This window comes from Ascaphus truei, chromosome 1, assembly GCF_040206685.1.
Source record: "Ascaphus truei isolate aAscTru1 chromosome 1, aAscTru1.hap1, whole genome shotgun sequence".
In the NCBI taxonomy this organism is placed as follows: domain Eukaryota; kingdom Metazoa; phylum Chordata; class Amphibia; order Anura; family Ascaphidae; genus Ascaphus; species Ascaphus truei.
In genome coordinates, this window is record NC_134483.1 from 514540511 (window position 1) to 514828868 (window position 288358).

General features: G+C 43.7%; 1 protein-coding gene across 1 annotated transcript; it reads right to left on the bottom strand.

Moving 5' to 3' along the window:
* Positions 1-86472: 86472 nt before the first annotated feature.
* LOC142463581 (uncharacterized) lies at positions 86473-209032 on the bottom strand. Its single transcript, XM_075566556.1, has 4 exons — positions 208997-209032; positions 181113-181392; positions 87833-87910; positions 86473-87467 (listed from the first exon to the last, which is right to left on the bottom strand). The coding sequence occupies exons 1-4, from the start codon at positions 209030-209032 to the stop codon at positions 86473-86475; spliced, it is 1389 nt and encodes a 462-aa protein (XP_075422671.1).
* Positions 209033-288358: the final 79326 nt, after the last annotated feature.

The following is a 288358-nucleotide window of genomic DNA, read 5'->3' on the forward strand; positions in this document are numbered from 1 at the left end:
CAACTCTGTCTTGTTCTCGTCTCTTGATCTACATGCCCCGCTTTCTCTCTGCCGCCCTCGCCCTTCTAACCCTAGACCCTGGCTAAATTCCCACACGCGCATGCTGCATTTCTCCACTCGTTCCTCTGAACGCCTCTGGAGGAAGTCTCACACTCTCGCAGACTTCCTTCACTACAAATTTATGCTATCCTGTTTCAACTCTGCCCTCTCGCATGCTAAACAAGCCTACTTTTCTTCACAAATCAACATGCACAAGTCGAACCCACGACGACTGTTCTCTGTCTTTGATACTCTACTCAAACCACCCTGAGCTGCCTCTCCTTCCTCCATCTCCGCTCAGGACTTTGCTGACTATTTTAAGGAAAAGGTGGAATCCATACGTCAGAACATCCCCTCTGTATCTTCTTCCCATCCTACACCTCTTCCTAACTCTCCTCCTGCCTTCCTTGACTCTTTTTCCACTGTCTCAGAGGAGGATGTGTCGCTGTTGATCGCCACTTCTCCCTCTACCACTTGCCCTCTTGACCCCATTCCCTCCCATCTCCTAAAACCTCTTGCCCCTACTATAATCACACACACACACATTTTTAACTCCTCCCTCTGCTCTGGAACCTTTCCATCCTCCTTCAAACATGCAACAGTCATACAATTACTCAAAAACAGCAAGCTTGACCCTACCTGTCTTTCTAACTATCTACCTGTCTCCCTCCTGCCTTTTGCCTCTAAACTCCTTGAACGTCTTGATTCTCTCTCTTGCTTTATTTTCTCAACACCTATTCTCTCCTAGACCCTCTACAATCTGGCTTCCGCACTGCTCACTCCACGGAAACAGCCCTCACTAAAATAACTGACGACTTCCATGCTGCCAAAGACAGAGGTCATTACACTCTGCTCATATTACTCGACCTCTCTGCAGCATTTGACACTGTGGACCACCCTCTTTTCCTTCATATTCTCCATACTCTTGGTATTCGGAACAAAGCTCTATCCTGGATCTCATCCTACCTCTCCCATCGTACTTTCAGTGTCTCTTCTGCTAACACCTCCTCCTCCTCTATTGATCTCTCTGTGGGGGTACCCCAGGGCTCTGTCATGGGACCTCTTCTCTTTTCTCTGTACACACTCTCTCTAGGTGAATCGGGCAAAAAGAGGGGGAAGCGGAACACAAAATGAATGAGTCCCCTAAAGAATTCACTAACTGCACACCTACATATAATAAAATCTAACTTTTAATAAATTTACTTAAAACATGTATTACCACAATCTGGTCTGTAACTGTTACATATGCCTATAACATATATTATCTTTAACTCCTAGACCCTTTACAATCTGGCTTCCACACTGCTCACTCCACGGAAACAGCCCTCACTAAAATAACTGACGACCTCCATGCTGCCAAAGACAGAGGTCATTACACTCTGCTCATATTACTCGTCCTCTCTGCAGCATTTGACACCGTGGACCACCCTCTTCTTCTTCACATTCTCCATACTCTTGGTATTCGGAACAAAGGTTTACCTGGATCTCTTCCTACCTCTCCCATCGTACTTTCAGTGTCTCTTCTGCTAACACCTCCTCCTCCTCTATTGATCTCTCTGTGGGGGTACCCCAGGGCTCTGTCCTGGGACCTCTTCTCTTTTCTCTGTACACACTCTCTCTAGGTGACCTAATAACATCTTTTGGGTTTAAATATCACCTCTATGCTGACGACACAGAATTATACTTTTCAACACCCGACCTTACACCTGCTGTACAAACCAAAGATTCTGAATGTCTCTCTGCTATATCATCCTGGATGGCCTTCCGCCGCCTTAAACTCAACATGGCTAAAACAGAGCTCCTCATACTTCCTCCCAAACCTGGCCCTACTACCTCCTTCCACATTACTGTTGGAACTACGATCATTCACCCAGTAGCCCAAGCACGCTGCCTAGGGGTCACACTCGACTCCTCTCTCACATTTGCCCCTCACATTCAAAATATTTCTAAAACTTGTCACTTTTTCCTCCGCAATATAACAAAGATACGCTCTTTCCTCTGTTGCTCGACTGCTAAAACTCTGACTCAGGCCCTCATTCTCTCCCGTCTTGATTACGGTAACCTCCTGCTGTCCGGCCTCCCTGCCTCTCACCTGTCTCCCTTACAATCTATCCTAACTGCTGCTACCAGAGTCACTCTACTCTTTCCTAGATCTGTCTCAGCATCTCCCCTCATGAAATCCCTCTCCTGGCTTCCGATCAAATCCCGCATCTCACACTCCATTCTTCTCCTCACTTTTAAAGCTTTACACTCTTCTGCCCCTTCTTACATCTCAGCAATAATTTCTCGCTATGCACCATCCCGGCTCTTGCGTTCTGCTCAAGGATGTCTTCTTTCTACCCCCTTTGTATCTAAAGCCCTCTCCCGCCTTTAACCTTTTTCACTGACTGCCCCACACCTCTGGAATGCCCTTCTCCTTAGTACCCGACTAGCACCCTCTCTATCCACCTTTAAGACCCACCTTAAGACACACTTGCTTAAAGAAGCATATGAATAGCACTGTGGATATTCTGAACACATGATACATAAAGCTTGACCCTCTGCAGACGCACTTACCAGAACTCCCTCCTACTGTCTCTGTACGTTCTCCCTACCTACCAATGAGACTGTAAGCTCCTCGGAGCAGGGACTCCTCTTCCTTAATGTTACTTTTATGTCTGAAGCACTTATTCCCATGATCTGTTATTTATATTATCTGTTATTTATTTGATTACAACATGTATTACTACTGTGAAGCACTATGTACATTAATGGCGCTATATAAATAAAGACATTCAATACAATACAATATATACAATATATACAATACAATATATATATATATATACAGATATATATATATATATATACAGATATATATTTTCGTCGATCCGCCGATACGGCGGCACCGAGAAGGGGGCTGCCACCTTGTATCCTCAGTCGCGCATGTGCAGAACAGGCAGTTGCGCTCGGCGCGCATGCGCAGACTGTAGTTTGCGCGCGCATACTGTAGTTTGCGCGCACAGACCATGGTCTCGCATGCGCAGAATGGCAAAAATGCCAATTTGCGCATGCAAAATAACTGCAAATCGCCGGATCCGCTTTCCGGCGATTTTGACTATACGGTGGGCCCCTGGAACGGAACCCGCCGTATACCCGGGGCCCTCCTGTATATATTATATATATATATATATTATATATATATATATATACACAGTATATATATATTCCTTTCCCTGTAACTAAGGGAAACTATGCGTGCTGACTTTACCTGTGGCTCAATCCCAATACAAGGATAAGTAAAATACACACACAGGTATAATATAACTATTTACTAACACACACTAATAAGAACAGTATTACCCCCAACACAACATCCCCACAATATAATGACCCAACACAATGTTCCCCACCCCGGTGGGGTTCCCCCAAAGTACTGAGTGTGCCCTTTGCACCTAACTACCCTGTTTAACACAGAACAAGGCCCACCCAAAGTGTGGAGTAGCACTACATCTGTGAAAGGTCGTTGGTGCACGGTGGTACCTTCCTGGTCTCTGGCCAGACCAGGGTATATGGAAGATCCTAGATTTTGCAGGTGTGCTCCTTTCTGTGCACAAGGCACATTGAACTGGATACCAGGAAATGCAAGTGTTCTGCTTGTAATGGTAGCCAGGGGAGTGTCTGTCAATGCTTTACTAACCTCTATGGCAAACAAGAGGATAACCCCACCTCACCCCTCCTTGAGGACGTCCACCATGTCCCACTAACACTATCTCACCACACCCCAAGACACCTAACAACCCCATCTATAAGGAAGACTTAGAGCTCTATTAGAGCTGGTTAATGGGGGGTGAGGGGCATTGTACAGACAAAAAAATATACATAACATATTGCCCATTTTATAAATATACATTTCAATATATTTAAGTGGTAATTAGCCCTTTGAGTGCCAGTGCGGCTACCTACACCCACTCAAGGAATGTTTGGGTTGCTTCATTGACACGTAAGGGGTTAATAAAAAAATTAAAAAAGACCACTTACCCCACCCGTTATTTTTCTTGATTTAACAGTGCTTTGGGATTCGAGCCCTAAAAGCCATCGCTGATTGGTATGTTAAACATGTCACTCAAAAGAAGAGCAACAAATGGTTAAAGTTAATCAATGTCAAGAAACTTAAAGCTGCAGTTCAAGCTGACATTTTCAAAATATATATATATATATTTTCCCATTCAATATGTTCATCAATACAATCTGCACACTGACAAGTGATTAGCTAAGCTGTAGGTCAATCTGTTATCCTGTAATCGATCGCTTGCTCCGGGTTATTTAATTCAGTTCTTGCACAGCATTGTGGGCAATGTAGTCCTGGATTATGATTGACTGGGCAGTTACTAGATACAATTGGTTCACTGCTAGAGAGAGGGCGGGGCTCAAGAGCCAGAGCCCATCAGAATGGGAAGGGGGCTGTCACTTTGGAAATGCTTCCTACATTAGAAAGATTAAAAATGTCTTTAAAACATTTTTAAAAAAAAAATGCTACAGGTATTTTCTCATAGTATAGAACTGATTTATTAAAAAAAACCCACACATGTAGGATATTGCTTGAACTGCTGCTTCAAGGTACAATTATTTCCCGCTGACAAGGTGCTTGCTTTTGTGAATGCGGAAAAATACACAACAGCTGTACTATCGAACCATAACACTTTTAGTTGAATTATATACAGAACACTTACTTCAGTGACGTGTGTTTGAACTGAAAGATAAATGACAAATAAAGTCACTTTCCATTGCACTAACAGGGAAGATGATGGAAGGATGTGAGCAAAGTAACAAAGTACAATGCTGTTAGTAAAAATAAATAAAAAATATTAGCAAGTACAGGATGTTTCTTGTTAGCAGGGAGAAAAAATAACTTAGTTAGAAAGGTGGTGGTGAGTAGAACCAAAGTTAGTGCACCAGATACAATATTTTCTTGCTCTATCAAGCACAATTAGCATTGAGTCAGTATTACAGCAGCAACTGCATATTCAGAAGGTTTGTGTGAGGCAACTAAAGTTTGCCCAACAATTGAACGGGTATCATAGCAGTTTTCTAGTTCACACTGTATGTATTCACTCAGGCATATTCTTATAACTTGTTTGTCTTAATGGTGCAGGGAGGAGATAAGGTGAAGACATACAGTATGATATATTTTTAAGAAATATACGACCTAATGCCCAACATTTTTATTCTAGCTACTATATTAGACAGCTTATATTGGTTGTGAATTTGTGCTACAGGTCACAGAATATTCAATGAGAACAGAAGGTGAAAAACCATATGAACTTTATTGATGTGTGCAATGTATTTTTTTTTAGTGTTGGTTAGAAATTATGAGGAATTGTATGAAGGTACAGTATTAGTGGAAGATGTAGCTCTGGCAATCCAGATTTGATATTGGATCAAAGTAAGTGACAGAAAAAACATTATATAGTCTTAATTGGTGTTTTTGAGGCAGAATAAACACAGTTACAAATAATAATCTGAGTATAAAAAGCTTGGCAAATGTTCCATTGATCTAAACAGCTATATTGACTGAAATTAACCGTTCAGGGATTTATTGACAGTTGGCATCACTATCTCATTGGGATCTATCATATTTACAATGACCCTGAGTTGTAAAGAACAGTTATTGTAAATTGACAGGGCCTTCCTGGGACAGGATTCCGATGGAATTAAATAAGAGACTTGTTATGTGTTCTGTTTGCAAATACAGTCTCAGAAAATACCTAAAACAAACTCTTAGCGACTTGTTTATAGCCTCCATCCTGTTGACATATTGTATATTGGCAATGAACTTCATGGAGAATGAACAGCTGAAAGACAGTGCTTTTATTATCAGTTAGGGAGAACATCTGTCATAAAATGTTGCATTGTTGGGGTAATTAACCCATGCTTACAGGAAAATATCCCCTGTTGAAAACAGCAGGAGAATAACTAAAGCTACCTATCCATCATAGCAAATGACACCGTACACTCGGAGAATATGTGTAACATTCTACAGTTTGTGGCCTGACCCAAATATAACGATATACAGGGTTAAATAAAGACACCTTTAACCAGACTAACACGCGCATATTATACCACTATAGTTTCCTACACAAACACAGTAAAATATTTGTGACAAATGCACATTTATTTTCTTATATTTGGGGATGAAAATGATCTGTAATGTATACCTGTAAAAAATAATGCTGTTTTCTCCAGATTCTATACAAGTGCTGAAACTCTCAGTATGTAAGAAATACAACTATGTAGTTCACGTTCTTTTTGGGGAAGTGTGACAGAGAAATGTAAAACACAAGCGAATAGATAAAAATTGTATTAATATGAACAAAACAAACTGTTGTTACAATACATTATACATAGCCAGTGTTCGACAAACCTATACATTTGCTCGTCCCGGGCGAGTGGATTTAACCCCCGGGCGAGTAAATATTGGCCCAAGCAGCACACGTTTGGTACAAGGTGGCGAGTAGATTTTTTTGTGTGGCGAGTAGATTTTTTGGTGATTTGTCAACCACTGTACATAGCAATAAGATAACTTACATTATGTTACAATTCCAGCTATAAAATGATGTTACATAGTGCAAATTATATATATATATATATATAGATATAGATATATATCAACCACATCCTCCTTCTTGTGGTGTTGTGAAATTTCTGCACATGATTCCGGTCATCCCTCTGGAGCTACTTACTGGACCATCCACTTCTGTTGGAAAAAGCTAACCTACCTTGTGTCACAGCTCTCTGGGCTTTAAATACTAATTTGTGGGTCTTGCTCTCTGAACCATTGATTAAGATCTTAATCAGTTTCTTTGAAACAGTGTCTTGCGCACAGTAACCGAGGGAGAGATCTCAATGAATTGTTTATCAAATCTTTGGAACATCATTTGTTTGTTGCATACAGTTAACAAAGGGAGAGGTCTCATTGAGGTGTTAATCAAACCTTTGTCTGAGTTTCACCTGGTATCCTAGCATCTGTTCAGACAAAGGCATGTAAGATACAGACATATAAATATATAGTCAGATACTGTAAATACATAGAAGATATATATCAGACTGGTTGCAAGATAAAATCACAGTTTATGATGAAATTACAAACTTCAATTCTTATAAGTACAGCCTTTCAATGAGGTTTTGTATAAAGGTTGGGGGAAGCCTGCGGCAAAAAAAACTGCACAAAACACCGCCTTTAGAATTGCTATTATTAACAACTGAATTTATGAATAATATATATAATAATACAGTAACATAGGTTTTGCAGTCAGCAGAGACTTATGGAGCACTTAATGAATGGGTCTCATGATTGAGGTGACGCCTACCCGGATTTAGAAAAGGATTACGTTTATATTTATAGTTTGAATAATGTTGATTATTTCTATTGGGGGTGGTGTCAAGAGGGCGGAACTTAATGGGCAGTTGGGATAACAAGGACAGTTCAGGGCAACCATTTTATGTCAAACCTTGCTTATCGGTAACATCATGCACATAGCCTGGTGGCAGATATGGAGAGTCAGATAGCTATAAAGTTTAGACAGAAAGAAGACAAAGAAATAAGGAGAGTAAGTCAATTGACATGTGAGGAGAAAGCAAGAATGCTAAAGAAGGAGAGAGAGGTGGAAAGAACTGATAACATCATAAGATATTTCATGAAAGAGATGCGGTGGAGAAAGAAAAGAGGGGAGAGAAGGGAGAGAGGGCAAGAGAGGAAGGGGGAGAGGAGGAGAAGATAGAGAGAAAGTGAGGGAGAGAGACTTGGTAGGGGAGATAGTGAAGGAGGGGGAGAGCAAGAGAAGGTGGGGGAGAGACAGAAGTGAGAAAAGAAAAAATTAAAACCCGTCATTGATTGGCATATATATCCCCTGATGAAATCACATAATGTGAAGAAACGCGTAGGGTGAATGTTGCGTTGTTTATGTGGCACTCACCTTTGCATCCTGGACTTACAAGACACTATAGGCAGCAATTTCCAGCTCACACGCGGTACACAGCTTTGCCCAGAAATAGATACACGCTAGTTTTGTTTCCGGAGGACAATCTGAACCACAGTGTCGCTTCCTGAGATCCTGCTGGACGGAGACCCAGAGGAGCACTGCGATCCCATGCGGTGAAGACACAGAGTGAGCTGAGCAGCTGAATCCTTGTCTGGTGCATGAGTATACCACATAAAACGCTGTTTTTACTTTGTTGTTTGTGAGTTAGCATTATGTTGGATTTTTTAGGGATAATAAATGTGTATTTTTTTGGACATATTGCACTAGGATCGAGCGCTTTCTTTTTGTGTTTATTGTATATATATATATGTTTAGTTGCCTATTGTGTAATGTTTATTATGATGTATTATTTTATTGTCACTGTGGGGGTGAGAATCCTTGCCAGCTGAAGGAAAATGTTAATCACAGGTTGTTTGGCCCTACTTTGGGCCTGGGAAGGGAGTAGCATTGAGCTTTACGGCGTGGGTTTCTCATGTACCGTTGGTGTTTGAAGGTGTGCATGCCCGCTTGGAATTAGTGTCAGTGGCTGACATATGGTTGTAAACATGTTAATGAATGTTAATTGACTGGGAAGGATTACGTTTGTAAATGTTAACTAAAATGCGGTGGACATTTTACATCCAAAGATGGTGTCTGCACATTATCGGGTCTTTGGGTGGAACGGCTGGTTGAGTTCGCGCAATGGAGGAATCCAAGTCAAGTCCCGGCCCTGTAGTGCTTACAATTAATTCTGGAGTCTGAGGCACATGAATTTAAAGTGACTTTCCCAATTTTATGCAAAGGGCTGACATGGGATTCAAATCTAATTGGTTCATTCACTTTAAAAAAAACCTGTGACATTGCCCCCGAGTTTCTCCTTCAGTCCAATGCTAATCAGTGCTAATTAGTTAATAAAAAGTTACCAATTTTCACAAATTTGCCCATGCATTTGCGAAAATCACACAAAATGTAAGGACCTACGCAACACCGACTCACTTGTGCCCTATTGATATCCTCTTAAATGATAATTTTGGTGCACATTTATAACAACGGGCATATTTTTGTCAAATGTCATTGTTCGAGCAGAGTGTGGGACTTGAGGGTCTATTTGTGAACGGGGCCTGTATCTCGGGAAGCAGGGGGTCCCCGGACCTGAAACCAATGCGGTTCTGCTCCAGAGACCCCCTGCTCATGTACATGTAGCGGGGTACCCCCTGGCTACTATTCTACTCAATAAGCAGGCAGTAAACCCTGGTATTCACAGGCTTGCCAGTAGTTCGTATGGGGTTTTCCACTTCATTTTTGGTACTGCACTTGAGTGACAGCAGAGGGTGGCACATCCTGTTGTAGCTGGGACAACGGGGTACCCACCTTCTGGCTGTACTTATGGGCAGGACCGTCCTAAATTTGGAGGTTGTTCCTTCCCCCTGAGGAAGGAAGGTCACACGACTGGGACCCTGAGATTGGGGACTACCCATGTGCTCTTCCCTGTGGGAAGGAGTGAGTGTGATTGTACCTCTGCCTCCGCTAGGGAGGTGGGGAAGGGCTAGGACGGCTGCGGGTGCCCTTAGCCTGTAGTGACGGTCCAGGGACCATCTCCAGTGATAGCTGAGAGTAAAGAGACTGTAACCGGCAGAAGACTGCTGAGTAGCTGTGTCTTGCTGCAAAGACTGTAGTAATAAACCGTTCCTGTTTGCAATATACCTCCGGCCTGGTGTGTGATCTAACTGGGGGAGAGGTACAAGTTCTACCGTGGAAGATCATCTCCATACATCCCTGGAGCCTACGGCAGGTGGAGGCGCTGCACTGCTAAGTATTATGTGGGGTATGGACCCCAGAAGCCTGATCCTGTGTCCCAAAGTCACTGCGAATGATTCAGCCCTCTTGTTACCGGCAGGAATGCACCACATACACCCTGTAATGGCCCCTATCTGCGATTGGGGGGGGGGAGGGAAACACCGTTACATACATTATTAATAAAATTTTAAGAAAACAAAATGACGACGAGATTTGCACAGGGAGAGGCGGCTCTAACTCTCTGCAGCAGAAACATCTCGCCGGGTGAGCACTTTTCGGAGGGCCGATCATCTAGTCTCCGGCTACTCACCATTTTTGCAAATGTTGCTATCACTGGTATTCGGGGCTTTCTGCATACCTTGATAGCAACGCTGCCAAAAATGGCGATTAAAAAAAAAATGCTGATTTTTGTTTTTTCCCCGACGCTTAGTGCATATGTAAACTGATTGGGGCGAGGATTCCATTCTATGAAATGCACCGCATACTTTGTCATCTCTGAATAAATAATTTGTATAATATTAGTCCTGAAGCCTTGGCAGGAACATTATGTAAAATGCAAAATGCAGCACAGGGTGGAACATGTTGATCTCTCTGTGAGGATAAATTGTGGTAATCTAAAACCTTTGCTTCTTATAAAGGCCTTCCATGCACTAAGGCAGCATAATCCATTTAAGGTGGTTTTGAGATATGGGTTTCCCAAACAATTTGTACCATGGATTATGCTACTTTGTAAAGGAGATCAGGAAAGCCTTTAATAAACGTTGATAGCACAACCTTTTGCTATCAAATCCAGGTTACAGCAAGGATGTCCTTCGAACCCATTAAACTTATATTGCTTCTCCACAGATCCTTCTCCAAGATGCCTACAGGAAATAAAAAGAAAGAAATGACACGAAAATAATGTATTCTTATAATCTCTCTTCTTACCATTTTCTGGCCGTTGTTTAAAATGTTTTGAAGACGTCTTCCCAGTGCTTGACAAGAGACCAACTCAATTAAAATTAATAGGATTAAACTTTTGTAAAGCAAACGGTGGTGGTGTGGGGGAAACGGCTGCATATATTTAATGCTACATTTTTATCAGTCTTCCGGTATTAGAAATCCTCAAATAAAAAATGTTATTCATCTGGCACCAGCCCTCTCACTTGAAGAACAGGGGTTTGGAAGCGCTAAACGCCCCACAGATAAGGATATAATAGAAATAAATAAATATACAGTAAACGCCCCTTTCAATGATATATAAAGTCAGTCTTAGTGAACCTATAATCACCAATGTGATAGTCCTGCAGCCAAAGTCCAAATCAGAGGGATTTCCAAATCCCCCCACAAAGTCTGACACGAAATTTGGGCATTCCAGGGTGCATGGGCTGTGCACAATGAGGAAAAGGGAAGAAAGAGAAGAGGAAATTGAAAACAGGTGTAACCCCCTTTCCTTATGCCTAACGGTAACTGCGGGCGATTACGCGTGCTGTTACCTGTGAGGCTCACAGGAGGCCAAAACCGCAGCTCCTGGGGAGCCTGGGATGATATATCTCGTGGTGCAGCACCTCCACCTATGAGGATCCCAGCGTAAGGGGGATTACTCCGCATAGGAAACAATAACTACTATACAATTGGGTAAAATATAACTGCTTTACTGTATCACAGATAACCCAGATAACAATATACATATATCCCATCAATACAACACAATAACATCAATGGTGGTCCCCCAAAGTACTGAAGGTGCCCTGGCCACCTAGAACCCCGGTGTCCGCAGAACAATCCCACCCAGATGTGAGGTAGCGCTATCCCCTGTGAGTTTAGGTACCTTCCTGGTCAACGGTCCTGACCAGCGAACACTTGGGAGGCAACATTGGATCAGGTCCCACGTAGAGGGGCCTCTAACATATATCCCCTCACATGTCCAGGCCGTGCCCGTGGTGCAGTCTCCAGCCAGAGGGTCTTACTTCTGGCTGCCATGTGCGGCTCCGCTTGACGAATGTAGGCCGCCGCGCGGACGTCCGTCTGATGGCGCAGTGTTGCGGGTTGCAGTACTACTTGGAAGAGTCCCTATCTAGGGCCTTCCCTGAAATATTACTCTCAAGGTGATCGGGGGCTTAGTCACTTGCGGAGCCATTCCAAGGTGGCCGCCGCACTTTCTCCCGATCTGACGGAGGCAACGGACCACCAGTGACCTGATGCAGAGCATCTCCCCCTCCACTGGGCAGTTAAGGGGGACCCCGTTACACCGTATGCATTGTATATTAATGTTTTTCTAAAAAATATATATAGATACAGAGACACTTAGCTCAGTAATATGATTTTCTCTGGGATACTAGGTTTGTGTTCTCCTTCTGCAGTCTTCAGAAGATGGAGCACTGCATCTCAGGGAAGGAATACAGAGAAATACATGACATAATAACGTTTTAATAAACAAATAATAGAAATTGAGATTTCAAACTCGCAAACACTTCTTTGGTTATGAACAGCTGAATATTGGCTTTCCAGCACGGTACTATAGGAGTCCTCCAACTGGGTAGTGCATCCACAGCATCCACAGCATCCACAGCATCCACAGCTCACTTCGTCTGGGCCGATAGAGATCCTTCCTAAAGGGCTGTTTATTATAACATTATTATGCCATGTATTTCTCTGGAATTCCTTCATTAAGATGCAGTGCTCCATCATCTGAAGACTGCAGAAGGAGAACACACACCTAGGGGGCGATTCACTAAGCAGTGTTAACTGCTTTTAAGTACGATAAATGGTTTTTAAGACCGATTACTGCCTGCTGGGCGATTCACTAAGCAGTGATAACAGTGCTTTATTGGCCGTAAAAGGCACTTTTTCAGCCAAAAAAAGAAATGAAAAAATATAAGCCCGATCAGACAAAAAAACGAAAAACGCGCCGTTTTTGCCAGTCAGCGCGATTCACTAAGCAGTGATAAGTGATTCTTACTTGGTCTACAACAACCAATCAGATAGGGGATACAGTTCCCACAATCTCATTGGCTGAATTACCATGTGACGGCAGCCATGTTGCTTTTGGTGACGTCATGTTAAACGGAAAGGAAACACAGCCATTCTGCTAGGCTGTCTTCACTTCCTTTACATGACGTCACCAAAAAAAAACAAAAAAACACATGGTTTTCACAGCCAATCAGTGGCGTGTGAACCATTTGCACTCAAATGTGATGTCACAGGCCTATAAAACCCTGTGCAGCCACATTTGACGACAAGATGCCAAGAAGGGAGGACCTCTTCCTCCAATAGGGTTACAAGGGCATGGAGGAAGAAGAGGAAGAAAAAGAGGAAGAAGAGGAAGAAGTTACAGAAGAAGATAGAAGACACTGAAAGAGCCACAATTGGATGACAATTTACAGATGAAGAAAAAGAAAGAAGAAAAGGACTTTGGATTTTTTTTACTTGTAGCCTGTTGCTGTTTGGGATCGTGGATTGGGTCGAGAGCTTGCGGTGACCACGGGAATCGGAGGGTGAAGACATCTAAAGGTAAGGAAAAAATGGAATGTATGTTATTTTTCTTTTACAGGTTTATTTTATTTTATTTTTTGGGTGATTGCATTTTTTTCAAATATTTATTCCAAATGTATTTATGTATGGCCCTTAAGGGCTGTACGTAATACATACAGTAAGAAGCAATGGTTGTTTTGGCAAATGCCTGATTGTATGTAATTTAAATGTATATTGGTTCTTTGTTTTTACATTTGTATGCTATTTATATTGCATATTAATATAGTGTTCAGGCATTTTTGCTGGTGTTTTAAATTGTTTATATCTGGCTTTTGATTGGTGTTTGATTTTTAATGTTGGATTAGTTTTTGACTTTTGAATTGGAATGATGCAGTTTATTTAGATATTTATTTTATTTAGTCATGGTTTTGTTTTGGTGTTTTAATTATTTATTCTGGTCTTTATTTTGGATTGAATTAATTGATTGGGGTAATTTTGTCCAGTTTACTTCTTTATTTGTTTTTAGTTTGAGATTGTTTTGAATACATTGGATCTTGTTTCTGATTGTTTGTTTTTAGGTTGATCATTGACGGGCATAGTGTTAAATCATGCCAATATTATATGGGCATAATGTACCCACTGTGCCATTCGATTGTTTGATTGGCATTAGTAATATGTTCATTTTGCAATGTAATGTTGTTTTGTTTGAGCCTCTTTTTTTATTCCTTCTCCATTTCTTGCTATAGTGATAAATCAGTCCCATATTATATGCGCATGATGTACCCACTGTACCAAAGAATGGGTGAAGGGTGGGGGTAGTTGCCTCGGGAAGGTGGTTAGGCCTCCTGGGTGGGTAGTTGTAGAGGGTGGGTTAACCCCTTAATTACTATAGCGGTTACTAACCGCTAAGGTGATTAAGGGGTTAGGGGACATTAAATTGTGTTTTTGATTGTATTGTATTGTTTTTGGCAACGGAGGACATGGACGGTGATGAGGATGAGGATGGCCTTCATTGTGGCAGCCTGGCAAGGCTGAGTTCAAGTTTTATTTATTTTATTTCTGCAGCTTAATGTTTTATTTTTAATGGGCAAATGCACTATTATCCATATCTGGATAATAGTAATTTTGCCCATTACTGTACTGTATGTGTTAGGGGGGGGGTGTATTTATTTCCTGTTTTTTTTTTGTTTGTTTTTTTTAAAGCACAGGATTGGTACCACAGGCCAGCGGGGAACTCCAGACACCCGCAGGGACCACCTGAGGACCCCCGGACACCCGTGGGGACCACCTGAGGACCCTCGCCAGCCTATAGTAAAATTCCTATGTGTTACAAAAAAAAATTAATGTATGTTAGGGGGGTGGGTAGCACATATTGCAAGGTTTATTGGGGGCAATTGCCACCAATAAGGCTGCTTTTGGGCCTTAACCCCTTCATTGCCTTAGTGCCTAACCGCTAAGGTAATGAATCTTCTTTAATGTATTTTTTTTAATAGTGTGCAGGAGCAAAGGGTCTAAAGCTGAACCGTTTTTTTTTCTGGCTCAGGGACCCCCTGCTTCCTGAGTTACAGGCCCCGGTATGGGGCATCGGATGCCAATGTCGCCGCATTTAAAGCGTCCTTGTCAGATGACGCGGGACTTTTAAATAATGGAGGAAATACCGGCACTTTATATCTGGGCCTGTAACTCAGGAACCAGGGGGTCCCGAGGCTGAAATCAAGGCGGTTCATTTCGGGATACCCCCAGCACACTATTAATAAAAATTACATTAATGCAGCTTCATTACCATTGCCGATAGCCTCTACAGTAATGAATTATTTTTAAATGATATGTGTGTTTAGATACTAGTGTACATGAGCAGGGGTTCTCCTGAGCTGAACCGCATTGGTTTCAGCCTCGAGGACCCCCTACTTCAGGAGATACTGGCCCCGTTAAGGGGTGCCGGTATCCCGCTGCAGGATTTAAATCCCCCGGTCACAGGGGAGACCGGCACCCCATAACGGGGCCTGTATCTCATGAAGTAGGAGGTCCCCGAGGCTAAAACAATGCGGTTCAGCTCAGGAGACCTCCTGCACATGTACACTAGTATTAAAATGTATATGTATACTGCACGATCGCCTGTAAGAGCCGTGCATGGAGACACAGCTTCTCCATGCAGCTCTTACAGGCTGCTTTTTTTTTTAATCAGCTATCTCGCTTTAGATTTTTAAGTACGATAGCAGAGGGAAAAAAACAGCTCACGTGATGGGACATATTTTTTGTCCACACCTAACCAAATGCACTTCACTTCTTAGTGAATCCCGCGTCTGGCTTCATTTTTTTTATCGTGAAATTACAAATTTCCCTATCTGGCGCAAAAGCTCACTGCTTAGTGAATCGCCCCCTTAGTATCCCAGAGACAATCATTTTACTGAGCTAAGTATATCTGTATCTATATATAATTTTTAGAAAAACATCAATATACAGTGCAAACCTGTTTTCAATCTTCTCTTTCCTCCCTTTTCCTCATTGTGCACAGCCCATGTGCCTGGAACGTCCACATTTCTTTTATAAGACCAGCCCTCCCATTGTTTAATGTTGCCAAGGCCTCAAATCGTTCGAACACAAAAAGGGAATGAAAGAATCACTACAGAAAGCGTGAACAAATCTTGTTAAATGGCTACAATAACAACCCCCCAAAAAAATGACATTTAAAGGTTGACTCAGGCTGACTACCCCTTTAGAAAAGTAATAAAAAGATAACAGGCACATGCCATCATGGGTTTTATTGGGTCTCATAAAGATTTCAGAAGGAACTGAACTCTTGACATAGTAAAATACATAAACAATGCAGGCCTATTATCTGTTTATTACATATTTACTTCTATTCTATACGGATAAAGTTTCAACCCTATGTCCAGTACAACCACACTATGAAACAATTCTCTTATCTTTTTCAAATTCTTTAATAAATATGGATAGCCTGGAATATGCTGGGTTTGGAATGGACCGGGCTGTTCTAAAATGGCGCCTATACGCAAAACTGTTCCATTTCTCTAGAATTAAATGGCTTTTTAATCATTATTAACTAAGCAATAGGGCCCAGATTCATTAAGTACAGTAGCATTACATTGGTGAAAATAAATAAGAGAAACGAACAGTACACGAATAACAGGGGTTAGGGTATAATGATTACACAGTACCAAACAGGGGTCTTAATTAGTGGTCAGTCAAGGACTGCACCACCTGTGCTGAAGCAGGGATATCCTGAAAACCTGACTTGTTGGTAACCCTTGAGGACTGGAGTTGCCTGGCCCTGCTTTAGTGAATATGGGCCTAAATGAGAAACTGACTTTATTGCCATATAGAAACCCCTTCCAGGTTTTGTATGAATAAATGGGTTGGTTTGTGACTCCCTGACATTCAGTAAGTCTGTCCCTTTACATGTATTTACCTCTGTGTCTGCACTGGGGCAACTGTATTCTCCAAATATATTTGTGCAAGCAAATCCCCTCCTCTACACAAGAGAGAACTGTTAAGGTCAAGCTGAAGAAAGACATTCTGCTATTTAACCTCTTATATAATAATAATAATAATAATAATAATAATAATAATGAAACCTGTTATACTGCAGGATGAAAGCTATATAACAATGTACAATTGATGTTTTTCCCTTACCTTATTCTGCGAGTAAGGCCGCGGCCAGGCTGGGAGCGAGCGCGCTCTCTGCCGTGAGAGCAGGGGCAATTTGTGTCCAGTGAAAGTTGCGTGTGGAGGGGGGGGGGAGTTGTGCCTGTGACATCACATTAGCGGTTCGCCCTCATTGGTTGAACCGCACACATAACCAGGGCAAGCGTGAGAAATTCAAAAGAATTTGTCTCGCCAAGCAGCTGAGCGTGGAGCACTCAAAGGGACGTGCGCACGCACACTGGTCAAACACATTGTCGCAATGTGTTTGATTGCGCCAAGTGTGACCACGCATGCGCACTCGCACTCAGCCTGGACGAGCCCTTAGGGGCTATTGAAAGCTGGAAAGCAGCAGTTTGTTTTATAGGCATTGATGAATTGGTCCCCAGCTAATATAATGCTGTGTCTCAATCCACAGTTACTTTGTACATTTGCTTAGTAAATAGATCCTCAGAGTCTCTTTATAAACTATAAAATGCAATAATCCCAACCAAAAATCCCCACACAAAATACTACATCTTTAAGACTTAAAATTCCAGAGCTTGTTTCGTGCATGTTCCAGAAAGGACTTCTATTGTGAAGGACACTAGTATCATTTTTGATTGATTTCTTTCGGAGAAAGGTAATTGCTGTGTCCCAGGTTGCAATGCTTATTTTAAACGAAAGAATCCAGGCACAGTGTTCTCAGATCAGGTTCATCTACATTGATTTGTAACATTGCAAAACATTACATTGTAAATTTTGGAATAGCAGATCCTGGCAGATATTTCATAATTAGGCATGAATATCCAGTCCGTCCAGAAAAACTACCGCAGACCATAAAAACACCATATATGATTGCAATAATAATAATAAACTATTTTTAATCAATGCTGGGCAATGATGTAACGAGGACAAGATTAAATTAAAGCAGCAATACTACTCCCCTATCCTTCCCCCCCCCCCTTCTTTTTATATATATGTAAAGCATGTGACGATGTATCATTCTTCATTCTTACCTAAGCTGGCAATCGTTGGGTGCTTCTATTATAAATCTGTAAAAAAAAATCCTGATGGTGTGCCTAACATAATGGCCGCCTTTCAGTTTCAATAAATCTTTCAGTCAGTGTGACTTAGCAGCTACAATGTATCCGTATATTGTTAAGGTAACATTATCTATTGTTACAGTTTACAGCTCATACTGTTGGGAACATTGGCAACAAATGATCACAAACGGGAAAATGTTGCAAACATCTTGCACTGCTGGAGGGTGGGATAAAGCCTGCTATAGAAATCAAAGGATGTATTACAGGATGACTGATTAAAAATGGCATTAAGATTTTAATATTTTTTTTTTAAACAGTCAGTATTATTTAATACTACAGAACTGATTTATTAAAAAAAAAAAAACAACAACATACTGTATAAGGTTTCATGTGTTTTGCTGCTTTAAAACAGCAGGCCTTGCACTCGCCCACTCTTTTCTTTCTTCTGGGTGTTGGTCCTCGGGTACTTTAGTCCTTTACCCTCACCGTATGGTACACAGTAATATTACTAAAATGTCCAAGTGGACTGGCAGTCCTTGAAAAAATCTGCACTGTCTGAAAGAAACTCATATACTCTGTATGTCCAGTCACGAATCCCTTTGTTTAATACAGTTCCTCATGATACAGACAGAAGTGAAGTGTTACACACACAATTACTCACAGACAGCTTACATTTCAGGGCCCTCGGACCCCTTCATCAGGCTTGTTGAAGATCCGACTACAGTATCTCTCACTTTAGTAGGCCCTAGTTGAAGCGTTCCCCTAATCCTGCAAGACCCGTTGGCTGTCGTCACTCTCAAAGTGACTTCCGTCGCTTCTGCTGCTATTTTGAACACTAGTACGGAATGCATGCGCGTGCCATAATAGGCAACAGTGAAACGCACATGGAACGTATGATGTCACTAATGCGATCATTACCCATTCACTACATTATCCCCCTTCAATACAAAACATTATTAATATATAATTAAGAGAAAAAACACCAAAACGAGTCTCCTACCCGGCTAAAACATCGTCATATCCTCTACCAATAATATAAAAAATCCTTAACCCTCAAACTCAGTAACAATATTAAGAAGATACTGTACAGTATACAGTACTGTATATACATGGTTCCAATATACCTAGCTGTATCAATACATAGTAATTAACTCCTACTTAAATTATTTAATACAATTTGAACCAAAATTAGTGTATTCTTTTGATACGGAATAAAAACCTACCCAGAAATATTATTTCCATAGTTACTTTTGATTAAAGAGATGTATACTAATCCTTAGAAATGATCTGTTTTATTAATCTTTAGGTGGTCTTATCTTAGATCTCTGGCATCACTTTTTTATATAAAAAATCTATTGGATAATATTTTTCCTGTGTATGTTCAAAGTTACTGAGAATAAAAGGGTACCTTACACAACCCTATATTTCAACTTATGGTTGGTTAAATTAACTTCAGTTCATATGGTCTGATTTTGTAATGTTAAATAACTAGGAAACTCATAAAGTATTTGAATGGAAAGGCTGATCATATGAACGATATACAGATGTGAGAGACTCCATGATCAGCTGAAGGTGGATGCGTGTATTCATTTAGTGATGAAACAAACAATTACACTTGCCTAGACAAGTAAAAGAACCCCTATGAACAAGCACTCATAAAGTAGTGAATACAGATCATTTAAAAATAACCTTTATTAGTGTATACGGGTAAAACAAGTGAAGGGCTAAACACACAACACAATTAAAAAGATATTAAACAGACCACCTTCCAGTTACAATAGTGAACTGGTAAGGGTGGAAAATGAAGGAGCTATGGGTAACTGGCACCTATAAAGAATAATCAAATCAAAAAGTAAATGGTGCCTCAGTGTGGTGTGTAGGTTTAAAAAGATCTAGTGTCTGTCAGTATCGTATTGGATGGTCACACACTATCACACCACCCTTACCAGTTCAGTATTATAACTGGAAGGTGGTCTGTTTAATATCTTTTTAATTGTGTTGTGTGCTTAGCCCTTCACTTGTTTTACCCGTATACACTATTAAAGGTTATTTTTAAATTATCTGTATTCACTACTTTATGAGTGCTTGTTCATAGGGGTTCTTTTACTTGTCTAGGCAAGTGTAATTGTTTGTTTCATTACCCTTCTACCCCTGGCACCATTGTATAGACATTAGCTTGAGCTTATCTTATCCTTCCCCCACTCCCCATTATACCATATTCATTTAGTGACCAAGAAAAGTTAAACCCACTAATATAAAGTATTAACTCTGTATAAAGAATAGCAATGTGTATGCTCCAACATACAGTACCCCCACATTCAGAGAAATATAAAAAAATCACTTGTTAGTGTAACATGGTATGTCTCATGTACCTGTTTTTCCCCACATAGAATGGTCTGTTACATAACCCCTGTAAAGTTCCAGACAGTAACAGTATAATCTATGGGCTAATGACCCCACTTGTTCTTTCCTTGAAGATGAAGGAAAGGAGATGGTGACTCATGGCCTGTGTACAGCCCCTTGGAGGTAGGTACAGTCCATGAGCCCGCCCCTTCTAGATTCTTCTGGGGAGGATCTAAATTGAGTTGAGTTGGATTCTCCTTTGGGAGAGGGTGAGGAGTGTTCTACTCTAGCCTCCCAGGAGAGAGGGTGTGAGAGAGGAGGTCCAGCACTACCCTCCGGTGGGAGAGGTTGGGCGTAGGAGAGAGTTCTGCCCTGCTTTAGGAGTAGGTGTGGAAGGAGATGAGGTCTGGTTCTGATCCTGAAAGGGAGTAAGAGGGCTATGAGTCTTCCCCATTGCGGGGCAAGCATGCCATTCTGAGACCATCCAGACCAGAATGCCCCCAAATAATGGGCAAGCACCATCCAGAAGTCCTGCACTGCAGGAGACTTTGCTGCTCTAAGGAAGGAGAAGGAGAGAAAGAAAATAAAGAAGCTTGTGCACCTTGCCTCTGCCTGGGTGTCAGTTACTGGGCAGGATGTAGATGGACTGCAATGACAGGAGCTGATATCCTAATCTTGGGATCCTGTCATGGCTGGAGGCGCTGTACCATGAGTGTCAGTAACTAAGGAATGTCCCTAAAGCTTGTCCCATTGCTCATACCATCGTGCAGCTCAGCTTCTCCTGACACCTCAGCACCACACAAGAAGCAGTAACCAGGGTAGTTTTCCAGAGGAGTGGGGAAACAGGGTTAAATTAGTATATGAAAAGAGGACAAACTCAAAGACTGAATAGCCAAAGAGGCCAAAAAGGTGAAGGTGAGTAGTAGAGCCAGTCCCATACAAGGCTTTCACCCTGTCATAGGTTCTGAGAAACATGTCTCCACCCCTCATAAGTAACAACTCAGGTAAAAATTATTGTTTATACCCTTTGTAGCCCATGTCTGTAAAGTATTTTTTTCATCTGGGTGATGGTCTCAATAATTTAAATTTGAACAAATAGTGACAAGGACCACTCCAAGTCTAAGACAGCAGGTCAAAACGCGTAGGATTGGGAGCGCTGAGCAGGACCCCCTGGCTTTCCCCCCTTAGGGAACGCGTAACTATGCCTCTAGACTGTGCTGCTATGTATTTTTAGTACTTAGGATATACTTTTATTGATGCCCACTTTACACTCTCCATTATTTGTTCATGCAGGTCTACTCTATATCATTCTTTTCGTATTGTGATTATTACCATTCCTGACTGTCAGCTTTTCTCATTATGCTTTAGGATTGCAATCCATTGTTATATCTGCATGTGGAGTATAGCAAGTCTGTTGGTAGTATATCGTGCATGTTAAGGAGGCTGGAGACACTTGTCCCTTTGTGCTCTTTCAATATCTTGCACTAGTACATCATTATGTGCATTGAGATTTAGAGTATTACACACCTTGTGATTTGAGTGTTTGGGGTAATTGACACTATGGTAGTAGACTGTTTAGTTACTTGCTAATAGTAATTGTATATCTCTATTACACTTCTATTTACCCAGTGGGTTTCAGCAGCACTTTTGTTCTCTATGGCTCACGTGCAGGGGACCCATGCCATGTTTTACATTTTCTGTACTATTTTTTATTCCTTTTGTGACATCCTAATAAATTTTGTATATGATACTTTGGTAAACCTGAGTGCTACACAGTGGGCTTCTTTTTCTTGTTTCTCACATTATCTCTCGCCCAGTAGCACCGCTGACAGGGATAATTTACCCCTATTTTTGTCAGCTTTGTAGGATACCTTTATTGCCTAGTCCGAGTGTATGCGGTTTCAAACCTCTTTTCTCTACACATACACACACATATATATATATATGTATGTATGTATGTATGTGTGTATGTATGTATGTATGTGTGTATTTTAAACACACAAACATATACAGTACCACTAACTCACAGGAAATAAGAATAAAAGCAAGCTCCTCGCAGTGCCATGTGAGAGCTGATCAGTCCAAAGATCGAATACAGGCTCCAACCACCGTATGTATATATATCAGGAGACCCTGGTGAAGCACTCCTGTGCGAAACACGTACAGTAGAGGTCGGCACTATTACGTCATACATTATCACGCATACGGTGGTTGAAGCCTCCTGGTCAGCTGTGAGCGGCTCAGCTGCTCAGCTGCTCAGCTGCTCAGAAGTGTGATCAGAGGTTCTCCCCCATCTTGTTGTTCGCATGCGTGGCTGCGTGCAGGACACCTCAGCAGTGGATCAGCTGTTGAGCTTTCAGTCAGCATCTCCTCTCTTCCCGAGTACTACGAGCTGGTGTCTGGGGACTCACTGTATTGGGTCCCATCTGTATTCGATCTTTGGACTGATCAGCTCTCACATGGCACTGCGAGGAGCTTGCTTTTATTCTCATTTCCTGTGAGTCAGAGGTACTGTATATGTTTGTGTGTTTAAAATACACCTATTTTGCCATTCATTCTGGTGCGCTGTGCCTTTTTTCATATATATACATATATATATATATATATATATATATATATATATATATATATATATATATATATATACACAGTATATAATACTTGATCCCCTAACTAGGAAGAGTCTTTCTCTCTCTTGAATGTTTAAGGCAGGCGAATCAAGATCAATATATTCGGACTTGCGAATAAATGCCTTATTCAAGGCAAATTCTAATGTTGGTGAATAATTCTCCCATCTCCAGTCATCCTCACTTGTGGTCAGGATACTCCGGAATTTTGTGTTGCTGTGCTTTGAGAAGAGTATTTGGTATAGGGCTAAGCATGTAACTAGGTGGAGAACGATCTGGCGGGATGCTTTGTTTCACTTTTAGTCTACACTTTTTTGAGAGGGGAAGCCAGGAACGCTGTGACGTTCGAAATGCGTTGGATGGGTCTTTTGTCACATTAAAGTGCCCTTTTAATCATTTTTTGTCTGGGGTCCTTCCTGCTCCGTTTGTGCTGGTGCGCTTTTTGGTCTCCCTTTTCCCTGTATTGCATTGAGTAGCTGCACAGCCTGCCTACCTGCCCTACCAGGATGTGAGTATTTGTATATTTTTCAGGGGAACCTGCCAATGAGACTGATGGTGAGTGGGTTGCACCACATACCACCTGTCTTCAGGAGGATAGTACCCATCATATTACACATTAGGTACTATATTAATTGTTAGTACCCTGGTATAGTGGTATGGCTTATTGTTATTTTTGAGTATATACCTGCATTTGAGCGCTTCAGCTATTTTCCACGAAGCCAGGAACGTTCCTGCATGGGAATCCCTGTTTTATTTTATACAGGACTCATGGACTTATATACCTCACACACGTCTTTATACAACACATGGAGAGATAACTGTGAACACATCTTAGATACCTGGGAAATAACCACATTTGAATATGCTAAGTATATGAAAAAATATTACAATTAGAAAAAGATGAATCAGACCGCTCTCCATAGATATAATCATAGTATGAAAGACATAACAGCAGATGCAAGGGAGCATATAAACAGACCGCTCTCCATAGATATAGATATAGAATCTCATGTGTGTATCAGGTGTGTTTACAGGTATATCTCCATGTGTTATATAAAGGAGTGTTTGAGACTCTCTCTCATATGCTCTCTTTCATGAGCTGTGGGGTATGTCCACCAGACATACAAATCTAGAGGATGACCCTTTTAATTCTGTTTCAGGGGGATGAAGTGCATCTTTCTGTGATAGGTGAAAAGCGCTATTGATAAAGATATTAATATATGTACATTAAAATTTGAAAAATGTATCAACTGGCCCACATAAAAATGGATGGTAGGCCTTAATAAAGTGTCTCTAAAAAGAAGCTGTGAGTGTATGAAAAATGTGTAATAATATATATTAGGCAGCCAAGGGATGTCCTCTAAATGATCAAATCAGATTAACAATAAGTGAAAAACAAGTGACTTATCCGGCGCCTCCAGAGAGATATATAGTCCAGAGATAGGTGATTAATTGATAGTCCAGCAACTAAAATGAGTTCAAACCATAAGGTACTGATGAGAGCATCAGATGTTGTAGTCTCTGCGAATGGCGATCAGGAGAACATAAGGACATAAAAATAAAGTATAACAGAAAAAACACAGTTTAATACTGTGTGATGGGATGGATGGTAGCAAGATATTGCCAAAGGCAAGGTAATGGGGTAAGGAAAGGGGGACTGACAAACACGGGGATTACAAGTCAGACAAACAAGAAAAATATGAAATAAATAATATAACAATTTTTTTTTTTTAAATCTCTCAATGGAGCAATCAAGGTAAAAACAAGATAAAAAAGGGGTGGCATTGTGCAAGTCGTCTCAGGCAAAATTAGAAACCTACTTACGAGAAGTAGGTCAAAAATGAGCATTGAGTACTAGTAGTATATTGGTGTCGCTTTCATGAGGACAGGGATACTTGGATGGATCCCTCGAACAAGATGGAAGGCTACAAAGGAAGCCACCCATCAGGTGGATGTCCGCTTATCTCTATGTCCCTTGCCAGTTTTCCTCTATTGCTTGGAGGTTGGTGGGCCTCTTGAGGTGGGGTTAATGTGGCAGGTATTGGAGAGACCTTCCAAAGTAATGTGTATTTGTTGAGTCAACAGGTTTGGAACCGCAAGTGGCAAAATGGGGTTCAAGTCAAGGGTATCCAGACTCAGGTTTCCTGTGGGATTTTGTTTCAATGGCCAGAGCAAGCTGCTGAGATTTTTGTGTTAAAAAAATGTTGCTTGTTGTATAATGTTGTCAATAAACCTGTGACCATGTTTTATTCCACAATTTGTTCTCCCTAGTTTGTTTGTTTCAGGTTTAGGCAGGAGTTGATCCAAAAAAATCGAGCCTGTGTAAGTAATGTTGAAAGGTACAGAAGTTCATAGCGATTACTTTGTAACTAAGGCAGACTCCATGACTTGAGCACAAATATATTTCTGTTCACCTGGTAGAAACATTATACTGAACTACACAATTTCAGGATTCACTCAGTTCCCAGTATAAAGTAGAGCAACGTTTATGCTAATCGTATTATTTAGCTTCTAACTCAGTGCAATCAACCTTTTCCACATCGTTCCTAGCCAATGACTGCCTTTTAGAGAAGGAGGCACTGTGTTGATGTTAGGACTTTTGACCAAGACCCTAAAGCAGAGCTAAAGAAGTGCAGAATATTCTAAGAATAGGGAGATATTTTACACACCACGATACCTGGACATTGACGGACAAGAGTATTTAACATCAGGTACATCCCTTCCTTCAAGTGCATAGAAATGTCAGGGTGTGACCAATAAAGACTATACCATTCAAAATAAATCATGCTTTGAAGAATGAATATGTTTATTTGTGTTAAAAATGTATTGCACACACCAATGTTTTAGTCGTACTGCATTTTGTTGGACAATTTACCACTCCAGGTTTAGATTATGCTTATGTGCAAAAGCCTTTTCCATCTATTCTGCCTTCTGAGGCTGCTACAAATGTCATAGGCAGATTCAAGATACACCACCTTTTCTATATTCTATAGGCCTACTACAGCATGTAATGAAACTCCGATGCAGTGGCATTAACCAGACAAGAGACAATCATATTTTGATTAAGTTCAGTGCTTAACCTAGTTCATATTCCCCAGAAAACAATACACTCCCATGCTTTCTTCACTCCGCTCAGTAGGTCTTAATACTTGAGTTTAGTTTCCCTCTTCCAGACATGCAACAAACTTCACATTGTCTAACGCGCCACAGTAAATTTATTTTTAAACTATGATTGGTATCTTCGGTGCTACGTCAATTTGTACTTGATACATAAGAGGTACTCCAGAAAAAAAGGCAGCTTATGCCTGGGTGCAGGCTCAGATTTTCTCATTTTTAGATGCAAAGCCATTTTCTATGAATGGAAGACACTCACAGGGCTTGCTCAAGAATGCATTAAATATTGATGTTTTGTACCACTCCATCCTACAATGAGCAGCCACTTTATCTTCTTGCTTCAACATCGTCCCTCATTCCTTCTAGCTTGTAAGCTCTCCCAAGCGGCGCCCTCATGGCCTCATCGTATCTGTTTGTGCATATCCGCCCTCATTTGTATGTAATTGTATATGTAAAATACAAGACTGTACCCACATTGTACACCGCTGCAGAATATGTTGGCGCTTTACAGATAAACAATTATAATAATTACTTGGTATCCTGATAAAAGTCCCATTATAGGTCCAAAATATCAATATTTAAATAAAAAACATTTTTTTTTGGAGAAATGCACTGCCATTTCTAGAATATTGCTCTTATATAAGAAATGGTAAATAAAGACTCAGGGAAAATGTCTTTATGTTAAATATTGAATTACTATGTAGAAATACTTTTTATAAACAGTAATTAAATATTAATAAGAAACGCCTCCTTTATGAGAGAGAGAGAGAGAGAGTGCGAGCACAAGAGTGCGAGAGAGTGCGAGAGAGAGAGAGAGTGCGAGAGAGTGCGAGAGAGTGCGAGAGAGAGTGAGAGAGTGAGAGTGAGAGTGAGAGAGAGAGAGAGAGAGAGAGAGAGAGAGAGAGAGAGAGAGAGAGAGAGAGAGAGAGAGAATATCTGTGATGTACTCCTATATCTGTTTATTTTATTCAACTGGAGCTATTGTAATTAACTATATAATGCAGCATTTCCCCCATTCTCATGGACAACAATCATGAAGCATTTAAATTCCAATTGAGTAAGCCCATAGTAAAACGTAGCTGCAGCTAGGACAGCAAGGATAATGGGAACTCGGGGAAGGGGACACCAGTTCAAGGCCCCCCCGGGAAGGGGCTGCAAGTTTCTTCATTACATTCCCGTCTCCCTAGTGATGCAAATCAAGAGAATGAAGGGAGGGGTTAAAAGGGTGTTTATATAAAGAAAGGGGGAAATGAATTAAGTTGTGCTGAATTCTAAGACAAGGATCAGCTATACAAGAACACTTTTAAATAGCTGTGAAATCTGGAATTGAGCCATCAAACATGTCTGAGTTGCATGTGAATCAGGTTGATTGTCTTATAGAGGCACCTGATTTTCTTCATTGACTGCGTGCTTAGACTTGGAATCTCAACTTGACTGTCAATGGGCTAAATTTCTTTCCATTTGTTTTAAAGGATCTTTTTCCCCCCCGAAATTGTGAAGACTAAGGAATATAAGCTTAAGGCTTGCCTGAACCCTGACACATGAAGCAACCAGATGCTTGCACTCTGCTCTTTGCACATGGCCCATGGGCTTTGAAAGTGCAGTTGTGGTCAGCTAAAGCATTGTGGACAGTACTGCTATTTGTATTTAAAGGCCTGGAATGTAACGGGTATAGACAGACCATCTGGCTCCTTCTGCATTTTCCCCCCAGAAGAAATAACTTCAATGAAATAGCCCAAATGCAACACAATGCATTTTTTTTTAAAGAAGGATATGTATCAGAAGACTAACTGAAGTTTACAATAAATATATTTGAATGTGAATGGGGTTTTGTTTGAAGCACGATTCTGAGGTGCATTTTACTTTTGCATCTGTCCGTATCAACCTTTTATTTTATTTTGTCTGTGTTTTACATCTTTGCTGGTGATGGCAATTTGGTGATGGTTCTGCAAAGTGTTATAAAAGTTGGGAATTGGTTCATTTTTAACATTTTATCTGCAACAAAAGCTTCTGCTAGGAATGAGTTAGTGTAAACCTCAGTGCAAGCAGATCTGTGCAAAATACAAAATCCTTGGTTAATAAGCTTAGTACACTATAATCTTTGTTATTTCCTTGTACAGAAAGAATAAAGTGTTCACACAATGCATACACCTAATATGTGCTGTGGAACCCAGAGGAAGATATTTACTAAAGTCTTCTACATACAAAACTGGGAGAAAACCAGTGCAAAAAAACCCCTTTGTGTTTACATTTCTCTAAATTACTAAAGCATTTGGGACAGAAATAAACTAGCGAAACAGGAGTACACAGTCTCATTTGTAGCGGTTCTTTATCGGATGATGGACTGTCTCAATGTGAGGATAAGAACACTGATACATGTCACTGAGTAGCTGCCAGAGCGATACTGTACTGTATGTGCAGGAAAAGAGAAAAGGGCTGTATGAGTGAAATAAACAAAATAAGTCACTATAGAACTATTCAAACCTCAAGTCGCAACAACATAGACCTGTACATGTGGATCCACCAGGAGTACGGAAAAACTAATTTCGTAGCACTACTGTATAGAATAATAGTCTACAAATATAAACAATATATAATATGCACCACTAATTTGTCACACAAATATATACACACATTCCCAGCTAGCTGGCACCTCCCCCCAGTGCTCACCCCTCCTCACCTTTTTAACTTGGGAGGTCTTTTCACTTTGCTGTAAGAACAGGATTTACTATGGTTCTTTCCCCTCATACAGAGGTAAAAGGAAGGGTTCACAGTGTAGTGTAGGACCTGCATTAATTTGGTTATAACTTGACGTTGTTATGCAGCCTTATGATGCCTTGGCCAAAGGGTTTAACTAAATAACTAGTAATTATTATTATTGAAGTATTTAAACTTTATACTTATTACCTTATCTATTTTGTCAATTGGATGTAGCATTGGGCACCCCTGTTTTTTGTTGTCACACACATATATACACTGTACAGTAGATCTCAAGGCCATGCAGTAGTAGTGGGAATATATATTATATTAAATATTATATAACATATCACAAAATATCACAATATGCAGTATACCGGACTCAACTATTAAGGAAAAGATTAAACTTTCAGACTCTATAATATCAATATTATTGGAGTAGAAAGGCAGGAGTCGATAAGAATAGCACAGACTTGTAAAAACCTTAAAAGCATGCTTGCTAATGCAAGACGCCTAACAGATAAAATGGGGAGCTATAAAGGAGCAGTATAATATCATAAGGATTATTGAAACATGGTGGGGTGAAACTCATGACTGGACAGTTAATTTAGAGGTATATTCCCTTTTTCGGAGGGATTGAGCAAATAGAAGAGGTGGTGGAGTATGTTTATTCAGTTAGTGAAGATGCTTATTAAGGGAATGATGAAAATGTAGAGACCTTGTAGATAGAAATTAGCAGTGGAGGTAAAAGTACAAAGAAAATGTGTTTAGGGATATGCTATAAACCATCAAATATCTGTGAGATTGAGGAAGCCAAAATACTTTTACAAATGGAGAATGCATCAAAACTAGATCATGTTTTCATAATGGATGATTTCAATTATCCAGACATAGACTCTTGGGTAATAAGTATAAAAAAAGAAAGTCTGAACAAAGGTGGCTAAATAAACTTACAGGGGGTGAAATTTAAGGCACGAGGCAGGCATTTCAATTCTTAAAGTGAGAAGCGACTGAGGCATCATATCAGAATTATAGGGAAGGTAACAACAGTAGCAAAAGGGCCATCAAATTAGTAAAACATGAAAATGAAAAAAGGATTGCAATAGAAAGTAAGATCAAAACAAAAAAGTTCTTTAAGTACCTTAATAACAAAATGATTAGAAAATAAAATATAGGACCCTTTAAGTGTGAGAAGGGCAGAATTATTATTGTAGATAAGGAAAAAACAAAGGTATAAAATACATTATTTGCCTTTGTATTTACCAGGGAGGGATCAATTGCAATAATATTGCAAAGGAGGAAGCCACAACCTCTATATTAACAAACAATCAGTTAACTGAGGATGAAGTGCATAGGCAGCTTGATAACATGAAGTAAATAAAGCACCTGGCACCAATGGCATACATCCAATGGTTAGTAAGGAGCTACAGTAAGTTTAGTTATAGCCAAACAATTACATTTAATATTAAAGGATTTTATTTCCACAGGCTCAGTACCACAAGATTGATGTAAAGCAGACATGGCACCTATATATAAAATGGGAGCTAGATCACTACCAGGGAATTACAGACCTGTAACATTCAGGTTATTATCATTCATATAAAGAAAAAATTGCTGAAGTTCATTTTCATCCCCTTCTCAAACTGGAAACAGATTGTAAATGTATCTTTTATAAAGGAGCAGGTTTGCATCAAACCTATGCCTTGACCAAATATGGTCACTTCCCAAATGCCCATGAAAAGGTTGGCATAGCTAGGTGCAAACCTGGTCTCCATTGCCATCCACAAACTTGAGGAAAGAATTCCTTATCAAACCAAAAATAGTTATGGCTAATAAAAAGATACATTGATGATCTGTTTCTAATTTGGGAAGGGTATGAAAATGAACTTCCGCAATTTTTCTTTATATGAGTGATAATAACCTGAATCTAAAGTTTTCTTCTAAATATAGCAGAACCAATATTGAATTTTTAGACCTTGAAATTTATATTGACAGAGGGTTCCTAAAGACAAAAACTTTTTTTAAACATGTTGATGGAAATAACTATATACATAAAAAAGCTGTTATCACCCGAAATGGGTCACAAACATCCCTTTCGGTCAATTAAGACGAATTAGAAGGAACTGTACAGATTTGGATATTTATAAGGAACAGTCACAAATTCTGATAAAAAATTTTCAAGAAAAAGCGTGCAATTACAATGTTTTTATAGATGCCGTAGAGAAAATAAACGTTCTCAATAAAAACGAATTATTGCATCCAGATACAGTCGTCAAAACAAATATGAGGAAAGAGAGAGACTATCAAACCACTTTTATTACTCAATATAATTGTGAAGCCACAAAGATAGCAAACGTGAATAACAAACATTGGCATATTCTAAAAAATGACCCCATACTTGCTAATGAAATTCCAGACCGTGCTCATGTCATTTTCAGAAGGGCAAGTAATCTAACAAGTAAACTAGCTTCAAGTACTTTTAAAGTTTTAGAAAACAATAGAGATCATTAGCGGTAATTGTAAAGTGTGTATTTCAGGTTCTAAAGATAAATTGACCTTCTCCTCCAATATCACTGGGGAAAAATTTGACATGTCTCAATTTATTAACTGCAAAACAGATCACGTTATATATATGCTTGAGTGTCCGTGTAAGATGCAGTATATTGGGAGAACTACGAGACCCCTGGAACATAAGGGTATATCAGAAGGAAATTGCAAACACATAATGTTCCTAAACACTTTGAAGTGTTTCATAATTCAGATCCAGATTTACTCACTTTCAGGGGGATCGAACATGTCATACCCCACTGGAGAGGTGGTGATAGGTCTCAAAACCTTGTCAATAGAGAGACCATCTGGATACACAGAATTAAATCTATGGTACCAGAAGGTCTAAATACAGACATTGATATTATACCGTTTTTATAGAATCAATCATTTCATTCACTTATTTTATTTTATTATAATTTTGTGACTAATGTTACTCCCTCCCTCTTTCTTTTCTCTCTTATTTGCAAGCCCCCCTCCCCTTTTTTCATGCATCGTGACACTCCGTTTTTCTTTATATATTGCCACATAGGTATCTAAGAGTATATGTATGTACTTGTTTTATTTGTATTTGGCAGACTTGGGATGGTCCCTTGTCTGATATTTCCATTGGCTAATTGTTCGACGAATCAGATTATTGGTCAGGATATGACAGTTAGGCTTCCGTAGGGTTTCCATGACTCCTGACGAAGCTACACACTTAGTGAAATGTGTAGAGTCGCCCATGTGAGGTCACCAGAGGAATCCCGATCGCTCCCCCTTTGATGCTGCGCTGTCGTGCCATTGTCACGTGAACTGCGCAAGACCCTCCTTACACCAGGACATCTATCCGGGGCTCGACACACGGTTCAATTCGGAAGTGCTGAATTGAGACTGAGAGAGCTGCGATGGAGGTAGCGGTGAGTAACCAAGCTGATGACATCACCTTGTTTTTATGTGTCTCTCTTATGACACTGTGTAAGTGTTGAATTTTGAATTGCGTATATAAAATTGTTTATTTATTGGATTACGCTATGGATGTCTTTCTCTCTTTATCCTGACTGGTGATATTTTCCTGAGTGACACCGCATTGCATTACATCTGATTACTTGGATTGAAGTTCCAGTATCTACACACCAGAGTCAAGCCTAATGCCACTGATCTCTGAAACGCCTTATTTAGATTGATACCACGTGAGTCTTCACTTGACAGAGTTTCTACAAACACATTCAAGTTATGAACTTTATTTGCACTATATTGTGTTTTTATTTGTTCTTTATTACATATTGAACCTGCGCTCCCCTACACATTGAGGCATTCATCGATTGAAGTGGAGTCTGCAGACCATTCATTAAAGGGTTTTGAGCAGCATTTTATATATATATTTTTTCACGTATTTTAGTCACTTTAGGATTGCACATTTTTGCACTTTATTGAAAGTTTTTGTTATATTCACTCTTGACAGCACTATTATATGCCCTTTATCACTGCGCCGACCCATTGCACTTTGTTTTTCACTCTCTACTCTGCTGCCTGCTCCCTGCTCTGACCTTTGGCTTTATTTACTATTCTTCTTTTTGCTGCCTGCCCCTACCTTGGATCACCTGACTACCCCACCTGCCTGGTCCACCCTGGACTCTCTGCTACCATCGCATCACGGATCCGGATTCCTTGATCCAGCTATACCTTCGATAACCCCAGGTGATTGTGCACTGCAGACTCTCCCTGGGGATTCTCCCCATTAAACCTGATATTAACGCAGTGTTTGTGAACTTGTCAGATCCCTGTTAGCACTTAACAAGGCGTTAACTGAAGTTAGCGCCTCTTCAGGTCATTAACGAAGCTCTTTGGATCTACCCCTGAGTGCATTGTGTTCCAATCTATTCTATGAGCTGCGTTGTGTTGTTGCTGTACTTCAGGTGAAGGAACAAAAGGTATACAAGCACTGCTAGGATCATTGGTATTTTATAAAGCACACATCCATAAGTACGTATATACATTTTCAACGTTTTTTTAAAAACATAATATGCTGCAATGTCAAAGGTGTTTTACTTTCTTTAACTCTTCTTGTGTGTGTGTTGTCCCTTTGTATTGAGAGACAGATCTATCCTTCCCGGGGACAAGTGTCATTGCCTTGTACCTTCTCATACAATGGCAGCAAGGAAAGGGTGAAGAAAACATTAACACATTCTGCTTTTCAGGGTCTCAGCAGAGAGAAAAACATCCTCAGTTTTCAATGAAACCTAAACCAGTAAGAAAACTCTACAAATAATCAAAGAAGGGTGTGTAGCCGCGTTGATCCTTTCGACAGATAACGAAATTGGCTCAAGGGAGCCAATTATATTGTTAAGTTGTTTACAAAATGTTTCATTTATTTTGTCTGCATACTGTAAATTGTGACGCAAACTTAGAGAAGAAAATTAAAATGAAATAAAAACCGTGTAATAAATCTTCTAACACTCTGTTTACATAAAATGTTACAATAAGTCTCTACAAACAAAGCTTTGCGCTCAACCTATTTCAGATGTGTATTCGTTTAGGTAAATCATGTATCATGTCTACTTCACTTTCCAGCTAAAGTGCTCTTACTTATGTCAAAGCCCAGAAAAAGCTGAAGCGACAGCAAAGGAATTTACTCATAGAACTAAAGCAATTATTCACTTGAAGACTTTTTTTTATTGATCCATAATGTATTTTTATATAGTTTAGTGACAAGGCGTTATGTCTATGCTTTTTGATTTTAACAGTTCACAGTTCAAGACATCTGTTCTTGAGTTCAGTTACACTGATTCTCTATCCCAAGCAGGCAACGGATTATCAAAAGTTATCATCAGATTTTGTTACGTACAATATCAAAACTGAATTCTTTTTTTTTGGACTAGTGAAGAGCTAAATTGAGAAATGTTGCATAATAAAACGTGCGTTATGTCGGTGTCTCGTCTAATTTATTCAGGGACTTTTTTCTGCTTGGAGTTTGCATTCTTTTTGCACTTGGGAGACTGAGAAATACAGATGCAGCAGCCGTTATTCGAACATTTACCTGTGTAAATGTTGTGTTATGCCACGTGGAGGTTGTTGAGATGTTCAGCTGCAGACATAATGGCCCATCGGATTAACACCGCAAGGGTCTCTGCTGTGTGAGTCCTACTGGGGTCTGCCTTTCTGTAATAGACGCGCAGTAAGAGATGGAAATGTCTCCCGTTTATGTGATCGGGACATTTCAATGCATAGGAGATACCGGCACCCATAACGGGGAGTAGGGGGTCCCCAGACCTGAAATCAATGCGGTTCAGCTCCGGAGACCCCCTGCTACATTACTGTAATGTTTAAAAATAAACAAAACCCCTGCGATCACCTGTGAGAGGCGTGCAGTTAGTGACTGATTCAGCCTATCTCTTACTGCTCGTCTATTATAGAAAGGCAGACCCCGGTAGGACTCACACAGCAGGGACCCCTGCTATATTTATCCGATGGGCCATTATGTCTGCCGCGGCAAAACTAGTGAGGATCACAGGCATATCTCGAGAATCCATGTTTACCTGTTTGTGAAGCACAAACTTACAGATGTAGCCAGTCTTAGTCCTTGATTATACCAGATGCCGCTGAGCAGCGTCGCGATCCGGTGACGTCACCCAGTGCTGCAGCCGAGCGGCATCTTGAACATACAGGGGAGAGAGGAGAGAAGAGAAGAAGAGGAGGCAGGGAGGAGTGGCGGAGGCGTGGCCGTGGGCAGTTCACCCTCATTGGCTGAACCGCTCACATGACGCGGCCATCGCCTCAAGAAAACAATTTTAAAAGTCTCTTCATGCGGCTGACGCTTTGCAGTATGCGCAGCGCGTGAGGTATGTTTACTTCAATTTGATTATAGCCATTTGTTTTTCAGCCGCCGCGATTTTTGGTATAATCACGGCCCTATTGTCCTTCTGGCCCCTCTGCGGCCACAAGAACAGCAAGGATTATTACTGCAGAATTTCCATGCTTTTGAATGGGACCCTGCTGGGTAAATCCTTCACTTGATGGGCCATCCTGTAGGGAGAGAATACAGCTACTCACCTTTCAGATAAGCTGCTCAGACGTATCTGGTCCTTGTCTGCAGCTGCCTCTGTCTGCCATCTGGATCCGTGTCCCCCTTGTCCCGGGGTCCAGCCCTCTTGATCAAATATGACCATGCAGCCTCCCCCTCATGATGTAGAGCCCCATATAACTGCATCAACATCATCCATGGGTGGGAAATACAGCCTGCATCTCTTGCCGTCAGCGAGCGGGGGACATGGATCCAGGTGGCAGCTGCAGAGAGGGACCGGACACAGCTGCACAGCTCACCTTAAAGGTGAGTACTGGTAATCTCTCACTGATGCTGGCGCAACAATATTAACGCAGTGGGGTTCCATTCAGAAGCATGGTACCCTGAGGTATTAATCCTTCTGGGCAGATTACTGTCCTCGGGCCTGCGAGATCTGTTGCCACAATGCAGCCACATCGAAACAGTGACAATTGTGGCATGTCTGGCTACGTCTGTACATATATGAAAAAGATAACTGTTGTACTTGTCAAGGGACACAGGACCATAGTTACAAAGAAGTTCTATGTCTTAAGGTGGGTTCTGAGTGATTACATTGTCCCTCTAGGTTGTAAGTGTAGCCATGTGTAAAATTGGTGTTACATATCTCTCTCATGCTGTGCAGTAACTCCTGTTAAGAGGGCAGGGTTGCCAGTAGTCATCATGGAGGTTTGCCCTCAACCCTGGTGACGTGTAACATGTAGCAAAGGAAGTGACAGCATGCTCTGTGTCCACTGTTAGTGACTCAGAGGTTGGTCTTTCTGGAACCTATATATTCTGCATCACTTCATAAAGTTAGTAGTTCATTTCTGTTCTGTCTTCAGTGTGTTCAGTGTCAGATCAGATCCAGAGTGTTGCAGAGAGTGACAAGCTGACCTCACTGTGTCCAGGGATCTGGCACAGCTGGTAGTCTCCCTTAGGGGAGAGGTGGCAGAAATATACCTGGCTGAATAAAGAGTCAGAAGGACTCCTAATGGAGTGCAGCTACAAGATGTGCGGCTAAGTATCGGCCGCTATGATGGGCAGTCTGCCATGCCTGGTACAAATAAAGATGCCCTTGTTCAAGAGACCCTTCTTGTCTGAGACTGGAGTTATTCAGCAAGAAGATGCACCCAGGAGTTCTCTTCCAGAAATTCCTCCCTGCTATTGTGGGAATCTGAAAGGAATGGAGGCGCTGTACCAACTGTGAGTAGAACTCAGCACTACCTCATACGCCTGTCATGGTGAAATCCCCACTACCAACGAGCGGGAGACTCAGGAGTCCTGTGAGCCAGCAGGTGCACCACACTACACAGACATGTAACTGGGGGCAGATTATGCACATAGGGGCCAATATGAGATTGGGGGGGGCATCGAACCGTTACATAACCTTTACCTTTTTTTATCTGTTTGTGCAAGTTTGTCCTTGTTGGTATGTAACTGTTTATGCAATTAGCAAATCGCTGTACCCCCCACTGCACAGAGCTGTGGAATATGTTGGCCCTTTATGGTAATGTAGCCCACTTTTGTGGATTACCAGTTTTGTAATGTATTATGGGGTTAATCGAGTGGGTTTACTAAGGGTTTGCCCCTCCCCTTTCTACCTAATGGCCTGTGATGTCATGATAGGAAGTACAAAGGGTATATATTGTCCCACCCTCTGTTCTAGAAGCAAAGTCTTCAGGGTTCTGACTGGGGTCCTGGCTGAGTCCTGTAAATCATTTTTTGTGTATAGTCATGTGTATTATGATGTGTCCTGTAATCATTTGCTGTTTTCAGTTAGTAACGTGCCCTTTAAAGAAACGGGACCTTAAGTTGTGGAAGGGGGGTGCCACTTGTGCTGGTTTAAAAGTGTTGCCCCTACCGCAGCCTGACCATCATTTTCCTCACCGAGTTGCAGACACTGCACTGCATCATAGCCTCCCTGCAAGCAGTCCCCACGATTTATTTATTTATTTAGTAAATACATTGAGAGTTATTTCTCGTTTTCAAGTACATCCTGGGCATAGAGTTATGATGACAAATACATGGTTACAAATACATGGTTACATTAAGTGAACAAGGTTATACATTATATACAAGACATTGCATGCACAGTAAAGATAATATATGTTATAGGTGTATGTAACAGTTACAGACCAGATTAAAATGTGAGACAGCTTTGGTTTTGAAAGAACTTAGACTGGTGGTGGCTTTGAGAGTCTCTGGTAGATTGTTCCAGTTTTGGGGTGCACGATAAGAGAAGGAGTGGCCGGATCCTTTGTTGAACCTTGGGACCACGTTTTTGAATCAGATCTCAGATGATAAATGCTGCATGTGGTAGGGGTGCAAAGCTTGTTCAGAAAGGCGGGTAGGTTGCCCAGAAAGCATTTGAAGGCAAGACAGGAAAGATGAACTTTGTGCCTAGACTCAAGTGATGACCAATTTAGTTATTTGAACATTTCGCAGTGATGTGTGTTGTAGTTACATTGGAGGACAGAACGGCATATTGAATTGTAGTGGGTATCAAGTTTACTAAGGTGGGTTTGGTGTGCCGTGCCATATAGTGTGTGCCCATAGTCTATAATTGGCATTAGCATCTGCTGTGCGATACGCTTTCTGACCAGCAGACTTAGGGAGTATTTGTTCCTATAAAATATACCGAGTTTGGCATATGTTTTGGATGTCAGGGTATCAATATTCATCCCAAATGTTAAATGGGAGTCAAACCATATGACCAAGTATTTAAAACTAGTAACAGGGGCTGGGATGGTATTAGCATTGGTTCTGATCTGGAGCCCATTCAGTGGAAACTTTAAAAATGTAGCCTTGGTGTTTAAAAACTGTTTGTTTTGGGAAATCCAATTTTCAAGTCTCAAAAAGTCAGATTGAAGTACGTGTTCAAGGTCGGAGAGGCTTGGGCTGTGCGTATATAAGATTGTGTCATCTGCATACATGTGTATTGCAGCTCCCTTACAAGCTGTAGGAAGACATGATAGCCATTGTAATAGGCTCTCAAATGAAGTAGCTCCCCATCATAGGAATGAAATCTATCAGGGGGGATGAAGTCCAGAATATTATTGTTTGCCACCAGATCTGTCCAGATTCAACGTATATCAATAAATCACCTTTTGTTTTTATAATAATTCCTGGTGCCCATATTTTTCCTATCTGCTTATTCACACCCAGCCTGCCCTTACCCAGCACCCGGCAAAGGCCTGACATACTGAGCACTGCCATTGTATATAACCTATTTGATCAGACCTCATATGAGCCGGGGAAGGAGGGTTACAATTATAATAATAATAATAAATTACATATGTTTTCCCTGCTTCAGAGACTATATTATCTTGGCAATTTTCATCAAGTATCAACATAATTAAATGAAGCCTACATACAGCAACCTATAGATAAGTAGCTGAGTAAGTTACAGCCTGAACTTACATTCTGCCGTATGAATTAATATCCCGCTACAAGACACTTCCCTATTCAATGCTGAAGGTTAACACTTGGAATACAAAGAGAAATTGCTCAGAATCGATGTGAAAACACTGAGAAGCATGGCTTGATAAACAACTCAAGTATGTTGTAGTATAGCCCCTGTGGCTCACTTCTGCGTAACCTGACTTTAATTAGAGCTGGTTGGTCTCTTGGGCGAGAGACCACTATTGACACGAGTCTGCAGCCTGGATTTACACCAGTGCTACTTATCCATCACCAACGCCTTTTCTCATCCAAGTGGTGACAGCTGATACCTGGATTCTGACGAGTTCTTTGCTGCTAGTTGTGTTTATGAGTGTGATTTTAGCTTTCTTACAGCAGCATTTGCTGCATTCAACCCTTTATTTTTTTGGAGCATGCGCCTCTTTTATCTTTTTCACAGATATATATATATATATATGACTTGTTCACGTATTTATCCTTCAGGTGTTGTATATCCATGTACCTGTATCTCTGATTTGCGCTTTTTGTGGTTTTTTTGTACTATATACAGGTAAACCCCGTTATAGTGCGGTCCTCGGGGTCCACCCCGAGACCACCGCGTTAGTAACGAGGTCGAGTTAATTAAAAAAAAAATGGCCACCGCACGCCTGATTGGGAGGGAGGGAGTGAGGAGGGAAGGAAGGAAGAGGCCTGCACAACATGCGGGCCCGTCTGGCCTCTCTGTGGGGCCCGCAATGACTCTGGCCGGGCGCCAGTTAATTAAATAAATAATAAAAAAAAAAGTTTAAAAAAACGGCGGCGATTCATCCCTCCTCCCTCCCTCCCCCTCCCAGCCCCCTCCCTCTCCCCTCCCTTTCCCTCCCAGCCTCCTCCCTCTCCCTCCCAGCCCCCGGCAGCCGTGTGTGTGTGTGTGTGTGTGTGTGTGTGTGTGTGTGTGTGTGTGTGTGTGTGTGTGTGTGTGTGTGTGTGTGTGTGTGTGTGTGTGTGTGTGTGTGTGTGTGTGTGTGTGTAAAACGGGCTGGTGGGGGTGTGTGAAAAACGGGCTGGTGGGGGGGGGCTGCTAACATGTGAGGGGGGTGGGCTGCTGACATGTGAGGGGGGTGGGCTGCTGACATGTGAGGGGGGGGTGGGCTGCTGACGTGTGAGGGGGGGGGTGGGCTGCTGACATGTGAGGGGGGGGGTGGGCTGCTGACATGTGAGGGGGGTGGGCTGCTGACGTGATTCTGCTGACATATGAGGGGGGGTGGGCTGCTGACATGTGATTCTGCTGACATGTGAGGGGGGTGGGCTGCTGACATGTGAGGGGGATGGGCTGCTGACATGTGAGGGGGTGGTGGGCTGCTGACATGTGAGGGGAGGGGTGGGCTGCTGACATGTGAGTGTATTGTGAGAGTTGAGTGCTGTGAGAGCTGTGTGCTGTGAGAGTGTGCTGTGAGCAGTGTGCAGTGAGAGTGTGTGCAGTGAGTGTGTGTGCAGTGAGTGCTGGGAGTGTCTGGTGTGTGCAGTGTGCAGTGGGAGTGTGTGCAGTGGGAGTGTGTGCAGTGAGAGTGTGTGCAGTGAGAGTGTGTGCAGTGAGAGTGTGTGCAGTGAGAGTGTGTGCAGTGAGAGTGTGTGCAGTGAGAGTAGTGTGTGCAGTGAGAGTAGTGTGTGCAGTGAGAGTAGTGTGTGCAGTGAGAGTAGTGTGTGCAGTGAGAGTAGTGTGTGCAGTGAGAGTAGTGTGTGCAGTGAGAGCAGTGTGTGCAGTGAGAGCAGTGTGTGCAGTGAGTGCAGTGTGTGCAGTGAGAGCAGTCTGTGCAGTGAGTGCAGTGTGTGCAGTGAGAGCAGTGTGTGCAGTGAGAGCAGTGTGTGCAGTGAGAGCAATGTGCGTAGTGTGTGCAGTGAGTGCAGTGTGAGCAGTGAGTGCAGTGAGTGCAGTGAGTGCAGTGTGTGCAGTGTGTGGAGTGTGTGCAGTGTGTGCAGTGAACAGTGTGTGCAGTGAGCAGTGTGTGCAGTGTGCGGTGTGTGCAGTGAGTGTGTGTGCTGTGTGCAGTGTGTGCAGTGAGAGCAGTGTGTGCAGTGAGAGCAGTGTGTGCAGTGAGAGCAGTGTGTTCAGTGAGTGCAGTGTGTGCAGTGAGTGCAGTGTGTGCAGTGAGAGCAGTGTGTGCAGTGAGTGCAGTGTGTGCAGTGTGTGCAGTGTGAGCAGTGAGTGCAGTGAGTGCAGTGAGTGCAGTGTGTGCAGGTTATTTTTGCCTCAATAACCATTTTTAACATGGTTCCCTATAGGCTTAAGCTTGCTGCATGGTCACAGCTTTGAGCACAGCCAGGGTTAAGGCGCATACCATGTTAAAAATGGTTATTGAGGCAAAAAGTGACACTGTGTGCTCATTTGCATGTCATTTCCCAGAATCCCTTGCTGCAGTGGAAGTGCTGTATGCTGGGTGATAATGGGGAAAGGCGGTGTTGCAGACCTGCCTAAGACATGCAGATGAGCATACAGTTATATTTGCATATATGTATATATATATATATATATATATATATATATATATATATATATGTATGTATATATATATATATATATATATATATATATATATGTATGTATATATATATATATATATATATATATATATATATATATATATATATATATATATATATATAATCAAAAAATAAATAGATGATACCGTTCTGTGGCTAACGAAATGCTTTTATTTGTGCGAGCTTTCGAGATACACTGATCTCTTCTTCCGGCGATGTAACAATGAATGAAGCAAGGATTACTTAAAAACAGTGTCTCTTGGAATGTTATCTGTGCTGGTTCTTCCCCCGGTGTGGATGTGTTTTATGGCTAGAGGTGTCAAAGGGTAACTGAAATCAAGTGAAGAAAGAGTGTGACACTCTATCACTATATATGTTATATATATATAAACATATGAAATCAAACATTTCATAAATTGTGATTCATCTAATATCGTATATTTAATTCAGTGCCCTTGTAAAAAACAGTATATATGGCGCACCACAAGGAAACTAAAGCTATGCTTTTCAGAACATATTAGTAATATACAGAAGGGTTTTCTACAACACACTTTGTCCAGACACTTTTGTGAGGAGCACAATGGCGATCCTGCAGGCGTTCAATGTATTGGCATTGATAAACTAGAAAAAAAATTGGAGGGGAGGCGATAACGTAAATGCCATCTCCAAACTGGAAACCAAGTGGATCCATACGATGAAAACATTGGTTCCACTTGATTTAAATACAGACATAGACTTAGGTGCCTTTCTATGTTAACATCTGTATTAAATAAAATCAGTTTATCATGATTTAAAATACATATTATATAAATAAAATCATCCAATATGCCTTATGGGGTTGCTAAGGTGCTCCTTCAATTAATTTTCTGTAACCATTTCTAATATGCATGTCTAACAAACTTTATATATCGCATAATGCGATTAATCCTCTTGAACATCATATTTATTAATATGATGCAATGTATCTAATAATTTCAATGCAAGATAATACTCCCTATATAAATACCGACTATACACATTTGTTAATAATTAACAACAATCCATTTTTATATTTGTTATATTTTTTGAGTTAATTTTTTTGAGTTATATTGTCATCTATTATATATTTACTCATAATATATATATTTTATTCTCCTACTTTCATATTTTATGATTATTTGTTATTAAAATTGTGTGTAATTTTATTTTAATATTTGATGTAAATGTGGGGTCTACCATTTATATTTGTTATTTCAGTGTTAGGTATGTGTGTCTGCTAGACGTTTAGACATTGGTCACCTAATTAACCTATAGAGGATCAGGTTATAGTATATAGATGTCAGCAAGCCACAAATACTTATTCCCCAGATGAAGTCCTAGCAACAGGACGAAACGCATAGGGTGGAGGCTTTTGAATATACTTTAGCATCCCCTATCCTTAATTCATATTCGGCATAATTCCCTCCTGAATATCCTTGTACTCCTTGGACATTACCCGCGATGCTACGGGTTTAATCTCGGCTGAGTGACGTCATGGCTGCAGTCTCGCGGCACCAGAGGAGGAACCAGGAAGCTCAGGAAGGCGGCTGCAGACGAAGGAAGCTTACCACGAAGGATCTCTGCGTTCCACGTGGGGAGGAAGCAGATTACAAATCCAGGCAGCAGGACGGAGAGGATTTTATATCCTATATGCTTAAAACTTCTGCTACTTTGTAAGTAGCGATCTACTTTTGCGCAGTAACAAATACAAAAACGTACTTCACCATATTTTGTCTCTTTTCCACTCTTTATTTCAGAGAAATCAAGGATTCTAAGATTAGCCCCAGTCTACCAAGGCTCATATTTTAATTGCTTAGTTAACAATTTGCACCTGTGTTTTCCCCTTTCCTATATATATATATATATATATATATATATATATATATATATATATATATATATATATATACTGTGTGCTCATTTGCATGTCATTTCCCAGAATCCCTTGCTGCAGTGGAAGTGCTGTATGCTGGGTGATAATGGGGAAAGGCGGGGTTGCAGACCTGCCTAAGACATGCAGATGAGCATACAGTTATATTTGCATATATATATATATATATATATATATATATATATATATATATATGACATTGTACCTCCATGTAAGGAGCAAGCAATTTAGCAGTTATATGCTGGGAGCAAAAAAAATGATGAACTGTGGGAGAGAAATTCCGAAATTAATTTTCAAGGAGACCCCCACTAATGGGCTCCATTGATGGTTCAGAGACTACAATTTACAAACCCCTGTTCCAAATTATAGTGAAGATTCTGGAGATTTTCTGCTCATGCTTTGTAATTAGTTTGAGCATGTTGCAGGTGTAGCCCTGGTAAGAAATGGGGCTATAGTTCTATCCTCCTCCTGTGTGTAAACTCAGCTAAGGGCAGATTGCCAGGAGTTGACATGGGTTTCCCCTGCTTATGACACTGGGTTGGGTGAGTGAAGGTGGGTCACGTGACCCTGTGTCCAATCAAGAGACACCGGGGCGGTGCCTTCTGGAGGTTACATAAAGCAGTGTCACTTCCTCTTTAGTGCACAAGGTTGGAGTGTGTAGAGTTAGTGAGTTAGGAAGCAGAGGAGTGATCAGCTCATGAGTAGAGCTGATCTAACTATAGTTAGTAAGGTGGACCAAGTGCCTCTCACCCTGCTTAGGGGGTGAGGGAAGAGCTAGCCCCACTCTGGATGCCCGTAGGGTCCAGAGTGGAGGCAGGACCATCACAAGGGAGAACAGTTAGTGGACTGTGCATCACTGTACCTGTCGGCTGCTGCCCTGCTGTGAATAAAGAGACTGCTGCTTTTAAAGATAACCCTGTGTGAGACTGGAATCTCTCATCCCTGGAGGGGAAACTCTGTGGTAAGGATTCCACCCCGAATTCCTGGGGCTTACTATAGAGGGAGGCGCTGCACCATTGAACCAGAACCCCAGTAACATGTTCCTGTAATCCCACTTGTCAAGTCACGGGAGACACAGGCCCTCCTGTTGCCAGCAGGTATGCACCATACAGAGACACCTAGCCAGACCCCAGAATACCTTAGGGGACCCGATCTGCGATTGGGAGGGGGAAGAGGGGCTAGACAGGATTAATCATAAATGTTAAAAGGATCTAATTCCATGTAGGGTAGACTGGCGTCTCAATCTGCATTTGAGAGACTATAGGCATGAATAATTGGTCAGTTAACACGTGTAATTAATGGTTATAAATAAGATGATGCCCCATGATAAATAACATGAGATGTCAAAGTTAATGGGATGAATGACACTATCTTTATTATTTAACCGAAATGTGAAAGAGTCACATAGAAAATAATTAAGGTTGCTATAAATTCATTTAAATACTAATTAATGACCAGCTGCCAGGGTTTAATAGAAAACATTAGCAAGTCAGCCAACAAATAATTGCCATACAGAATATAAGATAATATTACTGGGCAGTGAAACCATTCAGCTGTGTCTAGTCCACGTGCCATTCATAGGGGTTTATCCAAGAAACTGCTATAGTTCCAATTGGGGAACTGTCCTCCTATTGAAGTCAATATCCGGAATCGGCACTATTGCAGTTTAATGAATGACCCCCATGGTTTGTGTTATACAGATAAAGAATCAGGTGACATATAGAATAAAATATTGAGACGGTGGCTTGTTATGAAGTGCTTGCAACACATGAGCTGAGATGAATAGGTTAATATCATCATTTGCATTTCTCTGGTGGATTTCCTGTTTGCAACGTGTGGGCAAAAAAGTCCTTGCAAAGTGATGCACCGAAATGATTTAGCATATTCTTTGTCACTTTCAATAAGATAGAAAATACAAGAATAAAAGTGTATGAATAAATGTTTAACCACAAAGAGATGCAGACAACAGGGGAGTATAAATTATATTAAATAGACCTGTTAGAATGTAACTCCTTTCCTTTTTGTCTTTGAGCATAGGATTTCTAACGGTAGAGGTCTTAGAAAGCACATTAAGATTTAGGATTGCACCTGTTAAATGAATTATGATCCATGTAAATGTTGTAGTAAAAACAAAATTTCATAGTATTTAAGTATGTTCCCAATAAAAAATCTATATACAGTACGTATCAGAAAAATTCCTCATATCCGACCCAGTCTATCAAATATTGCACCGTGTCTAAGATGCAGATACCAATTTTCTTCCAATTAACATACAAAACAAGATTATTATTTTTTACCTTTGTACTTTGTTGTTATTTATAAGTAGCTATTTTTTCTCTCCTCACACTTACAGGCAGCAGCTCAAATATGAATCCCTGGAGACTTCCTGTGACGTCATCCTGAATGGCTGCCTAAGGAGTTAGCTCCCGAGTCCCCTAGACTTCAAGCACTTAGACAAGCAGGATACCAAACCCCTAGAGCACTAAAATTCACCAAAGTGCAGGGGAAACTATAAGGATGAACACCACGACAGGCAAAAAGAATCCACCGCGTGTCTCGTCCTATTTCTCGCCGGGCCTGAAACTCCCACCTCTCAGCGAGTTCCCACAAGATGGTGGCGCCGCGTGTGCCCTGTGAGGCCTAGAAGGAGAACCACCACGGAGCCAGGGACAGAGAGTAGGTCTCTGGATAGAGAATACATGGAAGACCTCTTCTCCAGGATGCGGAGAGGATTTCAAGAGGATCTAACCAAGGCCCTGAGGGAAGTGAGAGCTGAGATGCAGTCCCTGACAGACCGCACAGAAAGCATGTAGCAGAGAGTAGAAGAGGTCACAAGCTCGCAGGCAACTATGGAGGAAGATATGAACCAGCTGGGCTTTGAAATAAGACACCTTAAAGACCAAGTAGAGGACCAGGAAAATAGAGACAGAAGACAAAACCTTCGTATACGTTTTGTCCCTGAAGAAATCCCACCTGAATCCCTCGAGACATATTTAAAAGACCTGTTCATTGAACTAGTCCCTGAACTAAATAAAGACACCATTGAAATCGACAGGGCCCATAGAGCCCCAGGCCCAAAATCCACCGACATTCTTGTAAAGTTCCAGGACTAAGGAAAGGATCCTCACAGCAAGCAGAGGGAAAAGTGATATTACCTTCCGGGGAGCGAAAATCTAAATATACCGTACCATGTGAGGCCGGCCATGTTTTTTTTTATGACGTCATCGTAAAGGCAATTGAAGCACAGCCATTCTGATTGGCTGTGCTTTCATTGCCTTTAAATGACGTCATCATTTTTTTTTTGTTCGGCCAAATCACATGTTTTTCACGGCCCAATCAGGACCGTGGGAAACATTTGAGCAAAATGTGACGTCATAGGCCTATAAAAGCCTATGTCGCCTCATTTTGAAGCTAGTCGCCGAGGAGGGAACATCTCCCCTCCTAAGAAGAGAAGAAGGGCGTGGCGTAAGAAGACGGAAGAAGACAGAAAAAGCCGGAGAATACCCCAAAAGATCCCAAAGAAGAAAAGAAGACCCCAAGACAGACGGGAAGGATTACAAATAGAAGAAAAAGACACAGACGTGGATTTGTTATGGTTTATTATTTTATGGTTTACCTGTGGATTAGTTCTTGTGCTTCCGGGTCGCTTGGATTTCGGTGAGTGGACATCTAATGGTGAGTAAACAAAAGAAAAGTTTATTATTTTTACTTTTACAGGTTTTTTTGATTTTTCATTCATGTCTTTTATTTTTTCAGTCCCATTTAATGCCCGTTAATGTATATATGTATATATATACATTCACGGACACTGAATGGGTGTATTCTATGTGACTTTTGTATGGAAATGCATTGTTTTTTATGCTGTATTATTGCCCCTGTATTTTATGTATATCTATCTATATGGATAGACATAGAGGGATAATAATTGATTGTTTTGCTAATGTATGTTCTTTTCAGGTATGGCTAATGTATTTATCAGCTTTATTTTGTAATTGTTGTGAATAATGTAATTTGTATTTAGTTACAGATTAATTGTAATGACTTCTTTATGGTACTTAGATTAGAATGATGGTGGTTACTTTAAATTAGAATTGTTTTGGCAATGGTTTGGCTTTAGGAATTGAATAGGGAATTGTATAATTGATTTGTATTGTATTGTAATTGTTTGAGGAAATGGATTAATTGATTGATGCTAATTGTATTGATGTTGCTTAGTTTATAATTGATTTTCATGATGGCATTGCTGGCTAGGGGACATTGTTCATATTGTATTTGATTGTTACATATATAGTTTGCATAGTGTTACATGATGCACAGATTCATTGCATCATGTACACGCTCAATGCAATTGTGTGACATTTCATAGACATTTGTGTAGCTGCAGTTTGTTTTTTTTATATTTACAATGGCTGCTGGATTTATTTTAACATGCAATGTGGTGTTTAATAATGGACAAATAATCTATTAGCCATATCTGGATAATAGTTTTTTGGCACATTATTGTACTGTAGGTGTTGGGGGGGGGGGGGTGGATGTATTGAATGTATAGGTCCGGTTTATTTATTTTACATTCAGGGTTGGTTCTTTGGTTCTGCATTAGACCTCTGGAGACCACCTGCGGTATCCTCAGGTATCTCACGGGTATCAGGCTGGTGGTTCCACGGGTGACACCTGCGGGGAAGAACCGGTGGCCTCACATCCGTAGGGGCACCGCGGATCCGTAGTGAGCACTTGTGAGTCCGCAGACCACCGTGAGAACCACCCGAGGCCCCGTAGACACCTGTGGGTCTGACCCGGGGCTCCCAGACATCCGCGGGCCTACCACGGGGACCCAATTGTGGCCCGCGGTGTCCGCGGAGACCACCTGGGGGCCATGGCGCTTGGCGGGACACACCAACAGGCCTCCAGAACCCGTGTGAAACAAGTTGCTGGTACCCTGTAGGTCTGTCAGGTGACCCGCCAGGCCCGCCGGGGACTCGCATGGGCTGGGGTATGAACCCTGTACGTAAAAGGATAAATCATGTATTTATGGGGGGGCACAGGGGGTGGGTTATGTATTTAATAAATAGAATGATGTTTATTGTGGGGCAGTGTGTTGTTTTTATTGTGGGTACTGGGGGTGGGGGGAGGGTATATTGGTCCCAAGGGTATGTGGGTAGGCCTCCCTTGTGGGTAGTGGGTGAGGGTGGTTAGGCCTCACGGGGTGGGGGGTTAGTGTGGGAGGGTATGTAGGCCTCCCGAGTGGTGGTGAGGGTGGGTTAACCCCTTTATGACTGTAGCGGTTAATAACCGCTATGCTGATTAACGAGTTAGGGGACATTACATTGGCTATTGTAATTAATGTGCATGTTTTGCAGCACCGGAGGGGCATGGGCAGAATGAAGATGAGGATGAAGACGGCCTTCATCGTGGGTGCCTGTAAAAGGTAAGTGTAATATGTTTTGACTGTATTTATTGAATGTTATATGTATTTAAAATGGCCAAATGCATTATTATCCATATTTGGATAATAGTAATTTTGGCCATTACTGTATAGTATGTGTTAGGGGGGTGTATTTAGTTATAATTCTTGTTTATTATTTTTGAAGGTGCAACATTGGTACCGCAGCACCGCGGGTACCCCGGGACTCCCGCGGGGACCCCGGGACGGCCGCAGGGACCCCCGGACTCCGGCAGGGACCTTCGCACTCCCGCGGTGACCCCCATTTGGTGAGCCGGGGACACCCGCCGGCCTGCTGAATGGGTTTTGCGCATGCAAAAATAAAAAGCAAGAATTTTTTCTAAGTCCAGATTTCTTTGCGTCTACTCTGACCTGACGTGTTCTGATCAACGCAACTTTCGCGTACGCTAAGGTTGCATTGCTTAGTGCATCCCGCTTAAGGGCAGAATTTAACGCAAACAGGGTTGCGAACGCAAGCAAAGTTGGACTTAGAAAAAATTCCTGAAAAAGTCATTTTTAGATCGCAAAGTGCCTGTTTGCGTTGCTTAGTGCATCGGGTTGAGCGCAAAAGCACGTTCTAAGAGCACTTTGCGATCTAAAAGTGACTTAACGGAGCTTAGTGCATAGCCCCCTAAGGCCTCTTTCAGGGTGCCAGAGGCAGGAGTTGGAGGGAGGGCGTTCGGGAGGGAGGGCGGCAGTCTGCTGGGCGATGTGTGTTCATCCTCCCCAGCAGACTTTTTCAGGAGTTAAGGAGGCGGGGAGGGGGCGGGGCTACAGACGGCAGGTTAGGGCTCCAAGTTGAAGTCTTGAAATCATTCTCAAGAATGATTTCATTGGCTGCCTAGGTCCCAGTGACGCTGCTGCAGCTTCAAAAAACTAATTTTTTGTTTATTGAAACTGTAGCCAGCGTCAACTCCCTACTTCGGAGACAGGGCAGCTGCTACCCTGACAACCACAGTTCATTTTAAATACATTGTATCCCACGGCCGCACGCACGTCAGCACGCCCTCCCTCCGAAGCCTGCACCCTGAACGAGGCCTAAGAATTTATGTTTGTAGTAGAATAATGAGTTTGGCAGAACTGTAATAACAACATTGTCATATGTAACAAGGCAACATTTACATGGATGTCTGAACCAAATGTGTGTATGGGATAAGAATGTATCTCTGTTTTTGAAACATTTAGAGCCAAAGGTGTGGTTATTAAAAAAAAAAGTCATAACCTACAACATATTGTACAACCATTTGTGCAACAGTGCATAGTAAGGCAGAAATATTATCACGTAATACACAGTCATTTGTTGAAAGCTGAAAATCTAGGGTAAATTGCATTTTGTTTGAAGAATCACTGTAATTGTATGTACCAATTCATTGTAAAACATCATCTTGTGTCCTGAAGCATACACAAATTCTCTTTAAAATAGCCGTGCTGCACTATTTAATGATTATGCATTTCAAGCCACTACATGCTCCTTCTCATTCCTGTTCACTATGCATGATGCTCCCTCCAGCTGCATTGCTACAAACAGTAATAATTAGTAGACAATGCTTTTCCATAGAAGTAGTTTATCCAGTGTTTGGTTGGTACAATGACTTGGTAAAGGAATCAGACAACAAAATGAATAAAAAGGCACCAATAATGTTTGTTGGGTCTTTATGATCAATGTAGCTAATCTAACTCAATTATTTATTTATTTATAATTTTATTTATTTATTTATCAAATGTTTTACCAGGAAGTAATACATTGAGAGCTACCTCTCGTTTTCAAGTATGTCCTGGGCACAGAGTTAAGATGACAAATAATACATGGTTACAAAAGCATAGTTACATAAGTGAACAGGGTATACATTATATACAAGACACTTGCATGCACAGTTAGAGATAATATATATTTTAGGCGTATGTAACCTGGGCCGCCAACAGAAATCATGGGGCCTGGGACAAATGAAAAGAACAGCCCCCCCCTACCCCCCCCCCCCCCATAGCGCACCTACCACGGGAAAAAAATTTTTAGCGCGCAACTATTACTTAACTTTTTTCTTGTTAATACAAAAACATTACAATTCAATCTGTTTATTTTAATATTTTCAACAAAAGACAAAGATCCCCAATGCTACATCCTATGTGACAAAAGACCTGGGGGGGATTCAGTATGGGACTGGGGTGTTCCCTACCTGTCTCCTGTGTGAAGCTTGAGATTCAGATCTGGAAGAAAGCAGTATAGGTTATTTCGGAGTAGGTATAGGGCAGTTAAGATAAGACAGAGAGAGTGTGGGTGAAAGAGAGACAGAGAGAGGAAGTGGGTGACAGAGAGAGTGGGTGTGGGGGTGGGTGGGTGACGTGGTGGGTTACTGACTTGTGGGTGGGTGGGTGATTGACTGACGAGTGGGTGGATGACTATGACTGACTGTGGGTGGGTGTCTGTATTCATTCACAGACACACACACACACACTCCCTCTTAGACACTCTCCCTCTCTCTCTCAGACACTCTCCCTCTCTCTCTCAGACACTCTCCCTCTCTCTCTCAGACTCCCTCTGACTCTCTCCCTCTCTCTCTCAGACTCCCTCTGACTCTCTCCCTCTCTCTCTCAGACTCCCTCTGACTCTCTCCCTCTCTCTCTCAGACTCCCTCTGACTCTCTCCCTCTCTCTGACTCTCTCCCTCTCTCTGACTGACTCTCTCCCTCTCTCTGACTGACTCTCTCCCTCTCTCTGACTGACTCTCTCCCTCTGACTCTCTCCCTCTGACTCTCTCCCACCCTCTCTAACTCTCTCCCACTCTCTCTGACTCTCTCTCTGACTCTCTCTCTCTCTCTGACTTTCTCTCTTGTCTCTAACTCTCTCTCTCTCTCTCTCAGACACAGACACTCTCTCTCAGACACAAACACTCTCTCTCTCAGACACACTCTCTCAGACACTCTCTCTCTCTCAGACACACTCTCAGACACTCCCTCAGACACTCTCTCTCATACACTCTCTCTCACTCAGACACTCTCTCTCAGACACACTTTCTCTCAGATACTCAGACAAACACACTCAGACACACACACTCAGACACACACACTCAGACACACACACACACACACACACACACACACACACACACACACACACACACACACACACACACACACACACACACACACACACACACACACACACACACACACACACACACACACACACACACACTCAAACACACACACACAAACACACACTCTCCATCAGACACACACACACAGACACACACACTCACATACACACGGGGGAAATCGGAACGGGGGAATCGGAACGGGGGGGATCGGAGCAGGGGGGGGAGTCGGAATGGGGGAGATCGGAACGGAATCGGAACGGGGGGATCGAAGCAGGGGAGGGGGGGAATCGGAACGGGGGATCAGAGCATGGGGGGGAATCGGAATGGGGGGAAATTGGAACGGAGGGGAAATCGGAATGGGGGGATCGGAACGGGGGGGATCAGAGCAGGGGGAGGAGTCGGAATGGGGGAGATCGGAATGGAATCGGAACAGGGGAATCAGAACGGGGGAATCGGAACAGGGGGAATCGGAGCAGGGGGGGAAATTGGAACGGGGGGATCAGAGCAGGGGGGGGAATCAGAAGGGGGGAAATCGAAACAGGGGGGATCGGAATGGGGGGATCGGAATGGGTGCAAGAGGGCAAGGGGGAAGCAAGGCAGGCATGGAGCAGTACTCACCTGACTTGCTCCATGCAGGAAAGGGCGGGCCTCACTTTGCAAGCTCAGATAGAGCTTGCTGGGGGCCCAAAAAAATTCTGACAGCGTGCCAACAAGCGCCAGCCAATCAGGAGAGGGGAAGGTTTATTTTTCCCTTTGAAGAGACGCGTGCGCTGCCTGGCACATCGCGGGCGCGCTAAATCCTGTCACCCCATGGTGACCGGGCAAAGGGATTTATCGAGGGGCATGGCCGTGCAGGGGGCCAAGGCGGCCGGGCCCCCTGAATCACAGGGCCCGGGACGCCAGTGCCTTCTGTCCCCCGCTGTTGGCGGCCCTGTATGTAACAGTTACAGACAAGATTAAAATGTGAGAGGGCTTTAGTTTTGAAAGAACTTAGACAGGTGGCTGTGAAAGTCTCCAGTAGATTGTTCCAGTTTTGGAGTGCACGGTAAGAGAAGGAGGAGCGGCCGGATACTTTGTTGAACCTTAGGACGATGAACAGACTTGTGGAGTCAGATCTCAGATGATACAGTAAGTGCTGTGTGTGGTAGGGGTGAGGAGCTCGTTCAGATAGACGGGTAGCTTGCCAAGAAAGTATTTGAAGGCAAGACAGGAAAGATGAACCATGCGCCTGGACTCAAGTGATGACCAATCTAGTTCTTTGAGCATTTCGCAGTCATGTGTGTTGTAGTTGCATTGGAGAACAAAACGACAAATTGATTTGTAGAGGGTGTCAAGTTTGCTAAGGTGGGTTTGTGGTGCCGAGCCATATAATGGGATGTTACTACAGTGATAGTGTTACTGTGTTTGTACTTTTGAGTTTCCAAATTCATATAGGTGATCCCCTGAATGCGAGGGCCACTGCACTTTAATTCCCCACCTATAAAACACTGTTATTTACAAGAGAATTGTCATGCTGTGTTGTCTCACTCAAGCCCTGATTCTTAGCAGGTTGAATGTCCTCTCTTCCTGCAGGGATCTCACATGATGTACAGTATGTGTAGAGATATCACGAACCAGTGCACATCTGTAACAAGGAAGGTGATCTCCGGGCCCCCGCCCTGGTATACCTAGGCTACTAGATACAGGGAATTAAGGAGGGGTTACACTAGCTTTTACAAACACTGCTACCGTCTTTAAGGACCATCATTTTCCTTGTACTTTTACTGACCTGCCTGACTCAAAGGTCTGTTGCTTTCTGTCCCAAGTATTGTGGACCAATTTTACATGGCTCACAACATATTCATATTTTCATACATGGAAAACATATCATCAGGAAAAATAGTGTGACAGACTGCAAAGTAAATGAGTAGGATTAATCTTCTTGTTAATCCAAGTAAAACTTTCATAAACATTGTGCAAAGCATATGCTGAGCGGTGGCTTTTATAGGCATATTAATGTTGTTAAAGAAACTGCCGATCAAGATGTAAACAAGGCTGCATAGGCCAATTGAAAATCTGCTTGACTTAATTTCTGCAGTACACTGTAATTTGCTGTTCAAGGTTCATATTTACATTAGGATACTTTCAGCTTTCTTTATGGGTAAGGTTAGTAAATATAATTCCATTTTACTGCATGTTAATACAGATATTGTTTTTTCCCCCCTTTTTTTTATAGAGGAAGTGAGTAGAGAGGAGCTGCTAATTCTTCCCAGTTATGTGGCCTTGCTGTTAAAACTCATCACACTATACTTCTTTTTTTTTTTTCTCCCCTTCAGAGGCAACTCCAGGACTTGCAAGAGCCAATCCCAAAAGGAGTCCGTAGGTTTTCTTTCTGCTCGGGATTTGGGGAAGTTCCTTCAACTTAATATGTACTTTTTATCTCCATGTCATTATTATACATGGCCAAATGGTAGTAGAAAAAAAACCAGACATAGATATATTACATAATATGCACAATAAAAACTATGCAAAGTGAATAATAATAATAAAATATATATAGAAATGTATAAACAAATATAAAAAATGTATATGTATATTTTTTATATATACATATATTTTTTAATATATTATATATGTTTCTTTACACATTTCTATATATTTTATATTTTATTCCATTTGCATACTTTTTATTGTGCATTTTATATATTGTATATTTTTTATATACTGTACTGTACATCTATAGCTGTCCATTTTGTTCTGCTATCATTTGGCCAATCACCTTATTTGGTGGCTGATACCCCTTTTGATGATCCTCATCACTTATTACACCTCAGTGGTTTTTAAACATATTCTAAATCTCTATACTGTATGTGTGCATATATATATATATATATATATATCCAATGTATAAGACCTGTGAGTCTATATTTTCTTCTATTTTTCATATGCTATTTATGTATTTTATATACATTTATGTATATGGGTAGCTAGTTACTGCCCAACTACCTCTGTCTCAAGGGCACTGTGGATTTTAAACAAATTGGAACTTTATTGTTCCATAAGAACACACAAAGTTGCGGCCTATTGGCTTTTCTCAAGCGAATGCCACATCACTTGAGAAAGGCCAATAGGCTGAAAAGTTGTGTGTTCTTACGGCACAATAAAGTTCGAATTGTTCGAATTCACTGGTTACCAGGAAGTAATACATTGAGATTACTTCTCATTTTCAAGAATGTCCTGGCACAGTTATGATGGCAGATACATGGTTACAAATACATGGTTACATTGGAGAACAGGGTTATACATTTGTAGCCCTGGTCCCCTCTGGTGCTCCGGTCCTCCTGTTTGCCCCATTGCCTCCGCTGCCGCGGGGGATGTTGCGGGGAAGTGCCAGTGGCGACGGGCTCGTGGTGGCTCCTGGCAAAGGGTGCCGCCATGTTGGAGTGCGGGCTCATGGGCGGAGGATCGCGCATGCGCAGAGGGAGCTCCGGCGGCCATTACCAAGTCACAGATGCGCAGAAGGTTTACCGTGACGGCCAATAAATTTGCGCATGTGCAGTAAGCTAGGCGCACGCGGCGGTACTAGGAAAGAGGCTCTGCGGGACTACAGCCCCCTCAAGGCATAGGGGGAAAAGGTCATGGCATGTATTAGTCAATAGGGCTCCAGAGATCTCCTGCAAGGAGATAGATACATTTTGCGCGCTCACCCCACGCTAGTCAGTCATAGTTTGGACACAGATAAGGGGGGGGGGGTGTATTTGTGCAGGGATCTGCACTGGGCCAGATTCCCCCTAGGCCCCAGCCTGGCCCTGACTCACTTGGGAAGCTTGTGGCTGCTACAGGGACAGGCCCTTAGGTAGGGACCCTGCCCCATTAGCTGTTTGATAAGTCAGGGACATAGCTGCAACGCTGTGCAGCCCTGACCATTGTGGTCTGGGACCAGACAAACCTGCAAGAATTAGAGACTGTCTTCGTGTGGGACACTCCAGTGGGATACCACCCTATGCAATAGGATAATAAACTATACTATAACTGTGACTATTAAAGACCACTAAGTCCAATGTAAAAGTGACTAGTACCAATATTACTGACTAAATAGTCTACAATGAAGTAAGTGAAAACTAAAATACTACAATATACACAATATACAATGCAAATGTAACCAAAATAAATATCACAAAATTCTAAAAAGTTAAACAAATTGTAGAAAAATAGTGAAAAACCAGTCCCAATGAACAGTCCACCGGAGTCTTTGCAGCCTGGATACAGGAATCACCAATCCCTCATAGATATCTACAGACAAAAACAAAAGAAAACAGGCGCACTCCTGGTGTAATAAAGTTAAAACAATTTTAAAGGACTCGACACATTAAAAATGCACATTCACAAATGCAGCTTGAACAGGAGCAGTTATGAGATATAACTCAAATACCAGCACTGCAGACGGATCCTCGTGGCTTCTGCTGTAATCGATGCGTCACTCCAAGCAATCGGATGTGGAATCGGCCGTGTCGCCTCTGATTTCAACTCCCCCGGCTGCTGATCCTCCTTCACTATTAGCTCCGGCTCCCACTCTGTACTTAATGGGACCTGCAGCACGGATCCTTTTGCTGTTACTGTGCTGGGATGTATCAAAATTTGTTCAAGGGCACCTGCTTTGTGAAAGCTGCACTACACTTGACTCACACCCTATGGATTTAGTCAGGATTGACTTTGTCAGGGGAAGGTGTGTGTGCGTGTATGTGTTTATGCGTGTATGCGTGTATGCGTGTATGCGTGTATGTGTGTGTGTATATATACTGCACCGACACACTTTATTCGAGCAAATGCCCAGTATGTACCTGGCAGATACCTGGAATGCGCCGCTCCTCACCTCTGACAAGCCCCGTTGCGTTTGCCTTCCCAGCCTGGGTTCATGCCTGGCTGACGGGCGGCTGATCTGTTAAATTATAATGATTAGGATTTAATAGGCTGCAATGCTTCGCGTGTCTATCAGATGGCATAAATTCATGAATTGTAACGCAGTATATATATATATACTGTGCAGTATTGCAGCCAGCGGGAATAAAATGCTTCAATCCCTGCCTGGAAATAACCCAATGCACTCGGGCAGAAAACAGTCACAAACCTCAATACACCCGGGTATACCCGAATTCGTGGGACTAGCCGAGCTCGAATAAAGTGTGTCACCAGTGTATGTAGCGGGTGTACCCTGGGGTACTACAACTACGTGTGCTGCTGTCACCTGTGAGGCTAACAGGAGGCCTGAACCTCCACCACTGGGAGCCTGGGGTATACTTACACCCGGTGCAGCGCCTCCACTGATGAGGAATCCCAATTTGGTGGAAGTGTTCCCTTACCCGACCAGTAAATACACACAGTTGAAATAAACAGTATTTACTGAGCATGTACTATAACTTCTTCATAACTCTCATAGACATCATTGCATCATTCATCAGAATTATCATGGTACCACCCCACATTACTCCACATATTAGTCATTGCATCACCCTTTGTCCTTGGTGTACCAATGTGCCAGGGCACATAACCTCTGAGTGTCCACCAGCTATAAAGTTAATGTGAGTGTGAGGGATAGCGCTTCCCTGTGTTGGGGCCCGTTGGTGCACTTATACGACCTCTCTGGTCATAGTCCTGACCAGAATAATCCTTGATAATCAGCAGCTCCGCAACATGGTCCCCCGGCGCGACGCGCTGCTCCTTGCAGGAATGATTACACCGTCTGACTCCCCAGGTGAGGGATCCCCAGCCGGATGATCCTTTGAGAACAGTCTCTGCTATGGAGTAAGATACTCTTTCAGCTACACGCTGGATTGACAGTCAGGCACTGTCCTGCAACATCTCTCGCTCTCTCTATGAGTATAGTGAAGGAGTCCCTGTCTTTCCCTATACCATACAGTTATTTTACCGTGTCTCTGGGGACTAACTGGGGCCTGGGGGTTTACCTCTGGCCTAGTCCCTGGAGCACTGCTCCGTGGACACTACCTGCACCTTCAGTGTCCAGGTCTTGACTCCTCACTTCCTGTCCCAGCAGGCAGTAGTCTTTCCTGATCCTCCAGCATAATCTTGCAGCCCTACTGGCTCCCTGGTGTCAGGTGGTGTCTCTGCCCCTGAGCATCATGGGGCTTGTAGTCCCGTCTGCGACCTCTAGCATTAGCAGCCTCGTGCGCTCTCTCTAATGGCCGCCACTGTCCCTATCTTCTGCACAATCATGAAATGGCCACTCTGACTCGCAATGTGCATGCGCAAGCCCTGAGAGTGCGCGAGCAATCCAATATGGCGGCGCCCTGCGGAGGGACCCGCCGGCGAACCCGTCGCCCTGCCTGCAACATCCACACATGAGAGAGGGTAAGAAGGGGGAAAACGGGAGCGCGGGGAGACCAGAGGGTACCTGGCTACATCTATATATATAAATATATATAATCTGGTCCAGATATCTCTATACCTTCCCTGTCATGTAAGTTCTAGTAAGACACAGACAGTGACAGGCTATCCTATGGGGTTTCCCCCTCCTCATGCTGACTTCCTGAGTGACAGGAGTGGAGATGACACAGGGATCTGTGATAGTCAATGGTGGTACAGATACTGGGCCCTCCCTCTTTGAGCTTAAGGAAAGGAAGTGCCTAAATTATAGCCCCTTGGAGGTGAGTCCTTCAGTAGTGAGTTGGGTTCCAGACTATCCCTTCATGGGGTAGTAGCTCTCCTAGTCTCTGCCCAGCTGGGAGTGAGACATGTGCTCAGCCCCTCATGGGCTGAGTGCATAATCTAATCCAGATAGGCTTCACCATTACCCACAGGCCAGTACCATCCAGAAGCCAGGGATCTACCTTATCAACTGGAGCATATGCTGCAACGACACCAGCAGTGGCTGCTGTAATAAAGATCACCTTCCTTTGTACTTTCGTCTCCGCTACGGCCTGTGTGGAGAGAGGTATTGAGAGTAAGGACTGTCATAGCGGGAACCGCCTTCAGCCTGGCTGAAGCCCCCTGTCTGGAGGTCACCAAGAAGAAAAGGACCAGAGGAATCCCCAAAAGTCTGCCCTGTACCTCCACACCATCGCGGGCATCTCATTTCTCCTGTACCTCCCAGGTAATCAGCACTACAACTAGCAGTAGCATAGCCATGATCTCCCTAAGGGGGGGAAACGGGGGGCGGGGGGGGGGGAACGGACATGTGCTACATATATAATTTTCAGGTTCACATATGGGCATGTCTATGACTTTAGTTTAATTTTCTAAATACTGTATCTAAAACCTAAAAAATTGTGTTTCGGCAAAACCAAAACGCTGAAATGTTTTAAAGCCGAAACCATATACAAAACAAAAACACAATTTTTTCTAGAACCAAAACATGAGTGCTCACCTCTAGTGACCATATAACTTGTTATTACGGGAGCATTTAAAAAAATTAAAAAAAAGATTTTATGTAGCTTAAGTAATACATTATTGACAGTTGATTCTAGCATGTTACAAAGTAACAACATTAAGCACAGTATCCTCATTAAGTTATGCTTCTTCAAAGAAGGGCTTTACCATTAATGGTGTTCGACACAAATGCAAAGATTTTTGTAGGTGTAGTGGCAAGCTGTTCATCTTGTGCATTGTTAGCTGAACTTACCACCTCTAATGCACTGTTTGCACATGGTCGACAGAAGTTTTTCTAACATTAGCTGGGTGGAATTAGTCAGGGAAAGGTCACTAGTCACATCACAAAGAGCATAATGCAACATTGTGTTGAATCAGGACTTTGAAATGTGCACAAACGTGATTATATTGAAATGGAAAATTGCACGACCTTTTAACCCCTTCCGTTCTGGTATTAACTATGGCGCTTTTTTTGGTGCATTGAGTTGCATACATTTTATTGGACAAAACAGGGGCATGCATCCTTCTCTGGCTTAGAATATTTATCTAAGGAGGTATTATATTTCTCATAGCACAGACAAGAGACAGATTCAAGGAAAAAGTTTAAAAGGCTGGTCCAATTTTATAGGAGTCCCAAGTGCTATATATTCCCTCAAATCCACCTTCAAACAACACATAGAGGGACACCTGTGCATGAAAAGAAGCACTCCTGCGATACCTGAATCTACAGTATGCTAATAGGAGTCATTTAAATATACTTTGCATATCCTATTAGCATATTTCCTACCGTACAGTAGGTTTGCTCCTTTTTGTAAAGAGGTGTCTCTCCATGTGTTGTTTGAGGGATATATATAGCACTTGAGAGGCTCTAGTAAAACAGGATGTCTCCCATTGCCCATCTCTGTGTGACAAGAAGACTGGTGCCTAAATAATATTATTTTTAGGCCCCGATTGAAATACTGTATAGTATAAAGCTGTCATCACCGTTTTAAGATCTAGGGACCCCTGATTCCCAAGATACTAACTGTTGAAGTGACCATGTTTAATCTTTTGAGTGCCATCTAGATGTAGCTACTATATCATGGAATCTACCACCCCAGGGGCCCCGTGATGTAGTAGTTACGTCATAATGTTCCTGCCTGTTTGTCTAGGGGACATTGCGTTTGAACGTGATCTATGTGGAAGTGGAATGGAAGGAGGTGGACTCTTTTCCTTCCATTCTGTTATCAGGGATATTGTGAATCAGCTGGAGGAAAGAAGGGCGTTTGCTGGATATATAATGAAGGCCTTTGTAGGTGGGGACCTACCTATAAATTCAGTCACGACTGCTCCCGTTGTGCAGAGTATCACCCAGCAGCAAAATGCTTTCGTAAGTCAAAGGGTATCGTAACAGTAGCTGAGGTTAAGCCGCAGTGTGGTAATGCCAGTGAAGGGCGCCGCCCTAGTGAGATGGCAAGAGCAAGAAAGAGGCTGATGAGTGATTTTATAAAGGGTTTCCTTTCGTTTTTGCATCCCATTACACTAAGCTGGCGAGGGATTGCGGAAATGTTTTGATATCGGCAGAGCAACACAGGGGATGGGTATAGGCAGAGAAAATGTGCATAAAGAAATAGAGCTAGGCAGGATGGAGGGCTTCTTTGCATTACCAGCTCAGCCCAACTTGAGAGGTTCCCCTTTTGGGGTTGTCCCCAAGAAGGAACCTGGTTCCTCCCATTTAATACATAATTTGTCTTTCCATGAGGGAGAATCAGTGAATGATGGCATAGATCCTAAGTTGTGCAGGGAGGTTTATGCATCATTCAATGACACAATGGTGATTGTCAAGTGTGGCAATGGTTTCCTGGTGGCAAAAGCGGACATTGAATCAACCTTCCGTTTACTACTGATTAACCTGGCATGTTTTCCCCTCTTGAGTTGTTGTTTTTCGTGGAACTAACCAAACCAACCGGCCCAAGAATCAGGCAGCCCACACACTATACGCAGACTCATGCACCGTACACAGACACATGCACACCATATGCATGCACCATACATAGACCATACACAGGCGCATGCTCACTATATACATGCACCATACACAGACCATACACAGACACATGCATCCATATGCATGCACCATACACAGACCATACAAAGACACATGCTCACCATATACATGCACCATACACAGACACATGCACACCATATACATGCACCATACGCAGACACATGCACACCAGATACACACACCATACACAGACACATGCACACCAGATACACGCACCATACACAGACACATGCACAACATATACATGCACCATACACAGACACATGCACAATATATACATGCACCATACACAGACAACTGCACACCAGCTACACACACCATACACAGACACACGCACACCAGATACATGCACCTTGCACAGATGCATGCACACCAGATATATGCACCATACACTATACAATGAGACAACTATGTATTCACAAAGTGACTTACTTGTATTCACAAAGGGAAAAAAAAAATCAGATGTTTATTTGGTTATAGAACTATTGTAGCGGTCATGTACAATGGCTACAGTCATCTCTCCTGCTGACAGTAAGGCCTGGTAAGTTGCGGGCATGCCAGCAGTAATTATGGAGGTTTGCCCTCACACCCTGGTGGGGTGCCCTGTGTATGGATGGGAGTAGTCACATGCTCTGACTCCATGGTTAGTGATGTCAGAGGTGTGTCAGCTTCCAGAGTGTACATAAGGCACAGCACTGAGTCTAAAGTTAGATCTGCGTCCAGTTCTGCTAAGAGGAGGAGGAGTTCTGGCAGGAGTTCAAGTTCTAGTACTAGCCTGAGTTACTGAGAGTTCTAGTTATGTTATAGTAACTGAAGAGGAGACTGTGTCCAGGGACCTGGCACAGGGCAGTGATCCCTGCGGGGATACGGAATCCCTATCTAAGGAGAGATACACCTTTTAAAGGGAGGCACTGACTGAACATGAGTGGCTAGAAATCTACTGCGAGGGGCAGCTAGCCCACTCAGGCAATAAAGATGTTCTCAATCACAAACCCTCTCATGTACATGTGTGGAGTGAATGTACAGAGAGGAGCACCACGGAGGAGTTCCTCAACAGGATCATCCCCATGCGGACGCAGGGACCCTGATGAGGTGGAGGCGCTGCACTGGAATTAGGTGAGACTCAGCACACTACCTCAGCTGCCTGTCTGGACGGGTCCTCCCCACACATCATCATGCGGGAGACTCAGGAGTCCTGTTGCCAACAGGTGCACCACCAGACACTACCACACTGTAATGGGGGCCGGTTAGACCACAGGGGCCAATGTGAGATTGGGTGGGTCAGGCCGGTTCAGAAATACCGTTACATATACATACAACAGCACAATAAACGCACACCAGATACCCACACAATATATATACCGCTCAACCCTCTAATTACGCTGTGCTTGGGGTCCAAAGAATCACATCGTGCTATAAGCGGATCGCGTTAGAACTAATGTACAATTGTATGCGTTGTACAATAAAGTATTTAAGATACCAATAATCGTGTTGTAAAGTATTCATAAATACCAACATTGGGAGCCACGCGTGCATCGCGTTATAAGCGGTTTCGCATTGTAACGGATCGCGTTATAACGGGGCTGAGCTGTGTATATATATATATATATATATATATATATATATATATATATATTCACCATTACATTTTAAGTTATGGTGGGTGAAAAAGGCAACAAAAAACCTCCACCGTTAGCATATAGCCAATAAAGAATATCACTTGTGAGCACATTCATATATCTTAGACAGGTCTGCACCCATATATACATACACATATACACATTCATATACACAGTATGTACACCAGCGCTAGAAATTTCACAGGCCTGCGCACCTAAAAGTTTGTCCCTTGCAACTGTGTATTGCAAATGGCGATGGCGGCCCGAAACGTTGCAGGTTGTTTTCATTTTTGTATTTTAAGGGTTGAATGAAATGTCTTCTTTTTAATACTCCGCAGTGTGGTGGGCATCCGCAATTATGTTGGTTTGTGCATACATGCATACACACGTATACATGCATATGCCATACACACACACACACATCCATGAATTACACACACACACACACACACACACACACACACACACACACACACACACACACACACACACACACACACACACACACACACACACACACACACACACACACACACACACACACACACACAGATCCATGAAACAAACACACAGATAGATCCATGATAAACACACACACAGATCCATGAAACTCATCCATACACATAGATCCATGATACACACACACACACACACACACACACACAGATCCATGAAACACATACACACAGATCCATGAAACACACATACAAGCAGATCCATGAAACACACACACACACACCCGAAGGCCTTAGCTCTCTGTGAATGTTTGCCTGTCACTCCTCCAGTGGGCCGCCACTGTAGCTCCGCCCCCAGCTCACTCTTAGCTCCTTCTTCAGGCTTGGCCTGCTTTTGGACGAAAGTCAAGTGCCGGGCCTGCGGCAGTCACTGAAATGCATAGAGTCAAGTGGGCCACATTGCTGGAAATAGGACTTTTCCCCCCGGCCAGCCCGCCCGTGACTTGTGCCTACCTATGGATTGCTTGATTTCTTGTTTTGATTTTGAAGTTTTCAGTACGTTCTTTGAGTGGGTGGTTCATTGGGAGTCTGGTTGCCTAATGGTCTTCATTACCTCAATGACTTCTTTTTGTAGGCCGCAGCGGTACTACTGTTTTTCTTAAATTACTTCACTGTATTATTTTCCCCCTGGTATTTTACCTACATTTCCTTGGAGAAACTTTAAAGAAAGCGCAGACTTTTCCGGATTGTCTTTTCAGTTATTGGTACTGACAATTTTTAACATGGGTTTGGACGTGCTGGAGGCAGTGGTTTCTTTATTGGGTGGCTCAGGCCAGTTTAAAAGTATTTAAATAGCCCTGCCATGGAGGGCTCAGTTTTAGTGGTGCCAGACTGGGTCCTGTGGCATTTATGTTGTTTGGTTATGTTTATTGGGGGGGGGGGGCGAGGTGTTTTATGCCATGTGTTTTGGCTGCGGATCAACTATTGCCCCAATAGGAATGTCAAGTTATTTGCTCTCCGGTCATCCATAAAGCAATGGGGGTCACAAGTGATTGTTTCCGTGGGCTCTCTACAAAGCAGCAGCTAGTCTAGCAAGGGTTCAAGTTATGGTTATGTTTTGGAATATTAACATTAGGTTGTAAAGAATTAAAAAACAACACGTTATCGTGGTGTATATTGGTTGTGTGTGGCAGGGTGGGGTGGGGGGTACGACATGGAGGACAACCTTAGGGTAAGTTGTCTTACATTTTTGGTGAGTCCTATCCATTTGAATAGAGCTAAATTCTTACACGGCACAGAATGTTTCACAGAATGTTTAAAGGAGAAGTTCTTCAAACTCTTTCTATTTATTTTTATTAAAGGATGGGAACCGGGGTCCCCTCAAGCCAAATATCACAATTTTCACCTCTGGAGACCCCTGGTTCCCAAGATACTAACCGGTGAAGTTACCATGTTTAATACTTTGGGGGCTATGCACTAAGCTCCGATAAGTCACTTTTAGACCGCAAAGTGCTCTTCGATTGTGATTTTTGGCTCAACCCGATGCACTAAGCAACGCAAACAGGCACTTTGCGGTCTAAAAATGACTTTTTTCAGGAATTTTTTCTAAGTCCAACTTTGCTCGATCGCGGCCCTGTTTGCGTGAAATTCTGCCCTTAAGCGGGATGCACTAAGCAACGCAACCTTAGCAAACGCGAAAGTTGCATTGATTAGAACACATCAGGTCAGAGTAGACGCAAATAAATCTGGACTTAGAAAAAATTCTTGCTTTTTATATTTGCATGCGCAAAACCCATAAAGCAGGCCGGCGGGTGTCCCCGGCTGACCCCGTGGGGGTCCGGAGGTCCCCGGCTCACCAAGCGGGGGTCCCTTCGGGATTGATGGGGTCCCTGCGGAGGTCCGGGGGTCCCCGCGACCGTCCCAGGGCCCCGCAGGAGTCCCGGGGTACCCGCGGTGCTGCGGTGCTGCGGTGCTGCGGTGCTACGGTACCAATGTTGCACCTCTAAAAAAAAAAAAAAGCCAGATCGCGGGTGAAACGCGTTAGAGGTGCAGGGGTTCTCTTCCCTCCTCTCAATTTTTATCCATGTCTCAATAAAGGATTTTTTTGTAGCACAGTCCAGCCTCATCGATTTTTTTCTGCATCGTAGTGCCCGCTGACTCATCTTCCCTCTCGGCACAAGGTGATTTCGTTCTGCATCCATTCAGCTGGAGCACACAGACCCGGATATACACATGGACATATGTGAGTACTATCATGCTTTAAAGTGAGCTGCCCCACTACCATTGGTTTATTTTGCTCTTGGTGTACATCAGAGGTTTGGGGGGGTCCTAGGATATCCCCCACACAACTCTCTTTAGCCTTGCTTAACCGTGGTTCATCTAGGGGTTAATGCCTAAGCTCTAAGCATGCATCAAGGACATTATGTGTTCCGGTTTGCAGTGAATTATCACAATATATTTTCTGTGTATCAATGGGTATATGCTCTGTAGCACTACTGCACCGACACACTTTATTCGAGCAAATACCCAGTATGTACCTGGCAGATACCTGGAATGCGCCGCTCCTCACCTCTGACAAGCCCCGTTGCGTTTGCCTTCCCAGCCTGGGTTCATGCCTGGCTGACGGGCGGCTGATCTGTTAAATGATAATGATTAGGATTTAATAGGCTGCAATGCTTCGCGTGTCTACCAGATGGCATAAATTCATGAATTGTAATGCAGTATATATATATATATATACTGTGCAGTTTTGCAGCCAGCGGGAATAAAATGCTTCAATCCCTGCTTGGAAAATACCTCAATGCACTCGGGCAGAAAACAGTCAAAAACCTCAATACACCTGGGTATACCCGAATTCGTGGGACTAGCCGAGCTCGAATAAAGTGTGTCGCCAGTGTAGTTACTTTTGGGGTCCTAACCTCAACATTTTCTATTTATTAAATACATAACCCACCCGCTGTGCCCCCCCATAAATACATGATTTATTCTTTTACATACAGGGTTCATACCCCAGCCCCACGCGAGTCCCCTGTGGGCTGGCGGGTCACCTGACAGACCTACAGGGTACCAGCAACTTGTTTCACACAGGTTATGGAGGCCTGTTGGAGGGTTCCGCCAAGCGCCATGGCCCCCAGGTGGTCTCCTTGGGACACCGTGGGCCACAATTGGGTCCCCACGGTAGGCCCGCAGATGTCTGGGAGCCCCGGGTCAGACCCACAGGTGTCTGCGGGGCCTTGGTGGTTCTCACGGGGGTCTGGGGAACTTACGAGTGCTCACTACGTGTCAGCGGTGCCCCCACGGATGTGGGACCATTGCTTCATCCCCGCACCTACGGGTCCGTGGTACCCCCATGGATGTGGGACCACCGGTTCTTCCCCGCAGACTACGGGTCCGTGGTGCCCCCACAGATGTGGGACCACCGCTTCATCCCCGCAGGTGTTACCCGTGGAACCACCAGCCTGATACCCGTGAGATACCCGAGGAGACCGCAGGTGGTCTCCAGAGGTCTCACGCAGAACCAAGGAACCAACCCTGAATGTAAAATAAATAAACCGGACCTATACATACACCCCCCCCCCCCCAACACCTACAGTACAATAATGTGCCAAATAACTGTTATCCAGATATGGATAATATATTATTTGCCCATTATGAAACACATAAAACATCCACAAATCAAAACATGAATTTTTAATCTTAAAACCACCACATTGCATGTTAACATAAATCAAGCAGCCATTGCAAGTATAAAAAAAACAAACTGCAGCTACACAAATGTCTATGAAATGTCACACAATTGCATTGTGTGTACATGATGCAAATAATCTGTGCATCATATAACACTATGCAAAATATATGTAACAATAAAATACACTATGAACAATGTCCCCTAACCACCAATGCCATCCTGAAATCAATTAGAAACTAACCAACATCAATACAATTAGCATCAATCAATTAATCCATTTCCTCAAACAATTAAAATACAATACAAATCAATTATACAATTCCCTATTCAATTGCTAAAGCCAAACCATTGCCAAAACAATTCTAATTTAAAGTAACCACCATCATTCTAATCTTACTACCATAATGAAGCCTTTAGCTAAATACAAATTACATTATTCACAACAATGACAAAATAAAGATGCTAAATGCATTATCCATACATGAAAAGAACCTAAACATGAGCCAAACAATCAATTATTATCCATGTATGTCTATCCATACAGATAGATAAACATAACATACAGGGGCAATAATACAGCATAAAATACAATGCATTTACATACAAAATTCACATACAATACACCCATTCAGTGTCCGTGAATGTATATATATGCATAGATACATTAAAGCTGCAGTTCAGTCTTATTTTTTTTTTTTTAATTGATTTTTTTACTTCAATAGTTTTATGTGTGCAATCTCTAATTACCTAAAGAACTGTATAGCTGCAGATCAATTCGTTCTCCATGTATTGATAGGTCGAAATTTGGTGACATAATTAGTGAAGGGGTCTGTTTATATTCTGCTTGTCTGTCAGTGGAAGCTCATGAATATTCATGAGCATTCCTGCACTGACATGTGCTAGAGGGAGGGCAGGGCTGACAAAGGGATGTGCCAGGGCTTGTGACAGGACATGAAGGGGCAGTGCCTTAGCAAATGGCTGTTAAAACAGAATACAAGAAAATTGGTCTTTCAAAGTTGTTTTTTTAAAAACAGAAAATTCTAAAAGTATTTTTTCTTACTACAGAACTGATTTATTAAAAAAAAACACACATGCAGATATTGACTGAACTGCAGCTTTAACGGGCATTAAATGGGAGTGAAAAAATAAAAGACATGAATCAAAAATCATAAAAACTTGTAAAAGTAAAAATAATAAACTTTTCTTTTGTTTACTCACCATTAGATGTCCACTCACCGAAATCCAAGCGACCCGGAAGCACAGGAACCAATCCACAGGTAAGCCATAAAATAAAAAACCATAACAAATCCACGTCTGTGTCTTCTTTGGGGTCTTCTGGGGTCTTCTTCCATCTTCTTCCGTCTTCTTACGCCACGCCCTTCTTCTCTTCTTAGGAGGGGAGATGTTCCCTCCTCGGCGACTAGCTTCAAAATGAGGCGACATAGGCTTTTATAGGCCTATGACGTCACATTATGGTCAAATGTTTCCCACGGTCCTGATTGGGCCGTGAAAAACATGTGATTTGGTGATGAAAAAAAAAATGATGACGTCATTTAAAGGCAATGAAAGCACAGCCAATCAGAATGGCTTTGCTTCAATTGCCTTTAAGATGACGTCATTAAAAGAAACATGGCCGGTCTCACATGGTACGGTAGCCAATCAGAGCGTGGAAAATACATCCCAACTCTGATTGGCTCTAGTACCATGTGACTTGCTTTCAAAGACGTCACATCCGTTCTCCCCCAAGCCTCTGTCACATGGTCTACTAGAGCCAATCAGAGATGGGATGGAATTCCCACGCTCTGATTGGCTACCGTACAAGGCCTCAAGGCCTTAGTGCATCGCGTCCCCGGCTTCACATTTTTACAAAACTTCCTTTTTGGTCAAATCAAAATGCAAAGCCATTGAGCTTAGTGCATAGCCCCCTTTGAGTGCCCTTTAGATGTAGCTACTACAGTACATCATAGTCTGCCACCCCAGGGGCCCCATGATGAAGTAGCTACGTCATAATGTACCTGACTGTTTGTCTAGGGAAGATTGCGTTTGAACGTGATCTATGTGGAAGTGAAATTGATGGAGGAGGACTCTTCCCCTTCCCTTCTGTTATCAGTGATTGAGCAAACCCAAAGGGATCGCGAGTGCGGAGAGGCTGTGGCACAATGGCTGCCATATCTAATAACAATAGGAAGCTGTAACATCATCAGTTGTGGGTTACTATTGGATGGCCATTTAAATCCCTTTTGTAAACCCGGAAGTAATGCCGGTAACTTAACCAGTAAGTCTCTCGGAAACCAAGGGGTTCTGGGAGCTTTAAATAGTGCGGCTCAGCTCTGGAAAAGGAGTGCCTGCTCTGAAGAGCTTACAATCTAATTGGTAGGTATGAAGAACGTACAGAGACAGTAGGAGGGCATTCTGGTAAGTGCAGCTGCAGGGGCCATGCTTTATGTATCATGTGTATAGTATTAGCCATGGTGCTACTCATATGCTTCTTTAAGCAAGTGTGTCTTAAGGTGGGTCTTAAAGGTGATAGAGAGGTTGCTAGTCGGGTATTGAGTGGAAGGTCATTCCAGAGGTGTGGGGCAGTCAGTGAGAAAGGTTAAAAGGTGGGAGTGGGATTTAGATACAAAGGGGGTAGAGAGAAGACATCCTTGAGCAGAACGCAAGAGTCGGGATGGTGCATAGTGAGAAATTAGGGCTGAGATGTACGAAGGGGCAGAAGAGTGTAAAGCTTGAAAAGTGAGGAGGAGAATTGAGTGTGAGATGCAGGATTTGATAGGAAGCCTGGAGATGGATTTCAGCAGGGGAGGCGCTGAGACAGATTTAGGAAAGAGTAGAGTGAGTCTTGCAGCAGCGTTTAGGATAGATTGTAAGGGTGACAGGTGAGAGTCAGGCAGGCCGGACAGCAGGAGGTTACAGTAATCGAGACGGGAGAGAATGAGGGCCTGAGGGCCTGAGTTAGAGTTTTAGCAGTCGAGCAACAGAGGAAAGGACGTATCCTTGTAATATTGTGGAGGAAAAAGCAACAGGTTATGTTATGCAGAAAACCCAGTTTCAATGTACCAAGCATCATTTATTATTATGGAAAGAAGCCAAAGAAAATATGAAGACTAAATATTGGGATACAAATCATGGAAAATAGTGCCAAAGAACATTTGTTGCAAGCATTGTTTTACTTTTTTTTAAATCAATGCTTATAAAAAGTGCCTAGCAAAGCTGATTTTCTGCTAATTTGTATCTTTAAAGTCTTCCCTAAATTTTTTAATGCATGCTTTAAATTACAGTAAACCTACATGTTCTCCACAATCAATCGCTTTTATAATATTAACTGCAATGTAACTATAGATAGGAGAATCCGCCCAAATCCGTTTCCCAGATTTTCTCGCATGTTCCCCCCAAAATCCGTTTTGTGGTGTAAAATCTGCAAGCGTATTTCGTCGGTTTTAGTCCACGTGGATTCATCAAAATCTGGCATTGGATACAATCCGTTGACGGATTGCTGAATCCGCGGATTTAATTCTGCAAATCTGTCCACGGGTTGCCGAATTCGCAGAGTGTATTGGTAATAATAAAAAAAACCCACAAAGTGCAAATTGCCCTTTTTGAGATTGATTCAAATAAAATCCGCAGACCAAAAGGAAGCGACCGATCCACTGCGAATCCAATTAAAATGTACCCATCTGTTATTGTACCCCATTTGGGACATATTGCCCTTTACATAGTTCATAGTTTTTTATACTAGTTCTTGCTGTTTGCAGGAGTGAGGTCATACACAGCGTGAGCTTTGGAATCCTCTCCAGTGGAGTGGAAATGTAGTACAGCTTTGGATGAGTGTACGTGACTAGAGATGGGTGATGTTTCTGCCTAAATCCGAATCCAATGCAGATTTGCCAGTTCCTTTGAGCCACGGTCTTAAAAAGACAGATACGTCTCTTTTTCCCTATTAATGAAAATCCGTCCGATGGATTTGGTATCGGAACATGCAAACTGAATCCGAATCAGAACCAGTCAAAGGAAATTATAATAGTGGGAGGAGGAGTTCATGCAGGGCATGCAGGAACTGGGAGTATCACTACTTAGACCTCCATATTTTGGATTTTGTTTAATCCGAGCCCCATGGACGGATTGTAAAGATTTTTACATGTAAGAGTTTTTTGGACATGCTGCTACCAACTCATTAAAGATGCTTTTAGCTTTACTCCTGTAGCCCCTTCACTTTTTTGTCGTTGCTGTGCTCCGTTTATTCTCCACACCTGCATTAGAACAGCAATATCCTTCTTGTCTCCAAATCATTCACACGATAGGGCAGTCTAAGTCATAGTTCCATGGAGGGGAAATTTGGTCCCTGATTATGGTTACCGGGGTCCCCTAGACAATATAACTAGCCTCCCTCCTTCAGTTTCAGCACTTGTTCTGGAAGCATACCTTGTTATTCCAGCTTTGTTTAGCTGAAAGACAGTCTTGTTACAGATCCCAGCAGCGCTTCCAAATGTAAATGTGTTTCCCCCATCCGGTGGGATATTTGTCCATTACTACGCTGTATGGTGCATATACCTGCTGGCACAGGAGGGCCGAGTCGTCTGCCGATGGTAGTGGGGACGCAGGACCAGGTTCTGGGGTTCATACCCCACATATCTCTTTAGCAGTGCAGCGCCTCCATCTGCCACAGGCTCCAGGAACTCAAGGTGATCTCCCACGGTAGATCTATTACCTCTCCCATCAGTAAGATTACGCACCAGCAGGGGGTATATAACAACAGGAACGGTTTATTCACGCTGTACAGCACAGTTACACGGCAGGCTTCTGCCCGATGCAGTACTCTCAGTTCTCACTGAAGGTTGGTCCCTACAGGCCAAGGGCACCCGCAGCTATTCTAGCTCTTCCCCACCTCCCTAGCAGAGGCAGAGGTATCGTCCACACTCACTATCCCCTGGAGGGAAGAGCACAAGGAAAGGCCCCAATCTCAGGCTTCCAGTTGTGTGTCCTGCCTTCCTCAGTGGGTGAAGGACACTACTAAATTTAGGGCGGTGCTGCAATTAAGTACTGCCAGGAGGAGGACACCAGGTGTGACTCATGACTGGTCATGCCCAGGCCTGATGTCACCGCCACCCGCTGTCACTCAAGTGCAGCTCCAAGGAGGGGGAAAACCCCATTTCAACTACTGGCAACCTGATTGTATCAGGGTTTACTGCCAGCCCAAGGGCAGAATAGTAGCCATCAGGTGACCTAGCTACATAATATATTACACAGTGATATTGGAGAGCATAAACAGTGATTTAAATATAGCAAGGTTCCCCCTCGACCCCCTTACCTCCGGTTGCGTGTGCACACCCAGGCGAGGTGCGAGAGTGAAATAGTGGGGGCTGACCTCCGAACATCCTGGAGCCCACTACAGCTGCAGGCGCTAAGCACCATAAGAAGAACCAGAGGAAGAACCTAAGCCTGTTCTGATCTCCACACTACCGCAGATCAGCTCAGCTCTCCTGACCCTAATAGGTATTTGCACCACACACTAAGTAGCATCCTAGCTGTATATTCTCCCACTGTGGGGGGAGCGGTGGAAACAGTGCTACATTTGGAGGCGCTGCTGAGATCTCAGACCTGGGGTTCCCTACTCAGCAGTTCTAAATTAGTAAACCCATCAGAACCACCATGTATATGCCCACACAGCAGCAGGTCTATGACTGGGCCGTAGAGCTACGAGAATCTCCACGACACATGGTCGCTGTGGGAGGAGTCCCTGCTCTCACATCTATATTCGCTGTCTGCGAACAAGTGAGAAAATCTCCAAGTCTGAGCAATGCCAGACTCATCAGTAGGAAATACAATCCTTCTTATCATGGGAGTACTATCTTACTGGCCACAGAACAAGAGATATGCCCTAAAAATGCCCTTCAGGTCATATACATTCCAGAGACTTTACCACAAGGGTGCCAGCTCATGTACCCTGAGATAGCATCTCCTCACGCTACCTCCCCCTACAATCGCGAGGAGGGGAGAACCATCAATATGGCCACTAGTACTTTGGCCAGGCCTGACGTTCCGCTACCCCAGGTGACGTTCACTTCAAAAACCCTGCATGGAACCACTAGATGGGCAGTGAGTCCACCACAATCACCTCTTCCTAGAACTGAGGCGAGAAGTTTTATACCGACCGACGCTTAGCAACTAGCGGCTCCGTACTGAATGTGACCCTACCGCAATTAGTGGAGGCACTCACAATGTCTTCACAGTCCATAAATTACAGGTGGAGGCACTACCGGGCCTCATTCCAGCATACACCCCAAGCTCCCAGCAGCGGAGGCTCAGGCCTCCCGTGAGCCACAGGTATTGCACCACACACACCATAGCTACACATACCCCAGGGGGTGGGGAAAAGTGCGCTTCTTAAATATGAAGTTGTAACTCCCTGCTCTGATCCTCTGGTAGCGACTGTCTCCAGTGGTCCCAGAATGATGCAAGTTTTCTTCAGAAACCAGGAGGAGCATAGGAGGGGTTCAACCAAGACCAGTAGTCTCTCTCATAAACAGAGAGAGCAGAGGGGAGCTGACAGACAGACACAGGCTGCTCAGACATCTGCTGTCCCCAATGGAATAAATCTCCAAATGAGGTACCAACTACTCAACCCCCACTCTTGAGAACAGATTGCCAAAGCTTTGGATATGTCCTTTTAAACCTGGTACACTGTGTGTAGGCAACACAAACTGTAGGAGCCAAGTCTCCCTATTTAACTCAAAAATTAATTACATCTGCACGTAGAATTGTTTTTTTTCTTTATATTTTGTTTGTACAAAATGAGCCACTGATATTCTGGTAATTTACAGCAACAGCATTCAATGGGTGTCACTGCATTGGGTGCACCTCTAATGTAATTATAAGAGGCACAAGCTGAACATATTCTTAAGATAAAAATACACCTTGATTTTTATCAGGTCTCAATTACCATAAACCTGCCTAAAATATGACAATAAATCGGTAAAAGTTGCAAAAAAAAAGTCTGTAACATTCAATGCAGATAATAAAGCATTAAGTAGTTCACAGCATGGCAATAACATAAATAAGTCTGCTTTATACATAGGCCAGTATTGTACTAGCTGGAACAGTGCAACCATTAACACTAAAATAACTGTAGACTACTGCAGTTAGTCATATCACAAGAAGAAATATTATGCTTTTGAAAGCTCATGTGCCATCAATACTTAATTTTGAACCCTGGGGTTCAGTGAAAGGTGAGCAGGGGTTCCGGAGTAAAATTTGGGATTGGCAGATATTTTATTCTTCATGACCTAATCATTTATTTTTTTGCTATCATGTCTAATTGAATAATTCAAAAACATCTTGTGACACATTCGGACATCTCCACTTGTAATTAAAGATTATACTGGAATACATCACATATACCGTACTATAGAAACCTGTTAGGTAAAAAAAAAATATATATATATATATTGTGACAAACAGCTTACTCCGGGGCTCCGTCGTTTGTCCGGGACTGTTAGAACACAGTCTTTTAGGGTAGGTTAAATGATGAGGCGTCACGTACTGTTCCTTTAAACAGGCTATGCCTGGTTTATTCAGTCCCAGGCACTGAGACTGCCACAGTGCATACAACAGAAACAGATCAAAAACAAAAAGCTGCTCACCTGAGCGATAACTTAACTTAGATATCCCTGACTCAGGGTTGGAAGTGGCTTTTCCACTTCCAACAACAAAACAAGGTACTTTGCAGTCTTAGACAAATGAACAGAATGATTGAACCTGTTTGGGGAAGAGGCTTCTCCCTTCTGTAGTTCAGCAGCCTTCCAGCCTCCTTGCTCTTGGGGAGAGGGGAGAGCAAACAGGAAATCAGTCTTACATACCTGATTTCTAATTAGCATGACAGGTGACAGAAATCAGGCAGCAGACAAACTCTGGTCTGGATCTCTAATCCCTCAGTTCCAGCGCTTGCCAAACTGTGGGATGGAGTGCATGTATTATAAGGCTGCACTCCCAGGCCAAACAGGATAGAAACTGTTCAGTATCCTGGGAGCCCTATATATGGAATTTATTACCATCCCCTGGTTTCTGTCACATATCCTCCCCCCCAGCTCAGACCTCGAGGGATGAGCGACCATGGATATTAGGGAGTGCATCCTTGACAACCCGTCAGCATTGCCATGTTTGTGCCCTGACCTGTGTTCCACAGAAAATTTAAAGGGTTGTAGGCTTAGGAACCACCTGGTCACTCTAGCATTCTTTTCCCTCTTTTGACACATCCAGGTAAGGGGTGCATGATCTGTGACCAACCGGAATTTTCTCCCCAACAGGTAGTATTTGAGCGTCTCTACAGCCCACTTTATTGCGAGACACTCTTTCTCTACTATGGAGTAATTTTTCTCCTGGGGATTTAGTTTCCTACTTAAATAAAGGATGGGGTGCTCCTCCCCTTGAGACTCCTGGGAGAGTACCGCCCCCAGCCCTACCTCAGATGCGTCGGTTTGGACTACGAACTCTTTGGAGGTCAGGTGTGACCAACACTGGTTGGGCACAGAGAGCTTCTTTCAGGCTTCTAATGGCCTGTTCGGTTTTGGGGGACCACTTTACCATTAGCGGTCCTCTTGCTTTTGTGAGGTCGGTTAGTGGGGTTGTCTTAGTTGCAAAATTGGGAATAAACCTTCTATAGTACCCAATTAACCCCAAAAAGGTCCTTACTTGTTTTTTTGTAACTGGCCTTGGCCAATTTTGTATCGCCTCCACTTTGAGTGTTTGGGGTTTGAGTAAACCTCTGCCAATAGAATACCCCAGATACTTGGCCTCCTCCAGACCAATAGTGCATTTAGCGGGGTTAGCAGTTAGTCCAGCAGACCGAACTGCGTCGAGCACAGCTTGGACCTTTGGAAGGTGGGATTGCCAATCTTCACTATGGATTACCACATCATCCAGGTAGGCGGCAGCATACAGAGCATGTGGTTTTAAAATTTTATCCATCATTCTTTGGAATGTGGCAGGAGCTCCATGTAAGCCAAAAGGCAGCACCTTATACTGAAAGAGGCCGTCTGGGGTTGAGAAGGCTGTCTTATCTTTTGCCCTTTCTGTGAGGGTAACCTGCCAGTACCCTTTTGTTAGGTCTAGGGTTGTGAGATATCAGGCTTTGCCCAGTCTCTCTACAAGTTCATCTACCCTGGGCATAGGATAAGTATCAAATTTTGACACCGTGTTTAGTTTCCGGTAGTCATTACAAAACCTTGTTGTACCATCTGGCTTTGGGACTAAGACTATAGGGCTGTTCCACCCACTTTGGGATTCCTCAATTACGCCTAGTTTTAGCATTTTTTTAACCTCTAAACTTATAGCCTTTCTTTTGGCCTCTGGGATTCGGTACGGTTTAAGGTTAACTCGGACCCCCGGTTCAGAGACTAGGTCATGTTCAATTACGCTAGTTCTACCTGGCTGTGTAGAGACGATTTCTTTGTTTCTTCTCACTAAATTCTGAACCTCTCGTTTCTGATGAACGGACAGGGTTTCAGCTATGCTAACCTCTGGGTCAGTTTCTTGATTCTCTGACGGACCTGGGGGTACTAGGGTTAACAAGACTTCTCTATCTTTCCAGGGCTTGAGTAGGTTTATATGGTAAATTTGCTCAGGTTTCCTCCTACCTGGCTGTCTTACCTTATAATTTACTTCAACCACTCTTTCCAAGACCTCATATGGCCCATGCCATTTAGCAAGGAATTTACTCTCCACGGTGGGAACCAGAACTAGTACCCTATCACCTGGAAAAAAAATTCTGACCCTAGCACCCTTATTATACGTATTCCTCTGGGCCTCTTGAGCTTTTTCCATGTGTTCCCTCACTATGGGTAGGACTGCAGCAATGCGGTCCTGCATCTGGGCAACATGCTCTATTACACTTCTGTAAGGGGTAACCTCGTGTTCCCAAGTCTCTTTGGCTATATCCAGTAAGCCCCTTGAGTGTCGGCCATACAATAGTTCAAACGGGGAGAAACCTGTGGATGATTGGGGAACTTCCCTAATGGCAAATAACAGGTACGGTAACAAACAATCCCAGTTTTTCCCATCTTTATCGACTGCCCGCCGTAACATGCTCTTTAAGGTTTTATTGAACCTTTCCACTAAACCATCTGTTTGTGGATGATAGACTGAGGTTCTGAGTTGCTTGATTTTTAGGAGTTTACATAGCTCTTTTGTTACTTGGGACATAAATGGTGTTCCCTGGTCAGATAAAATCTCTTTAGGAATTCCGACCCGGGAAAACAGAACTACTAACTCTTTTGCTATGTTTTTAGCAGAGGTGCTACGTAGGGGAACTGCCTCCGGATATCGGGTGGCATAATCTAATATTACGAATATATGCTGATGTCCCCTAGCAGACTTTATTAGGGGACCTACTAGATCCATAGCAATCCGGTCAAATGGTACCTCTATTATGGGAAGGGGTACCAATGGGCTGCGGTACGCTTTGAACGGGGCGGTGATCTGACATTCTGTGCATGAGGAGCAATAATTTGTAATTTCTGCCAGAACCCCAGGCCAATAGAAGCTTCGAAGAACCTTTTCTTTTGTCTTTTCCACCCCTACGTGTCCCCCCAATGGATGACTATGTGCGAGGTGTAATACTACGTTACAGAATGTCCGTGGTACCAACAATTGTTTAGTTGTAACTGATTTCCTTTTGTCAACCCGATATACTATGTCGTTCTCTACCTCGCAGTAGGGGTAAGCAAGTGACGTATCTGGTTGGCCAGGAGTACTATTCTGGTCCCGTATATTTCCCCTTGCTACCGCTAATGTGGGGTCCTCCCACTGGGCCTTCTTAAAACTCCCAGGACTGACCTCTAGGTCAGCGAGGGTCTTATCCGGTTCTGGGGTGGTAAGTGTCTGATCAACATCTTGATTTGGGGTATTCCCTACCAAAGTAGTGATGGGGAAGGGAGTTTTACAGCACTCCTCCTTTTCCCCCTTCTTATTTGGGCCCTCGTTAACATCCATTTTTGAAAAAGGGAAAGGATTTGTTTCTTCTAATACTTCGTTATGGTCCGCTATTGAACTCTGGGCGCTATTCTGAGCAGGGGACTACATTTTTAGAAAATGGGGAAAGTCGGTCCCTATTAACACATCATGTGCCAGTTTGGGTACAATACCCACCTTGAAATCTAAAGAACCAAACTCTGTTTCAAAAAAACATCAACAGTGGAATATTCATGATTATCCCCATGTATACAACAAATTGCCACTCTTTGTGAACTGTTTCCCTGTTTCTTCTTAATGGGCAACAGGTATTCGGACACTAACGTGACCATGCTCCCAGAGTCAAGAAGTGCTCAAACCCTCTTACCATTAACCTTTACAAATGCCCACAGATGGTTATTCAAGGGGTCCTCTGGGCTAGGGCCCATACATTGGGACTACAGCGAATAAGGTTCCACGCTGTTGCATTGCACGGGTTCATCATTTAGTGGGCAGATTTTTGCGGTGTGGCCCCTCTCATGACAATTTACACATTTAGGTACATAGTCTGTGTCCCACTTAGAGCCTTTTCCCGGCTCCCCATGTTGGCTATTGCCTTTAGTGTGCGAGCCACTGTTGCTGGTGCTGCGTGAAGGTGGTCGCCGCTCTTCAGCGCCCCTTAACCCCGGTACCCTTTTACCGTCTCTGGAAGAGTCCTGGAACCTCGGGTAGTGGGGTTGCTCCACGACTGTGGGTTGCGGGTGCTCTTCTGCTGCATTGTACCTTTCTACAAGGGCCACAAGCTCATCCGCATTATGGGGGTCACTCCGACTGACCCAACGGCGTAAGGCAGAGGGAAGTTTCCTCAAGAACTGGTCCATGACCAACCGTTCCACGATGTGGCTTGCTGAGTTGATCTTGGGTTGTAGCCACTTCCGGGCGAGGTGGATGAGGTCATACATCTGGCTTCGGGTGGCTTTATCGTGAAGGACCATGCATGAAACCTTTGGGCACGAACAGCCGTGGTTACGCCGAGGCGGGCGAGGATCTCGAACTTCAATTTTGCATAAACGTTAGCTTCGGCTGGCTCTAGATCAAAGTAAGCCTTCTGGGGTTCGCCGCTTAGGAAGGGTGCGATTAGACCAGCCCACTCAGCTTCTGGCCATCCCTCTCTCTGTGCCGTGCGTTCAAACGTGAGAAGATAGGCTTCCACATCATCCGAGGGTCCCATCTTCTGAAGGTAGTGGCTAGCCCTGGTCATTTTCGGAACTGGGGCTGCCTCTGCCAGTGGAAGGTTACTGATAGTCCCCCTCAGGATCTCGAGTTCCTGCTGTAAGCCCTGAGCGAACCGTTGTTGCTCCTCTCTCAGCAAGCGGTTTGTCTCTTGCTGGTTTGCATTCACCTGTTGCTCGTTTGCATTAGTCTCTTGCTGGGCTATTAACAGCTGTTGCTGGGTTTCATTCGCGTCTTTCTGGACAGCGACATTGTGTACCAGCGCACTCACCACGTCTTCCATCTTGTTTGGAGAGAGAAAAAAAAACTTTTTTTTTTTAAAGTTTTTTAACCCGCAGACCTTTTAGTGTTCTGCCCGCATTCTCCACCATATGTGACAAACAGCTTACTCCGGGGCTCGTCGTTTGTCCGGGACTGTTAGAACACGGTCTTTTAGGGTAGGTTAAATGATGAGGCGTCACGTACTGTTCCTTTAAACAGGCTATGGGCCTCATGCAGTAAGCGTTGATAAGGGAATTATCGCCATTTTATAGCCAAAATTGGGTTTGAGATTCAGTAAGCGCCGATAAGTGCTTGATATCGCCATGTTTCGGAGCCGATTATTTTGTTATGGGCAGTCGGCTGCCGATAAGCCTGTTTTCGCCACTGATCGCCACTTTTTTAAATCGGCTGGATTCAACAAAAAAAAACAGCTTATCGGGCCTGATCGGCACTACGAAATTGAGATGTTATGGCCAATTTCTCCCGCCAACTAAAGTTGGCAGTTTGGAGGGGAGAACGATCGCTAAGGCTGCCGCAACGGCACTTAGAAAAAAAAATCTTCTGTACATCAATGGAGTCAATGGAGCGGGGACGTATAACAGTATAGTACTGTTTACGTTTCATTGCTCACAATACAAACGTCATTTGCATTACAGTGTGGGGGCATTCCCTGCATTGTGTCACAGCTGACGTGTATTATTTGCATAACATTATACTTTTACATGTTTGCAGCATTTGCGGGTCACATTACTCATCATGTGATGATGTGCCAAGGGAAAATACTATACTCAACTCTTAAAGGAGAACCTCACATCATATCACACATTTTACTGAACTGAGCGACAATTATTTACATGATGTTACACATGTCACACATGTCACACATACACAGTATATTCATCTTCCTTTACATTACACAATGCTTGTAATGTGACACACATCTTTAAACGTTCATGTACATCTGTCTTCTCATGTTTACATATAGTTTTGGGTCCTCCCTATTTTCATGACGTCACTTATTGGACGCTCAATCACATTGCATGTTTACATTGTAACCGTAGCATTACAAGCACTTCAACCTAACTTATACACACATGTACAGTAATTCAGCATTGGGACACCTTGTTAACTCATTCTATACCAACTATCCTCCTTACAGAAATGCATGCATATGCACACGACTATTCATTGTTGTCAACATGTCACAATAACATGCCTAATTACACATGTTACACAAAACTTTTCCCACGTCAATCTCAGCCTTTTTGCCTAATTACATGACTGACTGTTGCGTTCACAAGTGTTACATGCATTGCACATGCAACTATTTATTTGCAACCAATGTTTCTACAAAGGTTCACGTCACATCATTGCCAAATATCATCATTCCCTGCAGAATACACACAACAAATACTTATAACAAGAACTGCACACAGCTTGCCACAGAAGTACTTTATTATGTTAATGTAACACCTTGCATTTTACTATGTCACCTGACATCATCACATACCTATTTAAAGGACGCCCATTACCTGATCATTCACAGCTACTCATTTCAAAATGTTGAGATTGTTTAGGAGACGGAGGAACATTCTTTTCTATGACATGCTTGATGATGAAGACAATCATATAGGGCAAGGGAGGGACACACCGAGGGACAGTGACAGGGACAGTCACGCGGATACGACAGAGACAGGGAGAGGGACAGGAGATCAGAGGAGAAGACAGAGGAGACAAGTTGTGCCTCGTCCGCGTCTGTACAGGGAGAGAACCCTGTTAGATGGGATGAGTGAGGAGGAGATTGTAAGTCGCTATCGTTTGAGTTCAGCAGCAATCTTAGCTCTTTATCAGGAGATAAGGGGAGATTTAGATTTTTTCACAGCCAGAGGTCGTGCAGTCCCTGGGCTTGTTAAAATGCTGTGCTCATTACATTATCTTGCTTCCGCGTCATACCAGACAACTGTGGGCATAGTGGGCGGGGTCTCGCAATCTACATTCTCGCGGGCCTTGACCCAGTTTCTCTATGCACTCAATAGACGCGCTAGGAATTATATTCATTTTCCTACAGAGGCGACAGAGTGGCTGGAAGTCAGGACTGGCTTTTATAATATAGCAGGGATACCATGTGTGCTGGGTGCAATCGATTGCACACATGTTGCTTTGATTGCACCTAGTCAGAGTGAGCATGTGTACCGCAATCGTAAGCACTACCATTCACTCAATGTACAGGTGGTATGTGATGCGACGATGCACATTTAACACCAAATACACACTTTGCTGTGTTGTTTACGGTACTGAAGATGGCATGTCAATGTTTGCAATTTATATATTGTTCCTTTGCATTATAGGTATATCTCCAGTATGACTGATCATGGTATGTATATTTGCTGACATCTCTCATAAGATGTGCCTACATCAATCTTCCTATAATTATTTGAAGTCAAAACCCAACATATTGGTTTAAACACAAATGTTACATATATGTACTTTCTGTATCATGTATATGCATTTAGCTACTCTTGAGCTTTCATGTGCATTGTATTAGAAAATGATTACTCCCATTTCATCACATTTTATGTATGTTTCCTTATAAATTCCATTAATGTAATATAGAGGTGTTTGGAGACAAGGGGATAACTGTAGTTATTTCTTTACTTACGGGAGATCATTCATCACGGATGAAATTGACTGATCATAAAACTCCATGCATGAATGCCTGCAATCACAACAATGCGTACTACATCTTATATTTAGCAATGTTGGTGTTTTGTAATGCTAGGAATTAATAGTCAACATTAATTTAAATTTGTGACATGTGTATGTATAAGTCACACGTGTGTGGATGTGTCCTACATGTACCAAGTGTTAAACTGTTAACAGAGAAGACAAATTTGTCACTAATGTTACTGTCATTTAGCATTTATAATTTACCAATATGACAATGTTGGTAATATTTTTGCAATATAAATCACGTCACTTCATCATTATCATGATGATAATTATCAAGTATTGTCACAATTGTAACGTCAATCACGTGCACATTAGCATAGACACACTTTGTAAGACAACTGTTTGTGTCTGTATCAATTTGTGTAGGATCCATGTATAACACCGACAAATGATAACACCAGCTTTATTATGGTAGCTTATATCATCATATTGACTATACTATGTATTTTTAGAACGTTTAATAAACACAGTAAACTATAGTTAGTTAGGTTAATGAAATATACACAGAAACGTACTTCATTACATGATGTTGATGTCATAATCAGAACATCATGCATTGTAGGGGACCACAACATCTGGCCAATAACATTATTTGCTACAGTCCCAAACCATTTTATCAACATACCCATGTAACAAGAGATTTTTAACAAGAAATGGCTAGTTGGTTGTAAGTGTCCTTTACATTGGGAGAAGGAGTGGCTCAGTGAGTAAAGACACACACTGGCACTGAGATTTTGAAGCAGGGGAGTCTGGTTCAATTCCCGGTGTCGGCTCCTTGTGACCTTGGGCAAGTCACTTTATCTCCCTGTGCCTCAGGCGGCAAAAAATAAATTGTAAGTTCCACGGGCCAGGGACCTCAGCCTGAAAAATGTGTCTGTAAAGCGCTGTGTACAACTAGCAGCGCTATACATGAACATGCTCATATTATTATAATTATTATTATTATTATTATTATTGTTACATAGTTTCGACAGTCATACGTTCCATTACACAATAGAATTCACAAATGTGTTAGCAGAGTGGGAATGGTTGTTATATATAAAACACACCATGCCATAAAATGATAGTAGTCATTAAAGAACACTCAATAAAAATTCATGAGGCACTATTTTGCAACATCATTATGTTAATTAAGTGCTTATGCAATATAGGCATAAGGGTATCACATTTTTTATTGTTTGTTAATAAGCGCTGCAAGCAATATAAAATTAGTTCCATATGTAGTATAGTAGTCGGTGGCTCCTCCTCACAATCATCTCATATAAAGGTAGACTCTTCTGAAATCATACATTGATCCGATTGTATCTTCCCCGACATCTCTGAAATACAGCAAACACATGATGGTCAAATATGGCACCTTACTATATATGTATCCGTGACAACGCATTACACAGCTCTATATGATTGTGTACATACACACGTCACTCACTTATATGTTAGAAGTACAAGTGTACATCAGTATGTAATGTTTCTTTAAATTTGTAGCAGGCATAACTATGTATATGATGTGAACGTTGCCTGTATACTGAAAAATGTGCGCGCACATCTTAGTGTGCGCACGCACTTCACGCTTGGCTGCACTAACTGTTAGCGCATGCGCAAAACAAAGCGTACGTTGTGCGTTCAATACATCTTGAAAATACCATTAAACATAAAATCTTTATTTCAAATACAATGAATACGAAACTACATTCGTTCTAAACGAGTACATCTGTATTCTTTTTAAACAGACGTGTTTGGACAGAAAGGACGGCCGATAACACAATGCGCAAATGCAATACGTGTGACGTCATGTTAAACCAGCGTGAAACGCACGCTAACACTCCTCCCACTCAATTAACATTCAGCTAACGCCCAGTTGACGCCTACAAACACTGAGCCGCACACATGACACACTGCAGTTACCGTTACTATAACAAAACATGACAGCCAATAGGCTTTGAGGCGCGCACGTCGCTTGGGGGCGGGACTTACATCCGTAATCCTTTTTAAGGACGCCTTGGGCCATGACAAGGGTCCCACGTCATACGTGGTGGACCCGCTTTTAAATGTTGCATGATAACAAAACAGGTATGTGTTAGAGTTATGTTAAAATGTTGCTAATATGGTTAAAGGGATAGGAAATTACGTATATTTATTCCGTCAGCAATGTGTACTACTCTTTCAGGTTATACTATATTGTATTCGGCAACAATTTCTTTGTGATCGCTACATGTTATGCAGTCTGCAATGTTACGCTGTATCCACGCATTGAAAGGGAAAATGGTGGTTAAAAAAAACAAAAAAAAAAAAACATTTAAACGCACAGTCAACGCATAACGGTTGTTATATTTACCATTCTTCTAGAATTAACTCTTCGTCTGGCTGCAACTGGTCGCTCCAGAAATGCAAGGCATTTTCATCCACGCTTGACCCACCCGCTGAATCCAGTATGACACACATCTCCTCCATGAAGCGCTCATAGGAATCGCCACTGCTTTCTTCAAACAATTGGTCGGGAGGTAGGTTCATTTCTTCTGGTTCCCATTCCAATGCATTTTCAGCTGAAAGGCTTGGTACATAATCATAGTACTTTTGTTGTTGTACAATGTGGGTTTCAGGAATGGAGGGTGCAGATATTGCAGCAGGTATCGATTCACACGGAACAGTAGTAGCGGATCCATTGCTATTGGCATTAGGAATAAATATGCCTTTCACAACAATATATGTGCCCTCTTTCAGGGTAAAATGCTTTTCCTTTGCAATCTTCCAGAAACCATAGGTGTGTTCTAGCTTATCCTGCACACGTTCAAAAAAGTCATTAGTTGATAAAGTGAATCTTATTGAGGAATTAAAATTCCGCGCATGCCTACGGTCTTGGTAATAAGGATATTTAGCTCGAATCAAATCATAGATTTGGCGTGTGCTTGCTTTGTGTCCGCGACTGTTTAAAATTGCTTCTGAAACCATGTACTTATACCCTAAAAGGGGATTCATATTGTTAACGAATTCATCAGCCATGTCAGAGTAGCACAAAAGATGTGTGCAGTTCTGTCTTCTTTGCTCATCAAAATGATTCTGCTCAATGGCTAACAAATTCCTGTGTTTCGTTTTCAAGGTCAACAAAAGTAACTACTTTTACTCCTTATTTCAAACGCCAATTGGATGTGTCCTTTTAATTGGGTTAAGTTTTGTGGTTAGTGATAGGCGAATGTGGGAAAAACATGTATCATTTTTTTATCTCGTTTGTGAAAACATTCCTACACTTATTTCAGTAACATTGAGTTTTCTATAAAAATAACAAAGAGCACTGTGTGAAAATAGTGCTTAGACAGCCATATCAGTAAATACACACAACTGCAAAATGAAATGTTTTTTTCCCACATACATTTCTGTGTGTATTTGAAAGTCTGGTTAACTACCTGTCTGCATGAGTTTAAATACGTGTGTATCTATATATATATAAATATATCTCTCTCATAAAAATATATATATATATATAGTGTATATTGTACTATATGTATAGTGTGTGTGTGTGTGTGTGTGTGTGTGTATATATGTATATGTATATATATATATATATATATATATATATATATATATATATATATATATATATATATATAATGTATCTTTTTTTTTTTTTTTTTATATTGCAGGAGTACACACAACATATTGATGGCAGTAAGTAGGCCTTGTATGAAACCTATTTAAATGGTGATAAACATGAGTGAATTAAGTAATAAACATTTGTTTGCACCCAATAATGTTAGAGGCTCACACTTAGTATAGTTGTCAAACATTAGGCCTGTATTATTAAAATAGTGTGTTTTCACAAGGAAGCATGAAGTGTATGTTTTTTGTAAATACATCTATACCAGTTTAGATAGTACTATATATATACACACACACACACACACAGTGTGTGTCTGTGTGTGTGTGTGTGCATATATCAATACATACTACATATATTTTAGTATAAATTCAGAGATGTTCTTGAAACAAGAACACATAAATGATTAAAGGACAACATTACAATGGCCACCAAAGGTAAGTAATATTTAACACAAAATCCTGCTGTACACGTACAAGAAAGATGTTTGCAGTTAAATAGGTGCTTTTATAATTGCATGAAAATAATATGCACATGCAATGATTACATCAATTAACACACCCAAATGCAATGTTTTGCTGCAAAGTCAATGGCAGCTTCTCTAAATTTAGCAACTGGCTCCTGGTGGACCATTACTGAACAGACGATTAAAACATAAATATTTATAACACTATTCATTAATTAGGAGTGTTAACATTTCCAAAACTTCACGTGTACAAGAACATACTTGAAAGTTTGGAAACAACACAGTCTTCAGCATACATACAATAGTAATTAGATAATCTGAAGTCAACAAAACAAGGCCAAAGACATATTTTCTGAATTATAACATTTATTTTTTTTGTTCCTTTTGCGAGCGAGTAACAGGCCTGCTTGTTGTCTCTTGAATTTTCCTTTTTCTTTTGCCACCAACTTTAGGCACAACAGAGCCACTTTGAGTGGCCTCTGGCACTTCACGGGCAGGGCTTGTGGCCAGTGACTCACCTACAGGGCTTTTGGGCAGTGACTGTTCACCTACGGGGCTTGTGGCCAGTGACTCACCTACAGGGCTTGTGGCCAGTGACTCACCTACAGGGCTTTTGGGCAGTGATTCACCTACAGGGCTTTTGGGCAGTGACTCACCTACAGGGCTTTTGGGTAGTGACTGTTCACGGACAGGGCTTGTGCCCACTGACACATGTGAGCAAGTTGGTAGACACTGCACAAGTGATGGTTGGTCTGTTTCATGTGTGTCTTGTTTTGTTTTTGTCGCCTCCTTTGTAGGTGTCTGCTGCTGAATTTGTACAGATGGCAGCGGTAGGATGTCATCAGGAACCTGCACAGCAATGTCTGCTACTTGACCGGTAACATTTGGGCCTGGTGAATGAATATCAGATGAATGTGGTGAAAACTGACCTGCATGAACAGATCCTGGCTGTGAGGTGTTGAATTGTGGTACATTAGTCATTCTCCAGTAATTAGCTTGTGTTTGCTGAACAACTAATGCTTCGAATGAGGTGTTGATTTTTTGCAACTGTTTAGGCACTTCAATGAAGACTCTGTGGAGATGTGCCAATTGTGAAACTGTTTCTTCCTGCAGTGCAATCATCCTTTCCAGCACTGTCATCAGGTCAGAATGGCGACGATTTTCTGCTTCCACAATTTTTCCCTCAGAAGCTACAATTGCATCATATGTGGTATTTGCAGGACGTTTTGGCGGTAAAACAGTTTCAATTGGAACCTCTTCATGGTCACTTGCTTGTATTTGTGTGTCTATGGCGGCGGCGGCGGCATCATCATCATCATCATCATCATCATCATCATCATCAAAATCCTCTTCATCATGTTCTACAAATAAATGTACACATTATTAAATGGCATGTTAATCTCTGCTGTGTTACTATGTAATTGTACTGTGTCATAAGTAACAACTAACATGTTTCCATACGTTTTATAACCTCACATTAAAAACTACCTTGACTTAAGAATAATGTTTGGACTCAGTATGAAATATGAGTGAATGAAAACTTGCTGTAAACTCACAACTCCTACATGATAGTTAACATCACTAACACAATACAAGTTGCCTTACACTTCATTTTCACTGACACTAAGTAATCCTATTTAAAGAAGATGTGCAAAACAAATAATGAACATGACAACATAACATATAGAAGAGCACATATTATATGGCCACCAACTGATACACTCACCTTCTAGGTGTGTTGAGCTGGCTGACCCAGGTGAAGACACTTGTTCAGTCTCAGGTGACACATGTCCTTCAGGGGCAACTATATATAACAATAACATAAGTTTTACATTTACATGTGTAAATATTGAACAAACAGTTATTGTATGTTCTGTATTTATGAGTACCTAACAGCATCATTTCCTTAACCCAAAATGTGTGTGTGAAAGTGAACATAAATAGTTGTAATAACAATGTACATGCCTGTGTACTTAGAACTTTTGAGTTCCCTAACATAAAACATACTATGTTCCTGCAGTAATGCGTGAGGATAAATAGATAAAATTTGTACATAAAAATCATATGTTGTGTAGTGATATCAGGGTCATAATGTACATAACTATCATGAGATGACCATTCAGAATGGTTATCATGAAGGTGGTCATATTGCAAAAAGTGTTGTTTTTGGTAGAGGATATGTGTGGTACATTAATATAAGATGTGGCACACATGAATGTGGCTGTGACTAAACAAGACAACACATGCAGTGTGTGATAATGTGTCGTTGATAGTAGTAGTTCAACTATAGATATGAGTGAACTAATGTGTGACGTACGCTTTGATAAGTAATGAGTTGTTGGGGCATTTAGTAGCTAAAGTTAAGCTTTCAAATGAGTGTGATTAACTTCAGTTGTGCTAGTCAGGTTGTAAGAACGGTATTCCCTTCCCCAAAAAGCCTAATCAGCCACACCTTTCAATTACTTGAAACAGGTGAAAATGGTGTGAACTAAGTTGACCCTAAAATGAGGCTGCAATTAGTGTGTGTGCTGAACCCCACCCCCTCTGTTGAAGTGTATGCTGTGATGAGATATTAATTGCAGCTGCTTTAACACAATGGTAGATGAGCTAAATAGTCGTGTGCAGTTTTTAAGTTATGAAAACAATGACATAAAATATGATACGTGTGCCTCATTATGCTGTCTGTATATGACTTAAAGAAAAAATGGACCTTTTCATAAACAACTATAGATGTGTTAGTGCAAGTGATGTTTGTAGGCCGTTGCATGCAATATATTTGATGCATGCTTAAAATAGGCAGTAATGTCATGTTTGTCGGAGTAAAATAAATAAAATACACAATAATATTATACATATTTCTGTTCTGTACCTGTAGCTAGTAATAATTTCTGATTAACATGTGTTACACATGTGTACTACCCTGTTGTTCCCCATCTTCGCCCACCATCAATTGCTTCCACTGCAGCAATGCATTTTGGGAATTCACATGTAAATGAGCACGCAATGGCACGTGCTATATTAGTTACTGCTTTTAGTAGGACTACAACATATATGTCTATTTTGAGATATATATATATACAGAATCAGACATATACATATATAGATACAGGTATGCTTATATTGTGAAGACAGTATAAAAAGCAGTGTAACTATGCAAAATAACTGTAAGCAACGACACGCCTAGTACAGTAATATTTCTCACCTGGTGGAAATTGTGAGGGGTAAATTCCTATATCACGGTCACCAGGTAAGCCTTCCACGACGACGGGAAGTAATTTTGCCCGAAGCAGCTCCTCCAATGGACTTAATATGAGACGTTGTGGTGTGGGCCCACCTCCAGTGCCAGTAGCATGCACGCGTTGGTGTTGTATTTTCTTTTTCAATTTGGACCTAATATCATCAAATCTCTTGTGACAATTCCGCTTGTCCCTCACATGATTCCCACACGCATTGACACCAATGACTATTGTGTCCCACATTTCTTTTCTGCTTGCTGAACTTGTCCGCCCTTGAAAAACATATCAAATATATGAGGTAAATGATTAATAATAGAAGCACCAGTTTCCTACACTGCTAGCTGTTCCAAGAGATAGCAAACATGCTGTTTTAGGTGTAATATGTGAAGCACATGAGCATTCACTACTAAACCTATACATGTAAGCAAGGTTGCATTCATATTGTATGCAGTTATGGCAAATTGACCGCCTGTGTTTAGTTGTCCTTGTAAGGCATGATAAAAAGCTGTGTTTCCAGACTAATTAACATAGAAAGATATTCTGAACCCATATTTGCATATGAACAAAACTCAGATGACCTAGGATCACATGTATTTGAATAATAAATGTAAAGGTACACTTACCTAGTAAATGTCCATATATACTGTCATAGTGCTCCAGAATGCCAGTGACAAGAGCTGTATTTTCCTGGTCATTGAAGCGAGGATTACGTGGCTTCTCCACACGTTTCTTCCGAGCAGGTTTAGGGTCAGAGCTTGGCTGGTGCTGACTGGACTCTCCTTCTTCCAATGGAAGAGCCTCCAAAAGCTGCCCACCAGCAAGCACGCCACCACCATCCACCCCATCAGCAACTGCGCCACCAGCAGCACTCACAGCACCAGCACTCCCACTCCTAGCACCAGCACTCCCACTCCTAGCACCAGCACTCCCACTCCTAGCACCAGCACTCCCACTCCTAGCACCAGCACTCCCACTCCTAGCACCAGCACTCCCACTCCCAGCAACAGCACTCCCACTCCCAGCAACAACACTCCCACTCACAGCAACAGCACTCCCACTCACAGCAACAGCACTCCCACTCCCAGCAACAGCACTCCCACTCCCAGCACCAGCACTCCCACTCCCAGCAACACCACTCGGTGCACCAGCAACATCACTCCCCTGAACAGTACGTTCACTCCGACGCGTACTCGCACGAGTAGCACTCCCACTCCCACCAGCATCACTCTTCCCATGCTTTGCGGGCATACTTCCAGCACTCACAAAAAACAGACAACTAATGTACAGCCAATCACACGAAACACTTCCACATATAAAACAAGACAAAGATGTAAACAAAACAACAATGGACAAAGCTCACCCAATACACAACAAGTCTCTCCGTCAATATGCAAATGTTCAATCAGCCAGCTCTGTGCGTCTCTCTCTCTCTCACTCCCAACAACACAGAGAATGATTAGCAGTACACGTTGCCTTTAAATATGGCGCGCAATCCAAAACATGCTTGTTTCGCCTGATTCAGCAAGATTTGTGATTGGGCAACCTATCAGCACCCCGCCACGCACGCCGATACACCTGTGTGTGATCGGATAATCATCGTGAGAGTGGGCGGATTTGTTTTCGGGTTGATTTTGAATGTATTCGGCACTTACTGCATACGGAGAGGAAAAATCGCCATTAACATGACTAATCGGTAAGCTTGCCGATTTCACTTAATCGACGCTTACTGCATGAGGCCCTATGCCTGGTTTATTCAGTCCCAGGCACTGAGACTGCCAGAGTGCATACAACAGAAACAGATCAAAAACAAAAAGCTGCTCACCTGAGCGATAACTTAACTTAGATATCCCTGACTCAGGGTTGGAAGTGCTTTTCCACTTCCAACAACAAAACAAAGTACTTTTCCAGTCTTAGACAAATGAATAGAATAATTGAACCTGTTTGGGGAAGAGGCTTCTCCCCTCTGTAGTTCAGCAGCCTTTCAAGCCTCCAGGCTCTTGGGGAGAGGGGAGAGCAAACAGGAAATCAGTCTTACATACCTGATTTCTAATTAGCATGACAGGTGACAGAAATCAGGCAGCAGAAAAACTCTGGTCTGGATCTCTCATCCCTCAGTTCCAGCGCTTGCCAAACTGTGGGATGGAGTGCATGTATTATAAGGCTGCACTCCCAGGCCAAACAGGATAGAAACTGTTCAGTATCCTGGGAGCCCTATATATGGAATTTATTACCATCCCCTGGTTTCTGTCACAATATATATATATATATATATATATATATATATATATATATATATATATATATATATATATATATATATATATATATATATATGTAGCCCTGGTAAGAAATTGGGCTATATGTCTTTCCTCCTTCTGGTATAAGCCCTGGTAAGGGCAGGCTGCCAGAAGTTATCATGGGTTTCCCCCACTTCAAGCACTGCTCTGAGTGGTGGAGGTAGGTCACCTGACCCTGTCTCTAAGGCAAGAGACACAGGGGAGGGGCCTGCCAAAGTCATAAAGGGCAGCCTATTTAGTGAGACAGTCAGTCCTGTCAGTTCTGGCAGAGTGTGTGACTAGTAAGAAGTGCATGGAGTGCACGGCTGGAGAAGGAGATTCTGCGGCTTTTGAGTAGAGCTGCTAGAAGTATAGTAGCTAGGTGGACCAATTCCTCTCACCCTGTTTAGGGGGTGAGGGAAGTGCTAGCCCCACCCTGGGTGCCCTTGACCTAGGGTGGTGGCAGGGACACAGATACCATCCTGAGGGAGAGCAGTTTGAGGAGAGAGAGAATCTGTACCTGACTGTGATCCTGCTGCTATTCCTGCTGCTGTGATAATAAAGAGCTGCTTCTGCTTTTAAGAAAGACTGTGTGAGACTGGAATCTCTCGTCCCTGAGTGGGGGACTCTCTGGAAGGATTCCACCCCTCATCCTTGGGGCTTACCAGAGATGGAGGCGTTGCACCATTAAATGACACGGAGGCATTCACCCCAGTAACCTGGTCCTGTCATCCCCCATACCATTGCGGGAGTCTCAGGCCCTCCTGTTGCCAGCAGGTATGCACCACACATATACACGTAGCCAGAACCTAGTACAGAGGGGGGGCCCCAATCTGCGATTGGCCCCGGGAAGAGAAGGGCTACATATATATATATATATATATATATATACATATCTATATAAGCTCTGTAGCCTAGCCTCCGTACGCTACTTATTTCCCTGGGCCCTACCAGTGTAAGCCCTGTTAGGTACAGACAGTGGATGGGTTAATTCCTCCAGAAGGCCTTGTTTGCTATTGCAGCCTTAGATGAAGTAACTGTATCTAAGGGCGGGCCTAGCAACAGCCAGGGAGTGTCAGCCTGGGGGAGGTATTGGCTGGGTCACATGCTGGATTGTGATGACCTGTCAGTATCAGACCTGCCCTGTTATGGGGTTATAGGGCTAAAGAAAGGTGTCAGTCTGGACCATCCTACTATCCAGAGGATCCACGCTGACTGGAGGCGCTGCAACTAAGGAACAAAGGTACCCTTTAAACCTGGGTTGATTATCCCTACACAACACAGAAGTGCTCAGACCTCCTGGTATGCACCATTCGACACCAAAGATACTAGTAGAAAACAACATCTCACTTAGGGGCCTATGCAGAAAGGTCCGAAAAATTGCATTCGCCAGGGTTTCAATTCGCCAGGTTTTTGGCGTGTTAACCTCGCTGTATGCAGGAAGGGCCGAATCCCTGGCGAATGAATGCGCCACCACCATTTGATAAAATGGCTAGTAACCGGTGGCGAGACGGCTGCCTGACGAGAAACTGCTGAGAAGCCATCCCCTGGCGAGATGTGTCTGCAGCAGAGAGAGATCCGCTGCTCTCTGCGCAAACATCGGCACATTAAAAATTATTTAAAATACATTTTTACTGATAGTGTACATGTGCAGGGGGTCTCCGGAGCTGAACCGCATTGGTTTCAGGTCCGGGGACCCCCTGCTTCCCGAGATACAGACCCCGTTATGAGGTGCCGGTATCCCTCTACATTTAAAGGTCCCGATCACGTGACCGCAGAATGTAAACAAAGCAGAGGTATACCGGCACCCCATAAAGGGGCCTGTATCTCGGGAACCAGGGGGTCCCCGGATCTAAAACCACAGCGCTTCAGCTCCGGAGACCCTCTGCACATCTACACTATCAGTAAAACACACATATCAATAAACACTCGTTCCTTACCTTTGCGGCTATGTGCTACGGTAACGAAGCAGCATGAATGTATTTTTAATAATAGTGTACTGTGAGCAGGGGGTCTCTGAGCCACAAATCAATGCGGTTCAGCTCAGGGGACCCCCTGCTCCCGCACAATATTATTAAAATACAGAAATGCTGCTTCATTGCCATAGCGTATAGCCGCTAAGGCAATGAAGGGTTAAGGCAGAATAGCATGTTTATTGGGGACAATTGCCCCCAATAAACATAGCAATAAACAACATACACCCCCTGTGTATTTAAAATACATAAACAACTATAAATACATGAAATACATATAGCACTTACCCATTTCCGGTTGCCACAATGAAGGCCATCCTCCTCTTCATCCTGCTCATGCCCCCTCCCGTGCTGCAAAACAGACACAAAAATTAAAACATTCAAAGTAATGTCCCCTAACCCCTTAATCACCATAGCGGTTATTAACCGCTACAGTCAACCCACCCTCACCCACCACTCGGGACGCCTACATACCCTCCCACACTAACCCCCCACCCCGTGAGGCCTAACCACCCTCACCCACTACCCACAAGGGAGGTCTACCCACATACCGTTGGGGAACCACCTCCACCCCCAGTACCCACAATTAAAACAATACAGTGACCCACAATAAACTTCATTCTATTTATTAAATACATTACCCACCCGCTGTGCCCCCCCATAAATAGAAGATTTATCCTTTTACAAACAGGGTTTATAACACAGCCCCACGCGAGTCCCCGGTGGGCTGGCGGGGCACTTGAGAGATATACAGGGTACAAGTAGCTTGTTTCAAACAGGTTCTGGAGGCCTGTTGGTGGGTCCCGCCAAGCGCCATGGCCCCCAGGTGGTCTCCTTGGGTCACCGTGGGCCACAATTGGGTCCCCACGGTAAGCCCAAGGATGTCTGGGAGCCCCGGGTCAGACCCACAGGTGTCTGCGGGGCCTCGGTTGGTTCCCACGGGGGTCTGGGAACTCACGAGTGCTCACTATGGGTCCGCGGTGCCCCCACGGATGTGGGACCACCGCTTCATCCCCGCATATGTCACCCGTGGAACCACCAGCCTGATACCTGTGAGATACCCGAGGAGACCACAGGTGGTCTCCAGAGGTCTCACGCAGAACCACGGAACAAACCCTGCATGTAAAAAAAATAAACCTGGCCTATACATTCAATGCATACACACACCCCCCCCCCCAGTACCTACAGTACAATAATGTGCAAAATAACTATTATCCAGATAGGGATAATAGATTATTTGCCCGTTATTAAAAACATTAACTAGCATATTCAAATAAATAAAGTACTACTGACCTCATCAATAAGAAGTCTCCGTCACCAGCAATATCCTTGTCCTGCCCACAAAAAACATAGCCAATACAAAGCCAATTTATTGTAATTATATTCAGATATCAATTAACCCCTTGAACACCTTATCGGAAATAACCGCAAAGGTAATTAAGGGGTTAAGACACACTAGCCCGATACCCACCTTTCACCCATGAATTTGTACATTGGCTTCATCATGCAAATATATATATTTATTTATATTTATATAATATATATGTATATTTATATAATATATATATATATATGTATATTTATATGTAATATATATATATGTATATTTATATGTAATATATATATGTATATTTATATATATATATATATATATATATATATATATATATATATATATATATATATATATATATATATATACTGTATATATATATATATACACACACACGATGAACCAATATACAAATAAATGTAGAAGGTTTATCAAAAACATGCTGTACTCAAAATAACACTTCTCCATAAAGACATACTACAATAAAATTAATTTCCTTTCATAATCCTAACTGATCTTACAATCAAAAACCTCAAATGCCAATCAAAAACTTCAAATGCCAATCAACACATTGCATTTACATTGTATATATGATGCATACAATCTAAGCACCATATACATTCTGCAAATGAATGTTAACAATAACATTGCAAGCAAAATACAGATACCTCCAAACAAGTATACTATTTTAACCAATCCAGTAAATATAAATCAATTAGCATTCATTAATGACATCCCTAAACAATTTACATTCCATCCCTAGCAATTAAACAATTAACTAATTCAAGCCTTTAACATAACAATTTAGCCTGTGAAAAAATATAAGAACCAACAAGAATACAAAATTGAAAACCAGCTAACCCTGACCTCAAGTACACCATACAATATCAACAATTACATCTATCTAATTTTAAAATACATTAAACACACATTTAAGCATAGCAGCATAGTCAAATTAATTTAAAACACATCAAATAAAGCTTTTAAAACAACATCATTTCTTACCCTGTATGTATATATCTCTCTAGACATACATACATACATACAGTGTCAAGAAATGATATACCACAAAAAAATAAATACACATGTTAAAAAAGCATTAAAAAAAATTCACAAGTTCAATTAAATACATTTCTTTAGTTCACTTACCATTACTTGACCCAACCAACTCCAGTTGAACTGCTTACTCACGAACCAAACCACCAGGCACAGGAACCCATAAAATAAAAAACCATAAAAAAATAAACATTAAACTAAAAATCCAAATCAATCCACGGGTCTTCTAATTGTAATCCATCTTCATCTGTATTCTTCTTTCTTCTATCTTCTTCCGGGGTCTTCTTCCCGTCTTCGGCCACGCCCTGGTCTTCTTTCTTCTCCGGAGGTCCTTCCTCCTCGGCTGCTGGCTTCAAAATGAGACGGCATAGGCTTTTAAAGGCCTATGACGTCACATTTTCGTCATGGTTCCCACGGTCCTGATTGGGCCGTGAAAACCATGTGTTTTGGCCAATAAAAAAAAAAAAGATGACGTCACTTAAAGGCAATGAAAACACAGCCAATCAGAATGGCTTTGCATCAATTGCCTTTAAGATGACGTCATTAAAAGAAACATGGCCATCTACACATGGTACGGTAGCCAATCAGAGCGTGGGAACTCCATCCCTACTCTGATTGGCTCTAGTATACCATGTGACAGAGGCCTGGGGAGAACGGATGTGACGTCATTGAAAGCCTGTCACATGGTACTATGGCATGGGGCTGTGTTGAGCCAGGTGGGGAAAGACGGCAGAGAGCACCCTATGGTGTACCTCAGCCGCAAACTACTCCCCAGGGAGGTGGCATATGCCACCATTGAGAAGGATTGCTTGGCCATTGTGTGGGCACTCAAGAAGCTCCAACCCTACTTGTATGGGAGGGCTTTCACGGTCATCACAGACCACAATCCCCTGAGTTGGCTGGAAAGGGTATCAGGGGAGAATGCCAAGTTGCTAAGGTGGAGCTTGGCCCTGCAAGAGTTTGAATTCACCATCCAGCATAAGAAAGGTAGTGAAAACTGCAATGCTGATGGACTTTCACGTCAGGACTATCCCTCTGAGACTGAATACATTAATGGTGCCAGCAGTGTCCCACTCCCTGTGAGGGCAAGTGGGCCACAGGTCACCCATTAAGAAGGGAAAGTGTAGAGGGAGAGGGGGATTGGCCCGGTATTAAAGGGGTTGCACCCCATATGGCCACCCCCTGACCTCACCAGAGAGGCAAGGGGTTAACTGGACTGCGGTCCAGGAGTGTGGTTTTCACCTTGCTATAACATGAAAATGTATGTTCCCCTGTTGTAATGTATTTCCACCATGTAAGTGTGTGTACCACACACACACTGGGATCCATCCGGGAGGACAAGGGTTAATGGGTAGAAAGTGATTATAGCCCTTTGTTTAATTTTCCCGCATTTTCAGGCACAATTTTGCAGAGTCCCATAGGCCGCCATTGGAGCTCCATTCATTTCAATGGCGGATCTAGCTGTTTTGGACCGGTTTCCCTCGAAGACCAGCAGGTGGCGTCCGAGAGGAGGAGCGGCGGTTTCCCATTGTAAGTCAATGGGCCCATTGACTTCAATGGAGATTCCTCGACGGCGATCTCCAGGAATAGGTTGGCAGCCATCCAAACCGCAAAACCGCAAAGCGGATACTTTGTCTGAAAAAGAGTTTGATCACAATTAGGCCAAGTTCAACGACAAGTGGCGTGGGAATCTTAGGTTCTAGGGCACCCAGGAATAAAATTATTTTTGCCCCTAGCTCCTAGGCCTCCCATCACTTGACCACCACCGGGTCCAAGAATCCAGGACCCCCGGAAAGGGTCGTGCTGGCTGAGCGGGTCACGCCATAGGTTTCAATGGCGGCGGAAGAAGCAGCACGAGGAAATGGCTAAGTCTGAAACCCTGAAAACCATATGCTCATATCTCCGGTTCTGGAGGGTCCAGAGGGCCGAGGTTTGGGATGCCTGCACTCACTGTTCCGGCATGACCGCAGATCCATTCCCGACCTTCTCCGACCAATCCGACGGAGTATGGACCACCACAAAGGTTCGTGAGTTTTTCCCATAGACCAATGGCGGCCGTTTCCCATTGACCGGCTATTAAAAACCATACTGTATTTCAAAGCGGGGACAAAAGCCTGTGAAGATTCCTGCACACTAAGGAATGCAAATGGTCAGGGGGGCGACCCAATGTCTAAGAACCAGGCCCCTGATCAAAGACTAAGCCACTCTAACTTTTTACATGAGGGCGGAGAAGCGTGAAGCTGGAGTGGTTTGTAGGTGCTATAACTCACACCTACAAACAAAGAATATCCTTCCAGATACCCCATCTGGTTGACTGCCCGGCACCCCTGATTTGGTGTGGGGCTACAGAAATTAGACCCTCAGGGTCCCAGTACGCATGTGCCATCTCGGTGAGGGGGATGGGTTTACAATGTTGCCACGTTTGAGATTGGGTGCAGATAATTGTTCTCCAATAGTCTGCACTCAATGATAATAATAGGGTTGCAAAGATATTTAAACTGTTGTCAACCCTACAGTCTTTGTCTTCTTGTTACATCTTGATTGATACCTGATTGCTGGAGAATTGCTATTTGACTACTTCTTCATTCCAACTCCTAAGTAAGTGTTACCTTCTTGTCTGTTAATTGTACTATCTTGTTGTGTACACCTATCTAAGGAATAAATATACTTTATTATATCTAAGCCTCGTTCAGTTCAGCCCAGTTATTTGGTGTATATTATATCTTGTCATAAATTGTGGGGACGTATATGTGCACGCACCCGCAGCAGAAGGAGCGTGTCCGGAGTGTGGTGTTTTGGTGTTGCCAGGCCAGGTGGAAATAGCTGTAGCAATACTTGCCGGTACCGGTACAAGAAGAGATGTATTCATTGCCGTAAGCCAAGGTCAGTGAGAGGAGAGATCCGGAAGGTCGGGGTCCAAGCTGAGATCGAGGGACGTGAGAAGCAGTGAGGTCAAGAGAGAGCCGGAGTCGAGTGCCAGAGAGTGTAGTCCGCCAAGCCGAGTCGTAACCTGAATAAGCGAAGACAAGAGAGAGCCAGAATAGACATCCACAAAGAGATACTATGTCGAGCAATGTGAAAGAGGTAAGACAGGTACTATATACTGCGGCTGACCAATAGGAAGTGGAGGCAGGCCTGGAGGGGCATGAGGAGCTGTCCTGGATTAGTTCCTATGATAGGCAGCCAGGTGGGAAGCTTTGGGGTTAACTTGTAGCCAACGCGTGGGCGGAGGGCGTGGCTTCACTGCAATAGCAGTGAATAAATTATCTTGGTCCGGAGCGCGCTCCGTAACGAGGGGAGGTGCGCGCGCAGAGGTAATGGCAGCCGCCTGAGCACCAGAGAGAGACACACAGCATGGGGAGAGAGAGAGTGACACAGCATGGGGAGAGAGAGAGACAGCATGGGGAGAGAGAGAGAGACACAGCACGGGGAGAGAAAAAGACAGCATGGAGAGAGAGAGAGAGAGTCACGGCATGGGGAGAGAGAGAGTGACACAGCATGAGGAGAGAGAGAGTGACACAGCATGAGGAGAGACAGAGAGAGACACACAGCATGGGAGAGACAGAGACAGCATGGGGAGAGACAGAGACAGCACAGGGAGAGACAGAGACAGCATGGGGGGAGAGAGAGTATGACACAGCATGCGGGGAGAGAGAGGGACACAGCATGGGGGGAGAGAGAGTGACAGCATGGGGAGAGAGAGTGAAAGCATGGGAAAAGAGAGAGTGACAGCATGGGGGGAGAGAGTGACACAGCATGGGGAGAGAGAGACAGAGACTGGGGGAGAGAGAGACACAGAGAATGGGGGAGAGAGAGACAAAGAGAATGGGGGAGAGAGAGACACAGAGAATGGGGGAGAGAGACACACAGAGAATGGGGAGAGAGAGAAACACAGAGAATGGGAAGAATGGAACAAGAATGGGGGGATGGGAGGGAAGGAAAATGGAGTGATGGGGGAACGAGAATGGAGGGATGGGGAGAGAGAATGTGGTGTGTTTGAGGATGGGGACAGAGAGGTTTGGATGGACATAAAAGAGACAAAGCGCAGGTGGTGATGTCATTTGTTTTATAAATATATATATATATTTTTTTTTAATGTGTCCTGGTTTTTACTTTTGGAAATCTGGTCACCCTAGTTCTGGGAAGTAGCAATACATTCCTCCCAGTTATAATAAAGGGTTCTGGAAGTAGCAATACATTCCTCCCAGTTATAATACAGGGTTCTGGGAAGTAGCAATACATTCCTCCCAGTTATAATACAGGGTTCTGGGAAGTAGCAATACATTCCTCTCAGTTATAATACAGGGTTCTGGGAAGTAGCAATACATTCCTCTCAATTATAATACAGGGTTCTGGGAAGTAGCAATACATTCCCCCAGATATAATACAGGGTTCTGGGAAGTAGCAATACATTCCTCCCAGTTATAATACAGGGTTCTGGGAAGTAGCAATACATTTCCCCCAGTTATAATACAGGGTTCTGGGAAGTAGCAATACATTTCCCCCAGTTATAATACAGGGTTCTGGGAAGTAGCCATACATTTCCCCCAGATATAATACAGGGTTCTGGGAAGTAGCAATACATTTCCCCCAGTTATAATACAGGGTTCTGGGAAGTAGCAATACATTTCCCCAGTTATAATACAGGGTTCTGGGAAGTAGCAATACATTCCCCCAGTTATAATACAGGGTTATGGGAAGTAGCAATACATTTCCCCAGTTATAATACAGGGTTATGGGAAGTAGCAATACATTTCCCCCAGTTATAATACAGGGTTCTGGGAAGTAGCAATACATTTCCCCCAGTTATAATACAGGGTTCTGGGAAGTAGCAACACATTTCCCCCAGTTACTGTATAATACAGGGTTATGGGAAGTAGCAACACATTTCCCCCAGTTACTGTATAATACAGGGTTATGGGAAGTAGCAACACATTTCCCCCAGTTACTGTATAATACAGGGTTATGGGAAGTAGCAACACATTTCCCCCAGTTACTGTATAATACAGGGTTCTGGGAAGTAGCAACACATTTCCCCCAGTTATAATACAGAGTTCTACAGTTCTCTAAAGGCTGAAAATCACATACTGTATCTAGAATATAAAAGCAAAGTTTGCATTATGAAGGGAAATTGATGGGTTTTTTTTTTGGTTGCATCAGCTTATCCAATGAATAATGAAATGGTCAACCGAGAGAGCTTTTAATTATTTCTCCACACTAAAAAGTGCAAACTTCACAGTATCTGCAGCTGTTCTAGTTTTCCACCAATGTTTAAAAGAAAACACTTTTTAAAGAAGCCCATTTCATGGACTATGTTTTTATGCTCTGAGAAATTAAATAAATGCAGGTTTGTTTGGCGTCATTGTGTTTATGCAGCAGCCCATCTGTTTGTTTGAACTAGCACTGGCAAATGGTCCCATCAGTGTCATATTCCCTTATTGATTTTGGTCTCAGTGATGACAAGAAGGTCAAGGATCAGCATGTACGTACATTACACAGAGTCTATTGAGGAATGCTGACATGCTGTTCCTGTAACCAGAGAAAGTGCGATCTTTCGCGCGCGTTGGCGAATGTTGTCAATTCACTCTCTTTGGTTCTGCGAAAACGCTTCGATCCAAAAACTCACAACAATTTCGCCTAGTGCTAAAAGTCAAGGCACATTGCCATGTCCCATTCATTACAATTACTTTCACTTTTGAAATTCACTTAAACAGAAACAAAAAATGACAATAAGTTTTGAGCCGTGTTGGCCGGGACACTGTAATTTGTTCACTGCACTGGCAGCTCCGTCACGTCCCCGGCGCTTGCTCCAGCCATGTCCACGCCCCCCCTGCTTCACAGCTGATGCCGCTTCAGGATTACAGCGTGAACCTATCAGCTTGCGCTCCAAGGCACACCTCTGCTCCACCTACTTCTCAGATTGGCTCTCCCACCTTTATTGCCCCAGTTCCTCCCTGGAATCATTGCTCTGCATACTCTTTGCTTACCTAGTGTGGATCTCTTTGAGCTTGTTTGTTTTGCTCAGGTTTTGACCCGGCTCGGCTTACTACAACTCCTCTGGCTCTGGACCCCGGCTTGCTCCTCAATACGTTGTCTCTCTTTTGCTCCTTGATTTTGGCTTGGACCTCGACTTTCTGGACCACTCTCGCCCGACCCTCGGCCACGGCATCTACCACGGTACTTCTGTTCTGGATCCGGCAAGTATCTGTTTCTACACCTATACTCACTGGCCTGATAACACCTTTAACACACTCCGGACACGCTCCCTCTGCTGCGGGTGTGTGTTACTATACGTCCCACCTCAGTACAGGGACGGGTCTGGTCTGCGGGCAGCACTTCCGTGACAACAAATAAACAATGCTTAGAAAAGTCTGGGCACAAAGCCTTGATGGGTTCCAGTTTGTACCAAAAAATGTACTAGAAACCATTCACTTGTTCTAACTTTGTATAAATAAGTTGTTTTTCTTATATTCCACAATCTTTCTCACACTATGAAACTAATGTAACAGGGTATGTCCAGCTGTACCTGTTTCTCCCCACATAGTGTATCTGCTATGTAAGTCCTGTTAAGATCCAGGCATTAGCAGGTTAATCTGTGGGCCCTTGACCCCCCCTCCCTATTCTGCTTCCCCAGAAAGTGAAGGAAGGTAGGTGGTGTCTCATCGCCTGTGAAAAGCCCCTTGTAGGTGGGTACAGTCCATGAGCCCGGATCTTCCAGTATTTTTGTAGGGGCCAAAAGTTAGGGGAGTTCCTCTGAGCTCCTGAGGGACTGATGAGGGAGAGAGAGTTCCTCTCAGCCTTGAGAGGGTGAGGTTGTGTCACCCCCTGCTCCTCCTGGAGTAAGGAGGGTGAGTGTTTCCCTCTCTGATCCCTGGCCAGGGTCAAGGATGGTGAGTAATGGTGGGAGCTGTGAGTCTTCCCCATGATGGGGTAAGCTTGAATAATTTATGTTGACCCTATAAAAGGGACATATCCCAGCATGCTCAGGTATCTCCTGAAGAAGCGCAACATAGCGCGAAATGCGTTAAAATTTATTATACAGTCCCCACAAGAAGTTATTTACTTTAAAGTGTGGGATAAGTTCGGCATTTGAACCTCCCCAAAGAGAAATAATTGAGAGTTCTGCTATAGCTAGGCAGCGGTTCCAGTGTGTGGATCAGTCCTCCCTATCAGTCTGCTCCTGGTACACTTCCGGTTTGACAACCGCATGGTGTTCCGGGTTAGTTGGAGGAGGGGTGGACTCTACGGATCTCGCTGTGCTAGTATCGGCGGAGTGAGGGATGTGTTTCATCAAGTGACAGAACTTAACTGTAAGTTTTTAAGTTGCTTTATGTATGTTATTAAAATTGAACTATTTCTCTGACGTCCTCTCTTCTTTTGTTTGAATGATTTAACTATGGTATTGTTAATTACAGGGTTGTTTACCTCTTCTGTCTTTTCCTTTATTACTTTAAGTAAACGCTTATTCAGGGTCTGGATGGGAGTAACGTCACCTTTGCGTAAGACAGGCTTAACGCCATGCTATTTGAAGCAGACACAAGGCCGTGCTAACTTCACATGTGATTAAGCCTATACTAATGTGATCACTAACAGACGTTGGTTTTGCATATATTTATCTTTGTGGATATTCGTTAAACTCAGGGAAGCTAACAGAGGTTACCTACAGGTATGCAGTAGCCTAGATTTAAAGGATCTCTGTGGATCTACCACCAAGTGTTTTCACACCATATCTTTTTAAAGGCTTAGCTCCATATAGCGGGCAAGATAAAGTAAAGCAATTTAACAATGCGATTAGTTTCCTTAGAAAAATCCCCTAAAAGGAAAGTGTTCACTTACAGTATTTTTTGCATAATACTGTATGTTTCTATTTTCTTCGAGTCTGCTTTATTAGATTATTTTCTAGTATTTCTTGTTCTTTTCCAGTATTTCTTTAAACTAATTATGCTGCCATAAGTAGCCAAACAAAAAAATATATGGGGGTAAAGTCTGGATCAGCCATCTACCTGTACCAACAACAGTATACAAACAGTTTTATCATAAAAGAGAGGCTTAAATCTCAAAATGCTCCAAAACATTTGATTGCATTAAAAGTTTAAAAATGTGTATCGTTAAATACTTATACTTCATTGATTTGATTAATCCAGCCACGCATATTTAACCAAATAAACATGCATGCCCTAGTTCTCTTTGGTCCTAAGCAGAGATGTGTGAAAATTGCGAGATTGGCAAATTGGCGTGACAATTCTGGCACCATTCTAAACAATGTGACATTTAAGAAAAAACGAACACAAATGTTGTATAGAAAATTTGAAGACATTCACACTTCTCTAGTTAGCTTACATTATATACCTACAATTGTTTAATTTCAGCTTATAAAAACTCTACTGGAGTGCTAACATATTTTTAAGGTTTTAAGCAATGCTAAATTTTGTTTCTATGACCAGCTGGTGTAAAAAAAAAAAGTGTGTGTGTGCCGAGCACGCGCATTTTATGTGAAACTTCTTTGTCTTTTGTCACACAAATTGTATTTGTGATGGTGATGTTTTTAATTAAAAACAAAACATAATTTCAGTGACAAAACACAAAGAAGTGTGACTTTGAACGCACGTGCACGGCACTAATATATTTATCCTAACTGTGAATTCCTCGTGTGTGTGTATGTGTGAGTCTCTGTGTGTGAGTCTCTGTGTGTGAGTGACTGTGCGTGTGAATGTGTGTGTGAATGTGTGTGTGAATGTTTGTGTGACTGTTTGTGTGACTGCGTGTGTGTGACTCTGCGTGTGTGTGACTCTGTGTGTGTGTGTGAGTCTCTGTGTGTGTGACTCCGCATGTGTGTGACTGTTTGTGTGACTGACTGCATGTGCAACTGCGTGTGTGTGTGACTCTGGTTGTGCATGTGTGTGGGTGGGTGTGACTCTGGTTGTGCATGTGTGTTTGTGACTCTGGTTGTGTGTGTGACTCTTTGTGTGTGTGACTGGGTGAGTGTATGTGTGACTCTACGTGTGCGTGTGTGTGTGTGTGATTTTGTTGTGCGTGTGTGTGACTCTGGTTGTGTGTGTGTGACTCTGGTTGTGTGTATGTCTCTCTGTGTGTTTATGTGACTGTGTGTTTGAGTCTGTGTGTGATGTTGTGTCTGTTTCAGCACCGGGATCTCGGGTGACGCGGCTCTCTCACTCTCTCCCTGCCCGGTGTTCCTGCCTCCTCTCCTCCCCTTCGATCAGTCCTCTCTTTGGTGGCGTGCATGCGCTGAGGCCCATGGTCCATGGTGCAGCCTGCGCAGAGGCCCGCGGCAATGCACAGAGGCCCACGGCCATGCGCAGAGGCCTGCCGCCGTTAGTGAGCATGCGTGCTGGAAGAGGGGGGAGTGCGACTATACTTGGAGGTGGACAACGGTGGAACGGCGCATGCGTGTTGGGGCCTGCAAGCTCTTTTTCTGCGCATGTGCTGGCTACAACCTCCGTGCGGGCTGTTGTGCGCAAGCGCAATGGGCACGTGCCCATTAGTAGCGTGACATCAGTTTTGTTACGGTTTTTCGTTACAAGGCAATGCATTTTTTCCCATGAAAACCCTGTAGGTGCCCCCAAAAAGTTTCACTTCAAAAAAGTCTATTTTGCCCCACTCTTATGTAACCCTCTTTCCTTCTGACTAGACAGGTCTACTGATGCTGTATATACCTGCTGGCTCACCGAGATCTGAGCCTCCGGTGGGAGTCTGGGAGCCTGGGGCAACAATAAGTAAATTGGCAGTGCCTCCACTTGCCCAGGATCCCCGATATGTGAGATTCCCCTGGACAAGATTAATAATGACAACCCACAAATATATGTAACATAACACAAAATTATAAACAGCACTCACAATAGAGAGTAGATATATAGACCCAACCCCTCTCAAACACAATACACAATACTGAAATAGTCCAGCACTCCCTAAATGGAAAAATTGAAATCACTAGTATGCAACCAATAAGTAAGTTTTAATGAAAACACAAATGAATCAAAAAACATGCAACGTCACAAATATAGAACATAAACATATAGGTATAATCACATATAACGTGTGTGAAGGAAGGATATACAAGGGAGACAAGTTGTAAAAAAAATGGGTATAGTGTATGTGTCGGGGTGGGGGCGAAACAGCACAAAAAAGGGGGGGGGTAAGTGGGTATATAAGGGGAGTGCAGGGGGGCAACGTTTTGGGAATTAACCCTTCGTCAGGCCCGTTCCCCTATGTCCCAGAGGGACAAAGGGTACTTCCCTAGCCCCTAAACCCACAAGCACCTGTAAATGCCCAAAATAAAAACAAGGACAAACTCCACTAATCTTGTGATATATAATGTCTAAGTCAAAAGATGCATTATCCCAGAACCTACTAACAATACAGTCCTCCACTAAACCTGGGTCAGATCTCAATTGTCAGAAGAAAAAGGCAAAAAGGAACAGTGTATCCAGCAACACCAGAGTAAATGCAGGTCTAAGCGTTCAGATAATCAATAAAGTAAATTAGCAACATGCAAACCAGTCAGTACACAGGGATGTGCTCAAATGCGCCTGCTGCTATCACCAGTGAAAGTTTGTAGCTCAAAACTTTCACTGGTGATAGCAGCAGGCGCATTTGAGCACATCCCTGTGGACTGACTTTTCTGACAATTTTCTGACAATTGAGATCTGACCCTTGTATATCCTTCCTTCACACACGTTGTATGTGATTATACCTATATGTTTATGTTCTATATTTGTGACGTTGCATGTTTTTTGATTCATTTGTATTTTCATTAAAATTTACTTATTGGTTGCATACTAGGGATTTCAATTTTTCCATTTAGGGAGTGCTGGACTATTTCAGTATTGTGTATTAAATATATGTAACCTTTTACTATATACTGTATATATATAGTCTAACGTTAGATCATTCCTATATGTCTCTAAGCCCAATATATATATATGGCACTAGCTGATATACCCGGCGTTGCCCGGGCGTGGAAGGGCAGGGGGCATGGAGTGGAAGGGGGGGGCAAAGGGCAGGGAGGGGGGGGCAAAGGGCAGGGAGGGGGGCAAAGGGCAGGGGGGGGAAAAGGGCAGGGAGGGGGGGCAAAGGGCAGGGAGGGGGGGACTCAATCCCCCCCCACACACACACACACAATCCCCCCACACACACACACACAATCCCCCCCCCCAATCCCCCCCACACACAATCCCCCCCCCCACACACAATCACACAATCCCCACACTCAACCCCCCCCCCCCACACACACACACAATCCCCCCCACACACACACACAATCCCCCCCCACACACACACACTCAATCCCCCCCACCCCCCCCCACACACACTCAATCCCCCCACACACACACTCAATCACTCCCCCCCCCACCACCACCACCAACACACACACACACACACTTAATCAGTCCACAATTTCACCTGGGGGGGGCGACATGCTCCGATCCCCCAAACCCCCCATGCTGCTGAAAACGGGAAGCAGACAGGAAGAGAAGGAGGGCTTGTCTGTGTGCAGAGAGAAGCCCCGCCCCCTCTGCAAGACACAGACATAGAAGCAGCAGCACAGAGCTTCTGGCCCCGCCCCCTCTGCAAGACACAGACATAGAAGCAGCAGCACGGAGCTTCTGGCCCCGCCCCCTCTGCAAGACACAGACATAGAAGCAGCAGCACGGATCTTCTGGCCCCGCCCCCTCTGCAAGACACAGACATAGAAGCAGCAGCACGGAGCTTCTGGCCCCGCCCCCTCTGCAAGACACAGACATAGAAGCAGCAGCACGGATCTTCTGGTCCCGCCCTCTCTGCAAGACACAGACATAGAAGCAGCAGCACGGATCTTCTGGCCCCGCCCCCTCTGCAAAACACAGACATAGGCCCCGCCCCCTCTGCAAGACACAGACATAGAAGCAGCAGCACGGAGCGCCCGTGCACAGCTCTGGCCGCCCCCAGGTTTCCCTGCAAGCTGCTCGCGCCCCCCCCTACATAATCGTGCGCCCCCCCAAGGGGGCGCGCCCCACAGTTTGCGCACCGCTAAATAAACCCCCCCCCTACTGTGTGTGTGTGTCTGTGTGTGTCTGTGTTTTGGCCCGTCACTCCACCTCAGGCCAATGAGAGGTGTGCGGGGGCGGGCGGCCCAAGGGACCAATGAGATTTCCCCTAGGGACACCGGACATCCAGACAGGCATACAGTGCTTTCACTAATAGTATAAGATAGAGACATATAGGAACGATCTAACGTTAGAGAGCATACACACATACTGGTATATGGCAAATATAATGGTGATTAGCATATACACATATATGAATGATATAACTGTATACCAATAGTTCAGGCTACATGCACGGTGCAAGTGTCCCTCTCCCACCACGTGTATACCCCCATACCGTGTCCAGCGTAAAGAACCAGTTCCTTGGTCACTTAACCGCTAGTGTCCCCAAAGAACCAACCGCCAAGGCGGGATCAGCGCCTGCAGGTACCGGTGTTGGTGCACTTATATAACCTGCAGGGCGCTGCAGCACCCGGTCGCTGACACTTCAAAAAGGATCCGCAGATCCAGCGTTGTCTCTCACGAGTAGTCCCTCACTGTCAGGGAGATCTCTCACGAGTCTTGACTCTGCAATGTAGTCTGATCCCAAACTACAGATGTAGCTCAGGAAGATGCTGTGTTCCTGACTGCTACTATCAGTAAGTGGGTAGGTCCCTTTATAGGGCTGTTCCCTGCAGTACCACAAGTTGTGGTGTCTCAGGGCCTGTACTGGGGCCTAGGGGAATATCCTGGCCTACGCAGTGGGTCACTGACCCCTTCCACTATGCACCTCCTCTCCCCTTGCTCTCCCAGGACCCACTAGCTAGCCTGGTCTCCACTGCACGCTTCCCTTTCCTCTCTCTGCCAGCAACTCTCAAGCCCTATTGGCTGCCTGGTACCCTGTGACCCTGCTGAGGCTCATGGGAATTGTAGACCCAGCTCAGCGCCTGCACCTGATTGGTCCCGCTTCACGTGCTTCTATCCTGCGCATGCGCGAACCATCTGAAAGGGTGGCCGCAACTCTCACTCTCCTGCGCATGCTCGAACCACGCGCAACATGGTGGCGCCCTGCAACAATACCTCCTGGAGCCCTCGGCGACGCGGCCGCCCCGGCAGCTCCCCACTAGCGCAGAGGTAAGAAGGGGAGCCCGAGGACCTGACTACACTTACGTTATTGATAGTTATTCCTAAAAGCTTTAGAGAAACTCAATACTCCTTCTCATTGTGTGGCTATGTTATAATTTTATTAGATTTGCCACCATCAGTAACATTTCAAGGACCTAGCTCAGTGTTTTTCAACTAGGGTTCCTAGGAACCCTTGGGTTCCCCAGGCATCCCTAAAGGGTTCATTACAATTTTCAGGTGATTTTAAAATTTTACCAAATACAGAAGAATTTACCATGTATCTGATCTCAGAAGCGCTATTACAGAGGGTTGGCGTTCCTCAGAATTTCACATGAAGTTCCTTAACAAAAAAAAAGGTTGGGAACCACTGACCTAGATATTTGGAAGTTGAATTCATTGATATGGACCAGAGATTTCTGCTGGCATTTTGATTTCTCATTTGTTTTGTATAGCACCATGTGGCTTTGAGATCAAAGACAATGAAACAAATAATGTAACCAATTAATATATGCAAAAATTAAGCAGTAGATCTGTGCAACAAATAATTATTATTATCGTTGATTTGTAAAGCGCCAACATATTCCGCAGCACAGTACAATGGGGGTAAAGAGTTATGCATATTACATAAACAGAATGACCTACCAAATAGGGACAAACAAGCACAAACAGATACAAGAGGTAACGGGGGCCCTGTTTGTGAGTTTACTATCTAGAGGAAATAATATATTCTAATAAAGTCTTACTAGTGACAGAGCGTATCCTGTGCTACTGGAGCCGTTACCTTGTGAAACTTAATTTTATCCCACAATGCCCATAAAAAATATTTATGGTTTCATATGTATATTTGGAGCACTCTTAACAATAATCACTATTTGTTGTGAAATCTACTGAGATCGGGTCTTTGCATATTACCTTGGCTACTTTACAGGATTTTCTCCAAAATCAGACCACAGCTAAAATGCTGTAATTTTCATAGAGACAGTCTGCACTTTGTGCTCCTAGTCCTGAAGTCAGCTAAACTCACAATCACAAACCCCTCTTTATGTTGGCAGGACCTGTTAAAAAAAAATAAAATAAATGAATTCATTGCTTTTCAGATACCTCACCCTTGTGATTTGTTTAGGCATGGCTTGCTATGTGTAACCCCCACATATGTTGTCATCAAAATGCCAACAGAGACCTCACACCTATATTCATTTGATATTGTATGGATCCTGTAAATCAGACCACTAAAACTGCATTCTAAAACTGTTACTGTTCAAAAATAGTATACAATGATACACCTTGTTAATGTTCAGTTTATTTTTTCACAGGCTGAAATAAATATGTAGTCCCCTCCGGGGGTTTGTATGAAAAAGTATAGTTCATTGTTCTTATGTAAGCTCTGGTTCATGGCAGTCGCTGCTAACTCTAGCAAGTTGACTGCTGTGAAGAGTTTGCATTCAAGAACTCTTATGGGTTTAGCCTGCCACATACTGTAGAGGTTCACCATTAATCTACATGGCCAATGGTAATTTATGGCATGGATTTAGCTATTTAATGATATACTGTAATATATTATTGTTTTACTTCTGCTTAAGCATAACTGACTTTCTAAAAAAAATACAACAAATCAAACACCTACAATATTCTGCATTTGTTTTTATTAATACTCCTGCTAAACAAAATTGTTTCCAAGAGGCCACAAAAACTTGACATCTAAATTTCAACAAGAGGCTACACCCATGTTGTGCTGTCATAAAGCAACCTACAGTAAGCATTGACCATAAGAAAAGGAAGTAGATATTTTTGGAATGCAACACCATGACAAGATAGTTGTCTCAAGACTGGATGGTGAAGAAGATGATTAGGTCTACTGAGCCTAATTTTAATTTAATGGATAATAAAAGTCCATATTCCCAGATGCATGCAGGAGTTTCTTTATTCAGTACTCTCTGGTGTTACTACAGAGAAACAGATTTACATGTGGATAACAGGAAACTAATACTAGAGACGTTAGAAATGCCAGTTACTGTGACTTCACAAGTTAGAGTCTCTTTTTCAACATCTCAAATCTGCAACATTTCTAAATATACCGGGGATCCTTTTTTATTTACAAAATTAGGATTGGGTCTACATGATTTTTTATGATTTATGAATGTGGGAAGAGGTACGTGGGGAAAACCACGAGGCAGTTACGCAGACGCATACTGGAGCATGTTAATTCCATTAATTAATGCCACTGACACCCCAGTTGGCAGCCACATCATACAACATCATGATGGTGATGTGAAATGTTTAACATTTATGGGCATTTATCAATTGAAATGTCCAGCTGGGGGTGGCAATACTGAGCAGATGCTACTTCGTATCGAGCAGAGTGGATTTACAAACTCAAAACACGTCACCCCAATGGTTTGAATGAGGGCTTTACTTATACACAATTTATTTGAATATCTGTTCTCTGTTATTATCATTATCATTATATTTCAGATATTAGTGTATTAGCCCCACTGTGTATACTGACCGTCGCAGGCTCTCTGTCATGTTGGTCCCATTTCTTGCATTCACCCTCTCCACCCTCCCTACTGTTGGGTTTCATATCTCTATGGCATGACTATTTATTATTATAGGCTAAAGCAGTAACATTCAGGGCATTATTGAAAACTCTGCTCTCTGATTGGTTAAAATTCTGGGCATTATCCAATCTGTAATGCCCGGAATTTTAGCAGCTTGCAAAGGCAGTTTTCAATCTGTTTATTTCCAGCCAATCAGTTTACAGAACAGCTGAGACAGGGCAGGGGATTGGTTAGATTGAAGTAACAGATCTGAGACAGGGCACGGGATTGGTCAGCCACGGTTTGACTCCTCCCCCTCCTGAGCTGACTGAGATTTTCTGAGCAGATTCAGTTGAATTGGGTGGGGGGGGGGGGGAGTGGGGAGTGGGGAGGGGAGGAGATGATGTCTGCAAATAAGTAAGTGGCTGTCTGCAGTTTCTTTGTGGCTGCAGTTTGTGTGTGAGTGTGTCAGTAGCAGTGTGTGCTGTTGTGTTGTATATCTGTGTAGAGGTGCTGTGTGTGTGTATAGAGCACCAGTGTGTGTGTGTCAGTGTCAGCAGCAGTGTTTATGGGTGTAGCATGTGTGTGTAGCAACAGTTTGTCTGTAGAGGTGCTGTGTTGTGTGTAGAGGTGCTGTGTATAGAGGTGCAGTGTTGTGTGTGTATGTTGTGTGTGTAGAGGTGCTGTGTTGTGTATAGAGGTGTTGTGTGTGTGCATGTAGAGGTGGGGGGGAGAGTGCAAAGTTTAGTAAGTGGCTGCATTTTTTATTGTGGCTGCAGTGTGTGTGTGTGTGTTGTGCTGTTATATGTGTAGTAGCAGTTTGTGTGTGTGTAGAGCTGATGTGTGTGTGTGTGTGTGTGTATAGAACTACTGTGTGTGTGTGTGTGTGTGTGTGTGTGTATAGAGCTCCAGTGTGTATGTGTGTGTGTGTGTGTGTGTATGTGTGTGTGTGTGTGTGTGTGTCAGTTTCAGCAGCAGTGTTTATGGGTGTAGCATGTGTGTGTAGCAGCAGAGTTTATGTGTGTAGAACTGCGGTGTGTGTGTGTGTGTGTGTGTGTGTCAGTGTCAGCAGCAGTGTTTATGGTTTATGGGTGTAGCATGTGTGTGTAGAGGTGTTGTGTTGTGTGTGTGTGTAGAGGTGCTGTGTTGTGTGTCTAGAGCTCCAGTGTGTGTTTGTGTGTGTAGAGCTGCTGTGTGTGTGTGTGTGTGTGTGTGTGTGTGTGTGCGTGCGTGCGTGTGTGTGTGTGTGTGTGTGTGTGTGTGTGTGTGTGTGTGTGTGTGTGTGTGTGTGTGTGTAGCAGTAGTTTCTGTGTGTTGAGCTTGTGTGTGTGTGTGTGTGTGTGTGTGTACACAGAGGGGGCGGCAGTGTGTGGATATAGATATCTGCAGTGTAAGCGTATATAGAGGTGGTTTCATGTATTTACCATTTTATTTTAATAGAAAAATCTATTTAACTATACAAAAGTGTCTCTTATAAATAAGCCTACATTTAGCCTATAATAGTAATAATCCCCTCAGAACAGGGCATTACTGGCCAATAATGCCCTGGCTGGGTTAAAGTCCCTCGGCTTCGCCTCAGGCCTTCAACTCTTCCAGCCAGTGCATTATTGGTCAGTAATGCCCTGTTCTTCGGGGCTTATTACTTAATTATAGGCTAAAGATGGTAAATTCAGGGCATTATTGAAATCCCTGCTCTCTGATTGGTTAAAATTCCGGGCATTATCCAATCAGTAATGGCCCGGAGTTTTTGGCAGTTTGCCAAGTTTTTCAGCCAATCAGCTTTCAGGTTTCATTCACAAATAGTGAAATTTGCACTTAGACAGGGGAGGTGATTGGACAGAAGCCACCAGCAAGGCACTGACTCCTCTCCCACCCTGTCTGCAGAGAGCTCCGCACAGGAGAGTGAAGGGAAATGTTTGTGTGTCTGTTGAGTGTGTTTCGTGGGTATAAAGGGGCAGCAGAGTGTTTTATTTGTGTGTGTCTTCTGTTGGTGTGTGTTTTGTGGGTATAGAGGGGGTAGCAGAGTCTTGTTGGTGTATTTCTGCTGTGTGTGTTTTGTTCTTGTAGAGAGAGCTGCAGTGTGTGTGGCTTCAGTGTGTGTTTTGTGGGTGGAGGAGGGGTGCAGAGTGGTTTGTTGGTGTGTGTCTGCAGTGTGTGGGTTTACAGGGGGCTGCAGTGGGTGAAGAGGGGGGGCTGCTGGTGTGTGTTTTGTGGATGTAGAAGTGGCAGAGTCTGTTTTGTTGATTTGTGTGTCTCTGCAGTGTGCGTTTTGTAGGTGCAGTGGGGGGGGGGCTGCAGTGTGTGTTTTGTGGGTGGAGGAGGGGTGCAGAGTGTTTTGTGTGTGTTTTGTGTGTGTGTGTGTGTGTCTGCAGTGTGTGGGTTTACATGGGGGCTGCAGCAAGAGACTAATGCAAGCCGGCAAGAAACAGACCGCTTGCTGAGAGAGGAGCAACAACGGTTCGCCCAGGGCTTGCAGCAGGAACTCGAGATCCTGAGGGGGACTATCAGTAACCTTCCACTGGCAGAGGCAGCCCCAGTCCCGAAAATGACCAGGGCAAGCCACTACCTTCAGAAGATGGGACCCTCGGATGATGTGGAAGCCTATCTTCTCACGTTTGAACGCACGGCACAGAGAGAGGGATGGCCAGAAGCTGAGTGGGCTGGTCTAATCGCACCCTTCCTAAGCGGCGAACCCCAGAAGGCTTACTTTGATCTAGAGCCAGCCGAAGCTAACGTCTATGCAAAATTGAAGTTCGAGATCCTCGCCCGCCTCGGCGTAACCACGGCTGTTCGTGCCCAAAGGTTTCACGCATGGTCCTTCATGATGGATAAAGCCACCCGAAGCCAGATGTATGACCTCATCCACCTCGCCCGGAAGTGGCTACAACCCGAGATCAACTCAGCAAGCCACATCGTGGAACGGTTGGTCATGGACCAGTTCTTGAGGAAACTTCCCTCTGCCTTACGCCGTTGGGTCAGTCGGAGTGACCCCCACAATGCGGATGAGCTTGTGGCCCTCGTAGAAAGGTACAATGCAGCAGAAGAGCACCCGCAACCCACAGTCGTGGAGCAACCCCACTACCCGAGATTCCAGGACTCTTCCAGAGACGGTAAAAGGGTACCGGGGTTAAGGGGCGCTGAAGATCACGCAGCACCAGCAACAGTGGCTCGCACACTAAGGGCAATAGCCAACATGGGGAGCCGGGAAAAGGCTCTAGGTGGGACACAGACTATGTACCTAAATGTGTAAATTGTTATGAGAGGGGACACACAGCAAAAATCTGCCCACTAACTGATGAACCCATGCAATGCAATAGCGTGGAACCTTATTCGCTGTGGTCCCAATGTATGGGCCCTAGCCCAGAGGACCCCTTGAATAACCATCTGTGGGCATTTGTAAAGGTTAATGGTAAGAGGGTTCGGGCACTTCTTGATTCTGGGAGCATGGTCACACTAGTGTCCGAATACCTGTTGCCCATTAAGAAGAAACAGGTAAACTGTTCACAAAGAGTGGCAATTTGTTGTATACATGGGGATAATCATGAATATTTCTCTGTTGATGTTTTTTTTGAAACAGAGTTTGGTTCTTTAGATTTCAAGGTGGGTATTGTACCCAAACTGGCACATGATGTGTTAATAGGGACCGACTTTCCCCATTTTCTAAAAATGTGGTCCCCCGCTCAGAATAGCGCCCAGAGTTCAATAGCGGACCATAACGAAGTATTAGAAGAAACAAATCCTTTCCCTATTTCAGAAATGGATGTTGACGAGGGCCCAAATAAGAAGGGGGAAAAGGAGGAGTGCTGTAAAATTCCCTTCCCCATGATTACTTTGGTAGGGAATACCCCAAATCAATATGTTGATCAGGCACTTACCACCCCAGAACCGGATAAGACCCTCGCTGACCTAGAGGTCAGTCCTGGGAGTTTTAAGAAGGCCCAGTGGGAGGACCCCACATTACCGGTAGCAAGGGGAAATATACGGGACCAGAATAGTACTCCTGGCCAACCAGATAGGTCACTTGCTTACCCCTACTTCGAGGTAGAGAACGACCTAGTATATCGGGTTGATAAAAGGAAATCCGTTACAACTAAACAATTGTTGGTACCACGGACATTCCGTAACGTAGTACTACACCTCGCACATAGTCACCCATTGGGGGGACACCTAGGGGTGGAAAAGACAAAAGAAAAGGTTCTCCGAAGCTTCTATTGGCCTGGGGTTCTGGCAGAAATTACAAACTATTGCTCCTCATGCCCAGAATGTCAGATCACCGCCCCGTTCAAAGCGTACCGCAGCCCATGGGTACCCCTTCCCATAATAGAGGTACCATTTGACCGGATTGCTATGGATCTAGTAGGACCCCTAATAAAGTCTGCTAGGGGACATCAGCATATATTGGTAATATTAGATTATGCCACCCGATATCCGGAGGCAGTTCCCCTACATAGCACCTCTGCTAAAAACATAGCAAAAGAGTTAGTAGTTCTGTTTTCCCGGGTCGGAATTCCTAAAGAGATCTTATCTGACCAGGGAACACCATTTATGTCCCAAGTAACAAAAGAGCTATGTAAACTCCTAAAAATCAAGCATCTCAGAACCTCAGTCTATCATCCACAAACAGATGGTTTAGTGGAAAGGTTCAATAAAACCTTAAAGAGCATGTTACGCCGGGCGGTCGATAAGGATGGGAAAAACTGGGATTGTTTGTTACCATACCTGTTATTTGCCATTAGGGAAGTTCCCCAATCATCCACAGGCTTCTCCCCGTTTGAACTATTGTATGGCCGACACCCAAGGGGCTTACTGGATATAGCCAAAGAGACTTGGGAACACGAGGTTACCCCTTACAGAAGTGTAATAGAGCATGTTGCCCAGATGCAGGACCGCATTGCTGCAGTCCTACCATAGTGAGGGAACACATGGAGAAAGCTCAAGAAGCACAGAGGAATACGTATAATAAGGGTGCTAGGGTCAGAACTTTTTTTCCAGGTGATAGGGTACTAGTTCTGGTTCCCACCGTGGAGAGTAAATTCCTTGCTAAATGGCATGGGCCATATGAGGTCTTGGAAAGAGTGGGAGAAGTAAATTATAAGGTAAGACAGCCAGGTAGGAGGAAACCTGAGCAAATTTACCATATAAACCTACTCAAGCCCTGGAAAGATAGAGAGGTCTTGTTAACCCTAGTACCCCCAGGTCCGTCAGAGAACAAGAAACTGACCCAGAGGTTAGCATAGCTGAAACCCTGTCCGTGCATCAGAAACGAGAGGTCCAGAATTTAGTGAGAAGAAACAAAGAAGTCTTCTCTACACAGCCAGGTAGAACTAGCGTAATTGAACATGACCTAGTCTCTGAACCGGGGGTCCGAGTTAACCTTAAACCGTTTCTGAATCCCAAAGGCCAAGAGAGAGGCTATAAGTTTAGAGGTTAAAAAAATGCTAAAACTAGGCGTAATTGAAGAATCCCAAAGTGGGTGGAACAGCCCTATAGTTTTAGTCCCAAAGCCAGACGGTACAACAAGGTTTTGTAATGACTACCGGAAACTAAACGCGGTGTCAAAATTTGATACTTATCCTATGCCCAGGGTGGATGAACTTGTAGAGAGACTGGGCAAAGCCCGATATCTCACAACCCTAGACCTAACAAAAGGGTACTGGCAGGTTCCCCTCACAGAAAGGGCAAAAGAAAAAACAGCCTTCTCAACCCCAGACGGCCTCTTTCAGTATAAGGTGCTGCCTTTTGGCTTACATGGAGCTCCCGCCACATTCCAAAAAATGATGGATAAAATTTTAAAACCACATGCTCGGTATGCTGCCGCCTACCTAGATGATGTGGTAATCCATAGTGAAGATTGGCAGTCCCACCTTCCAAAGGTCCAAGCTGTGCTCGACGCAGTTCGGTCTGCCGGACTAACTGCTAACCCCGCTAAATGCACTATTGGTCTGGAGGAGGCCAAGTATCTGGGGTATTCTATTGGTAGAGGGTTACTCAAACCACAAACACTCAAAGTAGAGGCGATACAAAATTGGCCAAGGCCAGTTACAAAAAAACAAGTAAGGACCTTTTTGGGGTTAATTGGCTACTATAGAAGGTTTATTCCTAATTTTGCAACTAAGGCAACCCCACTAACCGACCTCACAAAAGCAAGAGGACCGCTAATGGTAAAGTGGTCCCCCGAAACCGAACAGGCCTTTAGAAGCCTGAAAGAAGCTCTCTGTGCCCAACCAGTGTTGGTCACACCTGACCTCCAAAGAGTTCGTAGTCCAAACCGACGCATCTGAGGTAGGGCTGGGGGCGGTACTCTCCCAGGAGTCTCAAGGGGAGGAGCACCCCATCCTTTATTTAAGTAGGAAACTAAATCCCCAGGAGAAAAATTACTCCATAGTCGAGAAAGAGTGTCTCGCAATAAAGTGGGCAGTAGAGACGCTCAAATATTATCTGTTGGGGAGAAAATTCCGGTTGGTCACAGATCATGCACCCCTTACCTGATGTTTCAAAACATGGAGAAGAATGCTAGAGTGACCAGGTGGTTCCTAAGCTTACAACCCTTTAAATTTTCTGTGGAACACAGGTCAGGGCACAAACATGGCAATGCCGACGGGTTGTCAAGGATGAACTCCCTAATATCCATGGTCGCTCATCCCTCGAGGTCTGAGCTGGGGGGGAGGATATGTGACAGAAACCAGGGGATGGTAATAAATTCCATATACAGGGCTCCCAGGATACTGAACAGTTTCTGTCCTGTCTAGGCTGAACAGGGCAGCCTCGTGGTACATGCACTCCATTCCACAGTTTGTCTGCTGCCTGTTTTCTGTCACCTGTCATGCTGATTAGAGATCAGGTATATAAGACCTGTTTCCTGTTTCCTCTCCCCCTCCCCAAGAGCCTGGAGGCTGGAAGGCTGCTGAACTACAGAGGGGGGAGAAGCCTCGTCCCCAAACAGGTTCAATCATTCTGTTCGTTTGTCTAAGACTGCAAAGGTACTTATTTTGTTGGTGGAAGTGGACAAGCCACTTCCAACCCTGAGTCAGGGAATATCTAAGTTTAAGTTATCGCTCAGATGAGCAGCTTTTTGTTTGGCTTTGTTTTCTGTTTGCACTGTGGCAGTCTCAGTGCCTGGGACTAAATAAACCAGGCATAGCCTGTTTAAAGGAACAGTAGGTGACGTCTCATCATTTAACCTACCCTAAAAGACCGTGTTCTATCAGTCCCAGACAGACGGCAGAGCCCCGGAGTAAGCCGTTTATCACAATATATATATATATATATATATATATATATATATGTATATATATATATATATATATATATATATATATATATACATATACAGTGTTCGACAGATCACCAAATAATCTACTCGCCACCTAGTCCTGCCCCCAACCCCGCTCCTAGTCCCGCCCCCAACACCACTTTAAAATAAAATATATAAATAAAATACATTTAACAAATTCCTAGTCAGAACAACATTAGTTTTTGACAGAAATGTATTTATTGTATTACATTATACTACAATTAGTCCGTGTGTGTGTGTGTGTGTATGTTGGATCTAGAAATAAAAGCCAGATGTGAATGACCTGAACCCCTTAACCAGTGCCTGGATGTCCCTGCTTCACAATATCTAAAGCAGCAATCCCGCCTGGGATCTTACCTGATCCGCAGTCCCTCAATGTCCAGATACCCTCATTCCCGCAATGTTATACATTGAGGGGATGTGTTCCCTACCTGTCTTCTGGGTTAGGGGGGGTTCCGATGTTTCCTGTGTGAAGCTTGAGTCAGATCTGGAGGAAAGCAGTATAAGTTATTTCGGTGTAGTATAGGGCAGTTAAGATATACAGGGTAAATAAGATATCCAGATCCAGAGTGAGAGACAGAGAGAGTGTGGGGGAGAGAGACAGAGAGAGTGTGGGGGAGAGAGAGAGAGAGTGTGGGGGGGGGGGGGAGAGAGAGAGAGAGAGTGTGGGGGAGAGAGACAGAGAGAGAGTGTGGGGGAGAGAGACAGAGAGAGAGTGTGGGGGTGAGAGACAGAGAGAGTGTGGGGGTGAGACAGAGAGAGAGTGTGGGGGAGGGAGACAGAGAGAGAGTGGGGGAGAGAGACAGAGAGAGAGTGGGGGAGAGAGACAGAGAGAGTGTGGGGGAGAGAGACAGAGAGAGAGTGTGGGGGAGAGAGACAGAGAGAGAGTGTGGGGGAGAGAGACAGAGAGAGAGTGTGGGGGAGAGAGACAGAGAGAGAGTGTGGGGGAGAGAGACAGAGATAGAGTGTGGGGGTGAGACAGAGAGAGAGTGTGGGGGAGGGAGACAGAGAGAGAGTGGGGGAGAGAGACAGAGAGAGAGTGGGGAGAGAGACAGAGAGAGTGTGGAGGGGAGAGACAGAGAGAGTGTGGGGAGAGAGACAGAGAAAGTGTGGGGGAGAGAGACAGAGAGAGTGTGGGGGAGAGACAGAGAGAGTGTGGGGGAGAGAGACAGAGAGAGTGTGGGGGAGAGAGACAGAGAGAGTGTGGGGGGAGAGAGACAGAGAGAGTGTAGGGGAGAGAGAGTAGGGGACAGAGACAGTGTAGGGGACAGAGACAGACAGAGTGTAGGCGAGAGAGACAGGCAGAGTGTAGGAGAGAGAGACAGAGAGAGTGTAGAGGAGAGAGACAGACAGAGTGTAGAGGTGAGAGACAGGGAGGGGAGAGAGACAGGGAGGGGAGAGAGACAGGGAGGGGAGAGACAGGGAGAGAGAGAGGAGATAGGGGGGGGACTGACTGATGGGGGGGGGGACTGACTGATGGGTGGGGGACTGACTTATGGGGGGGAACTGGGTGAGGAGATGGTGACTGACTGGGTAACTTTGACTGACTAGGTGGGGGGGTGACTGATTGGGGGGTACCACTGGTGTCACACACACACACACACTCCCAAATATACACACACACTCCCAAATATGCACACACACTCCCAAATACACACACACTCCCAAACACACACACTCCCATACTCCCATATACACACACTCCCATACACCCATATACACACATACACACACACACACACACACACACACACACACACACACACACACACACACACACACACACACACACACACACACACACACACACACACACTCCCATATACACATACACACACTCCCTTACAAACACACACACACACACACACACACACGCACGCACGCACGCACACACACACACACACACACCCATATACACACACATTCCCATATACACACACACACCCATATACACACACACACACACACACTCCCAAACAAACACACACACACACACTCCCAAACACACACACACACATACACTTACAAACACACACACACACACACACTCCCAAACACACACTCCCAAACACACACACACTCACACACACACACACACACACACACACACACACACACACACACACACACACACACACACACACTCCCATATACATACACACTCCCATATACACACAGACTCCCATATACACACACACACACTCCCATATACACACACACACACACCCATATACACACACACTCCCATATGCACACACACTCCCATATACACACACACACACACACACCCATATACACACACACTCCAATATACACATGCACTCCCATATACACACGCACACACTCCCATAAACACACACACTCTCTCCCATACACACACACACACACACACACACACACACACACACACACACACACACACACACACACACACACACACACACACACACACACACACTCTCCCATACACACACACACACACACACACACACACACACACACACACACACTTTCTCTCCCATATACACACACACACACACACTCTCACTCTACACAGACGGGGCACGTGTGGGGGATCAGAGGGAAGCGGGGACCTGAGGAACATCCCCCCTCCCATCTCCTGGCCCGCGGGCTGTCATGCGGTGACAGGGGGAAGCGGGAACCCGAGGGACATCCCCGCTCCCATCTCCTGCCCCGCGGGCTGTCACGCGGTGACAGGGGGGAAGCGGGGACCTGAGGTACTGTCACGGGGGGGAGCGCCAGGGACAGGAGAACACCCCCGCTACCACTTCCATAACTGCGGGCAGTGGGAGCGCCGGGGACAGGGGGTAAGGCACAGATAATACTTACTGTGTCCTCCATGGGAGAAAAAAAAATGGCCGCTCATTGGGGGCGGCTCATATAGAGCCTGCCCGCGTGCCCACAAAGCCTGGGAGCGCGTGCCAATCAGCTGTCAGGTAGGGGGATTTTTTTTTTTTTTTAGTGCGAGCAGGGAAAATTTCAGCGCGAGCAGGGAAATTTAAAAAAACAAACACGTGCTGCTTGGGCCAATATTTACTCGCCCGGAGGTTAAATCCTCTCGCCCCGGGCATGTAAATGTATATGATTGTCGAACACTGTATATATATATGCCACCCTATTGTCCAGATGTGATACTACTCCCCCTATGTGTATGGGTATCCACCAACAAAAGATTAGGATACCAACCAATCAATGAGGATATCTTTAAGGATGAAATTCCTATTACAGATGCACCAAACAAATGCTTTAATAGGTGGTTGTTGCATTGTGATCTAATGGTGTTACGAAGATATAAAGGATGCTGTTACTGCTATCTAAAGTGGACTCATTGTTCTGCTGTGACACTCTGAATGAAGTGTCTGGGCATCTTAACATATATTGCCCATGCGCGAGGACTTGCCCTTACGTTATTGTCCAATTAAGCTCAGAATTCTGCTGAGGGCTATTTTACCCTTTCAAAAATGGCCGCCGCAATAGAGCAATATGCATTGCACATGTGCGGGAAGTAAGGGACAAATCTCGTGAGACTCTTCACTCATCTGCTATAGGAAATGACATCACTAATGGCAAAAGTCAATACCATAACAAAGATGGCGGGCGCAACAGCTACAACACAGTGTGCATGTGTGGAGATTCATGCACAATTCTCGCGAGGGTTTGATAAAGACAACTCGCTTCAGGAAGTGGATACTGGGAATATCCCAGCATCAAAACATCTTACCACACAGCTGCAAAACACCACCGATACCAATCAACAGCATGTATTACCAAAGTAATTGATTTCATGTGTTATATGTGGTTTTTTGGGTCGAATTTTGTAATTGTCTGCTAACTATTTAACAAGATCACTTGTGAGCACATTCACATGTCTTAGGTAGGTCTGCAACCCTGCCTTTCACCATTATCCCCAGCATACAGGGCTTCCACTGCAGCAAGGGACTCTGGGAAATGACATGAAAATGAGCACACCATGTGTCACCTTTTGTCTGTAAAAACATTGTTACATGGAGCCCATATAAGCTAATGCTTGATGTTAACACAGCTTTAAGAGCACAGCATGGGAATCAGATGCAAAGCCAAGAGAAACCATTCACAGACATGTTTCAACCTTAATGGGTATCATCAGTGTGAAGTTGGTTGTACTGCTGGCTTTGCATTTTCAAGACTGTAGGGTTTACCATCACGTTTTAAGTTATGGTGGGTGAAAAAGGCAACAAGAAACCTCCACCGTATTGCATATTGCAAATAAAAATATCACTTGTGAGGACATTCACATGTACCAATGGTTTTTCAGACTAAAGGTGACACATTGTGTGCTCATTTGCATGTCATGTCCCAGAATCCCTTGCTGCAGTGGAAGCTCTGTATGCTGGGGATAATGGTGAAAGGCAGGGTTGCAGACCTGCCTAAGGCATGTGAATGTGCTCACAAGTGATCTTTTTATTTGCTATATGCAATACGGTGGAGGTTTCTTGTTGCCTTTTTCACCCACCATAACTTAAAACATATAGATATCTACCTACCTTCCGTCACTAGGTGTTTAGTCTGCTGATTACCAACTATTGTACACATTAGCTATACACCTTATTGGCAAATTACATTATTGCACCATCTATTTGCTTCATGTTTAGGCCTCCCCATCTTATTATTGGGTGTAATAGCTGATACTGTCTCCTGTTTTGATGGTTATTATACCTCTACATACTTATTCAGCCTCATACCTCCCCCACCTGACAGTCATTTTCTTCTGTCTTATGTTATTATAGTAGGGAGGTTCTGGCCTATTGCCTCACTCAATTACTTCTTAATTACTGTTGAACACACATTCACTGATATATGTTGTAAGATTACACTTTATTAAAAGCTATATTTTATACATTCTGTGGTGTGCAATTAAGTGAATCTCTTTAGAGTTCACGAGCTAGTGTTCTCATTCGTTTTGCTGATTAAAGATGAGATAATGAGATGAGGTTGCAGATAAAAAAGTTTAAGACCCATTTTTGTGATGGAGCAATATACAGATATATCTTGAGAAAGTTCAACTGAGCTGTGTACATTATTAGTTTAAAACATGTAATAATTAAATAAAATAAAAATAAGATTTTTTTTCTGGTTTAACAACCGATCTATAATTTTTAGGTATAATAATGAAAAAAAGGAAAAAAGAGAGACCAACCACATCAGTTTGACAGTTTGTGGTTCTTTTAATACTGTATATGTTTAACACTTTTTATGCAGGCATTTCCCATGTATTATAATGGAATAATGAAAACATACTTCCATTATTAATGGCTGACAAAAAACAAGTGCATACATCAAGTGCCACATGGTATTATATGATTAATTTGGCAAAGGCAATCAACTTAGAACACAGCATTTGGCTGGCAAAAAATAGCTCATATCCAATAACTGTGATGTACGGGTCTTTGTAGACAGGTAGTTTGATTCAATGATTGGCCTAGTGAAGTTTTACATACTGTATGATTACAGTATTCTGCCTATAACTCATATCGTGTTTTCCTGCCTTGGTTAGTTACATCCAAGGATATTGAAGTATTTAGTTATTCATTCTGCTTCAACCTTTCAACCAACATTTACATTTTCATTAAAGATTCATAATGACTGTGATGTGTCCTATCAGAGCCTGGGCAACCAGCATCTCATTAAATTGTTGGTATTTTCCTTGTAGATCAATAGCGTATACTAACTTTCAAGTTTATTTAGAATCAGAAATCACCCAGGCCTTGATCTGCCCCACTGTCCCCTCCTTTATCAACCAATTACCACTGTTCACCAGATCTAGCTGTAGAAGAGGATAACCGGTCACAGCTGTATTATACACAACATTCAACATTAATGAGCCCAGGGACCCAACCAGCTTGATCTGCCACAGTACAAAAGCCAGAGGGATGCCCCAAAGCCGCCTAAGCCATATTGACAAAACAAAAACCTAGAAGGACACTGCCATCCCAGCCTTACCTATTGGGAGGATTCTTGAGGCACAATTCAAATGGCCCATTAGTGACTGAAATCCTGAACTATGGCCTTGTGTTATGACTTTATTCTGGGGTTTTTTGGGGAGGGGCTGTTGCTTTAAATTGGGAAATGTCTACATCTCTGTTACATTACCTATCCCTCTTGTTTAAGAGGAGTGATCTTTATGGGACATTCCTAATTTGCAAACTGTTTTTCATGGGAAATGATTGAGAATCTTATTATTTTGGGGTGTTTTCAGCTGAAAACTGCCAGAACATCCACTTTGAGCAACACTGAATCAATTACCCTATTTCCTCAATTCTAAGACGCACCTTTTTTTCGATTTTCACGTCTGAAATCGGAGTGCGTCTTAGAATCGATGTACCTGTATTAAAAAAAGTGTCTACAGTACTAACCCCCTCTTTTCACTTAACATGTTTCAGGAGAGGTCCCATGTCAGCGGAAGACGAAGTGTGCGGCGGGGACAGAAGAGGTCCCACGTCTGCAGATGGTTGAAGATGGACAGCGTGTGGGATTGCAGCGGCAGGACAGGTCCCAAGTCTGCAGGTGAATGAAGATAAGAAGACAGCGGGTGTGCGATGGTGGTGGCGGCTAATAGATGATAATAGCAGGAGCAGAGCGGCATAGGGGAATGGCTTGGGAGATACACACTGTAACACCGGAAGTTGATCGGTGTCTGACTTCCGGTTACAGTGTGCCCCTCCCAAGCCGATCCCTTATGCCTCTCTGCTCCTGCTCAGCTCTCCTGCTATTATGATCTCCTGCCGCCGCACCCCACCGAACGCCCGCTGTCTTCTTATCTTCATTCACCTGCAGACTTTAGACCTGTCCTGCTGCCACACACCCACCCGATGCCCATCTTCAACCATCTGCAGACGTGGGACCTATCCTGCCGCGTCCGCCCGCTTCATCCTCCGCTGACATGGGACCTATCCTGAAACATGGTAAGTGAAAAAGTAATTTTCCTCAATTTGTAAGAGCCAAATCGATGGTGCGTATTACAATCGAAGGCATCTTACAATCGAGGAAATACGGTACATCTTTCCCCAACAATTAGATTGCAAGTTCTTCAGAACAGCTTTCACTGTGCCTTGCACTCCCCAACATTACTTATTTGTAAACCAATACACCAGGTTTCGTGGCATTTTGGATTACCGTATAAAAAAAAAAAGGTGAAAAGACGTTGGCAAAGCATGTAACTATGAAAGCATGTGTATTTCTTTTGATAGAACAGGGAAAAACCCGGGCGCTCCCTCCGAGGTGTGTAGTTTACAGGGGAAATATGATAAGCAGTTTACAACCTTGAAATTATATACAAGGATCCCCTCAGTGTCGTCGTCTCCTATGGCTCTGACCCCAATAGGATCTATCCAGGAGCACAGGTTGAGGAATTATATTGTGATGTATACACTGGCGACACACTTTATTCGAGCACGGCTAGTCCCGCGAATTCGGGTATACTCGGGTGTATTCAGGTTTCTGATATTTTTCAGCCAGAGTGCATTGCGTTATTTTCCGGCAGGAATTTAAGCTTTTTATTCCGGCTGGTTACAATACTGCAATGCCGTCAAAATACACATGGTGGCGCTTGCGAGCTATTCTCTGTGAAGCCGTCCCCTATAATGAATTGTAATGCAGTATATATATATATATATATATATATATATATATATATACTGTATAACAACAACCCCTGTAAGCCCTAACATACAGTACTGTACTGTACTGTATATGCACATACATAAATGATACTACAGTACTGTATGGGCGGCGGGGGCGAGATGTGTTTGCAGCAGAGAGAGATCCGCTGCTCTCTCTCTGCGCAAACATCCACACATTAAAAATTATTTGAAATACATTTTTATTGATAGTGTAGATGTGCAGGGGGGTCTCCGGAGCTGAACCGCGGTGGTTTTAGGTCTGGGGACCCCGTGCCCCCCGAGATACAGGCCCCTTTAGGGGGTGCCGGTATCCAGCTCTGCGTTAAAAGCCCCGATCACGTGACCGCGGCCTGTAAACCAAGCAGAGCAGAGGGATACCGGCACCCCCTAAAGGGGCCTGTATCTCGGGGGGCACGGGGTCCCCAGACCTGAAACCTGTGCGCTTCTGCTCTGGAGACCCCCTGCACATGTACACTATCAATAAAACACATACAATATACAGTATAAATAAACACTCGTTCTTTACCTTAGCGTCTATGCGCTATGGTAAAGAAGCATCATTTCTGTATTTTAATAATATTGTACAGTGAGCAGGGGGTTCCCTGAGCCAGAAATTAATGCTCAGGGAACCCCCCTGCTCCTGATCAATATTATTAAAAATACGGAAAATGCTGCGTCATTACCATAGCGGATAGCCGCTAAGGCAATGAAGGGGTTAACCCACCGTGCCCGCTTTATTGTGTGTAGTGGGGATGGGTGAGGGGGGTATTTGGCCCTTGGTGTGAGTTTAGGACTTGCGGGAGGGGGGGGGGGGTTGCGGGTGCACTTAACCCCTTCACGATCGTAGCAGTTAATACCGCTACGGTCATGAAGGGGTTAAGCCCTCCCGCTACCCCACCCCCCCCCCCCCCCCGCAAGCCCTCCCCAACCATCGTTGGGGCGAATACCCCATTCACCCACCCTCCCGCTACCCACAATAAAAAAATACACACACACAGCAGCCGCCAAAAAATAAATAAATAAATGACAATAAATACATTGGAAATACATTTTTATTGATAGTGTAGATGTGCAGGGGGTCTCCGGAGCTGAACCGCGGTGGTTTTAGGTCTGGGGACCCCGTGCCCCCCGAGATACAGGCCCCTTTAGGGGGTGCCAGTAGCCCTCTGCTTGGTTTAAAAGGTCCCGATCACGTGATCGCGGCCTGTAAACCAAGCAGAGCAGAGGGATACCGGCACCCCCTAAAGGGGCCTGTATCTCGGGGGGCACGGGGTCCCCAGACCTAAAACCACCGCGGTTCAGCTCCGGAGACCCCCTGCACATGTACACTATCAATAAAAATGTATTTCAAATGTATTTATTGTCATTTATTTATTTATTTATTTATATTTATTTATTAATTGTGCTGCTGCTGCTGCAAGTCGTAAACTCACACCAAGGGCCAAACACCCCCCTCAACCCCAATAAAAAAAATTCACGCACAGCAGCCCCACAATTAATAAATAAATCTAAATAAATAAATAAATAAAATCTATGTAAAACCCCCTCCCCCTATTCTCGCTTTTAAAACGCCCTGCCTTCTCTCTAATCTATGTAAAAAAAACCTCCCCCTATCCCCCTATCCCCCTATTGTGTGTGTGCGTTAAGCTTCCCTGCAAGCTATGTAAAAAAAACCTCCCCCTATTGTGTGTGTGTTTAAATCTGTCTGGCCTGTGTTTCTGAGTGCTGAGTGCTCTGCGTTTAAAGGTCCCGATCACGTGATCGCGGCCTGTAAACCAAGCAGAGCAGAGGGATACCGGCACCCCCCTAAAGGGGCCTGTATCTCGGGGGGCACGGGGTCCCCAGACCTGAAACCTGTGCGCTTCAGCTCCGGAGACCCCCTGCACATGTACACTATCAATAAAAATGTATTTCAAATGTATTTATTGTCATTTATTTATTTATTTATTTATATTTATTTATTAATTGTGCTGCTGCTGCTGCAAGTCGTAAACTCACACCAAGGGCCAAACACCCCCCTCACCCCCAATAAAAAAAATTCACGCACAGCAGCCCCACAATTAATAAATAAATCTAAATAAATAAATAAAATCTATGTAAAACCCCCTCCCCCTATTCTCGCTTTTAAAACGCCCTGCCTTCTCTCTAATCTATGTAAAAAAAACCTCCCCCTATCCCCCTATCCCCCTATTGTGTGTGTGCGTTAAGCTTCCCTGCAAGCTATGTAAAAAAAAACCTCCCCCTATTGTGTGTGTGTTTAAATCTGGCTGGCCTGTGTTTCTGAGTGCTGAGTGCTCTGCGTTTAACCAAGCAGAGCAGAGGGATACCGGCACCCCCTAAAGGGGCCTGTATCTCGGGGGGCACGGGGTCCCCAGACCTGAAACCTGTGCGCTTCAGCTCCGGAGACCCCCTGCACATGTACACTATCAATAAAAATGTATTTCAAATGTATTTATTGTCATTTATTTATTTATTTATTTATATTTATTTATTAATTGTGCTGCTGCTGCTGCAAGTCGTAAACTCACACCAAGGGCCAAACACCCCCCTCACCCCCAATAAAAAAAATTCACGCACAGCAGCCCCACAATTAATAAATAAATCTAAATAAATAAATAAATAAATAAAGACATGAAGAGAAATAAATACTGTATATACTGTACAGTATATACACTGTATATATATATATATATATATATATATATATATATATATATATATATATATATATATATATATATATATACAGTATACATATATACACTGTGTATATATACTGTATATATATATATATATATATATATATATATATATATATATATATATATATATATATATATACATACTGTATGTGAGTGAAAAGAGAAAAAAGTAACCCGTATGGGAGCACTCAGGTATGCAATTGATATATTTGTTTATTTATTTGACACAGTGCAAAAAGGGATGAATAAACAGTACATGATTTAAAAACACTTAAAAAAGAGGCATGGACCCTTAAACACTAATGAACAGCACTAGGGAACGACACACACTGTCAACCCTAAACATGAAAAGGATAGTGACTCAAAAAACACTAGGGAGAATCAAAGTGAATCACAATACAGTAGGTTACTGGGTTTAAAGGCACCTACAGTATACAACGCTAAGGATAATGCACACTACAATACCAAAAAGTATTTTAACCAAGCAAGTAAACCAAAATCAATATATACTGTAAGTAACAACCAGAAAAGACAATTTAAAACCAAACTAACCCTTACAATACCAAGGATTACATCTATCTAATTGTAAAAAACCTTATACAGTACATTATACACAGCATTGTTTAAAAACCCCTTCCCCCCTAATGTTTGTGTTAAGCAGATTACACTGAAGGGAGAGAGATATAAAGGCCTAAAGCCCCTTCCCCCCCTAATGTTTCTGTTAAGTAGATTACACTGAAGGGAGAGAGATATAAAGGCCTAAAGCCCCTTCCCCCCTAATGTTTGTGTTAAGCAGATTACACTGAAGGGAGAGAGATATAAAGGCCTAAAGCCCCTTCCCCCCCTAATGTTTCTGTTAAGTAGATTACACTGAAGGGAGAGAGATATAAAGGCCTAAAGCCTTACCTGCATTGGTAAACCCTCCCTGCATTGGTAAACCCTCCCTGCATTGATGTCGTGTAGTGTACAGTACAGTATGTAAATGTGGGGAGGAGGGGGGCCCAATGTGCATAATGTACTGTGAGGTCTAACCACCCTCACCCCCTACCCACATACTGTACCGTTACCCCCCCCCCCCCCCCCCATCCTGGCCATGGCCCCTCACGCACAGCAGCTCCACAATTAATAAATAAATCTAAATAAATACAGTACATGAAGAGAAATAAATATATACTTTATATATAAATGTGAGTTTATAACTAAAATAAAGAATATTATTTCTAGGGGCCCTAGAACAGAAGTTCCCACGCCAATTTCGCGCTCATTGCTCTTTTTTTTGCTCTTTTTTTACAATGTTGCTGGTCTTGCGGCTTTGCAGTATGCAAGCAAAAAGCGCAGTGTATGAAGTCTGGGTGAGCGCTTTCCACATTTGATGCCTACGGCACCTTCCCATTTCTACACACTTCAATACCTGCACAGTTGGTAGCGCTTTCCATCCCAGCTACCATTCTGGATTTTCACCTCTCACAGGCCATTCTTGCCCGAGTCTGTCGTATCAGACAGGGGCATTAACCTGTATCCACACCACCTGGACAATTTCTCTCTGTCAGAGACTTGTGCTATTTATTTTATATATTTTTGTGTAATTATTCATGCAAATTTATGCTCATTTCATATGTGGTTTTCAACATAAAGTGGCTGCTGGGCCTGATCCTAACTCATACAGTATACAGTAGCGCTTCCCTGTTTGTTAGTTTATTGCAAGCAAAAAGCAGTTTGTAGTACTGAGTGTGAGATAAATTACTGTATTTATCAGTGTTGTTCAAAGAGAGTTGATCAGAAGGATTCCCCTTATATACAGTACGTAGAATTAATAAAATTGTATTATTTTCCGATATCCGCAGTGATTCTGGTCAACCTGACAGATTTTTAGTAATACAGTATACTGTACTGCAAGACCATGTGTTGTCTACCTTTTACTACAGTATACTGTACTGTATGAATGACAATAGAGTGCTGTATACTTTATAAGGGGAATCCTTCTGATCAATTCTCTTTGATCAATACTGATAAATACAGTATCATATTTATACCCCTTTAGCACCTGTCGTTCCATCCTATGCACCCATTTACTGTACAATGGTGATTGCGGTCGTATTCACGTACTTTATGTGAGATAAATTAACCAGTTCTTTTATTGCTGAAGTCGCCACAAAATACTTTTATTTACAAATACAGTACAATACAATGGTGAAACATTTCAAGTTAACAGCAATTCAAAACATCAACACACAATAATACATACTTTACAGTACTGTATACTGTACTAGTATATTTGGGCCTTGTCTTTGGGGGTTTATTAATGCAATTATTAGGGTGACCTGGCGTTGGAAATACTGACACAGTACAATCCTACAGTACAGCTACACCACCCACCCCCTCCCTTAGAGTTTTTAATCCCTCCCTGGCCAAGCATCAATCGTCTGGCTAATCCAATCCAAGCCATTGTTTTGTTAAACTGGCCCTGGGCTGTTCAGAACAGCCACTGCTTCTAAATTACTGAAAATATACAGGATAAATATACAGTGATGTGAAATAATCCTTTCTGTGTGTCTGAGAGTGTTGAAAGTCACCAGGTCCTCATCTAGTAGAGTACATTCTCGAATACCTTTAGAATAAAAATACAGTATATATAAATATACAGTATAAATATTGCACAGTATACTGTAATGTTAAATAACCCATCCTGTTCTTTTTCCCTTCATACTGTAACAGTATCCTCATTGTGTCTGCGGTACAGTAGTTCATTGAGAGAGGAGAGGTTTTGTGTACATCATTACTGCTGTTTATATACTGTACATTTGACTGCACAAGCAGATTTGACGAACACAAGGCCCCCCCTCCCCTCTGGTGCACCCTTTTTCCTGGAACGACAAGAAAACAAAAACTTTGTTCAGTTACTGTACTGTACTGTATGTGCGTACTGTATTATGGTAGACCTACTGTACAGTAGGTGGCTGGTGCAGCTTTCTCTGGAAAGAAAAAATGGAGCAGTTAGTAGGCAGTTACTGTAGTATGTCAAACTAGTCTACTGTACTGTATACTGGAACTACTGTAAACTCTGACTATTGGGAAAGCTAAAATCTGTGCCATACTTACCTGTATCATAGTGTACCTACTGTACAATACTACAGCACTGTACTACTTTCCTGATGCTTGTCCATTGCGCGCGATGACAATGGGCAACACAGTGGCAATATGGTCTATATATTTATTGCATCGTTCCTCGGTGAGTACATCGTTCCAAAAACTCATTATGGCTGTATACAACTCGTCCTTCTTGGAGGGTTTCGCCACTTTACGGATGTGGTCCTTCAGCTGATGCCAGACCATTTCGATCGGATTGAAGTCTGGTGATCTGTGATTGGAAAGAAAGGACAATTAGTTTAAGAGATACAGTACACAGTAAAAACAGTGGGGAACATATAAATGGGACACGGTCTACTACACTTACTCCGCTGGCGTCTTCACCCAGTTGATGCCGCGCTCAAGGATATGCGCCGTCGACGCGGTGTGCTTGGGATCATTGTCCTGGTAAAAGCGATGACCATTGGGAAAGTCTTGTGTGATGTATCGCACTATCACGGGCACAATGTTGTCTTGGAAGAAATCTTTATTCATGATTCCTATAGCAAGAAAAGAAAAGTGCTCAATAGTACAGTACAGTGCATACGGTAAGGCAACACTAGTCAAGTACAGTGCATTAGGCGGCATTATATTTGAGAAATTGTACCTTCAAAGACGACAATGCATCCCGGTCCACGCCTAGAGATGGCACCCCACACATGCAGCTTCACAGGGTGTTTTGGCCGTGGCTTCAAAGTTATGCGGCCTTTTTTGTGGAACGCAAATCTTGCAAATCTCTCCAGCGACACAGTAGACTCATCAGTGAAGATGCAATCCTGGAAAGTCTCACCGCTGTCGATCCATGCCTGGGCCTGGAGCACTCTTTTGATTTTGTTTGCGTCCCGTATCATGGGGTACGCTCTGTAATGACAATGAATAAAAAATGTTAGCGTCACAGCGCAGTACAGTTTGCAAAACAACATTTTTACTTTACAGTACAGTACCTCCTGTACTGTCCACTACTAACCTCACACGTCCATATTTCCATCCAATTCTGCGTCTCATCTTCTTTATGCTGCTCTCGGATACAGTCAGATTGTGGTTTTCCTGAAGAGTGTTTTTAACCCTTAATGCGCTCCTCTCATCATTCTCCTCACTTATTCTGTCCACCAGAAGAGTAGTCTCCCTACAATGCAAAGAAATTATATTGTGTTATTAATATGCAGCAATATAAAATGTATACTGTATACTGTACATGTAATGTTGTAATATACAGTAAATATAAATATACAAAAAATGTATACTGCTGTACTATAAATATAAATAGACAAAATATACAGTATACAGTACTGTTGTAATATAAATATACTATATAAATATTCCGTTGTCAGATGAATTGCAATATACCAAAAGTGTATACTGCTGCACAAAAAATATAAATTGACCACACATACAGTACACTACAGTATATACTGTTGTAATATAATAAATATACTATATAAATACGGTATACTGTTGTTATATCATAATAAATACACATCATATACTGTATATTCCGTTGTCAGATGAATTGCAATATACCAAAAGTGTATACTGCTGCACAAAAAATATAAATTGACCACACATACAGTACACTACAGTATATACTGTTGTAATATAATAAATATACTATATAAATACGGTATACTGTTGTTATATCATAATAAATACACATCATATACTGTATATTCCGTTGTCAGATGAATTGCAATATACCAAAAGTGTATACTGCTGCACAAAAAATATAAATTGACCACACATACAGTACACTACAGTATATACTGTTGTAATATAATAAATATACTATATAAATACGGTATACTGTTGTTATATCATAATAAATACACATCATATACTGTATATTCCGTTGTCAGATGAATTGCAATATACCAAAAGTGTATACTGCTGCACAAAAAATATAAATTGACCACACATACAGTACACTACAGTATATACTGTTGTAATATAATAAATATACTATATAAATACGGTATACTGTAGATGTACACTACAGTTTTCTATATTTTTTTTGGTTAAGTTTTATAAATACAGTATACTTACGCATTTGTTACCCTTGGTGCCTTTTTGCGGTCTCTGTTTTTTCCTTGTGCATGATAGCACACAGTGCTTGATGGCACAACGAGGCCAGAAGCAGTTAACCAGCGCTGGATATCTGCAATTCGTTGTCCGCTCGTGTACATCTCCTTCATTCTCATGCTGAGATCCTTTGAAATCTTCTTAACAGGCATTGCTGCGAGTACTGTAGAAAGAAATACAAACACAAGAATGTGTATTCGATGTTTAGTCGATGTGTATTCAATGTGCAGTGAATCCACAAAATGGATGGTGTATTTATATGTTAATGACTCACATAACAGACCACCCACTTTCAACACCTGTACCTGGCCACCATGCATAAAAGGTTGTACACGTTGCATAGCCCACCACTTGCTGATCTTTATCTGAGGCATTGTCCAGATACTGCATTGTGTCTCCCGCTTACATGGAGCATCCCCGGTTCTATGGACGAAAGAATCATCTCACCTCTGCTGTGCCTGCCACACTGAAAAAAAGAAAGGCAGTTACCGTTCCCAAGCCAAAGGCAAAGCGACAGGCTAAGGCCAACAAAGAAAACCTTCTGCTGACCCCAAAGGCTAAGGCTTTTAAAACACGTCAGCCTTATTATGTGAAGAAGAAATACGGTACTGTGCTCGGTTCGCAAGACGCATGGCAGCCAACTCACCGAATCCGCAGACCACTTGCTCCCATATGCTTCGACGACTCTGCTGTAGCTGTCCCGGAAATCTTCAGCCCGGCTTCTCCACCCCCATCTTCTCCGGTTCCATCTGAAGATGCTGCTGCCTCTGAAATCAACGGGTCACTGTCTCCTTTGCTCTTGGACGACTCTGCTTCTCTCCCGGAAATCCAGCGGTCACCTTCTCCATCCCTCTTCCACCACGCTGCAGCTTCTCCTGTACCGGGCATCCCCAGGTCACCTCTTCCACTCTCCATCGATGCCGCTTCTCTCCAGGGAACCCCCATCTCATCCTCCGTTGCACCCATCCCCCCAGATCTCCAGATGCCATGCACAAGCAGCTCGTTGGACCGGATCCTGAATGGGCTAAGTGTGGATCTCCCCGGGAATTCTAGTGTGCTGGCAAAGCTAGATCTGCTTCTGGAGTCGGTGCTACATATGGAGCAACGGCTGGATCAACGGATGCTACATATGGAGCAACGGATGGATCAACGGATGGACAAGATAGAGGCAGACATAGCGGGCATACATTATTTGCTCGGTGTTAATGCCCCTGTTTCCCCGATGCTGGAGCAGGGGGGTGACATGGATGTGATGCATGGTACCTTCGACCCCCTTCCATCACCAAGCACACACCCTCCACCAGAAGATACAGTGTACTATGCTATTGAGGAGGACATGACAACCCCATCTAGACCACGCCAGGAGACAACCCGGCGACCACTACCGGAGGAAAGCTTCCTCCCAGACACCCTACCATTGCCCATCGCCTCAAGTACACCCGCTCCCAAAAGACTTCCTACACCCGCTCGCATACAAACAGTGCCCGACATCTCCCTGTGCGATCTGACACCGGTGCTGAGGGAGAAGTATAGGGTGAGGAGTGCTGGTATACCACACAAGTATGCCTTGATCATATTTAAACACCATGTTCCCTACACATTGTACTGCGAGTGGGTGTTCAAAGTGAACTATGATGGGAATCGCCAAAAAAATGCCCTTCCTGCCAATTTAAGGAAAAAGATTGTGGAAGAAATGCAGCGCTATTACCCTGTTACAGATCCTGTAATGAGAGGCGTTAGAGACTGCATTAATGGCGTTTTGCGCCATGCAAGGCATCGGCCATGGCTGGAAAATGGGGAGGACTTTCAGTGAGACCATACTGTAATGTTGTGCTGTACTGTACAGTACATGTTTTACCCTATAGTACCTGCTGTACTTAAACAAAGGATACTGAATGTTGTTGTGTGTTGCACGGTTTTTGTACTGTATTTGTAAATAAAAGTTTTTAGTGGCGACTTCAGCAATAAAAGAACTGGTTACTTTATCTCACACACAGTACTACAGTACAAACTGCTTTTTGCTGCCAGACTGCAAACCCGCAAGACCAGCAACATTGTAACAAAAGAGCAATGAGCGCGCAATTGGCGTGGGAACTTCTGTTCTAAGGCCCCTATAAATAATATTCTTTATTTTATTTATAAACTCACATTTATAAACCCCGTCACCCACCCCCGCTAAACACAATAAAAAATAATCACACACAGCAGCCGCCAAAAAATAAATAAATAAATGACAATAAATACATTGGAAATACATTTTTATTGATAGTGTAGATGTGCAGGGGGTCTCTGGAGCTGAACCGCACAGGTTTTAGGTCTGGGGACCCCGTGCCCCCCGAGATACAGGCCCCTTTAGGGGGTGCCGGTAGCCCTCTGCTTGGTTTAAAGGTCCGATCACGTGATCGCGGCCTGTAAACCAAGCAGAGCAGAGGGATACCGGCACCCCCTAAAGGGGCCTGTATCTCGGGGGGCACGGGGTCCCCAGACCTGAAACCTGTGCGCTTCAGCTCCGGAGAACATCTACACTGTGAATAAAACACACACATCATTAAAGAATCATTCTTTAGCTTAGCGGCTATGCGCTATGGTAAAGAAGCAGCATTTCTGTCTTTTTAATAATATTGTAGAGTGAGCAGGGGGTTCCCTGAGACAGAAATCTAATCTCAGGGGACCCCCTGCTCCTGCACAATATTATTAAAAGTTCAGAGACGAGGCTTCATTAGCATAGCGTATAGCCGCTAAGGTAATGAAGGGGTTAACGCATAATAACCAATAAATACATTCAATACACTACCCACTACCCATGGCAACCTCCGCTGCTGTACAGTAAAACAGAGAAAAAAAATAACACTTTCAAAGTAATGTCCCCTAACCCCTTAATCACCATAGCGGTTATTAACCGCTACAGTCATGAAGGGGTTAACCCGCCCTCACCCACCACTTGGGACGCCTACTGTACATACCCTCCCACTCTAACCCCCCACCCCGTGAGGCCTAACCACCCTCAACCCTCACCCACTAACTACCCACAAGGGAGGCCTACCCACATACCGTTGGGGAAACACCCCACCCCCACCCCAGTACCCACAATAAAAACAGTACAATCACCCACAATAAACAGCATTCTATTTATTAAATACATTACCCACCCCCTGTGCCCCCCCCCCCCATAAATACAAGATTTATTCTTTTACATTCAGGGTCCATAACGCAGCCCCACGCTAGTCCCCGGTGGGCTGGCAGGGCACCTGGACAGACCTACAGTTTACCAGCAGCATTCCACAGGTTCTGGAGGCCTGCTGGTGGATCCTGCCAGCACCATGGCGCCCAGGTGGTCTCCTTGGGTCACCGTGAGCCTCAATTGGGTCCACACGGTAGGCCCAAGGATGTCTGGGAGCCCCGGGTCAAACCCACAGGTGTCTGCGGGGCCTCGGGTGGTTCCCATGGGGGTCTGGGGAACTCACGGGTGCTCACTACGGGTCCGCGGTGCCCCCACAGAAGTGGGACCACACATCATCATCCCCGCACCTACGGCTCGGAGGTGCCCCCACAGAAGTGGGACCACACATCGTCATGCCCGCAGACTACGGGTCCGCGGTGCCCCCACAGAAGTGGGACCACACATCATCATCCCCGCATGTGTCACCCGTGGAACCACCAGCCTGCTACCCTTTAGGATACCCGAGGATTCCCCGCGGGTGGTCTCCAGAGGTCCCACGCAAAACCACGGAAGTAACCCTGAATGTAAAAAAAATAAACCTGGCCAATACATTCAATACATACACCCTCCCCCCCAACACCTACAGTACAATAATGTGCAAAATAACTATTATCCAGATATGGATAATAGATTAATTGCCCATTATTAAAAACATTAACTAGCATATACAAATAAATAAAGTACTACTGACCTCATCAATACGAAGTGTCCGATGCCAGCGCCTTCCTTCTCTTGCCCACACAAAACATAGCCAAAACCAAGCCAATACATTGCAATTACATTCAGATATCAATTAACCCCTTAAACACCTTATCGGATAATAACCGCAAAGGTAATTAAGGGGTTAAGCCACACAGGCACGATACCCACCCTTCACCCATGAATTTGTACTGTGGCTTCATCATGCAACTATATATATATATACTGTATATATATACATACAGAGAGACAGAGAGAAAGAGAGAGAGAGAGATATATACAGTATATATATATACACACGTTATATACACACCCATGATAAACCAAATATACAGTACAAATAAATGTAGAAGGGTTATCAAAACCATACTGTTCTACAACCAAACACTTCTCCATACAGATACTACATTAAAATCAATTTCCTTTAAAAATCCTAACTGATCTCACAATCTACTGTACTGTATATGATCACAAACCAATGAAAAAAGTCACATTCCAAAATGCATAAAATCTATGCACCATACTGTATACATTCTGCAAATTAATCAACGTAAACAAAAATCAATTAGCAATCATTATTTAGATCTCTAAACATTTCACACTCAATCATGAACAATGAAACCATTAACAGATTCACGCCTAGAGCAGAACAATTAAGCCTTTGAAAAAATATAAGTACCGACAAAAATACAACCTTTCCAAACCAAGCCTACAGTACCTACAGTATCCCTGACCTTCCTCAAACACACAATACAATACCAAGGAATAATACATCTATCTAATTTTAAAATACTTTAAACTCACAAAATAATTAAAAACACATCTAATCCAGCTTTTAAAACATCATCATTTCTTACCCTGAATGTATACTGTACAGTATATCTCTCTAGACATATATATTGTACATACATACATACAGTGGCAAGAAATGATATACCACAAAAAAATAAAAATACACAGGTTAAAAAACCTTTTGAAAAAATTAACAAGTTAAATAAAATACATTTCTTTACTGTAGTTCACTTACCATTACTTGCCCCCACCGACTCCCGTTGCCCAGCTTACTCACGAACCAATCCACGATCAGGAACCCATAAAATAATAAACCATTGAAAATAATAAACATTAAACTAAAAATCCAAACCAATCCACGGGTCTTCTACTTGTAATACACCTTCATCTGTATTCTTCTTTCTTCTATCTCCTTCCGGGCGGGGCAGGGCGTGGTCTTCTTTCCATCATCGGCCACGCCCTTGTCTTTTTCCTTCTCCGGAGGTCCTTCCTCCGCGGCGTCTGGCTGCAAAATGAGACGACATAGGCTTTTAAAGGCCTATGACGTCACATTTTGCGTCATGGTTCCCACGGTCCTGATTGGACCGTGAAAACCATGTGTGTTGGCCGATAATAAAAAAATGATGACGTCACTTAAAGGGAATGAAAGCACAGCCAATCAGAATGGCTTTGCTTCAATTGCCTTTAAGATGACGTCATGAAAAGGCACATGGCCGTGCACACATGGTACTAGAGCCAATCAGAGCGTGGGAACTTTATGCCTACTCTGATTGGCTCTGGTATACCATGTGTCAGGGGCTTGGGGGAGAAAGGATGTGACGTCAATGAAAACCTGTCACGTGGTACGGTAGCCAATCAGAGCGTGGGAACTTTATCCTTATTGACGTCACATCCTTTCTCCCCCAAGCCCCTGACACATGGTATACCAGAGCCAATCAGAGTAGGGATAAAGTTCCCACGCTCTGATTGGCTCTGGTATACCATGTGTCAGGGGCTTGGGGGAGAAAGGATGTGACGTCAATAAGGATAAAGTTCCCACGCTCTGATTGGCTACCGTACCACGTGACAGGTTTTCATTGACGTCACATCCTTTCTCCCCCAAGCCCCTGACACATGGTATACCAGAGCCAATCAGAGTAGGCATAAAGTTCCCACGCTCTGATTGGCTCTAGTACCATGTGTGCACGGCCATGTGCCTTTTCATGACGTCATCTTAAAGGCAATTGAAGCAAAGCCATTCTGATTGGCTGTGCTTTCATTCCCTTTAAGTGACGTCATCATTTTTTTATTATCGGCCAACACACATGGTTTTCACGGTCCAATCAGGACCGTGGGAACCATGACGCAAAATGTGACGTCATAGGCCTTTAAAAGCCTATGTCGTCTCATTTTGCAGCCAGACGCCGCGGAGGAAGGACCTCCGGAGAAGGAAAAAGACAAGGGCGTGGCCGATGATGGAAAGAAGACCACGCCCTGCCCCGCCCGGAAGGAGATAGAAGAAAGAAGAATACAGATGAAGGTGTATTACAAGTAGAAGACCCGTGGATTGGTTTGGATTTTTAGTTTAATGTTTATTATTTTCAATGGTTTATTATTTTATGGGTTCCTGATCGTGGATTGGTTCGTGAGTAAGCTGGGCAACGGGAGTCGGTGGGGGCAAGTAATGGTAAGTGAACTACAGTAAAGAAATGTATTTTATTTAACTTGTTAATTTTTTCAAAAGGTTTTTTAACCTGTGTATTTTTATTTTTTTGTGGTATATCATTTCTTGCCACTGTATGTATGTATGTACAATATATATGTCTAGAGAGATATACAGTACAGTATACATTCAGGGTAAGAAATGATGATGTTTTAAAAGCTGGATTAGATGTGTTTTTAATTATTTTGTGAGTTTAAAGTATTTTAAAATTAGATAGATGTATTATTCCTTGGTATTGTATTGTGTGTTTGAGGAAGGTCAGGGATACTGTAGGTACTGTAGGCTTGGTTTGGAAAGGTTGTATTTTTGTCGGTACTTATATTTTTTCAAAGGCTTAATTGTTCTGCTCTAGGCGTGAATCTGTTAATGGTTTCATTGTTCATGATTGAGTGTGAAATGTTTAGAGATCTAAATAATGATTGCTAATTGATTTTTGTTTACGTTGATTAATTTGCAGAATGTATACAGTATGGTGCATAGATTTTATGCATTTTGGAATGTGACTTTTTTCATTGGTTTGTGATCATATACAGTACAGTAGATTGTGAGATCAGTTAGGATTTTTAAAGGAAATTGATTTTAATGTAGTATCTGTATGGAGAAGTGTTTGGTTGTAGAACAGTATGGTTTTGATAACCCTTCTACATTTATTTGTACTGTATATTTGGTTTATCATGGGTGTGTATATAACGTGTGTATATATATATACTGTATATATCTCTCTCTCTCTCTTTCTCTCTGTCTCTCTGTATGTATATATATACAGTATATATATATATAGTTGCATGATGAAGCCACAGTACAAATTCATGGGTGAAGGGTGGGTATCGTGCCTGTGTGGCTTAACCCCTTTGCGGTTATTATCCGATAAGGTGTTTAAGGGGTTAATTGATATCTGAATGTAATTGCAATGTATTGGCTTGGTTTTGGCTATGTTTTGTGTGGGCAAGAGAAGGAAGGCGCTGGCATCGGACACTTCGTATTGATGAGGTCAGTAGTACTTTATTTATTTGTATATGCTAGTTAATGTTTTTAATAATGGGCAATTAATCTATTATCCATATCTGGATAATAGTTATTTTGCACATTATTGTACTGTAGGTGTTGGGGGGGAGGGTGTATGTATTGAATGTATTGGCCAGGTTTATTTTTTTTACATTCAGGGTTACTTCCGTGGTTTTGCGTGGGACCTCTGGAGACCACCCGCGGGGAATCCTCGGGTATCCTAAAGGGTAGCAGGCTGGTGGTTCCACGGGTGACACATGCGGGGATGATGATGTGTGGTCCCACTTCTGTGGGGGCACCGCGGACCCGTAGTCTGCGGGCATGACGATGTGTGGTCCCACTTCTGTGGGGGCACCTCCGAGCCGTAGGTGCGGGGATGATGATGTGTGGTCCCACTTCTGTGGGGGCACCGCGGACCCGTAGTGAGCACCCGTGAGTTCCCCAGACCCCCATGGGAACCACCCGAGGCCCCGCAGACACCTGTGGGTTTGACCCGGGGCTCCCAGACATCCTTGGGCCTACCGTGTGGACCCAATTGAGGCTCACGGTGACCCAAGGAGACCACCTGGGCGCCATGGTGCTGGCAGGATCCACCAGCAGGCCTCCAGAACCTGTGGAATGCTGCTGGTAAACTGTAGGTCTGTCCAGGTGCCCTGCCAGCCCACCGGGGACTAGCGTGGGGCTGCGTTATGGACCCTGAATGTAAAAGAATAAATCTTGTATTTATGGGGGGGGGGGGGCACAGGGGGTGGGTAATGTATTTAATAAATAGAATGCTGTTTATTGTGGGTGATTGTACTGTTTTTATTGTGGGTACTGGGGTGGGGGTGGGGTGTTTCCCCAACGGTATGTGGGTAGGCCTCCCTTGTGGGAACTGATTGGGTGGTTAGGCCTCACGGGTGGGGGGGGGGTTAGTGTGGGAGGGTATGTAGGCATCCCGAGTGGTGGGTGGGTGAGGGTGGGTTAACCCCTTCATGACTGTAGCGGTTAATAACCGCTATGGTGATTAAGGGGTTAGGGGACATTACTTTGTATGTTTTAATTTTTGTGTCTGTTTTGCAGAAGCGGAGGGGCCATGGCCAGGATGGGGGGGGGGGTTAACGGTATGTGGGTAGGGGGTGAGGGTGGTTAGCAATGCAGGGAGGGAGATTTACTGGTAACAGAAACATCTCTCTCCCTTCAATGTACTGTAATCTGTTTAAAGCCCCCTCCCCCCTAATGTGTGTTTCTGTAAAATCTCTCTCCCTTCAATGTACTGTAATCTGTTTAACAGAAACATTAGGGGGGAAGGGGCTTTAGGCCTTTATATCTCTCTCCCTTCAGTGTAATCTATTTAACAGAAACATTAGGGGGGGAAGGGGCTTTAGGCCTTTATATCTCTCTCCCTTCAGTGTAATCTGCTTAACACAAACATTAGGGGGGAAGGGGTTTTTAAACAATGCTGTGTATAATGTACTGTATAAGGTTTTTTACAATTAGATAGATGTAATCCTTGGTATTGTAAGGGTTAGTTTGGTTTTAAATTGTCTTTTCTGGTTGTTACTTACAGTATATATTGATTTTGGTTTACTTGCTTGGTTAAAATACTTTTTGGTATTGTAGTGTGCATTATCCTTAGCGTTGTATACTGTAGGTGCCTTTAAACCCAGTAACCTACTGTATTGTGATTCACTTTGATTCTCCCTAGTGTTTTTTGAGTCACTATCCTTTTCATGTTTAGGGTTGACAGTGTGTGTCGTTCCCTAGTGCTGTTCATTAGTGTTTAAGGGTCCATGCCTCTTTTTTAAGTGTTTTTAAATCATGTACTGTTTATTCATCCCTTTTTGCACTGTGTCAAATAAATAAACAAATATATCAATTGCATACCTGAGTGCTCCCATACGGGTTACTTTTTTCTCTTTTCACTCACATACAGTATGTATATATATATATATATATATATATATATATATATATATATATATATATATATATATATACAGTATATATACACAGTGTATATATGTATACTGTATATATATATATATATATATATATATATATATATATATATATATATATATATATATATACAGTGTATATACTGTACAGTATATACAGTATTTATTTCTCTTCATGTCTTTATTTATTTATTTATTTATTTAGATTTATTTATTAATTGTGGGGCTGCTGTGCGTGAATTTTTTTTATTGGGGGTGAGGGGGGTGTTTGGCCCTTGGTGTGAGTTTACGACTTGCAGCAGCAGCAGCACAATTAATAAATAAATATAAATAAATAAATAAATAAATGACAATAAATACATTTGAAATACATTTTTATTGATAGTGTACATGTGCAGGGGGTCTCCGGAGCTGAAGCGCACAGGTTTCAGGTCTGGGGACCCCGTGCCCCCCGAGATACAGGCCCCTTTAGGGGGTGCCGGTATCCCTCTGCTCTGCTTGGTTAAACGCAGAGCACTCAGCACTCAGAAACACAGGCCAGCCAGATTTAAACACACACACAATAGGGGGAGGTTTTTTTTACATAGCTTGCAGGGAAGCTTAACGCACACACACAATAGGGGGATAGGGGGATAGGGGGAGGTTTTTTTTACATAGATTAGAGAGAAGGCAGGGCGTTTTAAAAGCGAGAATAGGGGGAGGGGGTTTTACATAGATTTTATTTATTTATTTAGATTTATTTATTAATTGTGGGGCTGCTGTGCGTGAATTTTTTTTATTGGGGTTGAGGGGGGTGTTTGGCCCTTGGTGTGAGTTTACGACTTGCAGCAGCAGCAGCACAATTAATAAATAAATATAAATAAATGACAATAAATACATTTGAAATACATTTTTATTGATAGTGTACATGTGCAGGGGGTCTCCGGAGCTGAACCGCGGTGGTTTTAGGTCTGGGGACCCCGTGCCCCCCGAGATACAGGCCCCTTTAGGGGGTGCCGGTATCCCTCTGCTCTGCTTGGTTTACAGGCCGCGATCACGTGATCGGGACCTTTAAACCAAGCAGAGGGCTACCGGCACCCCCTAAAGGGGCCTGTATCTCGGGGGGCACGGGGTCCCCAGACCTAAAACCACCGCGGTTCAGCTCCGGAGACCCCCTGCACATCTACACTATCAATAAAAATGTATTTCCAATGTATTTATTGTCATTTATTTATTTATTTTTTGGCGGCTGCTGTGTGTGTGTATTTTTTTATTGTGGGTAGCGGGAGGGTGGGTGAATGGGGTATTCGCCCCAACGATGGTTGGGGAGGGCTTGCGGGGGGGGGGGGGGGGGTGGGGTAGCGGGAGGGCTTAACCCCTTCATGACCGTAGCGGTATTAACTGCTACGATCGTGAAGGGGTTAAGTGCACCCGCAACCCCCCCCCCCTCCCGCAAGTCCTAAACTCACACCAAGGGCCAAATACCCCCCTCACCCATCCCCACTACACACAATAAAGCGGGCACGGTGGGTTAACCCCTTCATTGCCTTAGCGGCTATCCGCTATGGTAATGACGCAGCATTTTCCGTATTTTTAATAATATTGATCAGGAGCAGGGGGGGGGGGGGTTCCCTGAGCATTAATCATTAATTTCTGGCTCAGGGAACCCCCTGCTCACTTTACAATATTATTAAAATAATGCTTCTTTACCATAGCGCATAGACGCTAAGGTAAAGAACGAGTGTTTATTTATACTGTATATTGTATGTGTTTTATTGATAGTGTACATGTGCAGGGGGTCTCCGGAGCTGAACCGCGGTGGTTTTAGGTCTGGGGACCCCGTGCCCCCCGAGATACAGGCCCCTTTAGGGGGTGCCGGTATCCCTCTGCTCTGCTTGGTTTACAGGCCGCGATCACGTGATCGGGACCTTTAAACCAAGCAGAGGGCTACCGGCACCCCCTAAAGGGGCCTGTATCTCGGGGGGCACGGGGTCCCCAGACCTAAAACCACCGCGGTTCAGCTCCGGAGACCCCCTGCACATCTACACTATCAATAAAAATGTATTTCCAATGTATTTATTGTCATTTATTTATTTATTTTTTGGCGGCTGCTGTGTGTGTGTATTTTTTTATTGTGGGTAGCGGGAGGGTGGGTGAATGGGGTATTCGCCCCAACGATGGTTGGGGAGGGCTTGCGGGGGGGGGGGGGGGGGGGGGGGTAGCGGGAGGGCTTAACCCCTTCATGACCGTAGCGGTATTAACTGCTACGATCGTGAAGGGGTTAAGTGCACCCGCAACCCCCCCCCCCTCCCGCAAGTCCTAAACTCACACCAAGGGCCAAATACCCCCCTCACCCATCCCCACTACACACAATAAAGCGGGCACGGTGGGTTAACCCCTTCATTGCCTTAGCGGCTATCCGCTATGGTAATGACGCAGCATTTTCCGTATTTTTAATAATATTGATCAGGAGCAGGGGGGTTCCCTGAGCATTAATTTCTGGCTCAGGGAACCCCCTGCTCACTGTACAATATTATTAAATCTCTCTCTGCTGCAAACACATCTCGCCCCCAGTATGTGCAGTAATTTACTGAACATGTACTGTAGAATAAATGCATACAGTAGTTTTATTTATTCGGGTTTATTACACAGTATACTGTATGGCCGGAAAACATCAGCATACAGTACAATATAATCCATCGAAATCCCCCCATTAGCCGTTTTCTTTTCTGAGGAAAAACAAAATGAAAAGTTTTAATGTACAGTAATGGTCAGCCCCCTAAAGAAGTTCCCAGCCAGCCCCACCAAAATAATACGGCAAAAATACAGTACTCACCATACTGTACAGTACAGTATTACTAAATTTCCCATTCAGCTTGCGCTGGCGCCGGCCCACTTCCAGTCCAGCTTTCATCATTTTGCAGAGGGACTAGCCCACCTGTAGTCAGCGGGAAATCGCTTAGGTACATGCAAGCTTCATCAAAACTGGCTGCGAAATCCATCTCAGATTTGTCACCGACGGCAGGACCATGATGATAAGCTGGTGCTGCTGCTGGTTCTGGTTCTGGTTCTGGCGCATTGCTTGGCAGGGACTGTCGCTTCTTATTTCGTTTTAACACGACCCTTCGCCTTTTGCCGCCTCCATTATCATAGATACGGGAAAAACCCTGTGACACACACCAATACCCTCCAACAAATTGGGGCTCAATACGGTGAAAACAGGGGTCACTACATAACCTTTTCCTTATTGCATGCTTCCACAAATGAGGAGTTGGCGAAAATCTGTAAAAGTCATAATTTTCGATAAAATACTGATAAATTTGAACAACTGTTGCCATCTTATCCTCTGTTGCATTTATAGCGGCCCATATCAAATAAGCATAACTTCTGTCAGGTTTTTGGAACACGGGCTCCACTTGTTCACTCATGTCTCTGTAGAATAGTGTAAGTGAAAATGATCTTTGTCTTTATTTAATACATTACTGTATGTAAAGCCTAAATTGATACATTTTTTGCAACTATTCCTTCAGTCTCAAGGACAAGTTACACAATAGCATACTGTACTGGGATAAAGTAACTTTTTTTGGAAACGAAACAACTTGCAAAGGCCACACATTACTTAAGTCATGAGTTTATGCCATCTGGTGGACAATCGAAACATCGCAGCCTAGTAAATCATTCTCATTATCATTTAACAAGATCAGGCCCCCGTCAGCCAGGCATGAACCGTGGCTGGGAAGGCAAGCGCAACGAAGCATGCAAGAGGTGAGCAGTGGCGGATTCCAGGTTTCTGCCAGGTACAAACCAGGCATTTGCTCGAATAAAGTGTGTCGGTGCAGTATGACCTCTAATAAATAGTGGTGGGGTAATAAAAATAGAAACACACTTACACGGCCTTGTGTAAATGCTGTCACATCAAGGTTTCTTTGTGGTCTTCTTTTCTTTATTTCTGCTGTAGTGATTTTCTTTCTTCCCAGGTCCAGTTATCTTCCTAGATTGGCAGAACAGCAGGTATGTAATAGACCGCAGTAGCAGGAACCCAAACAGCTGGTGGTACATAAGAAATTCCACTCGAGTAGGTGTTCATGGAAGACAAGGAGAGACCATGGTGTAGATCGAAAATTCAGATTTATAGGTTAAAAACACATATAGGAAATGTACTCACAATAAGTACATAGGACATGCACATAACGTTTTTCTTGAGGCACTCTACTGCCTCAAGAAAAACGTTATGTGTACATGTCCTATGTACTTATTGTGAGTACATTTCCTATATGTGTTTTTAACCTATAAATCTGAATTTTCGATCTACGCCATGGTCTCTCCTTGTCTTCCATGAACACCTACTCGAGTGGGATTACTCCTGTACCACCAGCTGTTTGGGTTCCTGCTACTGCGGTCTATTACATACCTGCTGTTCTGCCAATGCTGATTTTACCACTTACCTGTTGTAAGTAGGCACTCAATAGAGCCAAGATTTTCTACAAATTGTATGTTATTTTACTGCACCATCATTTTTTATTATTTTTTATTCTGGGGTGTTCCTGAAACCATCGCTCCCTTCCAATACCTGGACCTACATTTTAATATATGCACCAGGTAACCCCCTCCTGTAACACCCCTTCTTATGAGCAGATACACATAAAGGAGTTGGGGGTGAAAAGTTGTGATAGTTGAAGCAAATGTGCTTCTGACATTGGGGAAATGTAGCACATTTGGCATACCCTTTAAAGGGCGCAGAAGTCACCAAAGTGCCATTTAATAAACAGTAGTAGGGAGGCAGCGTTGATGACCAGGCCATGGAGGTACTGATTTCCTCTTTTGCTAAATCTTTTCGCTCGTCGTTCTTTACAGCTCCCAATGATAACTTTAAGGAGACAGACCAGTTTAGGGCAAGATGAGTATTTTCTTACAATCTATACTTATTGTAAGAAGAAGTCAATCAGACTTCCACCAATGATAACAGAGCGACCGCTTTATGTAGTTTAGCTCAAATATAACTTATTTACCACTGAAATGCAATCATTTTGTATTGTAATCCCATTGAAACAAGGCCATTCCTAACCAGTGTACCAGTGTATGCTAATGTTGTAAAATGTATGTTATACATCCCTTATGTATTATTGTTATGTGGTTTTTTTTCACACTGCCATTATATTATAGCAGAAAATGTTGGTGCATTATTAATAATTAATAATTATTTACTGCACTGTAAACAGAGAATCACAAATTCAGGTTTACTGTGTAATACTGTAAGGTTGCTCTGAACACAACTGCGTACTGTAGATATTACTTAATTTCTTTATCAACAATAGCTGCAACGGCAAATGATAAACTACAAAGAGGAAAGGTAACAAACAGAGCTGTGTATACAAAATGTTTTCTCTGCCTGCACCCCTCCAGTGGAACAGCTAATCTTAAGGAAACAAAGGTAAGCAGGAGGCATGGGCTGGGGATGCAAAGTCAACAACTTAAGGAGTATGAAGCTGTACTATTTGCAATACGTGCTGCATTATTCTTATTGTTTTCTTATTGATTTCTCATTCATGGAATCATTTAAAGTATGATTAAAGTTTGATTATTTGCTGTGTTTATCCAAGCGATTTCTTGTGTACTTGGAATGAATTAAATGTGGAGAAAAAGCCAAGATGAAAAGAAGTAATTGCAACACACAATACATTGACTAACGACATCTAATCAACAACAGCAAGCAATGTCTGGGCATGTCCATTTTTTTCATTGTGATATGATCAATACATGTTAAGTACTCATTGTGTAATTAACCAGCAACTATGAAAGAGGAGATATGATTATATTGGATGATAAAGACTCCTGTGGGTGGCGTGGTTCGTGGCTTACAGGTGAAACTTCCTGAACTTCTTGTGTGGGCCTCACATTTATTTAAAAGTACAGATTTTTGCAAAACACAGACACATTCACGTTCCTGACCTATATTTTCCTCTCCGACTGGGCTGACCTTTTTTTTCCCCAGGGGCAATGTGCTGTTCCAGCTGACACCAGTTCTATTTAGCTGCTGGGCGAGAATTCTGAAAATGTACAATGCCTGACAGTTTAGACCCTTATTGAGTATGAAAAAAAGTTGCTACTAAGCCATGGCAAAAAAAAAAAAACTGACGTGCAACCACATTGGGTCTTATTATGGATTTGCATTTCAATAACTGCAAAGGAATAAAAAAAGATGAGAATTTTCATTTCAGCAGTGAATTGCACATCGTATAGTATGAGGCAAAAGGGAGATAATATTGTTCCCATTATCTCTTACATGCAGGTTAATCATACCATTTCATTAATTGGGTTAATCAACATAGCTATCGCTACAAAGGGATTTAACATATTTTCTTATTTACCATTACTGTACATCAAAATAAAATATTCAAACAAGGTTCGTAGTCATATAATGGTTAAGCAAAGCCCATCCTTCAGGGAAATAAGTTCCTTAGCCCAGACTTCTGTTTTACTCCAATATAATGAAATGAAATGTAATGTTCAGGTCACTACATTTTAATATAGTTGGTTTGTGAAAAATAAACCCAGGATTATAGATATGTTAATAATCTGCAAGAAAATCAGAATCAGATTCATTATAAAACATTATGCTGAACAAATACCATACTGTCATTCTCCATCAAATGAGAAAAAGATGTTAAATGCATGGTTATGAGTCACTAACACACTTTGCTTTGGCATTTCCTGAAGAACCATATCAAAGAGACATCATCAAATATCCTATAAAATTCATGATTGACATTTTTAAGTGAAGATGCCACAACTCTAGTTTTCACCAAAACCATAAAAAATAGAAGGTTATATTTGTTATTATATCTTGTATTTAAAATAATTTGCTTCCTAAAAGTTAACAACAAACAATTCAGCACGCGCTGACTTCCAGGCACGCCTTATCCTCTGCTTGTAAACCGCTTCCCCTGCTTCTCCGTATCCTCCCGAGATCACGTGGGGGAAACGTGAACAGGGAAAAAAAAAGAAAGGAGCGTAACTGGGAGACATATAAGTATAAAAGTATATTTGTATTAAAAATAGTAATAAGAGACTTACATCTAGAATTACATGTATGCGCGTAGATGGAAACCTTGGGAGGTATTCGCAGGTCAAGTTGATGATAGGTGATGTATAAGGGGTGAGCCTGCCACAGGTTCCCCACTGTAAGAGTCCCGCTTCAGAAAGAGCACACAAACTCGGATGCCAGCAGTGTAACGTCACGACGTGCTTCACACACCAAATGCCAAACCTCAACACTTATGTTTGTATCAGCTCATTTATAACCAAGGATGTCGACGGGTGGAGAGCCGGGACAACTGTTCCGGGCATGGTTGCTGTGAGGACCCTGCTGGCTGGTGCTGGAAGTTGGGCCAGGCCAAACTTCTGCATCTAGCTGCCTTCCTCTCAGCTGCTGTGGGCCACTCCCCCTCTGGGCCTCCTGCGGAGCCTTCCACTGGGCCGCTGGGTCTCCTGCACGGCCTACCTCTCTACCGCTCGGCCTCCTGCACAGCCTACCTCTTCACTGCCGGGCTTCCTGCTGCTCTCAGACCTCCAAGTACAGGATTAGAATGAAAGAAGACGACTTCTATTCCTTATACCTGTGTAGCAGACAGAAACCACGAGACTGCTACACAAGTGACGACATGGCCCTATTTCCGAAATATTCCTGGCACCCTGGTGCCATGGACATTCTGGCACCCATGAAGTTAATAAAATAAACACAAGTTCTACATTTTGTGTTGTTTTTTTTAAATCTTGTCTGCAGTTGCCAAAGTAGATAGAGAGGGTAGAAAACACTTTGGGGCGGTCTCTGGGTGCTTTTGTCGTAACAAATTCAACTATAACGTAAGCTCCAGTTTAAAAATCCAAACCTATTATCTAACTCCAGGTGATGAGTGTGTTAATGATCCAGTCTGTCTTGACCCGTAGGCTGTCGTAATGACATTCCCATATAACTATAACGTCACCCTAGGTCTAAAGGCAAGTATGATGGAATGTTACAGTATTTCATTATTGCTAGTTTACTATGTGGAGATCACATTTGCAAACACACTCAGTACGAAAATGGAACCTCATTCACTTCCATTTGAGTTACAATTTGAGGGGCGATCATGACTATCTGTTCGCTGCCCCAAGAGATTATGTGGTTGCAAACCCAGAAGATGGACTTCATTAGGGTACATGACAGGAGAGGATCATTATCACCATGTTGACCTGAAATTAATTGGCTAACTAGTTGACAAATGTCTCTAGTTGAACAAGTAAAAAGGTAACTTATAGATTTAAGGAGAGTAAAGTTAATAGTACAGTTAAGTATTGCCAGCCACTGCAAAGAAGAATCTCCATATAGCCACACCAGGTCAGCAAATGCCTAAATTTGGCCACATGGCCACAACCTACTGATAAAAAAGAATTAAACTGCCTTTTGAGAGAAACAAAGATAAATGTATTTTGAAGTTAAGCAATAAACTGATCTTCAGTCACTGCCCAAAATTCAGCTTTTACATTTGCCAGTTTTTTTAATATCTATGATGAAAATTCTCTTTATGAATATGATTTCAAATCAGATGTATTTTCATGATGACGATGGTTATTCCACAGAAGAGCAATTTATAATCCAAGCTGAAACCAAGTCCTAGCACTCAATTTCCCCAATATGTTCAAAATGGTTAAGAAAACGTAATTGTAATACTGAAGACAGATGCACTATAATGAAAAATGATTAGCTATGTTGCTTACTTGCCCTCTCTTTCACAAAACCATACTATGTATTATCATGGCACCTAGTGAACAAGAGAATCAGCCGGCTTTCATAATAAAGGTACAGCACTCACTCTAAACTCTTTTTAGGTCTAGTTGCAACTTTCAGTTCTCAAAACCTATTAAACACGGCACTAATAACATTACAGTGCTTTATCTTTGTTGTAATTCACAAATACCTTGCTAAAAAGGATGATTCTTTACAACAGTGTGTTAATCCTGACCTTCTAATAACCTTGCACTTTTAATATGAGCTCTGTATCCAAAAGGCCTTAATAAAAACATGATTACAGGATGCAGTTTCACATACCCAGTTCTGTTGTATTCTATTCTATTGTAGTTTACTCTACCTGTACATCCAAGACATATTATTAGCCCCTGCAAGCCATTTTCATCCAGTTTTCAGGACGTTGGTCCCTTGCAGACTAATGCATATCTAGCATAATTTACTTATCTTATGTTTAAAATTAAATAATTCTGTAATAGCCATTTAAATGTTTTGATTGTACTATACTAAGCAGCAAGCGACTCTTGACCTTAAATGTTTTTGACTTAGCCCGACAGAGCTATTGTATTTACAGACATTATATAAAACATTGATAGCTCTGGTTCAGATCACTGCTTTTTTTTTGTTATAGTCTCTGCGTTCTCTCCTTAAGTAAACACTTCTGTTGCTATCCCAATGCTTAATATTTGAAAGAAAGCATGCACAGTGTGGGTATCGTTCCGCCACATCCAGAAAAGAAAAGTATTATTCAAATCTACAGCTTGGGCCAAACTTGACCTACATATAGTAATTATAGACGTTCTCATTTCTAATGGAGTGCTATTGGATTGAACCCTTATATGCTACAGTGGGACAGAACAGAAAACAAACACTGCCTTCCATGCAGCTTAACCCAGTTCAAATCCCAGTGTCATTTATCCTGCTGACCTTGGGTAAACCACTTTATCTCTCTGTAACTTACTGTAGGAAAAACTGTAATAATAATAATAACATGTTCTTGTATAGCGCTGCTGGTTTTACATAGCACTTTACAGAGACATTTTGAAGGCACTGGTCCTGCCCAGTGGAGCTTACAATCTATTTTTTTTGTGCCTGAGGCACAGGGAGGTAAGGTGACTTGCCCAAGGTTGCAAGGAGCCAAATCCGGGAATTGAACCAGGTTCCCCTACCTCAAACTCAGTGCCAGTCAGTGTGTTTACTCACTAAGCCGTTCCTTCTCAAAACAGCTTCTTCTGCAAACTCTTTGGTGTAGAGACATATTGGTCTAGATTGAATAAAGTTCATGAAATCGACAACAATGCTCATGATTACACTAAAGTAATAATGCAGTATATTTTTTTCTGATTTCCCTCAGTATTCACTAAGAAATGTATACATTATAACTGTGTTAATCGACTCATTTGCAAATGCCTTTTTTCGGTAATTCAGGGTAACAGCGATATATCTCCATTTCACATCATCACAAGTTCACAGACAAATCCCACTTTTTTTTATACCATAGGTCTATTTAATAGGATTTATTACAAAACGCTATGGTAATGAAGGGGTTAACCACTCTCGCTACCCCCCGGAAGGCCTAAACACCCACCCTTGGGGTTACTACCCCCTTCAACCAATCCCTCTAGCCCCAAGAAACAAAAATAAACACAACAACCCTACTACACATCTTCTCTACCCCCAACAACCCCCCACAACACATACAGTACATTAATGGACAAAATAATTATTATCCAGATATGGATAATAGCTAATTTGCCCGTTATAAAATCAAACATTAGCCAGCCAGCATAAATAAAGTAAATAAAAAACTTTCTACTTAGCCCTGCCATCATGAAAGGCGTCGTCATCAGCATACTGCGGGTCCATGTCCTCCGTAACTAGCAAGAGTACAGAAAAAAAATAAAATCTAATGGCCCCTAATCCCTTAATCACCTTAGCGATTAATAACCACTATAGTAATTAAGGGGTTCACCCCCGTCCCCCGCTACCCACCTGGGAGGCCTAATCACCCACCCCGGACCCACTACCCATTGATAGGCCCAGTGGTATATCATACCCATATAATATGGGCATGATAAGCCACTATAACACTCAATGGTCAACCTGATGAAAATCATTAAGGTCAAAAATACACAATAATAAAAGAAATACACAAGCACCTAAGCACCCCAACAATTAAAGAATTAAAAGCCTAATGGTACACATGAATAAAAATCTGTAACCAAAACAGCAAAACAATACAAATGATGTTATTTCAAAACATAAGAATTAAATGAAATAAACACCTATCCAACCAATTAAAGAAATAAAACCACTAGCCAACAAATCAATTAATTAATTTAAACCACTACCCAACAAAACAATTAATACATTTAAAACGCTAACCAATCCTAAAATGTACTAAAAACAAGCCATCCAAATTCAAAACAAATTAATCTAAACATCAAACAGAAATCAAAAAAATAACAATCAATAGAAAACAAGTATTTGCCAAAAAAAGGCATCGGCTGTCGCTGTATTTATCTATACCCTAAAGGGTCACAGATTAATTCATTATCAGTCAATGGGCAATCACAAACATAAAAATAAATAAATACAATAAAAAAACCTGAAAAAATATAATTACATACATTCAATATTCATCTTACCTTTTGAAGTCTTCACCCTCCGAATCCTGGCATATCTGGAAGCTCTCGACCCGCAACATCATCACCGGCAATTCAACTCCATCCTCCTTGAAGACTAGCATCAGGTACCAAAATCTTCTTTCTTTTATCTTCTCTCACCATCTTCTATTTTCTTCTGTAATTCTTTTCTTCTTTTCTTCCATCTTCAATATTCTTTCTTTCAATCCAAAGTATCCCATGGTAAATCCAAACGGATGTTACCTCGTCAAGATCTTCTGCTAAAATGAGACGTACAGGCCTTATGGTATTACATGGTATTACAGCCTATAGGATTGAAGACAATCCCATTTGTTGCTGTACCATGTAATAGGTCACATTAGATCAAAAGGATGGGACATCATCCCTTAAAATGATGTCACATAGTTTTGAACTAATGTAACCTATCGCATGGTACAGCAACCAAAGTGATTAAATATATATATATAAACCTGTTACTTTGTGAAGGTGTGCAGCTGTATTCGTGGAATGGCTCCACAGACCAACTAGAAGAACAAATACAAAAGAAACAGCGCAAAAGACCTCATAGTGTAGTATGAATATAAAATTATATTAGTAAAACAGGTGAGTATTGCACGTACATCAGATAAAATAATTACTGGCAGTACATGTATTTTATCTGATGTACGTGCAATACTCACCTGTTTTACTAATATAATTTTATATTCATACTACACTATGAGGTCTTTTGAGCTGTTTCTTTTGTATTTATTAACCATTAATGAATCAAAACCATTTTTCGTGCAAAATTACGGTTTTGTGCACATTGCACTAGATGGGTAAAACTATTTTGTATTATGTCTTGTCATCAGCTTCACAAATTAATTCACAATTTGTCTATAAAAACTGCAATGCAATGTATATGAATTCTGTTGCACCTTTAGCAAATATACTAAAAAAAAGTATACAGTAGTATAATAGTACTATTTGACATAGTCTAACAGCTGCAAAACTGATGCAAAAACAAGCACCATATTTATGAAAAAAAGCTTAGTAGCCATGATTACCAAAGGTATTCCTGTCTTGGCCATTTCCTAACCCATGGATTAAAGACCAGTCTGGATCACTGTGACATTGTTGACCTGGAGTTCCTACTTTATCTCCCAACAAACTCCAGGTCAAAAGTGTGATAAGAATTTCTTCAGATCTTACCTTATTATTTTCAAGTTCCTGATATGTCAGCCAATAGGAATACAAAACCAGAACCGGACAATTATTACCCTCTTCACGCAGAATTAGTTGTTAGATAATGATCCATTTCACCGTGTTTCAATGGTGCAATGTGAATTAAGCTCTAAAGATGCACTCTAAGACATTTTAGATGAGATAAAGGGAAATTAAATGATAATGCCACAAGGTGAATAGTTGAGTAGTGCATTGCTAAGCACTGTTTTTAAAGCTGTATATTTAATGAGTATGCAGGATCTTAAAAAAGACTTTCTATCGCCTGTCTCATTATTATTACCAACACAACACGTGATATTAAGTCATGTAAATATTTTTGATTCAAATTTCAATAAAACTACACAGAACAGCTGCAACAATTTGTTAAATCTGGGAAATATGTGAATAGGGAGTGGTACATTTTACTCTGTTTAGGTTTGGCTCTGCAGTTTCTGCCCAAATGTTTTTAACTATAATCTCTTACATTTTGTATATAACGTTTTCTTCTGGACATGATTTAGATAAAATAGCTTCTAGATTGTTACATAGTTACAAACAGTATAGTTACATAGTTACATAGTAGATAAGGTTGAAAAAAGACATACATCCATCAAATTCAATCTATGCTAAATTTAGACGACATATACTTTATCCTATATCTGTACTTGCAGTACATTGATCCAGAGGAAGGCAAACAAAAAACCCCAGTGCCATATCATCCAATGATGTCTCAAAAGGGGAAAAATAAATTCCTTCCTGACTCCAAGAATTGGCAATCAGATTACTCCCTGGATCAAAATCCTTCCCCTGTTTAGTTATTTGGTACATCCCTGTATACCTTTCCTTTCTAAAAAGATGTCCAACCTTTACCAAAGTAAATCATTTTGTTACCAGATTTTAATTTCTACCACTAAACTTAGGTAAAGTGTATTCAATTAAAATTGTGAAATGTATATACAATATTCTTGTAATATTAGTGAAGTACCCTATAAAGTAGAGCCCACTGAATTTCTATAGTATAATCAGTATATATAATAATAGCCGCCCACCTATAGGACAATGCACTATATAATGTGGTGGCCATGGAATGATTAACGCAATCACTTTATATACACCTGTATACCGAGGGACAGCGATGGGTGCAATATGAACCCCATAATATGCAAACCTGTTTCTAGGTTGGAGGGTGGGGGGGGGGGGTGAGTTGGGTTCAGGGAACAATTGAATAAGTAAACCAAACATGTATTGTTATGGGGTCGTTTTATGGACAATGTGCTGATACTCTCGGATGGGACAATAGATGAATGCAACAGGTTTATTGTAACACTAAACATAAATAATCTAAACATTTCTCTTATAACAGAAGTTTCAGTCACATCAGTTAATTTTTTAGACATAACTATAAAGAAAGGAACAGGGGTCAAATGAATGATGGATTTATATAGACAAAAAACAAAAGCAACTCTTAATCTGTTTCATAATACCAGTGCACATCCGAGGCACCAAATTGACAGTATTCCAATGAGTCAATTTCTAAGAGTGTGTAGAAACTGTTCAGAAGAGTCTCTGCTTCACCAGAGATCCATCGAAATGGGTACATTATTTGCTGATAGGGGCTACAGCAAATGCTCTATTCCGAGAGGTTCAAAACATGCCAGATTAACATCGAGGGAGTCACTACAGTTGCCATCGGGCTTGGATTAACTTGAATGAGAAAATAAATGGGAACTGAATTTTGTTAAGATTGACCATTTCTATTTGTATACTCCATCTAGTTTCTTCTAAGTTAAACAGAAGACAAACAAAAAGGTGACGTTCTGAGCCTCGGTGAGATAAGCAAACATATTTAGTGAAGGTCGGGTATTTTACTTGTCCTGTTGCGTATTGAAAGTGCAAATATTGCAAATATTGGAAATTGAGAATATCCGGAGTTCATCTAGATTAACTGGAACAGGGTAAAGCCCCAAAGGGCGAAGGGTTAGGTCTGCGCTGATCACAGGACCTCCAGAAATCCCCTAACGGTGTCAATCGTGCGGCTCACAACTCTCCCACGATCGAGTGGGGTAAAACTGAAAAGCGACACACAAACAAAAAAAGGGGGAGCGCAAAGGAAAGACATTATCAAATCAAATTTTTTTTTGTTTAACAGGGTAAAGCTCCTCTAGGAACCACTACATATCTGATGCCTAATGTATACTATGTGCATTGTATTATTTAACCAATTCATTATTCTTTCTGAGCTGTCCCAGTGTTTATCTGACTTGCATCTTAAATGTAGAGTTTTTATTTGTCCAAAATCAATTTAGACCCCAGACATTACTTATTTTTCCATAGAAAATTAAGGTTTTCATTTCTGTGAGAAGAAGAAAAGTAGAAGGCAGCACTCAATCTATAAGACTCACTATTTAGGATATACCCTTATTATTATTATTATAATTATTCCTTACAAGGAAAAGGTGCTGCCTTTTACTTTTCTTCTTTTAATATATTCTTGTGTGGCTGCACATTTCTGGGGTAGGGCACCTGCAATTTTTCCTACAGTACCTTCTGCCATTTAAGCAACAATTCACCTGCAGGATGGGACTACATGATTGGTTCACCTAGGAGACTGTGAGAAGGACTAGAAGATCATCTATACAGAGACCATCCATAGCTTCGCACTACCAATGTAGTCACGGTATGTGCTGATTGCAGTGGGTGCTAATAAAATCCTCTGTTCAATATACTCTGGCCTGAGCATGCAGTTACTGGGGAAGAGAGTGAATCAGTTCTATCATGGGGACTGCCTCCAGCAACCCTGGGGCACATGGTAGATGAAGGCGCAGCACCTGAGTCAAGAACATGAAGTCAACCCTAATGCATGCCCTGTTCCCCACAACATTGCGAAAGCTCAGCATCTCCTGGAACCAACAGGTACTATGCACCACACCACCGGCAGCAAAGGCCAAATCTCACAGAGGGGGAGGGAAGCAGCACTACATTTGGAGGCGCTGCTGAGATACAGCAACAGGGCAGGCTTTTAGTGCAGTGCAGCAGTAAGGAAGGGGGAATCTCTCTCTGAGGCGTCACCAGGGAGGAGGTTACCTAGACCCTTACCGAAATTAAAGATTATGCTGGGGCATACCCTGAGGCTACTCCAGGAAGCATGGATACCCACATATTAGAGACTGAACTTTGTTGGGGCGTACCCTGAGGCTACTCCAGGGAGCGTGGATACCCTTCTTCAACTCCAGAACAGTGTGTTAGGGCGTACCCTGAGGGTACACCAGGGAGTTTGTACCCTCATAGCTGCCAAAGGCTGTGCTTTGTTGGGTCATACCCTGAAGCTTCACCAGGCAGTGTGTACCCTTCTTTCAAAGAAAATAAATGTTGGGGTGTACCCTGAGGCTACACAAGGGAACGTGTACCCTCATTCTCTACAGAAACAAAATAGCTGGGGCGTACTCTGGGGCTTTGCCCTGGGAGTGTGGTTACCCTCAATCTTCACTTCAAGTCAACGTAAGGAACGGGCCCCTGAGGCGTCCCCAGGGACCCTGTGTACCTTTTCTCTAAATTGACTGTACTGCTTGTTCACTCAAAATGGAGTACACCACGTGTATTGTGCACTTAAAATGGCTTTCCCACCCTTCAACCGGGTCTGCATGGGCTTGCTGCAAAGTGCAAGCTATTTTCTAGCAAAAAGTTGCAAGCTTTCGGCGCCAAGCCGAAACCCCGCCCACCACTGTGGGAGCCAAGTCACACCCTGCTCATTAATGCCTCTTTCATGCCCCTGCTCTAAATTCCACCAGAGGGAGGGGGCACGACAAAGAGCCAATTAGAAACTGTTCCTGTTCTGGAAGGAGCCAAACACATGCCTATCTACTTCAGTTCCATGGAGCTGAGCTACAGAGAAAAGCTGTAAACTACCTCTGATCTATCCTGCTCAATTCCTGCATAAGAGAACAAGAGTTCTACCCTTAAAAGTACATCATTCGGCCTGCCAGGAGGCTACCTGGTGGTGGATGGAAGGTATCATCTGCGGTGCCTTTGTCCTCAATGCTGGCTCCCTGTGGGCAACGCCAGCCCGATTGCCATGTGCCCACACTACGGGGCGTATTATATGCGGCCTTAAAACCCTGTGCCAGCGTCATCTACCCAGGCCGATGACCAGGCCCTCGCACTCATTGGTGAGGTCTACCCTGCCTTTACAGTGCAGAAACCTTTGTGGGCCTGTGCCCTAATCTACGCTACCGGAGGCCCCAGTATACCGGTGCCACCCACGGTACCAGCTGTGATGCCTGCGACGGTTCCAGGACTGGAATGCTCTGTGACCACCCTACAGTGTAAGCGGACTGCCCCGGGAGAGTTAGGTGTGCTTCCAATTGCCACGAGGGAATGCTGGGTGCCCGATGCCATTCCACGGAGGAAGTTTTCTTACCCCCATCTGAGGAGGATGCCAGCAGTCGGGAGAGTGTGGATTGCTGCCCGGCGGACACCCGCGGAAGGGGGTGTTTGATACTAGTGTGCAGGAGCAGGGGGTCTCCTGAGCTGAACAAAGTTGATTTCAGCCTCGGGGACTTACTGCTTACCGAGATACAGACCCTGTTATGGGGTGCCGGTATCTCCTTCAATGGGAAAATCCCTCGGTCATGTGACCCACAGGATTTTTACATAGCGGGGATACCAGCACCCCATAAAGGGGCCTGTATCTCGGGAAGTAGGGGGCCTCCTGACTTGAAATCAATGCGGTTCAGCTCCGGAGACCCCCTGCTACATTACTGTAATGTTTAAAATAAAATAAAAACACGATCGCCTGTGAGAGGCGCGCAGTTTGAGTGACAGCCTATCTCTTACTGCACGTCTCTTACAGACAGGCAGACCTTGGTAGGATAAACTGACTCCTAGGTATTTGACATGGGAGACTCGCCATTTATATTTCATTTTTCTTTGTAGAGCTTAATTTTGTCATGAGGGAGGTATGTAGGGTCTCTGACTTGTCATTATTAATCTTATAGCCTGATAGTTCTCCGAATTTTACCAATAATTAGCGGTTAGCCACTAAGGTAATGAAGTTGCCTGTAAATGCATTTTTTATGCATGGGATTGATGCCAGGGGTCTCTGGTGCTGATATTAATGGGTATCAGCTCCGGCATCAATCCGATGCAGGAAAAATTCATTTTTTTTCTAAGTGTCGTCTCTGTTACGCCGGTGCTGCCCGCAGATCAGACCCGTCCCCTGAACTGAAGGGGGAAGTGGTAATACACGCACCCGCCGCAAAGGGAGCGTGTCCGGAGTGTGGTATAAAGTGTTGCCAGGCCAGTTGTAGTAAATTAGACAATACTTGCCGGTACCGGTTGTAGAGATAGAGTGAAGAATGCCTTGCCGAGGTCAGGGAGTGGAGAGCGGAGATAGGTCGTAGTCCAAGCCGTGTTCAAGGGGTTACCAGAGAGAGCGTTGTCCAAGGAGTGCTGAGATTGAGAGCCAGAGGGGGTAGTCGTACAAGCCGCATCAGAATCTGTGAAAACACTGAGAGAATCCAGAAGTACTTCCATACAGAGACTATGTCGAGCAAAGACTGAGAGCAGAGAGGAGCTAGATAAAGCAGGAAGGTCCAATTAGGAACGGAGGCAGGACAGGAAGAGCTACAGGGAGACAGTGCAGATTGGTGCAGGCATAACAGGCCAGGTGAGTCTTGTTGGTAACCTGAGTATGCTCATGTGGTGTGTGGGGGCGGAGCCTGAGGTCCGGGGGACGGGAAGAAGAGTGTGCAGAATGAGCGCGCTCCGTAGCGTGTGTACGTGCGTGGGCCGAGCCAGTGGATGGTGCAGGTGTGCGTGTGGGAGGGCGTGGGCGCGCCCGGCGCTGAGCAGAGGAATCGCCAAGGGGAGTGATCCTGCGACTGCGGCAGGGGCAAGGAGCCGCAGAGGTCGGTAAGGCAGGATTGTTTTGTGTGTCCACTGAGGGGAGAGAGTGCTCTGTGTGGGGAGCGTGGAGGACGCCGATTCCTGACAGTCTTGCAGCTTCTCAACACCTTCTTGCCAACTTTTTCTGGTGGGACGATTTGAAGAGGAATTCTCAATTCTAAAGCGGCGATCAGCCTTGATAAGCTGATCGGGGCTACCAGAATTGAGCGAGTTTGAAAAACTTGCGATATGTGCCGAAAAGTGGTTTATCGCCGCGCGTTTGGCGGTTTTTTTTCCGGACCAAAAAGCGCATAGGACCCAAAATGTCTAAGATGTCGCGAGTACGAGCTTAGGGGTTTACATTCGGATCCTTCTCTTTCTCCCCTCATATAAACGCTGTTATAAAACCTTGCTATTTCTTCTTCCACAATAATGCAAATATATCCCTCTCCATCTGTACCTTGACTACTGAAACACTAATGCATGCCCTAATTTTCTCCCGGGTAGATTACCGTAACATTTTTTTATTTGCCCGCTCTGTCTCACACCTCTCTACCATACAATCTTTTTAAAATCCTGCTGCCAGAATGATCTACTGCTCTTCTAGACTCACATCTGTTTCCGACCTCTTGAAAGCTCTCTGCTGACGTACTATTTATCTCTATAAACGATAAAATTCCCCTCCATATATCTCAACTCATCTCTCATTATGTCCCTACTCACCTCTTACACTTGACCCAAAGGGGTTTCATCTTTCCACTTTTTTCCTTGCCAGCCCTCTTATATATTTAACCTTTTTAACTGTTCTCTATCTATGGAACTCTTTTCCCTTTAATATTCGTCATCATATTTTCTTACCATTTTTAAACCCCAACTGAAAAGTCACCTCTTAAAAGAAGCATCGCATAAAATTATTACTGCCTTCACTACTGACTCCAGATACACTGGACCGCCCTGACTTGCACTTTTAATAATTGTGTCTGTATGTCTCTTGATATACCACGTTATTCTGTGTCTGTACGTCTCTTGATATACCACGTTATTCTGTGTCTGTACGTCTCTTGATATACCACGTTATTCTGTGTCTGTACGTCTCTTGATATACCACGTTATTCTGTGTCTGTACGTCTCTTGATATACCACGTTATTCTGTGTCTGTACGTCTCTTGATATACCACGTTATTCTGTGTCTGTACGTCTCTTGATACAGTATACCACTTAGGCTGTGATTACAGTAACCGCAACAGCACGCGCGACATCGCGCCCTCACGAGAGCAAATCTGTGGAAGTCAATGAGTGCAGCCATAGTGTGCGCAAGCGCAGGCGCGATGCAGAGTGACCGCGCGGCAAAATTTTCAAGCTACAAATGATTTATGTTTTTTTTTCGCTCGGCGGCCGCATTGCGTGAGCAGTTCAGCCAATGAATTCAGCATTGGAATTTTGTAGAGCGCTGTGTATAATGTTGATACTATAAAAATAAAATTATACATAAATAAATACATACAGTACCATCGGATAGCACTTTTACAAGGTTGCTCAAGGCTCTATCTAAGAGCCTGGGAAAGTATAAGCAGCATTATATTCAGCGTAGACGGTGCTGATTAGTTTTGGCTCCTACACCGACAGCAAACAGAACTATTCACATTTAATTATTGCACCACTTCTCTGCAGTCAAGATCTAACAGTCTTCTCAATGCCTTCAACATCTTCAGAGCGACTTGAGTTCTTATCACTGGAAAGGCTTGTCAGTGAAATGAAGGTTCCACTCTGCTTGTTTCAAAAACTTAATTAAAAGTTGGAAAGTATTTTGGCTCAATTCCTAAAACTCCTACACACAAAATCTGTCACAAGCCCTTATCACGTCCTTGGTAACTTTGTAATGGCTGAGAAGCTTTTGCCTAAAACGGACTTGATATTTTCTTGCAAAAATGGCACTTTGTATACAATAGGAATTTAAGCTTAAAAGCAATGTATATTCATCTTTTTGTCTGAAACATTGAATACAGTAGTGAAACAAGTGGACATCAAAATACCTATTGACCCTGGATCCTGGATTTGAACTGCGCTGGAAAACGGGACAATTTCTATCCCAAACCTATTGCTTTCATGTCACCGCTACTATATATATTTGCACTGACCTCCCTTTTTTTAAAAATACGCATTTCTTTCTATGTCTCTAACTCTATTCATATATCTCCATGTCTCCTTCCTTCGCCACTTCTCAGTTCACATGAACTTCTTTCCTACCTGCGCCCTCTGACACTACACAGTTATACACCCTGCACTAAAACCCACCCCTACAAATCCTCCTCACACATTCTTTTTCTTTTCATGCTTCTCCTCCTTGCTTCTGGGGATATCTCTCCCAAACCAGGTTCCTGCCTTATTTCTACATGCTGTCGTCCTCTCCTCCCATATATAACTTCTACTATTTCTGGTGCCAAACCCTCTAACCTCATACCCATCCCGTCACCCTCCCTCCTCTCTCCATTTCCCCTGTGGCCCTTTGGAATGCACGCTCCCTTTCTAACAAGTTCATCTCTGTTCATGACTTCTTTTTCTCTCACACTCCTCTTTGCTATAGCTGAGACTTGGCTCACTTAGTCTGACTCTGCACTGGAAGCTGCCCTCTCTTACGGTCGTCTTTCTTTCTCCCACACCCTCATGGCAGGGGTGGAGGCGGGGGGCTCCTCCTCTCCTCTTTCTGCCATTACCGAACCCTTTCTATTCCTCTCTCTCTTTTCCCTCCTTTGAGACTCACTCTGTCCAGCTTTTGTCTCCTCTCCCTGTCCATGTGGTGGTCATCTATCGCCAATCTACCTGTACTTCTGCCCCCTTCTGTCTTTCTCTCTCACTTCAAATCCTGACTCTCTTTCTTTTTCTCAGACTCCCTGTTCTTCTCCTTGGGGACTTCAACTGCCACATTGATGACCCCTCTCTCCCTTGGGCTTCCCGCTTTCTCTCTCTAACCTCTTCTTTAGGCCTCCAACAGTGGACTGCAGCAAGCACCCACAAGAACAGCCAGTACCTAGATTTGGTTTTCACTAAAAACTTCTCTCTCTCTGATTTCTCCATTTCCCCTTTTCCTCTCTCTGACCAGTATTTGCCCCACGGTGGGTGTTTAGGTCTTGTGGGACGGTGGCAGTAGAATTTAACTCCTTCATTATTTTAGCGGTTACAACCACTAATGTAATGAAGGGGTTAACCCTTTGCAAGGCCTACAAACCATCCTGAGGCAACTACCATCTTCACCCACCCCCTATACCAACAACACTACCAACAACTACTACATCACTACCCCCTGTACCAACAACTCACCGGAATGGGTAAAAGTGCTATTATCTAAAGATGGTTAATAGCGCTTTTCCCCATTAAAAAAACATTAGGGTGCAATACAATAGAACTAATAACAACCTTTTCTTCTGTCTTCTCTTCTTTGTAATCCAAAGGGGCCCGGAGATGTGGCCCTGATGTCTTCTTGGACTCAAATGAGACGGACCAGCCTTATATCAGGTAGTACATACTTTCCTCCCTTTAAGATGACGTCATTTCAGCAAAAAAAAATGACAGCCATCACATGGTATACCCACCAATTGGATTGGTAGCTATACCATGTAAATGTCTTTCTTTTTTTGGAGTGATTCGGAGGGGGAATCCAGCAAAGGAAAGAAACACATTGATTGTATTTTATTTCATTGTGTTTTTTTTTTTTAGGTTGCCCATTGACTACCAATGTGCTTATCTATGCCCCTTTCTGGGTATAGATAAGCACAGTGACAAGCAATGCATTTTACACTCTCTCTCCATTCCTCTCCCTCTGTATTTCTACCCCTTCACTTATTTCACTCTCTCTCTCTCACTCCTCTCTGTATTTCTCCCCCCATTTATTTATCCCCCACTGCTCCCCCATGTATTTCTCCTTTCACAACCCCATGTATTTCTATCCCCACCACTTCTCCCTATATTTCTTCCGCCTACACTCCTCCTGTATTTGCCCACCCCCCCCCACTCCTTCACTCCCTCTATCTCAACCCCCTGTATTACTCCCCTTCACTGTCTCTCAATCCCCCCTGTATTTCTGACCCCCCAACCCCTTGTACTTCACAGTGGACCTTAAAATATATCTGAATAATACTCCAAAATAAGCGGGTAATAAAGGATGGTACAAGGAAATGTCAGACTCTCCAACATTTCACACGTGAAAATAGGTATACTTTATTTGCTAGGTCAGTGCATTAAGAAACCAGTCATTATTCTCCCAGCTGCTTTAATTAGCTGAAGAATCCAAGCTTCGACCCCAGGCACAAATAGCTGCGATAAGCACCAGCTGGTTTATAATAGGTACTGGACATAACAAACAGGTACAGTACATGCTAAGTAGGTACAGTTGGAGGGAATGAAATGTGGGATCAAGATAAGATGCAAAATGTAAAAGTAGTAGTGCTAGAAAAACCCCTCTGCATAAGTGTGGCTATATCTATTAAGTTTCAGGTTTGATTGATTGAATCTTAACGGACCAGACTTTGTTCAAGTAAGAATACCGTAATGCATGATTTCATACAATGGATTGACTTCTTACTTGCATAGCAATGCAGTATATCATTCCCTTGACTTCATTATTAAGTCGTTTATATATTGCCTTACTCCTAGGATGGCCATGGGAGCAGCTTTGATAATGTCCTTGAGTGTACTGTAGGTATCGATCGCTCACCAAGTCAGACTGAAATGACTGGCTGTGTGATTCACATGATAAAGAGTTCATTACAAATGTTCTCAAGGTAACAGCCAAGGCGTCAAGTTTCTGTTTCTTAGCTTACTGTTGCTAAAGCTTTTGACAACTATCTGTGTTGACTCTGTGTTAATACTGTTTCAACTGTACATCATTTGGAAGTAGAAATTATTTGTAATAAGCAGGGAAATAATGAAATGTAACCTTGTTATTAACCTACAATTAGATCTCATATCTGTGATTTTGCAGCAAACCGCATAAGATCAAATGTGTCTAATAGCAGAACATTCCCGTTACTGTTCTGTTTCCTTCTTTAGTACAGAGGGATACTATTTGGTCAGCTAATTTTTAAGTTTTGTTAGGTTAGCCAATATTTTACCAGGCTTGTTGCTCCATCTCAAATATTCAGGTTTTTTTTTGCTATAGAAGTTGAGTTTGTGCTCTCAGTGAGTAACGCATCATATTTACCTTACCTTTGTTTCTAGGTAAGTTGTTTTTGTTGTGAGCTGTGTTGTTTGTCTTGTATGTTTGGTATGCCTGCGTTAGGTGTGTATTTACAGTAGATTGGTTAACTTTTTGGGGATTTAGTTTTTTCTGATACTGAATGCATTTTATGGCCTCTTAGTACTGCTTTGGATGTGTCCCAGTACAGTATTGATTCTTTAGTGTGTTGTTTATTATCCGTCTTATGGTTGGTTTCATAAATAATCTTTAAACTCTGGATTCAATTAGGTATGTTGGCATACGCCATCTTCAGGAGGTGTTCTTAGGGTTGTTGAGTTTTAAATGAATCCATGTCGGTGCAAGATCTGTAGATTATAATGTTTTTCTATTTTAGTCTTGCTGATTTTCTGCATTAAGTTAGCTGACACTAGGATGTAGTCTATTCTAGAAAACATGTCATGTGCGTGCAGAAAGAAAGTTTATTCCCTTTCTAGTTGGCTTAAGATTCTCCAGGGGTCTGCCAGTGCTAGGTTTTCCCTGCAGGTTTTTATGGTGTCTAGTTGTGTGTAAGTAGTGTGGTACCCCTTTGTCTCCTGATCTGTCTAGCTTCCAGTCTTCCACCAAATTGAAGTCACCCCCTACGATAATGATTGTTGCCTCCCACGCCTGTATTGTTTGATATAAATCTGTGAAAATGTTTGTTTATTAGTGTAACCGTGTTTCCCCCACCCAGTGGGAGATTTGGCCATTACTGGTCATGTGGTGCATGATACCTGCTGATAACAGGAGGGCTGGGTCATCCACTGGTTGTAGTGGGGACATAGGACTAGGCTTCTGGGGTTCATACCCTACATATCTCTTAAGCAGTGCAGCGCCTCCATCTGCCGTAGGCTCCAGGAACTGAAGGTGAACTCCTGCGGTAGAACAATTACCTCTCCCCCCCAGTATGGTCACGCACCAGGCAGGAGGTATAACAACAGGAACGGTTTATTATCTCTTCTGTATAGCATAGTAACAAGGCAGGGTTCTGCCCGATACAGTCTCTCAGCTACTACTGAAGGATGGTCCCTGGACTGCCACTACAGGCCATGGGCACCTGCAGCCATCCTAGCTCTTCCCTGCCTCCCTAGCAGAGGCGGAGTTATGGTCCACACTCACTCTCCCCCGGAGGGAAGAGGACTGGAGAAGCCCTAATATGCAGCCTCTCTATTGTGTGACCTGCCTTCCTCAAGTGGGGAAAGGCACTCCCGAATTTGGGCAGTACCTGCCCTTAGGTACAGCCAGAAGGAGGGCACTAGGTCTGACTCATGATTGGTCATGCCCAGGCCTGATGTCACTGCCTCCTACTGTCACTTAAGTGCAGCACCAAGGAGGGGCAAAACCCCATATCAACTACTGGCAAGGCCTGCTTATACCAGGACTTACTGCCAGGATGGAAGAAAACTAGTAGCCACAGATGGCATGGCTACACTAGTATTACAGTTCCTCTTTGCTTTCCTGTATATGGTGCCACGATCGCTTCTTTGATCCATGGTGTTCTGAGTCTTTTTGTGTCTTTCAGGAGATGTGTTTCCTGGAGGGGCATCACCTGTGCTTTGGAAAGCTTGATGTGGGGAAGTATCGTTCTGCTTTTCGCTGGTGAGTTCAGTCCTCCAACATTCCAGGAGACTATCTTGAGATTATTTATCTGAATCTGGGATTTGTTGGCGTTGGTTTCAGCTTCTTTTTGTGGCTGCATTTATCCAATCCCTTTTGGGACAGAGGATTTTTTGTCCTTTTGTTTGTTTGGGATTAGAGGCGTGTCTTCCCAGTGAGAGCCACCTTGAGATGTTTAGTATCCTTGTTTAGTCTTGGCTTTGGTTGACTTTGTTCATCACAATATTTTGTGAGTTCCAATTTAGGAAACAGCAACATGCTGTAACTGTGAACTTTGTGCCACACATTCTGTGCTTTTGTGCCAATGTTGAGAACACTGCTGCCACCCGGCAACACAATCTTGCTAATTTTACCCTTTGTTTAGTTCAGGATATTTTCTGCTGTGAGTTTGGCGATATTTTGAAGTGTGCTTATGTCGGTTCTTGTATGTCAAATAGTAGTGTCTTGGACCCTTCCATCACCCTCATCTTAGCAGCATACAACAGTGCAAATTGTTTGCCTTTTGGTAAAGTTCCTAACATAGCAGGGAGAATTGATTCCTTTATAAGGTGAGTTGAGCTGAGAAATATTGGAAAACCAATAATTTGTTGCCTTCATATTGCAGGTCTGATATCCTGTAGGCTTTAGGTTACAAGGATTGTCATTCTTTCTGCAAAGTTTAGAAATCTTAGGATCACTTGTCCTGCTATTTTCAGGTCTTCTGTTGAATTATTTTGAGAGCAGATGGATGAAGTATTTTCCTTTCACAGATTCTGGTATCCTTACGATCTCTTCTCTTCTCTAAATCTAGTTTTTCTTGCATATTTGTTATGGTTTCTGGTTGTGTTTCATGTTTGCATAGAAGTTGCTTGATGTAATCTTTGTATCCTTGAGTTCTGCTCTGTACTTCCCCTATTCTGTGGCTCTGTGAGTCAATCTGTGTTGGTGTTTCTTGTATTCATTTTGTTTTTCGTCAAATAGGGGGGAGATTAGTTTTAATACTTCATTAGCCATGGCCTAAGTTTCTGGCTAACAATTTGCATCAAACTTTGGAAACTCTTTCTTACATTTGAAGCAAATGCAAGTAGAAAATCAAGCAAAGTGACAAAACATAAATGTAGAGAAGAGGTGATGCTCAAGTGCCTGGTCCTGTCCCCATAGTATAGTCCAATCATAAAAAGGAGAAACACGTTGGGTACTTTAACCAATGAAACAGTGATTCCAGTCACCCTCTAAACCTATATAAAAAAAGGCTCTATAACACCTGAAGGTAGGGGGTGGGCACGAAGATACCCCTCCCCTCCTCATTAGCTTGGCTCTTAGGTATGTGTACTCACGTAGTCCCCAGCAGTCTTCCTTGAGCGTGCAGCTGTGTCCAAATCCAAAGATTCCAAAACAATGTGTGTGCAGCGCACTGCAAGAGAGAGAAAAGCAGGTCTGGCAAAAATAACTACTTTATTGAGGAGGCCATTAAAACCAAGGAGTGCAGCCCTTCTACGCGTTTCGTGCAGGTTATGCACTTTATCAAGAAGTGCTTAACAAACTGCTATTTGCAGTTTCTTTACATTGATACATCTCTCCTGTGGATTTTTTTTATATGTCTGGCACAATTATTTTGCACTGGTTCTGTCCTAGTTTGGCAAACGGGAGACTACTAAACAACACCCACAGAATGAAAGGAAAAGGAACATACTCAAGTTTTTGTTCAGACCCTTCAGAGACCTCAGTTGAAGTACTGTAATGTAATGTGTACAGCTTTGGTTTCCACAACACAAAGATGCTGAAGATTTTAAAGGATATAACTCAAAGCTGCAAAAATGATACACGAATTGTCATGTAGGATTAGAAAGGATTATGCTTTAGACGTATTTATTATAGAACAAAGAATACTGAGAGGAGTGTTTAGGGTTGTGTAACCCCCTCCATGTCAGATTTTTATGCCTACAATTTATTAATTTATATGGCTATCATATCTGTAAAATAGACCGGTTTTATATGTAGTTACCAACACACAAAAAATAATCTTTTTTTTTATCAGTAAGAATTACTAAACTTTTATTTGCTTCTATTTAAAATTGGTTAAAACAGTGTAAATGCACCATTTATGTATTGTAAATTAAAGAATACATTACATTACAAAATCACTTAAAAATAACTATAGAGCATTATTGTGTGCTGTTGCTGGTATTGTTTTGGAGATTGCTTCCACGCTGGCATCCTCCACTTTGACTTCTGCATCACGTGGGAGCTATCTGACGTCACGGTCTCCGGCTTCACTCGTCTGGACTTTTGATAAACGACAGGCTATGCTGCTAATCCCTACGCGTTTTTGAAATTTTGGCCTGTGGTTTGGTAGTAAACTAGAAGAGTGAAGCCAGCGACCGTGACGTCAGATTGCACCCACATGACACAGAAGTCGGAGTGGAGGATGCCAGCAAGTTCCACACTGCATGCTGTGTTAATGTTTTGTGAGTAGTTTGATTACTCTCTTACATTTGGATAAAAACTTTTAAACTTGCTACACTATGGGGGATTTCTTATTTGATTTCATGCTCTTTGTTCTTTTTTTTTTCCACTCGCCAATGCTTGTTTGCTTCTTTGGTTGTTTGGAAAAGTATGATCCTTGATCTCTGAGATACATATTGATAAAATTACTACATCATTTACTATCCTTTAATATTGTACATGGGGTTATTGTGAGGAGTGGGCTCAAGCCCTACCCCCATCAAGCTCTGGTTGCCTGATTGTCTCCAGCCTATGTCAAATGTCATAAATACTTTATTCAATTCAGTGAAAATGTGATAAAAACAGTATACATATTCTACTAAATATACTGTGTTAAAATAGACACTAAACAGGTCTAAATAATCTACTGTAGGCCCCCAATAGGCATAGGTATCAAGTATTCCTGGCTATTGCTGAACTATTGTTAATCACTGTAGTATCTTTGAGATTATTCATGCATCTATAATCATTATTGGGTGGTATGGAGCACGAGGTAGGTACTCATCAGTTTGAATGGATACCTGGTGATAATTGGTGTAAACCCAAACCCTATTCCACACTCTAAGTGGCTCATTTATCCTGATGTAATGATCTTATATGGATAGGCACTGTGGTTCTGATGGTACAGTGAAGTTAAGCAATGATGTTTAAGGATGCACTCGTGGTCACCCGCAGGCAGCTGGAATCCACCGCGCATGCGTCTACGGCGTGTGCAAGAGTTGCTGGCTGCCCACTGCGTCTGGCAAGGTAAGTATAGTAATAGTGACTAGAATGGTATTGCCACTCAGAGGTTCCCATAGAGGGAGAAATGGGCATGATACACTTCAAGGTATGTTCTAGGGATAATGTATTGTTTAATCACCGCTTAGCCGTTATATATGAAGCAGATGTGAATGGGATGATTTCTAGTACATATTGCTAAGCAGTGTCTCGCTAAGGGGTGCAGTACGTTCCCCCTCGAAACGGCCCAGGTTCAAATACATTGAGTAAATGTATACACTGGTGCAGTGTTACTATGATATCTAGCGACAGTGCCCTTTTCCCTGCAAGGAAAGAGAGTGTATTTGTGCCCTCTTGTATCTATTTAGTGTATTTCACAAGGCGGTTGTTTAAACCCACAGATGTACTATTCTATTGTTGGTACAATTCTTGTACGCACAGATCTATGTTTGGTTAGAGATTCTAACTGCGCATGCGTCGACTTCAGTGAGTGTTGCTACGTGTACCGTGATACTCTGACTGTCTCTACAGAGAGCAACTGGTTTTCGTGCTGCTTGTGGCAATTGTTGGTGAGTGTAATTAAACAGTATCGTGCCAGGGAATATCACTGGGTCCCTATTAGAAAAAGGGGCCAGGTTTGGATGCAGAGTCTGATCGAACCCTGCTTTGCAGTCCGCACTATGCGGTGAAGTACAGAGGCTGTTTGCCGTACTTCCCCTAGCGCCCCTTGATAGGTGGCGCAAGGGGAAGTATGGCAAACAGCCTCTGTACTTCACCGCATAGTAGCAACACTCACTGAAGTCGACGCATGCGCAGTTAGAATCTCTAACCAAACATAGATCTGTACGTACAAGAATTGTACCAACAATAGAATAGTACATCTGTGGGTTTAAACAACCGCCTTGTGAAATACACTAAATAGATACAAGAGGGCACAAATACACTCTCTTTCCTTGCAGGGAAAAGGGCACTGTCGCTAGATATCATAGTAACACTGCACCAGTGTATACATTTACTCAATGTATTTGAACCTGGGCCGTTTCGAGGGGGGAACGTACTGCACCCCTTAGCGAGACACTGCTTAGCAATATGTACTAGAAATCATCCCATTCACATCTGCTTCATATATAATGGCTAAGCGGTGATTAAACAATACATTATCCCTAGAACATACATTGAAGTGTATCATGCCCATTTCTCCCTCTATGGGAACCTCTGAGTGGCAATACCATTCTAGTCACTATTACTATACTTACCTTGCCAGACGCAGTGGGCAGCCAGCAACTCTTGCACACGCCGTAGACGCATGCGCGGTGGATTCCAGCTGCCTGCGGGTGACCACGAGTGCATCCTTAAACATCATTGCTTAACTTCACTGTACCATCAGAACCACAGTGCCTATCCATATAAGATCATTACATCAGGATAAATGAGCCACTTAGAGTGTGGAATAGGGTTTGGGTTTACACCAATTATCACCAGGTATCCATTCAAACTGATGAATACCTACCTCGTAGGTATTCCAATAATCCAATAATGATTATAGATGCATGAATAATCTCAAAGATACAACAGTGATTAACAATAGTTCAGCAATAGCCAGGAATACTTGATACCTATGCCTATTGGGGGCCTACAGTAGATTCTTTAGACCTATTTAGTGTCTATTTTAACACAGTATATTTAGTAGAATATGTATACTGTTTTTATCACATTTTCACTGAATTGACTAAAGTATTAAAGACATTTCGTTATACACACATTTATTTTCACCCCTGACCACTTTTATTTTATAAAGGTCTGCGGTGCGCCTACAAAGGGACTCTTTCTGTGTACCTCTCTAGATACACCCGCAATATATCCATTGATTCACTCCCTAGGCAGCACGCCTCAACCATCAAGGGGTTAGAGCGAGGTTCCTATCTATAGTTGTCTGTACCTCATTGGATGACCCTGCTGTTTAGGCTCAGCCCTTCTACCAGGAAGTTAGCTGAGCATAATCACTTGTGACGTCGTGCAGGTCGCAAGCGCTCTGTCTCGCCTTGGCTTGTTTGTGCCTTGCCTTGATGTATCTGACTTCGCTGACTTCTTGACCCGGCTAGAGACCCCTACGATCCGCACCTCTCTAATCCTCGACCTAGTGACCCCTGCGATCCGCACCTTGGTCCCATAGTTCCATCCTGTTTGTGACGAGCATAAGTTACAGTTATGTACCAAGTTTGGGTAATGGGAACAGCTGGGCAAAACCGGGTGTGTGAAACCTACCAGAACTTTACAGTATATTGAAAAATAAAATTCAAAACCAAAACTCAAAAGATATTTAGAACCAAAACCCAAAAATGAAACAGGACACTAGGTTTATGTGCTCATCTCTCTATGTTTTTCACCATGGACCTCATGCAGTAAGCGCCGGAAAAAATTATAGGCAGGGTTTTGAACTCGCCATATTTTTGCGAGTTGCTCTCACGGTATGCATAAAGGCCCAAATACTTGTGAGAACAACATTTCCAAATATGGCGAGTTGCCTGCGCCAAGATGACCTGCCCTCCGAGAAGGGCTCACCCGGCGAGATCTATCTGCTGCAGAGAGATCCACCTCTCTCAGCGATAATCTCGCCAGAAATAAAAATATTTTAACATTTACATTTTATTAATAGTGTAGATGAGCAGGGGGTCTCCGGGGGAGAACTGCGTTGGTTTCAGGCCCGGGGACCCCCTGCTTCCAAAGATACAGGCCCCGTTTTGGGGTGCCGGTATCCCTCTGCTTGGAGATGTCCCGATCATGTGACCGTGGGATGTAAACAAAGCAGAGGGATACTGGCACCCCATAAAGGGGCCTGTATCTCGGGAAGCAGGGGGTCCCCGGACCTAAAATCAACAAGGTTCTGCTCCGGAGACCCCCTGAACATCTTCACTAGTATCAAAACACACATATCAATAAACAATAATTCATTACCGTAGCAGCTTGCCGCTATGGTAATGAAGCTGCATTAATGTAATTTTCATTAATAGTGTGCGGGAGCAGGGGGTCTCCGGAGATGAACCACATTGATTTCAGCCTCGGGGACCCCCTGCTTCCCAAGTTACAGGCCCAGATATGGGGTGTCGGTATTCCATTATTTTCATATCACATGTCACGCGACGTGGACACAATTAAAATGGCGGCAACACTGGCATCCGATGTCCCATAACTGCCCTTGTAACTCGGGAAGCAGGGGGTCCCTGAACCAGAAATCAAAGAGGTTTGTAAGTGCCGCCTCGCCACTTCTCCCCACCTTCTTGGCAACGTTTTGTGGCGGTCGATTTTGAGAGGAACTCGGCATTCTAGAGCGGCGATCAGCTGCGATATGCTGGTGGGGCTTATTGAATACAGCGAGTTTGAGATACTGGCGATGAGCGCTGAAAAGTGGCTTTTCGCCGAGCGGCTTTATTTTTGCGAGAAGCTGGCGATAACGGGCTTTACTGCATGAGGCCCCATATCGTTGTTATTGTTTTATGTTTCAGTTATATTATTTTGCTTTCCTAATCATTATTGTATACTTATTTTAAGCATTTTACATCCTTTATTATGCCGTTTTTGCATGTTCCTACTTATTTTGCGATTTTTCCATAATTTGATCAAAATCCAACACCAAGCAAATCTAATATTGGCAAAACCAGAACCAAAAAGAAAACACTTACTGACGATGCAGCAACATCTTATTGGCATGCTGAACCAGCAAGATTTGGCAGCCATTTTGTTTCCCCTGAATGGAGATTTCCACTGACTTCACTGGTAAGTACCTCAGGAACTGGGAGGATCCCCACAGTTCAAAATATTGAGGTTGAGCACTTGAGTTCTCCCCCCCCCCCTCTTCCCAGTTATCTTGCTATTGCAAATAAAGGGGGGGCATACATTTATTACTTTAACTAAATAGTTTATCACAATGGAATGGGGTTATATATTAAGCTGTGTGTAGTTCCCATAAGGGCACTATTGCATGAAAACACACTGACATTATTTGGTGTTTCTGTACAATTCTGTGTAATTCTTATTCAGAACTTTCTATGGTAGATATGCTTGGGTATACATCATAATTCATATATTTGGTACCCTGTATATGAGTTCTCCTGTTGGTGACCTGCTTATTAAGGCATACCTTTTTGATTTCGAAGTTGAAGTATGGAAAATTTCAGACATCTTTTGTGGCACCCCAAACTGGCGGTTTCATTTAGGATACCGTATTAAAACAGTTGTAACATGATTTGATGGTTAAGAGATCAAATCTGCCTACGGGGGATCAGAAAGTTCTGGAAAGCGGACTGGCTATGACTGGGTGTGACAGAAATCCAGCAGCCGAAAACTGCACATTTAGCATCCCTCATGTTGCCAATTCCTATGCTATAAAATTAAGAGATTAGTGAAGAATGTTTTGCCAACTCACTATAAAACTGTCAATCCAAAGTGAGTTACTTAAGCCCTTATTCAATATAGTGACTTGAGAAGAGGGGTAATGCATAGTGGATGATGCAGCTTTCATTCAATCTTACGATGGAAGGTATCTGGGGAGGAGCTATTAGCAATGATATCCATATTACAAGGCAGTCCAGATAACAGTCCATACTACTGTATGCCCGGCAACACTGAAAAGACCAATAAAGAATCCAATAAGGGGAAGATGGGAATTATTAGAAATATTATAACATACATAAAGTTCCTCTGTGAGGACCAAAATATTGATCTGTTAATGAAAGGGTAGGGTTTGATTCCAAAAATTCAATTAGCATCGTCACTATTTTGAATGGGAAGAAAGGCCTAATAACTCGGGGTTTGATGTTGCCATCCTGTGTACCACTGAAAATACAGTACAGTTATGAATTATTTCCAGAGCTGAATTCAATAGACACGTTGTATCTTGTTTAGACCTAAACTACTCCCATATGCTACTGTAATGGTACAGTATCAGTAGTAGAGATTGGCAAATTATTCACTGATATTCGACCTTGCGGCATATCTGGCATTTCTTCACAGGCGCGGATATTCGCAGCTCAGTCTCCAATCGGCACATTTGTCTCTTATTTTTTCTTTCTTTAACACATTTGTGCGCACATGAAAACGTTCAACGGTCCTCATATTCAGAAACAAAGCTAATATTTGTCTTCAGATTAACATTGTCTTCAGATAACAGATTAACACGTCTAAGCAATTGTGGTCCTGGGGTTGATGACGTGTTAGCTGCTGTTGCTGCTCCTGTTATTAGGCCTCGTCCATACTCCACATGACAGCGTGTGCGAATAAAAGGCCATAACTCTATAAGGCAGGCCATACCGCGTGTGCGATGAAATGATTTTTTTATTGTTAAGTGATAAAAACTTTTTAAAAAAATCAACTGGATTCTTGATACAGTACAAATCATTAAATGTATTTTGCAAATTGTACTAAATATTCAGACAATTTGCTCGAATTTTTTTATTTGATTTTACTGTGTTGTTACCAGAAATATGAAATGTATTGTTACTTGTATACTGTATTGAAACTCAATAACATTTAAGTTACAAAAAAAAAAAAATGAAAATAAATTTGGTAACCATGGTAAGAAACAAACAAACATTTGAATAGGTACATCAATATAGATGTACATACATTATCAGACTGCATGAGTAGTTTTTTGGATATGTATATACTTATACATGTAGCCACCTTTCCCTATGCCTAAGGGAAATAAGTGGGCGACTACGCGTGCTGCTGTACCTGTTGCTCACAGGAGGCCTAAGCCTCCGCTTCTGGGAGCTTGAGGTGAGCTCTTTCTCCTTGAAGTGCAGCACCTCCACCTATGGGGGATCCCAGCGTTGGTGGGATAACCCCAAACAGAAACCAATACAACCACAGTAAGCAATAACACAACACAATGTATATATAACTGGTCTTTACCGTAACAATATTACACATATAACACACACGCTACTACGTAATACAGTGTAGTGCAGTGACCCCAACACTTAGTGGTTCCCCCAAAGTACTGAGGGTGCTGTGGCACCAATAACCCCTGCTGTCCGTCCCAGCAATCCCACCCAAATAAGATGTAGTGCTACCCCTTGTAAATGTTGGTGCACAAGTACTCAAGTACCCAGGTGCCGCTTGTAGAGGTGTGTTGGAGTAGGTCCCACGCAGAGGGGCCTCTGACAACAATTCCCCTCTCTCCTAAGGGTCCCGCTCCTCCTCGTGGGGTGAGCTCCAGCTGGAGTGCCTCACCCAACTGTTCTGGAATACTGTGGCCTGGTCCCAGGTCGCCGCGTAGTCGTCCGCCACCGGCGCAGCAATAATAATAATGGGAAGAGTCCCTATCTGGGGCTGTCCCTGCAAACCCGGATCTCGTGGCTCAGGGTCTGACTGGGGCCTAAGGGGCAAAGTCAAGGCCTTGTCCAGGAAGCACTTCTCCCCGGACACTACCTTCTCCCTTCGCTCCTCCGTCAGGACTGGCTGGATTGCTTTCCCCCTATGGAGGATATCCTGTCCCTCCTGCTCCCAAAATCCCATTTTCTGGTACAGTCCCATTTGGTCTTATCTCCCACCTGAGGATACTGGAACATATAGTCCCGATGCTGCATACGAGGAGCCATCCTAAGATGGCTGCCACACTCTTGACACTGCGCATGCGCACCTAACCAAAATGGCCGCCCCCACACTCCCAATCGAGCGGAGTTCTGGCCAAACAGCACAGCATATCCCCACACCAGAGGCAGAGTAGGGGACTTGGCTACATATTCCATGTCGGCCATTTTAATTATCCCTGTTTTAAGTTATTTTTACCAACAAATTTTTTCAATATTATTTCTTTCTTTTTATAATCTCTTCAGGTGATTTTCATGATCTGTCTACAGGTTGATATATATGTATATGGATAGGAGATATCCTATCCATGTTTTGTGGGGGTAAAGCGGTGATCTAATATCTCTTATGCAATAATTATTTGTATGTAACAGCTGTTCAATTATTAGTAACATATGCTCAGGTTAACAAATAGGCCAGTTGTTGCGACTATAAAAGATCCTGGTGATCATATCATTCTCTTTGATGAAGTGACACTGTCAGAAAATACATATGATTTATCTTTGCAAGTTGCGTATTAAGTAAAGTTGAGATTCAACCTGCCCAGTAAATTACTGGCCATAATCCCACATGTCAATTGGAAATACACCATGCCTCCTATAGGAAGTACCGAAGTAACAGTAGACAGGAGCGGTGAAGAGCTCCAAGTACGCATGCTAAAGGGCACCAAACTTCCCTTTAAAGTGTGAGTGCTTTTTTTATCCATCACAAATGAGTGAGCATAACACTTACCTATGTTTTTAATTACATAGTAGATGATGTTGAAAAAAGGCATACGTCCATCAAGTTCAACCTATGCTGAATTTAGACGACAGATACTTTATCCTATATTTGTACTAGAAGTATATTAATCTAGAGGAAGGCAAACAAAAAACCCAAGTGAAATATCATTTAATGATATCTCATAAGAGGAAACATAAATTCTTCAGGATTACTCCCTGGATCAATATCCTTTACATGTTTACTTATTTGGTATATCCCTGTATACGTTTCCTTTCTAAAAATGTCCAACCTTTTTTTGAACAAATCTATTATATCTGCCATCACAGTCTCCATGGGTAATGAAATCCACATTGTAATTGCCCTTTCTGTAAAGAACCCTTTTCTTTGTTGTGCATGAATTCTCCTTTCCTCCAACCTTAAGGGATGACCCTGTGTCCTTTGTACTGCCTTTGAAATGAATAGTTATTTTGTAAGATCCTTGTATTGTCCCAGAATACAGTATATTTGTATATAGTTATCATATATCCTATTTTCTGATGTAAACAAATCTTATTTAGCTAGCCTCTCCACATAAAGCAGAGTGTCCATCCACTTTATTAGTGTAACACCCATGCCCTCTTCCTCAGGGAGATTGGCTTGTAATGGGTGATATGTGTCAAGCTGTGCAGCCCGCAAACCAGGCCAGTCCCCTGTACTGAGGTGGGATGTTGAATATACACACAGACAGCAGAGGGAGCGGGTCTGGGATGTGGTTGTAGCGTGGCCAGGCCTGGGTTAAGATTCAGAATAGTCGTTGTACTTGCCGAGTTCAGGAGTATAGAGAGATCCGTAGTCAAATCTGTTTCTGTGTCCAAGGGTCTGAGAGGTAAGAATCGTGATGGGTAAGCCGAAGTCGGGAGCCAGAGAGGTAAGTCAAACAAGCCGGTTCAAATCTGTAGGGGTAAAGACAAAACAGGAGCACGACACAGTTTCCAGGCTACACAGGAAGCAAGGAGCTATGCAGAGCAAGGAGGAAGTGACAGAGCAGAGTATTTAAAGCGGTATCCACCAATCTGGACTAGGGGGTGACGAGGAGCAGCTACTTAGAGGCTGGGAGTAACAGGGCTCAGCTGAGAGTGCAGAAGGTGTGGCAATAACTCCCAGGCTGAGCGGGGGGCGGAGGCAGGCATGGCGCGCATGTTACAAGTGCCAGGGATAGATGCGCACTCTGTAACACCGGCGCAAGAATCCAAGATGGCGGCCGCGGAGTGAGTAGCAGGAAGTGCCGCGCGCCGGCAGGGGTAGCGATGAGGGGCAGAGGCAGCAGCAGCTATAGTACTGGTAGTGGGTAAGGAGTGGTCACGTCACAGGGGACGTGGCCCCCAATTCCTTACTGTACCCTCCCTTCAGATCGACCTCCGGACGATCCATCCAAGGCTTCTGTGGGAATTTCTTATGGAAGCGATCCAAGAGAACTGGAGCATGGATGTCCTCCTTGGGTATCCAAGAGCGTAACTCTGGGCCATAACCCTTCCAGTGAACAAGGAATAGTATCTTTCCTATGGATACGCGAGAATCCATGATTGTCTGTATTTCAAATTCAGTGTGTCCTTGGACCATGACTGGTTTGGGTTTATGGGTCTTAGCAGGGAACTGTTTGCTCTGGATGAATGGCTTGAGCAAGGAAACGTGGAATACGTTTGGGATCCTCATGGAAGACGGAAGTTGCAGACGAAATGCCACAGGATTGATTTGTTCCTGGATCAGAAAAGGCCCTAAGAATCGGGGTGCCAATTTTGGGGTCGGAGACTTCAACTTGATGTTCTTGGATGAAAGCCAAACTCGGTCCCCTGGCTTGTAATTAGGGGCCTGTTGACGACGGTGGTCTGCCTGAGACTTGAATTTCTGAGCGGCGTTAAGAAGAGCGGATTGGATCTTGATCCATGACTCCTGAAGAGTAGTTACCCATTCATCAGCCGCCGGCACTCCTATCGGAATGTTTGAGATTGGCAGTCGACTTGGGTGGAAACCATAATTCACGAAGAACGGGGTTTCGTGCGTGGATTCATTACGAAGTTAATTGGTTGCAAATTCTTCCCAAGGTAGCAGGTCAACCCAATTATCCTATGAATCGGAATTAAAACACCGTAGGTATTGTTCCAGCGTTTGACTTAGTCTCTCAGTTTGCCCATTAGTCTGGGGATGATAGCCTGACGAGAAGGATAGCGCCATGCCAAGCCTCTTGGAGAAAGCACGCCAAAATTTCGAAATACATTGCGTGCCTCGGTCCGAGACTATGGATGTAGGTATCCCATGGATGCGAAACACCTCCTTGGTGAAGATATCAGCTAGGGTGGGTGAGGAGGGAAGTCCTTTGAGTGGAACAAAGTGGGCCTGTTTTGAAAAACAGTCAACGATGACCAAAATTTTATTCATCCCTCTGGAAGGTGGTAGATCCACAATGAAATCCATTGAAATATGTGACCATGGACGTTCAGGTACGGGCAAGGGCATGAGCAAGCCTGAGGGTCTTTGATGAAGAGTCTTGTTTTGTGCGCATACTGGACAAGCACTAGTAAATTCATGAACCATCTTTGCCATATTAGGCCACCAAAAAGTACGCTTGATAAGATCCAAAGTTCTTTTGAAGCTGGGATGGCCGGCTGAATGGACGGAGTGGCCCCATTCTAGTATCTTTTGATGAAACCTGGGTGCGGCATAAAGAGTTCCTTCCGGTACCTCTAGACCACTCGGAATTTGTGTTTGAGCTTCAACGATTTTTTCGAGAATGTCAAATGAGTTGGCGGAAATTATAAACTTATAGGGTACGATAGTTTCAGAGGTTTCTTCGGATCTTTCCTCAGGAGAAAATTGTCGGGACAAAGCATCAGGTTTTGTGTTCTTAGAACCGGGAATATAAGACAGAGTATAATTAAATCTTGAGAAAAATAGTGCCCAACGGGCTTGACCAGACCCCAGACGACGTGCATTTTCAATATAAAGAAGATTTTTATGATCGTCAATATAGAAATAGGTTCGTGGGAGCCTTCCAGGAGATGTCGCCATTCCTGTAAGGCCATCTTGATAGCCAAGAGCTCTCTATTGCCAACATCATAGTTCTTTTCAGCGGGCGAAACTTCTTTGAAAAAAAAAACGCATGGATGAAGCTTATCTTGAGGGAAGAATCTCTGAGACAGGATGGCGCCTGCACCACAATCAGACGCATCAACTTCTAAAGTAAAAGGAAGACTAACATCGGGATGTTGCAGAATGTGTGCTGACACGAAAGCTTGTTTCAGGGTTTCGAAGGAAGAGACGGCCTGCGGAGGCCATACAGACGGGTCAGCTCCCTTCTTTGTAAGGGCAGTAATGGGAGCCACAGTGGTAGAAAAATTTGGGATGAATTTCCTATAGTAATTGGAGAAGCCCAAAAAACGCTGGATGGCTTTGAGAGAGTTGGGCTGAGGCCAATCCAAAACAGCCTTAAGTTTTTCAGGGTCCATTGAAAATCCTTTATCTGAAATTATATAGCCTAAGAAGGCAGTAGAGACATTTCTTGAGCTTAGCGTAGAGATTATTGACACGAAGGCGAGCGAGAACGAGCCTGGTATGCTGGACATGATCTTAAAGATTTTTAGAAAAAATGAGGATATCGTCCTGATAGACGAATACGAAAGAGTTGAGAACATCACGGAAGACATCATTCATAAAATCCTGAAAAACAGCAGGAGCATTGCATAAGCCGAAGGGCATTACAAGATACTCGTAGTGGCCGCATCTGGTATTGAAGGCAGTCTTCCATTCATCGCCTTCTCGGATGCGAACAAGATTGTAAACTCCTCGGAGGTCTAGCTTGGAAAAATGTTTTGCCCCTTGAAGCCTATCAAAAAGTTCAGAGATCAGCGGAAGGGGGTATCGATTCTTGACTGTGATGAGATTGAGCCCTCGGTAATCAATGCATGGTCTCAGGGATCCGTCTTTCTTTTTGACAAAAAAGAATCCGGCACCAGCGGGGGATGAAGAATTACGAATTAATCCTTTTTCAAGGTTTTCTTTGATGTATGCTGCCATGGCTTCAGTTTCAGGGAGAGACAAGGGGTATTACTTACATTTCGGAAGAACAGCGCCGGGAACCAGATCAATGAGGTAATCATAAGGTCTGTGTGGAGGTAGAACCTCCGATTGTGTCTTGCTAAACACGTCGATGAAATCCGCATATACTTCAGGAAGAGCGGAATCATTAGCCGGGGGCGTCTCCACTCCCGCGAGGACTATGGTAGGAGAAATGACCGGCAATGGTGAGGCATCTGACTCTGGCTCCCACTGAATTGTCTTACCATCCCTCCAATAAATGCGTGGGTTGTGCTGCTGTAGCCAGGGTAATCCTAGGATAACTGGAATGGCAGGAGAGTGCATCACGTCAAAGGATATGATTTCGGTATGAGTACCGGCAGAAAGGGTGAGAGGAAGAGTCTCTAATGTGATGAAGGCAGGTTGCAAAGGACGACAATCAATAGCCTCGAGGCCAATCAGCGACTTCTTAGCGATGAGCGGAATTTTGTTATGAGTAGCAAAATCTTGATCCACAAAGTTACCACCGGATACTGAATCAAGAAAAGCGGCGGTGGTTACAAGAAAATTCGGAACTTCAAGCGAGACTGGAAGCATAATTCTCTTAGGGAGTTCCTCTTCAGAGATAGGGTGAGAAGATATTGACCCCAAAATGAGTCCCTCTTGCCCCATTGGTCGTGTTTGTTCTTTGGGCCTTAAAGGACAAAAAAGTATTGTATGCTCAGGAGATCCACATGAGTATCAAAGGCTCTCATTCCGGTGACGAGCCCTTTCGGAAGTCCGGTCAGGGATTCTATCGGCAGTCCTGTCGGTATTACGGAACTCTTGACTGGCAATCTGCATGGGTTCCACAGCGTCTAGAACAGGGCGAATAGCTGGGAAGGACCTGGGAAGAATAGGGTCAGAAGAGAAAATTCTGGGACGCTGGCGTTCATGACGGCGCTGTTGAAGGCGCTGATCCACTCGTATACATTGTGCGATTAATTCCTCCAATCCCTGGGGTCTGGGCTGGACTGCAAGTTTATCCTTTATAGAATCGGCCAAACCTTGCCAAAACACAGCAATAAGGGCTTCTTGGATCCAATGCGTCTCCGCCGCGACAGTCCGGAATTTCAATGCGTATTTGGCTACGGACCTACGTCCTTGAGACAATTGAACAAGAGAAGTAGCGGCAGTATCTCTGCAGGCGGGAATATCGAATACCTGCTGGAATTCTTGGCGGAAGAGCTGGTAATCCTGGGTGATTTCCGCACGCAACTCCCAGATGGGAGAGGCCCATGCCAAGGCGTCCCCTGTTAAAAGAGAGTAAACATAGGCTACCTTGGTGTGTCCGGTGGGGAACAGGCTGGGAGAAATCTCAAACTGTATTTCACATTGAAGGTAGAAAAAACAGGATATTCAGCGCTCGTGCTGTATGATGGTGTGGATGATCCCTTTGCAGCATGTACATAAAGCGTCTCCCCAGAAACTCTTAGGTTTCAGGATCCGGATCTCAGCACCGCGGAGATGGAAAACGAGGTCACGACAGGTCATCCTGCGCGTGTATGCTGGTAAGCTGAGTCGGAGCCTGCAGGAGACAGCAGCGTTTTTTTCCATCTCCGTGGTGCTGAGATCCGGATCCTGTGCAGCCACCGCGAGTCTGCTGACTGTCTCAGTGTGAGTGTCCGTTTCCCCTTGCCAGTGCCCAACCTTATGGCGGTGTCTATACAAATCTGTTGATAGGTTCTGTAGTCAAATCCGTTTCCGTGTCCAAGGGGCTGAGAGGTAAGAATCGTGATGGGTAAGCCGAAGTCAGGAGCCAGAGAGGTAAGTCAGACATGCCGGTTCAAATCTGTAGGGGTAAAGACAAACAGGAGCACGACACAGTTTCCAGGCTACACAGGAAGCAAGGAGCTATGCAGAGCAAGGAGGAAGTGGCAGAGCAGGGTATTTAAAGTGGTATCCACCAATCCGGATGGGGGCGTGACAAGGAGCAGCTCCTGAGAGGCTGGGAGTAACAGGGCTCAGCTGAGAGTGCAGGAGGCGTGGCAAGAACTCCCGAGCTGAGTGGGGGTGGAGGCAGGCATGGCAAGCGTGTTACAAGTGCCAGGAATAGATGCGCACTCTGTAACGCCGGCGCGAGGATCCAAGATGGCGGCCACGGCGTGAGTAGCAGGAAGTGCCGCGCGCCGGCAGGGGTAGCGATGAGGTGCAGAGGCAGCAGCAGCTGCAGCTGCAGTACTGGTAGTGGGTAAGGAGGGGTCACGTCGCAGGGGACGTGGCCCCCGATTCCTTACAATATGGTGCTACCTGTTGGCTTACAAGAGGCCTAAGCCTCAGCGCTTGGGGAGCCTGGTGTGGCTGGTGCAGCGCCTCTACCCGTGAGGATACCTGCGTTGGCGGGATAGCCCCTCACGGGATCCGGTATACCTATTTGGTATAAATTCTATAACCCCAATCACAAAACAGTATGTACAACCTATTTACTATGGTGCCATAGTCTATGCAATACATTATACACACAATCACAGTAAACACCCCCCACCCCCCAAAGTACTGAGGGTGCCCTGCGCACCTAAAACCCAATGGCTCGTCCAAACAGTCCCACCCAGATATATGTGTGGGCAGCGCTACACTCCTGGTGTGGTGTTGGTGCACGTGGGTACCTTCTTGGGTACTAGGGTAAACCAGGGTATGCTCAGACAGGCCGCATCCATGATCCCATGATGCAGGACCTCCGACACAATCCCCTTCTCATCTTACGTCCGGTAGTATCGTGCAGCCGATTCCGCCAGGCCTGGGGAATCCTCTGCTGCTGTTCTGTATGCTCCGTTGGATCGTCCGTACACCTACGGGGCAAGTCCCTTACTATTGGCCAGCCCATGCAATACTCCACTACAGTGTAGGGGAAACTAGATGGGGCCTGCGGGGAACTGGTCTGGCCTAGTCCAGGGGCTTGACTAGATCCCTGGACACTACCTTTCCCTTCGCCGACTCCGTCAGGGCTGAGCACGTCCGCAGAGGAAATCCTGAATGACAGGACCTCCTCTTCGTGCAGCGCCAACTGCAAGATGGCTGCCGTCTTACACACAGTCCATACATACATGTGGCTGTGCCAACCACAACATGGCCGACACAACCACCAAACCCTCCCGAGTGATGGGACCACTGCCAGGGAGGAGGCAAGGGAGGGTACCCTGCTACATTAGTGTTGCCCTGTGTGGTTTTGGGCTATATTTCTACCCTCCTCCTGGCAGTAATTCCTGTGTAAGGGCAGGTTTGCCAGGAGTAATCATGGGTTTCCCCCACCTCAAGCAATTGCACTAAGGAAGTGAAGGTAGGTCATCTGACTCTGTGTCCAATCAAGAGACAAAGAGGTCAGTGCCTGCTGAAGCTTCTTAGGGCAGTTGCATTTCCTATTTAGTGGTAGTGTCAGAGTAGTGTGAGTTAGCTAGTTAGAGGAGAAGAGCTATTAGACCAATAGGGCCATAGGTTGACCAAATACCTCCTGCCCTGCCTAGGTGGCAGGGAAAGAGCTAGACCCACTCTGGGTGGCCCTAGGCCCAGAGTGGCATCAGGGGGACATCCTGAAGTGAGACAGCTTGCTGAGATCAACTGCCTGTACCTGTATGCTGTGATCTGCTGCTGGACTTGAATAAAGAGTCCTGATTTAAAGAGACAGTGTGTGAGACTGGAATCTCTCAACCCTGGGAGGAAGTTCTGCTGTAGGGATTCCACCCCACATCCCTGGGGCCTGCAGGAGATGGAGGCGCTGCACCATTGAGAAGAACGGAGGCACAACCCCAGAAACCTGTCCTGATGTCCCCAATGTTACTGCGGGAGACTCAGGACCTCCTGTTGCCAGCAGGTACGCACCACACACAGACATGTAACGGGAGAGTTAGTTCCACTAGAGGACTGTATCTGAGGTTCGGGGGGGGGGGGCTGGGGGGTGAAGGCGTTAAATTCGTATGGTGGCTCTTCTTTGCATTATTTCCAGTTCTATAATGTCTTTTCTATGGAGTGGTGCCAAAGACTGTACTCCATATTCAAGGTATGGTCTTAATAATGCTTTATAGAGGGGCATAATTAGGTTAACTAATGGTTTATTTAGTTTGAGCTCCCCAAATTAGCATCTAGCAAAATGTATGAAAAAGCAGTGTTTTTTCTAATATCCTTGACTGCTTCTTACAAGGCAAGCGAGAAGGGAATAGTGGTAGGAGGTACATTTAATCAGATTGAACCATTATCTGGCCTGGGTACTCCGGTCTTTCTTTCAAATGTGTCTCCTTTTTTTTCTGAGACAGAAATTAAACCTTGAACTTTGAAAGTTTGTGGGAATTAAAATCACCTATTATTCCCATTACCCTAGGGTTTAAAGAAGCTTCCCTGCAACATGTATTATACTATCACACGTCATCATTTTGCTTAAGCCACAATATCGTGGCCGTGCTGATAGTTGTTTTACAGTCAACCATAATCAATTGGATTATGACATTTTTTGCTTCAGAGGGTTTAAGATGCTATCTTTAAACGTGGTTTGGTTACCCAAGAAGCCAACAAGCTCCTTCTACCTCCTCTGTGGGACTTTCCTTGCCCCTTATTGTATTGTATTGTATCGTATTGTATTGTATGTCTTTATTTATATAGCGCCATTAATGTACATAGCGCTTCACAGTAGTAATACATGTGGTAATCAAATAAATAACAGATAATATTAATAACAGATCATGGGAATAAGTGCTTTAGACATAAAAGTAACATTAAGGAAGAGGAGTCCCTGCTCCGAGGAGCTTACAGTCTAATTGGTAGGTAGGGAGAACGTACGGAGACAGTAGGAGGGAGTTCTGGTAAGTGCGTCTGCAGGGGGCCAAGCTTTATGTATCATGTGTTCAGAATATCCACAGTGCTATTCATATGCTTCTTTAAGCAAGTGTGTCTTAAGGTGGGTCTTAAAGGTGGATAGAGAGGGTGCTAGTCGGGTACTGAGGGGAAGGGCATTCCAGAGGTGTGGGGCAGTCAGTGAAAAAGGTATAAGGCGGGAGAGGGCTTTAGATACAAAGGGGGTGGAAAGAAGATATCCTTGAGAAGAACGCAAGAGTCTGGATGGTGCATAACGAGACATTAGGGCTAAGATGTAAGGAGGGGCAGAAGAGTGTAAAGCTTTAAAAGTCAGGAGAAGAATGGAGTGTGAGATACGGGATTTGATTGGAAGCCAGGAGAGGGATTTCATGAGGGGAGATGCTGAGACAGATCTAGGAAAGAGTACAGTGATTCTGGCAGCAGCGTTTAGGATAGATTGTAGGGGAGACAGGTGAGAGGCAGGAAGGCCGGATATCAGGAGGTTACAGTAATCAAGACGGGAGAGAATGAGGGCCTGAGTCAGAGTTTTAGCAGTCGAGCAACAGAGGAAAGGGCGTATCTTTGTTATATTGCGGAGGAAAAAGCGACAAGTTTTAGAAATGTTTTGAATGTGAGGGGCGAATGTGAGAAATGAGTCGAGTGTGACCCCTAGGCAGCGTGCTTGGGCTACTGGGTGAATGATCGTAGTTCCAACAGTAATGTGGAAGGAGGTAGTAGGGCCAGGTTTGGGAGGAAGTATGAGGAGCTCTGTTTTAGCCATGTTGAATTTAAGGCGGCGGAGGGCCATCCAGGATGATATAGCAGAGAGACATTCAGAAACTTTGGTTTGTACAGCAGGTGTAAGGTCAGGTGTTGAAAAGTATATTTGTGTGTCGTCAGCATAGAGGTGATAATTAAACCCAAAAGATGTTATTAGGTCACCTAGAGAGAGTGTGTACAGAGAAAAGAGAAGAGGTCCCAGGACAGAGCCTTGTGGTACCCCCACAGAGAGATCAATAGAGGAGGAGGAGGAGGTGTTAGCAGAAGAGACACCGAAAGTACGATTGGAGAGGTAAGATGAGATCCAGGATAGAGCTTTGTTCCAAGAGTATGGAAAATGTGAAGGAGAAGAGGGTGGTCCAAGGTGTCAAATGCTGCAGAGAGGTTGAGTAATATGAGCAGAGTGTAATGACCTCTGTCTTTGGCAGCATGGAGATCGTCAGTTTTTTAGTGAGGGCTGTATTATTGTTGTGTATTATTATTGTCAACACTCCTATTTTAGATAAAGAGCAAGTCCCTCAAAAATCAAAGGTGACTCTTAAAAAGTGAGTCTCCAACGCAACAGGAGTAGAATGTATTTTATGTCCTGGACAGAGTTATGATGACAACTACATGGTTACATTAAGTGAACAGGGTAATACATTATATGTAGCCAGGACTGATTCTGGCTACTAGTCTGCCCTTCTCCTGGCAGTAAGCCCTGGTAAGAGCAGGCCTGCCAGAACTAGTCATGGGTTTTCCCCACCCCCAGCAGCTTCAGTGAGTCACAGGGGAGGCGGTATGACTAGGCCTGTGTGTGTCCAATCAGGGACTCAGACCTGGTTCCTGCTTTTCTTATACTTAAGGGGCTGCACTACCAAAGTTATTCAGTTGTCTCTACCCTTGAGAGAGACACTGTCTCACCCAGAAGTGCGGATTGGCTGTGCACTTACTGCCTTCTCCCCTTGGGGAGTTAGGAGTGAGACCATGCCCCTTGCTCTAATAAGGAGTCAGGGAAGAGCAAGGACTGCTGTGGGGGCCCTGTAACATCCAGGTCCAGGGTACATCCTGAGGGTGAAGCCCCAAGAACTTCCTGTAACGACCGCATGAGCTGTGTATGCTGACCATCTGCAGTGTGTACAAATAAAGTGTGATCCTGTTACAATATACCTTCCTGCCTGAGACTGCAATCTATCAGGGGGGAGAGGAAGTAAGTTCTCCTGCAGCAAATGTCTCCACATCCCTGGGGCCTGCAAGAGATGGAGGCGCTGTCACCGTGAGTACGAATCAGTTACTACCCCAGAAACCTGTTCTGTTCTACCTACAACAACACGGAATACTCAGATCTACTGTGAGCCAGCAGGTGTGCACCACACCATGTAACAATGCAATCTCCCAGTGGGGGGCATGTGTTACATATATATAAAGATATTGCATGAACAGTTAAAGATAAAATATGTTATAGGCATGAAACAGTTACAGACCAGATTAAAATGTGAGACAGCTTTAGCTTTGAATGAACTTTGAGTGGTGGCAGCAGCTTTGAGAGTCTCCGGTAGAGAAGCGAGAGAAGAGGACAAAGTGCACATGCAGATATCAGATATCAAACAATTAATTAGAGATCATGGATTGTGAAAAAGACAAAGTGCATATGCAGATATCTGATGTCAAACAGTTAATGAGAATGAGCAAACCCTCTGTCCTCAGCTCCTTGTGCCCTGTGGAGTGCTTGGGCTTTAACTGTTTGATATCAGATATCTGCATATGCACTTTGTCTTTTTCACAATCCATGATCTCTCATTAACTGTTTGATATCTGATATCTGCATGTGCACTTTGTCATCTTCATTATTCATGATTTATATCTTGTGTTAGCTGAGTGTGGGATTATTTAACAGTGGGGAGGGAAGGCTAAGGGAAGTACCTCTGGGACCCTTTGGGACCAGGGGGAATGGGCCAGATGAAGAGGTTACCCCTCGAAACGTCGCCCCCCTAGTTTGCTTTCCTTTTTCCATTTTGTGTTTTTTTCCTTTTGTTTCATGTGGAGTGTTTGGGGTGAAAGCCAGATTGCAATTGGCTAGGGAAATTTGTCTTGGTATAGTAAAGCTTAATTGGGTGTGAACACATTTTCCATGACTTTGGATAGTATTGGGAGAAGAGAGATTGTCCTGATGTGTGAAAAAATGTTTTTGTCCTCCATTTTGAAGATTGGGATAATTCTGGCAGTTTTCCAGGTCTTAGGGATACGGCCTGCAGACAGAATAGAGTTGATTAGGGAAGCAAGCGGTATGGCAATGGCCTTTGCACCAAGTTATAGGAACTTTGAATGCAGCAGGTCAGGTCAACATTAACTGCTTAGTTATAATTTGAGGAGCACTTGAGTAATCACCCCTCCAGATACGGGGACAAATTGAAAATTGTAGGTAGTGTTGGGAGGGCTGGGGCTACATGTGTTTTCCCAGATTGAGCTTCATGTTTTTAGTTCGGGTTACATTTTGGTAAGTAGCACATCCCACAAAGTATTCATTGAATGCGTTTCAATGTCAGTGGGATTTGTCAGAGTAATATCCTCCTTAATGATATTAGTTGGTTGTTTATATGATGGTTGTTGATGGCTAGATAGCTGGAATATGTTGTTGACGACCTTCCAGAAGTTAGCTGGATTTGATGTATTCTTGTGAAGATTGTCAGAGTAATACAGGCAGTCCTCGGTTATCCGACACAATGCGTTACTCAAAATGGTGTTGGGTAGCGAAACATTGTAAAGCGAAACACGTTTTCCCATAGAAACACTTTAAATGAAAGGTCCGTTCCTGAAAGCATTTTTAACACTAAAATACACCAAATATTTTACGCAGGCAATAAGATATGCAGCACACACATAAATTATATAGTGTATATACTGTATTATATATAATATAACATAGAATATAGAATAATATATATATATATATATATATATACAGTGTTCGACAAATCACCCAAAAAGCTACTCGCCCAACCAAAAAATCTACTCGCCACCTAGTCCCGCCCCCAACCCCGCCCCTAGTCCCGCCCCCAACCCCGCTTTAAAATAAAATATATAAATAAAATACATTTAATAAATTCCTAGTCAGAACAACATTCGTTTTTGACATAAATGTATTTATTGTATTACATTATACTACAATTAGTCCTTGTTACATGTGTGTGTGTAAATGTCGGATCTAGAAATAAAAGCCAGGTGTGAATGACTAGTTTCCTGAACCCCTTAACCAATGTCTGGATGTCCCCGCTTCACAATATCTAAAGCAGCAATCCCACCTGGGATCTTACCTGATCCGCAGTCCCTCAATGTCCAGGTACGCTCATTCCCGCAATGTTATACATTGGGGAGGTGTTCATTACCTGTCTTCTGGGTTAGGGGGGGGTTCCGATGTCTTCCGTGTGAAGCTTGAGCCAGATCTGGAAGAAAGCAGTATAGGGTAGTTAAGATTTCGGTGTAGTATAGGGCAGTTAAGATATATAGGGTAAATAAGAGATCCAGAGTGTGAGTGACAGATAGAGAGAGTGTGTGAGTGACAGAGAGAGAGAGTGTGGGGGAGAGAGAGAGAGAGAGAGAGAGAGTGGGGAAGAGGGAGAGAGAGTGTTGGGGAGAGAGGGAGAGAGAGTGTGGGGGAGAGAGGGTGGGGGATAGAGGGAGAGAGAGTGTGGGGGATAGAGGGAGAGAGAGTGTGGGGGATAGAGGGAGAGAGAGTGTGGGGGAGAGAGGGAGAGAGAGTGTGGGGGAGAGAGAGTGTGGGGGAGAGAGGGAGAGAGAGTGTGGGGGAGAGAGGGAGAGAGAGTGTGGGGGAGAGAGAGAGAGAGTGTGGGGGAGAGAGAGAGAGAGTGTGGGGGAGAGAGAGAGAGAGAGTGTGGGAGAGAGAGAGAGAGAGAGAGTGTGGGGGAGAGAGAGAGAGAGTGGGGGGGGGAGAGAGAGTGGGGGGGAGAGAGAGAGTGTGGGGGAGAGGGAGAGAGAGAGAGAGTGTGGGGGAGAGAGAGAGTGTGGGGGGGAGAGAGAGTGTGGGGGAGAGAGGGAGAGAGAGTGTGGGGGAGAGAGGGAGAGAGAGTGTGGGGGAGAGAGGGAGAGAGAGTGTGGGGGAGAGAGGGAGAGAGAGAGTGTGGGGGAGAGAGAGTGTGGGGGAGAGAGAGAGAGAGTGTGGGGGAGAGAGAGAGAGTGTGGGGGGGGGGAGAGAGAGAGTGTGGGGGGGGAGAGAGAGAGAGTGGGGGGGAGAGAGCGAGTGTGGGGGAGAGAGAGAGTGTGTGGGGGAGAGAGAGAGTGTGTGGGGGAGAGAGAGTGTGGGAGAGAGAGTGTGGGGGAGAGAGGGAGAGAGAGTGTTGGGGAAAGAGAGAGTGTGGGGGGGAGAGAGAGAGAGTGGGGGGGAGAGAGAGAGAGAGAGAGAGAGAGAGTGGGGGAGAGAGAGAGAGTGTGGGGGAGAGAGAGAGAGAGTGTGGGGGAGAGAGAGAGAGAGTGTGGGGGGGAGAGAGAGCATGTGGGGGGGAGAGAGAGCGTGTGGGGGGGAGAGAGAGAGTGTGGGGGGGAGAGAGACAGTGTGGGGGGGAGAGAGAGTGTGTGGGGGGGAGAGAGAGTGTGGGGGAGACAGAGGAGAGAAACGGTGGGTGACACACACAAAGGGTGGGTGATACACAGAGAGAGAGGCTGGGTGAGTGACTGGCTGGTTGAGTGGTTTGCTGGGTGAGTGGCTGGGTGGGGCAGGGGTGACTGGGTGGGTGAGTGACTGACACTGACTGGGGGTGGGGGGTGACTGACACTGACTGGGGGTGGGGGGGTGACTGACACTGACTGGGGGTGGGGGGGTGACTGACACTGACTGGGGGTGGGGGGGTGACTGACACTGACTGGGGGTGGGGGGGTGACTGACACTGACTGGGGGTGGGGGGTGACTGACACTGACTGGGGGTGGGGGGGTGACTGACACTGACTGGGGGTGGGGGGGTGACTGACACTGACTGGGGGTGGGGGGGTGACTGACACTGACTGGGGGTGGGGGGGTGACTGACACTGACTGGGGTTGGGGGGGTGACTGACACTGACGGGGTGGGGGGGTGACTGACACTGACTGGGGGTGGGGGGGTGACTGACACTGACTGGGGGTGGGGGGGTGACTGACACTGACTGGGGGTGGGGGGGTGACTGACACTGACTGGGGGTGGGGGGGTGACTGACACTGACTGGGGGTGGGGGGTGACTGACACTGACTGGGGGTGGGGGGTGACCGACACTGACTGGGGGTGGGGGGGGGTGACTGACACTGACTGGGGGTGGGGGGGTGACTGACACTGACTGGGGGTGGGGGGTGACTGACACTGACTGGGGGTGGGGGGTGACTGACACTGACTGGGGGTGGGGGGTGACTGACACTGACTGGGTGTGGGGGGTGACTGACACTGACTGGGGGTGGGGGGTGACTGACACTGACTGGGGTTGGGGGGTGACTGACACTGACTGGGGGGTGACTGACAGGGGGGGGTGACTGACTGACTGGGGGGAAGGTTACTGACTGGGGGGGGTTACTGACTGGGGGGGACCTCTGGTGTCACACACACACACATTCTCCCATACACACATACATTCATTCACACACACACACACATTCTCCCACACACACACACATACACATTCTCACACACACACGGGAGGAAAGGCCGCGACCAGCACCACGCAAATCCCCCACCCACTCGCGCCCATCTCCCGCTCGTGTGGGGGGCAGGCCGACATCCCCCCCCCCAATCAGCAGGGTGGGTGGGAGGCACGTGGCGAGGTATCCCCCACTGGACGCCCCAGGTGACAGTCAGCCCCGCCGTGGCCGCCACTGCCCTGCTCCCCTCGCCGGCATGTCACAGTGCCTGGCCAAGCTGCAGGCTGCTTCTTCCCCCCCAGGCCGCGGCGGCATGATGCTCGTGGCGGGGGGGGGGGGGGGCAGGCCGACATTGCGGCGGCTGCGCCATCATGAAGGTAGGGGACGCATGGGAGGCACTTGGTGAGGGCCGAGCCCCCCCCCCGCAAGCCAACCGGGCTGCAGCAGCGGGGACCTCCCGGCCCTGACATCGATCGGTGGATCGAGGGGAAGGGGACAGGAGCAGGAAGAGGGGAAGGGAGCAGGAGGAGGGGACAGGGGACAGGAGCAGGGGACAGGAGGAGGGGACAGGAGCAGGGGACAGGAGGAGGGGACAGGAGCAAGGGACAGGAGGAGGGGAATGGGACAGGAGCAGGGGACAGGAGAGCTTCCGCGGTGGGGAGTAGGGAGCCATGTGGGGACCAGGTGGATCGCACGGAAGGAGCAGAGGGGCCGCAGCATGGAGAGTACTTACCCTCCAACAGAGCTCCAGGCAGAATGGCCGCTCGTTGGGGGCGGGCTCATATAGAGCCTGGCCGCGCGCCCACAAAGCCTGGAGCGCGCGCCAATCAGGAGTCAGGTAGGAGAGTTTTTTTTTTTTTTTTTTTTTCCAGCGCGAGCAGGGAAATTTCAGCGCGAACGGGGGAATTTAAAAAAAAAACACGTGTGCTGCTTGGGCCAATAGTTACTCGCCCGGGGGTTAAATCCACCCGCCCCGGGCGAGTAAATGTATACAATTGTCGAACACTGTATATATATATATATATATATATAAGAAAAGGGGGAAGAGAGAGCGCACGCCCATAGCGTAAAATAGTACAATTTAATGAGGGGGAGGGAAAAAGGGGGGATAAGAATTGCACTTACAAAGGTACAATAATAACAAGCATATTGTGATATATAATCACCACCATCCGGTTATCAACTGCAGTGTCTTGGTCTTTGCAGTCCCAGGATGACGTCCCGATCAAAGTCCAGGGTAGATGATCTCCTCTCTGCCTGTTTTGGAGTCCTCTAAAGTAGCTCCGAGATGGGAAGCCTCTGCAGCAATCGCGCGGGTCAGTCAGTCCCAGCGCGCGGTGATGACGTCAATGTCCCTGCGTCTAACGTGATGACGCTCCCTGACGCGTTTCGTCACTCAACGGGTGACTTTCTCAAAGGGAAGTCAGGAGAGGGGAAAGGTCCGGTATTTTATACCCAGTCCAGTGACCAAAATCATTTAGAACACACCCCTCTCAGCTGTAAAGGTGCTAGTTGTTAATGGATATCAATCACGAAGCCTTACATCGTATGATGAGACTTAAAGGTGAAGTGGAGATCAACCATGAAATTAGGCAATGAAATGTGACGAGTATTATATAAACCAATTAAAAACCAATTAAAAAACGCCACTTTGGCGTAAGTCAAATAACCTTACAGCCAACATGCATTACTAAAACAATTACTAGTGAACCATTAACAAAAAATATATATAGAAGAGTCTCAGTTAACTAAACCATCAGGTATATGAAGCTCTATGGTTCCCAAGGGGGAATAACCCCCTAGTGGCATAAACATATATAATAGATGAATCTGCCAATACCTAACATCAGAGCCATAACCTGTCTAACACTACATATTAAACAATTTTAAAAGTAAAATAAAAATGAAAATATTAATAACATATAAAATATAGAATATAGCAGGAAAGTCCTAATACCAATATTGATTTCTGGATAATCATCAATATTATCAATATTATCCTTTTTAGATCCTGTAATGGAGCAGAAATCTAGGATAATGGGATATATAAGCCACGAACACGGGAGGTATCAGGTGAATGGACTACCCATAAAAAGAACTAGATGTACTACATATAGTGGGTAATATGAATATGTGTATAAATGTGAATAAGATCAATATACTTATTGATTAACTAAATATATGTGTGTACTTTTACCTGTGAACCTAAATATAATATACTACATAGGTGTAAGACAGTCTCAAGTGTTGTATATCTAAATGAAAATTTATTATAAATAATTCTACAAAATACTATATATGTGTATGACAAAAAATTATTATATACCTACCCAATAACCCTAATTGTGTTGAAGTGGTGTTAATAATAAAAATAAAAATAGAGATGAATTAATATAATGTTGAACAGTAATTACCTAACTCCGAGCTAGGAGAAGGGCTGGGGGGGGGACGGGGACTAGGGAATAGCTGGGGGGGGGGGGCTAGGGAGTAGCTGGGGGGGAGGGAGGGGGGGGAGGTGTTGGAAGAGATATTGAACCCAGGAGTAAATAAAAGTACACACATATATTTAGTTAATCAATAAGTATATTGATCTTATTCACATTTATACACATATTCATATTACCCACTATATGTAGTACATCTAGTTCTTTTTATGGGTAGTCCATTCACCTGATACCTCCCGTGTTCGTGGCTTATATATCCCATTATCCTAGATTTCTGCTCCATTACAGGATCTAAAAAGGATAATATTGATAATATTGATGATTATCCAGAAATCAATATTGGTATTAGGACTTTCCTGCTATATTCTATATTTTATATGTTATTAATATTTTCATTTTTATTTTACTTTTAAAATTGTTTAATATGTAGTGTTAGACAGGTTATGGCTCTGATGTTAGGTATTGGCAGATTCATCTATTATATATGTTTATGCCACTAGGGGGTTATTCCCCCTTGGGAACCATAGAGCTTCATATACCTGATGGTTTAGTTAACTGAGACTCTTCTATATATATTTTTTGTTAATGGTTCACTAGTAATTGTTTTAGTAATGCATGTTGGCTGTAAGGTTATTTGACTTACGCCAAAGTGGCGTTTTTTAATTGGTTTTTAATTGGTTTATATAATACTCGTCACATTTCATTGCCTAATTTCATGGTTGATCTCCACTTCACCTTTAAGTCTCAATATATGATGTAAGGCTTCGTGATTGATATCCATTAACAACTAGCACCTTTACAGCTGAGAGGGGTGTGTTCTAAATGATTTTGGTCACTGGACTGGGTATAAAATACCGGACCTTTCCCCACTCCTGACTTCCCTTTGAGAATGTCACCCGTTGAGTGACAAAACGCGTCAGGGAGCGTCATCACGTTAGACGCAGGGACATTGACGTCATCACCGCGCGCTGGGACTGACTGACCCGCGCGATTGCTGCAGAGGCTTCCATACTTGGAGCTGCTTTAGAGGACTCCGAAACAGGCAGAGAAGAGATCATTTACCCTGGACTCTGATCGGGACATTATCCTGGGACTGCAAAGACCAAGACACTGCAGTTGATGACCGGATGGTGGTGATTATATATCACAATATGCTTGTTATTATTGTACCTTTGTAAGTGCAATTCTTATCCCCCCTTTTTCCCTCCCCCTCATTAAATTGTACTATTTTACGCTAATGGTCGTGCGCTCTCTCTTCCCCCTTTTCTTCTAGATTCCCTGTGGATTTGGTTTGTCCACTTTGAGAGCAGCCGGAGACCCTCTACACCAGAACTTACCATCTATTGGACTATTCTGAGGACTGGTTTTTACACTTGTAGCCAGGTCTCCCCAGCGCTACCGCACCACCCTCACCTGACTGCCGATCGCGGGGGCCGCCGGCATCCAATGGCGGCTCCGTTCGGCAGTGGCAGGGGAGAGGGCGGTCAGGTCCCGGCTCCGTGGGGGTTGCCGGGGACGCGTGCGGCCGATTGCCAAGGCCGCACGCGCATCTCAGGGCTCCCGGCGCTCCCGGAGCCGGGGCGGATAGGGCGCCGCCATTGCGCTTCAACTCGCGCATGCGCAGTGAGTCCCCGGCGGCCCAGTTAGCTCGCGCACTGCGCAGGGAGGCTGCGAGAGACAGGGCAGAGTCGCGCATGCGCAGGGAGAACCCCTAGAGCCAGGGAACAGTTGCGTGAGGGCAGGGAAGGCGCAGGAGAGTCGCGCGAGAGTAGGGGAAGTTAGTGAGAGGTTGCGGCGGCCATTACAGGTTTGTGTAGGCAGAGGGAAGGCACGCACGCGGCCTCAATGTTATTGTAGGGGCCCTCGGGACTACAATTCCCATGAGGCATAGCGAGGCAGGCACCAGGTGCTTTATAGGAGCCAATAGGGCTGTAGGACTGCCCTGGAGGAGAATAGATACATTTTCCCGGGCTTTGGTTACGTCAGTTGGAGCAGCGGAGCAGAAGGGGAAGGAAGGATGCAGGGAGTGCGTGCAACTCCTGCATCCAGATAGGTACCCTCACCCTCCAGGTAGGCCCCAACTCCCCACCAGGTCAGTGGGTAACTGATAAGGGACGGCCCCAGTTAGGGACTCTGCCCTTAGTGTGAGTGCTGTCTTGTCAGAGTCACAGCTATTAGTGCTGTGAGGTCTGACAGGCAGGCACTGTGTTTGTGCAGCACGGTTGCTGCACGGACCAAGTAAGTGGCTGTGCGTAGTGCAGGTAGCTAGTTATAGGGAGGATTAGGGACTAGGGTAGAGGTACACCCCAGGGCCCAGTTAGTCCCCTATGACACCAGAGGAAGCTGTATGGTATTGGTTGGCCTTAGGACAGGGAATCCTTCACCATAGTTAGAGCAGCAAGAGGGTTGCTGTCTGATTCGCGTGTTCAGAGACTGTGTTAAAGAAGCACTCCGGCTGGAGATTCCTTTCCTGTGGATGCAGAGGTGCACCACTCCTGCAGAGAGCAGTGCAGCACGCCGTGGGATCACTATGCGGTGTTGCAGAGCTCCAAGGATTTTCCTGACCAGGACTGGTCAGGGAGGTATTATATATATTAAGTGCACCACCGGGCCCCAACACAGGGAAGCGCTATCCCTCCCACTCACACTGGTCTTTATTGCTATGGACACTCAAGAGACTGAGGGGAATGTGATGATGGACATGTGGGTGGGGGATGGTACACAGTTGTATTGATGCACTGTTATTGATATAGTGTTTTGAAGTAAGGTGTTGTCATTGTTCATTCAGTAAACCTGTTATCCATAATACTGTGTATGTGGTTCCTGAGTGGGTTCCTATGTTAGGGTCATTCTACACGTCCATAGAATCCTACATAGGTGGAGGCGCTGAACGAAGATCCGTTCCAGAGGATTCACCCCAGGCTCTCATTAGCGGAGGCTCAGACTGCCTGTGAGCCTGCAGGTATACGCACCACACCGGTAACAATACAGGTTCTACTCACCCACACTACATATGAGATTGGGTGGGGTGGAATACCCGTTACATTTGGAGGCGCTGCTGAGATACACCTGGGGTGCCCTGTCCATTTTTTCTAAATTGTCCCGTTCCTATTTTTGTCGCTATGTTTGTAAAGTCCGGAGACGAGGTCCTTGCCTGGGCGTTGAGGCAGTATATGGAGCCTGGCCAGGTAGTGGCGGTAGGAGGCATACCCGCTAGTATACCCGCAATGAAGGTCCGGGAGTATATGTGTAAAATTCCTGGGTGGCCGTGGGCATGTGTCTTAGAGGAGGAACAAGATCCCACGTCCACATGGAAAACCATTTTGTTTGTAGTGACTCACACTGAGGATATATGCCTGGCAGAGGCACCGTCCGCACTGTTCATGCCCGGGGGCCCCTCAGAAGGGTACACCCTAGTCTATGCCGACCCAGCAAAATGGCGTCTCCCGCCAAATCAGGAGAGCGCACGTGCTGCTGACTGCAAGCCTGCACAGAAAGATGTCGCAACATTCTGTCCGGGTTTGGCGCGAAAGTCAGAGCCCCTCCCCTGTGATGTGAGTGACTCAGGACAGAGCGAAAACCACTCCCCAGTAAAAAGTGCCCTTCCTTTAGATTCCACCAGGGGGAGCAAGCACGGTTATCTTCAACCATACGTGGACGCTGTGATAGACACTCTGATCTCTAAGGATGAGGATGAGATAGACCCTCTGTTCTATGATGAGGATGAGATAGACTGTCAGGGGATACACCCTAATGTGTATGTGCCCTGGCGAGCGCCAGGAATAGATCTCCTTATGCTCCTGTGCCCCTGCTTGCAAGAAGCCTATGAGGAGGGAGCCGTCATGTCCCAAGTGCCACTAGACTTCAGGATCACCGAGGTAGATGGGGAGCCGTGTACACAGTGCTTTAGCCCCACCTGTGACTGTTCTAGGGGAGCACTGGCGTGGGAACCTAAATGTGATTGCTGCGGTGCAATTTTCTTGATGCCTATTGTACCCCAGCCTACAGAGCCAGCTAAGGAGCTAAGTGAACCCTTGGCAGAGAAGAGTGCGGCTGCAGTGGAGGTACCGGAGCACGCCAGCTTTGTACCCACAACCACTGGCTGCATTTCAGGAGAATCTGGTGACTACCTTGCGGAGGATACTGTCATGAGATCTTCCGGGGAAAAGGTGGAAGTCCCATCGGTGGCGATGCGCCTACCGGCGAACCACCCCAGCGGTAATGCAGAGGATATAGAGTCTGCTGTGGGTCCGTGTACCCTGGAAGAGGTGTCTTCCGATGTTGCGGACCCTGCTGTGGGCCCGTGTGCCCTACAATGGTCAGTCCGACCTACTACAGAGGTACCCTCGGTCCTAGAATGGGGACCAGTACCTAACGCCGACAAGGGTGAGTCGACTGCACCAGGGGTGTCGGGGGTGAGCCTCCAGGTGACCGCGGAGCACGATGGCTCCTTAAGTCTGGTCGCCCGGGTGAAGGGTTCCCCTCTGCATCGCGTCCTGGCGGAGGTGTCCTCACTAGAAGGTAGCTGTCCAGAGGAGAGAGTGGACCAGTGTCTACCGCCGATCCTTCCGGAAGAAGGGAAGCCCATCGTCAGCCAGCCGAGTGGTAAGGAACCCCCTTGTTCCTCACATACTCCGATGGAGGTGGCCGTGAAGAAGGCCAAAACTATGGTTCCTGAGCGGAGTGTGAGCCCGTGTGCTCCGACACAAGTGGTCCCAGGACTGGGATCCAACGCTCCCGAGTTTTCAGCGCATAAGTGGACTGCCCCAGAAGTGCCAGGGGCAGGTCCCGATACCACCAAGGTGGGAACTGACAGCGTCCCCGAGGACCTGTTGGCCCCCGTGATTCACCGCAGGGGTAAGGTGTCTACATTTTCCCCCCTGCCAGGTGAAACCGAGACATTTCCCAGTGCTCGCTTCTCAGTGGAAGCCTCACAAGTCCGTAGGTACAAGGACTGTGTAAAGGACGATCCAGGGAGACTGGCCTCCTTTACGCCCAAAAAGGAGCGTGCCATTCGCCAGGTGGTGGACCGCGGGAAAGGTCCTGGCCTCCTGGTCTACCGCATCCCTGCCGCGGATGACCGGGTAAAGGTCTGCTTCAGAGACACTGGGCTACTCCTTCCACCAGGGGGAGGAAGTAGCGAAGAGCCAGAAACTGTCGCCTTAGAGTGTGCTCTCCAAGAAATTTTTCTGGGGGAGGCTCACGGACGCAAAAGTGAGGTACCCCCATCTGATCTGGTAGGGGCACCCCACAAATGGTCTCAGCCAGTCTCGGGTATTATTGAGTGTGATGTACTATGTAATCTAAGGTGTAAAGTCGACCTGATAATTGTAACAAATATGACATGCCGTATTTTATTGTGTAACCTTATGTCAGGGTATGGCGTTCTCCAAGCGAGGACGTTGGATTTTCCACCAGGGGGAGAGTGTAGCCAGGTCTCCCCAGCGCTACCGCACCCCCCTCACCTGACTGCCGATCGCGGGGGCCGCCGCGTCCAATGGCGGCTCCGTTCGGCAGTGGCAGGGGAGAGGGCGGTCAGGTCCCGGCTCGGGGGTTGCCGGGGACGCGTGCGGCCGGTTGCCAAGGCCGCACGCGCATCTCAGGGCTCCCGGTGCTCCCGGAGCCGGGCGGATAGGGCGCCGCCATTGCGCTTCAACTCGCGCATGCGCAGTGAGTCCCCGGCGGCCCAGTTAGCTCGCGCCTGCGCAGGGAGGCTGCGAGAGACAGGGCAGAGTCGCGCATGCGCAGGGAGAACCCTAGAGCCAGGGAACAGTTGCGTGAGGGCAGGGAAGGCGCAGGAGAGTCGCGCGAGAGTAGGGGAAGTTAGTGAGAGGTTGCGGCGGCCATTACAGGTTTGTGTAGGCAGAGGGAAGGCACGCACGCGGCCTCAATGTTATTGTAGGGGCCTCGGGACTACAATTCCCATGAGGCATAGCGAGGCAGGCACCAGGTGCTTTATAGGAGCCAATAGGGCTGTAGGACTGCCCTGGAGGGAGAATAGATACATTTTCCCGGGCTTTGGTTACGTCAGTTGGAGCAGCGGAGCAGAAGGGGAAGGAAGGATGCAGGGAGTGAGTGCAACTCCTGCATCCAGATAGGTACCCTCACCCTCCAGGTAGGCCCCAACTCCCCACCAGGTCAGTGGGTAACTGATAAGGGACGGCCCCAGTTAGGGACTCTGCCCTTAGTGTGAGTGCTGTCTTGTCAGAGTCACAGCTATTAGTGCTGTGAGGTCTGACAGGCAGGCACTGTGTTTGTGCAGCACGGTTGCTGCACGGACCAAGTAAGTGGCTGTGCGTAGTGCAGGTAGCTAGTTATAGGGAGGATTAGGGACTAGGGTAGAGGTACACCCCAGGGCCCAGTTAGTCCCCTATGACACCAGAGGAAGCTGTATGGTATAGGGTTGGCCTTAGGACAGGGAATCCTTCACCATAGTTAGAGCAGCAAGAGGGTTGCTGTCTGATCGCGTGTTCAGAGACTGTGTTAAAGAAGCACTCCGGCTGGAGATTCCTTTCCTGTGGATGCAGAGGTGCACCCACTCCTGCAGAGAGCTGTGCAGCACGCCGTGGGATCACTGTGCGGTGTTGCAGAGCTCCAAGGATTTTCCTGACCAGGACTGGTCAGGGAGGTATTATATATATTAAGTGCACCACCGGGCCCCAACACAGGGAAGCGCTATCCCTCCCACTCACACTGGTCTTTATTGCTATGGACACTCAAGAGACTGAGGGGAATGTGATGATGGACATGTGGGTGGGGGATGGTACACAGTTGTATTGATGCACTGTTATTGATATAGTGTTTTGAAGTAAGGTGTTGTCATTGTTCATTCAGTAAACCTGTTATCCATAATACTGTGTATGTGGTTCCTGAGTGGGTTCCTATGTTAGGGTCATTCTACACGTCCATAGAATCCTACATAGGTGGAGGCGCTGAACGAAGATCCGTTCCAGAGGATTCACCCCAGGCTCTCATTAGCGGAGGCTCAGACTGCCTGTGAGCCTGCAGGTATACGCACCACACCGGTAACAATACAGGTTCTACTCACCCACACTACATATGAGATTGGGTGGGGTGGAATACCCGTTACACACTCTTTTTCCTATTTTGGACACATATATTCGCAGTATAATTGTTTATTATTTATATGGTTTACAGGTTTAATTGCTATGTTTGGTTTATTGCATATATTTTTTACATTTTACTAATATTCACATTTTTATTTTTATGTTAGTTATCTCATATAATTAGCATTTACCCCTTATACATTGTTGAACTTATCCAGCTAGTTCCATTGTTTATTAACCAACCATCAGCAGAGGCGCAGCTTTGTTCTTCTTTTTTTCCCTATATATATATATATATATATATATATATATATATTATATACACATAAACAACGTTGCAAAGCGTCGTAAGAGCGTTGGATAAGCCGTTTTGGCGTTGTAAAATGAACACAGGTATGCATTGCATAGTGTTGGATAAGCCATTCATTGTAAAACGAAGCGTTGTAAAACGAGGACTGCCTGTATTGTGCTTTTACGTGTCTTGTTTGCATGTGCAATCTGTAGTTCTTAAGCTCCTTGGTAGTGCCAGTTACTTTGTGGCTTTTCCACAAGGCATCACTAAGATGGTAGCGCGGTACAAGGTCGGTTGTAACCTACAGAAGGTGAGCCCCTGCACTCTTATTCTGCGAAATGGAGCATGGGTATCAGAGTTTTAAGAACCTTGATTGGAAATAATTGAGCGCAGAATAGAATAGAAATTTGAGTAGTGATTTGCAAGTTGTAAATTTGTGATGTTTGCCACCACTAGTGTTGATGATGTTGCTACAAAAACAGCTGTGGCACCCAAAATTAAAAATGCTGATCTCACTAATTAAGTGAAGATTCAACCTCAAATAACAATGAGAGTAATCAAACAATACCTCTCATTATCCCCCTTTCACATAATAATAACCAGATGGAGGAGGTTTCTGATCCAGTCTATTTTAGAGATAAATTGCTGGTGATTTCTAATCCACATGCTCCTGCAGAACAGATTCATCCTTCAAATATATAAATAAGGGGTAAACTCCCTGTCCTTTGGTGAGATAAACCCACTCATGTCTCTTCCCAATGAAGGCACAAGTGTCAAAATAAATAATGAAGCAACATCAAACATTTCTAAAAATTATTAAACAATTGAGGAATCTGATATACTGTAACATCCATAACCATACAACTAGCCTCTCCTATTGAAGAAACCAGTCTTAACCACATCATACATGTTACAAAGGCAGAAAAGGGGTGGAACACCAATCTCAGGGTCAGGGACAGGCTGGCCTGGGGAGAATTGCCCCCTGGGCTGGTCAGATTTTGAATAATTGGACCAGTTGCAGGGAGGAGAGAACCAACATTTGTGTGCAGCTCAATACAGATTCTGGCCATTAGGTGGTGCTGCAAAGTTCACATACAGATGTAGCCATGAGGATCCAAACACTTGCCTTGGAAAATCTGGGACAATCTCCCAGTAATGCTGCAACATTTCTGTGAGATTTCTGCAGACAGACTAATGGCCCATCGGATTAACACAGCGGGGGTCCCTGGCAGTCCCATTCAAACTGATCTTCAAACTGAATGGGACTGCAAGAACCCTCTCTATGTTAATCCGATGGGCCATTAGTGTGGCTGCAGAAATCTCACAGAAATGTTGCAGCATTACTGGGAGATAGCCACAGTATTTCATCAGCCAAGTGTTCGGATACCGGTGGCTGCATCTGTAGCAGCTCCTTCCCTCTCAGGCTGGCTCCTCTGCAGTGTGCTGATAATGGTAAGTGTATGTACTGTATATGCAGGGCCCGGTCACTCCGGGGGGCCCGACTACGATGATCAGTAGCATAGGAGAGAAACAGTGAAGCTGTTCATCCCTCCCACTCTGTGATAAGCTGAGCAGCCTGCCACTCAAACAGGGACAGCCAGTGAGGCTGCATATTCTTTCCCCTGTCTGCTATAATAGGAGGAAACAGCAAGGCAGGGGCGGGGCTCTACTTCACAGCTATGGTGGTTTCCTTCCTGCTTCAATCTCTGCGGCGCTGGAGATGAGCTTTAGGCTGCGGTCCCAGTAATGTCTGTGACACGCGCGCCCGGCGAGGGGGGCGGCGCGTGTCACAGCGCTAACCGCGATCTGCGATCTGTGAGGAGAGGAGAATCTTGCGACGGGAGCGGGCGTAGTTGGGGATTTGTGGGGGCGTGGCCATTACGTCACGCGGCTGGTTCACCCTCATTGGGTGAACTGCCGGTGGGGGCGTGGCCACGCCTCCGTCGCTAGGAGTAAACTCAATTTTATTGAGTTGGGAAAAACCTTGTAGCACGGCGCGGCTGCACCTTCTGCGTGACGGTGCGTAGTGGGCCCAGCCCCATTGAGGGGCGGTGCTTACACGCACAGTGCACGCCGTGCGCACAGGCTGTTACTGGGACCGCAGCCTAATAAGCAGCAGCAGCCTCGTCCCCCCCCCCCTTCCACACATGTGTGTCTGTGTGTGTGTCTGTGTGTGTGTCTGTGTGTGTGTCTGTGTGTGTGTGTGTGTGTGTGTGTCTGTGACTGTGTCTGTGTCTGTGCTCTCAGGAATTAGCATGGGAGGAGGGGGAAGCTGACAGGACCCACCCAGCAGGCTGAGGAGGTAAATGGGGAGGGGGCATCTCACTGGGCCCAGCAGGCTGAGGAGGTATGTGCAGGAGGGATCAGAAGTCGTGGGGGGCAGTGGGGGGCAGTGGGGGGGCAGTGGATGATGTAGATATAGTGATGCAGAATAAATTAGCCAGAGGTATACATTTTATTTGTTATTCTAAATCATGTGTTTTTTTTTTAACTAAATCCAGTGCTGCGTACAATGCTAATTTTCCCTGGCAGTCACCTCATCGCACTACACTAAGAGCTTCTCTAGCAGCCACCATGCAGCGCACCGCCTTAAGCGCTCCTCGGGCAGCCGCCGCATAGTGCACCACACTAAACGCCTCTCTGGCAGTCACTGGGAAACTTTGTGTAATGTTTGCAACTATGCAGAGATTGGGCACTGCTTCCTCGCCTCTCCACCCCTCCCTTCCCCAGGGGCCCTGGTCACCAATCTGTCCTGGGCCCCATACAAGCTGCCGGCCACACACGTAAGGCCCGTAATATAGTGTGCGTGTGCTCGTCTGTGCGAACGCGCGTGCACGTGACACACGTTTTTTGTGTGTATGCTGTGAGCGACAGTCTTGGAAGGTACTGTGTATGTGTGTGTGTGTCACTGGATAACTGTGTGTGTGTGTGTATATATGTATATGTACTTGCGTATGTAAATGGGTTTTTACCTATGTATTTTATTTATTTTACTTTAGAAATCATGCAGAAAACCTTTCTAAACACCACATACATACATACATACATACATACATACAGTACATACAGTACATACATACATACATACATACATACATACATACATACATACATACATACATTAACAGCAGCGGTAGCGGCGCGAAAACATTATTTTCCCCGTCTTCCCCCCTGTCGGCCGGCTCCACGCTCACTACCGTGCGCGCAGCCCTATTATAGAAAGGCTAACTAACCACAGCCAACTGCCGTGCGCGCGCACGGCGCAGCCAGCGCACCCACTATAGAACAGCCCTCACTGTGAATTGTTATTTTATTGTATGTGTGTAGTTAAAAATGTGAATGCACCATTGGAGCTACTTTGCTCTTTTACAGATACATTTTTTTGGCGATTGGACCACATGAACAAACAGCAGCGACCTCCTGAGAATCAATTTTATTGGGCTAACTACCTCATTTGAACACTCACTAATCAGCATGAGAAATCACCTAACATCTCTATGGAATATAGGTACTAACCTAACCGCTTCACAATTATTATTAATCCACGTACAGTAACTATACACTTTAAACTAGGAAGGAGGGGGGAAGGGATGAGAAAGAGGTAATGGACTAAACAGAATAGATAGGAATAGGGAAATAGTTAAGGGAGTGGGAGTTTTGCAAGCCCTGCTTGTCAAGCCATATTAAAACCATATTAGATACAGATAATACTATTAAACTTCTAAAGACTACATTCAATTGGAGTAGAGGCAGGAGCAGATAAGATAGCAATAGCACAGACTGGAAAAAAAACTTAAATGCATGCCTGATAATGCAAGGAGCCAGACAGATATAATGGGGGAGCTTGAATTAATAGCTTCAAGGGTGAAGTATAACATCATACAGGAGGCATTACTGAAACATGGTGAGATGAAACTCCTGACTGGACACTTCATTTAGAGGGTTATTCCATTTTTTCGGAGGGAACGAGCAAATAGAAGAGGAGGTGGCGTATGTTTATATGTTAAACCGGATCTAAAACCTATTATAAGGGAACATGAAGGAAATGATGAAAATGTAGAGACCTTGTGGATAGAAATTAGCAGTGGCGGTAAAAGTACAAATAAAATGTTTGTAGGGATATGCCCTAAACCAGGGGTGCGCAAACTATTGGAGCTGCGCCCCCCCCCCCCCCCGCTTGCTCCCCCTGGTGCTCGGGCAACCTTACCTCGTTTTCCAGCGTCAAATGATGCCGCAGGGTCATGTGACGTTACGTCGTGACCCTGCAGAGTTATTTGACGCCCCTTTGCCATGGCAATGGGTCATGTGATATCACGTCACATGGTCCAGCGGCATCATTTGATGCCGCGTTGCCATGGCAGCGTGTCACACCACGCATCTGAATCCCAGTAAGAGATTTACAGATGCCACACGCGATCCCCCGGCATTTCATTTAAATGCCTTTGGAGAAGAGCGCGGGGCCTCTGCAACCGCCCACGCCCGCCCAGGAAAATCTCACTCCCCCCATTTTGCACACCCCTGCTCTAAACCACCAACTATATGTGAGATTGAGGAAGCCAAAATACTTTTGTAAATGGTGAATGTATCAAAACTACAGGTAATGTTTGCATAATGGATGATTTTAATGATCCAGACATTCAGATTTAGCAAGACTTACACTTCCCGTGACCACGAGAAGCTAGGTCTAAATCCACGGCAATAATTACAATTTTGCGGCATGGATGAGGTTGCTACTAACTGCGACCAGAAAAAAAATGAGTTTTAGTGTTGGTCATAGATGGTACTCTGCCGTAATGATAGGCAGGTGTGCTAGTGCAGGAGAGCGCACATTTTTGCAGCTGCGCCCCCCCTGCCTTTCCTCCGCTGGTGCTCGCGCCCCCTCCCTTACCTTGATGCTGCGTCAAATGACGCCACGGGGTCATGTGACATCACGTCACCCGCAGAGTCATTTGACACGTGTGACGTCACATGACACTGCGGCGTCATTTGACGCCACGTTGCTATGGACACAAGTGACTCCAACAGAGTCAAGGTAAGTAATAGCGTTGCAGAGGCCTCACGCGATCCCCCGGCACTTAATTTTAATGCCTCGGGGAAGAGCACGGGGCCCCTGCAACACCCACACCCCCTCCAGAAAAATCTCCCGCCCCCCACTTTGTGCACCGCTGTGCTAGTGTATCTTTAATCTAAATACAGTGTAACCCATTCATTATTCCCATTCATTTCATATGATATGATATCCCATTTATTTCAATGTAACCCTCCACTTATTCCCCTAAAAACTTCAGATGACTAAAAAGTATTTTTAAAGTATACATTTTTTAGAGTACAGTAAATTACAGTTTAGAGATAAATAACAAAGACTTTGTGAAATAACACAATTTTCTTCAATCTTCTTCCAAATATTCAATCTTCTTCAACAATCTTCTTCGGGCTGGCTCTTGTGTGGTTTCATATGTTAAAATAATTGGGAGAATATTAATAAATAACAATCGAAAAGAAATAGATGCAGGAATTACACTGTGTGGAACGTGTACTGCCAATAAACTTCATTATCCATTATAGTTGTTGATGTTCCTCAGCCTGCCAACATCTTCAAAACAGGATGAAAACATGGATTACAACATTAATAAAATAATGCAAATACTGTCGGAAATAATACAATCTTCTTCAACCAAAAACTTTTTCTTGCTGTCCCTTTTACATGTTCAAATGTAAAATTGTGGTGAAATTGAAATTTAGAGAAGAAATAGATGCATGAATTACATTTCCTTGCAGTATCGCTGGAATTGTTCCTGCACGGACATGGTGTTGATGCTCATCAGCCTGCCAAACTTGCAAAACAAGGATGAAAACAAGAATTAAACAATTATTACACTAAATTACTGTATTACAAAAATGTAAACCCTCTGTATTTATTCAATAAAACTCGGATGACTCCAGCACAAAGTCCTCTGCTGCCGTAAAACTGCATTGATTGTGTCTTTCACTGCCTTGAAATGTGCAGCAGTTTATTGAAACGGCTTCTTCAGTTCATCTAAAATTGCTCTCTTCAAATTGTTGGGAATAGCCTTTTTACCCCTGGAGCCGTCAAAGTTGACTGTTTTGGACCACTGGAATATTGCTAAACAGACACATGTGGGAAGATTAGCTGGGCATATGGATTTGGCTGTCCTCCGCTCTTTGCAAGATATATTTCCAAAACTTCTGTTGGTATTACCAAAAGTGGAATATCTCACCTTTTGCATTCCCTCGGATCATCTTGGGTCTTGGCTCTATAGTGCCGTAGGTGTGCTTTGGAAACCAGGCAAAGCTAACTGTTCTGGGATGCGATTTTCCTGCAGGTTTGTCTTTATATTACCAGGGTTCATAGCCACAATTTCCTCATCGTCTTGGATCATGGGTAACATCTGTATATGGTATTGTGACACAGGGTGTGGGGTGGGTTCCTCCAGATGTCTTGCCCTCTCCTGCTGCTGTTGACCTAGAATAGCGTAGAGACCCGCAATGTCTTTTGCCATTTGGTCCACCCGCTCCAAAATCAGGTCCATTTTCCCTTCCATTGTCTTCCGTCTGTCCCGTCTCTGCTCCGGATGTGGTGACAGGGGCCGATCAATTTCAAGTCGGATCACAGGTGTACTTGCGCCATATACAGGGGGATCAGAATTTACCAGTGCAAATTCACACGACATTGCCAAGCTGCTTCTGAATAAACCGATAGCTTCAGATAGGCTGGACCTCTGTACTTTGGTGGTGGTTGGGCTTTGCTGGGTCTGGGGCAAGGTGAGCAGGGTCCGAGCTGGGCTGAGCTAGGTCCGGGGAGAGGTGAGCAGGGTCTGTAAATGAACAAACTGATCTTAAAAACATCAGGTTTAAGTACAGTGAAGATGTAGCAAGACTTACTTTTACTCAGTGCCGCAAAACACCAACTCTAAATCCCTCCTAAATTTATTTGCAATCTGCGGTTCCCCCGTGGCCACCTTACGGCTACCTAGTATCATAAGCGAAAATATTCAGGCGACGATGTGCACTACTTGCTGGCCACATGTACTGAATTGCACAAACATAATTATAATTATTCCATCTTACCGTAGCGGAGCCGCAGGTGAGCAGACAAGCCTAGGCTCACCCGTGGATAAGGCATGGAGAAGAAGTGTTTACGCGGTTGTTATCTGGCACTTTCTCACGGTCATGGGAAGTGTAAGTTTCGCTACATCGGTTAACTGGAGCAATGAGATTGGCATTGTAACGAAAGGAAACAGATTTTTGTGGGTGCTAAAAGACAATTACATGACCCAAATTATTGAGGAACCAACCAGGAGAGGGGCATTACTGGATTTGGCAATATCAAACAATGTGAAGTAATAGAAAATATAAAATTCTGGGAACATGTGGGAAACATGATCATAACACGGTCTGATAAATGATCAAAAACCATATTACATGGGTTCAACAAAGACCTTAAACATTAGAAAGGCAGATTTTAATAAACTGAGGACTCATCTACAAGGTATAAATCAGGATGACATTTTTTGAGGAAAAAATGTGAAATGGGCAGTCTTTAAAACGTTGTTAGAAAGCACACATCAGTGTACTGTGTACCCTTGGGTAATAAATATAAAAGAAACAAGTCTAAACCAATGTGGCTAAATAAAGAGGTACAGGAGGGGATGGAAGGGGACAGCCAAGCATTTAGATTCTTAAAGTCAGACGGGGTGGAGGCATCATATCAGAATTATTAGGAATGTAACAAAAGTTACAAAAGGGCAATCAACTAAGCAAAAAGTGAAAATTAAAAGGATTCCAATAGAAAGTAAGAGCAACCCTAAAAAGTTATTTAAGTACATGATAACAAAAAGATTAAAAAATAAAATATAGGACCCTATCATCGTGAGATGGGCAGGCAAATTATTGGAGATAAGGAAAAAGCAGAGGTCTTAAATACATTATTTTAAAGTGAGGAATAAATTGCAAAAATAGTAACTCAGGATGAAGCCACATCCTCTATATTAACGAACAATTGGTTAACTGAGGAAGAAGTGCGTAGGCAGCTTGATAAAATAAAGTGAATAAGGCACCTAGCCCCGATGGCATACATCCAAGAGTTCTCAAGGAGTTACGTTCAGTAATAGCCAAACCATTATATTTAATATTCATGGACTCATTTCCACAGGCTCAGTACCACAAGATTGGCGTAAAGCAGACGTGGTGCCTATATTTAAAAAGGGAGCTGGATAACTACCGGGAAATTGCAGATCTGTAAGCCTGGTTGAATCAAACATAAAGAAGAGAATCAAGAACATGCAACTTGGGATGCCCCTAGTACAAGGGGACATAAAAAAGAGAGCAATGAAAGCATGCTACAGGCAGGACACCTAGTCAGGGTACTAGCATAAATGGAAAATGGGGAAGCCGTGCATACCAAAAAAAAGAGATGCAGAGGAATTAATGCAAAACAGTCATTTAATGACTAAACACAGTCACAAAAATCCAAACGGCTCCCCCATTTTCCAGATCTGTAAAACTGACATCAATAGTGGGGAAGCTACATGAATGTTTTGTATAGGATAATATTTGTGAATACATAATAGATAAGAAAATTATTAATAATAGTCAGCATGGATTTATGAAGGATAAGTCATGCCAAACTACATTAGAAAATACGCGTCTAATAGGAGATATGATAACTATATACAAATATATTTGGGGTCAATGCAATGAATTTTCAAAAGAACTATTCATCCTAAGAGCAATGCAATCGACACAAGGTCATCCCTTAAGTTTGGAGGAATAGAGACTTTTCAAGCAACAAAGGAAAGGGTTCTTTACAGTAGGGGGCAGTTAAAATGTGGAATTCATTACCCATGGTGACTGTGATGGCAGATACAATAAATATCTTTAAAAAAAAGGCTTTATTTATTTTATTTTTTTTAGAAAGAAAAGGTATACAGCAGATTTGCACAACTCGTAAAGTGAGAAGGGCCGAACTGCTCCAAGGAAAAAAAAATTGGGCCGCACGTGTAAAATCATCATCATCACCATCATCATCATCATCATCATCATCTCTCCTCCAGCACCACGTCATCATCATCATCATCCTCATATCTCCCCCAGAACCCCTCACTATCAACCTTTGCGATACTCCCCATCTATCTCTCATACCCCCATCTCTCTCACTCACCCACACACATAATACTCCCCCTCCACATCAAACACACACTACCCCCCTGCACAGCACACACATCACACACACCCTGCACCTCACATCCCTCTCCCCCTTGCACCTCACATCACTCTCCCCCTTGCACCTCACATCACTCTCCCCCCTTGCACCTCAAATCACCCCCCTTGCACCTCAAATCACCCCCCTTGTACCTCAAATCACCCCCCATGAACCTCACATCACTCTCCCCCCTGCACCTCACATCACTCTCCCCCCTTGCACCTCACATCACTCTCCCCCCTTGCACCTCACATCACTCTCCCCCCCTCACACCTCCCCCTCCCTCCCCCTTCTCCCACCCTCTCCCTCCAACCACCCTCTCCCTACACCTACCCTCTCTCTCCCTTCTCCCCCCCTCCCTTCTCCCCCCCCTCTCCGTTCTCCCCCCCTTCTCTCCCTTCTCCCCCATTCTCTCTCCCTTCTCCCACCTCTCCCTTCTACCCCCCTATCTCCCTTCTCCCTCCTCTCCCCCCAGCCCTTCTCTCCCCCTCTCTCCCTTCTGCCCCCAATCTCTCTCCCTTCTGCCGCCCCTCTCTCTCCCTTCTGCCACCCTCTCTCCCTTCTGCCACCCTCTCTCCCTTCTGCCTCCTCTCTCCCTTCTGCCTCCTCTCTCTCCTCCCTCTCCCCCCATTCCCCCCACCCCTTCTCCCCCTGCCACACCACTCCGTTTGCCCCCCCCACAAGCCCGTTTTTACACCCATCCCCCCCCACCCCTGCCACATCCCATTTTTCACAAACTGCACCAGCCCGTTTTTCACACCCATCCCCCCCACCCCTGCACGAGCCCATTTTTCACACTCATCCCCACCACCCCTGCACCAGCCCGTCACACACACACACCTCTTAGATCAGCACATCCTTGCCCAGGTACTAAGCCCTGCCCCCCGGCATCCTGCTATTGAAAAAAATAAATAGTCACGGCTGCCGCATCCTCCTCATGCTGCTGCTGCCCCCGCGCACCGCAAACCCTGGGGCGGGGAGGGAGGGAGGAGGAAGGTGGGGGGGGATGAATCGCCGCCATTTTTTAAATTTTTATTTATTTAATTAACTGGCGCCCGGTCGGAATCATCGCGGGCCACACAGAGAGGCCAGGTGGCCCGCGGGCCGTATGTTGTGCAGGCCTGGTATATAGGGATATACCAAATAAGTAAAAACAGGAAGAAATAATAATTGGAGTAATAATAATTGCAATAATTGGAATCAGGAAGAAATTAATTTTTCCCCTTATGAGACATCATTGGATAATAATGTTCCACTGGGGTTTTTTGTTTGCCTTCCTCTGGATCAAAGTACAGATATAGGATATATGGAATTTAAATTTAGTATACAGGTGGGTTGAACTTGATGGACATATGTCTTTTTCGACCTCATCTACTATGTAACTATGTAACATTTTGTTCATTTTCCTCTTTTTATTTATTTTTCTTCATATATTTTTTATATTTGTTCTGTTTATCCGATTTGTTTACATGCACTCTTTGCAATATTGTGGATTTCACATTGTGGTTGATATTGTTGTAATATTACTATCTTATCCTACACTTATTTATCTAACTAGCCACCTAACGTCTATTTAGAAAAGCCTTTCTATAGATACCTTCACGTGCACCCTGGCTCAGTGTTATTAAAGTAGAAATAGTGCAGAATAAATGAGTACAGTACTTCAATATTAGGTGATACTTTTTTTTTTATTTGGACTAATAATTGATATTATGATGTAAAAAAAAAAAAGTATCACCTGATACTGAAGTACTCATTTATTCTGCACTTTTGCAAGTAGACTAACATAGCTATTTATTTGTATTTAATAAATAAATAAAGTAAGAATGCAAGTAAGCAGAAAATTGTGGTCAGAACACTGTGAGGTCATAAATGATATCGGAATGGGAGGGTGTGGCTAAGTTGTAGTTGCTGCTATTTGCCTGGAGTAGTCATCACTCATTTGGCAAAATACTTGTAGAGGGAGAAAGGGGGTGGCCCGGGATTAAAGGGGTTACACCCCATTTGGCCATCCCCTGACCTCACCTGGGAGTCAAAGGGTTAACTGGGCTAAGACCCAGAACAGTAATTTAACCCCTGTAATGACATGTACATGTGTATTCCCCTGTTCCCCTGTTCCATTGTAATGTCTGGTTTACTCAGTGTCTGCATCACACACACACTAGAATCCATCCGGGAGCACAAGGGTTAATAGTCCTTTAATGATTATAGCTCTTTGTGAAGATTTCCCGCCTTTTCAGGCACCATTTTGCAGGTCCCCATTGGCCGCAAGTAGGGCTCCATGCATTCTAATGGAGAATCTTGTTGTTTTAGTCCTGTTTCCTGTAAAGACCAGCAGGTGGCGTCCAAGAGGGAGAGAGGCGGTTTCCCATTGAAAGTCGATGGGCTCATTGACTTCAATGGAGGTTCCTCGAGGTAACTTTCGAAGAACAAGTTGGCTGCCGTCCAGACCGCAAACCGCAAAGCGGATACATTTTCAATAGGAGAGCTTTGATCACTTACAAGTCAAGGTCAACGTCAAGTGGCGTGGGAATAAACAGTTCTAGGGCCCCTAGGAATAAAATTCCTTTTGTCCCTAGTTCCTAGGCGTCCCCCCACTCGACCACAACCGGGTCCCCAAATCCTGGACACCCGATAAGGGTCGAACCGAGAAGAATGGGTCGCGCCATAGGCTTTGCCGGTGGCGGCAGAAACGGCTCAGAAAAATGACTAAGTGTGAAATGCTGTATTTTGGTACTCCATATCTCCGGTTCCGGAGGGCCCAGCGGATCAAGGTTTGGGGTGTCTGCAGTCACTGCTCCGGCATCACTGCAGAACCATCCTTGACCCTCCTGGACCAACCCGACAGAGTATGGACCCCCTTGAAAGTTCGGGACTTTTCCCGTAGACTTCAATGGCGGAGAAACCTCTTTGACCTCAATGGCGGCAATCTACCATTGAAAGTCTATGGCGGAGAAGCCCATTGTTTTCAATTGGGATTTAGTGAAAAGCTGAGATTTCTTTTTTAGCGGAGATTTTTGTACTAAAATGAAAAATGATTTCTTGTGCATTTGTGTAACTCCGGTTCCATAGGTCGTAGCAAGTCGCTTTTTGGACCATCTGGTGTCCCAGTTCCGGCCATGAGAACTGGGAAGTTTGGTTCTGCTAGACCCAATAGAACCGGATATTTTAATATGTTTATGTTTTATGTTTAACACTGTGTCCCAAGTTATGGACAAAGACTCAGAGGAATTCCTTTGTATACCTGGATAGCAGATGGCCCTAGAGGCGCCCCAATGTCTAGGATTTAAGTATTGTTCAAAGGGTCTTGTCACCCTCTCTGATGATTTAAGGGCGGAGGAGGCTCAAACCAGAGCAGTCTCCAAGTGTCCCAGTTATCACCTTCCAACAAAGGTTATCTTGCTAGAGATCCAGATGAGTAGACTGGCTGGCATTCCATTTGCCTATGGGGGCTACAGAAATGAGACCCCAGAGTTCTACTGTGCATGTGCCAGCTAGCAGGGGGGCCTGTCCTAAAATGTGTTCCCCCATCAAAGATTGGCTGGAGATAATTAAAAACCAATCACAGGTACTTAAGGTTAAGGATAGAGGGACAAAAGGTTTATAAACTGCTGTTCCCCATATATCCTTTGTCTTCATTCATTGTGGTAGTCGTCTTCGTTTGCTGGTATGGTTACCTGATATCCCCTAATGATTACCTGATTGCTGAAGAGAAATGCTACATCTAACTTCTCATTCCCCAACCCCTAAGTAAGTGTACTTCTTGTCTGTTACTGTATTATTCGTGTGTTCACCTATCCTAAGGAATAAGATCACTTTATTATATCTAAGACTCGTTTCAGTTCAGACCCAGTGATAAATATATATCATCTGTTATATATATTTATGTGACCTTATACAGCCTGCCATAATCTCACCGTGACAATACTGTCTGCCTTTTAGATAGCTAGGCAGCTGACAACAATATTGTGATGTCATGTGAACTCAACAGAACATAATACTCTGAATGTTGGTGAGCTATAAATGCTGAAGCCTGCTAGAAGGAGTTATCATTCGTGGTCAGCATGGTGCAAATGAGGATGAGTGTTTCCTTATAATAGTACAAAATACCCAATGCTACATCCAATGTTACAAAAAACATAGTTAACTACTTCAATGTTAGTTTTCCCATGAGAGAGGGTCATTTAGTTAAAACCTTTGGCCAAAGCATTATAAGCCTGCAGCCACGTCACGGCATGACCACTATGCAGGTCCTAACACTACCTGTGAAAATTCTCATTTACCTCTGCTGGAGGGAGAATGGCCTCAGTGGACCTGTCCTGCACAGGTACATGAAAAAAACTGCTACTTGAAAAATGGGGTGGGGTGAGCTTAAACCCTGGGAGGAGGGGCCACTAACCTAACTACAACTAACATTGATGTAAGCTCTAGAGAAAGCCACATCTGCTTCAAATGAGCCAGGACTGGAAGGAGCAGCTACTACTCTAGAGTACCCTGTTCTAGATAAGGCAGAATATGTAGAGTTTGGGCTTGATTAATATGAGTCAAAAGGTGTTGCAGACATGATTTGTTTTTGATTATTCCAGTCACCACAAAAGAGGAAACAAAAGTCCAACAAGAGGGTGGCTGATGATGAGGAGGGTGAACCATATTAACTTCACCTTCTAAAGATACCTAAGTGGAATTTGACGTCCCTTCCATGCAGGGTGTACTGGTCATGCCCAGTCACTAGAATCAGCCAGCCAGTGCTAGAGCCCACTATAGATCCCCAAGGGGCTAAAACCAATAGGTAAGGGAATCTAGAAGTGGTGGGAGGGGATAGGGGGTACGTCAAGAGCCAGGGGCAGGGGGCCAGAGTACTATGCAGCATGAGGCCCTGCCCATCCATATGGGAACTGAAACTTTGTTTTTCCACTGTTCTTTGCTGTCATATTCAATTTGGAACTTCATTATCAACGTGTGAAAAGAGCTCTACTTTGTATCACTGTCTTAGAGGAGACCTGCACTTTGAAGAAATTGTTTGTCTCTGCAGGAGGTGCCTGCTAAGGTCTAGCCTCCTCATGGGGTGCTTTTAGAGGTGGTCCCTCCCCAGGATATTGTAGACCCCAACCCCTGAGACATTCCCTCTACCCACTTGGCAGTGGAAGAAGCAATGAAAAAACTGCGTAACTCTGCGGCCCTCAAAGTCACTCAGGGGGCCACTACCTCCACACAACCACCACCATCTGTCCCTGAAAACAGAACCCATGTGTCACAAAATGTTGAAGCGATGATGGAGCCCCCTCCTTGACACACCAAACAGGGGGCCCATCTTATGGCTGAGATGACTAGCTCCTGCGGGAGTTTCGAGATCCTTAGCCAAGAAGGACTTGGGGAGTGGGGGCTGAGTGAGGGGGAATCCACTGACACAGCAGAGTCAGTGGATCCCCTGGTCCCTGTTTTCATGAACCAGGAAGTAGCGGAGTACTCTCTCTGTAGGTGCAATTGGCCCTCCAGAAGTGGAAGGATGCCTCTCTCATTCTCCACTCTCATCCAATTTATGAGGGCCAACCACAGGCGAAAAACGCCAGAACTGTTGGCCATCTGCGCGCAGACGTTTTACCACTTATTTTGAACCCATAGGGCTACTCAGGATTCAGCCCGAACGCTGCGAGAAGGACAACACATAGTCCTGACTAACAATGGCTTTCCACATAGGTACACTATATATCAATGGCTGTAGGGACGGGTTTTGCCGGTCCCAGATGCTCTCCATTTAGCAGAAGGAAGGATAATCTGTGAGTTTCCTGCAAGAAACTCATATCACTCCTTAGGCTGAAGCCACCTGGGACCTGGAGTCTTTTTCAACCACCTCACTGCGTCATATTACGGGGTGGTGACCCTGTTCTCAGAGTCCTTCCAGCCAGAGCTGCTGATTACAAAATCTGCTGTTCCAGGTCATCTATTGCATCTCCGGGTTAGGCCTGAGGACTACACATTCAATTTTTTGAACATGTATGCTCCTCCCAGAGTACCAGCGAGACTGTAATTCTTCGCCAGACAGTCCGACTATCTGGATACTGTCGAAAAAAAATGAGTACGAGATACTTGGCAGTGATTTCAACTGTATATTGTGAATAAGTGAATATAAGGCGCTAACAACTTAAATACATACAATAGTGATATGTGCAAGTGTAATATAAATTAATATAGGTGCTCAAATAATAAACCCTGCTCAAACCCTCTGGTAGAACCTGTTTCCAGGGTTCCAAGTAGAAAGATGTATTTCAAACAATCCAGGAGGAGCAAAATATAGGGAAATAAAAAACAAGCTACCTTATAAAATAAAAAAGCTACCTTCCAATCCGATCAAGGAGTATACAGAGGAACTTAAAAATCTGTTGGATGGGGGAAGGGAGGCGGGCATCCTGGATGAAAAAGAGTACAAATTCCTATATCAGGAAAAAGCCAGGATGCCTGTCTTCTACTTCCTCCCTAAGATACACAAGAGCGTAGTCAATCCCCCGGGCAGACCAATTGTCTCGGGGATTGACTCGCTAACTGCAAACCTCTCAATGTATATAGATACCTTTTTGCAAAAGTATGTGACCCAACAGAAATCGTATCTGCGAGATACAACAGATCTGCTAAATGTGTTAAAGGATGTGACATGGGAAGATCATTTCATTTTAGCGACATGCGATGTCGCATCCTTGTATACATTAATACAGCATGATCAGGGATGTGCTGCCACGAAAGGGTTCCTCCAGGGAGATGACACTTTACTAGAATCACAAGTTAATTTTATTATAGATAGCATTAAGTTTATATTACATCACAATTATTTTTGGTTTGGTGACACTTTTTATTTGCAAAAATGTGGAACGGCGATGGGGACGAGATTTGCGCCCAGCTACGCAAACCTATTTGTAGCAGATTGGGAAAAAGACAACATCTGGAGTGAGAACGAGCTGGGCGCGGATCTTGTCACCTATCGCCGTTACATAGATGATATTTTTATTATTTGGAGTGGGGGAGAAGACAAACTCATTACATTTTTGGACAATATGAATGTAAACACATGTAATCTTTCTTTCACCAATGAGTGGAGCTGGCCCCCCTCTTTCCTAGATCTGTCTCAGCATTTCCCCTCATGAAATCCCTCTCCTGGCTTCCGATCAAATCCCGCATCTCACACTCCATTCTCCTCCTTACTTTTAAAGCTTTACACTCTTCTGCCCCTCCTTACATCTCAGCCCTAATTTCTCGCTATGCAGCATCACGACTCTTGCGTTCTGCTCAAGGATGTCTTCTTTCTACCCCCTTTGTATCTAAAGCCCTCTCCCACCTTAAACCTTTTTCACTGACTGCCCCACACCTCTGGAATGCCCTTCCCCTCAGTACCCGACTAGCACCCTCTCTATCCACCTTTAAGACCCACCTTAAGATACACTTGCTTAAAGAAGCATATGTAGATATTCTGAACACATGATACATATAGCTTGGCCCCCTGCAGACGCACTTACCAGAACTCCCTCCTACTGTCTCTGTACGTTCTCCCTACCTACCAATTAGAGTGTAAGCTCCTCGGGGCAGGGACTCCTCTTCCTTAACGTTACTTTAATGTCTAAAGCACTTATTCCCATGATCTGTTATTTATATTATCTGTTATTTATTTGATCACCACATGTATTACTACTGTGAAGCGCTATGTACATTAATGGCGCTATATAAATAAAGACATACAATACAATACAATGTTTCATATTTCATTGAAATGCAGCCCCTCATCCACCTTGAGGGGCCTTCTTTTGCTGTTCTGGATGCCCTTTTCCACACACATATATTTACTTTTGGACGATAAGTGTCCCAGGCAATAAGTCTAGGGACCTCCTGCCAACCCGCTTCTGGCAATGGCTAAGTTAGCCATACTGTATATAAGACCAGGAAGCAGTGTGTGGAAGAGGAGGTCCTAATGAACATCGTGGGTATGTTCTGAACACTTGTGAGCTCTTGTCTCAAGGCACAATATACCCAAACTGAGTCAAGTTATGCTGTCAGAGTTTGTCTTCCAGTAGGTGCTCTGCTCAGTAACCCCCATTTGAATTATGTTACCTCCCTGTTTTAGTGCACTTTTTATTTAAGTTACATTGCACTTGTTATCGGGTTCTTTTACTCTTTGTTGATCTGTTTTTCTTTTTTCCTATTTGTTCCTAAAATCTAATAGGATTACATTATAACTGATTGGTCAGGCGGTCAATCAAGAAAAAATAGTTAAAATAGACCTGAAGCATGCAACAACAAGGGTTGCAGTCACATTATTATGGCTACTCCTACTGCTGTTACCAGGAAAGGCAACCAGTGCATCTAGTTCTGTTCTTACTGCCTGTAGCTACAAACTGATCCTATTGAAAAATTCCTCCTCAGACTTCAAAGAGGGGTACCAGCCCAACCCCTCTCCATAATTTATTTTTATTTTTCAAACCAACCCAACCCCTCCCCAAAAACATTTTTTTGAACTCTCTTGCTCTCTTCTGCTGCTCCTGCCTCACCTGTGCCAACCTGTCCCTAGTCCCCACAAACTAAGCCAGCCAGCCACACCATACTCTCTTCCCTCACATTCTGAACAACAACAGTGAGAAAATGGGAGTCATGTGAAACAGCTTCAGAAACTAATTTAATGCATACAAATTTGTTGGTGAATGTTATTTCAATTTCAGAAAGGGAGAACTCAGGTTAAACCATGGCAGGACACCGTGAAGAATTTACAGCTCAAATCTTGACAAATTCGCTCTTCTCTACTCGCTCTTCCTTTTCTTGGACTGATTGCCTATGAGGCTTCTGCACAGTCGGCACACACACTGACGCTCTGGCAACCATCTTTCTTCCTGACAATTTCTGTCCTCACTTTCGCTCATAATGAAGCAATTTCTTCTAGGAATTTGCCACAGCATGCTTTCTTACTAGACACCAGCAGTCTTGTTTGCACCCAGCCTTTATTTCTGCCTGTGACCCCAACTCTGAACTTCAGATACCTGCCTTGACCTGGGTGTTGGTGATGGGGGCAGGTTCCCCAGGTAGGTTCGGACCCATAGAGGGAGGGATATGGAGTTAACCGCTTGCATGCCAAAGCTCTCTGGCAGGCAAGGTTGGGGGAGGTAGGTAGTCTAGGTAGGTATATATTACCCCATTAACAGCTCTTTCATTAAAGGGTGAAACGATTTGGCATGCATTAACTCCCATTCAGCACCCTTCAGTGAATCTGGGTCTTAGTTGCTACTTATGGGTTGTCCATGACGAACTGGTCACCTAGGCTACCAACGGGTGAATATATTCAAAAGATTTATAAGTGTTCATGTTAGGAAATGTTATCATCTTGTCTTAGTGTTCTCTCCCCTTCAAGTCCTATTTCAGGGTTTTTACGGGAGTACCACCAACACTTTATTAACATCACATTATATAGAAGACATAACATCACATTATATAGAAGATGTAACATCACATTATATAGAAGACGTAACATCACATTATATAGAAGACGTAACATCACATTATATAGAAGATGTAACATCACATTATATAGAAGACGTAACATCACATTATATAGAAGATGTAACATCACATTATATAGAAGGCATAACATCACAGTATCCTGAAATAATGGAAAATTAAGACAAAGCCAATGAGGTCAAGAAATGCTGTTATTTTTTCTTAGAATTAATTCAGTGAATAAGGTTTAACTCAGGGATAATAGATTGTATTTGTTCCTACAGTATTTTAGGTAAAGTCACATTATTTCCCTTGATTTAACAAAGCTTATTGCATTTGGGACTACGAACTGAAAAAAGATCAATTTGAGTGATCCAGTTTCATTGCTTGTCAATTCTTTGCAGGCCCATTTGGTGCAAAAGGGGTTAAGCGCATAGTACTATATAAACATTGTTTTTTTAGCTTGTTTCCCTCAAAGGAGATTACGCCAGAAAGTGATGTTGTATAGGTATCAATAGCTGTAATAAATTGTTTCTGTTCACCCGCATTTCCTGTCCCTTCAATGCACTTTGCATTTTCACATGCACACCATTCCTACATTATGGAAATATACTACCGCTTACAGTGTTGACACAATCTGCCATTGCTACATTGTCAGCACCCGTTTAGGGTTACTTACACTTCAGTTTATTAAAGTACACAGGTCACAAAGAACAAGAAGAACATTGAAGCGAGTAAAATGTGTTAGGACTGTTAATATTTCATAGTCCAATATGGAGTAACGTAAATCAGATTCAATATACCAATATTCTAAAAAAGAATCCTGTTTTAATGTATGAACACATATACAATGTGGACTTTGTCACTCTAGAACACTAAAGAAAGTATTCCTTAACATTTTTTATAAGTCCATTGAAGGTGTGGTGCAGTATTATCTGAAATCTGGGAGATTTTATTGGATAAGTGTGGACACTTTGGTTTTTTTTTTTCTTTATTTTTTTTTGTTTTTTTTTGTTCGTGTCCTTTCTCCTCAGACAGGTGAAGGATATCCGGTTTCAGAGTCTGGAAGGTTCTTTGACAGAATTAACAAAAGAACCCACAGTCCCAGTGGATGAGTGGGCGAACTGCAGCTGGGAGCAAGACTTCAAGGAAGAACCTGACACTATTACACACATTTGGATGATCACTCCATCGCTTTACTTGCAGGAACCCAATTACTGCTTTGCTGAATTGAGAAAACGCTGTGTGATTATTCTTTCCGCTTATTGGATGAGCGAGCAAAGGGAAGACATAAAGTAGACTTTGTGGACCAGGGGGAATGGGCCAGATGAAGAGGTAGTCCCTCGAAACGTTGCCCCCCTAGCATACTTGCCGTTCTCCGTTTTTCACATTTGATTTATTTCTGGTTTGTTTTATTATTAAATGTTTATTCTGCATTACAACTGTTTTCATCATTTAGCTATTAGACAGTGAGTGCTGGTACTTACGTAGATTTGTTACCGGTACATCATGCGCTGATCCTGCCTCTAGGTTTTGGGTTTCTTAGAGGACTTGTGGGACTCTGGGTACACGGGGTTGGGGAGGAGTAAGGGGCAAAGTTATAGCTGCCAACTAGTGGCAGAGGGTGACACGGCTGTGTTGCTATTATTGCTATGTGTATTGTTTTATGTTTGATTCTGCATACCTGTGGTTGTGTATGCTGATGATGTTGCACTGATATATATATGATACTATTGTGTTGTGTTGCTTGTCCAGTAAACCTTTTAGCCATAAGCCTGGTGTATGTGGTTTCTGGGTGGGTTCCTATGTTAGGGCCATTCTACATTCCTATAGAATCCTACATAGGTGGAGGCGCTGACCGACGAGAACGTTCCAGAGAAGCACCCCAGGTTCCCATCAGCGGAGGCTCAGGCCTCCTGTGAACCCGCAGGTATACGCACCACACCTGGTAACACATAGGTTCCCACACACTCACACTATATCTGTGATTGGGGTAGTGGGAATACCCGTTACACTAGTATATGTTCCCATACCGCCATTATTCATCTTTGGTCTCAATATTTCTGGGGAAAAGGGTAAAACATCTTAGAGAGATTTCTATCCCCTTTAGGGAGGGCCCTGCACCTAGGTTTATAGGGTAGCCCCAGTTTCCCAATTGTAAGTGTGTGTGTTGATTTACTGTAAATAGTTGTAGATATTTCTTTTTCCAATAAATTAATTTTATAAACTCTGTGTGTCTGTCTGGCGAATTGATCCGTGGTGTGATAGTCCTGGTCTCCAATGACAATGATGTTAACCCATCTAATTTAATACTGACAAACCATAAAACTCCCCTCGCAAAAGAAGCATCCCAATAGCCTGCACTCATGACTACTATCCCACACCCACAGTCACTCCTACCAACCATTGCTGCTAAGCACTGCCATTTACAGCACTTATTCCCTCACCTGCTGTCTCTGCCTTTCCTATTGTCTGATTTTGCTGCGCTTATTGTGTTATAATAATTCCCTGTATTGTATTCTTTTTGAAGCACTGAGTACATTTTTGGCGGTTTATAAATAAAGATATAGATACATATATTCAAAAGATCCAGGCAAAGACGAAGCAGCACTGTGCAGGTATGTACTGTAGCTAAATAATGTATTTATATCACAGCATAAACTAACATTTTGGCCCACAAAATGGGACCTTCATCTGTGCTGCTAAAGGTGGTTCTACAAGTTATTGAATCATAAGGTATACTTAGTTTTTCACACATGGCTTCTCCATTTTGGCTTTATTTGTGTTAAATAAATCATGACACGGTGTAATATGTCATGTATTGTTGTTCATCTGAAGTTGTATTTACCTAATTTTAAGACCTGCTAAGGAACAGATGATTATTATTATGTCCTGATATGTAAAACCATAGAATTCAAAGAGGGTGTACTTTCTTTTTCACACCAATGTATATCTATATTGGGAGTAAGACTTCCTGTGGTGCCTGTTTCTGGATACATGCTGGAGAGACGTTAAAACCATAGATTTTATGAAAAGCCATTACTAATCCACTAATATGTGAGTTCAACTACCTAACAACTTTTGTCAAATATACCGCACTATATATTTTTCTTTTATATGTTGTTTATTTATTAATCTACTAGTTATTATTTCATCAACTAATTGTTGTTTTCTTATATTCTATGCTATTATATCCCAATTTCCACCCAGGGAATTTAGAGACATAGTCATACTTTTTATTCATAACACATACCTTTTAGGGGCCTATTCTATAAACCTCGATAAGTCACTAATCGAGCACATTTCGGCCAAAATGCCTACTGCTATTCAGTAAGCCTTGATAAGTGGGCGATAAAGGAATAAATCGACCAAAATTTCAGCGGTCAAAAACAGATCGCCGGGTGAGCAGCGATTAGTCACTTATCAGCAGGTTCAGAAACTCGAGCAATTCTAGTAGCCTCGATTAGTTTATCGAGGCCTATGGAGGCTAATCGTGGCTCTAGAATGGCGAGTTTCTCACAAAATCCTCACGCCAGGAAAAGTTGGCGTGAGGCTGGGGAGAACCTGCAGAGAGTCGGCGAGACGGGACTTAGAAAAATAAATGCATTTTTTCTGCATCGGATTGATGCCAGGGGTCTCCAGAGCTGATACACATTAATACCAGCACCGGAGACCCCCGGCATGAATCCCATGCAATAAAAATGCATTTACAGGCAACTTCATTACCTTAGCGGCTAATTGCTAAGGCAATGAAGGGGTTAACTACCGGTGCCATGTTGATTGTGGGTAGCAGGGGTGGGTGAAGGGGTATCTGGCCTTTGGTGGGTGTTTAGACCTTGCGGGGGGGGGGTGTCAGGTGGAGTTAATCCCTTCATTACCTTAGCGGTAATAACGCTAAGGTAATGAAGGGGTTAAGCACTCCCACTACCACCCGGCAAGGAGAGAGAGGAGATAAGGGAAGCACAAAATTAAACGAATAACCAATGATTGATCGGCTACATGAGTATTCGAAAACAATCACAAATAGTGAGGTAAACATACGGGTGCTAAAATAGCAACAGTGATCGAGTATAGCTGGTGGTGATATTAAAGATGATGGTAAATAGTAATATTAGTACTACTTACACGGCCATGTGTACGTATGGAACTCCTAGAAGGTATCTTTACAATGTTCCTCTAACAGCTGAGTCCTCGGATGAGTCTACAGCTGATTTCTTCAGTTTGTGGAGGCTGTAAGTTCTCCCAGTCACGGGTGAAGTCCCACAGAACCAGGAAATGTGCACATAAAATACGTTTTTTTTTAGTAAAAGCATATATATTTAATGCACAAAATATTCATGAACTCACATAAAAGTAATTCCTCGATGGCTACAGCAGAATCCAGGATCACTGCGGCGCAGATGGGTCCCCGCTACCGCGTCCGGTATTCTATGCTGGTACACAGATGGAATGCAGGTCAACCGGACAACTACGGTGCCGCCAGGAAACAAAAAGTCCATGCAGATGAGAGCAACGCGTTTCGCTGAATACTCAGCTTCCTCAGGCATGGAAGATTGTCTGCAATCCCATTTGCTGTAATACCATGTGATATCAGCCTTGTGGTTTTAAGGATGTGACATACCTCCCTTGGAGATGATGTCACATCCTTAAAAAAAAAAAAAAAGAGGTGGGCACATGATACAGGGTCCAATCGGATTGGACCTGTGCCACCTGATGATAAAAATGTAACGTCACAGGCCATATATAAGGCCTGTATGTCTCATTTTACCTCAAGGACCTGATGACGTAGTGGATTTACCATGGGGCTTTGGATTGAAAGAAGAAGATAGAAGATTAAAGAAAAGAAAAAAAGAATTACAGATGAAGATTGCAGTCTGTGATAGAAGATAAAAAGAAAGAAGATTTTTTTTACCTGATGCTGGTCTTCAAGGTGGATGGCGTTGGATTGAGGGTGATGACGTTGCGGTACGAAAGCTTGCAGATATGCCGGGATTCAAAGGGTGAAGACTTCTAAAGGTACTGTAACTAAAATATTGAATGTATGAAATTATTTTTTTTCCAGGTTTTTTTTATTGTATTTTTTTTTTTATGTATTTGCTTGCCTATTGACTGATTATGTATTAATCTGTGCCCCTTTAGGGTACAGATAAATACAGTGACAGGCAATGCATTTTTTGGCAAATGCTTGTTTACTATTGATTGTTATTTTTTCTATTTCTTTTTAGTCTTTGGCTTCAATTGTTTGGAATTGTGATTGCTTGTTTTTAGTACATTTCAGGAATGGTTAGCGTTTTTAATTAATTAATTGTTTTGTTGGCTAGGGGATTAAATTAATTATTTGTTTTGTTGGCTAGTGCTTTTATTTATTTAATTAATTGCTTGGCTAGTGCTTTTATTTGTTTAATAGTTTGATTGGATAGTTGTTTATTTAATTGTATTGTTTTGGAATAACATAATTGTATTAATTTTGCTATTTTGGTGATAGATAATTACATAGTTACATAGTTAAATAGTAGATGAGGTTGAAAAAAGACGCACGTCCATCAAGTTCAACCTATGCTAAATTTAGACAACAGATACTTTATTCTATATCTATACTTACTTATTGATCCAGAGGAAGGCAAATAAAAAAACCCATTAAGGGGAAAAATTAATTCCTTCCTGACTCCAAGAATTGGCAATCGGATTAATCCCTGGATCAACATCCTTCCCATGTATACTTATTTGGTATATCCCTGTATACCTTTCCCATCTAAAAAGATGTCCAACCTTTTTTTGAACAAATCTATTGTATCTGCCATCACAGTCTCCATGGGTAATGAATTCCACATTTTAACTGCCCTTACTGTAAAGAACCCTTTCCTTTGTTGCTGGTGAAATTTCCTTTCCTCCAACCTTAAGGGATGGCCCCGAGTCCTTTGTACTGCCCGTGGGATGAATAGTTCTTTTGAAAGCTCCTTGTATTGTCCCTGAATATATTTGTATATAGTTATCATATCCCCTCTTAGACGCCTCTTTTCTAATGTAAATAAATCTAATTTAGCTAGCCTCTCCTCATAAGTTAGAATGTCCATCCCCTTTATTAATTTGGTGGCTCTTCTCTGCACTCTCTCTAGTTCCATAATGTCTTTTCTTAGGATTGATGCCCAAAATTGTACTCCATATTCAAGGTGTGGCCTTACTAATGCTTTGTAAAGGAGCATAATTATGTTTACTTCCCTTCCATCCATTGCCCATTTGATGCAAGATAAGATCTTGTTTGCCTTTGTGATGTGTACTATTAGGCTATTTAGTTCTTTTATTTTGGGGGTGTTTAGGTGCTTTTGTATTTCTTTTATTATTGTGTATTTTTGGCCTTGATGATTTGTATTAGGTTAACAATTCAGCGCTATAGGGGCTTATCATGCCCATATTATATGGGTATGATATACACTGTGCCAATCAATTGGTAGAGGATGGGTAAAGTGGGTTTGGGTGGGTGGCTAGGCCTCCATGGTGGCTAGCGGGGGATAGGGGGTTAACCCTATAACTATAGCGGTTATTAATCGCTAAGGTGGTTAAGGGATTTGGGGCCATTAGATTGTATTTTTTATGTACACTTTCTGGCAACTGAGGACATGGACCTGCAGGATGCTGATGAGGATGCCCTTCATGATGGCAGGCGTAAGTAGAAAGATTTATTTACGTTAATTATGCTGGCTGGCTAATGTTTGCATTACAATGGGCAAATGCACTATTATCCATATCTGGATAATAGTAATTTTGCCCATTACTGTATGTGTTGGGGGTTATTGGGGGTAGAGGAGGTGGGTAGTAGGGTTTTTGTGTGTATTTTTATTTATTGTGGGTAGAGGGATTGGTTGAAGGGGGGGTATTAGCCCCAAGGATGGATGTTTAGGCCTACCAGGTGGTAGCGGGAGGGCTTAACCCCTTCATTACCTTAGCGGTGTTAACTGCTAAGGTAATAAAGGGGATTAACTCCACCCGCAACCCCCACGTAAGGCCTAAACATCCACCAAGGGACAAATAGGACCTTCACCCTCCCCCGCTACCCACAATAAACCAAGCACTGGTGGTTAACCCCTTCATTGCCTTAGTGGCTAGCAGCTAAGGTAATGAAGCTATTTTAATTAAAAAAAATGTATACTAGTGTAGACGAGCAGGGGGTCTCCAGGGCAGAACCGCATTGATTTCTGGTCTGGGGACCCCCTGCTTCCCGAGATACAGGCTCCGTTATGGGGTGCCGGTATCTCCTATGCATTTAAATGTCTCGCGTCACGTGACCATTGGAATAAAATGCTTATTTGATACCGGAATCCCATAACGGGGCCTATATCTCGAGAAGCAAGGGGTCCCCGGAACACAAATCAATGCGGATCTGCCCCGCTCATCTACACTAATATTAAAATTAATTTTAAAACACATTGATCTCTGGCGAGATTTGTGCAGGGAGTGGCGGCTCTCTCTGTGCAGCTCTCTCTGTAGCCTAAACAAATCGCCGGATTTGGCCTTTTGAGAGAGGCGATCATCACGTCGCCGGCTACTCACCCATTTTTGGAATTTTGCTATCACAGGTAATCGAGGCTTTCTGAATACCGTGATAGCAACGCTCAAAAACCTGGCAACGTAACTGGCACGGCGATTTTTTTGTTGAAGGCTTATTAGTGTCTGATACATTTTGGATTGCTGAGTTCTTTCTTACATATATTTTTAGCCTTGGCCAATTTAACTAAACTTGATATTTGAAAGCTGATGCACAATTGTATGCATTAAAGGTAATGCCGTATTATCAAAGTTACTTCAACTTTCAGGGAAAGCCACAGAGAGTCCTTTTTACCCCCCTTTCTAATGAAGTTTCAAGTGCTCACACATGGCTTGCTTGAAGCTTTTTCATTAAGCAAGTAATATTTAATGTCAATTAAATGCACTGTCTGAGAACGTTACAAATGAGCTGCTTTATGACCCTGTGCAGTCAGTTGTTATCTTTTGTATAAGTTCACATGGAGAAAAAAAAATATCGGGAGTCCTTCTGTTACAAATTAACCCCTTTTCCAATGGTAGAATGTTTTATATTAATGAAAATTTGAGAGAATGTAATTAATAAATTAGACTTGCGTTATTAACGTGAACTTTCCAATGTAATTTTTCCTTTGCATACACGAATGAACTGTGGTTAGCTCACTTTTTATCAAACATATATGGCAATGTGTTGTCCAGAGGTTCAAAAAGTCCTTATTTGTTGTACTGAAATCTAGTACTTCTCAAAAAAAAAAAAAAATACACTTTACAAATGACTTATTTTAAGAAGTGGCATTTAGACTTTATTTTCCCTCAGCTTTGAAGGAATTCCATATATTTTGTTTCAATTACCTTTTAGGTATATCACATAACCACAGAGCCATGTAATTGTGAAATGTGATCTGTCAGTCTTTCATTCATACATATATCACATTAAGCAGTATGTTTTCCATATAATAGTTAGTTGGAAAGAAGCTATTGCTTCAGTTTGCTGAATTGGAGTTAAGCAAAAATCAATGACAAATTCAGGGCCTAACAGGTTGATAACACTTTAAAGCAAATATATATGGGTCACCTACAATATATCCTCAAGGCTTCATTTTAATTTAATTTAATAGACGTCCCACTCTAGAGTCGATCATTGGCTCTTGAAAGGGGATATGACCCGATTGTATTATTACGAAATAAGTAATGGACTTTGTCAAGAGGTCCAAATAGGGACCAAAATGTTGATCCCACAGCAAACTCTCACGTTTAAACCAAGTCTTCTTGAGTGCCGGCTATTATTTTCTTTGTCTGAACACAGCTTTCTGTAGAGGTCTGAGCACCCGGGGCAGTTTACAGCTCAATCAATCTGAGTGCTCGTTTTAATTAATCAGATTGTATTATTAAAAGGAGAACAATGTAAATAGAATTCGAAACAACAAGCCATCAACCCTAACTACAAGGCTAGCCACACAGATCAGGGGCTAAAGCAAGACAGCTGATCGCTCATCCACTGGGAGGACAGGATACCCTGTACCAGGAACATCATTGAAGTTCTGACAACAGTGACCGTTGTCCTTTACATGTTCACATTCACAGACATGTCTCAAACTGAAGGACCCTGGTCAGGTGGACACTAGTATCTTGTTAATCAGAAGTTATTGGATGATTGCTAGTCCTTTCCTAAAGAGACTATTTTCATAAACTGTCTTTATTATGCAGATTCTTCTTTTGTTGATATACACACATCACATTATACAATAGCTATAGCCCAGTTCTTAGATTACTGACTGTCTGTAAAATGGTGAATCTTTTCAAGTATGACCTGTTGATATACAAAGTCCTACATAATCTGGGTCCAGCTATCTGAAAAAGATTCTGTTCTCTACACATTTAAAAATGTGCGGAGTTACCGGCACCACATACCGGGGGCCTGTAACTCGGGAAGCAGGGGCTCCCCGAGACTGAAATGAATGCTTCAATACTGTGTTATTAAAATAAAAAAGCTTCATTACCTTAGCGGTTAGAGGGATCTTTTGTGCTATAGGGGAGAATTTTAAAAAGGTTGGATGAGATTTTAAACTAGGATGGAGGGATGTTTATGAAGGGAATTATGAAAATGTTGAGACATGTGGCTAGAAATTAGCAGTGGAGGTAAAAGAATAATAAAAATGTTTGTAGGGATATACTATAAACCACCAAATATCTGTGAGATTGAGGAAGATAAAATTGTTTTTCAAATGGAGAAGGCATCAAAATTAGGTCATGTTTGCATAATGGGGTATTTTAATTATCCAGACATAGACTGGGGAAATGAGATTAGCATTACAACAAAGGGAAACAGGTTTTTGGGGGTGCTTAAAGACTATTATATGACCCAAATTATTGAGGAACCAACCAGGAGAGGGGCAATACTGGATTTAGTAATAACAAACAATGTAGAAATAATATCAAATATTCAAGTCCAGGAACATTTGGCTAACAGGGATCATAACACCGTCTCATTTGAAATAAATGATCAAAAAACATATTACTTGAGTTCAGCAAAGACTTTAAACTTCATAAAGGCAGACTGTAATAAATTAAGGACTAATCTACAAGGCATACATTGGGATGATGTTTTTGCAGGGGAAAATGTGGAAGATAAATGGGCAGGCTTTAAAACATTGTTAGAAAAGCACACTTATCAGTGTATAGCCATGCGTAATAAGTCTAAAAGAAATAAGTCAAAACCAATGTGGCTAAATAAACAGCTGGGGAGGAAATGGACAAGAAGAGGAAGGCGTTTAGATTCTTGAAGTCAGAAGGGACGGAGGCACCGTATCAGAATTATAAGGAATGTAACAAAAATTGCAAAAGGGCAATCAGATTTGCAAAAATGGATAATGAAATAAGGATTGCAATAGAAAGTAAGATCAACCCTAAAAAGTACCTTAATAACAAAAAAATGAGAAAAGAAAATTTAGGACCCTTTCAGTGTGAGATGGGAAGGCAGATTATTGGAGATAAGAAAAACAGAGGCAGAATATTAATCAAATTATTTTCCGCTGTGTTTACCAGGGAAGAATCAATTTCAATAGTAGTGCCGCAGGAGGAAGCCACAACCTCTATATTAACAAACGAGGTTAACTGAGGAAGAAGTACATAGGTGGCTTAATAAAATTCAAGTAAACAAGCGACCCAGCCCCAATGGAATACATCCAAGAGTTCTCAAGGAATTAAGTTCAGTAACAGCCAAACCATTACATTTAATATTCAAGGACTCAATTTCCACAGGCTCATTTCCACACTAGAGGTTAGTGTACAAAATAAAGCAAATTTGACGCAGTAAAGATATTTGTACCTGGATTGAAAACTGGTTGAAGGATAGACAACAGAGAGTTGTCATAAATGGAACTTTTTCAAGTTACTGTAGGCTAAAGTTGTGCAATATCTCAGGGATCAGTACTGGGACCTCTGATTTTTAACTTGCTTATTAATGACCTCGAGGTTGGCATAGAGAGCTGTCTCCATCTTTGCTGAGGACACTAAATTAAGTAAGGTAGTAGAATCAGAGCAGGATGTCATTTATCCACAGAAGGACTTGGAGAGACTTGAAACTTGGGCAGGTAAATGACAGATGAGGTTTAATACAGATGAATGTAAGGTTATGCATTTGGGAAGCAAGAATAAACAGGCGACTTACAAATTAAATGGGGATAAATTAGGGGAGTCCTTGATGGACAAAAGGGATGCGTGTGTAGAGAGCACACAAAAAGATCCCCACTAAGGCGCACCACAGACCTGAGTTGTATTAAATCCTGGTCCTGAAGTGCGCTAAACAAACAACATATATCATTTTATTGAATCACTATATAAAAGCGTTAAAAACCATAAAGCTCCTAGTGTCTCTAGAGTGCCAAGGCTCTAAGTATAGCAAGAATTAATATTCAGGAATAATGTGTCTGTAACTCTGATGGTATTCCCCTATTCCTGATTATTCTCCTCTTGGACAGATCCTCAGGTGAGGTATTAATATACCTTTATGAAGACCCTATATTGATAAGAGGGGATAAATCAGTAATAGATGCTACGTGTGTATATACCTGCTAAATCCCTCTACTCAGTGTTGAAAGTAGACATGCAGGGTCACTGGCAAGGGGAAATTATGACTAGTGTGCTAATACTGGCATAGTCACAGAGTACAGTCATTTCTTTTGTTTGGACATGTATAATAGCGAACACCTAATTAATTTTCAATATACTGTTTGTGACCTGTATGCAAGCTGCATCCATATACTATAGTAACCAGTGTGGCTGTACAAATATATAGATAGTATTTTCCGATCAGGAGCTTTCCCTGTTGATACTAACACTTATTGTTGTGCCCCGTGGAGGTGTGCTTAGATTACACCCACTTGGACTTTATAGGTTCCGTTAGATTGTACTCTCAGATAGAGTTTCTGTGTTTGGACACATTTTTTAGTATATTGGGGTGGATAAGTGCGTAGAGGGTAACACTGTATATAACAAACAGTAAATAGTGGCTACTTCATGCTCCTATCAATTTTTTATTGATAAATGTACATATGAGTGTTTCACATGGCATACGTTTGTATCCGGTGCAGCTACAAATATCCTGGTATGCACTGCTGACTCCAGATTTAAGGCATTGTATGAAAGATGTTTAATTGCAGACAACAGAGTCCCTGATAAACCATGTGGTTTGAAACTATGTCAACTGTTGACACTTGGTGGAGCCAGACTGAAACTCAGCAGATGTTAGATGTTCATATAATAATATCCATGTCGCTCCTATAGCATCAGAACAGCCTCCGTATTTGTGCCTGTAATAATTGATCAAACAATCATGGTACTTTATTTGGTTATTGTATGTTAATGTAATCTGGCTGTATACCATCTGTTTGGACGCGCAATTTTGTCACGTGGTAGTGGCCGCCCACAAGATACAGTTCCTAGTTAGTCAAAGAGTCCTTGATGGAGAAAGATTTAGGATTGTTTGTAGACAGCAGGCTTAGTAATAGTGCACAAAGTCATGCAGTAGCTGCAAAGGCAAACACGATCTTATCTTGCATTAAATAGGCAATGGATGGAAGGGAAGTAAACATAATTATACCACTCCTTAGAAAAGATATTATGGAACTAGAGAGAGTGCAGAGGAGAGTCACCAAATTAATAAAGGGGGTGGACAATCTGGTTTATGAGGAGAGGCTAGCTAAATTAGATTTCTTTACATTAGAATAGAGGCGTCTAAAAGGGGATATGATAACTAAAGTATATGCACATATATTTGGGGACAGTACAAGGAGCTTTCAAAATATCTATTCATCCCAAGGTCAGTACAAAGGACATGGGGTCATCACTTTGGGCTGGACGAAAGGAGATTTCCTTGGTCATTTAGTTAAACCCTTTGGCCTTATACTGAGGTGTGTAAGTTTTACCTGTCTGGTATATATATCTCTGTTTAAAAGTAACTAATGGCACTGTTTTTGTGACCATTGCAGAATATACTCCTGATGTATGATTTGTTATTATGGGGAAATTATAATTGGCAATCAACCAGGTATCAGTCTATTTGTTTGCACTAACACAGAGATAATTATTTAATGTATTTTAATTTTAAATATGTTAATTATTTAATGTATTTACATACGAAATTGCTAAGTTTAATGATGATTCTTAAAAAATATTTTTTAATTATTTCATAGTGTGACAATATTAAATTTGAACCAGATAATTAAGTATATTTTGACTAACAAGTAATAGTTCTTTAGTGTTTGATTAAATACAATAACATCATTAGTGATATAATCACATTCAGACACTATTTACTTATGGAGTGACATCATGCATATATATATATATATATATATAAAATTGAAATTATCTAAAAATACTACTAAAATACACTTAACTTTTACCTAAAATTATAAATGTATATATATATATATATATACATGTAAATATGTAAATATATATATATATATATACATATACATGATGTCACTCATAAGTAAATAGTGTCTGAATGTGATTAGCATATACTGAAGGGTTTGGATTCAATGCCACCTATGGATTCCAGTACAGTATGTTATTTTTTACGTATTTATTGTACATTTATAATTTTAGGTAAAAGTTAAGTGTATTTTAGTAGTATTTTTAGATAATTTCAATTTTGTGATACAGCAGGGCCCTGCTTCTTGGCGCTCTGCTTTCCGGCAATCCGCTGATATGGCAACACTGAGAAGGGGGCCGCCATGTTGAATCTAAAATCGCGCATGTGCAGAATGGGCGGGTGCGCCCGGCGCGCATGCATAGACCGCAGGTTGCACGTGCAGACCGCAGGTTGCGCGCGCAGCGTATAGATCGTACATGCGCAGAACGGTGAAAATGCCGGTTTGCGCATGCGCAGCACTGAAAATCGCCGTATACGCTTTCTGGCGATTTTCACTATATGGCGGGCCTCTGGAACGGAACCCGCCGTATACCCGGGGCCCTCCTGTATTTGTTATACGCTTAAATCATGGCACACATGAATTTCTAAGCAATCAGCTGAATATTGGTGTGTAAGGACTTTTCAATCAGCTGCAAAGACTTTTAATCATTTGGAAACAGTATTTAAACCCACAATGCATTACCTTGAGCCACATCCCTGACGAAGCAGTTGCGAAACGCGTTGGATTGGAACTTACAGGCCACCGTGGCTCCCTGTGACGTGTGGATCTCCCTTTGCTGAGGCTGTCAGATGACCACCCTGTGGGTACCCATGTGCGGATGCGAGCATGACCCGAGACACCGCTGTGTAAGATCTCCTCCCGGCACTCCTGACCGTGCGCAAGGCACAGGAGAGAAGGAGAGACGAAGTGTCTCCCCCTGCTCCAAAATCTGAGGTGACGGATACAGCTGAAGGGAGTTTTGGATTCCGTGGAGCCTGGAGTGTGAGCAGGACCACTACTGAAGCGGAGAGTCCATTACCACATACTGGGACGCTATCCAAAAACACTGATTTTACCAAATGCTGGCTGTACAGTAAGTGCAATATTGTTCTAACCAAGTCTTTTGTAATAAATTTACTGTGCCATGATATTTTTTTCTCTTGTTTGCTTTACTGTACATACTCTGAATAGACTGGAGATCTAGCCTATCCCGATTATCCTCTGCCTCCAAATAGGAATGAAATCATAGAACACAATCTACATTCTATTTGTAAGTGTATGAATCTAATCAAACATGTTCTAATAGGTTAATAACCTTTATTTATATATTGTTTTCTTCTTTTGCATTTACTCAACTTATGCTCAACAGCTATACTTGAGTCAATGCACTGGAGGACATCTTTTCTTCCTTGCTCACATTTTGGAGGGACGTAGAACTCTCTCCTGGACTCTGGCAGCTGGACTTAAGTATACCTATATTGGACTCTTTATCTTCCTCTGTTTTACACATATTTGTTGTATTTATATTGTTTTTGTAATTTAATATTATTAGGTTAGTTGTTACCGCTACTTTTCTTTTTCTTTGCATAACTTGTCAAACGACTGAAAATCAACTTGCAAAGAGCATATCAGCTAGCAGAAGGGACCACTGCTAAGCTGAACCATAATAACAAACGAAGATACGACTGCAAGGTATATTATTGGGAGCTTTGGCCTGGAGACAAGGTCCTTCTGAGAAATTTGGGAGTGCCAGGAAAACATAAACTGGCTGACCAATGGAGATAGCCCGTTTGAGGTGGATTCACAGCTACCTGGGATTCTGGTGTACTGAATAAAGGACTCAGAAGGATGGATAAAAGTTGGGCACCGGAACCATCTACTGCCCATTCCTCACGTCAGTGAGCCTGATCAGTCAGATTCCTCTCCCAATGTGCAGGAGGTAATTGAAGACGAACCTATCGCAGGTCCTAGCGTTCTCCTGCCTATGGCATCTGGTACTGCTACTCAAATTCTAAATCCTGAAAGCCCGGCATTCACCCAAAAGGGTGACAATAACAATGACATTCGCTCTATGAGAGGCCAGGGCCTCAAGCCGCTAGAAACCTCTCCGACCAAGACAATGAAGAAGAGCTTTCAGGGTCAACAAACGTACTGCACCGACACACTTTATTCGAGCAAATACCCGGTATGTACCTGGCAGATACCTGGAATGCGCCACTCCTCACCTCTGACAAGCCCCGTTGCGTTTGCCTTCCCAGCCTGGGTTCATGCCTGGCTGATGGGCGGCTGATCTGTTAAATGATAATGATTAGGATTTAATAGGCTGCAATGCTTCGCGTGTCTACCAGATGGCATAAATTCATGAATTGTAATGCAGTATATATATATATACTGTGCATTATTGCAGCCAGCGGGAATAAAATGCTTCAATCCCTGCTTGGAAAATACCTCAATGCACTCGGGCAGAAAACAGTCACAAACCTCAATACACCCGGGTATACCCGAATTCGTGGGACTAGCCAAGCTCGAATAAAGTGTGTCGCCAGTGTACCAGCTCCTGAAATGAGGAGATGTCAAAGAACTATGTGCCCCCACAATTAGAATGCCGTATGATTCAGTAGGGCAACCCCACTATGAGTCTCAACAGACGTCTAGGGACAGGGTTGCCTCTATTATTACTGTCCTGACTGAGGTGTTCAATGTTATTTAAGAAGTTCTGTGTAAAAATGCGTTAGGTTGTATATTTTTCATTATAAACATGGTTGTGGATATGTTTTTCTCATGCGGGATGATGAGGTCTTTGCAAGGGGGAGAGTGTAGCAGGGTACCCTCCCTTGCCGCCTCCCTGGCAGTGGTCCTGTCGCGTGGTAGGGTTTAGTGAGCTGTGTCGGCCATGTTGTGTTTGGTGCAGCCACAAACGTAGGGAATGTGTGTAAGGCAGTGGCCATCTTGAGGTTGGCGCTGGAGGAAGAGGAGGTCCTGTCATTCAGGATTTCCTCCGTGGACTGGAGGCAGCGTGTTCAGTCCTGACGGAGACGGTGAAGGGAGAGGCAGTGTCCAGGGAGCTAGTCATGCCCCAGGACTAGGCCAGACCCGTTCCCCCATAGGCCCCAGCTAGTCCCCCTACACCATAGTGGAGTGTTGTAGGCCTGGCCAATAGTAAGGGACTTGCCCCTTAGTGTGCGGACAATTCAGTGAAGCAGACGGAATTGCGGTGGAGGATTCCCCAGGCCTGGTGGAACGGCCGTGCAGTGCTACTGGACGTAAGGCGAGACGGGGATTGTGTTGGAGGCCCTGCATTGTGGGATCACGGCTGCAGCCTTCCTGAATATACCCTGGTGTACCGAAGAACCCACGTGCACCAACACGACACAGGAAGGGTAGCACTGCCCTCACATATATTTCTGGGAGGGACTGTTCTGATGGACATCGGGTTTCCGGTGCCCAGTACAGTACACTCTCAGTACTTTGGGGGATGGTTACTGTGATTGTGTGTGTGTATACTGTATTGCTGAGAATATGGGACCATAATATATAGGTTGCATATACTTCGTGCGAATTGTGGTTATTGGAGGCATACCATATAGGTATACCGGTCCCCGTGAGGGGCTATTCCACCAAAACAGGGATCCTCATGGGTGGAGGCACTGCACCAGCCACTCCAGGCTTCCCAAGCGCGGAGGCGTAGGTCTCTTGTAAGCCTAACAGGTAGCACCATTACACCCGTATCAGCCAAATCTCCCAGAGGAAGAGGGTAGGGGTGTTACAGTGTATATATATATATATATATATATATATATATATATATATATATACACAATACGATACCGGTTGAAGCACGACATCAAGGGACAGAACTCAGGTAAGTTGATCACAAGTTCTTTGTATTGAAAAAGACACAAAAACCGACATTTCGGTCCCCCAGTGGGACCTTTTTCAAGGTGATGTTGTGCTTTAACCGGTATTGTATGGTCTATTATTGTGTTATGGGATAAGCACCAAACTTTGTTAACTTTCAAGTGCAGTGCCGGCTGTTTTTTGGATTATATATATATTAAAAAAAATAAAATAAGCGCAAGTGTCCAAATAGTTAAAAAAAAAATGTATATGACAATTTATTAAAACAATTAACAAAAACACCCCTATCAAAATAATCTATATAGGATAAACATATACCATAAAACACGTTTCTAATAATGCTTACAAACATGAAAATGAAATCACCACATACAACTGGTAAGTGAAAGAGGATAACCTTGCTGGTGTTTACCACACAATATGGTCAGGGGACTAGCTTTGTAAAAGGAAGACAGATTGGAGATTGCTATGACAATAGATCACATATAAAGTTCAATGGAGCATACACAATAGTATTAAAAAGTTCCGGTGAAGATGGGTAAATGCACAGTGCTCGATGTATATCTCACCCTTAACCACTTGTTCTTGATGAAATTAGGATGTCCGTTGGCTGTGTCTCTCACCATAGGGAGACCGCATTTGTGCCGATCCGGATACAAATCCTAGGAGATTGCTACAAGTGGTGCTGCCCTGATGGAGCGGGGGAAGAGGAGAAGGAGGGAGGGGGGGGAAGAATGATCATGCAGCCAAACCTCAGTCCACCGGTGTACGTTAACTACACCAGGACTCCACACTCCCTTAGATTATGCAGATGATTCCACAAGCACTAACCCCACAGCTTCAGCTCAACACTCCATGTTACAAGTTGTAAAACACTGTATCTTTTAAACTTTTGTGGTCTTTGTCTCTATCTCCATCTCCCGTCCCACAGCAGATTGGCAAGACATCCTCACACAGCTGATGGGTGATTGAAATGACAAATACCCAATATATATGTAGCCCTGGTATGATTATGGGCTAAATTTCTACTCTCCTCCTTGCAGTAATCTCTGTGTAAGGGCAGGTTTGCCAGGAGTGATCATGGATTTTCCCTGCTTCAGATACTGCCCTGAGTCAGTGAAGGTAGGTGACCTGATCCTGTGTCCAATCACAGGGGCGGTGCCTGCTGAAGCTACTTAGAGCAGTGTCATTTCCTATTTAGAGTTCAGTGTGGTTGAGTTGAGTTGGAGCTAACTAATGAGAGGAGTGGAGCTGATAGACCTATAGGGACATAGGTGGACCAAATACCCTGCATAGGGGTGAGGGAAGAGCTAGACCCACTCTGGGTGACCTCGGCTCAGAGTGGCGTCAGGGACATCCTGAAGGGAGATAGCCGGCAGAGTCTGATTGCTGTACCTGCTGTAAGCTGCTGATAAGAACTTGAATAAAGGATTCAGATTGGTAAAGAGACAGTGTGAGACTGGAATCTCTCACCCCTGGGAGGGGATTCTGCTGTAGGGATTCCACCCCATTTCCCTGGGGCATGCACCAGATGGAGGCGCTGCACTATTGAGGAGAACGAAGGCACAACCCCAGAAACCTGTCCTGTTGTCCCCCATGTCACCGTGGGAGACTCAGGCCCTCCTGTTGCCAGCATGTATGCACTACACTCAGACATGTTGCCAGACCTTGAGACACCTTAGTGTACCCGATGTGAGGTTGGGGGGGGGTGGGGTCCATGGGCTTCATATATATATATTCACACAGTGGGAACCCTACAATACTATGTGATGCTGCATTAAAATATGTAGATGAACTCCCCAGATCTCCATCCTATAGTAGTCTCTAGCAAAGGTGTAGTGGTTTAGACTAGGTTATAAAAGAGAGAGGCCGCAATAGTTGCTGTTACAGTTTAAAATACTATTTTATTTAAGTTGCATTCTCCAGCAGTCTTTTCTGATAAAGCCCTGCCCAGCTCCCACTCTGGGTACTGCCAGCCTGCCTGGTGACTGCACGCCAGCACACCTACAGTATATGGTTGCCTAGTACCAGTAGCCCAACGATCACGCACTGTGCTCCTTTCCTTCCTTTCTGGCTAGATATCATTCATTTGGACTCTTTACTTTGTGTGATTTCCCTTTGAACTCTTTTTTGCTGTGAGAATATATACACACTGCTCCACTTTTCTATGTGGATATGTGTTCAGCTCTAACAGGTACAGAGTTAGCAAGTTTCTAGCAAGTTTTCATATCTTCTCCACTTTTCTGCTAGCCAGCAATGTCCAAATGTTTCCACAAATGTGACTATACACAAATGTTTTACTCAACAATAGTTCTTACAGTATGTACGATAGGTATAATTCTTTTCAATTTACAGTGGGAATATTAGAGGATCGGCAAGGTAGGTGATATTTCTGAAAATCAGTGAGAGACTTTGATAATGTTCTCTCTTATGCGTTAACGTTCATGGGCCCAAGTGCAGATTGGTAAATGGGCTTCTTTGGCTCCTTTTTTGCACTTCAGTAAATACAGAGAGTTGCGGCTGGCGGAGAGAGACGTCTTGAACTATTTCTGCAAATATCGTTACTTGTTTCTTTTGCTCTCAGTGCCTGGAATGATTTTCAAGAGATGACTGAAAGCTAAGGAAGCCAGCACGTGTTTCTCTTGCTGGCTCCAACATGAGGTTTGGACAAATTGCTGCATAGAATTAAGAACCCAATCAGCCTGCTTGTCTTGGATTGCTTCGTGCATTTGTAAACTTTACACATTTTCCTCTTCCGTGCAGTTTTTCCGAAGTTTCGCTTCCTGAGCAATTTCACTTATGCTGAATTTATGCAGAGGCGGAAGAGGATATAACCTGAAGTACGTCCATTGCAAAGAAATTCTCAGAACGCACATGGAATATGTATTACTGAATACTAGGTACACTAATAATCCATTGATTTGTGGCATGTTTAACCAAGTCAGAAACAGGATGTAGCTGATCTGATAAAAAAAATAAAAATGAAATTCAACGTTGAAGTCTAGTAGTAGAGCAAGGGTGCGCAAAGTTTTCCCCCTTGCCCCCTGCGCCCCCCTGCCTGCTCTCCTCTCCTGCTCATGCCCCCTCACTGTGTCCTGGCAAAAGGGCAGATTGAACTCTTAAAACTCTGATTTAAAAAATAAAAAAAAATTGTCAAAGTTTTGAACATTTCCACAAATGTTTTGAACATCTGATCTTCATATTTTGAGGCGTAATCTTCTCAAAGCTACTTGCTGATTTTCCAAAACTTTTCTCCAAAGTTATCAGAGTAAAACAAACATTTTGAGAGCTCTCACTTTTTGCAAAATGCATATTTCTGCTTGTTGAGTTTTTGCAGGTCACCATAAAAACATGATTTCCTCAGGCACTTGACATCCAACATTTGTATTCTGTTATGAGGCCGTTCAGAGCTTTTCCAAGGTGTAGATTGCATAGTTTAGTGCAAATAAAAAAAGTGTGTGTGTGCCAAACATGCGCCTTTTAAGTGAAACTTCTTTGTTTTTTGTCACTATTTTGTCAGTAAAACGCATATTTTAGCTATTTGCACTTCTATATTTATAGTAATTGTGAATTCCTTGTGTGTGTCAGTGTGTGTGTGTGTATGTGTGTGTGTGTGTGCGTATCAGTCAGTGTCAGTCAGTGTGTGTGTGTGTCTGTGAATGTGTGTGTCAGTCAGTGTGTTTGTGTCAGTGTCAGTGAGTGTGTGTCAAAGTGTCAAAGTGTCAGTCAGTGTGTGTGTCAGTCAGTGTGTGTGTCAGTCAATCAGTTAGTGTGTGTGTGTCAATCAGTCAGTGTGTGTGTGCATGTGTGTGTTAGTCAGTTTGTGTGTGTCAGTCAGTGTGTGTGTGAGTCAGTCAGTCAGTGTGTGTCAGTCAGTCAGTGTGTGTCTGTGTGTGTCAGTGTGTCAGTCAGTTTCAATGTCATCCAGTGTGTGTGTGTCTGTGTGTGTGTGTCAGTCAGTGTGTGTGTGTGTGTGTCAGTCAGTGTGTGTGTGTGTGTGTACACACAGTGGACGTTATTCCAACATTTCACGGAGCCGTTTTCGTGAACTATGCTGTATTCCATGTGGTATTCACTCGTTATTCTCCCGTGAAAGCTGTCATGTGTGCCGCCAATCACACCAGTCACACCTGTGTTTACCGTTGTTGATTTCTTTGAATTACCTGGATTCTGATTTCTTTGGATGCAATTTTTCGCGTATCCGCCAGATGGTAGAAAGGAGTGAATTCCCTTTGCACTATCCAGTGTAATGTGTATAGTACTGTACAGTTATGTACTGTGCTACTGTGTCAATTTCCAGGTGACCACAGTGGTCTATTGTGAATCGACCTTGGTCCTTGAAGACGCTGAAGACGTTATCAAATTTAGGCGTTTAATAATAAATCTAGAAAATAAATATGTTTTTTACTATCTAGATACACGGTAGCGACTCAGTGAGGAAAGGCACTTACTGTATCTTACTGTGCAGTAATTTAATTAGGAACATAATGACATGCATGCGCATAGATGTGATGACACATATATGCGTTTCAATAAGTTTCCTATTAGACATACACGCATGCGCATAAATTTGATGACACGCATATGCGTTTCAACAAGGTTCCAGTTAGACATACACGCATGCGCCGAATAAATATTTTACATTCGGAAGAAGACGCGACGTTGTATTTTTTTATTATTCCTTTTTCCTTTATTATCCTGTATAAATACAACATTTAATTCATTAAAAATACTTTTTGTTATATGTGCTCATATTTTTAATCTTCTACAGTTATAGGATTTGTGTATGGCTAAGGAGCCTCAGAAAGGACTTCTTTCCCATGTACACTATACAGTATGAACTCGTAATGTTAATCTTCAAATTACAATTACACACACACTTGCTGAACTGTACGGCAATAAAAGACAGGTTGAATTGCTATTAGATTTTTAAGACAACAACTCGCGATCGCCTACTTGAGTTTCTCGACAGTATAGCAGACAACGCTAAAATGCTATTTTCTGCACTCAATAAAAACACTAGTAAACACGCGTCGTAACGCGGTAAAGTTTGAAGAAATCACGCAGCATGATCTGGGTATGCCCAGGAATACACATTGTGAAATGTTTGAATAATGGCCGCTGCATCTGTATATGCCAGGGTTGCTCAACTCCAGTCCTCAAGCCCCCTCCCCTCCCCCCAACAGGTCAGGTTTTCAGGATGTCCCAGCTTCACAAGAGATGGCTCAATCAGAGGCTCAGTCGAGAGCCTGTGATTAAGCCACCTGTGCTGAAGCAAGGACTGCTTGAGCCAACTGTGCTAAAGCAGGGACTGATTGAGCTACCTGTGCTGAAGCTGGGATATCCTGAAAACCTGCCCTGTTTGGGGAGGGGGAGTTTAGCACCCCTGCTATATGCTACCTTACTGACTTTTCACTGTGTAATATGACATTGCGTAAAAGGAAATTGTCAGCTACTGTAACATTTTCTTTCTTTCTGTAAGTTAGACAAAGCACACACCGTTTATTTAACCGTCCTTTTGTTCCACCTCCTGATGTGATATTTTCTACCACTTGAAGTGCATGATAGAAAGCATTAAGAGATTCCCATGGTATCACTCATGATGAAAAAAGTCATTCTTTGTGAAATATCTTACACAACATTTGACCACAGACTAAGCTGCAAGTCTCACAAAGTATTTATTTTTTTGCAATTGCTTGTTACTCATCCATTAGTCGGATTCTGATTGTAATAGGGGTTATCTTTGTCAGGATATAACATGACTCAGTATAAAATACCAATGATAGGTGTGTGTGTAGCATTGGATGCTAGGAGAAATTGGTGAAAAGCAGTCTGTCTGAGACATCTGAATGTGTTTACAAGATTTTATATATACACAAAACATAAAAAAGCGCAAGCTCCATAGCGCGTAACTGTGTACAAATAGGGTGAGGAAGTCAGAGGAAGTCACACAATGTGACGAAACGTGTAGGGACGTGCGTCATCTTAGACGGACGTGTGGGAGGAGGTCCTGAGTTCCCTGATACTCTCATCAGCTGATCCGCCTTAACTTCCAGCAGTGTACTAAACATGGAAGTATTCTGAGCATTGGAGACGCTGAAACGTTGCAGGACTCGTGGCAGGAGTTGCAAACAGCAACATCTGGTGCACAGTATCATTGTCAGACCCCCCCCCCCCGCTCCTGTAGATGACGCCCCTTACAGATACTCTCCAATGTTTGTGTTATTTTAGAATCCTGTAAGTGTATCTCCGAGGGACACTTTCCTTTAAATAAATTCACCCTATTTGTACACAGTTATGCGCTATGGAGCTTGCGCTTTTTTGTGTTTTGTTCTTCTAGGTTTATAGTGGGTGGCTACACCACTTTTTCTGAAGCAGAAAGGAACTCCTGGGATCATTGTGTTGTTGGGATCCTTCCCTCCTCTAAACCATCACTAAGTGGAGACATTTTGACTTTATCCTTTTTTGGACTTTATATTGTTATGTTTATTGCATCTTTGGGTTATTTTTACTATTAGAATATCACATTCACAATTTATGTGTTTATATTTTAGTTTCACATTTATTCACGTCACTTAGTAGCGCTACTTTTGTTGTGTGTTTATATATATTGTGATGTCTCAGTCCCAGCGTCAGATCTTTTGTCCAGATCAAACGCAGGAAACACTGTACTTTCTAAGCAGGGGTTTATTTACAGGGTACAAAGCAGGTACAGGGTTAACTCATAACACAAAATAGAAACAAAAGACCTAACTCCTTCCAAGAGTACTGACTAATACTGTGAGTCCCTAACTAATCGTGGGAGAACTAAACTCTTTCCCCACTTTACCCAGTGTACCTGCAGTAGGTCCCTTTTCAGTCTCTCACAGGGCTGTCTGTTTGTTCCTTCCCAGATCAGTATAGCAGCAGCGTCTCTCATCCTCTCTGTATAACTCTCAACAGTGTGTGTCTGGCAGCATGGGGGGGGGGGATCTCTGTATCACTTCCTGACTATACAGGCTAGGCTAATTAGCTCATTAACTCACAGCTGAACAGACCTTTCCAGAATGATTAACTCTATGAGAGCTGTAAAGTCCCACAACTGCCCCATTCTAGCCCTTAGAGGGCAGTGACGGCATCACAATATATATAGTCAGTGCTTGACAAATGACCCAAAAATCAACTCGCCGAACCAAAAAATCTACTCGCCACCTAGTCCCACCCCCAACCCTGCCCCTAGTCCTGCCCCCAACCCCGCCCCTAGTCCCGCCCCCAGCTCCGCTTTAAAAAAAATACATAAATAAAATAAATTGAATAAATTCTTAGTAAGAACATTCGTTTTTGACATAAGTTTATTTATTGAATTTCATTATATTACAATTAGTCCTTGTTACATGTGTAAATGTCGGATCTAGAAAAAAAATGAATATGAAAATGAATATGAATATGAAAATGAATATGAATGGCTAGTTTCCTGCACCCCTTAACCAGTGTCTGGACGCCCCCGCTTCACAATATTTAAAGCAGCAATCCCGCCTGGGATCTTACCTGATCCGCAGTCCCTCAATGTCAAGGTACCCTCATTCTCGCAATGTTATACATGGAGGGGAGGTGTTCCCTACCTGTCTTCTGGGTTAGGGGAATTCCGATGTCTCCCGTGTGAAGCTTGAATCAGATCTGGAAGAAATCAGTATAGGTTATTTCGGTGTAGTATAGGGCAGTTAAGATATATATAGGGTAAATAAGATATCCAGATCCAGAGTGTGAGACAGAGAGACACAGCGAGAGACACAGAGAGAGACACAGCGAGAGACACAGAGAGAGAGACAGAGAGAGAGGGAGAGAGAGATGGAGAGAGAGACGGAGAGAGAGATGGAGAGAGAGAGGGAGAGAGAGAGGGAGAGAGAGAGGGAGAGAGAGGGGGGAGAGACAGAGAGGGGACAGAGAGGGGAGAGAGACAGAGAGGGGAGAGACAGAGAGGGGAGAGACAGAGAGGGGAGAGACAGAGAGGGGAGAGAGGGTGGGTGACACACACAGAGAGGGTGGGTGACACACAGAGAGAGAGAGAGGGTGGGTGACTGACTGGGTGGGTGACTTGACTGACTGGGTGGATGACTGACTGGGTGGGTGACTGACTGACCTTGACTGACACTTGACTGACTGGGTGGGTAACTGACTGGGTGGGTGACTGACTTACTGACTGGGTGACTGACTTACTGGGTGGGTGACTGACTGACTGACTGACTGGGTGGGTGACTGACTTTGACTGACTTTGACTGACTTTGACTGACTTTGACTGACTTTGACTGACTTTGACTGACTTTGACTGACTTTGACTGACTCTGACTTACTCTGACTTACTCTGACTTACTCTGACTGACTGACATTGACTGACTGACTGGGTGGGTGACTGACTGACTGGGTGGATGACTGACATTAGGTGACTGACTTAACTGACTGACTGACTGGGTGGATGGGTGACTGACTGGGTGGGTGGGTGGATGGGTGACTGACTGGGTGGGTGGGTGGGTTGACTGATTGACTGGGTGACTGACTGACTGACTGACTGGGTGGGTGGGTGACTGACTGGGTGGGTGACTGACATTAGGTGACTGACTAAACTGACTGACTGACTGGGTGTCTGACTGACAGGGTGGGTGGGTGACTGACTGACTGACTGGGTGGACACACAGGGACACACACACACACACGATACAAGGAGGGAGGCATGAGAGGACATCAGTACTTACCTCTTTGCAGAGAAGGAAGGGCAGGCTTGACTGTTCAGCTCACATAGGGCATGACAGCGCGCCAACACGTGTATGCCCAATCAGGAAGGGGGATTTTTAAAAAAAATTTGGCGCGAGAAGGGGATTTGAAACAGAACCGCGTGCGCTGCTTGGCAGGTCACCAGCAGCCTAAATCCAGTCACCACGGGCGTGCGGGCATCCGTATTTGTCGAGCACTGTATATAGTCATTGGTATGGCAGTTTGCACTCACGTTTTTGGTGAAGGCAGATGCTTGTCCCATAGCATAAGGATATGTACGTAGTAACCAGGGATCCTGATTACAAAAATAAGACAGCACACCGCAATTGTAGAAAAATATGTGTATTAAGAACACCCGGCAGCCAACGTTTCGGTCCTCGTAGAGGGACCTTCCTCAGGGCAGTGCACACACACATTATATATATAGGGCCTTATGCAGAGAGCATCGTTATTTCGAAATTCGCCATTTTTTGTACAATTTCGCGCAGAAACCGGCAGAAAATGGCGAGTTCCGAAAATCGCGCCATTTTGTTTTATCAATTGCTAAAACTCGCCTCGCGGCTGGCGAGAACCTCCATCTCGCCATTTTTAAAACTATCCGAATGCAGAGAGGTGCGAACGGCATAAAGCGGCTGTTCGTGCCAAAAAACGGCGCGATTCTCGCATTTTTGCCGCGCCAGGAAAAGATGGCAAGATGGCGCTCGCCGCCTATAGTAAAGGGGAAAAAAAGGCGCGAATTTGTTTTTACACGTTTCTGAAGCGCGCATCTCGCCAATTTAAACTCGCCACACGCATCCATGTTAAACATAGCAGAATTCGCACTTTTCTGCATATGGAGAATAAAACTCTCCAAAAAAGCTAAATTCTATGCTCTCTGCATAAGGCCCACAGTCAGTAATGTAACAGTTAGAACTACCAAATACTACAATGATCCTGATGCTTGTCCCATATGCACAAAACAGAAATATTTACCAGGTATAGGTCCAGTAAGAAGGAGACAGCACACATATATTTGTAGTTCCAAAGTGTATATTGAAAATACAGGGCACTGCAACCCACGTTTCAGTCTGCATAGAGGGACAACCCTATGCAGACCGAAACGTTGGTTGCCCTGTATTTTAAATATACACTTGTGCTGTCTCCTTCTTACTTGACCTACATCTGGTATATATATATATACCCATAACCCATCTTCAGTCCCTTCTTAATTATTTTATACACTGATCACATTTGTGCACTATTTATATATCATATATTATAATTGTTTATCTAGGAGATTTGAAAGGTTTTTAATTAAACGTTACTCTTTGATTTCACCCCTCCCTGTAATGCCTTGCTGTCTCTTGTCCCCTCTTCCCCACCCTACTCTCTCCTCCATCATTCCCTGCTCCTATTTGCTCTCTCCTCCCCTCTCTTTGCACTCCCTGCCTTACTGTGTACTGCTCCTCTCTGTGTACACTACACTCCCTCCTTTCCTACTTATCTCATCATCTCCTTGTTGTCTCTCTGTTTTCTCCTCCTACTGACCTTGCTGTCTCTCCTTCCCTCTCTTTGCACTATCTCCTGCCCGATGTGTACACTGATCTCCATGCTCTGCTCATTATCCCCCTGTCCCCTCCTCTCCTTGCTGTCTCACTGTCTCCTCCTATCCTTACTGTCTCCTCCTCTTTTTGCTGTCTCTCTCTTCCTCTGCGTGCTGTCTCTCTCTCTTCCTCCCCTTGTTGTCTCTCTTTGTGTATCCTCCTTTCCTTTCTGTCTCTCTCTGTCTCATCCTCTCCTTGCTGTCTCTCTCTCTCTTCCTCTGCATGCTGTCTCTCTCTGTGTCTCCTCTCCCCTCGCTGTATCTCCTCCCCTCCTTCCTCCATCATGCCTGCTATTCTTTGCACTCTCTCCTCCCCTCTTTGTTCCCCCTGACTTACTGTTTACTGCTCCTCTCTGTGCACACTACACTGCCTCCTCTCCTACTCACCTGTCTCCTCCTCTCCTTGCTGTCTATCTATTTCCTCCTCTCTTTGCACTCTCTGCCTTACTGTCTGCTACTCTCTGTGCATACTAGACTCTCTCCTTGCTTACTCATCTCATCTGTGTCCTCCTCTCCTGGCTGTCTCTACTGCAATTAAAATTCCCTCCCCAGTATTTCCTGGGTGAGTGAGATGCCACTCAGTCTATCAGTCTAGGGGAATGTATGTATGTATGTATGTATGTATGTATGTATGTATGTATGTATGTATGTATATCTTTATTTATATAGCACAGACAGTATACTCAGTGCTTTACAAAGACAATACAGTGCAGGGAATTATAATAATAAAATAATTGCCGTAAAGTCAGACAATTGGAAAGGAAATTCCTACCTGAAGAGCAGAGTCAATTTCTTCTATTCTTCACCTCCTATTCAACTCCAATTTGAACTCCACAGACACTTCATATATGACACTTAAGATGTTACACAGTCAATGTGCAGTCTCATTGCAAAGAATGTGAAGTCTCATTGGCTGTCCCTCGGGAGTGACAGTCTGATGAGCCTATCACAGAGGGAGATGGATGTGCAACTTCACTGGCTGTCTCTGGGTGAGTGACAGACCAATCAGCCTATCACAGAAGGATGCCCTACAATGCGGATCCGCTTATAACGCGGGCTGAGCTTGGCTCCCAATTTAAAATATCTCCATGTTTTTTTTCATTTTTTCCCCCACAGCTTTATTGCTAGCACACATGGAAATGGAATGCACACACACACTTTTACCATTTAATTGCCGAAGACAGCTACAAGGAAATACAATGCGTTGCTAGATTCAGCAAAAGAGTGATGTGTATATTTAAATCCCTCCAGTGCTGAAAGGGTTAATTTGCTACCAATATATGGAAGGCAGCACAATTCTCCCAGCTCTTTACATCTGCATTCTCATTTTATCTACCAATCTATAAATATATACCCCAGCTCATAAATAATATATACCCCAGCTCACAAATATATACCCAGCTCATAAATAATATAAATCCCAGCTCACAAATAATATATACCCCAGATAATAAATATATACCCAAGATTACAAATATATACCCCATATTACAAATATATAGCCCAGATCACAAATATATACCCAGCTCATAAATAATAGATACCCCAGCTCAAATATATACCCAGGTCACACATATAACCAAGCACAAATACTGCAAAAACTGAACTGAACATAATGCAGATATAAATGGAGCAGCCTATCTTATGTTTAGTGAAGTGGTCAATAAATACAATTGATGTTCCTTTATCATCCTCGAGGGAATCTGGGACATAGAGGCCTATTCCATAAACAACAGTAAACAAAGACCCAATGCACATCCAATATGACACATTATTTGATTGATTTCTATATGATTTTTCTTCCCATAAGTATGTCACTCTTTTGGTCAGAACAGGTTAAGCCTGCAGCCAAGTCAAGGTAGCCCTTTCAGCAATTACCTACACTACCAATTGTGTACAGTGTCTTTGTATTTCTGTCACTGTATGGAGAAAAGAGGAAACAAAACTATGATTGTCAAAAGCCCTTCTCGCATGTCCAAACCGCGTGGTTTTTTAAACATTTCATTGTGGCTCTGCAAATCTGTGCGGTATGCCAAAAATTATTCACACGATCATTTTTGTAAGATAAATTCAGTCCAAAATGCAAAGTCAGAAATATTGGCAAAATCTATTTAATTCCCTCAAGACTGTGAGATTGTCTTAGTAGATGTGTGATTGCATGATTAGAAGTGAGATTGCATGATTAGAAGTGAGATTGCATGATTAGAAGTGAGATTGCATGATTAGAAGTGAGATTGCATGATTAGAAGTAAGATTGCATGACTAGAAGGGAGATTGCATGATTAGAAGTGGGATTGCATGGTTAGAAGTGAGATTGTATGAAAAGAAGTGAGATTGCCTCAGTAGATGTGAGATTGCATTGCATTGCTGGTGTAGCCAGGTCCGTGTGGCGTCAGAGGCATGGCGCCGCCATCTTTGTTATGTCCGCACGGGCGCGGAGGCTCGCGCATGCGCAGTCGCGATGCGGCAGCCAATATAGTGAGCGCGAAGGGGCAGAGAGGGTGCTCCGTAGTGCAGGGACTCCCCAAGGTCGCGCAGGCGCAGTTAAGCATAGCGGCGGCCATAACAGCTTCGCACAGGCGCAGTAAAGATAGCGCATGCGGTCCCAATGCTAAAGAGGTCCTGCTGCCAGCAGCCTCTGGGGACTGCCCTTTCATCCACATCACGTGCAGCCAGCCAGCAAATAGAGTTTGCAGCTTCTCCTGTTGGAGAAGGATACAATGTTGCCGAGACCACGCTAGTCAGTTGGAGCTGGGAGAAGGAAGGGGGAGGAAGTGTGTAAGGAGCAAGTGGCTTCTTACAATAGGCCAGGTTACCCCCAGGCCCCAGGTAGGCCCCACTCCCCACTAGGTTAGTGGGTAAGTTCATAGGGAAGGCCCTTAGGTAGGGACCCTGCCCTTAGGTGAGTGTACGTCTTGTCAGTGACACAGCTGCAGTGTTGTGTGCTCTGACAAGAAGAGACAGTGTTGTGTGCAGTGCAGCTAGAGTAGTTGCTTTGGCTGTGTCAGTGAGAGGCCCCTCATAGTAAGAAGGGGGGTTGCTTTCTAAGTTATACAGTGTGTGTAATATCACCAGTGCCAGTTGCATGTGGTGAACTGCCAGAGTCTGGGATCAGACAGAATCTACAGCAAGAGATCTTCTGCATGCAGGGGCTAGGGTAGAGGTATAACCCCAGGGCCCAGTTAGTCCCCTGAGACACTAGAGGAATACTGTATGTGATAGGGACTGCCTAAGACAGGGTCTCCTTCACCATACTCAGAGAGGAAGAGACATGCTGCAGGTCAGTGCCTGAATGCCCATGCAGCCTGAGTGCAGAAAGATTATCTGACTCCATAGCAGAGACTGTGGTAAAGGATCATTCCGACTGGGCATCCCTCCCCTCTATAGTCAGCGTGTGTATCCATTCCTGCAGAGAGCAGCGCAGCACGGCGTGGGATCACTGTGCGGTGTTGCTGAGTTCCAAGGATTTTCCTGATCAGGACTGATCAGGGAGGTAGTATATATTAAGTGCACCACCGGGCCCGAACACAGGGAAGCGCTATCCCTCACACTCACATTCACCTTATTGTTGTGGACACTCAAGGGATAAAACACATCATTATCAAAGGGACTGAGGGTGATGTGATTGTGACGATCGAAAGGGGGTGGCCCGGTATTAAAGGGGTTGCGCCCCCTTTGGCCATCCCCTGACCTCCCCAGGGAGACAAGGGGTTAACTGGGCTGAGGTCCAGAAATGTGATTTAACCCTTGTTATAACATGAAAATGTATATCCCCCTGTTCCCGTGTTTTATTGTTATATCAGTGTCTGCATCACACACACACTAGGATCCATCCGGGAGTACAAGGGTTAATAGTTCTTTAATGATTACAGCCCTTTGTGTAATTTTCCTGCCTTTTCAGGCACCATTTTTCAGGGTCCCATAGGCCGCCATTAGGGCTTAATGCATTCTCATGGCGAATCTTGCTGTTTTGGTCCTGTTTCCTGTGAAGACCAGCAGGTGGCGTCCGAGAGGAGGAGCGGCGGTTTCCCATTGTAAGTCAATGGACCCATTGACCTCAATGGAGGTTCCTCGACGGCCCTTTCCAGGAACGAGTTGGCTGCCGTCCAAACCGCAAAACCGCAAAGCGGATACTTTTTCAGTAAGAGAGCTTTGATCACTTAGCAGTCAAGTTCAACGACAAGTGGCGTGGGAATAAACAGTTCTAGAGCACCTAGAAATAAAATTCTTTTTGCCCCTAGTTCCTAGGCCTCCTCCCACTCGACCACAACCGGGTCCCCGAATCCTGGACCCCCGATAAGGGTCGTACCGAGAAGAGCGGGTCGCGCCATAGGTTCCAATGGCGACGGCAGAAACAGCTCAAGAAAACGGCAAGTGTAAAAAGCTGAAATTTAGGAATCCATATCTCCGGTTCCGGAGGGTCCAGAGGGCCAGGGTTTGGGGTACCTGTAGTCACTGCTCCGGCATCGCTGCAGAACCATCCTTGACCCTCTTGGACCAACCCGATGGAGTATGGACCCCCTTGAAAGTTCAGGACTTTTCCCATAGACTCCAATGGCGGCCAATCTCCATTGACCGGCTATGGCGGAAAACCCCCATTGACTTCAACGGTGGCGTTGCCTCGTTGAAAGTCTATGGCGGCGGATTCCCATAGCCGCCAACGGTGGCGGTTTGCCATTGAAAGTCTATGGAGGCGAAGCCCGTTGTTTTCAATGGGGATTTAGTGAAAAACCGTGATTTAATTTACAGCGGAGTTTATTGTATTAAAATAGGAAACGGTGTAAGGTGTATTTGTGTAACTCCGGTTCCGAGGGTCGTAGCAAGTCACAAATTGAACCATAGGGTGTCCCAGTTCCGGCATTGAGAACTGGGAAGTTTGGACCCGCTGGACCCAACGGAACCGGATATTTAATACTGTGTCCCAAGGTATGGACAAGAACCAGAGGAAATTCCCTTGGCCATAAGGCAGCAGATGGTCAGGGAAAGCGTCCCAATGTCTAGAATTTAAGTGCTGTTCAAAGGAGTTTATCACCTACACTGTTTACAGGAGGGCGGAGATGACTCAAACCAGAGCAGTCTATAAGTGTCCCATTTAACACCTCACAACAAAGGTATCCTGCCAGAAATTCCGTTTAGTAGACTGGCTGGCATTCCTGATGCAAATGTGGGGCTGCAGAAATGAGACCCCAGAGTCCAACTGAGCATGTGCCAACTAGCTGGGGGGCATGTATCAAAATGTGTTCCCATGTTAGTGAGGGGCTACAGGTAATTGAATCACCTGTACTTAATGTTAAGGATAGGGTTACAAAAGGTTTATAAACGGTTGTCCACCCTTTATCCTGTGTTCTTCTATACCATCTTGATTGCTGAGAGAAGTGCTATGCAATGTCTGCATGCAAGGTCTGTTCATGGCTTTGCGTGTCTTGGGATGATGAAGATTGCTGTATGAACTGCCAGTCCAGATGTGACTGTTTCATCATTTCCATCTTTAAGTAATTGTCCATATTTTGCCTGTTATTTGTATATCTCGTGTGTTCACCTTTATCAAGGAATAAATTATATTTTATCATATCTAAGTCTCGTAACAGTTCAACCCAGTTATATATATATATTATATATATATTATTTTTTGTGTATTATTAATAGCCTGTCACAAAGCTCCCGTCACAGTGATTATGGACATGTGGGTGAGGGGATGGTATGCATTCAGGGTGATGCAATGTTATTCCTATGATGTATTGATGTTATGCAAAGAGAGTTTCATTGAAGTTATCGTTCATGCTCAGTAAATACTGTTTATTCACATTGTGTGTATTTACTGTATGGTTGTTTTGGTGAGGGCACACTCCCACCACGTTGGGATTCCTCATCAGTGGAGGCGCTGCACCAAGTGTAAGTATATACACCAGGTTCCCAGTGGCGGAAGCTCTGCCCTCCTGGTTGCCAAACAGGTACAGCACCACACTGATAAGTAGTCAGATACACCTACCAACCTCAATCTCACTTAGGGTGGAGGAAAGAAGGCTACACTGGTGACACATAAATGTACTTTTCAACCCCTGACCATACACCTGCTGTACAGACTAAAGTTTCTGAATGTCTCTCTGCTATATCATCGTGGATGGCCCTCCATCGACTTAAACTTAACGTGGCATAAACAGAGCTTCTCATACTTCCTCCCAATCCTGGCCCTACTTACTACCTCCTTCCACATTACTGTTGGAAGTACTATGGTTCAACCAGTAGCCCAACCACGCTGCCTAGGGGTCACACTCGACTCCTCTCTCACATTCTCCTCTCACATTGAAAAGGTTTTTCCTCCGTAATTTTACAAAGATACGCCCTTTCCTCTGTTGCTCGACTGCAAAAACTCTGACACAGACCCTCATTCTCTCCCGTCTCGATTACTGTAACCTCCTGCTATCCGGCCTTCCTGCCTCTCACCTGTCTCACCTACAATCTATCCTAAATGCTGCTCCCAGAATCACTCTACTCTTTCCGAAATCTGTCTCAGCGTCTCCCCTGCTGAAATCACTGTCCTGGCTTCCTATCACACACTGAATTCTCCACCTAACTTTTAAAGCTGTACACTTTTCTGCTCCTCCTTACATCTCAGCCCTAATTTGTCGCTATACATCCATCCCAACTCTTGCGTTCTGCTCAAGGATGTCCCCTCTCTACCCCATTTGTAGCTAAGGTCCTCTCCTGCCTTAAACCTTTCTCACTGACTGCCCCACACCTCTGGAATACCATTCCTCTCAATATCTGACTAGCAACCTCTCTATCCACCTTTAAGACACAACTCAAAACATAAACCTTGGCCCCTTGCAGACGCACTTACCAGATTGCCCTTCTACTGTCTCTGTGCGTCGTTCCTACCAACCAATTAGAATGTAAGCTAATCAGAGCAGGGACTCCTTTTCCTAAATGTTACTTTTATGTCAGAAGTGCTTCTCACCTTTATGTGTTATTTATATTATTTGTTATCTAATTTATGATGCCGCGTCGGAGCAGCAGGCACATGTCAGACTCTGCGCGGTTGCAGCAAGGGACATTGACGGAGCAGTGGCACAGGATAGGGCGTGCAGGACTTGGTCATTTAAAGATGGCATCAGGATCAGAGCACACTGTGAAAAGTCAAGGGTCGATGTACCTGGCAGTTTTTTTTTGCGCTTCTTTTTGGTTGGTGCCAGGGGCAAGTACCAAACCTGACGCCCTCTTAATCTCACCCTGCATAAGATATATATCCCCTCTTTACGCGGCTCAGTGGTAGTGCACAGAGTATACCTTCTCAAGGTGCTGGCATCCAGACTAGCTGGGGGTATATGCTATGAGGTACTGTAGAATGATGGGCACCAGGGCTATGAGGTAGAATAAAGGGTGCCAGGAACTTTTATATAAAAATACATCATCATCTTTATTTGTACATTTGGGAAAATCCCCTGATAACACCGTTCACATTGGATACCAATGCAGGACAAATGATATGTTCCTTCAAGCTTCTTCCTGTCACAGAACTCCAGGAGCAATATAGGACCTCGGTGGCCGGAACAGCAGGGAAGGCAAGGATCGTCTGGGTCACAGTAAGGGTTCAGTGGCAGTTGGCAGGCAAGGATCGTCGGGGTCCAGTCAGGGGTCAGCAGCAGGAACAGGGCAGGGGAGCAGGAACTGGGACCAGGGAGCAGGAAACAGACGGGGCAAGCCAGATCATAGTCAAGGGCCTTTTGTTTATAGCACCGGAACAAATACAGGAACAAGCTGAAGCAGAAGTCAGAGAACATAGGAACACAAAGCAAAGGCAAAGAGGTGCAGGAAACAGGAAACTATAAGGCAGACAGAGACAGAAGACAGGAGCACCCAAGAGGAGAAAAACAGAGGAAAACCCAGAGCAGGCAGAAACAGCAGCACACCCGGTGGACTGCCAAGGAATAGAAAGGGAGAACTCCTAAACTGTGAGGATATTCCTGACACTTCCCTGGTAGTACTCATTACTACTCTAAGGAGGCATATTCTTATTATGCTTCATCCCTTTACAGCTCTCATACTCAGGGGAGGTACATTCTTAGTTCTTTACTATAATCCTACTGGATTTCAGAGTAGCCTTTAAGTACTCTGAAAACCAGTAAAAAATGCATCTCAGAATGCCTTGTGTTCAGAGTACCCTTGTCATACCAGGAGCTATGGTAGGTGGCTGTCCGCTCATCCTCTCATCCCTACCCATTTAACTTAGGCTTGCATTAGGACCAGTCCATCTGGCTTATCCATATTCGTGCTCCGGAATCCTTGAACTAAAGACCCTCTGTGGAGCACCATGCTTGTTCCTCTCACTTGGCTGAGACCCAATGTTGGCCTCTATTAAGAAAGAAGGGCACATTCTCTAAGTAAAAACAATTAAGTTGACAGGACATCCTTACTACACATACAATTAAACTTTACTTAGTGACATCATTTTAACGCATCTATGTTGACCTTTTGTGAATCTAGCCTTAAGAAATTTGACACAAATTAGATAAGCTAAATAAAATTGACGCTCTCAACATCAAGGTAATACCATGACTATTTACAACATATCCCCCAGTGCATAAACAGATATATTAAGATGAAGTTGTGATGTTTACAAGTAAGCACTGTACTTGTCCCATAAGATTTTAATTCTGCACTTACAAATGTGTTGAGGAGCTTAACATTTTATTTTTTTAATGTACTGTATGGTCCTTTTAAGCTGGAATTTATTGAACTTTCCAAATGCAGATTTTTCTGTTACAGTACAGTATGTTGAGTAAAATACTTTTTAAATCCCACCAAATAAGTAAGCACAAGGCACTTGAAATCATTACATAACATCAGTTACAGTTAATTCAATTTAAAACTCAATCTTAAGTACTGTACATAAGCAATGCAAATCTGATTGAATGAATATTTTTAGGCTGTACTTTTTCACTGAATAAATTAGGCAGTCTCTCATCCCAAATGGCAAATCTGAAATCAGAGTATGAATCTGTAATTCAGCATTTTATTGATTTTTATCTTGTCCCTGAATAGCTGTTTGTTTATGTGCACCGTAATGGTAATTATGCACCGTTACAGCTGTGCATCAAGATTCCAATCTAAATGCTAAAATCTAAAAATACATGTAGGCCAGTTGAACAGCTGTACAGTTGATTCCTTGGAAAGCAATGCTGTAAAATACTGTAATAATAAGAAGTTGTTCTCAGGCTATAAGTGAGGCTATAGAAATTATAGGTGCATCTGTGCCAGCTCATGTTCCTAAAGAAATATATATTTTTTTGCAAAAAAACGCAGAACTGCTAAACAAGTGTAGCCCCTCTCTTTGTGGACTACTGGTTAGTATAAAGGGTTAACAGACTGAATGGGTTAACTGTCTGTGATCACTCAGGTTACTCCCCTCCCCATCAATTGACTCTGCAGAAAGGATTGTCACTCCACAGTATGTCTTGTGACCAGTGATGTCACTATAGAGGGATATAAAGTATATATAGGTTGTCGCAAGTCCTAGAAACAGGTTCCTCAGAGTTCAGACTGAAGCCTCACTGTGAGTCCTGTAAATAGGTTGGTGTGCATAGTTCTGTGTATTAAGGATGTTCTGTCACCATTTATTGTTTTCAGTTAAGCAACGTGCCCTATATAGTTAGTGCCTATAGTAATGGCCCAAGATTGTTCTCATTTGGGAAGAGGAGTGAGCATGTGCTCAGCAGGGAATTCTCAGAGTAGTAATTCTAGAATATAGTCAATGAGCCCCACCGGACGTCCTAAGTAAACTCCTAATTCAATATGCATGGACGTGGTAGGCTGTACACCGAGTTCCTGGATATTAATCTCAGAGGGCAGCATATTACCCTACTTGAATTTGGGCGCTATTGAACTATGCAGGAGATTTCCAATCTAACTCTTACTAAGGGAAACAAGCAAAAGTTAGAGGTCCCTGCTGCTTGAATATCTATGACAGCCTGAACAAACTGGACACAGCAAAATACTTTTTTTTATCACAGCAAGACAACCTTAGAGGTCGTACTGCTGCAGCTGAATTGATGTATTTCTTGACCTCTAGTCTTTTTCTGTCACTCTGCCTTCTTCATGCTGCAGTTCCTATTGAACCCTCTCTTGATTACGTTCTTGAAATGCTTGGTATTTAAAAAAATTTTTTGCATGGGCTGCCATGGTGGAAAGATATACAAAAAAACTAGCTCCCATACCCATAATTCACTTACCCTCTTGCTCACCCACACTGCCAGAAAGGAGTCAGATAGAAGTGGTGTGCAATATACGGTCTAGGTTACAGAGAAACATACTTAGGGGTCCTTGCTGCTTGATAACCTTCCCCAGAGATTCTACACTGAATGGACAGAACACTATTTCAGGCCTCCCCAGGGTGTCCTATTAGAACTGTCTTATGTAATGCCAGATCTATTAAGAACAAGACAGTTATTATAGCTGACTTTATTGAATCATCAGACCTAACGTGTCACAGAAATTTAGCTAGATGAAAATGCAACCCCCAGGTTAGCAGCTGCTTTCCCATCGTATTATTCTGTGATTAAGTGCTCAAGACAGTATCCTAGGGCAGGAGGTGTGACAATCTGTTTTAAAACAACCTTGAAACTTAGGGCCCTCCCAGTGGGGCTACCTAATCATTTGAGTGTATTGCTGCCCAGAGAGCTACGGGTTTGGGTTTTAGAGTTTTTCTCATCTACCATCCCTCTGGATATGAGAAGTTATTTGCATATGAAATTGTAGACCTCGCTGCTGACCTAGTCCTGAACATCCCAGATGGTTCATCTTGGGGGATTTCAATGCCTGTGTTGATGATAAACTCTCTCAATTTGGTCAAGACCTCCTCCACACAATTAATGCTCTCGGCTTCACACAACGTGTTTGCACTGTTACCCATAGAAGTGGACACACTTGATCTTGTTATCCAGACCTGTTTAGAAATCTCCGACCTAACAATAGACCCAATTGTCTGGTCAGACCACCACTCAATTTTGTTCTCAATTATAGCCCCCCAAAAATAGGCCCTCTTCTGTGGAGGTGACCAGGTATTGACCATTGAGGGGTGTGACACCCCAGGGCCTCATGGCAATCATAGATTTCTCCGACATATTAAGTGCCTGCATGGATCCTAGTGCTCTTGTTGATTACTACAATAGAGAGTTGGGGAATACAATGGATATTATCGCTCCTGTTCACTTACAACCCCTCACGTCACATTACCACACCCCTTGGTTTGACAATTCTATTATGGAATTGAAGAAGAGTCCCAGGCTTGAATGGCACTGACGGAAGTCTTGCAAGGTTGAGGACAAGCTGAAACTGATAGACCACACCACAAAATACAAGTCCACAATTACTTGTAAGAAATCAGAGTTCCATTAACGTGAGATCAAGGCAGTGGACAATAAACCAGCTCAGCTTTTCCACAATGTGAAGAGTCTCTTTCAACCAGTATGTCTGCAGTCTGGTGAAACATTTTCACAGCACTTTTGTGATGACTTTGCTCTCTTCGTCTCTGATAATGTAAACTCCCTCAGGGCTGGGATACTGACTGTGCTATCTAATAAGTGTCAGGGCTCCAGGGATCAAAATGCAGGTTCTTTGACTTTATGGACCAAATTTGAGCATCTGGATGTAGAAGACCTTATGCAAACATTCCAGTGAATGTGGCCCACTGCCTGTGATTTGGACCCAGTCCCAACACACCTTCTCTTAGGCTGTAGATGTAATTGGCCCAGTGTTTGCCAAAATAGTCCGTGCTCTTTGCAGACTGGGATTTTTCCTGAACCGCTGAAGGAAGCAGTCATCAGACCTATTTCTAAAAAAGCCTTCATTAGATTGCATGGCGAATTACAGACTTGTATCAAACCTTCCTTTCCTAGGGAATGTTATTGAGAAAGTAGTGGCAATCGAACGGAAAAGCCGGCTTTCAAGCAATTAAATTTATAACCATTTCAGTCAGGATTCAGAAGATGACATAGAACTGAAACAGCTTTGGTCCGTGTGCTAAATTATCTCCTGATGGTGAGAGACAGAGTTGACTGTTCGATTTTAGTACTCCTTGACCTCTCTGAAGCATATGATACTGTGAAAAATGGGATCTTAATGGAGCACCTTAAGGATTTCTATGGACTGGGTGGCACAGTTCTCAGCTGGTTTAGATCCTCTCACTGGCAGGTGACAGAGAGTATCTTCAGGTGCATACTGCTCTGCATCTATGCCCCTGTCATGTTGAGTGCCACAGAGTTCTATCCTTTATCCTATGTTGTTCGCAGTGTACATGCTGCTACTGGGTGACATAATCAGATGGCATGGCCTGGATTATCACTGCTATGCAGATGACACGCACCTCTACTTGTCCTTTGCACCAGGCACTAAGGACCCTTTATCAGTCTTCAATAGATGTTTATGTGAGCTCCTCCAGTGGATGAGTTCCAGTTAGTTGAGGATGAATCCTGATAAGACAGCACTGCTCATGGTGGATGCTCACCGTCGGAAGACAACAAGACTGCACCTAGGTCAACACTAGGGATGGATGAATCACCCAAATCTGTGTCCTGGATTTTCTCACATTTGCCCCCCAAAATCCATTTTGCAGTGTAAAATCCGCAAACAGATTTGGTTGGTTTTAATCTACACGGATTCATAAAAAAAAACAATTGTAATCAATCTGTTGACGGAGTTGTAGAATCCAATCTGCGGATTCAGCAATCCATGGTGGATTCTTAAGAATCCGCCATCGGATTGCTGAATCAGTGGATTCCTCAAATTCGTCAATGGGCTGCGGAATTTGCGGTGTATTGGTAATGATAATAAAAAATCGGCAATACACGAATCGCCCTTTTTGAGATTGATACGCTGAAATTTGCGGACCAAGGGAACTGGCCGATCCAAATTCGCCAAAAACATTCGCACATCTCTAGTCAACACATCACGTTTCAGTCATGATCAAACTTCATTCTTCCACCTAATAACATAGCCAGGATTAAGCACTTGATCCGACCAGAGGATCTTACTATACCTTTGTCCATGCCTTTGTGTCCTAACACCTTGACTACTGCAATGCACTCTACTTGGGTCTTCCGGAAAAAGAGCTGCAAAGCCTGCAGCTGGTACAGAATGCGGTGGCCATGTTGTTAACTAACCAGACCCGTTCTTACCACTTGACACCTGTTCTCCCTTCTCTGCACTGGCTGCCTGTAAAATTGTGAATTTATTTAAAATTGGTTTGTTGACGTTCAAAGCACTACATGAGCATGGTCCCAGCTATCTGAAAGAGCTTCTAGTCCCTTACACTCCAATTCTCTCACTTCGATCTGCAGATGAAGCACTCCTAGCAGTTCCCAGAACCTCCTTTGGGGCCCAAGTTTTTAGCTACTCGGCTCCCATTCTTTGGAACAGTCTGCTCGTGCAGTTTGAGATGCCCCCACTCTGGAAATCTATAAAAATAGGCTTTAGACCTACTTGTTTACCTAGGCATTTAATTCAATAACCCCAACCTGTCCAGGATTTAATAGATACAGTTCTGACCCATCCTGTATTGTATCTTTCCTTCTGTTTTGTCTTGTTTATAACCTTAAATGTTTTCTTCTTTTTCCTTTTTTTAACTGTGCTGTGAGTCCCATTGGGAGAAAAGCTATATTTAAATAAAGTTATTATTATTATAAATATAAGGACCACCCAGGCAGTCACAAGATACAACAGGTAGAGAGAGGGCAGGGCTCAAAAAGGGGTGTGCCAGAGCCTGTTTTAGAAGAGGAAGGGCATGTGACTTTTTAAATGATTGCTATTGAAACAAAAAATGCTCATTACATTATAATACATTAACATTGTCTTTCAGGGTGTTTTTTTTTTTTGTATTTTTTTTTTTATAACTTTCATTTTATTGGGTGAAACAGTACAGATATGTTAACACAATCCATTGGCTTACAACGAGTCACCTTATTTCCGTTTTTCTCCTCCAATCAACATGTATTACGTGACATGACATACAGGACGGACACAGGAACCAGGGATAGGGAAAGGAGGGGGTGGAGGGGGTGGGCGACTCAGGCGGCATTTGTTCTTTTTCTGTTTAATCTTCCATGGTTAGGTCCGGGACCTCTGCTGTTTGGGTGGCTTTATCCTGACTTTCCCACTCTAAATTGAGTTATGATTCGGCTAAGTATAAACTTTTAAGTCAATTAACCTAGGGCCTAACGTCTAGGATCCATTTCGCTACCGGAGAGCGCCTTTTCTGAATATCATTGCAATATGTTGGTAACATCTATCCCCGGGATGTCTGTCTGTGTCAACCAAGGTGACCAAACTTTTAGGAAATTTGTGCCGGTGTCGTTGACCAGACTTGTCAACTGTTCCATCCTGCAGACGAACCAAATTCTGTTTCTGATTTTGGGTATAATTGGAATCTCCGGTTGCTTCCACAATGCTGCGATCTCACATCTGGTGGCTGTGGCGAAGTGTGCAATTAGTTGTGCGTTGCGTTCGAGAACCCCTGAACCCGCCGACCCAACAGGAACAGCCATGGGTCCATGGGGATCTCGTTCTCAATTAGCCGCTGCAGCCACTCCTGTACCTCACCCCAAATCGGGGCCACCTTAGTGCATGACCACAGCATGTGGAGCATGTCTGCTCTTTCCCCGCACTGCTTGGGGCAGAGCGGGGAATAGCCTTTGATGAATTTAGAGAGTTTTGTTGGGGTATAGTACCAATGCATCAGGACCTTATAGGCGTTCTCCTTTAGTGTGGTACAGATAGAGCTCTTCGCTGCTGCCTGTAGGATCCTGTCCCATTCGTCGTCCTCTAGCGTATCTCCTAAGTCAGACTCCCATTGCCTCATGTAATTAAGTCTGGGCGCGTCAGCTGTCTCCGGACAGATCACTTCCCTGTACATTCGAGAGGTTAGTCCCAGTGTGTCCGTTTGTCTGGCACACATCTGCTCAAAATTTGTTCTCCGCGGCCGGATAGGGGTCTTATTATAGAAAGCCCTGATCTGTAAGTATCTAAACAATTCGGAATTCGGAATGTTTTTTTCCTCTTTTACATGGGCAAAGGATTTAATTATATCCCTGCCCTCCAGATCGTATAATCGGAGATAGCCTGCTAAAATCCACTTTGTAAACTGAGCGCTATCTAGGCCTGGAGCGAAATCTGGGTTACCCCATATGGGGGTCATCAATGACTGCTGTGTTGTGAGAGAACATCTAAATTTAGTGGCCTCCCATATTTTCAGGGAATTTCTCATGGCCTGCAGTGGTGTTTGCATCCGTACATGGCTACTCCTGGGCAGCCATATCAGGTTTTTCAGATCCACCGGAGCGCAACACTCCCTCTCCAGTGCCACCCATCTCCTAAGGGTCGGGTCTGTGTGCCACTGCAGAATCTGCATTAGTTGAGCTGCTTCGTTATAAGCGAACAAGCATGGCACACCCAGCCCTCCTCTCGAGGTCGGCCTCCTCAAGATATCTTTCTAAATTCTGGGGCGCTTTTTGTTCCAAATAAATTTTGTTATCGCGGACTGTAAAGAGAGGATCTCTTCTCGTGGCAGGGGAATCGGGAGGGTCTGAAAGAGATATAGCACCTGTGGAAGAAGATTAATTTTTACGCTTTGAATCCTGCCTATCCACGAGATGCCATATTCTGCCCATCGCCGTAGGTCCTCTTTTAGTGTCCTAAACAACTGTGGGTAGTTTGCCTTATATAAGGTTTTATAGTCTTTGGTGAGGTTAACCCCTAAATATTTGATCGTGGAGGGCTGCAATTTGAAGTTAAAATTGAGTCCAATTAGTTTTTCTGTTGATTTGGGCAGATTTAGATTGAGAGCTTCTGATTTGGCCTGATTAATTTTGAAACCCGAAATTTGATTAAATCTCCCTAGGATTGAGAACACATTGGGTAGAGAGTTAAGAGGCTGGGACAATGTCAGGATCACATCATCTGCGTACAGGGCCACTTTGTGTGACTGCTCTTTGAGTGTTATGCCCGTGACATCCGGGCTGTTCCTAATATGCGCCGCCAAGGGTTCTATACAGAGGGCAAACAGCAAAGGGGACAGTGGGCATCCCTGTCTCGTGCCACTACGAATCTGGAAAAGCTCTGAAGGGAACCCCTGATGTCTCACCCTCGCTGCTGGCCCCTCGTACAGTGCCAGAATGGCCCTCAATAAGCTTCCTCCGAAGCCAAATGCCCCCAGCGTCTCTTTCAGGTAGGGCCAGTCAATCCGGTCAAATGCTTTTTCGGCGTCCAGACTAAGCACCATCGAAGGGATATTTTGCTTTTGGGCCAGATCAATTACGTCAATTATTCGTCTGGTGTAGTTTGCCGCCTGCCTGCCGCTAATGAACCCCACCTGATCTGGATGTATCAGCCTGGGAAGGACGATACCCACTCTATTGGCTATGAGTTTTGAGAAAATTTTAATTGCTGTGTTGATTAAAGAGATGGGCCGGTAGCTCTTACAGTCTGCCGGGTCCTTTCCTGCTTTATAGATCAAAGAAATAGATGCCTGGAGCATCTGTGCTGGGAACGAAGCTCCCTGTAGTACCGAATTAAAGAGTTTCAATAAATGTGGGGCTAGAAGTTTTAAGTATTTTTTATAGTAGAGGTTTGAGTAGCCATCTGGGCCGGGCGCCTTGGCTGGCTTAAGAGACTTTACAACATCCGTCAACTTTTCTAAAGAGAAGTCTTCCTGTAGTGCCTCTCTTTCCACTCGACCCAATGTGGGCAAATTTGCCTCTTTCAGAAATTCTCGGAGATTATTTTTCGTTTTCTTATTATGGATAACTTTACCCCCATCATAGAGCGACTCGTAGAATCTCTTGAATTCCTCCACGATTCGCTTGGATTAGAGGTAAATTCCCCTCCCTGCGTGCGTATTGATTGAATTTGAAAATGTGGTTGTTTATTTCTAAGTCTATTCGCTAGAAGAGTGTCTGGCTTGTGCGTTTTCTCGAAGAATCGACGCTTCGTCCAGCTCATTTCTTTTTCAGCTTGAGATGTCAGTTTTAGATTTAGTTGCTTTTTGGTATCTTGAATTTGTGCCAAGATTGCCTCCTTTTTGGAGTTTTTATGTAATGCTGTCAAGGATGCCAATTTCCCCTTCAGATCCTTTATCTGACTCTCTTGTTCTCTTTTGCGTCTAGCAGCTAGGCACATAAGAGATCCTCGGAGGGTAGCCTTATGGGCCTCCCACAGTGTGGCAGGTGAAGATACACTCCCCTCGTTCTCTTCGAAATATTCTCTGATTTTGTCAGCAATCTCCGAATCGAATTTAGGGATTTTTAACAGTAGCTCATTTAATTTCCAGAGAAAAAATTATAGTGTTAAAAGGCGCCAGCAGGTAAAGGATATATTCACCAACAGGAAGAAAACCGAAATGGATTCCAGACGGTAGAGATGTGCTTAAAGAAAATGCAAAAAACACAAAACATAGTGTAATACTGTATGTACAAGAAACAAACAACATATACTATACTAATATTAATTAAAAAATATATATCAGCTGAGATCAAGGGTGGTAAGAATATTACAACATTTAATAAAATAGTTTAAAAACACTGGACATAAAAAACATAGCAAATAATATAACACATTAATCTAAGACAATATTAAGGACAATTAATATGGGACCCGTGTTCAGCTACACCAGGTGGAGTGCCCACTCACCGGACGAAAATGGTTTGCAAGCGGTGGATATATTGGAGAGTATCCCCTCTCTTTTCAGCTCACACAGCCACTGCACAGGAATCTGGGCCAAGATGATAGTAGCACACGCCAGACCGCGTGTGTTTCTCCCCTGGCTCTCGTTTCTCGTCGCAGCTGGTGATAGATGAAAACGCAGCAATTGCGTGCTGCTCACTCAGCTGTTGCACCGGGTTCGGGGCCAAGATTTCAGCTACACACGCTGAACTGCGCGGGCTTACTTCTCCCTGGCACTCCCACCTCCTCGTGGCTGGTGGCAGGTACACCGCAGCAGATTCGCGATTATTCTGAGTACAAGCTGATAAACAGCTGATTCGTCACGGCACGGGAAGCACCTCCAGGCGTAGTGATTTGAGTCCCACAAATTAACCCTACGCGTTTCGAGAGCGAGCTGCTCTCTTCCTCAGGGGTTCTAGAGATATGACCCATAGTGTCCTCTTATATAGGGGTCCAATTAAGTCCACAAATCACCCTAATTGGTTTCTTGCACATGCGCAATCAATGTTATGGGGAGACTGATGTCCATTTGTCCGCACATGCGCAGTGCATCATAATAACAAAGGGATAACATACAGAGTTAAAATAACGATCTCAGCTGATGATTAAAGAAAAACAATATGTGCTTATAGCTAATCTATACATAAGCTACAATATGTGACTATACTGTAAACCTAACCTACTATATATGTGTACTATAATATATTTATGTGATTAAATATTGTGAAATATATATTCTAAATATGTGTATATAGTGTGAATATTAATAATTATAAAATGTAAATCTGTGAGTTAATTAATAATATGAAATATATACAGCTTCTAATAGTGATAATAAATTGGCATATAATGTGCTAATATTATTAATCAAAAGTGTTTATGATAGTGCTTATTTAATAATCGTGGTTATTTTAAGTAACTCTAACTGAGTGAATTGAAAATGGTGGTATGTAAATGAAATTATATATTGAATAATCAAAAAATAAAATTATTGAATTAATTTGTGATGCTACAGTGATGGTGCTTGTTTCATCTATCACACATTTTTTGTTACACATACACTTTATACATTTATACATACAAGACAATAATACATTATAAAATTCAGAATTAAGATTATCTGAAATCACAAGTTTTATACAATAAATTTTATTGTCTCTATGGAAACCATTGATATGAAAGAAAGGAACAAAAACAAGATGGACAAATAACCTTTAGACTTAATTAACCAAAAAGGATTTTAAATTGAAGTCAACGTTGAGGCCTAGTGGGGATAGTGTCTTTAGCTCGTATATCCAATAGGACTCACGTCTCCCCAGTTGGCTCACAGCGTTTCCTCCTCTCCAATTTGGAGTGATAGTTTCAATTGCCATACATTTCAAACCAGTGGGATCTTGATTGTGCACTTGTTGAAAATGATGCGATACGTTGTGCGTTGTTAACCCTCTTTTAATGTTATATATATGTTCATATATGCGTCTTTGGACAGGTCTAGTAGTCATACCCACATATTGCAGACCACAAGGACATTCCAATAGGTATATTACAAATGAACTTTTACAAGTGATATGTTGTTGAATAATATAATTTTTGGATGTGTTATTAGATGTATAGTTAGATGTTTTTTTACTATATTTGCACGCAGTACACCTATGACATGGAAAATATCCCTTATTTATGACTGTATTACGTAACTTTGTTTGTAAGAGAGGGCAGCTTGGGGCTAGTTTGCGTCCGATGTTTGGTGCTCTAGTAAATACAATCTGAGGATGTTCTGGCAAAATGCCTGCAAGTTCTTTGTCTTTTTTAAGAATGGGCCAATATTTTTTAAATATTTTTCTTATATTTGGTGCCATCTGATTGTATTGTGTTATAAAACTAAGATTAGCCGATTTATTTCTATCTTTCTTTTTATATTGTAGAAGACTAGATCTTTCTATTGCTGCCACTTCAGTTATCGTTTTGTCAAGATCTTTAGACGGATATTCTCTTTCCAGAAATTTTTTCTTTAAATCTACAGCTTGATTTTGGAAAGTTTCAGCACATGAACTATTTCTTTTTAATCTAATAAATTGTCCTTTGGGTATATTCTTAACCCAAGATGGGTTATGGTGACTGCCTGCATGGAGATAATTATTTGCTTGTACTGGTTTAAAGTGAGTTTGGGTTTCTATTTGATTATTAATTGCCGAAATGAGTAGATCTAAATATTCTATAGATGTTGGACTAGAATTAAAAGTGAATGTCAAATTATATGTGTTGTTATTCATATATTGTTTGAAGTTTTCTAAGTGCTCTAAAGTGCCTGACCATATAAAAATAATATCATCTATGTAGCGCCGCCACAGGACCAAATCCGCTCCAATTTATGGGTAGCTGGGAAGTACATCATATATGGTCCAGTTGCCCATTTGGAGCGGATTTGGTCCTGTGGCGGCGCTACATAGATGATATTATTTTTATATGGTCAGGCACTTTAGAGCACTTAGAAAACTTCAAACAATATATGAATAACAACACATATAATTTGACATTCACTTTTAATTCTAGTCCAACATCTATAGAATATTTAGATCTACTCATTTCGGCAATTAATAATCAAATAGAAACCCAAACTCACTTTAAACCAGTACAAGCAAATAATTATCTCCATGCAGGCAGTCACCATAACCCATCTTGGGTTAAGAATATACCCAAAGGACAATTTATTAGATTAAAAAGAAATAGTTCATGTGCTGAAACTTTCCAAAATCAAGCTGTAGATTTAAAGAAAAAATTTCTGGAAAGAGAATATCCGTCTAAAGATCTTGACAAAACGATAACTGAAGTGGCAGCAATAGAAAGATCTAGTCTTCTACAATATAAAAAGAAAGATAGAAATAAATCGGCTAATCTTAGTTTTATAACACAATACAATCAGATGGCACCAAATACAGTATAAGAAAAATATTTAAAAAATATTGGCCCATTCTTAAAAAAGACAAAGAACTTGCAGGCATTTTGCCAGAACATCCTCAGATTGTATTTACTAGAGCACCAAACATCGGACGCAAACTAGCCCCAAGCTGCCCTCTCTTACAAACAAAGTTACGTAATACAGTCATAAATAAGGGATATTTTCCATGTCATAGGTGTACTGCGTGCAAATATAGTAAAAAAACATCTAACTATACATCTAATAACACATCCAAAAATTATATTATTCAACAACATATCACTTGTAAAAGTTCATTTGTAATATACCTATTGGAATGTCCTTGTGGTCTGCAATATGTGGGTATGACTACTAGACCTGTCCAAAGACGCATATATGAACATATATATAACATTAAAAGAGGGTTAACAACGCACAACGTATCGCATCATTTTCAACAAGTGCACAATCAAGATCCCACTGGTTTGAAATGTATGGCAATTGAAACTATCACTCCAAATTGGAGAGGAGGAAACGCTGTGAGCCAACTGGGGAGACGTGAGTCCTATTGGATATACGAGCTAAAGACACTATCCCCACTAGGCCTCAACGTTGACTTCAATTTAAAATCCTTTTTGGTTAATTAAGTCTAAAGGTTATTTGTCCATCTTGTTTTTGTTCCTTTCTTTCATATCAATGGTTTCCATAGAGACAATAAAATTTATTGTATAAAACTTGTGATTTCAGATAATCTTAATTCTGAATTTTATAATGTATTATTGTCTTGTATGTATAAATGTATAAAGTGTATGTGTAACAAAAAATGTGTGATAGATGAAACAAGCACCATCACTGTAGCATCACAAATTAATTCAATAATTTTATTTTTTGATTATTCAATATATAATTTCATTTACATACCACCATTTTCAATTCACTCAGTTAGAGTTACTTAAAATAACCACGATTATTAAATAAGCACTATCATAAACACTTTTGATTAATAATATTAGCACATTATATGCCAATTTATTATCACTATTAGAAGCTGTATATATTTCATATTATTAATTAACTCACAGATTTACATTTTATAATTATTAATATTCACACTATATACACATATTTAGAATATATATTTCACAATATTTAATCACATAAATATATTATAGTACACATATATAGTAGGTTAGGTTTACAGTATAGTCACATATTGTAGCTTATGTATAGATTAGCTATAAGCACATATTGTTTTTCTTTAATCATCAGCTGAGATCGTTATTTTAACTCTGTATGTTATCCCTTTGTTATTATGATGCACTGCGCATGTGCGGACAAATGGACATCAGTCTCCCCATAACATTGATTGCGCATGTGCAAGAAACCAATTAGGGTGATTTGTGGACTTAATTGGACCCCTATATAAGAGGACACTATGGGTCATATCTCTAGAACCCCTGAGGAAGAGAGCAGCTCGCTCTCGAAACGCGTAGGGTTAATTTGTGGGACTCAAATCACTACGCCTGGAGGTGCTTCCCGTGCCGTGACGAATCAGCTGTTTATCAGCTTGTACTCAGAATAATCGCGAATCTGCTGCGGTGTACCTGCCACCAGCCACGAGGAGGTGGGAGTGCCAGGGAGAAGTAAGCCCGCGCAGTTCAGCGTGTGTAGCTGAAATCTTGGCCCCGAACCCGGTGCAACAGCTGAGTGAGCAGCACGCAATTGCTGCGTTTTCATCTATCACCAGCTGCGACGAGAAACGAGAGCCAGGGGAGAAACACACGCGGTCTGGCGTGTGCTACTATCATCTTGGCCCAGATTCCTGTGCAGTGGCTGTGTGAGCTGAAAAGAGAGGGGATACTCTCCAATATATCCACCGCTTGCAAACCATTTTCGTCCGGTGAGTGGGCACTCCACCTGGTGTAGCTGAACACGGGTCCCATATTAATTGTCCTTAATATTGTCTTAGATTAATGTGTTATATTATTTGCTATGTTTTTTATGTCCAGTGTTTTTAAACTATTTTATTAAATGTTGTAATATTCTTACCACCCTTGATCTCAGCTGATATATATTTTTTAATTAATATTAGTATAGTATATGTTGTTTGTTTCTTGTACATACAGTATTACACTATGTTTTGTGTTTTTTGCATTTTCTTTAAGCACATCTCTACCGTCTGGAATCCATTTCGGTTTTCTTCCTGTTGGTGAATATATCCTTTACCTGCTGGCGCCTTTTAACACTATAATTTTTTCTCTTGTTCTGTCACTGACCAGGGGGTCAGTTTTAGTGTTTAGGCAGCCCCCCATGCTAGGGTAATACCTGCATTAGGGTTACATTACATATATAGATAGCGCTACCTACTCTGTGTTTGCCTCATTTAATTTCCAGCTCGCTCCCGGTCTATCTAGCAACTGTAGCTCGCACCGCAGCTCTATAGGTGCATGGTCTGACCACAAAATATCGTGTATGCCCGAATGGGAGACCATTGGGACCAGTCTGTTGGACACAAGGAAGTAATCTATCCGGCTATATCGGTTATGAGGGTGGGAGTAAAAAGTATAGTCCTTGGTCTGTGGATGTTGCTCCCTCCAAATGTCCACTAGCTGACAGTCTCGGAGTCCGTGTAGGATTGTTAGTATGTCTCGTTTGTTGGGTGGATTAGGGGCCGTACATCTGTCTAACTTTGGATTTAACGTCCTATTTAGGTCTCCTGCCAGTATTATTTGGCCCTTTGCTTCCCGCTGCAAGCGCCGATAGAAAAGGGCAAAGAAGTCTGCCGCCTGTTCACAGGGGGCATATAGCGAGACCAGTGTGAGAGCTTGACCTTGGATGGATCCCACTAAAATGATGTATCTGCCCTCGGCATCTAACACCTTTTTTTCTAGCTCGAATAGTAAATTTTTGTGGAATACAATGGCCACCCCTCGTTTCTTCACTGAAGCGGAGGCTAGGTATATTGTGTTAAAATCTTTGTCAATATATTTGGGGTAGCTTTTTTTAGAAAAATGAGTCTCTTGCAGGAAGAGGATGTCAGCTTTGTGTCTTTTATAGTCTTTAAAGGCCAACTTACGCTTAGCTGGGTTATTCAGTCCCTTTACATTATGGGAAAGACAGCGTATCTCTCTACCCATTAGGATCATCTTCTGTTGGCTTCTGTGTGGTAGCCGCTAACACCGGGCTGGGATCGCGCTGTGGAGTCCTTCTCCAACTTCGGTCTGGTAGGGCTGTGGCTTCTGCAATGCTGATGACCTCAGTCGCCGGAGGGACAGGTGGGAGGGGGGGGGGGGGAAAGACACAAGAGGATAGGTACAGAAATGACATAAAAGAAAAAACACCATGTAAATAAACATGTGTAAACAATATGGTCTCCTTTTCAAGACTCCCCTGTCCTGAAGTAGAGTCCAGCGCCTTCGGGGAGTGTGGCCCCGCACCCTCAGGACCATTACCCTCTCTCCCTCCCCAAAGGACTTTGACGGGATTCTGGGAGACCCTCCATCCCAGATCTCGTCTACAGCACATGCCGACCTCGGGGTATGAAGCTCTCTCTTACCCTCCGGCCCACTCTCTCCTGTTAACTACCTCCTACAATTCTACATAAGTGACAACTTTATTCCTTATTCAACTGTTAAATTGAACTACTCTTAAACCTGTACCCTTGTTTAGGGTCTCATTAGTTCCTACAACTATAACTTTAACTTGTGTTGTGCCTCTAGTAATCTCTATGCATGTTGATATCCCACCAGAGCTCTTTATTCTGTTTTCAGGGCTTTTTCCCTTCCTCTCCGTGGCCCTTTATCTCCGAATCTCCCTTATCCTTAATGCCTTTTACGTGTGTCTCCTCTGAAGTGTCCTTCTGGTGTAATGTGGGTTTCCCTTATTGACTCACTCTACCCCTTCCCACCTTTGTGTGTGTGTTTTTTTGTTTTTCCCCCCTTTTGTCCTTGTCTCTGTGTCCCAGTGTCTTTCTTGTTACCGCTATCATGGCCCTGTCGGGCCTCCGTCGCTTGTATAATGACTGTATCTTTATTTATAGCTGTCTCAGCCTGCCTGTGGGGCCTTCGTGGCTTGCGGTCGCTCCGGACATAGTTGCCACCTCCAAGATGGCGCCGGTATCTCTAGCGCTGTTTGATGATGACAACTTCCGGTTTCCGGCGGCGGCCATTTTGGATCTCCTGAAGCCTCGAGGAGGATGTGCTGCTCTTTGTTCCCGCTTGTCGGCCATTTCCTCGCTCTGCGCCTCACGGTGGGGCACAAGAAGCTCCCTCATGTCGGCCATTTTCCATTATCCTCGTGGTGATCCTCCATAAGTGAGTCCCTTAATTTCTTCCACTAGGATTTGGTTATTTTGACCGGATTCAGCGGGGGGACTTAGGTTTCATTCCGGGAGTTTCTGTAGGTGTTCCGCTTGAGATTTGAGGACGATATCAAGGTGCGGGTCAGCTCTGATTCAGTGCACAACGTGGCCCGGTTTGGCCGATAACTTCGTAACTTAAGTAACCAAAAACAACGTGTTTTATGTGTCCATAAAAGCTCTTTATTGCGATGTTCATTTTATTCGCCTGGGTTTTGGTGAGGTTGGTCCTCCGTTCCATTCCAGTTCCAGGGTTGGCTCTTCTTCTGTCGTTACTGTCAGGGGGTTTTGCAGACCTAGTGCATTAAGGAACCCTGGGCCTTCTCCAATATCCTTTAGCGTGAGGGATCTCCTGCCTTTCGTGACTTGAAGTCCGAACGGGAAGGTCCAGCGATATCTCGTGTTAGTGTCCCGGAGTACTTTTGTCACGGGAAACAGGGAGCGACGTCTCGCCAAGGTAAGTGGGGACAGGTCCTGGAAGATTTGTATTTTATTGGCCTCAAATTCAATCGCCGGTAAGGCTCTTGTTAGCCGTAGTACTGCTTCCCGGGTTGTGTAATAGTGCAACTGGAGAATGATGTCTCTCGGTTGTTCATTCTGGGTTGGTCGGGAGCGTAGGGCCAGATGACAGCGGTCCATTATGAGTATTTCTTTTGGGCTGTCTGGCATTAGGGACTCCAGCCATCTTGCGGTGAAGGCCTCGCAGTCTCCGATCTCTTCTGAGACTCCGCGAATCCTTATGTTGTTCCGTCTATCGCGGTTTTCCGCGTCCTCCTGCCGCTCTTTTAGGTCATCTATTTGTTTTTGTAGGTCTGCTGTTTTTTTGTCAGTTTTCTTCCCTGCTTTAATCGTGAGATCGACTTTAGTTTCTAGGTCATCAGTTCGCGTTCCCAGTTTGGTAATCTCTCTCTTGACTTCTTTGATATCTGCTTGTAAAAGTTTTTTCAAATCAGTGTATAGTCGTGCAAAGTCGCAATGTCTGACTGGGAGTTGGGATTGACCGTTTGTGTCTTCATCATCTCGTTCTATTTCTGTGTCTCTCTGGTTGGGGCACTTTCTGCTGCTCCTCCAAAGTACGTCCATACATCGGATATCTTCTGCTTTTTTTGTCTCACCGGCTTCTTCGGAGCCATCCTGGGGTGTTTATAGTGCTCAGGGTATACGTGTGGGAACTTAGTATTGTGAATTAGGTAGTTTTATTCATTATCTGTTACTAGCGCGGGACGGAGCTATTCTCTTATGCTTCCATACTCCGGTCCTTCGTGCATGCAACTCCTTTTTTTTGTATTCTACAAGTATTTTCTCATAGTACAGAACTGATTTATTTTTAAAACCACATATGTAAATATTGCTTGGTCTGACGCTTTAAACCCTGAGCTCCTCCTTCCAAGGAAGGTGGTGAGATCAGTTCCTCAATTTTGTTCATCCAAAAGATTATTCAGGTTCTGTAAGTCACAAAAATCTTTGAAAGTTAAACTTTCTATCCTCTCATCCATTAATAGGGGTAAATTATCAACATCAATAAGTGAGAGTAAAGAGATAGGTACATCAGCACATATATTGGGATATACAGACACCATTTTTGTCATTAGACGCATTATTACCATAGAAAGTTTTCTTTAGAGTGAGGATATAAACAAATGTGTGCAAACCAATAATAGTGTCAAACAATCTGAAGTTCGGGGGGTGTGCCGATGACGTCATCCAGGACAGACGGGTAAAGGGAGAGCTCCGGAGACCCATCCAAATAAACTCTGATTTCAGACCTATTTCGCCCGACCAAAAACCCCCAAAAAGCCCCTGACTAATCCCTAAGACCAGTGGGATGTCAAATAAAGGGAAAAATCCCCCGATCCAAGGGGTTGGCAGGTTCTTCACCCCCACGAAACAGCCCGCTGAGGCGGGGGGAAGACGGCAAGATGGCGCCCAGACTTCAGGCACACGAGGCAAACAAGGCCTCTCAGACCCGGCAAGTCCCGCCGAGTCCCCCCCTTCCCCGGACGCAAGGATAACGAAGGAGTACTTGGTGGAACTCCACGCCAAGCTCCAACGATCGCTACAATCCAACATAAAGGAAGCGGTGGCGGAAATTAGACACGACATCCAAGGCCTGCAAGAACGTACCACCACGCTGGAGGCCAGACTGGATGAGGCCCTGCAACATCAATCTGAGGCCGATGATGAAATTATCCGCCTGGGCCAAGAAATACAAACACTACGCGACGGATTGGAAGACCAGGAAAACAGGGATCGCCGCCAGAACCTGAGGATCCGCGGCATCCCTGAGGCGGTACTGCCTACCCACCTACGAGCCTACCTGGTGGATTTCTTTCTATCCATACAGTATGTCCAGACCTCGACCCTCGCGACATGGAAATTGACAGAGCACACAGAGCTCTGGGCCCACGCTCTGATGACCCCAACCGCCGGCGGGACGTGATCGTGCGGCTCCATAGCTACTCCACCAAAGATAAACTAATCGGAGCTAGCAGAGAGAGGGACACGATCACGTTCCGAAGCGAACCGCTTCAGGTCTATAATGACCTCTCTAAACTAACTGTGGATCGGCGCAAGGCGTTGCGCCCCCTTACATTGCTCCTCCGCGAGAAAGGAATAAAGTATAAGTGGGGATTTCCCTTTAAACTAATAATTTCCCACAAGGGTAAATTCTTTACCATAAGGCACCCCGAGGATATGGAACATCTGGCTAAAGCCCTGGGCCTTTCCGCGGAACCCTTCCAATCTGCCCACCCAGCTGGTAACCGAACCCAGGACAGAGACGACCAACCTGTAAGAGCCTCGGAGAGGATTGCGGAGCAAAGGCAATCCCGTGACAAGTGAGGTTACTTCCACAGTTAACCACGGCTCCCGCCCGGGAGAACATCACCACCCGCCCTGAAAATCCCACAAAATGGCGCCTGGAGAGACCTTACCTCTCCACGAGGAACCCCTCCGATCCACAGACGAACTGCAACCTTCATCATATGCGGTATATTTCCGGTGCCAGCCGCCTCGCCACAGAAGCCCGGACAACGGATACCGTACAGTGAATACCGGAACTTCACAAAATGGCGCCTGGAGAGGCGCTACCTCACCGGGGAGCATCCCGTCGAACCCCAGGTGAGCCACGACTGACGTCACCATCGTGCGCGGTACACCTCCGCTACCGTCGGCAGCACCACCTGATCCCGGAGGTCGAAACCCGTACAGATCACCAGGAGTCCTGAGTGGTCGTCACCCGAAGGGATCCTCACCAATCCCGGATCCAGTTTACCCGGCGCCCCCCCCCTCGGCCAAGGGGGACTTGTTTGTTTACCTTTCCCACCGGAATCCCTCTTTCCTCTCCCCCTTCACGAGAGTGCCAGCAGCGCAGGACTTACCAGACCCACCTACACACATCCAGCGGTCAAGCGCCTGAGGACAGGGTCTGTAAAACTGATGCACCCGCACATTTTCCCTATTAGACTTTCCCTATTGCCCCAAGTTCAGCATTGTTCCCCCCATTAACCCACTGTTGTGTTATCCCCCAATAGAAGGTTCATCAAGAATAGAGATAGAACTCCCCCTCCCCCACCCAGAACCCCCCCCCCCACTCCTACCCCCTCCCCCCCCTCCCCCTTCCCTCCTCCCCCCCTCCCCTCTCCTTCCTTCCCTCCCCCCACTCCCATAACCAACCCCCCCCCCATCCCCCCCCACCCCTCCATCCCCCTCCCATTCATCCTCCCTCCCCTCCCCTCCCCCCTCCACCTACCTTTGTCGCCCCCCTCCCCTCCTTCCCCCTCCATCGCTTCCCCCCCCCACTAACTAGTGGATCCCCCTCCCTATACCCCTACCAAGGCCCCCCCTCCTAATCGGGTTAAGCAATCAGAGAACGCTTTAACGTAAGAATGTGATTCCCTTGATTGATGTTCCACCCGGACTGTCGACTCCCTGGGACCTGGTAGGGCCACCCTAAGTTTAAAGATGTTCCCCCCCCTTGATTATGTATCCTACAAAATGTTGTTGTTGCTCTGAATAGAGCCTCTGTTCTAACGCTCGGTTACTCAAAGGCTGAGACAAGTTGACTTTCCTGCTAACGCATAAAGGAACAACCCTCACGGTTCCCATGTAAATAAGCTCAAAGGTTCAACTCTGCTGCGTCAAGCTACCAATCCCCTGTTGCATTCCCCTCCCTCACCCCAATACCCCCCTCCCTTCCACCCCCCCTACCAGATCCCCCCCTCCCGCCCCCTACCCTCGGCCCCCCCCTCTCTCCCCCTTCCTCTCCCCCCTCCCCTCTCCTTCCCCCCCCTACCACCAACCCTCCCCCACCCTCCTCCCCGCCAACAACCTTCCCCTTCTCTCTGCTAAAACTGTCTCCAACAACACATGGTGGAGAGCTGCATTACCCAGACTAGTCGCTGGAGGCAGCGGAACCTCCTAAACGTTTTAAATCTCAGACACCTAATCTACTGAATGTATATTGTATATCTTGTATATGGTTTGATGTCTATGCCTAAACCCATCCTTACCTGCCCCAGATCCCATCCCCGACCTCCCCTCCCCACCACCCCCCCATTTCTACCTTCCCCCCTCTTCTTTTTTATTTATTTTTTCCCCCACATCCACCGTAAGGAAAATGGCTCTGCATAAATGTCGGTCAATGTATGTTACATGAGAGCTGTATTGTACCAGCCATCACACGATGACCCCCCCCCCCTTATTTCCCCCCCCCCCCCCCTCCCCTTCCCTCCTACCCCAAGGATCCCAATTCTCCTGATATAACTCCTAACAACATTATTCCAGCAGGTATCAAGAGTCCACAGCTTTTCCCAAATGTTGTGAATGCCTAACCTGGTCTCAATTGAATATGTACTGTATATTTTACATGCTTTCTGCTGTACACACCCAATCACAACCTAAAGGGCTCCACCCCTTACACCCTTACCCCTCGCACCACACCCCCTCCCGTCCTTATCCCCCCCCTCTCCCCACACACATTACATAGAAAGCAACTTCAAATAACGAATGAAAATGAATACTATGTGAGAAATGTACGTAAACTGACCCTCCCCCCCCTGCCCCTCCCCTCTATTCCTCCCCCTCTCCCCCTCCCTTCACCCTCTTCATTCCCCTTCAACATGCGTATCCGTTGAGCTATTTCTCGTCATTTAGCAGCAAACGCAGAGGGGTTGCCATTCTGATCCGTCAGGGCACCCCATTTAATCTAACAAAAATTCAGGCAGATCCAGATGGAAGATTTATTGTAGTTTACGGCTCACTTTCAGGCACGGCAATCGCCCTTATTAACCTATATGCCCCAAACGAGAACCAGACAGAATTCTTGAAAAAAGTTCTGGAAGAAATTGACCCACAGTACTTATCCTCGCTACTTATCGCAGGTGACCTAAATATGGCTCTCAACCCAAAAGAAGACAAATCGAGCCACCCAGGATGACAACACTCCACTCAGTCACAAAGACTGGGGAAAAAATTCAAAGACTTTGTGGGGGACTTTTCTCTTGTGGATATTTGGAGAACACAACATCAGGGGCAAAGGGATTATACCTTTTACTCGGCACCTCACCAGATCTATTCCCGTATTGACTACTTTCTTGCTACCAAGAACATTCTAGAGGCCACCACAAACTCAGATATCGGCCCTATCACGTGGTCAGATCATGCTCCCATCATCATGACCCTATCCATTCCATTTGTGAAATCGATCTCGTATAGCTGGAAACATAACGACTCCCTACTGAATCACTCTGGGACAGTGTTGGAGCTCAAAAAATCCCTTAGGGAATACTTTAGAATAAACGCAGGCTCTGTCTCGTCTCCAGCAAGCCTGTGGGAAGCCCATAAGGCGACAATCCGAGGAACCCTCATCTCGATTGCCTCCCACCGGAAAAAAAACAAACTCAAATTAACCAAAGAGCTTACAGACAAAATAATCAGCTTAGAGCAGCAGCACAAAAATAACCCCTCCCGGAGAATCTATAAACAGCTGACAACTGCTAGAAGCGATCTAAGAATAATCCAATTGGAAAACGTAGAAAAAGCTCTCAAATGGACGGGTCAGAGGTATTATGATAAAGGGAACAAGGCCGATAGACTTCTCGCTAGCAAGTTACGAGGAATACAAAAAAGGTCACAAATAACGGCGATCCGGAATGTTTCTGGTGAGCTCCTATACAACGGAAAAAAAATAGCAGAGGAATTTACCAAATTTTACACCAAATTATATAACCTGAGGGCCCACTCTGCTCACCCAAGCTTAACGGACTTGTCAGTAGCCACTGACTACCTAGCCAATTGCGATCTCCCCTCGCTAACAGAGGAGGAAAATATTATCTTAAACGCAAAAATAACGGTAGAAGAACTAGAAACGGCTGTCAAGGCATCAAAAATCTCCAAGACGCCGGGCCCTGATGGTTTCACAAATGCCTATTACAAGAAATTTCTCCCCATCTTGTCCACTCACCTATTGAGCTTGTTCAACTCATTCTTAGAAGGGAGTCCTATCCCATCTTCAATGTCGTCCGCCAATTTGGCCATAATACTCAAAGAAGGGAAGGATCCCACCCAATGCGGAAGTTATAGACCAATCTCACTGTTGAACAACGACCTTAAACTATATAGTAAAATTTTGGCGAACAGATTTAATCCTATCCTCCCGAGACTAATACACATGGATCAGGTCGGGTTTGTCCTGGGCCGCCAGTCCTCAGACAATACCCGTAAAATCATTAATTTAGTTGACCATGCCCACCTTTCAGGCTCAAAGGCGATGTTACTAAGCCTAGACGCAGAGAAGGCATTTGACAGAATTGACTGGGTATTTTTAAACCAAACACTGATAAAATTTGGGTTCTGAGACTCGTTCCTGAAGGGTGTCCAAGCGCTATATCAAAACCCGTCTGCCTCAGTAAGACTATCAGGTGGAGGCCCCGAACGATTCCAAATCAGAAATGGAACCCGGCAAGGATGCCCCCTTTCCCCCCTCCTTTTCGCCCTCACGATCGAACCAATGGCGACTAAAATAAGACAAAACCAGAACATCCAGGGTATTCCCATCGATAAAGAACAATACAAAATTTCCCTATTCGCTGATGATATCATTCTAACTCTGACTAAGCCCCTAACTTCCCTCCCTAACCTTCAGAAGGAACTGACGGAGTTTGGAAAGGTATCAGGATATAAAATAAACAGCGACAAATCATAGGCCCTAAATCTTAGCCTCCCAGATCCCGAAGTCAAACTCCTTAAACTAAATTTTAGTTACAGATGGTGCCCTTCATACATTAAATATCTGGGAATTAATGTGTCAAGGCACTACCGGGATCTATACCGGGATAACTACCCGAAGTTATGGGACAAGATCAAAAAGGATCTAGATCAGTGGGAAGGTTACCAGATCTCTTGGTTCGGGAGGATGATCTCCGCTAAGATGAATATACTCCCAAGAATGTTATACTTTTTCCAAACACTCCCGATCCACGTTCCGGGCACTGATCTAAAATACATACAGAACAGATTGCTCCACTTCATTTGGCAGGGCAAGAGACCCAGAGTCGCCAGATCGGTCCTGATGGCTACAAGATCTAGAGGAGGTTTGGGAGTACCAGACCTATACAAATACTACTTAGCCGCACAGCTCAAGCAGGTAGTAATGTGGAACTCAGACTCGACCCGATGTTGCTGGGTAAAAATTGAGACTCAATATGCCAAGATGCCTTCTCTGCAAGCCTGCTTCTGGAGCCTGGACAGAGGAGATGGGCACATACACAATCTTAAACTACAGGCCTCACGACACACGTGGGACGTCTGGATAAGATGCAAATATAAATATGACCTTTCCTCAACAAGCTCTCAATTGACCCCTATCTTTAACAATCCGAAAATTCCTCCGGGATGTGGATCTAAACTGTTCGTCCATTTTAACACACGGGGTATAGAGACGATTGCCGATCTACTGAGCCTAGGGAAGCTCCTGAGCTATCAAGAACTGAGGACCAAATATAAAATTAGAGAATTGGACACATTCAAATACCTCCAAATCAGAAACTTTATACGGACTACATGTCCTCTCCCAGAATACCCAACTCTCACTAAGTTTGAACATCTCTGCGAGGTTAAGACTCACCAGAAGGGTCTAATCTCGGAAAAATATAGTGCACTAGAGCACTCAACGACCCCCACACAGCATGACTACATGCTCAGATGGGCAGCAGACCTGAGTATAAATATAGAAAGAGAGACTTGGGAAGAAATCTCGCAGGTAGCCCCAGAAACTTTGGAACGAAATCAGGGGAGCGTCAGTACCTGGAAAAAATATATACAAACTACCATAGTGTATACTGCTAATAAACAAAACATATAATACGGTAGGGCTCCAAGGAGCAACAGGGTGCTAGATTTAGGAATATAGTCCATAATATAGTCCATAAACCGTAGCCTCAGAAACTTCCCTATGTACTACAATAAAGGAAAACATTTATAAAATTATGTTTGGCTGGTATCTTACCCCAGCACGATTAAACCAGATCTACCCTCTGGCATCAGACCTATGCTGGAGAGGCTGTGGTAATAGAGGGGACATGGTCCACATCTGGTGGTCCTGTCCAGAAATTGTGAAATACTGGGCCAAGGTCCAAATTTTGATAAAAGAGGTCACCGACCTAGAAATACCTATTGAACCACTGACCTACCTGTTGGCCGCACCAATGACCAACATTATCCGACCAACCAGGAAATTAATATCCTTCATTCTCACCGCGGCTAGATGCTGTATTGCAGCCTCCTGGAGGAAAACAACCATGCCAGCACTGAGCACAATCAAAAAAAGAGTCGGTGATGTGATAATCATGGAAAGGCTTACCGCCACCATTAGACAAAAACTCCCCGCCTTTGAGGATATCTGGGAACCTTGGATTCTCCTCAATAGAGAGCGCCAATCAGCACCGGCGAGACGGAGGTCCATCCCTTCCCCATAGAGGAGTAAAAACTGCCCCTGGCAGAGAATCCCCAACAGCCAGATGGGACACCCATCCCCCTACCCCCCCTTCCTCCCCCTCCCCTCCCTTAAACCCCCCCCCCCTTCTGCCTTCCCTCTCCGAAGGCGCTCCCCCTTTTCTCTGACAACTCAGGTTGTCAATCTGTTTCCCCCCAAAAAACAGTGATGTTTCAAAAATGTTAGGCTACACTACTTGTTGTAACTGTTGTAATGTCTAAATGCCTAATAAAAACATTTGAAAAAAAAAAAAAAAACAATCTGAAGTTCGTGTTAGGTTCAAATTTCAGGCCCTTGTTTAGAAGCGACATTTCAGCTTCTGTAAGGTCCACCTGAGAAATATTTAATCCCCCTGATTGATCCTTCAGAAGTTATTTTTCCTTTTGTAAGGATGTCTGGTGAAGTTTTCTCTTTCTACTCTGTCTGGTCCTCATCCATTTTTTGACGGCTGTTGTTGTAATCCAAAATGAGTTCCGACATCAGGATCCCTTGGGTAGCGACCCCAGTTGTTCCTCTGTCCACCTCCCTGATTTCCACCACAAAAATCTTTCATGTTTTTTCCTAAATTGTGAGAAACGGTTACTTGGAAGAATAAATCATTGTCCGAAATATCGTAATCACCACTGGCGGATTTTGAAAAGGATATATTCTTATTTTTCGATATTAACCTCTGGGATTTGGCCCTTGGGGTTACTCTTGTTTTTCTGTGAGGTAGCGTAATAAGACATGCTCATGGGCGCGACTCTGGTTCTTCTCGTAATCAAGCCAATCCCTTTAGAATTGAACTTGTTTTTGGACATGATCTCTTTTTTCCATTTTACTGATATTTGTAGCCAGTGATGGATCCAAGTCCTTAAATCCCTCTATATTCTTATATTCATGTAATTTCATTTGTAACAGTTTTATATTATTTTCAATTGCCAATTTTTCTTTTGCTTTAAATTGAATAATCAAGTTCATTAATTGAAATGAACACTCATTCAAAACAGTTTTCAACTGTTGTTCAAATTCACCGTATTGAAAGTCACTAGTGGGAGATTTTTTAATACGTAGTCCCCTGGGAATACTTTTGGATTTGACATTGTTTTCCAGGGTGATTGTATCCCACCAGATAATAATGTCTTGTGAGGGCTGTTTCTCTTAATTGGAAAACTGTGTCCTTAGGTCTGAAAAATCTTCACAATTAGTTTCCAAAAGGTTATCAAAAACCTGTTCAGTCTTTTTGACTCGCCTCATGTTATCACGACAACTGAATGCATAGATAGTGTGAGTCCAAAAAGAATAATGAGTGTACAGTACTGACACAAATAAGTGCCCCAAAAAAATAAAAAATAAATCAGATGGAGTTGCACTCTCTTATTGAGATACGATATGATACGCCACTCTCCTCAAGCTACCATTAGAACAATACTTCAGAAAACATAGTCCAGAAAAGGTATGGTGCTCAGAGACATAGAAGACATATAGAGATGAAACATTTGCTGATTTCTCATCAATAAGTTCCTATGAGGAAATGCAATCACATGTATGTAAAGGCATGTATAGAGAAGTAAACGCCTGCCTGGAGCCATCCAATGACTAAATACAGCGAAGGCTAACACATGTATATGTCAACATGATAAGTTCTTAAAGTGATACAGGTATACATATACATAATATAGGCCAGGGGTGCGGAAAGTGGGGGGCGTGAGATGTCCTCGGGTGGGTGAGGGGGTGCGGCGGTTACAGAGGCAAATTAAATGCTGGGGGACCGGGCAAGGCCTCTGTAAATTCCTTAACTTGGTGTTGGGCGATGCATCGCCATGGCAACCTAGCGTCAAATGTTACCTGCTGGCTCACAGGAGGTCTGAGGATCCACCGATGTTGCTGGGGAAATAGGACAGGCTTTTGAGGTAAATACATAGTTCCTTTTCTTGAAGTCAGTGCCTCCATCTTCCGCAGACCCCAGGAGTGCTGGAGGCAGTCCCTGCGAAAGAACCATCTCATGCTCTCCCTGATAGACTGCAGACTCAGGCCAGGAGTATAGTTGAACAGGAACATTATTTATTCAGCAACACCGCATATAATATATATATATGTAGCCAGGGCTGGATTCTGGCTACCAGTCTGCCCTTCTTCTGGCAGTAAGCCTTTTTAAGAGCAGGCCTGCCAGGACTGATCCTGGGTTTTCCCCACCCCTAGCAGCTTCAGTTAGTCACAGGGAAGGCAGTGCAACTACAGTAGGCCAGGTGTCCAATCAGGGACTCAGACCTGGTTCCTGCTTTTCCTGTACTTAAGGGGCTGCACTACCAAATTCAGCAGTTTTGCCTATACCCTTGAGAGAGGCTGGTCTACCCGAATAACTGTGCAGGGCTCTACTAGTTTGGACTCCCTCCTTTAGGGGAGTGGAGTTGGAGACTGTTCCTCTTACTCCACCATGGAGTAAGGAAAGAGCTAGGACTGCTTCAGGTGCCCTAGGCCTGGAGTGAATGTCCAGGGAAACATCCTGAGGTTGAAGGCCCTAAGAAGTTCCTGTTGTGTATGTGGTGCCATCTGCAGTGTGCAATAAAGTGTTCCTGTTTTATTATACCTTCCTGCCTGAGACTGCAATCTATCAGGGGAAGGCTAAAGGATCTCTCCTGCAGGGATTTCTACCCTCATCCCTGGGGCCTGCAAGAGATGGAGGTGCTGTCACCGTGAGTACGAATCAGTTATTACCCCAGAAGCCTGTTCTGACATCCCCTACCACCATGCGGGAGACTCCGATCTACTGTGAGCCAGCAGGTGTGCACCACCACATGTAGCAGCAAAATCTCCCAGTATATGTTACATATATCTATACCGGGTACAGACTTCTCTCGGGTCCCAGACCTCTGGATGGCCCCTGGGTAAGATCTAAGGCTAAGGCCCCACTCCCTCAGTCAGCGCGCCCGCACATGCAGACATGCGGCTTGCTGAAAGACACAGACCGCGATATGCGGTCTGTAGGGAGCGGGAGGGGGGCGGGAGTGGGAGGGAGGGTTTGAGCGGAGGGACCCGCTACTTCCCCCCCTCCCTCCTCGGGCTCGGTCTGCAGGACAGGAGGGAGCTGCTGCGGGCTGCTGGAAGGTAAGCAGCTCCCTCCCCCTTCCCCCACAAATGCCCTCACACACGCTGACACTGAGACGCTGACACTGAGACACAGACAGACACACAGACAGAGACAGACACACACACACACAACCCCCTACCTTGTGTAGGAAGCTGTCTGACAGCTCCCGCTCCCGCCCCGGCCGCTGATTGGCTCATCAGCGCACCATG

Bases quoted from the DNA above. Each gene is read 5' to 3' on its own strand.
- LOC142463581 (XM_075566556.1), bottom strand. From the start codon at position 209,032: ATGACCCTGCGGCATCATTTGACGCTGGAAAACGAG. The intron at 181,393-208,996 runs GTAAGGTTGCCC...TCCTTGCTCAAG, and splicing joins ATTTGACGCTGGAAAACGAG to CCATTCATCCAGAGCAAACA. The intron at 87,468-87,832 runs GTGAGTGTATCA...ATTTATTTGTAG, and splicing joins CAGCTCAACACACCTAGAAG to AACATGATGAAGAGGATTTT.